General features: G+C 57.7%; 18 protein-coding genes and 2 long non-coding RNA genes across 32 annotated transcripts in view; 11 read left to right on the forward strand and 9 right to left on the reverse strand.

The window, feature by feature from the left end:
• The first annotated feature begins 4,004 nt into the window (after positions 1 to 4,004).
• CDON (cell adhesion associated, oncogene regulated) lies at positions 4,005 to 30,632 on the forward strand. Its single transcript, XM_067310138.1, has 20 exons — positions 4,005 to 4,219; positions 13,216 to 13,340; positions 14,763 to 15,035; positions 15,920 to 16,066; positions 16,191 to 16,334; positions 16,767 to 17,051; positions 17,160 to 17,429; positions 17,667 to 17,993; positions 18,688 to 18,953; positions 19,577 to 19,757; positions 20,000 to 20,128; positions 21,398 to 21,604; positions 21,752 to 21,933; positions 22,473 to 22,578; positions 24,746 to 24,868; positions 25,428 to 25,664; positions 26,373 to 26,617; positions 27,732 to 27,811; positions 29,980 to 30,140; positions 30,276 to 30,632. Exons 2-20 carry the CDS (start codon positions 13,271 to 13,273, stop codon positions 30,446 to 30,448), a joined length of 3,606 nt encoding a protein of 1,201 aa, XP_067166239.1. The 5' UTR covers positions 4,005 to 4,219; positions 13,216 to 13,270; the 3' UTR covers positions 30,449 to 30,632.
• Positions 30,633 to 31,182: 550 nt separating this feature from the next.
• On the forward strand, positions 31,183 to 32,110 carry LOC136994052 (uncharacterized). Its single transcript, XR_010886276.1, has 2 exons — positions 31,183 to 31,573; positions 31,822 to 32,110. It is a non-coding gene; the product is annotated as an uncharacterized lncRNA (long non-coding RNA).
• Positions 32,111 to 32,456: 346 nt separating this feature from the next.
• On the reverse strand, positions 32,457 to 37,444 carry VSIG10L2 (V-set and immunoglobulin domain containing 10 like 2). Its single transcript, XM_067310022.1, has 6 exons — positions 37,363 to 37,444; positions 36,102 to 36,455; positions 34,052 to 34,366; positions 33,671 to 33,943; positions 32,589 to 32,711; positions 32,457 to 32,485 (listed from the first exon to the last, which is right to left on the reverse strand). Exons 1-6 carry the CDS (start codon positions 37,442 to 37,444, stop codon positions 32,457 to 32,459), a joined length of 1,176 nt encoding a protein of 391 aa, XP_067166123.1.
• Positions 37,445 to 37,780: 336 nt separating this feature from the next.
• Positions 37,781 to 42,809, reverse strand: DDX25 (DEAD-box helicase 25). 3 transcript variants are annotated; one of them, XM_067310070.1, is made up of 12 exons: positions 42,779 to 42,809; positions 42,635 to 42,692; positions 41,355 to 41,408; positions 41,054 to 41,189; positions 40,885 to 40,977; positions 40,678 to 40,780; positions 39,831 to 39,945; positions 39,435 to 39,612; positions 38,737 to 38,974; positions 38,331 to 38,493; positions 38,053 to 38,241; positions 37,781 to 37,973 (listed from the first exon to the last, which is right to left on the reverse strand). In XM_067310070.1, exons 5-12 carry the CDS (start codon positions 40,944 to 40,946, stop codon positions 37,912 to 37,914), a joined length of 1,110 nt encoding a protein of 369 aa, XP_067166171.1. In that variant the 5' UTR covers positions 40,947 to 40,977; positions 41,054 to 41,189; positions 41,355 to 41,408; positions 42,635 to 42,692; positions 42,779 to 42,809; the 3' UTR covers positions 37,781 to 37,911. The 3 variants fall into 3 exon arrangements, with proteins under 3 accessions (XP_067166171.1, XP_067166170.1, XP_067166169.1); XM_067310069.1 differs by having other exon boundaries at positions 41,355 to 41,439; XM_067310068.1 differs by lacking the exons at positions 42,635 to 42,692; positions 42,779 to 42,809 and having other exon boundaries at positions 41,054 to 41,128; positions 41,355 to 41,383.
• A 279-nt stretch (positions 42,810 to 43,088) lies between these two features.
• PUS3 (pseudouridine synthase 3) lies at positions 43,089 to 49,788 on the forward strand. Its single transcript, XM_067310084.1, is given in 6 exon segments — positions 43,089 to 43,104; positions 46,621 to 46,687; positions 46,690 to 47,048; positions 48,139 to 48,707; positions 49,116 to 49,306; positions 49,454 to 49,788. Coding segments are annotated over 5 exon segments (1,440 nt in total). The 5' UTR covers positions 43,089 to 43,104; positions 46,621 to 46,662; the 3' UTR covers positions 49,750 to 49,788.
• On the reverse strand, positions 44,024 to 60,910 carry HYLS1 (HYLS1 centriolar and ciliogenesis associated). 2 transcript variants are annotated; one of them, XM_067310085.1, is made up of 4 exons: positions 60,832 to 60,910; positions 60,529 to 60,668; positions 59,793 to 59,938; positions 44,024 to 45,564 (listed from the first exon to the last, which is right to left on the reverse strand). In XM_067310085.1, the coding sequence occupies exons 3-4, from the start codon at positions 59,865 to 59,867 to the stop codon at positions 44,668 to 44,670; spliced, it is 972 nt and encodes a 323-aa protein (XP_067166186.1). In that variant the 5' UTR covers positions 59,868 to 59,938; positions 60,529 to 60,668; positions 60,832 to 60,910; the 3' UTR covers positions 44,024 to 44,667. The 2 variants fall into 2 exon arrangements, with proteins under 2 accessions (XP_067166186.1, XP_067166187.1); XM_067310086.1 differs by lacking the exons at positions 59,793 to 59,938; positions 60,529 to 60,668; positions 60,832 to 60,910 and adding an exon at positions 50,161 to 50,219.
• RPUSD4 (RNA pseudouridine synthase D4) lies at positions 50,403 to 52,988 on the forward strand. The gene is made up of 7 exons (XM_067310198.1): positions 50,403 to 50,585; positions 51,212 to 51,377; positions 51,524 to 51,725; positions 51,826 to 51,919; positions 51,992 to 52,142; positions 52,391 to 52,488; positions 52,632 to 52,988. The coding sequence occupies exons 1-7, from the start codon at positions 50,403 to 50,405 to the stop codon at positions 52,842 to 52,844; spliced, it is 1,107 nt and encodes a 368-aa protein (XP_067166299.1). The 3' UTR covers positions 52,845 to 52,988.
• On the forward strand, positions 53,075 to 56,324 carry PANX3 (pannexin 3). Its single transcript, XM_067310199.1, has 5 exons — positions 53,075 to 53,699; positions 54,392 to 54,534; positions 54,653 to 54,867; positions 54,993 to 55,648; positions 56,158 to 56,324. The coding sequence occupies exons 1-5, from the start codon at positions 53,519 to 53,521 to the stop codon at positions 56,217 to 56,219; spliced, it is 1,257 nt and encodes a 418-aa protein (XP_067166300.1). The 5' UTR covers positions 53,075 to 53,518; the 3' UTR covers positions 56,220 to 56,324.
• A 27-nt stretch (positions 60,911 to 60,937) lies between the features above and the next one.
• Positions 60,938 to 71,005, forward strand: NRGN (neurogranin). The gene is made up of 6 exons (XM_067310023.1): positions 60,938 to 61,142; positions 61,520 to 61,685; positions 62,242 to 62,312; positions 62,395 to 62,537; positions 68,968 to 69,193; positions 70,790 to 71,005. Exons 2-6 carry the CDS (start codon positions 61,532 to 61,534, stop codon positions 70,994 to 70,996), a joined length of 801 nt encoding a protein of 266 aa, XP_067166124.1. The 5' UTR covers positions 60,938 to 61,142; positions 61,520 to 61,531; the 3' UTR covers positions 70,997 to 71,005.
• A 2,545-nt stretch (positions 71,006 to 73,550) lies between these two features.
• Positions 73,551 to 83,322, reverse strand: ESAM (endothelial cell adhesion molecule). The gene is made up of 7 exons (XM_067310137.1): positions 83,235 to 83,322; positions 75,930 to 76,087; positions 75,607 to 75,820; positions 75,351 to 75,506; positions 75,077 to 75,199; positions 74,845 to 74,983; positions 73,551 to 74,519 (listed from the first exon to the last, which is right to left on the reverse strand). The coding sequence occupies exons 1-7, from the start codon at positions 83,278 to 83,280 to the stop codon at positions 74,237 to 74,239; spliced, it is 1,119 nt and encodes a 372-aa protein (XP_067166238.1). The 5' UTR covers positions 83,281 to 83,322; the 3' UTR covers positions 73,551 to 74,236.
• Positions 83,323 to 84,870: 1,548 nt separating this feature from the next.
• Positions 84,871 to 101,657, reverse strand: MSANTD2 (Myb/SANT DNA binding domain containing 2). 2 transcript variants are annotated; one of them, XM_067310196.1, is made up of 5 exons: positions 101,148 to 101,657; positions 91,418 to 91,459; positions 90,598 to 90,856; positions 89,573 to 89,633; positions 84,871 to 86,488 (listed from the first exon to the last, which is right to left on the reverse strand). In XM_067310196.1, the coding sequence occupies exons 1-5, from the start codon at positions 101,655 to 101,657 to the stop codon at positions 85,636 to 85,638; spliced, it is 1,725 nt and encodes a 574-aa protein (XP_067166297.1). In that variant the 3' UTR covers positions 84,871 to 85,635. The 2 variants fall into 2 exon arrangements, with proteins under 2 accessions (XP_067166297.1, XP_067166298.1); XM_067310197.1 differs by lacking the exon at positions 91,418 to 91,459.
• A 7,620-nt stretch (positions 101,658 to 109,277) lies between these two features.
• On the forward strand, positions 109,278 to 122,703 carry ROBO3 (roundabout guidance receptor 3). The gene is made up of 23 exons (XM_067310024.1): positions 109,278 to 109,425; positions 112,178 to 112,504; positions 112,691 to 112,848; positions 112,935 to 113,055; positions 113,141 to 113,279; positions 114,485 to 114,612; positions 114,726 to 114,850; positions 114,945 to 115,116; positions 116,003 to 116,208; positions 116,328 to 116,412; positions 116,474 to 116,657; positions 116,747 to 117,008; positions 118,054 to 118,276; positions 118,352 to 118,464; positions 118,543 to 118,714; positions 119,692 to 119,886; positions 119,990 to 120,004; positions 120,463 to 120,595; positions 120,668 to 120,892; positions 122,005 to 122,243; positions 122,320 to 122,430; positions 122,509 to 122,630; positions 122,692 to 122,703. The coding sequence occupies exons 1-23, from the start codon at positions 109,278 to 109,280 to the stop codon at positions 122,701 to 122,703; spliced, it is 3,615 nt and encodes a 1,204-aa protein (XP_067166125.1).
• Positions 122,704 to 123,198: 495 nt separating this feature from the next.
• ROBO4 (roundabout guidance receptor 4) lies at positions 123,199 to 130,094 on the reverse strand. The gene is made up of 16 exons (XM_067310026.1): positions 130,031 to 130,094; positions 129,447 to 129,761; positions 129,221 to 129,378; positions 129,016 to 129,136; positions 128,785 to 128,923; positions 128,579 to 128,706; positions 127,651 to 127,766; positions 127,308 to 127,527; positions 127,068 to 127,189; positions 126,210 to 126,381; positions 125,985 to 126,131; positions 125,847 to 125,889; positions 125,359 to 125,766; positions 124,006 to 124,514; positions 123,736 to 123,906; positions 123,199 to 123,552 (listed from the first exon to the last, which is right to left on the reverse strand). Exons 1-16 carry the CDS (start codon positions 130,092 to 130,094, stop codon positions 123,437 to 123,439), a joined length of 2,949 nt encoding a protein of 982 aa, XP_067166127.1. The 3' UTR covers positions 123,199 to 123,436.
• A 4,090-nt stretch (positions 130,095 to 134,184) lies between these two features.
• HEPACAM (hepatic and glial cell adhesion molecule) lies at positions 134,185 to 141,555 on the reverse strand. Its single transcript, XM_067310202.1, has 7 exons — positions 141,498 to 141,555; positions 138,284 to 138,625; positions 136,922 to 137,203; positions 136,484 to 136,577; positions 136,322 to 136,395; positions 134,598 to 134,668; positions 134,185 to 134,502 (listed from the first exon to the last, which is right to left on the reverse strand). Exons 1-7 carry the CDS (start codon positions 141,553 to 141,555, stop codon positions 134,215 to 134,217), a joined length of 1,209 nt encoding a protein of 402 aa, XP_067166303.1. The 3' UTR covers positions 134,185 to 134,214.
• A 1,659-nt stretch (positions 141,556 to 143,214) lies between these two features.
• CCDC15 (coiled-coil domain containing 15) lies at positions 143,215 to 160,979 on the forward strand. The gene is made up of 11 exons (XM_067310262.1): positions 143,215 to 143,264; positions 144,483 to 144,624; positions 146,999 to 147,148; positions 148,000 to 148,197; positions 149,273 to 149,389; positions 153,260 to 153,424; positions 154,717 to 154,836; positions 156,844 to 156,947; positions 159,580 to 159,759; positions 159,832 to 159,980; positions 160,800 to 160,979. The coding sequence occupies exons 2-11, from the start codon at positions 144,496 to 144,498 to the stop codon at positions 160,922 to 160,924; spliced, it is 1,437 nt and encodes a 478-aa protein (XP_067166363.1). The 5' UTR covers positions 143,215 to 143,264; positions 144,483 to 144,495; the 3' UTR covers positions 160,925 to 160,979.
• Positions 160,980 to 163,149: 2,170 nt separating this feature from the next.
• On the forward strand, positions 163,150 to 169,956 carry SLC37A2 (solute carrier family 37 member 2). Of its 6 annotated transcripts, XM_067310191.1 has the most exons (20): positions 163,150 to 163,318; positions 165,079 to 165,160; positions 165,290 to 165,377; positions 165,537 to 165,615; positions 165,779 to 165,914; positions 166,433 to 166,509; positions 166,634 to 166,800; positions 166,990 to 167,027; positions 167,143 to 167,295; positions 167,436 to 167,526; positions 167,635 to 167,697; positions 167,771 to 167,856; positions 168,140 to 168,188; positions 168,377 to 168,450; positions 168,553 to 168,631; positions 168,704 to 168,801; positions 168,921 to 168,985; positions 169,095 to 169,143; positions 169,407 to 169,441; positions 169,710 to 169,956. In XM_067310191.1, the coding sequence occupies exons 1-18, from the start codon at positions 163,260 to 163,262 to the stop codon at positions 169,135 to 169,137; spliced, it is 1,527 nt and encodes a 508-aa protein (XP_067166292.1). In that variant the 5' UTR covers positions 163,150 to 163,259; the 3' UTR covers positions 169,138 to 169,143; positions 169,407 to 169,441; positions 169,710 to 169,956. The 6 variants fall into 6 exon arrangements, with proteins under 6 accessions (XP_067166292.1, XP_067166290.1, XP_067166291.1 ...); XM_067310189.1 differs by having other exon boundaries at positions 169,407 to 169,956; XM_067310190.1 differs by lacking the exon at positions 169,407 to 169,441.
• A 2,384-nt stretch (positions 169,957 to 172,340) lies between these two features.
• On the reverse strand, positions 172,341 to 175,212 carry TMEM218 (transmembrane protein 218). The gene is made up of 3 exons (XM_067310175.1): positions 175,075 to 175,212; positions 174,865 to 174,967; positions 172,341 to 173,004 (listed from the first exon to the last, which is right to left on the reverse strand). The coding sequence occupies exons 1-3, from the start codon at positions 175,182 to 175,184 to the stop codon at positions 172,870 to 172,872; spliced, it is 348 nt and encodes a 115-aa protein (XP_067166276.1). The 5' UTR covers positions 175,185 to 175,212; the 3' UTR covers positions 172,341 to 172,869.
• A 15,232-nt stretch (positions 175,213 to 190,444) lies between these two features.
• On the forward strand, positions 190,445 to 205,467 carry LOC136994058 (uncharacterized). Of its 2 annotated transcripts, none has more exons than XR_010886292.1 (3): positions 190,445 to 190,509; positions 201,917 to 201,986; positions 205,358 to 205,467. It is a non-coding gene; the product is annotated as an uncharacterized lncRNA (long non-coding RNA). The 2 variants fall into 2 exon arrangements; XR_010886291.1 differs by having other exon boundaries at positions 190,446 to 190,509; positions 201,914 to 201,986.
• A 5,333-nt stretch (positions 205,468 to 210,800) lies between these two features.
• PKNOX2 (PBX/knotted 1 homeobox 2) lies at positions 210,801 to 264,164 on the forward strand. 2 transcript variants are annotated; one of them, XM_067310258.1, is made up of 13 exons: positions 210,801 to 210,956; positions 229,918 to 230,122; positions 230,595 to 230,680; positions 242,219 to 242,327; positions 244,939 to 245,075; positions 248,705 to 248,876; positions 251,767 to 251,955; positions 258,267 to 258,396; positions 258,482 to 258,579; positions 259,570 to 259,689; positions 261,459 to 261,535; positions 262,156 to 262,334; positions 263,346 to 264,164. In XM_067310258.1, the coding sequence occupies exons 4-13, from the start codon at positions 242,244 to 242,246 to the stop codon at positions 263,570 to 263,572; spliced, it is 1,413 nt and encodes a 470-aa protein (XP_067166359.1). In that variant the 5' UTR covers positions 210,801 to 210,956; positions 229,918 to 230,122; positions 230,595 to 230,680; positions 242,219 to 242,243; the 3' UTR covers positions 263,573 to 264,164. The 2 variants fall into 2 exon arrangements, with proteins under 2 accessions (XP_067166359.1, XP_067166358.1); XM_067310257.1 differs by having other exon boundaries at positions 229,918 to 230,111.
• A 2,258-nt stretch (positions 264,165 to 266,422) lies between these two features.
• Positions 266,423 to 267,451, reverse strand: part of FEZ1 (fasciculation and elongation protein zeta 1) — a 14,436-nt gene continuing 13,407 nt past the window's right edge. For both annotated transcript variants that reach the window (XM_067310239.1, XM_067310241.1), the window contains exons 9-10: positions 267,201 to 267,266; positions 266,423 to 266,556 (exon numbers count right to left, since the gene is read on the reverse strand). In XM_067310239.1, the coding sequence (XP_067166340.1) occupies positions 266,540 to 266,556; positions 267,201 to 267,266 (83 nt within the window). In that variant the 3' untranslated portion in view covers positions 266,423 to 266,539. The remainder of the gene's footprint in view (positions 266,557 to 267,200; positions 267,267 to 267,451) is intronic.

Here is a 267,451-nt window from a genome sequence, read left to right on the forward strand (position 1 = left end):
GGGGCCAGGACTAAGGGAAAAGGGGGTAGAACCAAGGGAAATGGGGCTAGAACCAAGGGAAAAGAGGCCAGGACTAAGGGAAAAAGGGCCAAGAATGTGGGAAAAGGGGCTAGGACCAAGGGAAAAAGGGCCAGGACCGTGGGAAAAGGGGCCAGGACCAGGGGAAAAGGGGCCAGGATCGCGGGAACCCACCCCTTTACGCGGTTTTCGAGGCGCGGGGCTCCCCCCCAGGCACCTCTCGTCGGAGCCGGAGGCCTCACGGGAGTTTTTCCCCCCCAAATTCCCACGCTGCGAATCCGGGCTCTGCCTTCCTTCCAAAGCCAGGCCGGGTCTCCGAGCAGGATGATTTTGCTCTTTAATGTTATTTTTTCCCCAAAAAATCCTCTCCGTTTGGGCCTGTTTGCATCCTCTATCCACCCCTACATCCAGGTCCTACGTAAAAAAACCCAGCGTCCTGCCCTTAAGCCGCCCCCCATCCCGAAATTTTCCCCTTGGAGTGAAGGGGAGGAGAAAGCGGCACAAAAAAAGCCTTTTTTTTCACCGGAAAGTGCCGGTTCCCAGTTCCCACCTGCGAGACGGGGCTGGAGGCCACCTACCTGCACCATGGGTTTGAGGTCCACCTGCGAGATGGGGCTGGAGGCCACCTACCTGCACCATGGGTTGAGGTCCACCTGCGAGATGGGGCTGGAGGCCACCTACCTGCACCATGGGTTGAGGTCCACCTGCGAGACGGGGCTGGAGGCCACCTACCTGCACCATGGGTTTGGGGTCCACCTGCGAGATGGGGCTGGAGGCCACCTACCTGCACCATGGGTTGAGGTCCACCTGCGAGATGGGGCTGGAGGCCACCTACCTGCACCATGGGTTGAGGTCCACCTGCGAGATGGGGCTGGAGGCCACCTACCCGCACCATGGGTTTGAGGTCTACCTGCGAGATGGGGCTGGAGGCCACCTACCCGCACCATGGGTTGAGGTCCACCTGCGAGATGGGGCTGGAGGCCACCTACCCGCACCATGGGTTGAGGTCCACCTGCGAGATGGGGCTGGAGGCCACCTACCTGCACCATTGGTCGGAGGTTCATCTAGGACACAGGCCTGGAAACAGGACCGAAGAGAAGCCACCTGCAACACTAGTCCAAAGTCCATTCAGGAGCTGGAAACAAGCTGTCTGCAGTGCAACTCCAAGGTCCATCCAGGAGGTGGTGCTGGAAACATGACCAGGGAACGGCTGCCTACGACGTCGGTCTGAGGTCCACGCAGGAGATGAGGCTGGAAACAGGACCGAAGAGAAGCTACCTGCAGTGTAGGTCCAAGGTCCATCCAGGAGATGACGCTGGAGGCAGGGCTGGAGACAGGCGACCTACAACATCGGTCCGAGGTCCATCCAGGAGACAGGGCTGGAGATGAGCTGTCTGAAGCACCGGCCTGAGGTCCGTCCGGAAGACAGGGACGGACACAAGCTACCTGCCACCTTGGCCCAAGGTCCATCCGGGAGACGGGGCTAGAGACAAGCCCTCTAAATTGAGGTGCCACGGGTTTCCTTGCAGAATTCCCGCGGTTTTAGCCCCAATATCCCGCTCCGGGGGTTGTCCCAGGAGGGCAATGGGTTGCGTTGGGTTGGATGACGAGGAGCCGGACAACGCGGAGCTTTTGCTCTTGAAGTTCTCCTCCTCCAGGCTGCTCCGCTCGGCATTTTTCTTTTTAATAGGAAAAAAAAAATGTGGCTTTCAGCCAAAACAAACTTTCTCTGTTAAAATGTGCGTTTCGGTCAAAAAGCCACTTTTCACTAAAAAAACAAAACCAACCCCAAACCCTTAAGTGAACAGTTGGCAACGTCTACAAGGAGATACGATATCCTTCGTGGAGCCAACTGATGCCGCCGGAGGAAAGCACGGAAGGGGGGGAAAAAAAACAACGAGCGAAAGCCCGGAAAAAAAATGGGAAATGCGGGATCGAATTGTGTTAATTAGCTAGAAAACCGGAGGGCGAGGAGGAATCATCACCTGGCGGCCAAGACGGGTCGTCGGCCCTGAGGAACGGCGATAATAAAGGTATTTTGCGCCCTCGGAGCGGTGAGGAGGGGAAAAGTGCCCGGAATTGGCCGGCTCTTGGCTTCCTCCCCGCGCAGGTGCAAAGAGCTCGTCCAGCCCAGGCCAGCAAAGCCCCATCCTCCTTTTCTTCACCTTTTCTTCAACTTTCCTTCATCTTCCCCTCTTCTTCCCTTCTCATCTCTTTGTGGTCCTTCATCTTCTCTTCATCTTTCCCTCTTCTTCCTTTCTCATCTTTTTTTCTCATCTTTTCTTCTCATCTTCCCTCTCCTCTTCATGCTCCCTCCTCTTCATCTTCTCTTCATCTTCCCTTCTCATCTCTTCTCCTTTTCATTTTCCTTTTCTTCATCTTTTCCTCCATCTTCCCTTCTCATCTTGTCTCTTCCCCTCATCTTCCTTCTTTTCTTCATCTTCCCTCTTCTTCCCTTCTCATCTCTCCTCGTTTCTTCCTTTCTTCATCTTCTCATCTTCCACTCTTCTTCCCATCTCTTTTCTTCTCTTCATCTTTCCTCTCTTCATATTACCTCTTCATCTTCTCTTCATCTTTCCTTCTCGTCTCTTCTCTTCTCCTCTTCATCTTCCTTCATTTTTTCATCTTCCTTCATTTCTTCATCTTCTCTTCATCTTTCCTTCTCGTCTCCTCTCTTCTCATCTTCCTTTTCTTCTTCTCTTCCCCTTTTCATCTTCCTTTTTTCATCTTCCTTCTTTTCTTCTTCTCTTCCCTTCATCTTCCCTTCTCATTTTGTCTCTTCTCTTCATCTTCCTTTTCTTCATCTTCTCTTCAACTTCCCTTCATGCTTCCCTCATCTTCCCTTCTCATCTCTTCTCTTCATGCTCCTTCCGTTCTTCATCTTCTCTTCATCTTCCCCTCGTCTTCCCCCTCCTCTCTTCTTTTTATTTCCCCCTCCTCTTCATATTCCTCTTCTCCTCATCTCTTCTTCATCATCTTCCCTTCTCATCTCTTCTCCTCTCTGTTTCCCCCCTTCTCCTTTCCTCTCCCCCTTCTTGTCTCGGCCACTGGCGATTCCACCGATCCTGTTTCACGGCTGCCGCGGAAGCTGCTAGCGCGGGAACAGCACGCGAGGCTTTTGGAGACCTTCCCGTCTCCAACGTCAACTTTAACCTATCCACAGGGGATGCCAGAAGGCAGCGCCTGCCGAAGCGAAAGCGTTTTTCCGGCGGAAAAAAAAAACCCTCCTCGTGTCTAACGCTTAAAAAAGCTAAAGGAAAGCAATAAATCCCATAACCCCGCAAACTCGTCCTAAAAGCCCAGTGGGAAAGTCCCGAGAGGAGCCTCCGCCGCGGAGACGCCGGGACCCCAGCCGCTCCCCAAACGGCCCATCCTTTTCCCGCGCTCGGGAACCAGGACGTGGGGTCACGGAGCGAGCGGGACGGCCCCGGGAAAAAAAAAAGCACCGAAACCGGGAGTTTTTACCCCATTCCGGAGGGATTAAGGAGCAGGGGGGAGGCCAAGCCGGGGCAATTCGGCCCCTCGAAGGTAAGGAACCGGCAGCGGCGCCCGCGGGACGCGCAGGTTCCTCCACGTGTCCGCGACGCGACGCCCCGCCCCGCCCCGCCCCGCGGCGCGCGCGCACATCGCCCCGCCCCGCCCCCCTCCCGCGCGGCGCTCCGCCCCCCCGCCCCTTAAAGGACCAGCACACCCGGCGCCGCGGGGGGGGGGACCCAGGCAGAACGTGTGTGTGTCGTGTGGTGTGTGTCGTGTGTTGCGTGTTGCGCACGGTGTGTGTTGCGTGTACCGCAAGGTGTGTGTCGTGGGTCGCCCTCGCGTGTCCGAGTGTGGCGCTGCCCCCTCCCACGGCGCCCCGCTCTCCCCCACCCCCCCCCGGCGGGAGCGTTGGTACGGTCCGGCGTGTGGGGGGGCGTGTCGGGGGCGTGTCGCGCGGCGGCGGCGGCGGCGGCGGCGGCGGCGGCGGGCGGCGCCAGGGGAGGCGCCCGGCGGCGCCGCTCGGTGCGCGCGTGTGCGTGCGAGGTGGAGGCGCGGCGGAGGGCAGCGGGCCGGGCCGGGCGCGCACGGCTCGGTGTTGGATGGAGGCTCCCGTCCGGATCGGCCGCCCTGCCTGGAATGCGCTGGGAAACCGCCGCCGCCGCCGAGCGCGACCGGGAGCGGGACGGGGCGCTGTGCGCGCAAGGGGCGCGGCGGCTGCGGAGAGGTAACGCGCCCGGCCGCGCTCGCCGAGGGGACGGCGGAGGTGCAGGGGGACCGGCTGGCCGGGGCGGGGGGGGGGCGCCCTGCACCTCCCCTCCCCTCCCCTCCCCCGCCGCGGGGGGGGGGGGCGCGGTGCGGGCGCGAGGCGCCGCCGCTGGGGGTGTGAAGGGGGCGTGTGAGGCGCCGCCGTTCGGGGCGCGAGGCGCTGCCGTTGGGGGGTGTGAAGGGGGCGCAGCCGTTGGGGGGCGCTGTGGGGGGGGGGCGCCGCCATTTGGGGGCGCTGTGGGGGGGGGGCGCCGTGAGGGGGCGCGAGGCGCCGCCATTTGGGGGGGGCGCTGTGAGGGGGCGTCGCCGTTGGGGGGGGCGCTGTGAGGGGGCGCCGCCATTTGGGGGGGGCTGTGAGGGGGCGTCGCCGTTGGGGGGGCGCTGTGAGGGGGCGGGGGGTGCCGCCATTTGGGGGCGCTGTGAGGGGGCGCCGCCATTTGGGGGGGCGCTGTGAAGGGGGCGGGGGGCGTCGCTATTTCGGGGGGGCGCTATGAGGGGGCGCCGCCATTTGGGGGGGCGCTGTGAGGGGGGGACGCTGTGAGGGGACGGGGGGGCGCCGCCATTTGAGGGGGGGACGCTGTGAGGGGACGGGGGGCGCCGCCATTTGGGGGGGGGCGCTGTGAGGGAACGGGGGGCGCCGCCATTTGAGGGGGGGGACGCTGTGAGGGGACGGGGGGCGCCGCCATTTGAGTGGGGGACGCTGTGAGGGGACGGGGGGCGCCGCCATTTGGGGGGGGGGGCGCTGTGAGGGGACGGGGGGCGCCGCCATTTGGGGGGGGGGACGCTGTGAGGGGGCGCGAGGCGCCGCCATTTGGGGGGGGGGACGCTGTGAGGGGGCGCGAGGCGCCGCCATTTGGGGGGGGGGCGCTGTGAGGAGGGGGCGCGAGGCGGCGCGGCGCTGCCGCAGGTGGCGGCGGCGGCGGCGCCTGCCGTCAGGCGTCTCCCCGCGCCGCCCTGCCCGGCGGTTCGGAAGGCGTCAGCCCCGTCTCCGGAGCGGGCGGGGAGGAGGGGGGGGGGGACAGCGAGCGTGTGCCCCCCCCCCCGCCATGCCGCCTCCCGCCTAACAGCGCCGGGGCGACGTTATTAACGCGGGCTCGTTAGCGCCGCGCCCGCTGCCCGCTGCCTCGGCGCAGCGCTGGAGACGGCGCGCTGCATGGGGCCGCCGGCCCCCGCCGCCCCCGAGGAGACGGAGCGGCCTCGCCGCGCCTTCCCGCAGCGCCCTTGATCCCCGAAGCGGCTCGCAGCCCCCGGGAATGCCATTAGCGAGCACCTGAGGAATTTCTGCCCTGCAGCGCCTTTTTCCCCCCCCCTTTCCCCCCTCCTTTTTCTGGTGGGGGGGGGATCTAGCAGGGCGGGGGAGGCTCCTGCCTTGGGAGAAGCCATATGTTGGCGGGGTTTAAACTCGAGGCATGACTTCAACAGCTTATCTTGCGAGAGAAAAGCCCAGCCCGAGAGCGCACGAGCAGCCCAGGCTCCTCCGAGCTGAAGCCGGAGCCCAGCCGCACGGTTTATTTAAACCAGCTGACTTTTTTCCCCCCCCCCGCCTTGTCCTTGGTCTGTAGTCCTAAGTGGGAGAAAATACTAAAACAAGCCAATTTAGAGCCAGCTTTGGTGAGTTAAAAAAAAAAAAAAAAACCCTTCAGAGCGCAGTTTACAGTGCTCAGCCTTGAATCTGTTATTGATTTAAGGTCTTACTCCGCAGTGAAAGTTAATCTGGCTCTGCTATATTTGTCGTAAGTTTTAATTAAAACGCTTTTTTCTTTTTTTTCCTTTCTGTTTGAAGTAGCTACACAATGCGGCGGGAGACGGATTTGTCCTCGTGCATCGCCTCTTCGCCGTCTCAAAGCTGATATCTCGATCCGTGTTTTTAATCTTAACGTAATTTTCTCCGCAATTAGGGCGGTTGAAAGTCAGCCCCTGAAGCGAAAGGCGATGTGTAATTCCTGAAGAATCCTGCTCTAATGCTTCGTGACATCTTAACTCTTGCTTGGTATTAACGCTTGCTGGGTGCGTTGGCACCTTCCGTCCTCCGAGCTCTCTAATTCCTGACTTTGGGATTCATTTTATTTGCTTTGTCTCGACCAGAAAAAAATGACATAGTCGGTGCATTTTAATGAAAGAGCTTTTCAGGCAGCTATTGCATGTTTTCAATATTTATATTTTTAAACCGAAGGGGAAGCGTTGGGTGTGGGTTTTTTTTTCCTTTTTCTTTTTTTTTTTCCCCAGACTTAAAACACAAAACTTGCGACACGTTAGGCTAAAAACGGACGGTGTTTATTTTGCCGCGGCCTCGTAGCTTTTTCGAGGACGGGTGAACCCGTGAGCGCGACTGCTTTATGTAGCTTCTTTACGGCGTTCATAAAATGATTTGCTGCGTCCCGTGTTCGGAGGCTTCGCGAGAGCGCGGAGCTGTAAAACTGTCAGCTTCGAGGGGGGGGTCGCTTAGGAAGCGGCGTCTTTCGCCCGCGTATCGGCTTTTTGTTTACTAAACTATATATCTTAAATTGTCGTTTAGCAGCCGCCGGTCGTCGAGGTCGCCGGTAGCGCGTAAACTTTGCTAGCGCTTGCGGTTCCCGGCCGAACCTTTTCGTTTTACGCCTTTGGAAACAAAGCAGGTAATCCTGTTATGTTTGGATTTAAAACCGAGCGGTGCTTCGCGGAGCTGGTCGGCCTCCTGCTTCTTTCAAACAACTCTGGTGCTTTGACAGTTCCAATTTATGTGATGTACTGCTCGTCCCGAATTCCTTTAAAAAGAAAAAAAACCCTGTAGCTTAGTTGCTGGTGGCAACGGTGTGTGTGTTTTTTTTTTTTTTCTCCTCCTAGTGTTGCTATATTCCCCAAATTCCCAGCTCGGGAGTAGCGTTAAACGCTTCGTGGCGCGAATTCCTGCAAGCTTTTTTTTTTTTTGTTAAACTTGATATTACGGGCCCTGACCGTAAACAGCGTGCTCTCGTTCCCCCGAGCCGCAGCGGGCTGCGAGCGCGGTTCGTGCGACTCAAAGGCGCTGAAACCCAAACCCTGCTTTTTTTTTAAAAAAAACAAAACACAGTTGCACGACTATCTTGTGGGGAAGGGCCGATAATGGAGCGCGGCTATGGCAGGGAAAAGAAAGAAACGTTTGCATTTAATCCCCTCTCCGAAAGGAGAAGGAAGCCTCCAAACTGGCTCGGGCTCCAACACGGCAGAAGAATCCGCAGCCTCGCGAACCGGCCTTCGAAACCCGCGCGCCGCGCTCGGAACCGTGCGGTTATTTAAAGCTGGAGTCGCGAATGGAAATGCCGAGGTGGAATCCGCCGCCCCTGCCGCGGGGGCATGTCCCACCTGGCTTTGCGTTGTCTCCAGGTGGGCTGCGAGCCCGTAAACCGAGGTTCCTGCTTATTTTGGCCTGCTCCGGCGCCGGAGGAATCGGGCAGCTGCGCTACGACTTCGGGTGATGTCACCGGAGGGTTTTAACTTTAAAAACACCCCGACTTGTTTAAACGTTGACTCTGCGGAGGTGGGAAATGGTGAAGCGAAGCGATTGAGCATGTCGCCTCGGAAAGCCTCGGAAAACTCTACCTAACGAAATCCTCGCTTGGTCCAAGACGTCCGAAACCAATTCCGCGACGGCTCCAGATAAGAGCTGGTTTTCGATAGCACCATTAAGCGCGAGAGCGGTCAAGCTTCAGCTGCCAGAAGCGCCGTGCCAAAAACACTAACCGGGAAGCGCCCGATAAAGCGTTTCTTGGAATGAAGCTGTTTTCCGAAGCGTTGCCCGATGCAGATGCCGCTGTGACTAATTGTGACTCCAGCTAATTCCAAAGTTATTTCTCTTTATGTGGTTATTAACGTCGCCGCTATCGCTGAATGCGGGAAGGACCAACCGCTCCGCCGTTTGCCTTCCCTGGGAAGCCACCGGAAAAGCGGCTCGCGGCAAAACCCCGGAGATTCGCCGCGGCTCGACCCGCTCGTGTGCCGAGAGCTGATATTTCGGGTGACGTTTTGCGCGGCGCTCGGGGATTTGCCTGTTGCCTTTCGTTGGGCAACATCTAATTTAGAGGAATTAATTGATACCGCGGAGCTGATCTCCGCGGAGATTTCTGTCCGGCTGATAACTCGCCTTTTTTTTTTTTCCGGTGCTTTTGTATACGCTCCCGTTTGGGGACGATCTCAACCCTTCCGAGGACGGGAGAAGCGCCGGGCAGAAGGTGCCGTCACGCCTCTCGCGCTCTAACAGCCGGATCGCGCAGCTGCCGCTCGCATCGGTTCCGCTCGCGTCAAGCGGAATCGATCGAGTTTCCTCTTTAAACGAGAACTGCCAGCTTTTCCCTTTTTTTTCCCCCCCAAAAAGCAGACTCCTAAAACTGGGATACGGGGACCAAAATTCTCCGCGCGCTCTTTGCTGTTTCGGTCGGGCTTGTTACCAGGCGAGTCGGTGCGAGGTTTGTTTTCCTAGGCCTGTTGCCATTTCTGCCAGCTTCATATTTTCCTTAAAAAAAAAAAAAAAAAGCTTGGCAGTACGGACCGATCCCGGTGGAAATGCCTCGCCGCCCGCTCCGCTGCGTTATCCGCGTCCCCCTCTCATCCCAGCTGCGCCCGAGCCGTTCGCCCCGGGACGTCGCCTTCGGCTTTCGGGGAGCGAAAGGCTCCCGGAACCCCGTCTCGCTCCCTTGTGGCGCTTTTCCGAGCTCGATGAAGCGAGACGCGTGAGAAACGCTTCCTGCCTTTCCGCGGGAGGGAAAACAACCGTGCGAGGTGCGTTGTTGTCCCCCCCCCCCGGAATCTCCTAGGTGTCTTGGCGCTGTTGTAGCCAGGTGCGACTGTATATATGTGTGTTTTCAACCCCCGGTTCCTCGGGCGCAGTCTCGCGTTACGGCTGAGCTCCCGGCGACTAGCCGCCGCGGGAAGCGGCAGGTACATTCCCGCCTCTTCCCCGGCGCGGGAACGCCGCGGCTCGCCTCCCGAAACGAGCCCCCCCGCTGCCGCGAGCGCCTGGACTCGCCCCGCCGTTACGGAGCGACCGAATCCTCCGCGAGGATGCCGATGCCGGCGGCCCCCGGGGGCCCGAGAGGGGAAGAGGGCGGCCCCTCTTGGCAGCAGCTCGCTTTGAAATTGGCTCAGCCGTCTCGGAAAGCCGCCGGAGCGGGGCTGGAGGAGCCGGCCGCCTTGCGGAGGGGTGGATCTCACCGTCTTCACCCCCTACCCCCAGCTGGAAACACCGGAGAAATCCGTTCGGCTCACAGAAACGGCGGAGAAACCGCTGGAAACGGGAGCAACATAAGGCAGCTCAATCTGAATATACAAAAAATATATATATATGTATTTTTTTTTTCCCCCCAGGGTGATGCCGAAAGCAGCAGGAGGGGCCGGGAGCAGGCGAACGCCTTGAGGGAATGCCGCCATCCGTCTCGGCAGCGTTTCGGCTCGGCGGGAAGGGGAAACCGCCCCCTCGGCCTCACCTGTCCGGCTGATCCCGCCTGGGATTTACGCGCTGGGTTTTGCCGCTCGGTTCCACCCCCCCCCCCCCCGATTTCGTCTGAATCCAAAGGCGGCGTTCCATATTTCCTCCCTCGGCGGCGTGGCGAAATCCGCCTGCCTTAAAAACGCGGCTTCTCCTCGCGGCAAAACGCCTGAGGAGAGGGAAAACGCCCGTGCCGCGGTTTTCGGGAAAAGGCAGGCGGTGGCAAGCAGGGAACGCTTCTCCGGGTGTTTCTCGGTGTTGTGACTGGTCAAAGGACAGGTTGCCTCACTCGAAAGGATCCTACAAGGAATTATTATTATTTTTTATTATTATTATTATTGTTATTGTTGTTATTATTGTGGTTGGGTTTGGATTCTCGGCTTCGGGGCCGGTCGGGAGAACCGCGACGAACCGAAGCGGCTTCTTTTCTCCGAGCGTCTGAATTCCCCGCTTTGGTCCCGCATTGATCCAAAACAGGCTTTTCCGAGTAAAATCGCTGCGATTAGGTCGTATCTTTTCACTTTTTGTTTCCTTGTTGGTTTTTTTTTCCCTCCTGGATGATAGATCAGCCCAAATAAGGGTATGGAAAGAGCTGGAAGTTTTCAGGAGGATCCGTAGACCGTCGTCCGCTCACGACTTGTTGCCTTTATCTCCGAGATCAGGAGATTCCTTTGCGGTGATGGATGAATCCACTCCGGGGCGAATAACATAACCGAGAACACGCAGGAGCCGGAGCTCCGCCGGGATGATTTGTTGAACGCGCCTGAGCCGCCGGAGAGGAACGGAAAGCGTTTGGATGATCCGAAGTCGCCTTTTGGGGAATCGTTGCGCGCCGCGACCGATTTACGCTCACGATAGCTCCAGGCCTTTCCGAACGGGCGTTTCCGTAGGAGCGCTCCGATACGCGGCGACGATATCTCGCGGCTCGACGGAGCTCGGCGTCTCCTCTGATAAAACGCGAGCGAAGGGAAAAGGGAAAAAAAAAAGCCCCAAGGGCTTTCTGGAACAGGAGATGTTTTCTGTTCCTGCCACTAATCTTTGCTGCGGAATGGAACAGGAATGTGTCCTTTAAATCTCCGGCAGGGTGTAGAAGGAAGCTGGCAACGGATGCGATCCAAAAAAAAAAAGAAGTTATTATCAAAACTCGCTAAATACGTTGGAATTTTAGGCTCGACGACGGACTCGTAAGTTCGGCGGCGCGGAGCCAGGTGGGTTTTTTGGGTGCGCTTCCCAACTGCGGAATGAAACGAGATCCCATCACCATACCGGATCCCCCAGGCTGTGGCTGGCGGCTACGACAGCAACCTGCAGCTCTTCGGCCTCCTTCCCGTCACCTGGAATACGGGAAAGCGCTGGCCGCCTTCGCCCTTTCTCCCGCCGCGGCAGGAAAACCCGGCGCTCTTCTGCCGGCCGAAGGCGCGAAGCTGTTTATTTTCCCCCGGGAATTGTATATATTGCGGGAGGCAGGCGCTGGCCTGCTCGACCCGAGCAAGCTGCTGCTTATCCGGGAGCCGGCAGCCGGAGGAGCGTTGTCCGCCCTAATCCCTAGCGTTAAAAAGTCCCCCCTTTTCCCACTTTTTTTTTGGCCCGGCTGTCGAACCGAGCCAGTAACGCGATCGTTTTATCGGAAGAGGGCTGCCGGCGGTGCCGCGATCCGTCCCTGCCGCCTGTTTTCACCCGGCGCTTTGCGCTCCGGTTTCGAAACCGGTTCGGATCCGCCATGTAGCTCCAATCGCTTTTATAACTGTGGTTGATTCCGGTTGCGGGACCTGCGGAGAGATTAAACGCGGGCGGTTTTTTCTCCGCGTGCGAAATGAATCCGAGCGAAACCTAAACTTGGTTTCTCTTCGCCGGCTTACTTTCCGGCAGGATTTGCCTCGCTTGGTGGCCGCAGGACGCTTTGCGCTGGGAGCGGGATGCAAGCCGGGTCCCCGCGGAAGGCGTCGAGGAGAGGCAAGCGCCCGCGGAAGCATCCGGGAAATGGGAATACGAGGCTGAGGAGTCTCCGTCCGGGAGAGAGCGAAGCCGGGCGACGTCTCGGGAGGCCGGGAAGAGCGGAGGGCCGGGATTTGTGTGTTTGGCGCCCGGTGACGCGGCGAGCTGTTAGGCTAATGATACCTTTGGAATTTTGGAGGTCTAAAAAGCCCTTATTCCGGCATTTCAGCGTAATCGTAGCCCGGAAAAGCCGTATTTTAGGCCTGTTATTTGGATTTTATCGCCGTTTTATCACGGCCGCGCGGCAGCCGATCGACCTCCGGAGAATCGAGACGCGTTCGCTCGCTTAGATCCCGAACGAGGCTTCCCAAATAACCTTCCCGAACCTCCTCTTTCCCGCTCGCCGATCCGCTGCTTGGGTCGAGGCGAAAGCCGCCGGGCTCCTAACGACGCCGAAAGCTAACGAACGGGACGCGCCGCCTGTCGGGCTCGTTTTGACGGCCCCCGGGAGGGACGGCGCGAAGACGGGCGCCGATCAAAGGCTCTGGAGATCACCGAGGAGCCGGGCGCCGAAGGAATGTCGGATTACTTTCTCCTGGAATGCTGCGGCCTTCGAAACCTCCGGGTTTTTTTTTCCCCTTAAGGTGTCTCGGTGGGAGATTTAACGATCCAACCCGGCTCGCTCGCGCTAAAGGCGGAGCGGGGTTAATTCTCGCGGGCGGGGGGTCGTTTGCAAAGCTTCGGTCGCTTCCGTCGGTACGGCAAAAACCTCGGAGAGCCGTTTAAAACGACGACGTTTTCCTTTTTTCCCGGTAATCCCGTAACTTAATGAATAACCTGGGGGGGGGGAAAAAACGGTTCTTGATAGTCGGAGGGGTGAAAACCTGCAGCGCGCGGCGGCAAATTTTTACCGCGAGCGGAAGGACGGACCGTGCGGGACCGTGCTGCCGCCGGAGCCGTCCGCCGGGTGACATTCCCTTTTTTTTTTTTTTCCACGGAGGAGGAGGAGGAAGCCCATTTGCCGTCCTCGGTGCGGCGCCAAGCCTGACCTCCGAGCGCTTCCGCCCGCGTTAATCCCGTAGGGGAGCGACGGAGGCAGAAGCTGCCCCGTTGGGGCGTCCGACGGCCTCCGTACGCCGAAGGCAGCTGCGAAAAAGCCCGGTAGCTCCACGTGCCGGGGTTAAAGTTCACTCGGAATAGACATTTCCCTGCTTTTCGTAAATAAATAGGGAAAAGCCGCGGCGAAACCGTTGACGTTAACGACTCCCCTGGCGCGTTTGCTGCCGACGGCCTTCGCGCCGCCCCCGCGTTACCCGACCGCTCGTAAGGAGCCCCCAAACTCCCGCTCGCCCGCCCCATCCGTGAGGATGCGCGAGATTAAAGAAAACGCCGTCGATTTGGGGATAAAGGGGCGCGAGGGCGAGATTCGTACGTCGCGGAACGCGGATCCCTAAAAACGCGCTTCCCTTCGCCCTCCCGCTTATTCGTTTCTTTAGCCGACGGCGGCGCTTTCGTCGCCAGCGAGTTGAAGGCGGCTTCGCCCGCGCTCACGGCGAACGCGTGTCCCGTTTGTTTCGTAGCTCTTTCGGCGCCTCGTCCGGAGCTTCGCCTTTCCGCCTCCTGTGACCCGGCGCTATGCATCCGGAGCCCGGAGCCGCGCCGGCCCTGCTCGCCCTCGCCGCTCTCGTCTCCGCCGCGACCTCAGGTAAGGCCTTTTCGCCGGCCGAGCCGCCGTTTCGGCCGCCTCGGTTTCGAACGCGTGTTAAAATCTTAATTTTCACTTAAGGAAGCGCTTGAATCCGAATCCCACCCCGCTTTACACTGAATATATGACTTATTTCTTAAAAACGCGGCTCCGAGCGAACGCTGGGGCTCGGAAAGCTCCCGCTTCCGTACGGTTGCGTTTCGGGATACCCGTGCGCGAGCCGGATTCTGATTTTTGCCGTGTCCGGCGCGTCGCCCGTTCTCACGGGATCGGGAGGGGCTCGAGGCTCGCGAGGGGGGAAAAAGCTTTCTGATCGAAAGCCAAAAAACCCCGCACATCTGGAATCCTGCGAAATGCTTGGATACTGTTTTTATGGATTTCGTAGTTCTTTTTTTAAGCGAAGCCACGCTCGGATTTCCAGTTTCCTCTTAGGTTGATGCAGATGGTTTACGGTTCGGTTAAAAACACGCCGCCTCCCATCTGAAACTCATCCGTGCGAGCAGCGCTCGGACGGCCTGGCTTTAGAAGGAAAGCGGGAGCGAGGGCCCCGTCTCCGGGAAAACCGTCTCCTATTCGGATGCGATTTAATGGCGTCTTCACCGGCGCTGTCTGGACTTAGCTTATTCGCAAACTAGAAATTATTTTCCCTCGCCGTCCTTTGTACGTCCTTTGGGAGAGAATTCCGTAGAAAACGGATGGAAACGATTCCCAGCGTTTCGTTGGCCAGGAGAGGGGGAAAAAAACGTCTTCCAAGAAGCAGGAATTTTCTTCTGGCAGATAAACGGATTCTCAAAACCGAGTTTTGCGGAGCCGAAGCTTTTATTTACGAGCAGCTTTTGCTGTTTCTGCTCGTCTTTGGATGAAGATACTCGGAGTCCCGATCCGGCGCTCTCGCCCTGACGAAGTCCATGTCTTCGGGATTAACAGGAGCCTTTGCTGTTCCTCCAGCTCTTTTTTTTATCCCGCTAAGATTCATCCTGCCCTTCCTGGAAGCCGAAGCTACGTTTATTTAATCGGTCTCTCTCTTTGCGGGGCTTTGAATCCGGCCCTGTTTTCCCTGGCGTTTGCATCCCTGGCGGAGCGGGAAGTTGCGAGGCTGAGTTTCTCCTGCGGGAGAAAAGGCGACCGTCTCCGAATATCGCTAACGATTCGGAGCCAAGAGCTCCTTTAGCCGTGTTTTATTTGAGTCGGTTTTCCGGGATATTTGATCCTCTGCTGAGAAACCTTTTTTTTTTGAGGCGCCGGGTCCCTTCCGATATGGATGCAAGAAGTTGGCCGGCTTTGTGAACGGCGGGAGAAGCCTTTAGGAGAAGGTTTTCCCATAGCGCAGTCCGCGGCCGGCCTTCCGTACAAGCCGACGCTCCATTTATCCGGGGAAAACCGCTCGCTAACGTGCTACCATGTTTTTTTCCCCCCTTCCAGATTTAACTCCCCGCTTCGTTTCCGAACCCTCGTCCACCGTCCAGAAGCCCGGCGGCCCCGTGCGCCTGCGCTGCTCCGCCGAGCCTCCGGCGGTCCTCATCTCCTGGCTCTTCAACGGCGAGCGCTTGGACAACAGGCTGGGAGAGGTGGAAATCCGCTCGGGATCCCTGACCATCGTCTCCCTCGGCCCGGCGACGTCCGGTCGCTATCAGTGCGTCGCCAACAGCAGCGCCGGCGCCGTCGTCAGCCGCCCGGCGACCGTGACCATGGGCAGTAAGTTCCCGCTCGCTTATAACCCGCGCGGCTCACGGAGCCGTCGCTTCGTGCCGGCCCGTTTGCTGGGAAATCGGCGGGAGCCGCACGATTCCCGCTCCGTTCCTAGCGGTTTCGCTGCGTCGGGATTATCCAGCCCTTCCTCCGGTGGGGACGGGCCTCCTCCTCCTCCTCCGCGAGGGGCGATTCCCCCGGGTTCTTGGCGCCGGTTCCTCTCGTCGCTCTTTGCCTCCGTGCTCGATCTGTAAATTAACCCGGTTTAAAGAGCGCGATAAGAGTCGCCGCGCCGTTTCCTACGCTGAAATCCCGGATGTATTAATTTATAGCGTATAAAACACATATTTTTCCTCCCCGCGTACGATTTATCCGCCCGGGGAATCGCAGCGCTGCCTGAACGGGACCTTTGTGGAGCAGGATCCGAGCGATTCCTCCACGAGGGCGCCTCGTCTATGGAGCATATCCAAAATCCCCCGGGGAGGAAAACTTCTCTAAGCGAGAGAAGCGAGTGTTTTGCTAAAGTACTGACCCATAGCCGGACCCTCTCCGGAGAGCTCCGAGCGTAGCTAGGCTAGGAAAAACCTTGCGGCCCGCGCGACGCTTTGAACGTGCCGGGCTTGGAGGGAAGAGTACGATTCCCGCTTTTCCCCCCCGCCTCCGAGATGTTTTGGCTGCGCGTGGAGCGAGGAAGCTCACGAACAGCCAGCGGGTTTCTACTATCGCGGACTCCGGAAAAGACAGTGCCGATGCGAACGTCCAAATTCCGGACCGGGAAGAAAAACAACCGGCTCTATCGGCTCTATTTTAAACTTAAATACCGTTTTCCCTGCCCCGCTCCTTTCCCAAGCTTCGCCTAGCTCTTCATCTCTTCCCAAATTCCCTTCGAGGTCTGGATGATTTTGACCCTTCGGTGAAACCCGTCGTGGCGGCGGAGGAAGGAGGCAGCGCTTTCATCGGGTGCAAGGTGCCCGAGAGCAACCCCAAAGCCCAGGTCCGCTTCCGAGTGCGGGGAAAATGGCTGCGGCGATCGACGGGTGAGGGGTTTTCCGCCACCCGGCGGCGACGGAACTATCTCCGGGGAGCTTTTTTTTGGGGGGGAACTCGCTTTATCTAAAGTGGAGTTAAACGTAATCCTCTTTTTTCCTTCCTCTCGTTCAGACAACTACCTAATCCTTCCGTCCGGAAACCTGCAGATTTTGAACGTATCCGTAGCGGATAAAGGCTCCTATAAATGCGCCGTGTACAACCCGGTCACGCAGGAGCTCAAAGCCGAACCCGCCGGCCGTAAGCTCGTAGTCACTCGTGAGTATCCGAGTCGACCCTTTTCCGAAACGGACGCGCTTCCGATTCGGTAAACCGCCCTCTTGGCTAGATCCCGAAGTCTCGCTCCTCCCGCGGTCGAACGGTTTTGCTCCGCCGCGCGTGACGTGGTTAGGAAACGGCCGGTGAATATTATTTTTCATTTTGTGGTGTTAAATCCGAGACAATTAAGGGGGGAAAAGGAAAAATCCTCAAGGATTTAGCGTGGAGACATCGGCTTAAATATCCACTGGCTTTGAGCACTGCGTTACCTAAAACCCCGCGCGCTTCTCCGCTGCGTTTGTCTTTCCCGCGTCGCACGCCGTGTGTCGGGATGCGCGCGGCTCCGCCGGGGAACGGCAGCTGATCCATGGCGGCCCCCGCGCTCCATCCCGCGCTGGTGCTGAGCCTCGCCCCCCCCCCCCTTTTTCCCAGGCTCTTCCTCACCAGGCGTCCGCATCCTGCACCCGCTGGCTCCGCAGGCGCTGGCGGTGCCCCGGCACAGCCCGCTGACGCTGGAATGCGTCGTCGGCGGGGCTCCCTCCGCCGCCGTCCGCTGGTTTAAAGACGGCCGCGCCGCGCCGGGCGGCAGGTGGAGGAAGCTGCATTCCCACCTTGCCACAGACAGCTTGGAAGCGTCTGACTCCGGCAATTACTCCTGCGTGGTGCGGAACGAGTTGGGAGCGGCGAAATACGTCAACTATTCCCTTAACGTGCTCGGTAAGTGGCGGATGGAGGGACTCGGAAGCGCGGGTTGAGGCTCCCGCCTCTTTCCGCCCCGGTTTTTTTTTTCCGAGACGGCCGATGCCGGATCCTTTCTCCTCCCAGAACCCGCCTCCATTCCCAAAGGGCTGCGGGACGAAACGGCGGCCGCCGGCGACGCCGTGCGCTTCTCGTGCCGCGCTCGCGGCAACCCGCCTCCCGCCCTGGCCTGGTTCCACAACGCCGCTTCCGTGCCGCTCTCGCCGCGCCACCTCTCCGCCGGCGGCAGCCTCAGCATCAGCGGCGTCACCGCCGAGGACTCGGGCCTCTACCAGTGCGTGGCCAGCAACGGCGTCGGATCCGTGCAGTCCACGGGCAGGCTCCGCGTGCGGCCCGGTAGGAACGCTGCTCGTCTTCCGGCGATTCCCCTCCGGCTTCTCCTGGAGCACGAGTTTCAATCAATCCCTTAATCCTAGAGAGGGGAAAAACAGCCAAACGCTTAAAAAACCCACCAAAACAAAAAGCCTGCGCGACGCTTCTTACTGTTTCGACTCCCTTTAGTCTTAAGTGTTATTTTTTCTACCAAATTTACCGTTTTACTCGTTTTTTTGGGTTGTTTTTCCCCCTTTCCAGGCAAAGGGTCGCGGCCCGTTATCGTCGCTCCGCCGGCGAGTGCCGGCGTCATGGCCGGCGGGGACGCGACGCTCTCTTGCAACGCCACCGGCCTGCCTCCCCCCGCCATCCGCTGGCACCGCGGCGGAGGACTCGTCCCCAGCCCTCCCGCCCGGCCGCGGCGGCCGGATCCGCGGAAGCCTCCGGGCGCTGCCGAGCCCCCCGACTCGCCGGCGGCCTCGGGCTCCCTGCGCCTTCGGAACGGGACCCGCGACGGCGCTGCGCCGTACGCCTGCGAGGCCACCGGCGAGCACGGCTCGGCGGGAGCGGGAGCCTTCCTTACCGTCGGTGAGGCTCGAACACGAGACGGGGCGCGAATCCGGGGGGGCGGGAAACACGTCGGAATAAGAAATCGGAATGGGATTGAGCGCAAGGGTATCCGGGGGGGGAAACTGTTTCCATGCCTCGGTTTCCCCCTCCTGCCTGTTGTCAGGCTTAGCAGTCTCGCAGCTGATAAACGATCCGCTTTGTCCCGTTATTCCCGAAGATCCCTGCTGGAAAAGACAGTTCCTAAACTAAAAGCGGGATAGGAACAGGAATCTTCCCTTCCTTCACGTCGCAATGTTACACGAATAACGCGCTTAACCCCCCCCACCGCGATATTCCCTGCCTAAGAACCAAGACACGGGTTTTAGCCGCGCGGGGTGACCTAAACTTCTCAGTTTATCCGACGTCTCGTCTCCGGACGTTAGTCGAAGGTCGGCGGGATTTAGGATTCTCGGTACGGATGGTCCCATATTTAAAGTTCTTTATTACGGATTAGATTTTTCAACTCGCTTATTTGAGAAGATGCTGAAAGTTTTGTTTAGAGGAAGTTTAAAAAAAGGCTAAAGAAAGTGATCCCATCGTGTAGTTCCGTAAAATAAAAGTTATTGTCGGAGCTTCCGAGCGGAAGCACAAAGCTGCGTTCAATAGGGGCCGAATTCTGGGATGCTATGGAAAAAAAAACCCTTTCTCCCTCCTCCTTCCTCCCTTCCTTTAGAAACCGCCGCGACAGCCGACGAAGCGGCTCCTTCGGAGCCGGCGCGACGCAACGACGGCGACGACGTGGCCGCGGCGCTTTCCCTCCGGCCCCCGGCCAAGCCGCGTTTCGCTCCGGTGCCTCCGGAAAAGATCCTCACCGCTCCCGAAGCCCCCGTCATCCTCAGCCCCCCGCAGACGCTCAAGCCTGACGCCTACGACCTGGTGTGGCGCCCGGGCCGCGACGGCGGCTCCCCCGTCAACGCCTATTTCGTGAAATACCGCAAGGTAACGGCGCTCCGCCACGACCACGCCGGGCTTTTTCCGGGAAGCCGGAACCGTCGCCGTGCCGGGGAGGAAACGCAACGCGGTCGAAGCGCGGTTTTGCCGCGGCCCCGCGGGCGTTTATTCGGCGGAGCCCGTGTTTTTCTTCCTTTCCGGTGGTGGCGCTGGTCCCTTTTTTAGGGCGCTCGTCTCTTTTTGTCGGAAATCTGCTTTATTGATTTTCCTTCTTTTAAAATAAAACTCGAGGGGGGGGAAAAACCATTTTTCAGCGAAAAATATCCAAACAAACTCCTCCGGCATCGCCTTTGAGAACCCGCAGCATTGAAATCTGCCTTCTGCGTTTTATTCGAGCCTTAGGTTGTTTAGCGCTTTCTTTTTGCTCTCCGTCTTTTTCCCTTTGGGATTTGGGCTTCCCGGGAAAAAAAACCCGAGCGTTAAGACACCCCCGAATCTCTCGGCGCTCCGGCGAGGAGAGCGGAGAATTAAGAAACAGAAGCGACGCCGCGAAAGCGACCTCCCGCCGCGCCGCTCGGGCGCGCGAGTGCTCGGGGACGCCGAGAGGCGGGAGGATTTCGGCGCTCCGGCGCTGACGTTCGCCCCCGTGTCCCGCGTTTTGTGTGGCGCAGCTGGACGCCGACGGCGGCGGTGGCGCGGCGGGAAGCTGGCACACGGTGCGCGTGCCGGGCAGCGAGCACGAGCTGCGGCTGGCCGAGCTGGAGCCGTCGAGCCTCTACGAGGTGCTGATGGTGGCGAGGAGCGCCGGCGGCGAGGGCCAGCCCGCCATGCTCACCTTCCGCACCAGCAAAGGTAGGCGCCGCCGCGCCGCGTCCCCCTCAATTAAATTCCCCTAAAAAAGGCAACATTTTGGGAAAACGCGTGAAATCGCAGCGCGCGCGCCGCCCGTTCGCCCGATATCCTCGGCGCCGCTGGGCCAAAAACGGCTCCCGCCGCGTTCTCCCCCATCTCGCGGACCGGACGTACCGCTCGCGGCGACGGATGCCGCCCCCTTCTCCCCTCCTCACGTTCGTTTTCCGCCTTCCGTTCCTCAGAAAGGACGCCGGCCTCCAAAAACACCCAGGCTCCCTCGCCGCCCCGCGGCGTTCCCAAACGCCCCGTCGCTCGCGAAGGCGCGAATAATTTCGGCGTCGTCCTGCCGGATCCGTCGCGAGCCAGCGGAGGTAGGTGCGCGGCGCCTTCGGAGCCGCCGGGCGAGCCCAGGGGCGTCTCGGTTGACCGCCGAAGCGTTTTTTTTTACTCTTCCGCGTGTTTGTGGTGTAGTTTCCGGCTCTCAGAGATGAGATGAAACTAGTTTTCCATACGTAATCCCAGTTCTTGCTTGTTTTTCAACCCGCGCCTGCTTTTCTTTCCCAAATTCTCCGGCTTTTCTCTCCTCTTGTGCCGTGAAAGTGTAGCCTAGAGGAAGAGCCGCAGGTGATGCCCTTATCCAAAGTATCGGGTTCTCCCAGCGGATTATATCCGTCCTGACTGCATTTCCAGAGGCTTCCTGGGAAGAGGCTTATTCCTCTTTTCCGAGAAGACGCGGCTGCTTCCGGCTAGGCGCGACTTGTAGCCTTCCGGGAAAAGCGGGACAATTATGGGCCTGTCTCTCTTTGCCCCGACCTTCAAACCTGGTAGCCACCTCCGGGCAAATTTTATCCAGCGGGCTGAGACTCCGAAGGCGATTTGGCATCGGAAGCCCGTCTCGGCGCCCCCGGAGCTGCCGCCTTTCTGCCCCTTCCCCGCTTCCCGTGCCCGTCGGGGCCACGCGCCGCGTTAACGGAAGCGAGCCGGCTCCGTAAAGCCTGCCGGCTCAGCGCGGTTATAACCAGATTTGCTAACTCCACCTCTTTCCGTTCCCTCCGTTCCGCTGCTGTCTCTAACTTCCAGGGAATCCGGTAAGTAACTCACCCGTCGCATGCTCCGTTTGCTCTCCGTTCTCCTTTTTCCCAGCAATGTTTTTGGCGCCGCCGCGCTCGTTAGCGCGTACGGATTAAAACCTCATTGGGCCTGTGGGAACATCAGGGTTTTTTTTTTTAAATATACCCAAATTGTTCCCGTTCATTTAGCATGCGTTCCCGTTCCGTGTGCGGATGGGTTGGGATAGCGTGCTGCCCTATCCTTTCGGATCATTTGTCCGATTAAAATAAACGTTTTGCCATGAAGTCCTGCTCTTCAAGGGTATTTCTGCGACCTCGTAGCTTAATTTCTTTTCCTCCAATAACTTAAATATCCATATGGCGACAAGTATCGTCATTCCTTTCAACTAGGAATGTCGTACAGCTTTTCCGGAAGACTAAAGGGAGCAGTTGTTAACAGAGGATTTCCGGGTTCTCCTTGCTAATCCGTGAAGTCCATCTTGAGCGTCAGCATCTAGTTCGATGGGTCACCGTAGAAAACGGAGCTTCATGTTCCTCAAATCCCCTCGTGACTAAAATTTCCCGTTTCAGTTCCGGAAGCTCCCGATCGACCTACCATCTCCATGGCATCGGAATCGTCCGTCTACGTCACGTGGATACCGCGAGCCAACGGCGGCTCCCCCATCTCCGCTTTTAAAGTGGAATATAAGCGCCTGGGCCGAAACGGCGACTGGCTCGTCGCGGCCGAGGACATTTCTCCGTCGAAACTCTCCGTGGAAGTTCGTCGCTTGGAGCCAGGTATTTAAAAAAAATATATATATATATATAAGGTTTTTTCTCCGCTTCAGCGGCTGTTGGCGCAGTTTTCTCTGCCGGTGACTTCCCGGCGCTCGTTTTGCCGCGACGACTCCTTCCTCTCGCTTTTTTCCTTTCCCCCCTTCGCAGGAGCGACGTACAAATTCCGCGTGATCGCCGCGAACGCCTACGGAGAGAGCCCCCGCAGCGCCCCTTCCCGGCCTTACCAAGTCGCCGGCTTTACCGGCCGCTTTTCCAGCCGCCCCGTCGCCGGACCGCACATCGCCTACACCGAGGCCGTCAGCGACACCCAGATCATGCTGAAATGGACCGTGAGTACATCCGCTTCCCCTTCCTTCCTTCCTGCCGCCGTCCCTTCGGAGCCGCGTTTTAGAACGACGGTGACCGTTTCAGGGGTTAAAAAACCCAAAAAACGCTCCTGCGATTTTCCCGCTGCCGTTTTTCCTGCCCCCTTTCCGTGCCGTTAATAGTCAAACCCTCTGCTTTTTGCGCCGGCCTTTCGCCGCGCGCTCCTTCCTACGTGTTGGATTGGAAAGTCCGGAAAACCGTTAGGCGGGGGGAGAGCGACGGCTTTTTATCCCTGTGCAGCCGTAGCGCCGTGTCCGGTTCGCCTCCGCGGCGAGGGAAAACTGCCGGAAAGGCTCGACCCTCGTAGAACCGCGGCGCTCGCGCGTCGCCCTTTGCTGCTGCCGCGCTGAAGCTGCTGCTTCTTGAAAACAACCTTATTGCATGGAAAAAAAAACCCTAAAAACCAACTTTCGGAGTGTTTCATCAGTGCGGATGACTTAATAACGTCTGATTTTTTAGAATTTTGCCCGTTCTGACGCGATATCTCTCGATTCTCTCGCAGTACATCACTTCCAGCAACAACAACACGCCCATTCAGGGCTTCTACATCTATTACCGCCCGACGGACAGCGACAACGACAGCGACTACAAGCGGGACGTGGTGGAAGGTAGCGTGCGCCCGCTCCGCCCGGCCTCGCGCGAGGGCGGAGGATCGAGACCTAAATCCCGGCTTTTGAGTTTATCTTCTTACGCCGCTGCGAATCCGTAGTGCCGATATATCGAAACCGGCTTAACTATAAGCCGTCGAGTAAATAAACCGGCCCGAACGCGATTTAAGCCGGGGTGGGTGCAGCCGCGTTACAGACCGTCACGCCTAGGCGGGGTTTAAGGCGTTAAACCCCGGCGCAGGCTTTTCGCTTGCCCCGTCGGAATTCTCCCTCCTTTTAACTGCACTTAAACGCTCCCCCTGCCCTTACGGACGCGGCTTTTGGCCTCGAGCGCGGCAGGACCCCGCGGACGCGGCTACGCCGGTGCTTCGTTCCGCCTTTTCGTCGGCGACGGTTTGTTTTTCCCCGCGAATATTAGATCATCGTTTTCCTGGAAAAAAAATTAGATAATGTCTGCGCTAGCGCGGGAGCGGAAAACGCTTCTAAAAACATTTTGCTTAAAAACGCCCTTATTGCTCGGGCTGAGTGACCTCACTCCAGCCCGATGACGTTAATTATTTTTCCCCCCTTCCCAGTTTATTTCGGTTACGAGGGGAACGGGCCTTTGTTTTGAAAACTTTCCCCGGCGGAGATGGCGCGACAGCAGCTTTTGCGCGCTGTAAAGCTATTAAAAACCCAGCGTTCCGGCTCGGAGGAGCTTCGGCTTCGTCCGCGAACGTCTTTTAGCCTTGGCTAGACGGAGCTTGTGCGTTTAGAAATCGCCGCTGAGCAGCTCGTTGTTGAAGCGGCCTCCACCGGGCTGCGAAACCAGCTCGGTTCCCATTTCTTTATATATATTTTTTCCTTATTTTTATGTTTTTTTTCCCCCCCGGAGCGTCCGTGTGCCGAGCTCTTTGCGGCCGTCGGAAACCGTGAGCAGCTGCTGCGCCCTGCCGAAGCCGGCGGCGAGAACTCGTCGGGTGGAAACGTTTCAGCTTTCCCCGCGCTGCGGCTCCCCCCCCCACCCCCCCAAAAAAGCTTTTCCGTGGGGAAAAAAACGGGATTTTCGATCGGAGCGCCGTGGGAAGCGTTTGGCGTGCGAAACTGTGGAGGGCCACGCGGCCCTGCCGTCGCTTGTTTAAATGTTTTTCCTCGCTTAATGGGGCGCGGAGAGGGCGGTTGAAGTGGCTGCGCCCGCTCCGGTCCCCCCTAACGCTCCGGAGCGGAAACCTAAAACCTGCTGCAGTAATTAAGGAAAGGAATGTGGGAGGAGGGGGGGAAAAATAAGGCCGGAGCTGGTGGCGGAGAGAGGAAAAACCCGCGCGCTTTAGGGCACGCTTTCTTCCAGCTTCGGCCCCGGCGGCTGGCGCGTCCTCGCTCGGGACGCCGGGGCCCTTTTCTAGCGTTCGTTAAAATCCGTCGCGAGCCCGCAAAAGCCGGAACGGGAGAGCGATTTATGCGGAAGCGCTCGGCCCGTCGGGAGGAGGCCGGAAAGAAACGCCGGCCGGCAGCCGGGGCCGACGAACCCGTCGGTTCGCTGCCCGGTTTCGTCTCCTCCTGCATTTAATAAAACATATATTCGATTATTTGCTGCTTCCGCTAAAACCCGGCTCCATCCTCCCGGAGAAAAGCCTCCGCTTTAGCCGGCGTCTCCTGAATTGCAGACGGGGCGGTCGGGGCGCCGCTTCCCGCCGGGAAGGTTTTCCCCTCTCCGAAGTCGATCCGGTTTCCGTTACGCTCGTTTTTCCCCCCGATATCCGCCCCGAATATTGTAAAGAACTGGCGTTAAGTCTGCAAGCCGGCGAGGAGCGAAGGAAAGCTGCTTCCGGAATAAATAAGATAAAATAGTTTGTAAACTGCTATCGCATATTTCAGGGTAGGAGGGAACGGGAATATAGGAGACATCCGCAACCGCCGCTGACTCGGAGGGTTTGGGAAATGGGGAGACGTGTTTTGCGGGCTCAGCGGCTCCCGCTTTTTTGTGGAGAAGCGCGTTTATAGATCAACTTAAAAAAAAACGTATAAAATCAAAGTGATGTCTTCATTCAAGTTTGTCTTGCAAACCAGGTTATTTTTCAACGTTGAAAACTCGCATTTCCTCCCCCAAAAACCCCCCCAAACCGGTTGAGGAAGGCGCCGGGCGGGAAAAGCCGCGGCGGCTCCAACGCGGCTCGACCTTCCTCCGCAGGTACGAAGCAGTGGCACCTCATCAGCCACCTGCAGCCCGAAACGTCCTACGACATCAAGATGCAGTGCTACAACGAGGGCGGCCAGAGCGACTACAGCAACGTCATGATCTGCGAAACCAAAGGTGAGCGGGAAGCGGGACCGTTGGGGGTTTTTTCCCCCCCTCCGGAAGCGGAAGCATCCGTCCTCGGCGTAGCGGCGAAGCCTTCGAGCGGCGGCACGCTCTCGCCCCGTTTCGGAGCCAGTTATCCGTCGCCGTTCGCACCACGTCTCCCCCGATATCCGGGGCGGCGCAATCCGGCTCCTCGCCCGTAGCTGCGCTGCCCGCCTGGAAACGCACACCCGTGGTTTCTCCCGACCTCGGAAACGGAGGGATCGGTGCTCTTTGGAGCCGGGAGCCAGTGCCGGCCCGTGTGTGCGCCGAGTGGCTCGTTAAAGCTTCGCGCGACCTCAATGAGAGGGTTAGCGAGCTGGATAATGACCGTTTTTCCGAGGCAAAATAGTTATTATCCAATCCCAGTTGGCCTCCGGATTATATTTTTTTAATATCGGCTTGGAAACGTTCTCTTTGGTTAGGAGCTGAACTCCAGCAGGGATGATTTTCCCTTCGTAGCTAAAAAAAATATATATACACTTAAAAAAGTGGTTTAATGAACGTATCCATCCTTGTCTCTTCCGCCCAGTGAAACGCACGCCGGGAGCGTCGGAATACCCCACCAGAGACCTCAGCACGCCGCCCGACCGCTCCGGCGCCGGCAGCGCCGCGGCCGGCCCCTCCGGCGGCACCGGCGCCGGCACCGTTCGGAGCGGCGACATGCTCTACCTGCTCGTGGGCAGCGTCCTCGGCGTCATGGTGCTCATCCTCATCGCCTTCATCGCCATGTGCCTGTGGAAGAACCGCCAGCAGAACGCCATGCAGAGTGAGTCGCGGCTCCCGACGGAATGCGCGTCCGCTCTAAAAGCGGCAGCGTGGCCGTCGCGTTTCCGCGGAGCGGCGGCGGCCCCTCGTCGCGAGCCGAACGCCGCGTGTTCTCTAGGCCCGCCTTAAGCGATGATTTTCACGGCGGAGACGTCCCGCTCCGTACCGAGGCTCGTTGCCCCCGCCGCCGTTTCCTCTAAGGAACAGACCCGCTGGCCTGTTCGGAGCCTGCCGAACCGCTTCCGTGCCCTTCTCCCTTCCCGCTGCGTAAAGCAGCTTTGTCCTTTCCCTAGCTCCAGGTTATTTTTAAAACATCCTCGCTCCCCAGTGACGAGAAACCCAGCGAAACTTCTCCCCGGATAAGACGGTGTCTCCGATCGCTGGCCAAAGCTGTTTCTTGGGAAGCAGCTCGTGAGCGATAGCAGAGGGTCTGCGGATTATATAAACGGCCTGTTTTTAGAGCGCTCTCCTCGCGGGCTGACGTCAGCCGAGTCCTTTAGCGTTCCCGCTCTGTTTTCCAGGATACGGCTCTTTTCCATGCCGACATTTATACCCGCAGCGCTTAGATCCTGCGGCTAATTTACGACGCCCGCAGAAAGAGAAGACGAGCGTCGCTCGTTACTTAGGGATCCTCGTTTATCTTCCCGTTTGGTAACCGGTATCGCTTTCCGCAGCGAACTTCTCCTAACGCTCTCCGGGCCTTTTGCAGAGTACGACCCTCCCGGCTACCTCTACGGAGGGACGACGGATCTCGACGGGCGAATGCTCGAGTACGCCGCCTTGCCCAGCGCGAGCTGCGCCGACGGCGGCCTTCGCGGAAGCTTCCTCGCCGGCGCCTGCCCCCACGCCCACGGTAAAGGCGCCGACGGCGTCGCCAACGGAGGAGCCGCGTTTTACCCGGCGCGCGCCGGCTCCCTTTCCCGGGACTACGAACATCCCCACCATCTCGTGAACGTAAGGGTTTAACCCCGAGCGAAAAGCTCGACCGCGGGGGTTTATCCGCAGTCGGCTGCAGCGGGCGGCGTTTGGGCGGAGAACTGTGTTTTTTCCCCAAAGGAGGTGCCGGGGCCAATATTTCGGATCCGAGTGTCGCCTTCCCAGTTGAGGCTATCGGATGACGGCAAACGGATGACGCCCGAGTCTGCCCAATCCGGCCTTTGCGCGCTGTGGAAAAACACTCCGTTTGCTGAAACGGCTCCCGTTTCCGAGGGAGGATAATGATTTCGTTATTGCCCGTGGAAACAGATGGCTCCCGTTCGACAAAACTCCCCTCTTGCGTCTCCCCCGCTCCGGTTCCTCGCGTTTTTCCTCCGATCCGCCTAAAAGTGTTTTTTTTTCGGCACGGGGGGAAAGGCGACGGAGCCGAGCTCGTTAGCACTCCTCGTCATTCCGCTGATCGGGCCGAAGGCGGAGGCGAGCCGCCGGCCGGCGTGGCGATCGCAACTAATTAAGCGTTTCCGCGCCGATCCGTGCGGCGCCGAGCAGCCCCAAACGCGTCCGCTTTTATTTATTTGCGGAAATAAAGAGGCCGGGAGAAGCCGCCCGCGGCTTCGCGTCTCAAAATAACAAAAACCGAGCGTGTTTTGCCCCAACTTGCCGCTTCTTCTCCCCGATTTCCGCGGTGCCGTGCTGTTGGCTGACGGCTCGCGCCAAGACACCGACGTATGTGTTAATCAGGGCGTTTTTTGGCCCCGCGGCCAAAACCAACAAGGCGAAATCCCTCTCGCCCAGAGTCACGCCCAGCCTTTCCAAAAAAAGCGGCGGAGCGTGGCGAGCTCATTGGGGCAGCAGCGGCTGACGCTCCGTCTCCCCCGGACGGGCGCAGCTGGCTCCGGAGCAGGGATCTGCTTTCCTGCCCGTCACCGGCGTTAAAAATAAACCTATTTACAGCGCGCGTATTAAACCTGAGCGCGTCGAGCCGAAAACAGCCCGGGGAAATGACCGCACGCTCGTCTAAATTCCGGTTATTTACTTTACCCCTCCGCCCGCCGTCGCACAAGGGCGCAGTGTTGCCTCCCCTGCGCTTCAACGGCGGCCGATTCCTCCCGGTTTTTTCCCTCTTTTTCAGGGCGCCGGGCTGTATGCGGCGCTGCCGCAGGCCGAACCCTCCGAGTGCGTCAACTGCCGCAACTGCCGCAACAACAACAGGTAGCGTAAAGCTCGCGCGCCGGAATAAAATGAGTTATTAACCCCCCCCCCCCCAAAAAACTTCATTTTGCTCCAGAGAATCAGCTGGTTTCCTTTAAAAGAGGTAAGTTGGGTGCTGGGTTTCTTTAAAAGCTTTAATTCTGCGTCGTCTTCGGTTCGGAGACGGCAAAATCCGCCCCGCGTGCGAGGAGAAAAAGGACGTTTTAATCCGTATTTTGCATTTCCTGCCGTGTTTTTTTTTAAGGCTGCCGACAAACCGGAGCAGCGGCGCCGCTTTCGCGGCACCGTTCTTTGCAAAACACTGAATTTAGGCCATTTTTGGGGGCCTTCAGCGGAAGTTGGGGCGGCCGTTGTCGGCGTGCGATGCATTTCCGCCTGCGAACGATGGTGTTTTGGGGTTTGCGGCGACACGGGAACATCCCGCCTCCCATGCCGTAGCCGGCAGCCTGGATTTCTATTAGGTTTTTAACTTGGAAAAACTCAAAATCCTTCCAAGTTGTCGACCGAATCTCGGGTTTTACTTTAAGCCATTAAAACCATCCGAGGTCAGACGTCCCGGTCCACTTCGACTAGTCCGTTTTGGGGTTTTAAAACCGTATTTTGAATTTTTTTACAATTGCCAGCTGCCTCCAACGTGTACGATCGAACAAGCCAAGCTGCAGCTAAGCTGCTCCCGAAGACGGAAAACCGTCGTTCCCTTCGTTTTCTTCCTTAAAGTAGCTTTTATTATTCAGCGCAGGATTTAAACTTCCTTTTTTACTTCCGTAAACACGCAACCGGCCGTAACTTGGGGCGAGTCGCCCGTGTTGCGCTGTGATTCGCAGCGCCCGCGGCCCCCGCTTCCGCGTCGGACCGCTCGACGCGGGAACAAGCCGCCGTTTGCCGGCGGGGAACGTCGGCGTCCGTTCGGCCGGAGAGCCGCCACCGCTCAACTCTGCTCCTTGCGGCGGCAGCTGAAAGGAGGAGCAGGGAACATCTCAGAGCAGGTTCTTGTCGCGGCCGTGAAATCCCTTGGTCTCCGGTTTAAATGAGCCCTTGGCGCTCTCGGAGAGGCGGAAGCTGCCGAAACGCAAATACCCGTTCCGCCGTTGCAGACGACGCCTGGAAGACGAGCGCGATCTGCGCTCGCTTGGGACCGAGACCCGATTTTTCCCTCATTCTCCAGTAATTTTTTACTGCTTTCAAAGCTTCGTAGACACGCGATGGTCGCGAAGGAGTCAGCCCGTTCCCAAGTTCTCTTTGCAAATCCGCTTCGCTCCGGCACCTCTTTTTTACGCCGCCGTTCGCACGGGCTCCGCTTTGGATACGTACGACCGTAGTTTCCGTCCGAGTGTGGTTATTTGAGTTATTTAAGGCTCTCTCGCGTCTTCGTTCGCGCTGGCATCTGCCGTGAAAAAGGAAGCTCCGTAAACACGCAAAACCCAAACGGCTTTAAAACGGGCTCCTCCACGAAAACTTTTGGAAAGAAGAAGCAAGCGCAGCCGAAACCTCCGTGGGAAGAAAAGCAAACTAATAAATGGACTTGTTCGAAGCCCCAAGCGTTTCATGTGGCTCCTCCGGTGGCTTCTGTGGTCTCCTGGCGCTTGGAAGAACCGAGTCGCGCTGCAAATCGCACCGAGAAGGGCTGAAGCTCGCGCGCGGCCTCGCTCGCGCGGCCGGAGACGGGCGCAAAAATGAGTTTCCTCAGCAGAAAGCGCTCCGCGGCGGGGGGGTTGTATTGATAACGCGGGATATATTTTTAATTTGAGTCCGTTCTAACACTTAAGCGCTTATTTCCGAAGGCGCTTAAGTTTGGGCTTCGGGCTTGAGCTCCTCGGCAGCGCGAACCCACGTCGATGAAGAAGCCGACTTGCGATTCGGGTCGTGGCGGGGGGAAATCACCGTGCCGAGCTGTTTGGATGCTTCCGGCTGTCTGTCGGGAGCGGGAAAAAAAACCCTCGATCCTTTTATTCGGGTCAGCATCGATCCCAAAATATATATTTAAAACTTATTTGGCGACGCTCTTGCTGTCGTTCCGGTAAATGACGCGTGGCGAAGTACTTAAAACCGGCGGTTTCTCAAAATATCCTCGGTGGTGGGAAGCGGAAGCGCAATCAGGCCTCTCGGAGTAACTCCGGATCAGGCCTCTCGGAGTAACTCCGATGGTTTTTTTTGCCTTCCCTCTGCAGGTGTTTCAGCAAAAGCGCCGGCGCGCTGCCCGTGGTGCCCGTGGTGGCGCCGTACCCGCAGGACGGCCTGGAGATGAAGCCGCTGAACCACGTCGTGGTGGCCATGTGCTTGGCCGCTCGGCTGGAGGACGGCGGCAAGGAGCGCGCGGACGAGCCCGACGGTGAGTGCGACAACGCCCGGCTCTGACGCTAGCGGAGACGCCGCTGCCGATCCGGGCCGCGTTTCGCGCTCGCGGCTCCTCCGGAGAAGGAGACGACGCGCCAAACCCCCGCCCCGATTTCGTCTCGCTCCGCAGGCGACCGCCGCTGCGCCCACGCCGAGACGGCGAGCCGCGTTCTGAGCTGGAGCCCCCTCGTCCTGCAGCCCCTCGCCAAGGACCGCGGCGGCGAACGGGCCCCGTGGAAAACGCCCCGAGTCACTTCGAACGGTTCGGGCGACCTTCGACAGCTCCAGCTCCAGGAGACCTGAGGGACGCGACTCCGTCCGCTCCGCTTAAAGCCGGGAACGGCGCGGCGGAGTCGCGGGAAGGGACTGACGGAGGGAGGTTAATTATAACAGAGAGAGTCGCTATTTATTTTTTGTAGTAGTGTCGTACGAATGTACCGTGGTTTGAAAACGGTTGTTGCCTTTTTATATTATTTATGCCTTGAAATTCCGTCCTTATTTTTTTTTTCCCTCCTCCCCGTGCACCACGGAATGTGTTTTTTTATTTTAAAAAAAGGAGCAATAATATAAAGAACGATGGGAACTACGTAGCGTGGTTTCCGTGGGGTGTCGCCGGCGCGAGGAGCGAGGCGGAAGCGGCTAACGCGCGGACGGAGCCGAGCAAATCCCAGCGGAGCGGACTGCCGTGGCGGTGTTTCCGGCGGGAGCCCCGAGGGATGAAACCCGCCTCCCGCGGGATGCAGGAGCGATCCGGGGCGCTCAGGACCATTTCCTTGGCTTCTCCCGGCACCGTTTGTAGAACCGGAGCGGCAAATTGGCTTAAAACCACCTTTCTCGCTCGCGCCTTCGCCCCCCTCGTCCCCCGGCTGCACCGACGGGGACGAGCGGGAGGCGCCGCCCAAAGAGCTGTTTGCCGGGCCGAGGGAATAGGAGCCGCTGGAATACCTGCCGTTGCCTCCGGAGCTGAAGGAGCCCTTGGGAAAGCGCTCCAGGCTCGACGCAACCCGCCAGCCTGGCAGGAACAGCGCCCGCCGCGCGATGGAGGTGGTGCCACGTTTTAACTGCTTTTATTTTATTTTATTTTTTTTCCTTTTCCCCCCCTTTTCCAAATTTAATCAGCGTAAATAAAACAAACCTGCGCTTGTAAAGCGCTCGGCCCCAAAATCAGAGCATTTAACCCCAAAAATGAGGCGCATAAATTACAGTCACAGCCGCCCCGAGGCGACACACGTGCAGCCTTCTTTTAATGGAACAAGTGTGTGCGTATATATATTAATATATATGTTTTTTTCTCCTAGCTACGGGCAGGAGCGGCGCTGGCGGTGGGGAAGGGAGGAAGCGGAGCTGGCCTGGCCTCTCCCGGAGATCCCGGGACCTTCGGAGAAAAACCGCTTTGCCGGCGGGCCGGCGCGGCACCGCATATACAGCGTGAGGATATTATATACATATATTATATACGTATATATCCTTAAGGAGGGCTTATTTGGGGGGGGGGCAAATTTTGGGGGGTCCCAGCGGAGGGCGAAGCTGTTGCGATGAGTTATATTGAGCGACGCTGTTTTAAGTGTGGTGGGTCTTTCCCCCCTCCTTTAATCCCGTTTTATTTAATTAATTAATTAATTAATTAAATCCCATTTTATTTATAAAAATACCTATTTTGCCTTTTTTTTCCCTAGGAAAAAAAGGAAAAAAACCTCTGTGCTCCTCTGCAAACGCCGCTCGGCCGCGGCGCCCAGCCCCTCGCTTTGCACCGTTCCCCGCGAGCAGTGACCTCAACGCGCCGCGGTGGGCGTAGCGGACGGAAACCCGCGCTGCCTTTTCCCCGGAAGCCGTCAATATTCCTTGGGAAATGGGGCGTACGCGGCCCTCGCCCTCCGCCGCTTCCCGGCCCGCGACTTCGTTCCGGCCCGAATACAGGTGACAACTGCCCCGAATGCAATGGGAAATAAATATTTATTTAAGCTTTGGGAATAACTCGACTACGGAGCCTGGCTCCCAGGGGCTCCGGCAGCACTCGGAGCCCTTGGGAGCCGCCTCGGCCCCTGCTGCTCCCTGGGGAAAAAACGCCGCGGTGCGAAGGCCGTCTCCACCGCTCCTTTCCGACGGCGGGGAATTAGAGGAAGGAAAACGGCGGGGGGAAAGGGCTGGGAGTGCTGGGTCACGGCGGCACCGCGGCGGCCACCGTGGCAGGCGGCTCGGCGTCACCGGCCCCAGGGGCGTCCCTCGGCGCGGCGTCGGGGCCGGCCCTGCGCGGGGCGGCGGGCGCTCAGCCGGGGCGGCGGGGCCGCGCAGGGCTGAGGGCGGCGGGCACTTACGTTCGGAAGAGCAGCGCGTGCAGCCCTGCGGACGGACGCACGGACACAGGGGGTGGCGTTTCGGAGAGGGGGGGAAGCGCCACCGCGCGGCGGCGAAGCCCCCGGGGAGGGAGGGAGGTGACACTCACGGGGGTGCTGGTCCCGGTTGTGGGCGACGTGGCGGGCGGCCAGCAGCGCCGCGGCGGCGGCCAGCGCCATCCCCGCCACCGCCGCCACCGGCGCGGCCACGTAGGAGGCGACGGGGGGCCGGGCTGCAAGAGAGCGGCTGCTGTCAGCCCCGCAGGGCGCGAGGAAGAGGAGGGAAGGCTCCTTGCAGCGCCCTCCCCCCCTCATTGCATCCCAGGGCGGCCCCAGGATGCGCTCCGGCCTGGGAGTGCTGAGGGAGAGGGAGCCTTGGCCTGTTCACTCTGAAACCTACTGAGGGCTGCTCACACACAGAACCAGCGCTGCCTCCAGCAGCAGCAGTGCAGCCATCGCTCCCGCCGGTGCTCGGCACGTGGAGGCAGTGGGACCCCAAACGCCGGCGGCAGCAGCAGTGGCTTGGCCCAGCCTGGGCAATGGCATGGGGGGAATGGGCCGGGGCTGGGATGAGCCCAGGTGGGTCCTTATGGAGCTGGGAAAGCTGGGAACTGAGGTGGGAACCAAGCTGGGAGCTGAGTTGGAAATGGAGCTGGGGATAGCACTAGGAATAGAGTTGGGGATGGAGCTGAGAACCGAACTGGGAATGGAGCTGGGAATCAAACTGGGAATGCAGGTGGGACCCAGCTGGGAACTGAGGTGGGAGTAGAGATGGGAATGGAGCTGAGAACCAGGTGGGGGATGGAGCTGGGAGTGGAGCTGGGAACCCAACTGGGAATTGGCCTGGGAAGTGGCCTGAGCTAGGATGCTGTCAGGGAGCTGGGTGGGGAGGGGGGCAGGGATGTGGGAAGGGAGGGAAGGGCTGTGGGCAGGAGGGAAGGGGTGCAGGCAGGGCTGCAGGCAGGAGGGAAGGGATGCAGGCAGGAGGGAAGGGGTGCAGACGGGTGCAGGCAGGGATGCAGGCAGGAGGGAAGGAGTGCAGGCAGGGATGTGGGCAGGGGTGCAGGCAGGGCAGGCAGGATGCAGGCAGGGATGCAGGCAGGGGGGAAGGAGTGCAGGCAGGGCTGCAGGCAGAGTGCAGGCAGGGATGCAGGCAGGATGCAGGCAGGGCGGGCAGGCCGCAGGTACTCACGGCGCACGGTGAGGCGGAGGGCGGCGCGGGCGCGGGTGCGCAGGCGGGGGTTGCGGGCCAGGCAGGCGTAGGTGCCGGCGTGGGCGGCGGCGAGGCGGGGCAGGCGCAGCGTGGCGCCGCGCTGCAGGCGGCCGCCGTCGCGCAGCCAGGCGTAGCGGCAGCGCGGGCGCGACGCCGCCCGGCACCGCAGCACCAGCGCCGCCCCCTCGGCGGCCGCCAGCGCCCGCTGCGCCTCACCCCCGCCCGCCGTGATCACCGGCGCGTCGGGGCCGTCTGCGGCAGAGGGGGCGCGGCGTCACCGGGGGGGGGAAAAAAAAACACCCCAAATCACCCCAAATCACCCCAAATCACCCCAAATCCGCCCCGCGCGGGCGCACTCACAGGCCACGTCGAGGAAGGCGGGCGCGCTGCTGCGGCTGCTGACCTCGTTGCGCGCCGTGCACGCGTACCAGCCGGCGTGGCTGCGGGCGGCGGGCGCCAGGCGCAGCGCGGCGCCCCGGCCCGCCGTCGCGCCATCGTCCCCGCCGTCGTCGTCCCCGTCGTCGTCGTCCCCGCGGTGCCCCTCGGCGGGGTGGTGGCGGCGCCAGGAGAAGCGCAGCGGCGCCGAGCCCTCGCGCACGGCGCAGCGCAGCGCCGCCGCCGCCCCCTCGGCCACCGCCGCCGCCGCCGGCCGCACCGCCGGCTTCGACACGGGCACTGCGGGGCCGCCGCCGTGGGAACCCGCCCCGCGTCCCCCTTCTCCCGCCCTGCGTCCCCCTTTTTCCGCCCCGCATCCCTCCTCTCCCGCCCCACGTCCCCCTTTGCCCACTGCCGTTCCCTCCTCTCCTGCCCCACATCCCTCCTCTCCCACCCTACGTTCCTCCTCTCCCACCCCATGGCCCTCTTTTCCCACCCCAATCCCTTTTCTTCCCACCCCCATTCCCTCTTTTCCCATCCCACGTCCCCCTTTGCCCACCCCACATCCCTTTTCTTCCAACCCTGCATCCCACCCCATCTCCCTTCTTTTCTCAATCCCAAATCCCTCTTTTCCCCACCCTAAATCCCTCTTTTCCCACCTCAATCCCTCTTTTTCCCACCCCCAATCCCTATTTCCCACCCCCAACTCCCTTCTTATCCCACCCCCCAGTCCCTTTTCCCACCCCCGATCCCTCCTTTCCCACCCCGCACCCCTCCTTTTCCCTCCCTTGCCCAGGGAGCCGGGCGAGCGGCCAACGAGCTGGCTAATGAAGGGGCTAACGAGGGCCGGGGGTGGCTAGCAAGACCCCACGTTGGCTAGTGGGAGGGGGGGGCTGGGAGAGGCTGAGCCGGCCAGGGAGGGGCCCCGGCGGCTAGCGGGATGCTGGATTGGCTAGTGGGAGGCATCTTGGCCGGGGGAAGGGGCTGGAGAGTGGCTAGCGGGGTGCGACATGGGCTAGCAGGATGCAGTATTGGCCAGTGGGATGGAATATGGGCTAGTGGGATGGAATATGGGCTAGTGGGATAGTATATTGGCTAGTGGGATGCTATGTGGGTGAGCGGGATGGCAGTATTGGCTATTGGGATGGTATATGGGCTAGTGAGAGGCAGTGTGGGCTAGTGGGCTGGCTGGCAATATGGGCTAGTGGGATTAATATGGGCTAGTGGGGTGCTGTGTGGGCTAGTGGGCTGGCAATATGGGCTAGTGGGCTGCAGTATTGGCTAAGGGGAGGCAGTATGGGCTACTGGGATGAATATGGGCTAGCGGGATGGCAATAATGGCTAGCGGGCTGCAATACAGGCTAGTGGGGTGGCAATATAGGCTAGTGGGGGGCAATGTGGGCTAGTGGGATGAATATGGGCTAGTGGGCTGCAGTATGGGCTAGCGGGCTGCAATGTGGGCTAGCAGGTTGCAGTATGGGCTAGTGAGAGGCAATATTGGCTAGTGGGCTGCAATATGGGCTAGTGGGATGCAGTATTGGCTAGTGGGAGGCAGTATGGGCTACTGGGATGAAGATGGGCTAGTGGGATGGCAATAATGGCTAGCGGGCTGCAATGTGGGCTAGCGGGCTTGCAGTATGGGCTAGTGGGATGGCAGTATGGGCTAGCAGGCTGCAATGTGGGCTAGTGGGAGGCAATGTGGGCTAGGGGGGATGCAGTATTGGCTAGTGGGGCTGTAGTATGGGCTAGTGGGAGGCAATATTGGCTAGTGGGCTGCAATATAGGCTAGTGGGATGAATATGGGCTAGCAGGATGGCAATAATGGCTAGCGGGCTGCAATATGGGCTAGTGGGAGGCAATGTGGGCTAGCAGGCTGCAATATGGGCTAGTGGGATGGCAATAATGGCTAGCAGGCTGCAGTATGGGCTAGCGGGATGGCAATATGGGCTAGCGGGCTGCAGTATGGGCTAGCGGGATGAATACGGGCTAGCGGGGGGCGGCACTACGGGCTAGCGGGCGGCAGCGGGGGTCTCACCGAGGACGCGGAGGCGGACGGCGGCGTAGGCGGCGCGCAGGCGGCCGCGCTCGGGCCGCAGCGCCTGGCAGAGGAAGCGGCCCTGGGCGGCGGGGCGCAGGCGGCCCAGGCGCAAGGTGCCGTTGCGCACGCTGGGGCGACCCAGGGCGCCGGCGCCGGGAGCCAGCGCCGCCCGGCCGCCCGCCGCCACCGCCACGGCCCGCGGCGGCTCCGGCGCTCCCGGCGGCCCCGCGAAGCTCCAGAAGACCACGGCGGCGCCCGGCGGCCCGCAGCCCAGCTCCACCGCCCGGCCCCGCACGCCCGTCACCGTCCGCTCCTCGTAGGCCCCCGGCACCGACACCGTCGGCGCATCCCCTGCGCGGGCGCCGCGCCGCCGTCAGCACCCTCGGCCTGGGGTGCGCCGAGTTGCGCGGGTCTCGGCGGCTCCCATCCCACCCCACCGGGGAAGGGGTTCGGGGGGGCTGCACCCGTGGGACGTCCTTCCCCGCTGCCACCGCTCCCGGGGAACCACCCGACCCCGCTGTGCCTCGGTTTCCCCATTTGCAGGCGGTGGCGGCCTGGGGTGCGCCGAGTTGGGCAGGTCTCGGCACACCCTACCCCACCAGGGAAGGCTTTGGGGTGTGGGGGGGTAGGAGGGGGGGCTGCACCCATGGGACATCCCCCCCCCCCCCCCGGGCTACTCCCTGGGGAACCACCCGACCCTGCTGTGCCTCAGTTTCCCTGCTCGCATGCGGTGGTGGCCTGGGGTGCACCGAGTTGGGCAGGTCTCAGCACACCCTACCCCACCAGGGAAGGATTTTGGGGGGTGGGGGGGCGGGGGGGGGCTGCACCCATGGGATGTCCCCCCCCCCCCGGCTACTCCCTGGGGAACCACCCGACCCTGCTGTGCCTCAGTTTCCCTGCTCACATGTGGTGGTGGCCTGGGGTGCACCGAGTTGGGCAGGTCTCAGCACACCCCACCCCACCAGGGAAGGATTTTGGGGGGTGGGGGGGTGGGGGGGGGGCTGCACCCATGGGATGCCCCCCCCCCCCCCCCCGGCTACTCCCTGGGGAACCACCTGACCCTGCTGTGCCTCAGTTTCCCCATTTGCATGCAGTGGTGCCCTGGGGTGCAACGAGTTGGGCAGGTCTCAGCACCTCCCACCCTACCAGGGGAGTGTTTTTTGGGGGGGGGGGGTGGTGGCTGCACCCGTGGGACGTCCCTCCCTCCCTCCCTCCCCGCTGCTGCCCCCCCGGATTCGCGGGCGCCCCCGCAGCTCACCCCCCGCCAGCGCCGGGAGCAGCCAGAGGATCCAGCGGCCCCTCCAGCACAGCAGCAGCGGCAGCGCCCAGCCCCGCTCCATGCCTCCATGCCCCCCCGCCGGGAGCCGGAGCCGGAGCTGCAGCCGGAGCCGGGCTCCTCGCCACCGCCACCACCCCCGGAGCGGCTCCGGTTACCCCGGCCCCGATTCCCATTCCATTATTCATGGCGCCGCCGAAACCCGAGGCCGCTCAGCTCCCCGCAATCTGGCCGCCGCCCCCGGCTGAGGCCCGGCGCACTCGTCGCACGAGGTGCCGCCGCCGTTTCATCCACCGCCCTCGGGCTCAGCCCCGCTCCGGCCGCAAAGCAACGGAGATGGGCGGAAAACAGCCCGGAAGCCACGTCCGAAAACATGGAAAACCACCAAGAGTTTCTAGGTTGTTTTTTTTTAATTATTTATTTTTCCCCTTTCTCTTTGAAAACAGCACAACGAAAAAAAACGGGAATTTTCGGGAAGGCAACGGGAAAACCTTAAATCACCTTAAACCTCTTTTCTTCTCGACCCGCCCTTCAGGCGTCGAGCTTCTCCAGCTCGTCCATGTCGTCGGGATCCAACCTCTTGATCTCGGTCTCTGCGGAAAGGGGCGTTTTTCCGCGCGGCCCTTCCGCCGCCCCGCTCCCGCTGCCGCCCCGGCGCCTCCGGCTACTCACGGAAGTGCTCCTCGAGCATGCGCACGAGGTGCAGGTCGCGGCTCTCCACCATGCTGAAGGCGATGCCCTTCTTGCCGAAGCGGCCCGTCCGCCCGATGCGGTGCAGGTAGGTCTCGAAGTCGGGCTGCTGCTTGGCGTCGGCGGGGAGGTTGAAGTTCACCACGATGGTGACCTGCTTCACGTCGATCCCTGGAGAGAAAGGGGGGGAAAAAAAAAAAGGGAAGAGGGAGAAGAGCATCCGGCAGCTCGGAAAAGGGACGGCGGAGGCGAGGGCGCACCTCTGGCGCAGACGTTGGTGGTGATGAGGACCTTCTCCTTCCCGTCGCGGAAGCGCTGGATCACGTCGGCCCGCTGCTCCACCGTCAGCTCGGCCGTCAGCATGGCCACCCGGTGCCCGTCCTCCGTCATCTCCAGCGACAGCCACTCCGCCATCTTCCGCGTCTGCGCGGCCGGGAGACAGAGCCGAGCGTCCCGGCGGAGCCCCGACGCGCCGGCTCGATCCCCCCCCAGGCGCCGCGAAGCTCGTTACGGAGCAGCGTTTGGGACCTCGATACGCTCGGCAAACCCCAAAACGCGGCGGCTCTCCAGCAAATTCACGTTATCCCCTCCGGAAAGGCGGCGGAGGAGGGAAGCGGAAGGGAAAGGAGCGGAGAGGGGGGGAAGGTCGGGAAGCGGCCGCCCTACCTGGCAGAAGATGATGGCCTGGCCGACGGTGATGCTGCCGTAGACGTTGCACAGGGCGCCGTACTTGCGCGCGCGGCTCTCGCACACGAAGTAGAACTGCCTGACGGCGCCCAGCGTGAGCTCGTCGCGCCGCAGCTTTATCACGACGGGGTTGCCGACGAGCTGCGCGGCGAACTGCCACACCGCCTGCCGGAAGGTGGCGGAGAAGAGCAGCAGCTGGCAGCCCTCGGGCAAGAACCTGGGAGCGGGCGGAAAGGGGGGGCTCGTGAGCCGCCCCCTCCGTCCGGAGGCGTCGGCGACACGCAAGAGCGGCTTCGATGGGCTTTTTCGGGGGGGGGGGGGCGAATCCCGCTTTCGGAGCGTTGTTCGGAGAGATCAGCCGCGAGAGAGGGGTGGAAAACCCGCGGGGCGTCGCTGCCCCGCCCGCGTCCCGAAGGAAAAGCTGTTTTCCGCTGTTTCCTTTGCGCTACGCTCCTCGCCCGAGCGACGGAATAGCTCGGAGTGAACTTAAGCGAGATAAAAGCATTCCTACGTAGCTGCCGTAGCACTAAAGAAAAGCGGATCCCTGGACTAAGCGGAATTTGAGCATCTCCGCTCGAATTCCAGTTCGGATCGCTTCGTTTTAAACCGCGGGATTTCATCTCTAACCAACTATGGGGTCGAAACCGGGCCGGATTAGCTCCGAGCCGTGGCGGCACCTCCGGATGCGGATGCTCTGGCTGGAGAAGCCCTGTTTGTCGATCATCACGTCGGCCTCATCCAGCACGAACACGCTGATCTTCTTCAGGTCGAGCACCCGGCGCTTGAAGCACCAGTCCAGCACCGTCCCGGGGGTCCCGATGACGATCTGCTCCTGCAGCACGGTGCCCGGAGCGACTGCGGGAGAGAGCGGAGTGGAGAGGGCGGAAAAGTGCGTCGGGCCGCTTCCGAACGAGCCGTTTCTCACCCCCCCCCCCCCCCCGCCCTGGCATGTTTCCGGCCGCCAGAACGCGTTTCGTGCCCGTTTCCGGCCGCCCGGCGGCGCCTTCGGTTCGAGCCGCTCGGCGTTCATCCCGTTTGCGGGAACGCGGCGGCTCCGCCGGGGCCGGACTCACCCCGGTTTCCTTGGACCGCGTAGATCACTCGGATGTTGGGGCAGAACTGCCCCATCTTCTCGACCACGCGCCCGATCTGCATGGCCAGCTCGAAGGTCGGAGCCAGGCAGAGGCACTTTGGGAAGAGAAGGGAGCCATGAGCCGCGAGCCGAAGCCTTCGGAAGCGGGACGACACCGCCGCCAAGGCCGGAACCACAGGGTGAACAACACCATTTCGGAGAAGGGGGAATGGGAAAACGCTGGAGTCGCCTGCCGCTAAGCTCCTCCGGGAGCGCACGGGGATGGGCAACAGCTGGATTTGGAGCTTGGGAAGGTGGGAATGTAGCCCAGCCGGAGGGATTTAGGCGGGAGAGAGCGGCCGTCGCCGTTTTTTTTGCCGGGGAAACGTGGCTCTGGAGGCGCGGTGCCCTTCGTTTCCGCGTCCGGCTTTCCGGCGCCGGTTTAAATTACCTGGCGCATTTGCGATTAGAGAGACCTTGAGACGCGATAAGCGGCTCGGATAACCGATACCGAAATCTAGGGAGGAGACTCGGATCGGCAGGAGCGTCGGAGCAACCGGAAACTGGCGGTGTAAAACGAGCTCGGGAAAAGCGCCGCTCGAGTCCCTGCGGCCGCTCGTCGAAGCTCCCCCCGGAAAAAAAACTAAATCCGGGATAGCTAAAGCCCGGCTTAACGCGAAAAACTCGTCTTTCGGCCGGAGGCTTGGCCGGGCGCCGCGATTTTTAGCGCCGGGACGTCACGCGGGGTGGGGGGTTTATCCCCCCCCCCCGCGCCGGTCGCTACGGAGGGTATAAAACCGAAGCAGGAAACGGGATAATCGGAGCGGGAGAGGGAGGCGGCGCGGCACCTGCGGGTGTCTCTCGGCGGCGGTCACCCTGCTCAGCATGGCGAGGACGAAAGCCGCCGTTTTGCCCGTGCCCGACTGGCTCTGGGCGATCAGGTTTTGGGGGCTGCGAAGGAAGGAAGCAAGCGGCGGCTTGTGGGGGGGGGGGGGGGTCCGGCTTGGGGGCCCCCCCAAAAGCCGTGTGTCCCCCCCCCCCCTCGGCGTACTCACGGGTGCGCCAGCATCATGGGCAGCGCCGTCTCCTGGATTTTGGAAGGCCTGTTGAAGCCCATGCTGTAGACGCCGCGCAGGAGCTCTGTTTTCCTGGGAAAGGGGAGGCGGAGGGGGGGTGAGTGGGTGCCGTGGGGGGCGTGGGGGGCGTGGGGGGGCGCGTGCTCACAGCGGCAGCTCCTCGAAGGTTTTGGCGGAGAAGAGGGGCGAGGCGGGGTCGCGCTGCAGCACCTCCACGCGGTGGCTGGACTCCACGAGGGACGTGCGGAGGAGCTTGTTGAGCAGGGAGCTCTCGGCCCGCTCCGCTTGGAGGGAGGAAGGGAGGGAAAAGGGGGGGGGGGTGTCGTTTGCGGGATGTGGCGGGGCGTTAAGAGCCCCCCCCCCCCACACACACACCCCACTCGGCGCCGTGGGTGTTTCGCGGGGACCCCCGGGGCGAGGGGGGCGGCGGAGGGGCCGGCGGGACCCACCTCTCTCCTCCTCGCCGTTGTCATCGTCGTCGCTGTCGCTGTCGCAGGCGCAGGCTGGCTCGCGCGGGGGAGGGAAAGGCCGGCGCTGACCCCCACGGCCGGGTGTCAGCGCCCCACGTCACCTGCGTGGGGCTGGGTGCCGCTGGGGGTGGGGGGGCACGGGGCCTGCCGTGGGGCAGGGGGGTGGGATGCCATGGGGCAGGGGGACGGGACGCCGTGGGGCAGGGGGTTGGGGCCCACCACAGGCAGGGGGACGGGACACCGTGGGGCAGGGCCCACCACAGGGCAGGGGGTCAGGCCCACCGTGGGGCAGGGGGCCGGGACACCGTGGGGCAGGAGGATGGGGCACTGTGGGGCAGGGTGGCAGGGCCCAGCACAGGGCAGGGGGTCAGGCCCACTGTGGGGCAGGGGGCCAGGACACCTTGGGGCAGGGGAATGGGATGCTGTGGGGCAGGGGGTCAGGCCCACTGTGGGGCAGGGGGACGGGACGCTGTAGGGCAGGGGGATGGGGCCCATGATGGGGCAGGGGGTCAGGGCCCACCACAGGCAGGGTGACAGGACACTGTGGGGCAGGGGGATGGGATGCTGTGGGGCAGGGGGACAGGGCTCACAGGGCCTGCTGTGGGGCAGGGGGTGGGATGCCATGGGGCAGGGGGATGGGACACTGTGGGGCAGGGGGACAGGGCTCACCACAGGGCAGGGGGCCAGGCCCATCATGGGGCAGGGGGCCGGGACACCGTGGGGCAGGGGGGGTCAGGCCCACCACAGGCAGGGGGATGGGGCACCGTGGGGCAGGGCCCACCACAGGGCAGGGGGCCAGGGCCTGCCACAGAGCAGGGGGATGGGACACCATGGGGCGGGGGGTCAGCGCCCACCGTGGGGCAGGGGGACGGGGCGCCGTGGGGCAGGGTGGCAGGGCCCACCACAGGGCAGGGGGCCAGGCCCACCGTGGGGCACCGGGCCGGGATGCTGTGGGGCAGGGGGACAGGGCCCACCACGGGGCAGGGGGATGGGACGCCGTGGGGCAGGGGGGGTCAGGCCCACCACAGGCAGGGGGTCAGGCCGCCGTGGGGCAGGGGAATGGGATGCTGTGGGGCAGGGGGCCAGGCCCACCGTGGGGCGGGGGGGGGTCAGGCCCACCGTGGGGCGGGGGGCCGGGACACTGTGGGGCAGGGGGATGGGGCACCGTGGGGCAGGGGGGCAGGCCCGCGTGGGGAGGGCGGGGGGGGGGGGGGGAAGGCGCGCTGTGGGGCAGGGCCCGGCCCCACCGAGGCCCTTACCGCGGCGGCGCAGGGGGAAGTCGCGGCGGGCACGGCGCGGGGCGCAGAGCCCGGAGAGCTGCGGAGCGAGAGACGCCGTTACGGGGGCGGGACACCGGGATGGGGGGGGAACCGGGAGGGGGGGGGGGGGTCCCGGCCCCTCACCCGCTGCGCCGGCCCCTCGCCGTCCCCCGCCGCCGAGCCCATGGCCGCTGCGACCGTTACCGGCGCCGCCGCCCGCGCATGAATATTCATGAGGGAGCCACGCCCCCTCCTCCTCCCTCCTCCCCCTCCCACCCGCCGCCACCGCCTCCCCGAGCCTGCGCTGCCCCCGCGCGGCCGGCCGGCAGGACCGCGCACGGGGGGCGGGGCCTGGAAGGGGCGTGGTTTGAAAGAACGGGGCGTGGTTTGCAGGGGGCGGGGCCTGCGTGGTGGGTGGGGGGGTGGCAGCCACTTCCGGGGCGGAGCCGGCAGCGCAGCGCGGCGCGGAGGTAGGGCCGGGCCGGGCAGGGCCGCGCGTCTGGGCGGTGCAGGGCCCCCCCCCTCCCCCCTCCGGGGGTGTCGGGGGTCCCCGGGGTGCAGGCGACACCCGTAGGGTGCGGGCGACGTCCCCTATAGGGTGTAGGGGACCCCCATAGGGCATTAGGGAGACCCATAGGCTGTGGAGACCCCCCCCGCGGGGAGACTTTCCGGGGTGGGTTTTGCTAATTAATTATCAGCGGAAGAGGATGGGGGAGAAGCGGGACCCGTTTGGGGCCGCGGGTGCCGCTCGCCGTCCGCCGGGTCCCGTCGTCTCCGCGTGCTTCCTCCCCACCCCCTTTCCCTGAAGTTGCTCCTTGTAGTATTATTATTATTATTATTATTATTATTATTTTGAGCCTCTCTGGCGCCTTGGGATCAGAGCCGGGATGTCTTTCGGGAGTCACTTTATCCCGGGAGTGTGGGGAGCACGCGGACTCGGGGTTTGTCTTAATTAATTAGCTTTTTTGCCACCTTTGCGGTTTATTTGTAGCACGAGCTTAAAAAAACCCTAAAACCTTATTTCTTCGTGATGCAGCTTGTAATTACCCGCTGCCGAGGGATCCTTTAAAAGCGAGGGGTAAATTTGACAGCGAGGAAGCTCCTTCCGCTCCTTTTTTTTTTTCCTTCAGGAGTAGGAAGCTGCTACAGAGTTTAAACTTATAAAAAGGGTCTGCATAAATCCAATATATCCCTACCTAGGGACACTGTTAGGGCTTCTGCGTCCGTCTTTCCCGTAAAGACGGAGGGAATCGAGCCGGTGCATCTGTGACAGGTGCCCTGGCGGCTTTTCCCGTCCGCATCCTGCAACTAAACTATCCAAACCGGCTCTGGAGTCGGCCAGTTTCCGGCAGCAAAGTGAATTCTTCACGAAGGCTTTTTCTTGTAAGAACTGCGGATGTTTAACTTTTTGTTCTCGGTTTGTCCCGAGGGTTGGATAAAATAGGTTATTTTAACTTCATCCGGGACTTTGGTTTTAAAACCGGGGTAAAATAAGGCAAGGGAAACTCGAGCATTTATAGGCGCAAAGATATATCTAAAATAACAGGCATTCACAGGGAGCTTTAGGAGGATTTTGTGCCAAGCGGCGTTTCTAAGTAATCCACGGAGCAGATCTTTTCGCGTGCTTTATTCAAGAAACACACTGCGGAGAAACCATAAATAAAACCGCGTGAATAGCTCACGCGACGATCCGTCCGGAGGAACGGGAGCAATTAAACGTTAAAAAGGAAGAAAAATCACAAGATTTGTTACAGCGGTTATTCCCTCGAGCGTAAAAGCCTTCAAGTTGACCGGTCGCTCGTTATTCGAAAGGAAGTTTTACGTCTTTAACGGGGAGGCAACGATGTTTTAAGCAAGCCGATAATAAGGCGCTGGCTAAAGCTGTTTTATACCGTAACTAGCCCCTGCGTATAAATATAAAGATTTTTCCCAACTGGGCCTCCGAAAGGGGAAAAAATAAAGCGTCTGGGAGAACACGACGCACCCGAGCGGCGAAGCGGCAGCGGCGCGCACGGAAGGAGGCCTCCCCGTAACTAGGAAGAGGAGCTTTTTCGGGGAAGGAGGCCGTTTGCCAGGTCGCAGCGCACCTCCCAGCGCAAGGCGGCCCTCTTCTTCTCCGTGGGCGCGACGTAGGCGTTGGGGACGTAGGCGTGCTGAGGTTTGCTCGGGAGGTCGGGCTTGCAGAGCATCTGCTCGCGGATGCCCCAGCGCAGCTCTCTGCGCTGATCCTCGCCGGGGATTCGGAACGTCTCCCAGTCTCGCTTGTATTCCAAATATTTGGCGACGCGGTCGGTTTTGCCGCGGTTGCGGCCCAGTTGTTCTAACCTCGGGGGGATGAATGATTTTGGCTGGCCTGCGGCGGATGTGTCCTGCTGGGAAGAGGGAGAGCTCCGGCCCTGGAAGTCGAGGAAGGGGGGACTGTGCCGGTGGTGAGAAAGCTCCAGGGGAGAGTCGTTGAGGAAGCTGCCGGTTGACTCGATTTCCCCCTCGGAGATGCTGTCTTCCAGGCGGGAGCTGAGGTGCCGCAGGTTCCAGATGTCGGGGTCGCTCTCGGCACCGGTGTCCGGCTCGCTGGCGAGCGACTCGTCGGACACCTCCACTCCTCCGTCGGGTCTCCGCCTCAACACTTTCCTTTTCATCACCAGCCTCCTGGCACCTCTGGACGCCCCGGGCTCCGTCTGCTCATGCCGTAATAGCATGGGAAGAGCGGGCCGGGCTCCGGATGCTACGGAAGCTTTGCTGTAGGGATCGTAGCAGGGAAGCGCCCAGGCTCCTCCGCGGCCGTCGCCGTCTCCCTGCTCGGCGTAGAGCTGGCTGAGAGCCAGGGCGGCCGCCCCGGCCAGCCGCTCCTCGTCGGTCAGGGCTGCCCACCTCGATCCGTCGGCTCCCAGCATTTCCTCCGCGCCGTCCGCCGAGCTGCGGTGGCCACTCTGCAAAGAGGAACGGCAGGGAGTTTCCTTCGCGGAGTTTCCTTCGCGGAGCTTCCTTCGCGGAGCGTTCGAATCGCCCCGAGGCCGAAGGAAGCTCCGCGAGGGCTAACCTCCGGCCGAGCGGCTTCCCAACTTCCCGAGCGTTTATTTATACGAAGCCCCCTCTGATGGGACTTCTAAATTCCTGCGGGAAACTATCCTAAAAGGAATTACGCCGTATACAAAACGCTAACGCGACGGCGGGTAAACGTAAAGCACGTTGTTTGCTCACCGACTCTGGCGCTGTTGCGCAGATGTATTAACGATTCTTCCCTGTGCGAACGAGCACGTTGTTTTTAAAAGAGGTACGGAGCTGCCGTGAAATCTAGGGACGTCCAGGAGAGGGTTTTTACTTCCCCAGCTAAGGAAAAGGCTCCCTGCAGTATGTTTTTGGACTTTTATTTAAATGCAGAGCTGCAGACTGCTCGAGTCTTGTGCTGCGCAGGTCCGGATTATAGCAGGACTCCGGCTCTGCCGCGTCAGGGATCCGGACATCGTTTCCGTTCCCTTCGAAGGTTTTCGCTATCTTTTTTACATTAAGCAGGTCTGAAAACTCAAGTTTGAATCGTGCAGCGGCGGCGCCGTTACGAAACGTTAGAGCAGATGGCTCCGCGAGCTGAGTGACAGCCGTTAGCGGGCTGTCTGAAGCGTCGACGCTAGCCGAGCGCCTGAGAAAACGGGAACCGTGCCGTGCCAGCTCTGCACGGAGAGCAAAAGGCTAGCTGCAAATGTGCTGTCGCCGGGCCGGGGCTGGCGGAGCGGATCTGATGTTGCAGCAGTAGCTGGAAGAAGATCAAGGCTTAGAAGCGCAGAAGGGATTCGTTGCGCGGAAGAAGGGAAAAGTGCCCCAGCTCAACTCGCTTGACCGTGCCCGTGTTCCGCTAGAAACATCGACGGATGTTTTAGGGGGGGGAAAAAAAATGTTCTGCAGCTCTATCGGCTTAATTCTTTTATACAGAAAGCCGGTAGCAAATGTATAATAAAAGCCGAAACGCAGATTTCCTTCTTTCTCCGCAGATATCCCGGTAACTAATCAAGCCTAGGAGGAATCCACTCGCTATGGCGGACGAGAGCACGGTCGCCGACCCGAAAGGCTCCTGCAGAGGGTGCAGGACCTGGAAGAGGAGGTCAGGAGACTGCAGGAGAAACTCGGAGAGGGCAAGGAAAGGCCCGGCGTGAGAGACGCTCCTTCGGCGGCTGGGAAAACCAGGAAACGGCAGCAACGGCCGTTCGATTTTAGCGCCTACGGCCGCAGGCACGTGGCGCTGAAGATCGCCTACCTGGGCTGGGGGTACCAAGGTTTCGCCAGCCAGGAGAACACCAGCAACACGGTCGAAGAGAAGCTGTTCGAAGCGTTCAGGAAGACGCGGCTGGTGGACGACAGGCAGACGTCCAACTACCACCGCTGCGGGCGGACGGACAAAGGAGTCAGCGCCTTCGGACAGGTCAGCGGCGGTTTTTTAGCAATCCGCAAGCGAGCGGATGGTTTTTCGCACGTGGCTTGATAATTTAGGAGAGGCTTGCAGTGCTTATTCGCGGCGGTTTTCCAAGGGATCGCTTTGCGAGGGTGAAGTACACTTAAGGCTGTGGCTTCCCGCAAAGGGACGAGCAATCGGAATAGCTCGGCGCTGCCCAAAAAGGGGGAGATGCCCCTTCCTGCGCGTAGGCGCTTGTCGCTTTTCCCGCGCCGACTGCGGCGCTTAACTCACGAAGGCAGCAAAAATAATAATCGGGCCGCTTCCTGCGGAGGCAGGGAGTTAAATTCCCGCACGGAAGGGCCTCAGGAGAGCCACAGCGAGCGGAAGGGAGCGTGGGAGTAGGAGCTGGAGGGAGGCGAGCGAGCCGGCCCACTCGGTGGCAAGGAGCCATTAGACCGGCTCGGCCGTTTGCGAAAGCGCAGCCTCCTCGCGCAGCCGCGAGCGCTTTAAGGTGCCTTCGCTCCTTCCCTCTCTCCTGCCCGCGCTCAGGAAACAAGCCGGCGTTAAGCGCGGCTTTGCCGGGCGGTTTTAACCCGGATCGGTTGCCCGCTCCAGTTCGCGACCCAAAACGAGCAGTTTTCTGACCTAGTATAAGGGCGCAGAGCACCTTTTTCTCGGGCTGTTTAAAGTGCTCGTACAAGCGCGGCGTTAACATCTCGCTTATCGTTAAACTCGTTCCCACGCCAGCTTTCCCAGACTGTTCCTGGGTTCGAGCTGTAATCTCCAGAAGAAAAAGCACATGTGTATCCTGCGAGCGCCGATAAAAAAAATTTAAGCGGCTTGGAGACGGGGCTACGTAGGCAGTTTGCAACTTCCTCTGTTTTATTAAAGGAATCTATAGCATCTGCTAGGAACCGTAGCAGAGGCGCTCGCAGCTTTACCCGCAGGAAAAAGCGGCGAGATCGACTCATTTAAGACACCTTCGTCCGTAAGAGATCCTGAATTTATTTCAAACGGAAAGGCAGAGGTGTGGGAAGAGAGCTGGTTTTACGTGCGGAATAAGCCCATCCGTGGTATCGTCCCTTTTCTTTTCTTTTTTCCCTCCCCAATTTTGCAGGTGATTTCCCTAGATCTCCGCTCAAACCTATCAGAGGGCAAGAAACTAAACGGCCACCGGGGCGACCCGGAAGGCGAAGGCGGTAATTGGGAGGACGAGCTCCGCTACACCCATATTCTGAACAGGGTGCTCCCGCCCGACATACGGGTGTTAGCCTGGGCCCCCGTAGAGCCCGACTTCAGCGCCAGGTTCAGCTGTCTCAAGAGGACCTATCGCTACTTCTTCCCTCGCGCCGAGCTGGACGTGGCCCTCATGCACGCCGCCGCCCAGAGATACGTGGGCACCCACGATTTCCGGAACTTGTGCAAAATGGACGTAGCCAACGGCGTGATCAACTTCCAAAGAACTATTCTCAGTGCGCGGGTGACCTGGGCGGACGGAGGAACGGAAACCGGCCTGCGGGACCCTTTCCGACTGTGCCAGTTTGAAGTGACGGGACTGGCGTTCCTCTATCACCAAGTGCGCTGTATGATGGCGATCCTCTTCCTAATCGGACAGAGGATGGAGAACCCGGAGATTATTGACGAGCTGCTGGACGTAGAGAAGAACCCCCGAAAACCGCAGTACAGGTACGAATAGCTTAGGCGAGCTCCCGGGCTGCTTTTCGCAGCGCTTTGGGCAGAAGGGAGACGGCCGCGCGTGAAGCGCTGCCGGCAAACTCTATCTGTCGGCGCGTGAAGCAGTCTCTCACAATACGGAAGCGAGCTGCCAACGGCCTCTAAGTGTTTTCCTTAAGGATCTCTTTGGCTTGCTACCTCTTTGTTCCCACAAAAGTAAGCCGCGAGTTATCGATGCTTTCGCTCCTTGGGATCTGGTGGAACTAATGCTACGAACAAGACTTTTTGTCAGAAAAGGGCTTCCGTACGTGACAGCCCCGTTCTTAGACGGATGTAGCGTTGTTAGACCGAGCCTGTGTTAATCCGCTCTAAGCCTACTGTCCGAGCACCTTTAGCTAACGCCTCCTCTCCTTTTCCTAGCATGGCAGTAGAGTTTCCCCTGGTTCTGTACGACTGCGAGTTTGAAAACGTCCGGTGGCTCTACGACCGCGAAGTGCAGGAGTTCAACGTCACCCACCTGCAGCAGCTCTGGGCCAACCACGCGGTCAAGACTCAAGTGCTACGCGACATGTTGGGAGGCCTAGATGCTGCTCCCGTGCCTACCGAGAAAGGTAAGGGGTGGTTTTGTGGCAGTACCTAACTCAGAGCGACACAGGGGCAAAGGATAACTTGTCTTTTTTAGAAAAAAGAGGGGGGAGTAAATTATTAAAGAAGTTGTTCAAACCGTTGCTATTTCTTCATTAATGTTACATCCCCAGGAAGCCTCAGCACTGTCCTTTGGGGAGATATGAAACCTCCCGTCCGCAATCAGGTCGGCGGCTTTGTGGAAGGGGTCAAAGCCCGCACTTACAAACCCTTACTGGAGCGCCCCAAGTGCGAGGGCTTGGAGTCCCGCATCCATCACTTTGTGCGGAGGGGCCGTATCGAAATGCCGCAGGGCAGGGAAAGGGAGACCGCGGCGGACCCGGAGCCCAAGAGAAGCCACGGCGATGCCACGGAGAACGGCGACGGCGCGGAGCAAGCGCCCAAGCGGGTCTGCGTGGACACCGAGTGATGGCAGCAGGTTCCCTTTTTTTTGGGGGGGGGGGGGGGGGGGGCAGGAACAAGCCTGCTTCACCAAAACCAAAGACGCCTCAGTAAAGGCCACTCCGCAAGGGTAGCTTCCCCCCTCCCCCCCTTTTAAACGCAGTTTTGCCTTGGTATTTTTATAAATTTTAGTAAATCCTACGAATGCGATCGTGTGGTTTGTGGAGGGGGGGTAAATCTGGTCTGTCCGGACCCTCACTTTGGGGGGGGGGGGGCCGCCTCAATGGCCGCCTCAGGGCGGCTCGTCCCCTCTTGGGAGGCAGCCGCGGCGCTGGGGCTGCCCGGGAGCTACTGGGAGAGACTGGGAGCGACTGGGAGGTGCTGGGTGGAGGCAGCTAGGGCCCGGGGGCCGCCCGCCCCCGCGCGCGCCCCTCGGTACCTGCTGCTCTCGCCTCCTCGCGCCGCGGCCGTTAACGGCTGCCAAACGGTCGCCGGCGTTTAAACGGCGGGGCGGCGCCCGCCGCCATTGGGCGGCGCGCCCCCCCGAGGCCCGCCCTCCGCCGCGGCCCCGTTGGCTGCCGCTTCGCCGCCTCCCGCCCCCATTGGACGGGCTCGCTGAGGCGCCGCCCCCCTCCCAGCGCCCCGGCGGAAGGGGACGGAGCAGGGGCGGGGGAAGGGAAGATGGCGGCGGCGTCGGGCGGCGGCGGGCTGCGGCTGTGGCGGCCCGCCGCAGCCCTGGGCCAGGCCGCGCGCGGCGTCTGCAGCGGGCGGCAGGCCGCGGCGGCGGCGGCGGCGGCGGCGCCGCGGGCCGAGGAGCTGGCGCAGCGGCTGCGGGCGCGGAAGAGCGAGCGGGAGAAGCGGGAGGTGAGCGCGGTGCGGCGGCGCTGAGGCGCGGCACTACAGCTCCCGGCGGGCCTTGCGCGCGGGCGCGGTGCCTGCGGCTCCCGGCGTGCCCCGCGGCGCCGGCAGCGGACTACACCTCCCGGCGTGCCCCGCGGCGCCATAGGCGCAGCGCTGCGCGCGGACTACATCTCCCGGCGCCCCCCGCGGCGGCGGCGGCGGGGAGCGCACACGTGGAGCGGGCTCTGGGCCGGATCAGGCGGGCAGGGCTGCAGCGCCTTGTCCCTCCTCGCTCCCGGCCCTTCCCTTTACCTCCCGGCCGGGACGGAGCGTTGGGAACCCCCCAAAAAAGCCGAGGAATTGCCCTCCCTGCCAATGCCGCTCGTTGCCCCAGGCCTTATAGCGGCTTCCGGCCCTACATTCATTTCGGAGCCTTGGCGTTGGCTGAAGCGAGGTGACAACGGAGCGGCCGCTCCGCTTGCTGCCCCGCGAGGTCCCACGGCGCCGGCTGTTGGGACAGGACTGGCCTTTGTCACCGTAGGAACCGGCAGCATCACGGTTGCACTTGGAATGCCGCCGGGGAGCTTCGCGCAAGAGCCGAACCGCGGAGCGGCTTATCCTCCGCCGCGCCCGCTTCGTTCTCTCCGCAGGTGCCCAAAGACCCGCTCCGGAGACGGATCCGAGAGCTCGCCTCCCTGAGCCAGCAGCTGCAGCGCGTCCACCCCAACGTGCTGGCCAAAGCGCTCCGGCGGGGCGTCGTGTACCAGGACGACGAGATCGTGGCGATCAACAAACCCTACGGCCTCCCGGTGCACGGTGAGGAGGAGCAGGGAAGACCCGGAATGTCCGGGGGGGGGGGGGACGACCGCGGGGGAGTCCGTAGTGATGGCGGGCGGCGAATTCGAGGGCGTTAAGGCACGCGGGGAGGCGAATACCTGCCCCCGTCGCTTTGCTCCCCGCAGGCGGCCCCGGCGTCAAGACCTGCGTCGCCGACGTGCTGCCGATCTTGGCCGAGATGCTGGAGAAGGCGCGAGCGCGGCCGCTGCACCTGTGTCACCGGCTGGACAAGGAGACCACGGGCGTGATGGTGCTGGCCCGGAGCAAGGAGGCGGCGGAAAAAATCCGGTTCCTCTTCAAAACCCGCCAGGTGGAGAAGGTCTACTGGTAGGTAAGGGAAGGTTTTGGGGGGGAAAAGCGTCTCCGAAGGGCCCGTGGGCACGCGGAAGGCGGACGCCCCACGGATCTCGGGTTTCTCTGCCCCCAGGGCCATCAGTTTGGGAGAGCCGGAGCCTCCCGAGGGGCTCGTGGAGATCCCCATTGTGGAGAAGGAGGTGCAGAGCCACCAGTCGCACTACAAGGTGAGCGAACGGCTCCCGCTTCCCCGCTTCTCCCGCCCGCTCCGCGAGCTCATCCCTCTCGCTCCGCTCCAGATGACGCTGGCTCCAAACTACCGCCTGGCTCCCGAGGACGGGAAGGCGGTGAAGATCCGCAAGAACCGCAATGCTGAAAGCGCCGTCACCCGGTACCGCGTCCTGGCCAGCTCTTCCGCCTGTTCCCTCTTGGAGCTCCGGCCCATCACGGGTAAGGCCCGGTGCCGGCGCTCGGGGCGCCGCTTTCCGCACGGCTCCGTGCCCGAGGGGCGCTCGGAGCAGCCCCGGGAGCAGAGGCTCATCTTTAGACACCGCTTAAATCCGTTGGGGCCAGAGCGAAGCCGTCTTGGCGATGGTTTGCTGTCGCCGATCATGGCACGGGATTATCCGGTGCCCTTCCACGAGGGTTGCGTCGGCGTGTGCCGGGGAGGTTTCTCCCTTTCCCTTCCCTTCCCGCAGGAGTGAAGCACCAGATCCGGGTTCACCTGGCCTACGGATTGGGCTGCCCCATCCTGGGGGATCACAAATACTCGCACTGGAGCAAGCTGGCGCCCCAGGTAAGGCCGCTCCCGCGTCCCAAGGCGCGATCCGGGGGCAGACGGAGCCTCCTGGTGTTTCAAGGCCTTTTCCGCCCCCCCGCGACCGAAGAGCCGGGGCGGCGGGAGGCTCGTTGGCATCCGGCTTTGCCTCCTTGCCGCAGAAACTTCCGGAAATCGCCTTGAAGAGGCTGAAACTGGAGCAGAGCAAAACTCGCTGCCTCCCCCTGCACCTCCACGCTCTCCGGCTCTCCCTGCCCGCCGGCGCCGGCGGGGATGAGCGCCTGGAATTTGCCTGCAGACCACCCCGCTTCTTCTCCGACGCCGCGCTCAGGCTGAAGCTGGAGGTTCCCAAGCCCGGAGAAGAGGCCGGATGAATCCGGCACTGCGGGCCGGCCGTTCCGCCGCCGAGTCCGCCTCGGGGACCGTGAGTTGTTTAGACGGACGAGGCCGGACGGAAAACGGACTCGCTGTCCGCGCGTTGGACTTGTCCCTGAGCAATAAAAGATCCGGATCCCGCAGTGCTGAAGGTCCGTTTACTCCCTGCGCTCAAGCCCGGAGCATCCCGGTTTCCCGAGTGGCCTCGATCGTGCGCGGGCTGTCGCGCGGGCCCCTCGGCGCGCTCGAATTCGGAGGCGCCTTGAGAACCGAGCACGTCCCGCGGTGGCGAGACTTTTCCGTGTCCCTTCATCCCCGAGCGCGCGCCGGAGCCGGGTTCGGATGCCGCCCGGCTGGGTCCGCGTGGCGAAAATAGCTCCGACCTCCCTCCCCGCCTCCCGAACGCGCCGCTAGAAATATTCCTGCTTATGAGAGACGGGAGTAAAACCACAAGGAGCCGGGCAGGAACGCCGTCGCCCTGCTGCTCCGACGCTGGGGGGGGGTTTTCCCTCTATTTCGGGATGTGCTATTTGCATCTTCCCCTGTAATTACCGCCCGGATTTAAACGCGCGGTCTGAGCCGCCCGGGAACGTGACGCTCGGCGCCTCCGGCCCCTACAAAGCCGCTCGCCGCCGCCGGCCGCCCCTCACACAGTGCCGCGCCGCCCGCCGAAATGTCCCTCTCGCACGCCGCCGCCGAGTTCATGCTCTCCGACGCCCTGCTCCCGCATCCCGGCGGCTCCCGCCCCCCGCGCCTGCGCCTGGAGCTGCCCAGCGACCGCGGGCTCAAGTTCGTCTCCGTGGGGCTGCCGCTTTTCCTCGTCTCCCTGGCTTTCGCCCACGAGTTTTCCGCTGGTGAGTAGCCAGGATCCGCGCTGGAATCCGTGGTGCTGCGGTGCCGTGGGGGGGGGGGAGGATCCGGGTTTGCATCCGGCGAAGCCGCGACGGATGTTTGCACCGCGGTGCGACGCGGATGCCTGGAAATCCCCGTTGTAGCAAGCGTTCTGCCCGATCGGTTAATGAACTCATTGCTGATAAGCAGCTAATTAATTAATTCCCGGCAAGCAGGATGGTGCAGGAATAGGGATAACGGGGCAGCGGGCAGCGGGAGGGCACCGTTCGGGTGGCATTTCCCGGGAGGATCCGGCCCGGAGCTGGGGCTGCTTGAGGGTGAAGCCGTTGGCTTTCGTGTGCCGATGCAGTCGGCGTTGGCGGCGTTTAATTCCAGCCTCCGATGATTTTTCCGCCCCCTCCCCCTCCGGGTTGACGGGAGCGACGGCAGCACACAGGGCTTCTTTGATAACGCGGTCGGACGCGTCCCGACCTCAGGCTAAATCCGGCCTCGGCCGATGATCCGCCGCCGCTGCCCCCGGGGCTTTGGTTTCGCTCTGCTTTCCGGCCTCTCCCCGCTCGTCCCCTCGCCGCGGTCGCGCTAAAAAAGGTCGCGCGCGTTGGGGAAGCGATGGAAAAATCCTCGCCGGGCCCCAGCGTCCTTCCGAGAGCCGGAAAATCATCCCGCCGGGCTCCGACGCCGCTCTCCGTCCTAGGCTCGCAGATCAGCTGCTTCGCCCCCGCCAACTTCACGGGGAAGCAGGCCGCCTACGCCGACGCGGCCTGCTGGGAATCGCTCGTCCACCACGGCTTCGACGCCCAGGGCCGCGCCGTCACCAAGTCCCTCTGGGCCCTCAAGGTAGCCGGGAGGGGGATCCGGGGGTGCCGGCGAGGACGGATCCCGCCGGGATCCCGCGGGCGGATGGAGGCGGAGGTGGAAGCATTTGAGCGGCCGCCCGCCCCTCTCCTCCGCCCAGGTCTTCCCCTACTCGCTGCTGCTCGTCGCCGTGCTCATGTACCTGCCCTGCCTGCTGTGGCGCTCCGCGGCCGCTCCGGCGCTCCGCTCCGACCTCCTCTTCGTCATCGACGAGCTCGACAAGTCCTACAACCGCTCCGTGCGCCTGGTGCAGCACATGAGGAAGGTGCAGCAGGCCAGCGCCGAACCCGAGCGCTTCTGGGAGGAGTACGAGAGGTGAGGCCGGGCGCTCCGTAGCCGCTCCGCGTCGGCGTTGCCTCCTCGCTTGGCGCCTTCGGTGGAGGTGGTGGCTCCGACGCCTTGGTGGCTCCGACACCTTGGCGGCTCCGCTCTTCCCCCAGGGCCCGGGAGGAGAGATACTTTGAGTTCCCGCTGCTGGAGCGCTACCTCGCCTGCAAGCAACGTTCCCGCTCCCTGGTGCTCGTCTACCTCCTGAGGAACCTGCTGCTGCTCCTGTTCTTGGCCGCCACCTGCCTCTACCTGGTCTTCCTCCACCTCCACGTCTTCTTCCAGGACGAGTTCAGCTGCTCCATCAAAACGGGGCTGCTGCGGGCCGAGCCCCACGTGCCGCCGCTCATCCCCTGCAAGCTGGTCTTCTTCTCCGTCTTCCAGCTCATCGGCCTCTCCGTGGGCGGCGTCTACGTCCTCCTGGCGCCCGTCGCCGTCTACAACGCCCTGCGGCTCTGCCGGTGGGACAAGGGGCTGCTCGCCGTCTACGAGATGCTGCCCGCCTTCGACCTGCTCAGCCGCCGCATGCTCGCCTGCCCCGTCAACGACCTCAACGTGGTCCTGCTCTTCCTGCGGGCCAACGTCTCCCGGCTGACGTCCTACGGCCGCCTCGGCGCCGTGAGCGCCCTGCGCGAAGCCGCCCCCAACAAGGGGGACATCGACACCGTCGTCGACTTCATGACGCTGCTCGCCGGCTTGGAGACCTCCAAGCCCAAACGCCGGGATTGCGCTGCCGATGCCGCTGCCGGCACCGACGGCGAGGCCCGAGGTAGGTCCCCCGGGGCGCTTTTCCGCTCTCTCCCGGCCGCTCGGGAGGCCGGATCCGCCCGCCGCGGCCTTTGACCGACGGAGATGGTGCCGCGTCGGTACCCGGAGCGTCCCCCCAAGCGCGGGGGCGGCGGTCGCCATGGGAACGCTTTCGCCGAAAAATCCGGACAGCCGGCGGCTTCGACCGCGGCTCGTCCCTATTTTTGGCGGGGAGCGGAGCCCGGCTCGCCGGGAGCCGCTTCGGGGCTCCGCTGGACGGCCGAGCTCCCGCGGGGTCGGAGCCGGGACGCCTGGGCTCCTTTCCTGGCCGTGACGACGCATCCCATGGTTTTTTTAGTTTTTTTTTTTTAAAAAAAACATGGATTGAGCTGTATTTAGCCCCCGCGTTGTCACGGCGACGGCAGGGCTAGCGCGCCGGGCTTTTTGGCGAGAGGAAGCCGGAGAGCCGTGGCGGAGCTGACGCCAAATCCCGGCTTGACTCCTCGTTCCCTTCTCTTCCTTCCCGCGCAGGAACGAAGCCGCGAGCGGAAGGCGAGGAAAAAGGCGCCAGGGACTCGCTCGGCTCGGCCTGAGCCCGTGGTGGCGGCGGTGACAGCCTGGCACCCGCGGTGGCCTGGCACCCGCTTTGCCCCCGGCGGGTGCTGCTCGAATATCCATTAAACTCAGGTTTTGATACAGCCCGGTGTGACGTGGTGGCGTCTGTAACGTGCGGCGCTGGGGCCCCTTTGCTCTTCTCCTCCTCCTTTTCCCCCCTCTTTGCTCTTCTTCTCCTCCTTTTCCCCCTTTGCTCTTCTTCTCCTCCTTTCCCCCCTTTGCTCTTCTCCTCCTTTCCCCCCTTTGCTCTTCTTCTCCTCCTTTTCCCCCCTCTTTGCTCTTCTTCTCCTCCTTTTCCCCCCCTTTGCTCTTCTTCTCCTCCTTTCCCCCCTTTGCTCTTCTCCTCCTTTCCCCCCTTTGCTCTTCTTCTCCTCCTTTTCCCCCCCTTTGCTCTTCTTCTCCTCCTTTTCCCCCCCTTTGCTCTTCTCCTCCTTTTCCCCCCTTTGTTCTTCTTCTCCTCCTTTTCCCCCCCTTTGCTCTTCTTCTCCTCCTTTTCCCCCCCTTTGCTCTTCTTCTCCTCCTTTTCCCCCCCTTTGCTCTTCTTCTCCTCCTTTTCCCCCCTTTGCTCTTCTTCTCCTCCTTTTCCCCCTCTTTGCTCTTCTTCTCCTCCTTTTCCCCCTCTTTGCTCTTCTTCTCCTCCTTTTCCCCCTCTTTGCTCTTCTTCTCCTCCTTTTCCCCCTTTGCTCTTCTTCTCCTCCTTTTCCCCCCCTTTGCTCTTCTTCTCCTCCTTTTCCCCCCCTTTGCTCTTCTTCTCCTCCTTTTCCCTCTTTGCTCTTCTTCTCCTCCTTTTCCCCCTCTTTGCTCTTCTTCTCCTTTTCCCCCCTTTGCTGCTCTTCTCCTCCTTTTCCCCCCTTTGCTCTTCTCCTCCTCCTTTTCCCCCCTCTTTGCTCTTCTTCTCCTCCTTTTCCCCCCTCTTTGCTCTCCTCCTTTTCCCCCTTTGCTCTTCTTCTCCTCCTTTTCCCCCCTCTTTGCTCTTCTTCTCCTCCTTTTCCCCCCTCTTTGCTCTCCTCCTTTTCCCCCTTTGCTGCTCTTCTCCTCCTTTTCCCCCTTTGCTCTTCTTCTCCTCCTTTTCCCCCTTTGCTCTTCTTCTCCTCCTTTTCCCCCCCTTTGCTCTTCTTCTCCTCCTTTTCCCCCCCTTTGCTCTTCTCCTCCTTTCCCCCCTTTGCTCTTCTTCTCCTCCTTTCCCCCCTTTGCTCTTCTTCTCCTCCTTTTCCCCCCCTTTGCTCTTCTTCTCCTCCTTTCCCCCCTTTGCTCTTCTCCTCCTTTCCCCCCTTTGCTCTTCTTCTCCTCCTTTTCCCCCCCTTTGTTCTTCTTCTCCTCCTTTTCCCCCCCTTTGTTCTTCTTCTCCTCCCTTTCCCCCTTTGCTCTTCTTCTCCTCCTTTTCCCCCCCTTTGCTCTTCTTCTCCTCCTTTTCCCCCCCTTTGCTCTTCTTCTCCTCCTTTCCCCCCTTTGCTCTTCTCCTCCTTTCCCCCCTTTGCTCTTCTTCTCCTCCTTTTCCCCCCCTTTGTTCTTCTCCTCCTCCTTTTCCCCCTTTGCTCTTCTTCTCCTCCTTTTCCCCCCTTTGCTCTTCTTCTCCTCCTTTTCCCCCCCTTTGCTCTTCTTCTCCTCCTTTTCCCCCCCTTTGCTCTTCTTCTCCTCCTTTTCCCCCTTTGCTCTTCTCCTCCTTTTCCCCCCTTTGCTCTTCTTCTCCTCCTTTTCCCCCCCTTTGTTCTTCTTCTCCTCCTTTTCCCCCTTTGCTCTTCTCCTCCTTTCCCCCCTTTGCTCTTCTCCTCCTCCTTTTCCCCCCTTTGCTCTTCTTCTCCTCCTTTTCCCCCCCTTTGCTCTTCTTCTCCTCCTTTTCCCCCTTTGCTCTTCTCCTCCTTTTCCCCCCTTTGCTCTTCTTCTCCTCCTTTTCCCCCCTTTGCTCTTCTTCTCCTCCTTTTCCCCCCCTTTGCTCTTCTCCTTTTCCCCCTTTGCTCTTCTCCTCCTCCTTTTCCCCCTTTGCTCTTCTCCTCCTCCTTTTCCCCCTTTGCTCTTCTTCTCCTCCTTTTCCCCCCTTTGCTCTTCTTCTCCTCCTTTTCCCCCTTTGCTCTTCTCCTCCTTTTCCCCCTTTGCTCTTCTCCTCCTTTTCCCCCTTTGCTCTTCTTCTCCTCCTTTTCCCCCTTTGCTCTTCTTCTCCTCCTTTTCCCCCTTTGCTCTTCTTCTCCTCCTTTTCCCCCCTCTTTGCTCTTCTCCTCCTCCTTTTCCCCCCTTTGCTCTTCTTCTCCTCCTTTCCCCCCCCTTTGCTCTTCTTCTCCTCCTTTTCCCTCTTTGCTCTTCTCCTCCTCCTTTTCCCCCTCTTTGCTCTTCTCCTCCTCCTTTTCCCCCTCTTTGCTCTTCTCCTCCTCCTTTTCCCCCTCTTTGCTCTTCTCCTCCTCCTTTTCCCCCTCTTTGCTCTTCTCCTCCTCCTTTTCCCCCCTTTGCTCTTCTTCTCCTCCTTTTCCCCCCTTTGCTCTTCTTCTTTTCCTCCTTTTCCCTCTCTCTTTCCATATAGCATGAAGGGAATTGGGGTTTGAGCCCCTCATCTCCAGCAAAAAAAGGTTAAAAAAAAACCTTTTCGTGCAGAAACTATCTCAGACGTCTTATTCCAAGCATTGGGTGCCACGTAGTGCCCGATTCCACAAACCCGTCCCCGCTGTGACGGCAGGGGGGGGGACGAAGGGGACACGGGGACCAGCCCCACCCTGGGCTGAGAAGGGCCCAAGGACCAAACGAGCCACTTTAATAAAGGATTTATTAAAACCAGGTTTCCTACGTGTATCACGCAGCGACTTGCCCCGTGCAAATCAGCATCCCAGCCGCACCGTGGTCCGTGTCTGACTTAGCAGGGACCGATCCGCATCGGAGCGGGCTGGTGCTTGGCTTAACTGAGCTTTTCCAAGCAGATCCTTGGCTTCAGGCCCCAAGTGGGGCTGGGATTTGCTTGATTAGGAGGATGGCAATTAAATCAGCCCCCGGTGTCACCCTCCGCTCCGCCAGGACTCCCCTGCCGTAGGGGCATCGCCACGGCCATGGGGTTGGGAGCAAAGCCCGAGGTGGCTGTTGGCATCATCCGGGCTTCCGGCAAGGCAGGGAGAGCCAGGGAAGCGCCGGCCCCACGGCTCAGCCTCCATCCAGGCCCATTCCCGAATGGGAAACGGGCTCAAGAGCCGCAGGGATCAACACGCTCAGGCGGTACCGCGAGCCAGACAAGCCAGGAATGCTCGGCTTCGTCTCACCCTTTTCCCACTGGGATGCGCCCTACGCTCTCGACCCGGGAGGGAAATTTCCCCCCCCTGGAGCGGGCAAAATCCGTGCTTGAATGACTTCCCGCAGGCCGAGTGGGGGCTCAAGGGCCACCCAGGGCTGCTGCATCCGAGCAGGGAGAGGCGGTGGGACGGAGGAGCCGGGAGCTCCGGGCGCGAGGACGCTGCGGAGAGCAGCGCAGAGCCCAAGGCGTTTCCACGGGATCGTCTCCCACATGGGGCAGCCACGAGCTCCCAACTGGGAAGCAGTTCCCCACCGGGAACGGGACTCATCTGGACGGAATTTACCTGCGGGATGGTCATCGCCACATTGCTCCAGCCACTGCGGAGCCGGACATCCCTGAAGCAGAGGTCCTGCAGCATCGGGTTTTCTGAGCGCTGCTCTGCCGTCGCGAGCCGCGGGATCCAGGATGGTTTTCCACATCCAGAGGGCTCTGGAAGGAAAAGGACAGTTGCTCTTCTTCCGGGAGCCCTACGAAGGCCTCGGGAGCCTGGCAAAGGGGCCGGATAAGCAGCCAACGATTGGCATAGATAAATATTTAACGAAGGGAAACTTCCCTGTACGGAGCCGGCCTGGGGAAACAGGCAAATACATTCGGATAAGGAGCTTCCCTGTATTCAGGGGAAGGCAGGGGTTAAAATAAAACCCTCGAAGACAGACGCGTGTGAGAGCAGAAGCCGCCGGCAGGAACGGGATTAGAGGAGCAGCTTGGCGTGTGCGCGACACCGAGACGCCTCCGGCTAATTTTAGAGGCGCAGAACGGAGGCAAGGAGAAACTCGGCTCGAGCCCGACGCGGATTTTTCTGGCCCAGCTGGGACCGGATGCCGCACGTGTCCCGGAGCCGAGATGCCTCCGCGGCCCTCGGAGGGACAAAATAACCTCAGGAATTGCCCCCCCCCCGACTTGGGGCAGGGAAATGGGGGTGCGGATTTCCAGCTCGATCCCCGGCATCCCGCTCCGACGGCGGCTTGGCGCACGTGGGAGCTGCTTGCTTGGAGGCTGAAGTCCCCCCACGCTCCTACCTTTAACTTGCGCCGCCTTCCTCACGACGGCGTCTCCGTCCCGGGCGAGAGACGGGGCCGCGGCGGCCCCCGGCTCCCCGTAGCCCCCGCCGGCTCCTTCGGCAGCGCCGCGTGATGGGTGATGAAGCGAAACGTTGCCCCTAGGACGGAAAAAAAGGGAAAGAAACAGGAAAAAAAACCACGTTAAGGTGCAGCCTGTGCTCTCAAGCACAGGTTAGTTTGGACGTCGCGTTATTTTACCGTTTCCTTCGATCCCGAGGGGGTAAAAAACCGAGGTTTTTGTTTGCGAAGGGGGAGAAGCACCTGCAGCGAGAGCGAGGCCCCGTTTTACGGCGGCGCCGGGTGACGGCGGGATCCAGCCCCTGCGGACGCGGGGGGGAAGCTCCGGGATCGCAGCGGCACCGTGTTCGCGCACCGGCTTCGGCCCAGCTTCTCCCGGCGGCGACGCGGGAGCCGCCGCCGCCGCCCGGCACCACGTGGAGGGGCGTGGCCTCCGCCTGGGGGCGTGGTCATCACCTGGGGGCGTGGCCGAGGCTTCGCGTCAGCGCCACCCGCCGTTGCCCCGGGGAGGAGGAGGGGGGGGCTGGTTGCCAGGCAACAGCGCGGCCGCAGCGGTGAGCGCGGCCTGGTCGCGGCGTAGGGAAGGGAGCGGGGGCTGGCGGCGGCCCGGGGAAGGCGGGAAGGGGCTGGGGAAGCGGGAAAGGGGAAGCGGGAAAGGGGAAGCGGGAAAGGGGAAGCGGGAAAGGGGGCCGGGGCCTCCTCACCCTCCCCCCCACCTCTGTCTGAGGGGCGGCCGCGCAGGCGCAGTTATAAGCGGGGCGCGCGCAAGCGCGCTGGGGCGCGGCGGCGGCGGCGCCCCCTGGCGGCGGCGCGCGGCGCGGCCCCTCCCTCCGCTCCCCTCCCCGCCCCTCCCCTCCCGGCCCCGCTCGGCGCGTCGCGGGTTCGAGTCCCGGCGCCGCGGTCGCGACGGGCCGCGGCTCTGTCCCCGCAGGCGAGGCGGGCCATGGCCGTCCCCTTCTCCAACACCCACCTGCGGGTGCCCGCCGGCTTCAGGAACCTGCTGGAAGGGCTGGCGCGGGAGGTGCTGCGGGCCCAGCCTCGCGATGTGGTGGGCTTCGCCGCCGAGCACTTCCGGGCGCTGCTCGAGGAGCGAGAGCGTGAGTGGCCCGGCTGCATTCCCCCTCTGCCGGCACCTGCAACCCCCTGCCCTGGGGCTGCTCCGCGCCCCCATCCTGGTGCCCATCTCACATGGCGTCAGGCCTGCAGAATGTGCCCATGCCTGGGGGGTGTCAGGCCTGCCCCGTGGTGCCCATCTCACATGGCATCAGGCCTGCAGAATGTGCCCATGATGGAGGGGGTGTCAGGCCTGCCCCATGGTGCCCATCACACATGGCGTCAGGCCTGCAGAGTGTGCCCATCTCAAGGGGGATCAGGCCTGCCCCATGGTGCCCATCACACATGGCGTCAGGCCTGCAGAGTGTGCCCATCCCAGGGGGGATCAGGCCTGCACCATGGTGCCCATCTCACATGGCGTCAGGCCTGTGGAGTGTGCCCATCCCATGTGGTATTTGACCTGTCCAATGGTGCCCATCTCACATGGCGTCAGGCCTGCAGAGCCTGCCCATCCCGCGTCCGGGGGGGGGGGGGGAGGTGGCATCCATGGGGGGCAGCAGGAAAACACCCCCCCCTCCTTTTTCCGCTCCTTTCCGGCAGGGAGCTCGGCCGATCCGGCGGAGCGAGCCGCCCGCCTGGAGGATCTCTTCTACAACGCTCCGGCTTCCCAGGTGGGCTCCTGCCCCCCCCCCCCAAACCCCCCCGCACCCGGGGGGCTCTTTTCACCCCGGCTCTTTTCCCCCTGCTATCCAGGAGGAGCAGGAGGCGCCGCTGGAGCTCCGGCTCCGGGAAGAAACCTCGGAAAAGAGGCGCGAAGAAGCCGCCGCCACAATCCAGGCTGCCTACAGGAGCTTCCGGGCCCGCCGGGAGGCCGAACCGCGGGACAGCTGGGCTTGAGCCTCCTCCGGCTCGCTGGACACCGGCATTGGGGGGGGGGGGAATCCGCTTTTTTCCTAGATTCCCCCCCCCAAAATAAAATAAATTAAAAAAAAATGGGAGCGTTTCATCTTGGCTCGCGGCGGCTCCGGGTGGCTCTGGCTCCAGTGGGAAAAAAGGGCGCCGGGTCCTGCGTAACCCGGTTACGACGGGCCGATGCCGAACTCGGCCGCCAAGGCCCCTTTCTTTTCCTTTTTCTTCCCTTTTTTTCCTTTTTCCCCCCTTTTCCCTTTTTCACCCTTTTTCCCTTTCTTTTTCTTTTTTCCCTTTTCCCCTTTCCCCCCTTTTTTCCCTTTTCATTCCCTTCCTCCTTTTCCCCCTTTTTATTCCCTTCCCCTTTTTTCCCCTTTTTCCTTTTTATTCCCTTCCCCCTTTTTTCCCCTTTTTCCTTTTTCCCTTCCCCCTTTTTTCCTTTTTCCCCCTTTCTCCTTTTCCCCTTTTTTTCCTTTTTCCCTTTTTTCCCTCCCCCCTTTTCCCTTTTTCCCTTTCTTTTCTCTTCCCCCCTTTTTTCCCCCTTTTTCCCCTTTCCCCCTTTTTCCCCTCTTTCCCCTTTCCCCTTTCTTTTCCTTCCCCCCCTTTCCCCTTACTCCCCCCCTTTTCCCTTTTTCCCCCTTTCCCCCTTTTTTCCCCTTTCTTTTCCTTTTTCCCTTCTCTCCCCCCTTTTCCCTTTTTTCCTTTTTCCCTTTTTTCCCTTTCCCCCTTTTCCCCCCTCCCCAGGCCGGGGGGGGGGGGCAGGAATCCTCCCGCGGGCAACAACCCCCCTTCCAGAGGAACTCGCCTCCTCCCGAACCGGCAGCGGGAAAAGAGGAGCCGAAGTGCCGCGCCGTGACCCCCCCTCCATCCCCCCCCCCCCCGATCAGCTCTCCTTTAATGAGCACTTAATTACCCGCCGCTAATTGGGGTGGGAGCGGGGGGGGGGCGACATCTCCCCGGGGCCCCCCCGGCTATTTGCAGCCCTCACCCCAGATTCCTCCCCGCTCCCGAGGACGTTCGAACGGCCCCGATTTAGGCCGGCGCCTCCCCGCGGGCCGCGGATAACCCGAATAACGCGGAAAAAATTGCACCGGGGGGGGGAAGGGGGGGCGGATAAACCGGGATTGATCAAACTTGGGGACGGGGGTCCGAGCTTCCCGGCCGGCGTTCCCGCGCTCTTCCCTCGCCGCCTCCCTTTTCTTCCCCTTTTTTCCCCCTTTTTTCCCCCTTTTTCCCCTCTTTTTCCCCTTTTTTCTTCTTTTTTTCCCCCTTTTTTCTTCTTTTTTTCCCTTTTTTCTTCTTTTCCCCCCCCTTTTTTTCCTTTTATCCTTTTTTTTCCTTTTTCCCCCCTTTTTTTCTTTTTTCCCCCCTTTTTTTCCCCTTTCTCCGCTCCTTGCCGGCGCCATATGCAGCACGCGGCGCTCGCCCACGCCGGGGGGTCAGCGGGGCACCTCGGCCCCCCCCAAAACTCCGGCTCCGGCTCCGGCACTCGCCGCGGGAAGCAGGGAAGGAGGCGCGGGAAAAAAAACCAAAAAAGACCCTCCGCCGTTCCCCGACTCGCTTCCCCTTCCCCGGCACCCGGAGAAGCCGCTTCGGGCCGCACTGCCGGCTCGTTTCGCCCCGCATCCCGGCTGGGCCTGCTTTTTTCCAGGGAAAAAAAAAAAAAAAAAAACCCCAAATTCCCCCCCCCTTTTTCCAAGCCGCCCGGCCTGGAAGCGCCTCAAGACGCTATTAACGATTAGAAATGTTCTGGCATTTGGCGCTTCCCTCCTCCGCAGCGGGAAACGCGGCGCCCGGCGCCTTTGCCAGGGCCGGCGAGCGGGAATGGGGGGAGGAAAAAAAAAAAAATCCGGATAGTCCCTTTTCGGAGACCAAAAGACCCTCCCGGATCCTGCGTTTCCCTCCTCGTCGCCGGCGCCCTCCGAGGCTGGGCACCTCCGGGGCGACGATGCCTCGCTCCGGAGCATGGAGCATCCCGAGGCGCTAAAAAAAAAAGGGAAGGGGGGGTTAAAAAAGAGCCGGAACGCCGGCGAAGCTGGAAAGCGGATTTTTTAGAGCAGCTCGGCCCTGCGAGAGGAGCTATTTTTTCCCCGGCGCTGGTGGGATGAGGTGGCATTTGCAGTACTTAGAAACCGGCTCTGCCAAGCGGAGCCGGGTGCGAACGGCTCCGGCGAGATTCGAGGGATGCTTGAAAAGCAGCCTGTTCCCGCGAGCGCAGCCCGCTGCTCCCGCCGCGGAGCGGGGGGGAAAAAAGGGGGAAAAAAAGCAAAAAGAAGGGAAAAAAAATAATCTCCCGGTTCGGAGAAAGCTCTCGCCGCCTCCGCGCCGTTCCGGAGGTGGAACGGGGTGGCCCGGGGCCGGGGTCAGGGTTTCTCCCCCGCTTTCCGGGTGGATTTTGGCGCTCGGCTGCTTGGTCGGAAGGGGATCTGCCGAGGCGCGGCCCCGATTCGCCTCGGATCATCCGGCCGTGGCGGGTGGCCGGGGTGCGCCCACGTTCCCATTGCACCCGGGAGCTGTCGGTGGGAACGTTGAGATGGGGATGGAGGGGGCGGGAATGGGAACAGCCGGGTTCGGATGCCCCGTGGGGAGCCGGAGGGGGACAGCGGAAAGGTGGGGGCTGACGGCAAGGCCTGAACCTGGGCTGTGACGGACTCGGGGCCATAAGATGGATGGAGATGGTGGTGGGGATGGGGATGGGGATGGAGATGTGATGATGGGGTTGGAGATGGAGATGGGGATGGTGATGGGGATGGAGATGGGGATGGAGATGGTGATGGGGATGGAGATGATGATGGGATGATGGGGTTGGAGATGGAGATGGGGATGGGGATGGGGATGGAGATGGGGATGGAGATGGTGATGGGGATGGAGATGATGATGGGATGATGGGGTTGGAGATGGAGATGGTGATGGGGATGGGGATGGGAATGGAGATGATGATGGGGATGGAGATGATGATGGGATGATGGGGTTGGAGATGGAGATGGTGATGGGGATGGGGATGGAGATGGAGATGGTGATGGGGATGGAGATGATGATGGGATGATGGGGTTGGAGATGGAGATGGGGATGGGGATGGGGATGGGGATGGAGATGATGATGGGGATGGAGATGATGATGGGATGATGGGGTTGGAGATGGAGATGGGGATGGGGATGGGGATGGGGATGGGGATGGAGATGGTGATGGGGATGGGAGATGGGGATGGGGAGGAGGATGGGGATCGAGATGGGGTTGAGGGCAGTGGAAGGGAGGTGATGGGCACGGTGATGGTGACGATGACAGTGATGGGGATCACGATGGGGATGGGATGGTGACAGTCATGGAGATGGGATGGTGATGGGCATGGGGATGGTGATGACAACAGGGCTGGGGATCTTGCTGGGGATGGTAACAGTGGGGGGGGGAGCGATGGGCATGGGGATGGTGACAACAGGGCTGGGGATGGTGATGAAGATGGGGATCACGATGGGAACGGGATGGTGACAACGGTGAGGAGGTGATGGTGATGGGCACGGGGATGGCGACGATGACAGGGATGGGGATGGCGGTCATGTCGGGGGCGGTGACGGGAATGGCGGTGGTGATGCGGATCGGGATGGAGATGGCAAAGGGGCAGGCTGAAGCCATCAGACGCCCCGAGGAGGAACATCTCCATGGCCTCCTACCAGCAGCCGAGCAGGGATGAGGAGCCACATCCAAAGCCCAGCTGGGGCCCAGATCTGCTGCGGCCTCTCTGGGACAGCAGCCCCGGGACACAAACCCGGGATGGAGGGAGATGTGCCGGGCCAGTCACGGGCCGGGGGGTGGGAGCGCGACGCCCGCGTCTCCGGAGAGCGTTTCGGAGCAGGACGGAGCCGGCATCGGCACGCGGAGCCGGCGAGTTGTGCAGTTGCTTAGCAACTCCCAAGCCTGGTATTAGAGGCGAGCGAGGGAAGACGGCAGCGGCGGGGGGCTCCGGGATGGAAATGGGCACCGTGGCCCTCGTGCCGGGACTGTGCATCCCACCCCAGGACCGTGCGTCTTACCACGGGAATGTGCATCTCACCCTGGGACCATGCATCTCGCCTTGGGACCATGCATCTCACCCTGGGACCATGCATCTCACCCCAGGACCATGCATCTCACCCCAGGACCGTGCACCTCACCCTGGGGCTGCGCATCTCACCCTGGGGTTGTGCCTCTCATCCTGGGACCATACATCTCACCCCAGGACCATGCATCCTACCCCGGGACCATGCATCTTGCCCCAGGACCATGAATCTCATCCCAGGACCATGCATCTCACCCATGGGCCATGCATCTTGCCCCAGGACCATGCATCCCACCCTGGGACCATGCATCTCGCTCTGGGGCTGTGCATCTCACCATGGGACCATGCATCTTACCCTGGGACCATGCATCTCACCCCAGGACCATGCATCTCACCCATGGGCCATGCATCTTGCCCCAGGACCATGCATCCCACCCTGGGACCATGCATCTCGCTCTGGGGCTGTGCATCTCACCATGGGACCATGCATCTTACCCTGGGACCATGCATCTCACCCCAGGACCATGCATCTCACCCATGGGCCATGCATCTTGCCCCAGGACCATGGATCTCGCTCTGGGACCATATATCTCACCCCAGGACCATGAATCTCATCCCAGGACCATGCATCTTGCCCCAGGACCATGCATCCCACCCATGGGCCATGCATCTTGCCCCAGGACCATGCATCTCAGCCCAGGACCATGCATCTTGCCCTAGGACCATGCATCTCGCTCTGGGACCATACATCTCACTCTAGGGCTGTGCATCTTTCCCCAGGACCATGCATCTCACCCACGGGCCGTGCATCTCCTCCGTGGGCCGTGCATCTTGCTGTAGGGCCATGCATCTCACCCTGGAGATGTGCATCTCGCCCTTGGGCCATGTATCTCACCATGGGACCATGCATCTTGCCATGGGGCCATGCATCTCGCCCCAGGACCATGCATCTTGCTTCAGGGCCATGCATCTCGCCCCAGGACCATGCATCTTGCCATGGGGGCCATGCATCTCGCCCCAGGACCATGCATCTTGCTTCAGGGCCATGCATCTCGCCCCAGGACCATGCATCTTGCCATGGGGCCATGCATCTCGCCCCAGGACCATGCATCTTGCCATGGGGCCATGCATCTCGCCCCAGGACCATGCATCTTGCTTCAGGGCCATGTATCTCACCATGGGACCATGCATCTCGCCATGGGACCAGGCATCTCATGCCAGGACCGTGCATCTTGCCCCACCAGCCCTAAGGGGCTCCCAGGCTTTGCTGCAGCTGCGGCGCTCCGAGGACGAAAGCCGGCTTTGGAAGCAGCCCGAGGGGGGGCCGGGAAAACCAGCTGGGGCCGTTTTTGCACATCTCCTTTCACCAGAAACCCCCTGAAGTTTGGGGTGGGATCAAACGCTCCCAGCGAGAGGGGAAAAACTGGCTGGATTTAGCCCCCAAAAAAGAAAAAACTACCCCAAAGCAGCCAGGTGAGCTCATCCAGAGCATCTCTCCGAATGATTCCCCCCCACGGACCAGACCCACATTGCGGCGCATCCCGGGCTGCCGGTCGGAGCCCTCTTTCCCCATCCCTTTTCCCGGCGCGCCGTGCCGTGCCGGAGGCGGCGGCGGTGGTGGGGGCGAGGCAGCTCCGAAAACTAGGTCAGAGCCGCCCGCGCCGGCGAAGCCGAGCTCGCGGCACGGCGCGGGGAGCGGAGGGGGGGGCGTGCGGCTCTGCTCGGGGGCTCCCGGCCTCGCCGGGAAGTTTTTCCCTTCGTTTTGGTGGGAAAAAAAAAAAAAAAAACCCTACTTTTGGACAACACCGGGGCGAGGGGGGCGGCGAGGATGCCCCAAGCAGGAAAGTTTTCTCACCACCGTATCCAGCATCGCTCCCTGGGCACCCCGAAAAATTCCCATTATCCCCCCAGCAAAACCAGCATCCCAAATCGGTGCAAATTGGGATAAATTTATTAAATCAGCGGAGCGACGTTCCGAGCATCCCTGCCTGGTTTTTTTTATTAATTTTTTGCGGGGGGGCACGAAACGCGGCCGGTTGGAGAGCGAGCGCGGGATGCGTCCCGTTAAATATCCGATAGTGGCCGCTCCGTCGTGGCTAATATTGCAAATCCGGCCCCCCCCCCTTCCATCCCTTCCGCGTGCTGCCTGTGCCTTTAAGCATTACGAGGGAGGCTTTTTTTTTTTGCAGGGAAAGAATAAAAAAAATTAAAATAATAATAAAAAAGAAGAAAAAGGGGCGAGGAGGAAAGAGGGGGGGGGAAAGAAAGAAGGAGGGAAAAAATGAGAAGGGAGGGGGAAAAATGAAAAAGGAGGAAAAAAAAGGAGGGGAAAAAATCAAAAAGGAGGGGAAAAAAATAAAAAAGGAGGGGAAAAAATAAAAAAGGGGGGGGGAATTAAAATCCCCCCCCCCCCCGCAAAGCCTGCCGAGGAGCGGTGCGGGTCTGATAGGCTCGCGGCGAGGAGCCGCATTACGTAGGCAAGCGGCTCCGCTCAACTTGACACCTTCGGAGCGGCTGCCGGGAAAGCGGAGCGGAGCGCGCCGGGCATCGGCACCAGCAGCGCGGCACCTCTCGCCCGTCACCGTGGCCTCCACCATGGACTGCTGCAACGTACGTAAACCGCCCCCCCCTGCCCCCCTCCCCCAAAAAAAGCAAAATTTGGGGATTTTTTAGGGGCTTTTTAATTTTTTTTTCCCACCCCCAATCCATGCAACACCAGCCTACGGCTTGCAGCATCCCTCCCCTTTTTTTCCTCGCTCCGGCGGGGATTTGGGATGAGACGGGGGGGGGCAGATGGGGATATATATTTTTAATTTATTTGGGGGGGGTCGGCTGAGCGTGGGTGCGAAACGCTGACCAAAGGGGGGGGGGGGGGATCCCAGCACCCAGCTTTGCCGCCCGGTGCCCCGAGCATGGGGATGTTCCTCCCCAATCCGGTGGGCATTTCCCAGGCTTTTCCCATGGGGAAAACCCCAGGTCGGAGGGTGGCATCTTCCGTTCCCTCCCCCCCCCATATCACTTATATCGGCTTATATCACTTGGGGGGGGGGAGCGTGGGAAAAAGCGATTTTTGGGGGGGGGTTTCCGTAGAAACGGGGCAACCTCGCCCGGCTCCGGAGCCAGCTCGGGAAGCCGATCCGGCAGAAAAATCCCCTCTTTTATTATTTTTTTTAATCCCCCCCCCAAATGCTCCGGCTGCTTTTCCTTCCTCTCCCGCTCAGCCGAACTCTCCAAAGTCCTTCGAAGCCGCTCGAGAGGCTCCGGCGGCTTTTCCGGGGCGCCCGATGCCCCTTACCTCCATCGCTCGGCGGCGAGGAAGAGGAGCAGCCCCTCTTCTTCCTCCCCCCCCCCCCCCGGGGCAACTCTACACCTTCGCCGCGTCTCGTGGGATTTTTTTTTTTGGGGGGGGGGGGTGTTTTTTCCCTTTTTTCCCTCTCTGCATTCGTTTCCGCTCATCCGGGCCGATCCCGTTTCGCCGCGCTCTCAATTATTGATGGCAGAGCAGAGCCCGGCGGATTTCGTTACACGCCACGGCCCGGGCCACGGCGGCGAGGGGAACGTGGGGGGGGGGGGGGGTCCCAAAACCCCCCCCCCCAACCCAAAATCAGCCGCGACTTCGCGGATCCGGCTCGATTTTAACCCCCCCTCAAAGAGGCCGGAGAGGGGAGTGAGGTGCAGTGATTTATCGCTGCTCCGGGTGGGAATTTTTTGTGTTTTTTCCCCTTTCTTTCCCCCCCCCTCCACTTTTCCTGCTCCGGATGGATGTGGGGGGCTTGGATGGGAAGCCGTGGGGATGATCCCCCCCCCCTTCCCTCCCCTTTCCCCGTCTAGACCCGGGGGGGAGCCGCCGGCGCGTGATTCATCCCCCGTCTATTTTCGCTGCCTCGAATCGCGCCGGGTGAGAAGCGCCGTTTTTTTCCCCCCTTTTTTTCCCTTCTTTTTCCCCCTTCTTCCCCCCCCCACTCTCCTCCCCCGGCTATAAAAACGCCGAGGAGTTTTGCAGCCTCCGGCGCTAAATTTGGAGCCCCGGCTCACCTCGCCCCCGCGGGCCCCGGTTCGGAGCGAGGACGCGATTTTTTTTCTCTTCCCGCCGGGAGCCCCCCAGTGAGGAGCTGAGATTTATCGCCGAGGGGGGGCTCATTTAGGCACTTCCCCCCCCCCCCTTTTCCCAAAAAACCCCCCCGATTCCTGCCGCTCCGTTGGCAGGAGGGAGCGTGCACGAAGCTGGACGAGGACATCCTGGACATCCCGCTGGACGACCCCGACGCCAACGCGGCCGCCGCCAAGATCCAGGCCAGCTTCCGCGGCCACATGACTCGGAAGAAGATAAAAGGCGGCGAGATCGAGCGGAAAAGCAAGGACGCCGAGTGCGCCAACAGCACCCGCGTGGGCGACCTCCGCAACGGCGACTAGCCGGCCCGGGTGAGGGCAACTTTGGGCTAAAAACCCCCCTTTTTTATTTCATTTCCATTTTTATTTCCATTTTTCCCACGCCGCGTCTTGGCCGTTGCAGGCAGGGAAAGGATTTGGGGGCTTCCGTTGTCGTGTTGTTTTTTTGGGGGGGGTTTCCTCTTTTTTTTTTCCCGCCTGCCTCCGCCCCGCTTTGCCCTAATTCCGCCCGGGCGCCGGCGGGAGCGAGCCGAAGCTCCCGATTCGGAGTCGCGGCTCTCCCTTAGCAACGCCGCCCCGACCGGCTCGCCTCGGCACACGCTATTTTTAAAAGCTCTGTGTCACAGGCTCCCGGCAGGAGAAGGGAAATTTAATAGCGCCCACGGAGCGCCCCGGGGAAAGGGGGCCGGGGGGGCCCCCGGGATGCGAAGCCGGAGGTCCCCGGCGTCGCCGCGGCCTGGAGGTGGCGACTCCGGTCGGCCGGCGGAGCCGATTTTTTTTTTTCTTTCTGGGATGCAGCCGGGATGGGAAGCGGGAACCGCTGGGGGCTGGATTTTTCCCCTCTCCCCGAAATTGGGGAGCCGGGCTGGGTTGCTTTGCCCCTCTCCCAGCTCGGCCCTGGTGCCGGGGATGGGGCTGGGCTGCCTGCGGGTGTGGGCAGGTGTTGGGTGCAGGCAGGTGCTGGGTGCAGGCAGGATGCAGGCAGGCGCTGGGTGCCAGAAAAAGGTGCAGGCTGCAGGCAGAGGTGCAGGCAAGGACTGGGTGTAAGAAAAGGGTGCAGGCAGGAGCTGGGTGCAGGTGGATTGTGGGCAGGGTGCACACGGGGGTGCAGGGTGCAGGCAGGGGCAGGGTGCACAGAGAGATGCTGGCAGGGATGCAGGCAGGCTGCAGGCAGGGGCAGGGTGCACACAGGGGTGCAGGCAGGGTGTGGCTGCACACAAGGGTGCAGGGTGCAGGCAGAGGCAGTGTGCACATGGGCGCCAGCAGGGTGTAGGCAGCGGCAGGGTGCACACGGGAATGCCAGCAGGGATGCAGGCAGGGTGCAGGCAGGGTGCAGGCAGGGGCAGGATGCACGCAGGGATGCAGGTAGGGGTGCAGGCAGGGATGCGGGCAGGGGCAGGGTGCACACAGGGATGCAGGCAGGGTGCAGGTAAGGGTGCAGGCAGGGTGCAGGTAGGGGTGCAGGCAGGGATGCAGGCAGGGTGCAGGCAGGGGTGCAGGCAGGGGCAGGGTGCACACAGGGATGCAGGCAGGTTGCAGGTAAGGGTGCAGGCAGAGTGCAGGTAGGGGTGCAGGCAGGGATGCAGGCAGGGATGCAGGCAGGGGCAGGGTGCACACAGCGATGCAGGCAGGGTGCAGGCAGGGGTGCGGGCAGGGACACTGACCCCTCTCTCCCTTGCTTGCAGCAGCTGCGAGGCGCCGGACGGAGCCCCCCCTCGCCGTGCCGCCGCCCGCCCCGCCCGCTGTGGCCCCCGCTGCTGGACGCCCGCGCCCTCCCCGCCGTGCTGGCCCCCGTGTCCCTGCCGCCCCCCGCTTCGTCCCCCCGCCGGGGCCCGCGGCTTTTTAAGCCTTTTTAGCCGCCGGCAGAGCTGGCCCCCGGCGAGCTGGCCCCCGCATGCGTCCGCCGGGCCGCCCCGCGCCACGCCGGCGCCCGCCGGGTTCCCCCCGGGGCCTGGTCCCATCCCCCGCGCCGGTGTGCATGTCCCCCCGGCCGCCTCGGGCCGCCAATAAACGTCCGCGTGAGAGGCGTCGCCTTTCCTTGGGCTTTCCGGGCCCGCCGCGACCGCCGTGAGGTCATACCCGTGGAGGCGTGACGTTGCGTGTGGCTGCGCGACGGCCGGCGTGACGTTGTACAGGCGCCCGTCGTACGGTGCGAGGTCACTCACGGGCGGGAGACGGCCGCTGTGACGTCGTGCAGCTGCGAGGCAGGTTGGTGTGATGTCACTGATGGCTGCGTGATGGCCACCATGATGTCGTGCAGGCGTGAGCTGGCTGCTGTGACACCCCTGACGGGTGTATGATGGCCGGTGTGATGTCATACAGGTGGGTCTTGGATCATCCAACAACACCGATGGACGTGTGATGGCCACCATGATGTCATGCAGGCATGAGTTGGCTGGTGTGACATCACTGAAGGACACGTGATGGCCGGTGTGATGTCATACAGGTGGGTCTTGGATCATCCAACACCACTGATGGACGTGTGATGGCCACCATGATGTTGTACAGGCATGAGTTGGCTGGTGTGACATCACTGAAGGACACGTGATGGCCGGTGTGATGTCATACAGGTGGGTCTTGGATCATCCAACAACACCGATGGACATGTGATGGCCACCATGATGTCATGCAGGCATGAGTTGGCTGGTGTGACATCACTGAAGGACACGTGATGGCCAGCGTGATGTCATACAGGTGGGTCTTGGATGGTCCAACACCACCGATGGAGGTGTGATGGCCGGCGTGATGTCATACCTGTGGGTCTTGGATGGTCCAACATCACTGACGGATGTATGATGACTTGGATGATGTCAGACAGATGCGAGTTGGCTGGTGTGACCTCACTGACGGAGGTGTGATGACTGGTGTGACGTCAGACAGATGCGAGTCAGCCGGTGTGACGTCACTGATGGACGTGTGACAGCCGGCGCGATGTCATAGAGACACGGGCCAGGCGTGGTGCCACCATACAACCATCACGACATCACACCAGCCAGACCCGGGGTGGCCGGCACGCGACAGCCGGCGGGAAGACACCCGGACGCCTCCGAAGGGGCGACCGCACCGGACGGACGGGCGACGGGGCCCAAATGACATCATCCGGGCCTGCTTAAAACACCCCAACCCCCCCAAAAAAGCGAGAGCCCAGCCAGCACGGCCGCTCCGGCAGCTCCATCCGCCCGGAGGAACCTTGGGACGAGGAGGGCGGGGGGGGGACGGCTGCGAAGCCAAAACAAGCGCGACATCCCAAATTCCCCCAAAACCCCCCGAACGCTTTTAATGCTTTTATGAAAAATATTACATTTAAAACCATATATTAAAAAATATATATATATATATATCCCCCCCCCTCGGCCAGCGGCCGGGGCTGCGAGAGCTGTTAGTATCCTACAGGGCTAAAAACTAATCGTTATCCCCCATCCAAAAAAAAAAAATTAAGAGCGATATAGACGGTTTCGGGAGTCCGTTAAAAAAGCGCAAGTCCCTTTGGGGGGAAAAAAAGGAAAAAAGGGGATTTTCTTTTTTTTTGGGGTGGGGTGGGGGTCACACGAGGGAGCCGGCTTGGCTCTGCGCCGGCACCATGACGGCCACGGCGCCCATGCGGGTCAGGCTGGCGGCGGGCAGCTGCCGACGGCCCTGGCTTCCCGGAACGCCGTTGGCCGGGCCGGCAGCGGCGGCGGCTCCGAGGATGGAGGCAGTTTCCGAAGGCGCCCGGCTGCCGCCGGGACGAGCGCTGGCACCCGGAGCCAACGACGGGGTGCTGCTGCGGGAGGCGGCGTCGGCGCTCTTGGCCCACGAGAGCGTTTTGGGAGCCACGGCGTCTTCCCTGCGGAGCGAAAGCGAGCGGAGAGTCGGGAACTGGGTTGGGAAAAAAAAATCCCCAAACTGCGATGCCGAGGGGACCGGGATATTTTCCTGCATCCCTTTGCTGGGAGGTGGGCGGGAAAAATTCGGGGCGGGCGCCTTCCCGAGCTGCCGGCTTGCCCGGAATGGGTTTGGAGAGGGGATGCACTGATTTTTCCCGGGGAAAAGGGCAGCTCGGAGACGGGCGCCCCGGGGAAAAGAAAATAAATAGAAATAATAAATAATAATAATAATTAATAATAATAATAATAAGACCGTCGCCGCCAACGCGGCCCCCGGACGCTCACTTGATCTCGTTGGCCACCTCCTCCTGCCCATCCCGCTTCTTCCGCCGGTAGACGCGGAGCTGCAGGCCGAGGAAGACGAGGAGGCCGAAGCCCACCAAGGAACCCAACACGGCGCCGGCGATCACGGCCGCGTTGCTGCCTGGCCGGACGGGATGAACGGGATGAGATACCGGGATACGCCGGGATACGCCGGGCTCCTCCCATCCCGGAAAACCCCCCGCCGCCCACTCACCGGAGAACACCTCCAAGGTGACGTTGCAGGTGGCCGAGCCGGCCCGGTTCTCCGCCACGCACACGTAGACGCCCGACATGTCCGTCGAGAGGTTGCTCAGCTTGAGGGTCCCCTGGGCGCCGTCTGCGGCGGAAAAATCACTCCGCGTTCCCGCTGCCTCCCGCCACCTCCCACCCGCGGTGGGCAGAGTTAAGGTGACGGGGAGCGAAAGCACCGACGGGGCGTTTTTTTCCCCGTTTTCTCCTTTTTTTCCCCACCCGCCGCGCGGTCTCACCTTGCACGGGCGGGAAGAAGACCTGGGCGACGGGCGCCGCTCGCCGCCACCGGTACGCCGGCGCCGGCTTGCCCTTGCGCGAGGAGCAGCTCAGCGTCACGTCGGCTCCCACGGCGACGCTGCCGTGCAGCCGGCAAGCCGGGGCGTCCGGCGGCACTGCGGAGCGGGGACGCGGCGTCAGCGGGGAAAGACGCGGCGCCGCCGTGGGAAAGCGGCGCCGGATTTTCCCGCGCCCCGTCCCCCCATCCCGCCTCACCCAGCACGGTGAGGTTGACGACTCCCACGTTCCTGCCGCCGCCGGCGCCGTCGTCCGGCACGTTCACCGTGCACACGTACTGTCCCGAATCCCGTTCCCGCGTGCCGTTGATGAGCACCGAGAGGTTGCGCGACGTCACCGGATGGAGGAAACCCACGCGGGGCTTCAGGAACGTCTCCTCCACCTTCACCGTGCCGTCCAGGTAGGTCAGGATCTGCCGGGAGCGAAACGCCGCTATGCGTATCCCAAAAAAAAAAAAAGCAAGCCACGTTCCGGGTGGGATCAGGGTTGGGTATCCGTGCGGTCGGGATGCCGGCGCTCACCTGGAAAGGGTCGGCGCCGGCTTGGTGCAGCAGCCAGGTGACGTAGGGTGTTTTCCGCGACGCGCTGGTGTACCAGACGGGCAGCACCGCCCGCTGCCCTTCCACGGCCGACACGGAGCCGCTCGCCACGTGCACTTCCAGCGTCGCCGCCGAGACGCCTGGCCGCGATCCCGCCAAAAGGAGCCGGGAAAAAAAAAAATTAAAAATAATAATAATAGAAATTTAAAATTAAACTTAAATCGATCCCGCTTCCCCGCTTGCACCCCGGCCTCCCGCTTTTACGCCGTCTTCGTTGGGAAAAAGGGAAGGGGGGGGAAAAAAAAAAGGAGGAGGTCGCGCCTATCCCGGCGGCCACCTGCTTCCAAGTTTTTTTTGGGGGTTATTTGGGTTTTTTTTGCCCCCCCCCCCTTATCCCGGTTGGTTTAACGGCGGTTTTCGCCCCGGGGAAAAACCCCGTTTCCGGCCGCCGGATAGCGCCGGACAGGGGGGTCGTTTCCCCCCCCCCCCCCGGCGAACAAAAGAGCCCGGCGAGGACGGGAAAAGGCGCCCGATGCCCCGGCGGACGGACGGACGGATGGATGGACGGACGGACGCCCAGCTCCCGGTGCCCCCCCCCATCCCGGGGGATACCGCGGCCTCCGGGAGCTGCGAAGCTAGAAATAACCCCCCCCCCCCCGAGACCATTCGCTCCCCGGGGCGATTTTGGGGGGGGGGGGTGTTAAAGCCCCCGGCACAGAGCCGGTTTCCACCCCCCCTGGGGACAGATCCATCCTTTTTTCCCCTTTTTTCCCCATTTTTTCCCCTTTCTCCCCCCTTTCCCCCCTCTTTTTTCTCCTTTCTCCCCCCTTTCCCCCCTCTTTTTTCTCCTTTTCCCCCCTTTTCCCCCCCTTTTTTCTCCTTTTCCTCCCCTTTTCCCCCCTTTTTTCTCCTTTTCCTCCCCTTTTCCCCCCTTTTCCCTTTTCTCTCCTTTTCCCCCCCTTTTCTCTCCTTTTCCCCTTTTTTCCCCCTTTTCCCTTTCCCCCTTCCCCCCCTTTTTTCCCCTTTTCCCCCCCTTTCCCCCCTTTTCCTTTTTTCTCCTTTTCCCCCCCTTTTCTCTCCTTTTCCCCTTTTTCCCCTTCCCCCCTTTTTTCCCCCCCTTTCCCCCCTTTTTTCCCCCTTTTCCCCCCTTTTTTCCCCCCTTTTCCCCCCTTTTTTCCCTTTTCCCCCCTTTTCCCTTTTTTCTCCTCTTCCCCCCCTTTCCCCCCTTTTTCCCCCTTTCCCCCTTTTTTCCCCCTTTTTTCCCCCTTTCTCCCCCTTTTTCCCCCTTTCCCCCCTTTCCCCCCTTTTCCCCCCTTTTTTCCCCCTTTCCCCCCTTTTCCCCCCCTTTTCCCTTTTTCCCCTTTTTTTATTTCCCCCCCTTTTTTCCTTCCCCCCCTTTTTTCCCACCTTTCCCCCCCTTTTTTTTTTCCTTTTCCCCCCCTTTTTTTTCCCCCTTTTTTTTTGGGAGGGGGGGCACACACTGCTCGCAGGGAGATTATTTCCCAGCCCTGCCGAGGAAGGATCAACGGGAAAGTAATCCACTCAAGGCAGGTCAGGCCGGAAACGCTCTGCCTCGGTTTCCCCCGGGAATCTGCCACGGGGCTGCGGGGGGGCAGAGCATCCTTTCCGTGCCGGGCCGTTTTCCCACACCGGGCTGATTCCCTGTGCCGGACTGTTTTCCCGCGCCAGGTGTTTTCCCACACCGGGCCGTTTTCCTGCACCAGGCGTTTTCCCACACCAGACTGTTTTCCTGCACCGGGTGTTTTCCCACATTGGGCCGTTTTCCTGCACCAGGTGTTTTTCCATACCGGACTGTTTTCCTGCACTGGACCATTTTCCTGCACCGGGTGTTTTCCCACACTGGGCCATTTTCCTGCACTGGCTGTTTATCCACACCGGGCTGTTTTCCCACACCAGGTGTTTTCCCACACCAGGCCGTTTTCCCGCATGGGGCGTTTTCCCACACCAGACCATTTTCCTGCGCCAGATGTTTTTCCATATCAGGCCATTTTCCTGCACCAGGCCATTTTCCTGCACCGGGTGTTTTCCCACACCAGGCCGTTTTCCCGCACCAGGTGTTTTCCCACACCAGGCGTTTTCCTGCGCCAGATGATTTTCCACATCAGGCCATTTTCCTGCACCAGGCCATTTTCCTGTGCCGGGTATTTTCCCACACTGGGCCATTTTCCTGCACCAGGTGTTTTTCCACACCAGACCATTTTCCTGCAAAGGGCCATTTTCCTGCACCGGGTGTTTTCCCGCATGGGGCATTTTCCCACACCGGGACATTTTCCCACACCAGGCCATTTTCCTGTGCTGGGTGTTTTCCAACACCAGGCTGTTTTCCTGTGCCAGATGTTCTTCCACACCAGGCCATTTTCCCGCACCAGGTATTTTCCCGCGCCGGGTGTTTTCCCGCGCCGGGGCCCCGCAAAGCGGCCGGGAGAAGCCATCGATTCTCCGAAACGGCATCGGAGCGTGAACGAGCGGCTCCAGCATTTCGCACCTCGGCGGCCGGGAGCCTCCGCCCCGGGCGCCCATTACCCTGCGCTCGGTGCCGTCACCCGCAGCCGTCCCCGTCCCCGTTCCCTCCCGGACCGCCGTCGCGGCAGGGATTTGTCCGGGAAGGGGGAGAGGGAAAAAAAAAAAGACGGATCTTGCTATCGGGACACGTTGCAAGAACGGCGCCGAGCTCGACGTTTCCCTTCCGAATTATCCCCCCCCGCCCCGGCAGCGCGGCACCCTCTCCCTGCAACATCCCCCTTTTTTTCCAGGGCGGAAAAATTCCTGCCGGGTATTTTTAGCTTCCTTAGCGCATCCGTTTCTTTTTTTTCCCCCCCCCTGCCCAGACATCCGTAACGGTTCCTGGCAGCTCCTTGCGCGGCTCCTGGGCAGGAAACGCTGCCGCGGGCCGATAACCGGCCGAGACAATGAGCCCGGCTCCACCTAACCCCCTTCCAAACCCTCCGGAATTTAAGGTTAAATCCCCCCTTCTCCGGTCCTAATCGAGCCCGTTTCCCCTAGGGAAAAGCCGGCAGCGTCGCCGCCTAAGAATAGCTAAGCCCGTCCTAAGCGCATAAACCCTTAAATCCCGGAGAGGGGGGAAACGGCGGCAGCGAGGAAAGCCGGTGGGGGGGGGGAAGCCGAGCTGCTCCCGGTTTTCCCAAAATCCGACCACCGCCGAGCAAACCAAATCGGTTGCTCCAATCGGTTTTCCGGGGAGAACCGGCGTGGGGATTTCCGCCTCCGGCGCCCGTGGCCGGGGGGGAAAAGCCGGATAAGCGGGTAAGAGCCTCCCGCCAGCCACCACCTAAAACGGGCGATTTTTGGCAACGCGCAGGCGCCGGCTTCCCTTTTCCAAAAGTTTCCCGGCGCGAAGCCAAGCGGGAATAGCCGGAGCCGCGGAAAAAGGGAGCCGACTCGAGCGCTTTGAAACGCTGTTTTGCGGCAAAAACGAGGCGGCGGAGAGGCCCCGGCGCTGGCGAAATGCCTCGACGGCTCCCGCTTCCGAGCGCGGGCCGGGAGAGGGCTCCCGAATATGCCGCTCGGAGGCGAATTTTCCTTTTCCCACTTTTTTTTCCCTTTTCCCTGGGTGCGAAACTCCCGCTAAACCTCCGCGTCGCCCCGGCGCCGGGGCGAAACGATCGATAAATCACTGCGGCTCTCTCGCGGGGCCCTTCCCGGCATGGGGGGGGCTCGGTCCGCCGGGAAAAGCCGGCAAAGGGCAGGTTAAAGCCGTGGAACGGAGCGGAGGGAGGGGGAAAATCCACAAAAATCTTCCCGATGGCAAAAACCCGCACGTTTTTCGCCCTTTTTTGTTCCCAAGAAACGGCCTTTCCACCAGCGGAGGCCCAACACCTGCAGGATTTCCTGGAAAAGGCTCACGCGCTCCGGTCTCACCCCCCCCCAGCCAGCTTGGGGCCAAGGAGCTGTTTCAAGGATGCTCCGGGCGCCCGAGGAAAATTCGGGATTGGGGAGGGGGAGGCGAAGCCGGTTGCCCTCGCCCATCCCCCCCTCCCGCCCCGCTCTGCTATTAAACATTAAATCTCCGTATTTGGGGCCGTTTGGGCACCAGGAGGAGGGAATATTTTCTTAAAGAGCCGTTTTTTTTTCCGGAGTTGGCGAAGGCGGGAGAGGCGGGGGGGGAGGTGTCAGGAGGGCTTTTCCCAAGGGATTGAGCAGGCGCGAGCCCCCTTCGGGGACCATCCGGGGCTCTTCGGGGAGCCCCGTATCCCTGTGGGAACCGCCAGGATGATTTTTCCCGCGGCCCCAAAACCGTTCCCTTCTCCTACGGAGCCACGGGCTGAAAAAACTGGGAGGAAAACGCCGCTTTCCGCTTAATTTGGGGAGGGGGAAGCGTTTTTCTCCCCCCCCATTTTGGCAAGGCTCCGAAATCTCTCCGCGTTCGGACCGACGCCAGCGCCCGACTGCGTCGCCGCTCGCGGAGCGTCCGGGGCCGGCAGCAAACACGCCGAGAACGAGCCCGTCATCGCGGAGTTATTTCCTCCGCCCGCCGGCCGCTCCCGAGGGAGATCGGGGACCGAATCCTCCCCGGATGGCCGGCGCCAAGCGCCCGGCAACGGGTCCTGCCCTCATTCCGGTGCCGATGCCGAGAGGATCCCCCCCGCGTCGGCTTTTAAAGGCCTAAACGCGACCTACGGCAGTAGAAATTGCCTGGTTAGTATAAAAACCGGCAGCTCTGCCGCAGGCCACGCTCCCTTCATCATTGCTGGTGCACGTTAACTCTGAAACCTAATGATGGCTAGTTAAAAGCCGCCCCACCGCCGCTTCGGTGGTGCGGCTCCCCAGGCACCCCGATGCCGGGCAGCACCGCAGCAGATCCCAGCTCCTTCCCCTCGCGTCCCCAGCGCCGTAACTCCGGCGCCGAGGCACCCGTGGCGCTTTCCGGCTGACGCTCCCTTCCAAAATCCCCCGTTTCCCGAGGGGGTTTTTGCCCTCGCGCCGCGCGAGGCTGGATTAAAACGCCAAACGGCCGCGGGCCTGAAGCCCGGCTGCGCTGCTCCTCTTCCTCGAGGCGAGGAAGGCCGAGCCGGGGGCTCCCGTTGGCGCCGGCGTCGGCTTTCGCCACCTTGCCGCCTCAAATCCCCTAAGGCTTTAATCGGCTCGAAAAATTAATCCCGCGTTGGCATATGCGGATATCGGCAGCGCCGACGACTTTCCCCCGGGCTAATAAAAAATAAGGAGAAATAAAGGATGGGGCAGGGAAAAAATCCGGGAAAATTCCCCCTCCAACTCCGAAAGGCCTTTTCCGGAGCCGTCTCCTGGCCTGGAGTGAGAAAACAAGCTCCAAGTTAAGGCTTAACGCGGGAACAGACCCAAGCGGGGGGAAACTGTCCCCAAAACGGCAGCGCTCGGCCTCGTCGCCCGCGCGGCCCCTCCGGCCCATCCGCCGGGGTTTTTATTTTTCCCCCTTTTTTCCCAAGAAACTGAGTCAGCTTCCGTCCCCAAGGCCGGGCAGAGTATTCCCGCAGGAACCAGCCAGCAATAAACCTCTTTTTTTAATATTTGCCCCCCAAAAAAAGCTGGAAGCGGGTGGACGCGAGCCGAAAATAAAGGACTGGGGAGCTGCTCCGGCGCGCTGTTAAATCCCGCTTCGCTCTCCGGCCCCAGCGCTCGGGATACGGCCGGGAGCCGGCAGGGTTTGTAATCTTGAATTTCGGCAAGATTTCCGCCCGCCGCAGGAAACGCCGCCGGCTGGGCCGGCGCCACCCTGGAGCTCGCGGCGACCTTTCGCAGAGGGAAAAAACACCCTAAAAGCGCAGCGAAAAAATCCGGGAGCCCCGGATCCCCCCTCCCAGCCCGACGGATGGAAAACCTTGGATGCAAAGCCGTAAACCCCAAATTTCCCTCGTTTTGCCCAAAGGGCCGCGTAAACCCCCCCAATTTCCTCCCTTCCGCCCATTTTCCCGCGCTGACCCACAAAACCCCTCCGAATAAACCGTCCCCGAACGGCTTTTCCCGGCCCCAATTCCCGCCGGCAACCCGATTTTCCACCCTCGGAGCTATTAAACGTGGGGGAATTAAAGGCCGAGGAGTTTGGGGGGGGGGGGGAATTTCTTGCCGTGCCCTCGCTCGATAGGATTAAGCCGATTACGCGCCGTGAAACCGAGATAGAAATTAAACCCGGAGCTTTGATTTAATACGATCGAGGCAGGGCCGGCGCGCGGCCCGTAAACGGGAGCGAGCGGAGAAGCCGGCCGGAAAAACCGCCTCCCCCTCCCCGAGCCTGGCGGAAAGGTCAAGAAAACGTCTTTTTTGGGGGCTTTTTTTTTTTTTTGCCCTTTTTTTTTTTTCCGGACTTCTCCGAGGAAGCGGCACCGGCTCTATTTATAACCGAGCAGATAGGAGTCGCCGGGTCCGAAGAGCGAGGTCTGTTGGGAAAATTCCCGGCCGCTTTTCTCACGACCCAGGGGCAGAAAAGCGCCGTATCCTCCGGAGAGTCAAATTCAGGGGAAAAAAAAAAAAAAAAATATATATATATATATATAAATAAATGATAATAAAAAAATGCGACTTTGCTATAGATAGCAGGCGGCCGGCTCGCTTTAACCCTCGCGCCGCCGCCCATTTTTTCCGGTTTTGGGATTTTTTGCCTTTTTTTCCCCCCCATACGGGGAGGACAGCGGCCGAGCGTCGCCTCTTTTCCCTCTTTTTTTGCTCCGATCCCCCTCGGGAATTACGGAGCGGCGGCGGATCCCACGCGGGGACGCGGGGGAAAAGGAGATAAAAAAGGAAAAAAAAGAAAAAAAGACCCCGCGGGAGGGTTAACGCCGCGGCTCATCCCGGCACCTTTCCGATAATAATTTTAATAATAATAATAAAGTAATAAAATAATAATAATAATAATAGCAATAAAATAATAATGGTAATAAGGGTAATAATGAGATAAAGAAACTCGCCCGGAGCCTCCGTTAGCGGCTTTATCGCAGGACTTCGGACCCGGCGCGCAGCGGGGCGCCCCGCACCCACCGCGTCCCGGCGCTGCGCCGATCCCGGGGGGGGGAAAAACCACCCGCCCCCCCCCCCCGTGGGCCCGCGGCCCCTTCCCGTCCCCGCCGCGGCGATCGCGGGCGGCTCCTCCTAAAACGTCGGGGGCGCCGGAGCCCCTCGGCGAGGCGGGGAGGGGGAAACCGCGCGGCCCCGGCGCTCCCCGCCGCTGCGCGCTGCCTCCGCCGGTGCCTCCCCCCGGTGCCCCCCGGTGCCCGGTGCCCCCCCCGGTGCCCGGTGCCCCCCCCGGTGCCCGGTGCGCGGTGCCGCCCCGCTCACCCAGCAGCGCGGCGAGCGCCAGCGCAGCCCCCGGCAGCGCCCTCATGGCCCCGCGCCGCCGCCGCTCGCAGCGCAGCAGGTGCCGGGGCGGCCGCGGCGGCGGCGGCGGCGGCGGCGGGCGGGAGGCGGGGGGCGGCGCCCAGGTGGGGCGGCCCCGCAGGTGGGGGCGTGGCCTCCGCCCCCGGGGGCGTGACCACCCCTGGGGGCGTGACCGCCTCCCTGGGGGCGTGACCGCCTCCCCGGGGGCGTCACCACCTCCCTGGGGGCGTGACCGCCACCCCGGGGGGCGTGTCCTCCGCGCTGGGGGCGTGTCCTCCGCCCTGTGGGGCGTGGCCTCCCGCTCCCTCCTCGGCTTCCCGCAGCCCGAAGGTTTGGGGGAAAGTCGTAAGGTTTTGAGGGCGGCGGGTGCTGAGCGGTTCCCTCCCCCCCCCCTCCACGTCCGCCGTGCACCGAGCCAGCCGTGCCCGGCCTTCCCCCCCCATATAATAGTAATAATAATAGTAATAATAATAGTAATAATTCCATCAAATCTACTAATACTATCAAATATAATACTATCAAATGTAATACTAATACTATCAAATAATAATATAACAATAATATTAAATATGATAATAAATACGATATTATTTAATTAATGTAATTTAGTATTATTAAATCGATAATAAATCGATATTCTCCAGGGGAGCTCCAGGCTGGCGGGCGGCTTCCTGGCGCAGCTGTGATGCTCTGGCTGAGTTTGCCCCATTTGGGGGCTTTTGACCCCAGAAAGCTCGCCTGGCCCGGGTTATAAGCAAGATTTCCCAGCTGGATCATTGCCACATCCATAGGCAGATCCGGCCCTGAGCGGCGGCGTGGGAATCTGCTCGTCCCAGGCCTCCGATAGGGCCAAAATTGGGGCAGTTTCAATACCCACTTGACGCTCCGTTCCGATTTTGCCACGTCGATCCTTCGGAAAGGGCGTTCGGGCTCCCCCGGATGAGAAGCGGCTTCGCGGGAACAGTTTCCTTCCCTGGATTTTACAGCTGGAGGCGGCCCGGGGAAGGGAGGGAAGAGGGGACAGGGAGAGGCAGGACCCACAAGGCGGATGCCGTTCCCAGGCTTTCCCCCACCCCACCGGGATCCAGGTGCGGGGAAAAAAGGGAGCAGCTCGAGGAAGAGAAAGACAGCGCCGCGTGCGTTTGCTCCATTTTATTAGGACCGACACATTCATTGTATGTCACAACTTCCACGGATCGATGAGTTTTCAGGGAAAAAAAAAAAAACAACCCAGAAAAAAAAAACCCAAAAAACCCAAAACGCCAGCACCGGCCAGCGAGAAAACGGGGCTTAAGTATATAGCAACATCTCCGAAAAGGCATTAAATGTTGTTTTTTTTCCCTTTTTTTTCCCGGCCCGCGAGCCCTCCCCTCCCACCAACCCCCCCCAAATCCCCTTCCCCGATTCTCACAGCTTTGATTGTATCGATAAAACGCTTCCCGGCTGCCGGGTTCTTCTCCCGGCGGCGAAAAGAGGTTAAACTAGAACTCCCAAAGGAAAAAAAAAAGGAGGAAAAAAAGGAAAGAAAAAAGAAAAAAAAGGAAAAGAAAAAAGGAAAAGAAGAAGGGAAAAGAAAAGAAGGAAAAAAGAAAAGAAGGAAAAGAAAAGGAAAAAAGAAAAAAGGGAAAAGGAAAAAAGGAAAAAAGGGGGAAAAAAAGGAAAAGAAAAGGGGAAAAAGAAAGGTCGGGAATTCTTTTAATGCTTTTAAAAAATAATAAAATAAAACAACAAAAAAAAGCGGATATGGCAACACTACTAGTAAAGTGGAATACATCACGGAAACGAAAGTCTTCGCAGGCAACACTGTTCGGAAACGGGGGGGCGGCGGCGGGGGGGGAAAAAACACTCGGACGGGCGGAAAAAAGTGAAACTCTAAATTATATACAAGAGCGTCTAAAGGGCGGCGTCGAAACACAGTCTCGTGGGACGCGAGTCAGGGTTTAACTTGCCGTTAGCTATTGCTTATTTATTCAGGTCTGTAATAACACTTATATAGAGACGGATGTGTAAAAATGAAACGTCGTGGACGGGGGGGGGATAAACCCCCCCCCCAAAAAGCTTTTTTTTCTGTATGAAACGCAAAGCGTTACGCTCTGTCCCGTGTGGAATGTACCTACAAGTCAGTTCGGTTTTCCGGGCTTTCCCTCGCGGCGCCGCGCCGGGGAAAAGCCGCCCGGTGGCTTGTCCCGCTCGACGACGCCGGCGGCGGTTTTATCCCGCGAATCCGCCCGCGAGCGTCTCGGCGCTCCGGAGCTCCGTTCGCTCGCAAAGTCTCCGCCGCTGCCGCCGCCGCCATGCCGGAGCGCGCGGCGGCGAGACGGAGCGCGGGCAGAAGCCCTCCGTCCGTTCCCGAGGCCGAGCTTCAGTTGTTGAACTTTAAGGGGTAGCCGATGGCTTTTTCCAGGCACTCTACCAACGAGCCGGCCGAAAGAAAATCCCTCTCCACTTCCACAAATTTGATGTAGATGGACTTGGGCGAAACGCCCGGCTCGACGACGCAGTTCTGCGATAAAAACCCGTTGATCCCGACCCACTCTTTGCCGAAGGTTTTGGCGCTCGCCTGGAAATGCAAGAACAGGCACTGCTGCAGTGTCCGCACCTCGGCGATGCCCAGGTAACAGTAGATGATCCGCGCCGCCTCCATCTCCACCCGGATCGAAGGCCGCGGAGACGGCACGTCCGCCTCGCCCGGCGCCTCGGAGCCGCCGTCGGCGCCCCGGAGCTCGGCGAGGGGCGAGCGGGGTTTCTCGTGGCACTCTTCGTAGCCGATGGCGTACAAGCCGGGGCTTTTGGGGATGCCTCCGGGCAATAAATACTGGACCACGTTGCCGCCGGTCGGCTTGGAGTGAGCGATGGGGATCCAGTCGATCTCCATGTGCAGCTCGAGGCACCGGGCTTCGCTGATGGTGATCTCCAGGAATTTGTAGTAGACGTTCTTCCAGTTCATTTTCTGCACGCGGGTCATGATGACCCGACCCTCGGGTTTCTCCGAGTTGAAATATTCCCGGAGCCGTTTGCCGAGCGGCACCTGCGAGCTGATCTCGGCGTAGTGGTAGCGGATGTCCTCCTTCCAGCGCGTGTTGTAGCCGATGCCGAAAATGGCCAGTTTGTTGGAGAGGTGGAGCCTGGAGAAGTCCGTCCAGCTCTGAAACAGCTCCCACTTCAGCTGGACCGACTCCAAGATCTGCATGATGTTCTGCATCACGTCCCGCTTCCTAGAAAACACAAGAAAGAAAGGAAAAAAAAAACACACGGAAAAACCCGACGACGAGGGCAAGGACGAGCCGACGCCGCGCGGGAACGTCGAGGCTCAAAAACACGACCACTAAAATGGGGAAAGCCCCAAAGCATCAAACTTCTCCCCGTGGCCGATGCGTGCGACTTTTTCCGCCCGCTCCTTAAGCTCCGGATGTTTTATTTATATATACATATACATATACATATATATATATATATACACACACGCGCCCGCGGGGAAGAAGTCACATGGAGACGGCGCTCTGAATTTCCACCTGCCGCGCTGACGCTTTCTTAATTCATCTCTTTTTTTATTATTATTTTTAAAAACCCCCAAACTCCCGCCAATCTCCAAATCCTGATAAACCTCCAAGTTCGGCTCCTGCAAAAATTTCTCCGCCGCGGCACCGCGCCGCTTCACCTCCGCCGCTTGAGAGCGATATTTTGCTACGCGGCGCTTGAGCTTCGCCCGCTTTTTTCCCCACCCCATGGAAAATCCCCCCCCCATGTTTGCATTCGTCCTGCTTGAAATGAAAACTAATCCAGAGTTTTCCTTTTATTTTTAAGGCTTTTTTTTGTTTGCGGCCGACGCTCCGATGTTTCCACCCCGTCGTCACCCCAAATACGGAGCAGCCGCGGGAAGAAGCCAAAAAAAAGAGCGAGAAGAGTCAAACCCTCCCTGCTCTTTTTTTTTTTTCTTCCCTATTTTTAAAAGCAAATCCCAGCTGGCAGAGGGACGTTATCCCGGATCAGCGCTTTGCGTTCCGCAGCCGTGGCGTTTTTCCCAGCTGGATACGGTGCCCCGCAGCTGAATTTTACCCGTCAAACCGCGACCTCCAGCTCAGGGCTCCGACCGGCCCTCGGCGTCTCCCTCCCCGCCGAAGCTCGGCGCAAATCCGCGCCTCGTGCGTGTCCGTTTTAACCGGGGGAAATAAGAGTCGGAAGAAATTCCCGTGGCCCCGAGAGCTCCGGATGGAGCTCGGAAGCCGCATGCTGGGAGTGAGCGATGAATTTATAGCGACCTCCTTAGCTGCACCTTCCCGCACCCATTCGGAAAATACTACGTCGTGCTGCTGCTCCCGTGTTTTTCCCCATCGGCCGCTTAGCTCAACTTCATCCGTAAGGATAAATGCGCGAGCACGGCCCGGAGAACGGAGAAACTCCTCCGACAGCTGCCTCGGGGGATACGCCGCCGTCAGATCCCTCTCTCCCGCGCTCGCCGGGGACCACGGGCTCCTGCCGGCTTTTTTTCCCCCCCCACGCGGCAGCTTGACGAACCGCCCGGCCGGCGCCACCGGCTTCGGAAACGGTTTGTTTTCCTGCAAGGAGCGGGATTGCAATGGATTTGAAGGTGAGAAAGCCGGAACGGGACTAAGCAAAGCTCCGGCACGGCGGTGCGCGGGAATCTTCCCCGTTTCCGTAGCCCTGACGCGAAAAGCTACTTTTATCCCCTTCTCCTAAAGCCCCGACGATGCAGAAAACGGGAATAACGCTCACTTAAATCCTTCGCTTTGGATCGCTCGACATATTAAAACGGCGGAGCGTTCCGGTTTCGTCACGGCTTTAAAAAAAACGGGAGCCAAGTCGGAGTTAAGAAGTTCCATGCGGGAGGGGAAAAAGCGCAATTTTCGGCGCGGCGAGAAGCTCCGCACTTTCGCCGGAGCCGCAAAATCGGCTTCGCACCCGCGTGCTTCGCGAAACGCCCAAGTTCAGAGACTCCGGCGTGTTTTAGAGGGAACTGGGGGGGGAAAAAAAAAGGAAAAAAAACAAAAAAAAGGGGGAAAAAACCAACCTGGAAAGGTCTAAGCTACAATTGAGCCACGCACCTACACAGCGGAAATACGGAAGGGAAAATTCAGGTTTGTTTTCAACGCGACTCCCTGAAGGCGCTTCCCCAAGGGGGATTTGTACCGGAAGACTCCCAAGACACCGTTCACGCTGCAAAAACATCTATATTTTCCTCCTCCTCGCGTTACTAAACCGAATTTGCTCCGCGTTTCCCTAAGGAAAGGGCGCTTTCAGGGCTAACCCTGGCGAATCCATCCGAAAGGCGAAAGCGAAGAGCTCGATGAAGCTAGACCGTTATAAAAAAAGCTTATTTTTAAGGGTTTTTTTTCCCTTTCCGCCATTTAATTAGTGCAAAAAGCCCCTCTGTAATATTCCTAACCAAGGATCCTACGTAAACGTATACAGCGCGGATGAATTACTACCCTAGGCAAGCTCCTTTTCCCAGCATAGGAAATACCATATTTTCTTCGGACAATAAATTACGGGGAAGGGAGGATGGAAAAGGCCGTCGCCCCGAAGCGATTCGAGACGGTTCCCGGCATCGCAGCCGGATCTCCGATAACCCCAAGGCTTGGAAAACCCTAAAGATGGGAGGAAAAGCGGCCGCTCCGAATAAATACAACGCGATCCCTCTCATTTTTTCGAAACGCTCTCCATCGGCGACGGCGATTCGCGCGCGCCGTGCCTCCAAAACGCGCGGGTGTTCGCCGGCTTCAGCCGATCCGAAAAGGGCTGCGAGGAAGCTCTGCACTCCCCGAAAATCAATGAATAAATAAAAAAACGCAAGTTTTTGGCAGGTTTTCCCACCCCGGAAGGGAAACGCATGAGCTTTTCGGGCGAATGAACGTAAAGAACGCTTAAATATATATATATATATATAGTTTTTTTTTTTCCAATGTCCAAAGGGGCAACGACCTTCAGGCTGGAAAAATTAGATTACAACTAGATCCCAGAGTCCGGATTCGTCGCACGACGCCCGCGCGCAGCCCTAACGACGCCGACGGGCTTTTTACCAGCGTCTCCAGCCCTCGCGTGGCCGAGTCCCGTTTCGTTTGCCGCGCGACGGAGCCGAGAGGAGCCCGAGGCGCGGAGCTTTCCGGGTGCTCCGAGTTAACCGGAATAACGCGCAAAGCGGATTCAACCGTAGGAACGGTCTCGCGCGGCGTGTTTAAAATCATAAGCAGCAGTTTCAAATATCTTCCCTTCCTGCACGGCATCCCGAGGGAAACGCGTTCCAGGGCGGGGAAAAAAACCCACAATCATAAATTACTTACTGCGTGTCTTCCGAAGATTCCTGTTTTATCTTTAATGTCCTTTTTGTGGTCGGCATTTCATCTGAAAGGTAAAAATCCCAACACATAATTATATTTTAAATACTGTTCCCGGGGTTTCCCCCCACTTTTTTTTTTTTTTTTTTTTTAAAACGCTGGAATTAAAATCAAAAGCTGCTTCCAGAGCCAGACTGCGCCCTCAAATTCGGTCGCACGCACGAGGCAGCTCCTGCTCCCCAATCCTTCCTTACCGGATTTTTTTATTTAGGTTTTTTTTTTGGACACGACGGGGTCAGTTTAAGGATCTGAATCTATCCTTCCAGGCGCAAAACCGTTTGAGGACAGGAGCGCCGTTCCTGCCGTTAAATCAGGAGCGGATTTAATTGCAAAGTATGTTGGGAAGGAAAAAACCACGACGGGAAGGGGAAGGAAAAAACCACGACGGGAAGGGGAAGGAAAAAACCACGACGGGAAGGGGAAGGAAAAAACCACGACGGGAAGGGGAAGGAAAAAACCACGACGGGAAGGGGAAGGAAAAAACCACGACGGGAAGGGGAAGGAAAAAACCACGACGGGAAGGGGAAGGAAAAAACCACGACGGGAAGGGGAAGGAAAAAACCACGACGGGAAGGGGAAGGAAAAAACCACGACGGGAAGGGGAAGGAAAAAACCACGACGGGAAGGGGAAGGAAAAAACCACGACGGGAAGGGGGGAAAAAAAAGACTATTCCGCTTTCAGCAGCGCATTTGAAGAGCGAGCCCCGGAGCGAACGCATCGGCCGCCCGTTTCGATGGGCCGCGCGAAGCGCTTTCCTCGTGACTCCTCCGAGCGCCGGGAACGTCGTCGGGCCGTAAACGCCGAGGGCGCCGGAGAAGGCGGCGGTGGCGGCTTTTGGCAGTGAGCCAGCGGGGTTTTTCCCCCCTTTTTCTCCCCGTTTGTGGCAGATATTCGGCATCGGGTGCGAACGGGGAGGGGGAAAAACCCGGCGGGCGGGCGGGTGCGAGCGAAGCCGAGGGGTTTTCCTTACCCAATTCCTGCTCGCCCGTTTGGTAGCAGTGCAGCTCCTGGCTGTGGTTGCCCCAGTCCTCCTGCGAATATTCCTCCATGGTGCTGCCGTCCGATTCCAGCTCCTGGTACAAGCCGCTGCTGTTGATGAGGACGGGCTGGCAGGGCTGCGAATCCCAGCCGCCCTGGCCGAACACTTGCTCCAGCTGCTCGAAGGTGTAGCTGCTTTTCCTCTTGCCCACGCCGTGCTCCTTCACGCGGCTGTAACACCGGCGGAGGGTCTGCGGAGAAGGGAACAAAATAAAGCGGAGCGTCCGTCATCCGGAGGGAGCCGCGCCGCGGCCCGCGCTCGCTCGCAGACCCGGCTGCTCGAGTTTAAGGGGGTTTTATTGATTATTTTTTAAACTTGACGCCGCTCGGTCTTTGCCGCGAGTTAATCCGCGCCCGCGGCTTTGGCGCGGACGCCTACGAGCCGGACCCGAGGTGCGCGGCGGCCGGGATGGAGGTTCCAGCCGCTCGGTCCTCGTTGCCCACTTCCAAATCCCCAAATTTGCCCTACACCATTAGGGAGTGGGGGGAAAAATAACCAAAACGCCCAACAGATCCCTGATTAGAGATACCAACCAGCCAGGAAAACGCGCACCTACTGCAAGGAGGAGGAAGCAGTGGAGGAGAAGCAGGGAAGAGAGAGAAAGGAGGGAAAGAAGAAGGGAAAAAAAAAAAAGAGAATCCCCGGAAAAGCAGAGACAGTCCAACCTTCCTCGCTCCGGGAAGAAGGCACGAGGTGCAAAACGTATATATACGCCTAAGCTAGTTAGCTAGGAAAAATGTTTATTACTTACATATTTTGCCTTCCTTACTAACTCACTCTGTCTCTTGGGGAGCTGCTGAAATTTAAAAGAGGTCACATCAATAACGCTCCAAAGTCCCGACCTCGCGCATCAATCATCGCGTAGGGAAAATCCCGAGGTGGCTCCGGCTAAGACGCCGTGAAATCGCATTTCAGCCCGGAGCCGCCAATAAAGACGGATGCAAAAACCTGGTCTAGTTTGGGTGATTTTTTTTTTTTTAAACGCGTCCCGGAGCCGGCCGTTGCGCCTAACGTTATCCGACAGCGAGGCAAAGCCCGCGATTTCTGTCTACGTTTCCCCCCTAATCCGAAGCAACGGCCCGTTGGGTTTTTTTTGGGGAAAAAAAGGCCTTTATGCACATCCCTCAATGCGTTTTTAATTCTACCGAATTCCAAGCATCGTCTTTGCAAAGACGACACCGGGGCTCCGGGTTCGTCGCATCCCGACGGTTTGCTAGGAAACACAGCCTTTTCCGTAGGAAGTTTATTTGGCTGCCCGGGTTCTAGCTTTAACAGCAAAGCCACCTCGGGAGTTCAAAAAAAGCGGCGTTAATTTGGGAAGAGCCGGTCCTGGCGCGTTGCTTTCTGGAGGAGGGTCGCAGCTCTTAAAGGATTTATCATATACATATCACGGCAAAAAAAAGAAAAAAAGGAAAAAAAAAAATGCGTGTTTTTCCCCCAAAGGAATCTTAACGTCTCCGGAAAGCTCCAACCTACCTAATGCTCCTCACACACTGGTTTAACAGCATCGGCAGGAAAGGAATAAATTTCTAACCGGTTTTCCGCGTGATATTCAGAGCCCTGGGGGGGGGGCAGAAGCAAAACCGCTAAGCGGCAAGTCAGTTTTACCCTGCTGTTTCAGGAAAAAAAAATATATATATATAAAAAAAAATAGCAACAGGCACAAGAATTATCCGGCGGTACCGATAAATCCGGATGTTAAAAGCAGGCGACAAGAACCCCGCGGGGACGCGGAGCGACGCAGGCGAGCTCTCGTATCGTTCCCCGGCTCTTCTTAAAAGCCGCCCGAGTCGGATTTCCAAATAAGTTGCCCAGCCCCAGATTTTCGCAGCCACCCCGGTTTATCCGAGGGGGTTAAGGGCGTATTTAGGGGCTTCCGACCGCTCCTGTTAGCGGGCGAGCCAAACGAACTGTCCCTAACGTAGTTTTAACGGAAAAACCTACCAGCAGAGACTAGTACAAGGATTAAAAAGGAGCAGGGCAAAAAGGGGGGGGAAAAATTAAGGAAAAATAATATATATGAGGCAAAAAGCCCATGATTTAAACGCATCTCGAACAGGGCACGAATCCTAAATTTACGGTCCTAACGCCGCGCCGCAAAACACGCGAGTGGCCTCATGCAAACCCACCCCGAAAATCTTGCACCGCGGAAGCCGCGGCCGAGCCTCTGCCGGGTCACGGCGCTCGGGGACGCGCCGGCGGCCAACGCGAATCGTCCTTTGCGCCCGAGAACGAAGCCTCGGACGCATCCCGACGTGCCGGGACGCTTCCTGAAGGATCCGGTTCCCAGCCCAAAAGGTCTCCAAGTATAAAACGCGGAAAGCGATGCAAAGGTTTTGAGGAGAGAAGGGTGGTGACGGGGGGGAAGAGAGGCAAGTTGATGACCTGATCGCGATAGGAACCAGATATCCTTGGACGACGACACTTCAAGCAGGCAAAGTCACCCTACAAGACGCAGATGAGGGACGTCAGTCAACGCAGGTCAGACTTAAGTCACGTTAATTAACCGGAGCTAGAACCGACCGAAAAACCACAGCGGATTTTCCACCGTTGCCCATTTCTAAATCACTGTTAAATATATATCAAAAATAAGCTCTGGTCTGAACAGGGATTATTTGCAGAAGCGCTGCAGCCAACGGTACGGGTCAAACTGGACGATCGTAAAGGTGCCTCCACCCTCCCACGCTAAGGATGCTCGGCTCCCGTTAGCGCTCTCAGCTGTCCCGGTGGACATCAAGTCTTCCGCTTTTCCTTCACCGGGACGGCAGAGTTCGGACACACGCAAGCTCCGAGACTCGAGCCTTATTGCGTTAGCAGGAATTCGCGTCTCAAATTAACCCGAGACCCGCAGGGCTTTGCCAAGGTCCCCTACAAACGAAGCTCTCGGGTCTAACAGCGGAGGAAAAGAACAGAAACTCGTTAGAGCTCCTTGCCTCCAGAAGGCCGATCAGCGAAACCCTCTGCCTTGCCCACGTCCACGACGGCCGAGGGCTTCCGGCCCCGTAAAGCGTTTAGATGGGATGAACGCGTCTTAAGGGCAAAGAGCTCTGCTCACAGCGACACGAGAACGAGGTTCAACCTAGTCCAGGCGTGAACCACACCTGGCATTAACCACCCAGGAAGGGCGGGACTGGAGCGACGTCTCCTCGGCGGCAAGTCTTCAGCTATAAATCTTTAATTTGCGTGCCGGCAGGAAGCCTCACCGATATCAGCGGGAACGAAACGGCACAGAAATGCCGCAAATCCTCACGGAGGAACCCCTGGAGCTAGGTAGGCTCTTGCTCACTCGGAGAGATCAGGTTGCCAAAACCAGGGCTAGGAGAAGGCTTCTTTCCCTAGGTGCTGGTGGGTTTTTTTTTTTTGCCCTTGCGTGATGGAGGACAAATTCCGCTTCTAAAACATGTCTGGAATCTCACCCACATTCAACGCGATGAAGCTCTGAAGAATTCAGCCAGCGTTAAGGACTTGCTTTCTTCAGGCTTTGCTTGCTCAACCCTGAAGAGCTCTTCAAGACTACCACGGTTTTCCATACCGCTTGGTCAACGAAGGTCTTCTTCCAAAGATTACTGAAAAACAGCATTTAAAACCCATCCTTACTTACTTGAAAGCAGCGAAGGCTTCGCTTGAGGAGATCGTGTTGCCGTCAGAAATACGCTGTTCCCTAAGTCACGCTCCAGGCTTTGCTCGTCCCCTGTGAAGGGGACAAATATGGTTATGCCACCCATAACGTGGCTTTCAAGAACAGCCCTAAGTACAGCAGTCCAGACCAGAAAGACGAAAAGCGCTCGAACAGGTGAGATCTCAGCTAGGAGCAGGATCAGACAGACCATCGCGGCTTACATCCCTGCTGGTTCTAGCTCTCAAATGAAGCAGCGGAACGAGCCCGGAGGCCTCTCCAGAAGAGAGAGAAGAGCACAAACCCTCCCACCGGTGGCAGGGAAGAAAAGCTCCTCTCCAAAACCAATTTTGGTTGAGCGGAAAAAGCATCAGCGTGGGTGGCACCACATGGGAAACCACTCGGGTAGTCCAGGAAGCTTAAAGTTGACAGGCAACACGATCCTGGAAGCGTATAATCGCCCCTCCTGAGGCTGGGGTCTCCGGAGAAAGGTCCACGCCAAGCGAGTGGTCCGACCTCGCTGCCGTTATGGCATCCGGGAAGTCAGCCGACACTTTGGGAAGCAGCTGGCAGACAGGAGATCAGCACCCGTGCTTCAGCTGCGTGAAGAAAACGTTATCAGCAGAGAGTAAGGTCTACATCCAGACCAATGGGAAAAGCTGGGAATGAAACGCTGGAAGTGACCGAAACTCCCGTCTTCATCAGAAACAACAGGCAAAAGAAGGGACGGCAAGTGGTCGCCCAGATCGTCATCCACTTAGCACCTAAATTTATACATTTCGCAGGATGAAGCGCAGCCTGGGACAGCAATAAAGGCAAATCTACTTCCGGAAAAGCGCTCCAAGCCGTACGCTTTCACGGCAGCTCCGCTTTGCGAAGCGTTTCAGGAGCATCCAGCTCCTTCTAAAAGGAATAAAAGCCACGAGCGACCATTTAACGACTACCGCAGCACTGTCAGGGAAGAGTACCCGGTGGCATCAAAGCAGCCTCTGGAATACCGCTGCCGGCGGGACACCCGAAACGCCGGGCTGCTCTTGCACGTTGGCCGAGGGCAAGCGATAAAAAGGAGGAGGAGGTTTCTAACACCCTTCAAAGCCCTCCGGAGCGGCGGAGGAGCATGTATGGAAAAAACGTAGATTCAACGTTCACCACGGTGATTGTTTCTCAACTTTCGACTTCTGCCGGCTTTGTTACAGCCCCCGATTTTCTTTCTCCGGGTGCTTTTCGCTCGCCCACCTCCGCGGGCCAAGTTCCCCCTCCCTGGTTGGTTACGGATAAGGGATGAACGGTTTTGGGGAGGATGGTTTGCACCCCTGTACTGATATTAGTGAGAGGCCACACGGTTCTCTCCTGTGATGGCCAACCTGCACCCGCGATGGCCAACCTGCACCCACGCAACAAGCAGCAGGTGACCCAAGAGCGCCGGAACGACCACGGGTGGGCGGACCAGGGCACTCTCAACTTGCGATAAGGCCGCAGGAGCTCCTGGGCGGTGGAGACGCTCATCCCGCACGCGCAAAACCTCCCAGATGCAGGAGAGCACGACACCGCTCCGAGCGGATGCAGCTGCTCTCGGGGAGGCTTCGCTCCGCGTGACGTCCCCATCGCCACCGCGCCACCGGAGCTCCACGACACATCCGAGAAGGAGCAAAAACAATAAATAAAACCCTTGTCACGGAAGAGTTTATTTTTTCCGGCCTACAAACATCAACAGAAGGTCGCTCCCACCTACCGAGGCCTGGGAGATTCTCCGGCAAGCTGTTAGCTATCGGAGACGATTCAGAACAGGAACTGCAAGGAACGACCCAGCCTGGAAAACTTACAGTATTTGAATGCTTTAAAGCCCAAGAAAGAGCAAGAATTAACTCGAACGCTGCCCGCGAGTATCTCAGCGGGTGGAGCGACTGGGACAAGGATCCCGGCCTGAGATAAGAGGGGACGAGGTCCCGAATGCAAGGCAAAAGATAAAACGCGCCCGAAAAAGGGAAGGCAAGGCTGTTTTAAAGGCGATTAGCCGCCGGCTAGGCTGCTACTTAAACGCACTCGTACGCCACCGCGTGAAGCCTTCAAATTAAAAGGCGGCTCGGACCCAACGATGAACTTCTGGATCCCACCGCTTGTATTAGGCGGGAGGTCAAAGTAGAGAGCAGCCATCGCCCCTACTGCCACGGCCTCGTTGGCGTGGTTTTTCCTTCTTTAACAACCGCTTCTTGCTAGCGAGCTTTGAAAATAGATTGTTTGCATCCTAAAGCAGCTAAAACCACAGCCACGCTCAAAACGAGCCCCCGTCGCCACCGTTTTACATACGGCTTAAAGCAAGAGAACTCGAAGAGCCGATACGCGAGCGTAAATTTTCACTCCGCCCCGTTTAACGCGGGCTAGCGGCGGCCGCTTCTCCCCTTTGCTCCTCCGCTCTCTACCGTCTTCGAGGTGTATTTTCCTTCTGTGCAATGTAAACTACCTGCTTAGCCCACGGCCGCAAAAAAATCCACGTAGATGAACCCGCCGGAGGCAAGGCCGAGCTTGCTACATTCAGGAATTCGAATATCGAGGCTCACGCCCGGCTAGATCCGCTCTTAAATAAGCGGCTCGGCCCCGGCTACGGAGGGAGGCGAATAACTTCAGCGGCTCCATCACGGGGCCTTTGCCAGAGCGTCCGTCTCAAGCCGTGTTGCCGTTTCGGCCTCATTTAAAGGCCGGGCGAGGATGAAACGGTGACGTATAAGCGTATTACCTGATTTAAAGCAATCTCAGCTTTCGGCCTTCGTTCTAAGGTTAAAAGCGGCTCCGCTTTGCAGCTCCAGGTAGCAGCTAAGCTCCCGCGCTCCAGCCGAAGCGATAACATTGCTAGGCGAAGGGCAAAAAAAAAGAAACGAGAGAGGTGACGGCATGCAAATGCGGAAAGGCTTTTGCAAAATATTCCCTCCTCTGCCTTAAAATTAACAGCGCGGAGGTTAAAACCGAGAGCAAAAGGCCGCCCGCGCCTTGCCGCGGAGGAGCGACCGGTCTCGGGATACACAAACTGCCGCGCCGGGCCGATTCCCCGGCTGTAATTTCCGCCTACGAACGGGCTTCGCCAAAAGTAGCGGAGCCGGATGAGAAGCACGTGTGCTTTAGCAAACTTTTAACGAGCGCCGCGAGAGCACGGTCATAGGAACAGTCGTTATTATATATTATTAAACAAAAAGCGATTAAGGATACAGCTCCCAAGCGCCAGGATGAGGGAGCTACGGAGCAAAAAGCCGCTCCTGGGAACCGCTGGGCGGAAATCGAGATGTTTCAAATCATCCGCGGCTCCCCGAGAATTAAGCTAGCTGAACCGGAGACCTCGGATCAATTAATAATAATAATAAAAAAATCAGGCTCAGGGTCTACTCCTGAAGGAATTAAACTAGGAATAGTCGTCGGAGCTGTTACATGCGAGTCCCTAAATTCGAAACAGACCCTCCGGAGCAGCCAAATCGAAGAGCAGTCTCGTTTCCAGATTGCAGGCCAGCCCCGCTTACGCGCGGAAAAGCGCACGCAGATGTTAAGGGACAGACAAAATCTGAACCGGGACCTTCCTCGACATCCTGTTTGAATTAGGAGCGGACGCGCGTATTGGATACAACCGGAGAACGGGAAAACTTTGTTCTTCAGAGCTGACTTTTCCCTTTTCGACTCATTCCTGACTCACTCTTCGAGGTCCGGCGGAGGCCGGGGAATCCAGGTGCCTTGAAGAAAGCCGATATCTAGTTCCTATCTAAAAGGTTATTTAGAAACGTTGAATCCAATATATCTTCAGCGTGGTTTGGACTTATGACACATCAGTGAATCCTTACGCTGCTGGATCGGCAGCGGCTACCGCAGCTACCTCGGTAATTCCCACAACGAGGTCGAGTCTCGGCTCTGTGGAGACTCCCAGCTTTCAACGAAGGCTCGTTTCACGCCGATTCCCGGCGAAAAACCCGCCGCGAGCCTCAACACTTCGGAAAAAGCTACGTCCGGGCGACTGCGCCCGAGACCCTCGCAACAGCGAGGACGCAGGAGACGCAAAAGCTCGGGCCGGGCGGCGAACGAGAATATTTGGGATGGGCTGCCGCGCCGATGGGAAGCGGACGGAGCGCTTTAAAAATCGAACCTTTTAATCCCGATGCGGAGGCGTACGTTATTTAAAGGAGAGTCGATCCGGGCGGATCGCGCGCTCGTCTAGAAAGGTCTGCAGAGAAATATCCGCCAGATCCGTCGAGATGCTCTCGAAGCTGTTACGACGCGGTAAGCATAAGCCCGCGTTGTCTTTCGCTCCTTCTAAACCGTTTCACGTGTATCATTTCTGCGTTTTTCCTCAAGATCTAGCATTTTATTGACATAGATCTGCTCAAGCTTTTTTTTCCCCTCCCTCAATGGAAAGGGGGCGGAACAGCTTCCCTGCAATAAGCTCATAAATCACCGGGAAGGAGGGATCTTACGGCAGTCACCAAAACGATTTCCCTGGCCTGAGGGCGCGTCTTCAGCAGCCGCAACCGGCTCCAGCTAAAAGTCTTGTCCAAATGCAAACAGTCGGTTCCACGCTGCTCTAAAAGCGAGACTTTTCTCCCTTAAAACCTGCTTGGCACCTTGCAAAATCTTCAGTTTCAAAGCTTGACACAACCGCAGCCAAAACCAGGGCGGTTCATGCTACCAGCGTTGCACAAACTCCCGGAACAACCAGAAACACCAGAGTCTTGGGGACAAGCGAAGCTGCCTCAAGTCATTTTTTTTCCACCGTGCGTCGGACTAGCAAAACCCAAAGCGTACGAGTTTCCCGGAGGAAGAACCGATCAAAGCAACGACACCTCGAGAGGCGCTCGGAAAACGAGCGACTCCAGGAGGTTTTCCGAGGTATCGAGCGCCCGCTTAAAAGCGACGTCCCTTTCCAAAAATATTTCGCCGCCTTTTAAGCGTTCTGGAAAGCGAATCGCCGAGTCGAGCGGCAAATACGCGGAGCCAAAGAGACGACAGAAGAAAATACGTGAAGAAACTGAGACTGAGCTTCCGCCTATAGGAAGGGTTCGCCGGGGTTTCAACCACCTGCTTTATTTCCAGCAACGAAGCGCTGTTCTAATTAACACTGAGCGACGGATCGCGGGACGCTCAGCGAGATATTTAACTGCCGACAAGACGCGCCGCTTTGCAGCGACACGGCGGAAGCCCCTCGCAAGAGGTTATTTCGCGTATTTTGCGAATCCACGAGAGCCTGCGTATATAAACCCGGAAAACCAGAGCCTGGCTCGGTTAGCGCAGCTGGATTTAACGGATGAAAAAGGGTGCAGAGAAGCAAACAGCTTTGCCCAGCTCTAGCAATAACGAGAGATAACAAGACATTACTTTTTTTTTTTAAAAATCAATTGGCATTTTAAGCGACTGCCCGGGAAACCTAATGGGTCATGAAAGGGAAAATAAAAGCCTTGAGGGAACTCGGAGCACTTAATTCGCCCTTCTAAGTTTCATTTACATTTACAAACCGAAACTCGTAGTAATTCCTATTCCCCGGAGCGTCAGCGGCTGCCCGGCGCTCGCCCGCCACCCGCGAGAGCCCTCGCCGTCCCACCAGACAGCTCCTTCACCTCTCCTTAAAAAAAAAAGCAGGACGGGTGGAACAGCTAACTGTTAAAATAAACCCCAAACCCGACCTTTTCCTCCTCCGGCGGGAGCGATGCAATCGGGGAGGCGCAACTCTTTAAAACGCGTCCAGCCGTGCCGTTTAACGCGCTTCAGTTATTAAAGCGGTTTCCGAGACTGCGGCGCGCTCTGCCGTGACCCGGGGGGAGACGTTTTACCCCGTAAGGGCGACTCCGACCCAAAGGATGGAGCTCGGTAAGGCGAAGCCGAATGGCCGCTCATCCCCGCGGCGGTCGGAAAGCCCCCGTTCAGCAGCGGGGGGGGGGGGGGTTTCAGGGAGCTGCCAGCGCCCCCGCGCTCGAGGCCAGAAGATGCTGGAGGACGAGCGAAGGGACCGAGGCAGCTGACGCCGGGAGGTGGTGCCACCGCCCCGCAGGCGGAAAGGTGCCGCCGGTGGCTGCCCGCGTGAGGGGAATGGGACAGCCGAACCCAACGGACGCTCGTCCCGCTCAGGGCTGAAGGATGCTGCTGGTTTGGGGGGGGACCCAAATGGATGAACCCTAAAGACGTAGCACCCAGCACCCTCAAGGACAAACGATGCTCCTGGAGAGCACCCGAGCGAGGGGAACCGGATGGCCAAACCCATGGGACGCAGCACCCGGCACGCTCAGGCCCGGACGATGCTGCTGGCGGCCACCCGTGCGCGAGGACGCGGATGGCTGAGCCCAGGGGACACGGTACACCCACACCCAGGACTGAAGGATGCTGCTGGCGCCTGTTCAGGTACAGGGGACGCAGCTGGCTGAGCCCAGGGGACACGATACACCCACACCCAGGGCGGAAGGATGCTGCTGGTGGCTGCCCATGTGTGGGGGACCTGGATGGTCAAGCCCAGGGGACACGATACACACACACCCAGGGCCAGAAGATGCCACTGGCAGCTGTCCCCGTGAAGGGGACCTGGACAGCTGAGCCCAGGGGACGCAGCACCCCCGCACCCAGGGCCAGAGGATGGTGCTGGCAGCCACCCCCGCAAAGGGGACCTGCCGGGCCGAGCCCAGGGGACGCGATACACCCGCACCCAGGGCTGAGGGATGCCACTAGCAGCTGTCCCCGTGAAGGGGACCGGCCGGGCCGAGCCCAGGGAACACGATGCACCCGCACCCAGGGCTGAGGGATGCTGCTGGCGGCTGCCCACGCGCGGGGGACCAGCCGGGCCGAGCCCACGAAGGGGACGCGGCACCCCCACCCCCGGGGCCGAGGGGCGGCGGGGGCCCGGGGGTACCTTGATGCGCTCGCGGCACTGCGAGGGCGTGCGCTCGTAGCCCAGCTCGGCCAGGGCGCGGGAGACGCGCTCGTACATGGCGGGCCCGGGGGCCTTGCTGCCGAAGACGGTGCCGGCGCCCTCCAGCTGCTGGTAGCGCGCCTCCACCAGCCGCTCGTTGCCCCACACGGCGATGAGCGCGTTGGTCTCCGCCGGCGTCCACGACATGCCGCGGCAGGCGGCGGCAGCGGCGGCGGCGGCGGCGCCGCCCGGCGAGAAGGAGACGGAGGGCGAGGCCCCGCCGCGGCCCCCCGCGCCGCCGCCGCCGCCGCCCCCCAGCCCGGCCGCGCCGGCCGCCGGCCCCGGGCCCGTGCCGAGCGGGGAGGCGCCGCTGGGGGTGGACGGGTCCGAGAGGCTGGGGTTGCCGTCGCTCAGCGCCCCCGGCGAGCCCGGCGACAGCACCTCCATCTTGGGGATCTTCAGCGGCGACTCGGCGGCCGGGAGCTGCGAGGAGCCGCAGGACGCCGCCATATTGGAGCTGCCGGACCGAGCGGGCGGAAGTGACGCGCGGCTCCCCCCGGGAGGGACTTCCGGCAGCCCCGAGGCGCAGGGCAGGGGAGGGGAGGGCCGGGGGGAACCGCGCGCGCGGAGCACGTGCCGCCGCCGGCAGGGGGCGGGGCCGCGGGCCGAGGGCGGGGCCAGGGAGGCGGGGCGGGCGGGGCCACTGGGCCAGAGGGCGGGGGCGGGGGCGAGGGGGGCGTGGCTTTGCGCAAAGGAGGGTGTGGCCGCGCGAAGGTGGGCGTGGCCGGGGTTCGGGGCGGGGGAGGTGGCCCGCTTGAGGGGCGGGGCTGGGCTCGTGGGGGCGTGGCCACGGCCGCGCGGAGGGAGGGGGGCGCTGGGTGGGGGCAGGGGGCCGAGCTCACGGAGCCAAGCCAGCTGAGTGGGCGTGGCTCCGTGGGAGTGGGCGTGGCTCCGTGGGAGTGGGCGTGGCCAGGTCTGGGAGCGGGGGGTGGGCACTGCAGCGCCGGCAGGGACAGGGAGCTTATGGATCCCATAGAGACAAAGACCCCACAGGGACAGAGACCCCACACGGGGACGTGGGCCCGTGACCCCTATAGGGACAGAGATCCCGCGGATCCTATAGGGCCACGGATGCCACAGGGAGAGACTCTGTCAGACCCCATAGAGACGGAGACCCTATAGGGACAGAGACCCTGTAGACCCCACAGGGACGCAGATCCTGTAGGGACGTGCACCCCATAGGGACACCCCCCCTAGACCCCACAGGGACACAGACCACATAGTGGTATAGACCCCATAGGGACATGGACCCTATAGGGACAGAGACCCTGTAAGCCTCATATGGGTGTAGACCCCATAGACTCCATAGGGATATAGACCCTGTAGACCCTATAGGGACATGAACCCCATAGGGATGAAGACCTCATAGACCCCATAGGGACAGAGACCCATAGGCCCTATAAGGATGTGGGCCCTGGAGATCCTATAGGGACATGATACTCATAGGGACAGAGATCCTGTGGACCCCCTAAGGACATAGATCCCATGGATACTATAGGGCCAAGGATGCCCCAGGGAGAGACCCTGTAGGCCCCGTAGGGACAGAGACACCATAGGGACAGAGACCCTGTAGACTTCATAGGGACGAAGACCCTGTAGATCCTGTAGGGACGTGGAGCCCATAGGGATGAAAAACCTCATAGATAGACCCCATAGGGACAGAGACCCTGTAGACCCCACAGGAATGTGGGCCCTGCAGACCCTATGAGGACATGGACCCCATAGGGATGTAGATCCCATAGACCCCATAGGGATGTAGACCCTATAGACCCTACGGGGACAGGGATCCCATAGGGAAGTAGATCCCATAGACCCCATAGGGATGTAGACCCTATAGACCCTATGGGGACATGGACCCCATAGGGATGTAGATCCCATAGACACCATAGGGATGTAGACCCTATAGACCCTATAGGGACCCCATAGGGATGAAAACATCCCATAGACCTCATAGGGACAGAGACTCTGTAGGCCCCATAGGGATGTGGGCCCTGTAGACCCTATGGGGACATGGACCCCATAGGGATGTAGACCCTGTCGACCCTACAGGGACATGGGCCCCATAGGGACAGGGACCCTATAGATGCCATGGGGACCCCATAGACCCCGTAGGCATATAGACCCCACAGACCCTATAGGAACACGGACCGCCCAGGCACCCCTTAACCCCTATTAGGGCCATGGGCCCTATAGCACCCCAAAGCCCCCAATAACCCCCCCAAATCCCCAATACCCCCCCAAAATCCCCAATAACCCCCCCAAATCCCCAACAACCCCCCCAAATCCCCAACAACCCCCCCAAAATCCCCCAAAAGACCCCCAAATCCCCAATAACCCCCACAAATCCTCAATAACCCCCCAAATCCCCAACAACCCCCCAAATCCCCAACCCCCCCAAAGCCCCCAATAACCCCCCAAAATCCCCAATAACCCCCCAAATCCACAATAACCCCCCAAACCCCCAATAACCCCCCCAAAGCCCCAATAACCCCCCCAAAATCCCCCAAAACACCCCCAAATCCCCAATAACCCCCACAAATCCTCAATAACCCCCCAAATCCCCAACAACCCCCCAAAATCCCCAACAACCCCCCAAAGCCCCCAATAACCCCCCAAAATCCCCAATAACCCCCCAAATCCACAATAACCCCCAAAACCCCCAATAACCCCCCAAAATCCCCCAAAACACCCCCAAATCCCCAATAACCCCCACAAAATCCCCCAACCCCCCCCAACCCCCTATGGCCCCCCCCAATCCCCATCCGCCCCTCCCCCCCAAAAACCCCCCTCGCCGCAGCCCCGAAACGCAGCGGGGCGAGCGGGAAAAGCCCCGGCTGAGCCCTGCCGCGCTCGGTGCACGGGTGAGGGGCGGGGGGCCGGGAGGGGGGGGGAAGTTTGGGGGGGGGGTCGCCTCCCTCCCTCCCCCCCCCCCGGCGCGTGTGCGTGTGCGCCGAGGCCGCTCTCCCGCTGCGCTCGCAATTAAGGCGGCCGCGAGCAGAGGGCTCGTTTCGGGCCGCCTTTGATTAATGAGGGCTCTTGGGGGGGGGGAGTTAATGAAGGGAGAGTTTGGGCTGGCGAGGGGGGAGGGTCCCCCCCACGCCCCCCCCCACCCGCGACCCCCTGCTGCCGGGGTCCCGCGAGGGACGGCGACATCAGCTGCTTCCCGAGCTCGCCCCCCCCCCCCCCGTTCCTGGGCTTCCCCCCCACGTTCCCGTGTTTGCCCCTTAATTCCTGCGCTCCCCCCCCCCCGTTCCCGCCCTTGGACCCCCATTCCCACGCCCGCCCCCCCCCATTCCTATGCTGGCCCCCCAGTTCCTGCACTCGCCCCCCGGTTTCCACACTCGCCCCCCCCCCGGTTCCTGCGCTCACCCCTCGGTTCATGTACTTGCCCCCCCCCCAATTCTCACGCTCGTTCCCCCCCATTCCCACGCTTGCCCCCCGGTTCCCGTGCTCGCCCCCCCCATTCCCACGGGCGCCCCCACATCCCTGCACTCACCCCCCCTCCGGTTCCTGCACTTGCCCCCCCAGTTCCCGTGCTCGCCCCCCTCCCCATTCCTACGCTCGACCCCCGGTTCCCGTGCTCACCCCCCCCCCATTCCCACGCCCGTCCCCCCCGTTTCCGCACTCGCCCCCCATTCCCAGACTCGCCCCCCCCCATTCCTGTGCTTGCCCCCCGGTTCCTGCGCTCGCCTCCCATTCCCGCTCTTGCCCCCCAGTTTCCGTGCTCGCCCCCCCCATTCCCACGCTCCCCGCTGCTCCGCTCTCCCAAGAACCAACCCCGACAACCTCCGACACCCGCAAAACGCCACCCCGAAAACCCACATCCCGGCGCTTTTTTTTGGGGGGGGGGTGGACCGGACCCCCCCACACACCAAGGGCCCCCAAAACAGCACCGGGGAGGGGGTTAAACCCCCCCCCGGGATTAGCGCCGGCGCCTCCCCCCCCCCCCCCCCAAGCCCGCCGCAACCGCAGCTGGCCGGGAGAGCGGGCAGGCGGCGGCAATCAGCGGCGCAATTAGCCCGGCCTAATTACGGGGATTACGGGCAGCGCGGCGCTACGGCTTTCGCGAGGCGGCGGCATATATTAAACGCCTCTTCCCGGGGTTTATTTATTTATTTTTTTGGGGGAAAGGGGGGGGCAAAAATGACCCTGGGGCGGCAGTGGAGATTAAAAAAAAAAAGGGTCCGCGTGCCCCCGGCGGCCCTTTGCCTGCTGCAAAGTCCCCCCCCCCCCCGTTAGGGAGCTAATCAGAAGCCAATTAGAGGGGGGGGCTCCGGCTAATCCCGGGCTGAAGCATGCAGATGAGGCGAGCGCTTAATTACGTGTTGAAAAATTCATCGTTTCCCCGGAGCGGCCGACGGCGACGCGGCTCCGTCGGGGACGGCGCGGGAGCGAGGTGCGGCGATTTCGGCGCCGCGTCGCCATCCCGACCCTTTCCCGGGGCCAAAAGGGTGGAAAAAAGGGGAAAAAACCCTTTTTTTTTTGGCTTTGGCTCTGTTCGTCGTGCGGGATGGAGACGCTAAGAGCCGCCCGGGCTTTCGCGCCCGCCGGCAGCGCGTTCCGGACCCAGCTGCCCCCCGGATGCGGGCGGCCTCGCCGATCCGCCCCCGGCTTTTGTCCGCCTTTCGCGGACAATCTCCCGGCCCCAGATGGGTTAATACATAATGCAGACAAGCGCGTAATTGGGGGCTTTTGTGCGGCCGCCGCTGCTCCCCGGCCCTCTGATCCCCCATTAGCGGCGGCGCAAACGAGCCTTCCGCCCAATTAAGCCCAGCTTTGATAGCGCCTCGGCCCGCGACGCGGCCGCCCCGAACCGCCGGGTCGCACATGAGCCCCGCTACCTGTTCAACGCCACGGCGGGCTTCCTCCGGGGCCGAGCGGCCCTCGCCTGGCGCCGGGACCCAGCTGCCGAGCTCCGTCGGCCCTGGAGGGAGCCCGGCTGATAAATGAGCTGGGCACCGGCTCTATTAAAGCGGGGGAAATGGGCTGTTAAGAGACCCCGGGCGGCTCGTCTCCGGCGCACATGGGTTTCCCGATGGCAGCCGTAATGAGGCGGGTTGGGATGGTCCCGTTGGGGACTGCTTGGCCTGGTTGACCTCCCGGGTCTGCCGGGCCCCCGAATCGGCCCTCTGGAGCATCCTGGCATCCTGCTTCTGAAAACATCCTGGCATCCTGCTTCTAGAAAAGCTCAGCATCCCTCTTCTAAAACATCCTGGCATCCCGCTTCCAAAAACGTCCCAGCATCCCACTTCTAGAAAATCTCAGCATCCCTCTTCTAAAACATCCCGGCATCCCACTTCCGAAAACATCCTGGCATCCCACTTTTATAAAAATCTCAGCACCCCACTTCTGAAACATCCCAGCATCCCTCTTCTAAAACATCCTGGCATCCCTCTTTTAGAAAAATCCCGGCATACCTCTTCTAGAAAATCTCAGCATCCCACTTTTAGAAAAATCTCCGCATCCCTCTTCTGAACCATCCCAACATTCTTCTTCTAAAACATCCCGGCATCCCGCTTCTAGCGAATCTCAGCATCCCTCTTCTGAAACATCCCGACATCTCTCTTTTAGAAAAATCCCGGCATCCTACTTCTAGAAAATCTCAGCATCCCACTTCTTCTAAAAACATCCCGGCATCCCTTTTCTAAAACATCCCGGCATCCCTCTTTTAGAAGAATCCTGGCATCCCTCTTCTAAAACATTCCGGCGTCTCTCTTCTGGAAAATCTCAGCATCCCGCTTCTAAAAAAAATCCCAACATCCCTCTTCTAAAAACAAAAAAAATCTCAGCATCCCTCTTTTAGAAAAATCTCAGCATCCCGCTTCTAAAAAAACATCCCGGCATCCCACTTCTAAAAGAACATCCTGGCAGCCCTTTCCTGGAAAATCCCAGCATCTTCCTGCCTTGCGAGGTCACCGCGAGAAACGGGGGCGCCGCCCGGACCCCGTGTACCCCCCATCCGGCCGCCCCCCTCCCCAAACTGACCCCCCCTCCCTTTCCCTCCGGAGCGTGTCCCGTGCAATTCGCCCCACGCGCCTGGATCCGGCCCGCAGCGGATAAATATTCAAAGCTCCCGATTTCGCGCCAGCTGAGCCGCTGCGGCGAGCGGCTCGGGGGCCTCCCCGGAGGCGGCGGGGGGGGGATTTACATCCCCTCCGCTGCTCCCTGCCTCCGTTTCCCCACCTGCGCCCGCCGAAGGAGCCGGCTGCCCCCGGAGAGGGGGGGTGGCGAAATTCCCCCTCTTCCAGGTGATTTCTAACTGGGAACCACGCGAGGGGAAAGGAAGGAGACCCGGCTTGGCTCCCGCTTTTCTCACCCGCCGGCTGGGGCAGAGTTAAGGGGACGTCGGAGCGGCGCCGTCCCCCGTCACCCCCCAACCACGTTCACAAAGCCGAAATGAGGATGAGGAGCCCCTCTCCGGCCTAACCGGATTAAAAACCTCGGGAAGGGGGGGATCCAGGCGGATTAGCCCGGCCCGTGCCGACACGCCGGCGGTTTTGGGCATCCGGGAGCCGCCAGGCCCTGAGCAAACAACGGCTAATCGCCGAATAAAAGGACAATTAGCCGCGACGCCTGCGCTAACGAATCTCCTAACGAAGAAGAAGCCATTGCCCGGCCTCGCTGTTTGCGGAGCCGATTAACGGGACAAATTGTGGGGAGAGGGGGGGATTATCAAGGCGCCGGGATCCTTTGTCTCCTTTTTCCCAGCCGGCCCCTGGGAGCCCATCACCCAGCCTCAGGCCTCGGCCGAGCGGGCCAGCGCGGGATTGACACGAAGCGAAACGCTCCCTTCTTCAAAGCGCTCCGTGAAAAGGGGGCCGAAAGGTCTCCGAGGGGTTTTCGCCGGCCGGGGGAGAACCCGGCTTGGCGCCGCTTCGGTGGGGATTTAGTGAAATTATCCTCCCGAATTATCGCTTGGATAATTGCTTGATAACCTGGGATTTTTTGCAGCTCCAACCGGGAATCCTTGGGAAGCTGAAACCCCAGCAGGAGAAAGAGAAAAGCTCGGTGCTGCTATTAAATTAATATTTATTTGCTTTCTTTCCGTGCCCGGCAAGAAGTGGGAGCAGGAATAATACATAGGCTCAAAGGTGCCCGGATCCAGCGGATCCGGTGGGAGCAAGGAGGGACCAAGGAGGTTTGGGCTGAAGATGTGGCACCGGGGCAGGCTCAGGGAGCAGGCCCTGGTCCCTCCAGATGTGTGCGCCCCTGGGGCCGCCAGATGTGCGCCCGCACGGCACGCTGCCGGCCTCCAGATGTGTTTGCCCACGGAGGGGGCCCCCCGGCTCCAAATGCGCGCGTAGGCAGAGCGTGGCCTGCATCCAGATGTGCCCACGCCGGGTGGCTCCGTCTCCAGATGTGCGCGCACACGGTGCGGCCCTTTGCCTCCAGATGTGCAGGGGCACGGAGGGCGGCCTGCATCCAGATGTGGCCGCACGCGGGGGGGGGGTCCCCTGCCTGCACGCATGCATGTAGCAGAGCCCGACCTGCGTCCAGATGTGCACGCGCCGGGCAGCTATGTCTCCAGATGTGCAAGCACGGGGCAGCCCCCCCCCCCAGGACCCCCTGCCCCCCCCAGCATTGCCTGTCTCCCCTGACCCTCTGCACCCAAAGGGGCACCCCTGCCCCCCCAAAGGGTGCCCCCCACCTCCCTCCCCAGGGTTACCCCAGCCCCCCATGCCTGTACCCCCCCCGGGTGCCCCCCAGCCCCATATCCCTGTCCCCCCCCGGGGGGGGCCCCTTAGCCCCCCCGTCCCACCCCCGCACCCCCCAAGGAGGCCCCCCCACCCCTCTCCCTCCCTAATTACCCCCCCACCCCTGTGCCCCCACCCCCAGGGGCTGCCCCCCAACCCCATCCTTGTGCCCCCCCCAGAGGCTCCCCCCACCCCCGCACCCCCCCCCTCAATTCCCCCTTCCCCCCCCCACCCCGCGCTGGCCGCGCCCCCGCTCGCCGCCGGCCCCGGGGGCGGCGCCGCGGGTCGGGCCGGGGCAGCGCAGCGCAGCGCAGCAGCGGGCAGCAGCAGGCAGCAGCAGGCAGCAGCGGGCAGCAGCGGGCAGCGCGGCGGCGCGATGCTGCGCTACCTGCTGAAGACGCTGCTGCAGATGAACCTCTTCGCCGACTCGCTGGCGGCCGAAGCGTCCAACTCCTCCGAGCTGCTGCTCGGCCTCAACGGCACCTTCGCCGCCCTCGACCTGCGCAACCTCTCCGCGCCCGACGGTACGCGACCGTCCCGGGGTCCCCGGACCCCCCCCCCCGCCGCCCCCTCTGCCCGAGCCGGCTCCAGACCCCGGTTTCCGAGCCGTCGGGGGGCCCCACGTCGGGTCCAGACCCGGTTCCCGAGCCGGCTCCAGCCCCACGTCGGGTCCAGACCCCGGTTCCCGAGCTGGATCCAGCCCCACATCGTGTCCAGACCCCGGTTCCCGAGCCGGCTCCAGCCCCACGTCGGGTCCAGACCCGGTTCCCGAGCCGGGAGCAGCCCCACGTCGTGTCCAGACCCCGGTTTCCGAGCCGGCTTCAGCCCCACGTCGGGTCCAGACTCCGGTTTCCGAGCAGGCTCCAGCCCCACGTCGGGTCCAGCTCCGCATTCCCCAGCCGGCTCCAGCCCCACGTCGGGTCCAGCTCCGCATTCCCGAGCCGGGGGCAGCCCCAAACCGAGTCCATCCCCATCATCCCAAATCGGCTCCAGCCTCCGGTTCCCGAGCCGGCTCCAGCCCCGTCTTCCCAAGCCTGGCACTTTCGGGGTGCGCGGGAGCACGCTGCCGCTGGAGAAGGGAGCGTCCCGCTGCAGCATGGGGACGGGGGCAACGCTGGCAGTGGGGGGGATCCCCTGACCCCCCCACCCTCCCCACTCCCTGCTTTTGGGGGGAAAAGCTGGGGAGATCCCTGCTAGCTGCCGAGAGCTGCGAAGGGAAGGGGACAGTTCAGGTCGGCGGCTGCGTTTCGAGCACTTCTGGAACTCCTTGAGCCTGAATTTTATCCTAAATTTCAGTGCTCGATCACCGGGGGGGGGTCGCAGCCCCCCCCAAACCTCCCCCCCCTTTGCCCAGCCGCAAGCAGCTGCCGGAGGGGCCGGGCACCGGAGGGGGCTCCCGCTCATCCCAATTAACCGCTGGGCCCAGCTGCGGCCCCCCCCGTGCCGCTCCGAGCATCCCCGCGCCGTGGGGAAGTGGAGAGAGGGGGGGAATCCACCACCCTTGGGTACCACGCAGCATCCCGAGGATGCCGCCTCCATGGCAACCACATCCCTCCGGCGGCGGCCAGACCCTTCCCGGGCTTCTCCATCCCTGCCAGGCCCCAAATCGCAGCGGCCGGCCCGGATAAATTTTGGGGGGGTGTTCACGCGGGTCCCACACCGTGGGGAGAAGCAGGGGGGAGCCCACAGCGTCCCCCACTGGTGTGAACTTTCCCGTGCCGCGCGCTTCCTTAATGAGCCGCTGGGAATCAGGGCTGGGAAGGGGAGTGGGGGGGTGACGGCCGTGATCGCCCAGCTCTGGGCGCTGGGATTTTGGGGGGAGAGCGGAGGGGTTTGGGGGTTTGAGGGGGGGCGGTGGCTCTCCGGGTGCTGCAGGGTGCTGGGGGTCCGGCGCCGGGAAAGGGACCGTCCCGTGCAAAGGGAGGGACGTGCGGGCACACGTGTTTGTGTGCACGCGCGTGTGCGGGTACGGGCCCACGCGGGTTTGCGTGCACACGCGCGCGCACGGGTGTGCGCGTGCACAGGAGGGTGCCCGTGCGAGCACGCGCCCGGCGGCCGGTGCCCGCGACAACAGTGACGCTCGGTGACCGGCGGCTGAACTGCAGCGCCGGCGCGGGGACGCAGGCTGCGGGTGGCCCTGGGGACACGATGGGATGTGACATAGGGGGCCCTGGGGACATGATGGACCATGCTGTGGGTGGCACTGAGGACACGATGAACTGTGCTGTGGGTGGCCCTGGGGACACGATGGGATGTGACATAGGTGGCCCTGGGGACATGACAGGCTGTGCCGTGGGTGGCACTGGGGCATGATGACATGTGACATAGGTGGCCCTGGGGACATGATGGACCATGCTGTGGGTGGTCCTGGGGACATGATGGGCTGTGGCATAGGGGGCCCTGGGGACATGATGGACCATGCTGTGGGTGGCCCTGGGGACACCAGGGGTGGTGACATAGGGGGCTCTGGGGACATGATGGACCATGCCATGGGTGGTTGTGGGGACATGATGGGCTGTGACATAGGTGGCACTGAGGACATGATGGACTATGCTGTGGGTGGCCCTGGGGACACCAGGGGTGGTGACATAGGTGGCCCTGAGGACATGACGGACCATGCTGTAGGTGGCACTGAGGACATGATGGACCATGCTGTGGGTGGCTGTGGGGACATGATGGGCTGTGACATAGGGGGCCCTGGGGACATGATGGACCATGCCGTGGGTGGCACTGGGGACACCAGCGGTGGTGACATAGGTGGCCCTGGGGGCAAGACAGACCACGCCGTAAGTGGCACTGAGGACACAATGGCCCATGCCATGGGTGGCCCTGGGGGACACGACACCTTATTTACTGCCTCCCTTGCAAGCCCCGGGGATTTACCAGCGATGTCCTGTTCTTCCCCCTTTGCCTTCCCGTTGTTTTTCCCTTTCGGATAAATGCAAATGCCCTTAGATCCCTCCCAAAACCATTTCACCTGCCTCTTGGCTCTGGGATATTCCGCTGCGGCCACTTGCGGCAAGCAAAATTTTCCGCTGGGGCCAAAAAAACAAGGAGACGCTTCCCTGGAGGGAAATATCCGTAGGGCATCTCTCCTTTCCCTCCTGTCCTTCGCTTTCCCTTGCACGGATGAAGGGCGGCCGAACCTGGGAATTAGACAACTTATTTTTCCCTGGGGCAAAATTCCAGCTGGGGTCGGGATGCCGGGGATTTCCGCCGGAAAACCCTCTTGGCCTCCCCGTCGCGCCCAACTTGGTGTCGCCTCCCCCGGGCCAGGCTCGGGGCCGCATCCGGAGGACGCGCCGCCCCGCATCGTGGAGCACCCGGCCGACCTGCTGGTGTCGCGGGGCGAAGCGGCCACGCTGCGGTGCCGGGCTGAGGGTCGCCCCACGCCCGCCGTCCGGTGGTACCGCGACGGCGAGCGGGTGCCCACGGCCGGCGAGGAGCCCCGCTCGCACCGCACGCTGCTGCCCGGCGGCTCCCTCTTCTTCGCCCGCGTCCTCCACGGCCGCAGGGGCAAGGCCGACGAGGGCGTCTACGTCTGCGTGGCCACCAACTACCTGGGCGAAGCCACCAGCAGGAACGCCTCGCTCGAGGTGGCCGGTAAGCGGCGGCGACGTGCGGCGCCTCGCGGAGGCCCGAGGCCACGAGGATGGGCTGGCGCCTGAGCGAAAGCCACCGCGAGCTCAGGGCGATGCACGGGGAGGTGTTTCCGGGAGGGGGAGCGGACCCATTTTGCAGCAGGGAAGACTGAGGCTGCCGTCTCCCGTTCCCCCCACCCCGGGGCAGTGCTGCGGGACGATTTCCGGCAGGCGCCCGGCGACGTGGCGGTGACGGCGGGCGAGCCAGCCGTGCTGGAGTGCGTGCCGCCCCGCGGCCACCCCGAGCCCAGCGTCTCCTGGAAGAAGAACGGCGTCCGGCTCAGCGACGAGGACCGGCGTCTCGCGGTGAGGAGGCGGTGGGGTGGCCGGCGGCGGCGTGCATCCCCCCGCCGCCCTCCGCCCCGCCGTCATCCCAGCCCCGCTTCCGGCAGATCCGCGGCGGGAAGCTGATGGTGGCCAGCGCGCGCAAAAGCGACGCCGGCGCCTACGTCTGCGTGGCCGCCAACGCGGCGGGCGAGCGGGACAGCGAGCCGGCCGAGCTGGTGGTCCTCGGTGCGTGGGCGCGGCAGTGGCGGCGGTGAGTTGGGGACGCGGCGCCGGTGCCACCGGGGGGGGGCTCACGGTGGGCTCCCCGCAGAGCGCCCCGTCTTCAGCAAGCGGCCACTCGGCCGGGCGGTGCTGGCCGAGGCGACGGCCGAGTTCGCCTGCGAGGCCCGGGGTGACCCGCTGCCCGCCGTCCACTGGCGCAAGGACGACGGCGAGCTGCCGCCGGGAAGGTAAGTGGAGCGGCGCTGGGGACTGGGGACGCCGGCGCGGAGGGCGCTGCGTGGCGGCATCCGCGCTGCAGCTGGCGTCCTTGCCGTGCGCTGGCACCTGGGCTGCACGCGGTGTCCGTGCTGTATCTGGAGCTTTGGCTGTGTCCGGCATCCTTGCCGAATGCCAGCATCCTTGCTGCATCCAGCATCCTTGCTGCATCCAGCACCCTTGCTGCGTGCGGTATCCACGCTGCATCCAGCACCCTTGCTGCATCCGGCATCCTTGCTGCATCTGGAATCCTTGCTGCGTGCTGGCATCCTTGCTGCATCCAGCATTTGCGCTGCATTCGGCATCTTTGCTGCATGCAGCATCCTTGCCATGTGCTGGCATCCTTGCTGCATCCAGCATCCTTGCTGCATCTGGCGTCCTTGCTGCATCCAGCATCCTTGCTGCATCCAGCATCCTTGCTGCATCTGACATCCATGCTGCATCCGGCATCCTTGCTGCATTCAGTATCCATGCTGCTTCCGGCACCCTTGCTGCATCCGGCATCCTTGCTGCATGCAGTGTCCATGCTGCATCCGGCATCCTTGCTGCATGCAGTATACTTGCTGCATCCGGCACCCTTGCTGCATCCGGCATCCTTGCTGCATTCAGTATCCATGCTGCATCCGGCATCCTTGCTGCATCCAGCATTTGCGCTGCATTCGGCATCTTTGCTGCATGCAGCATCCTTGCCATGTGCTGGCATCCTTGCTGCATCCAGCATCCGTGCTGCATCTGGTGTCCTTGCTGTCTGCCGGCATCCTTGCTGCATCCGGCATCCTTGCTGCATTTGACATCCATGCTGCATCCAGCATCCTTGCTGCATCCAGCATCCTTGCTGCATCCGACATTCTTGCTGCATCTAGAATCCTTGCTGCATGCGGCATCCTTGCTGCATGCAATATCCATGCTGCATCCGGCATCCTTGCTGCATCCGACATCCATGCTGCATCCGGCATCCTTGCTGCATGCAGCATCCTTGCTGCATCCGGCATCCTTGCTGCATCCGACATCCATGCTGCATCCGACATCCATGCTGCATCCAGCATCCTTGCTGCACTCAGCATCCTTGCTGCGTGCCAGCATCCTCACCCGGTGCTGGCATCCCCGCGCCACGCCGACATCCGTGCTGCCCGGGGCACTCTGGCGCCGGGGGCTCGCGGGGCCTCTCTCGCCGCAGGTGGGAGGTGCGGGAGGACAACGCGCTGCGCATCAGCCGGGTGACAGCAGCGGACGAGGGCACCTACACCTGCGTGGCCGAGAACAGCGCGGGCCGGGCGGAGGCCTCGGCCGCCCTCAGCGTGCACGGTGAGGAGCCGCCGCGGCGCCTCGGCCGCCGGCCCACCGCCCGGCCGCTCACGCCTCTCCCTCCGCCGCTTCGCTTTGCTTCCCCCCTTTTTTCCCCCCTCCCTCGGCTCCAGTCCCCCCGCAGCTGGTGACGGGACCCCGCGACCAGACCGTAGCCCGGGGCCAGACGGCGACGTTCCGGTGCGAGACCCGGGGCAACCCGCCGCCGGCCGTGTTTTGGCAGAAGGAAGGCAGCCAGGTGGGGCGGCGCCGTTCTCCATCCTCACCGGAGGGGGGCCGCGTCCGCTTTTCCCGCGGCTTTCCGAAGCTTTCCGCCCCCTTTTTCCCCCCAGATCCTGTTGTTCCCCAGCCAGCCCCCGCAGCCGGCGGGCCGCTTCTCGGTGGCGCCCAGCGGCGAGATGACTGTCGCGGACGTGCAGGCGGCCGACGCCGGGTACTACGTGTGCCAGGCCATCAGCGTGGCCGGCAGCGTCCTGGCCAAGGCGCTGCTGGAGGTGGAGGACGGTAGGTGGGCAGCGAGCCCGTCCTTCCTCCTCCTCCTCCTCTTCCTCCTCCCCGGGGGCGGCGAGGCCGGGTGGCGCGGGAAAAATCAGTGCCGCCTCACTCGGAGCATCTTCGTGGGGCGATTCCTTTCTTCCTTCCTTCCTCCTCCTCTTCCTCCCCATGGCGGCGAGGCCGGGCAGCGTGGGAAAAATCAGTGCTTCCTCACTCGGAGCGTCTCTGCGGGGTGATCCCTTCCTTCCTTCCTCTTCCTCTTCCTCCCCATGGCGGCAAGGCCGGGCAGCGTGGGAAAAATCAGTGCTTCCTCACTTGGAGCATCTCTGCGGGGTGATCCCTTCCTTCCTTCCTCTTCCTCTTCTTCCTCCCCATCACAGCGAGGCCAGGTGGTGCGGGAAAAATCAGTGCCACCTCACTCGGGGCCTTCCCTTGAGGAGATCCCTTCCTTTCTTCCTCCTCCTCTTCCTCCCCATGGCGGCGAGGATAGGTAGCGAGGGAAAAATCAGTGCTGCCTCACTCGGAACGTCTCTGTGGGCAATCCCTTCCTCTTCCTCCTCCTCCTCTTCCTCCCCAGCACAGGAGAAATCAGTGCTTCCTCAGTCGGAGCATCTCCGTGGGGCGATCCCTTCCTTCCTCCTCTTCCTCCCCATGGCGGTGAGGCCGGGTAGTGCAGGAAAAATCAGTGCTGCCTCACTTGGAGCATCTCTGTGGGGCGACCCCTTCCTCTTCCTCCTCCTCCTCCTCTTCCTCCCCATCGCAGCCAGGCCGGGTGGCATGGGAAAACCTCTGAGCATCCCCATGGGGCAATCCTCTTCCTCCTCCTCCTCCTCCTCCTCCTCCTCTTCCTCCTCCTCGCCAGGGGGCCCGGGTGACGGCGCCTTTCCCCCCGCAGCCACCGCCGAGCGCCTGCCGCCTGTCATCCGCCGGGGCCCCAGCAACCAGACGCTGCCGGCAGCGGCCACGGCACGGCTGCCGTGCCGCGCGGCCGGCAACCCCCTGCCCACCGTCCGCTGGCTCAAGGACGGCCAGGCGCTGGTGGGCGCCGAGCCCCGCGCCACCCTGCTGGAGAACGGCACCCTGCAGATCACCGGCCTCCGGGTGAGCCCCCCCCTGTCCAAAACGCTCCCCCTGCTCCGTGCGGTGCAGCGTCTCGCCGGGAGCGTGGGAAAAAACAAGGGAGCAGGTTGGAGGTGAGATGGTTTGGCGACACCTTGCAGGTGTCGGACTCGGGGCAGTACGTGTGCGTGGCGGCCAGCTCGGCGGGCGAGACGCGCTGGAGCGGGGCGCTGCGGGTGCAGGAAGGTGAGCGATGGGCGCCGGCGGTGGCGGGTCGCCCCGCCGGGTGCGGTGGCGGTGGTGGCAGGACGCTCAGGCGCTCGGTGCCCCGCAGGCGCCGACGCAGCGTCCCCCGTCCCCGGCGTCCTGCCCGCGCCCCCCTCGGCACCCCGCGTCACCGGTGTCACCGAAAGCACCGTCGCCCTGGCGTGGGACGGTGGCCGGCAGAGCGGCGCCGCCGCCGCCACCTCCTACGTCGTTGAGGCTTTCAGGTACCCGCCGGCGGCGGCAATGCCCGCTCGGGATTTGGGGTGGTGGGATGCTGCGGCTCAGCCCCCCTCCCCGTCCCCCTCTCCGGCAGCCAGTCGTCCGGCGGCGCCTGGCGCACGGTGGCCGCCGACGTCAAGGCGCCGGCGCACACGGTGAGCGGCCTTGAACCCGGCGCCGTCTACCTCTTCCTGGTGCGGGCGGCCAATGCCTTCGGACTCAGCGACCCCAGCGCCGTGTCAGAGCCCGTCCGCACCCGCCGGCCCCCCGGCGCCAGCCCGGAGCTCGCCCGGGTGGCCGTGCGCCTGCAGGAGCCCCTCGTCCTCCCGCCCGGCGCCGTCCGCCTCACCTGGACCGTGAGTATGGGCATGGCGCCGGGGCGATGCCGGTGGCGGGGCAGTGCCAGCGGTGGGGTGATGCCGGCGGTGGGGTGACACCGGCAGCTGCAGTGATGCTGGCAGCTGGGATGATGCCAGCGGCTGCAGTGATGCAGGCAGCTGCGGTGATGCAGGCAGCTGGGGCGATGCAGGCAGCCACGGTGATGCCAGTGGCCACAGTGTTGCTGGCAGCTGTGGTGATGCAGGCAGCCAGGGTGATGCAGGCAGCCGTGGTGATGCAGGCAGCCGCGGTGATGCGGGCAGCTGGGGTGATGCAGGCAGCTGTGGTGATGCAGGCAGCCACGGTGATGCCAGTGGCCACAGTGTTGCTGGCAGCTGTGGTGATGCAGGCAGCCGGGGTGATGCGGGCAGCCACGGTGATGCAGGCAGCCATGGTAATGCAGGCAGCCGTGGTGATGCAGGCAGCTGTGGTGATGCAGGCAGCCACGGTGATGCCAGTGGCCACAGTGTTGCTGGCAGCTGCGGTGATGCAGGCAACCGGGGTGATGCAGGCAGCCGTGGTGATGCAGGCAGCCGCGGTGATGCGGGCAGCTGGGGTGATGCAGGCAGCCATGGTAATGCAGGCAGCCGGGGTGATGCAGGCAGCTGTGGTGATGCAGGCAGCCACGGTGATGCAGGCAGCTGTGGTGATGCAGGCAGCCATGGTAATGCAGGAAGCCGTGGTGATACAGGCAGCTGTGGTGATGCAGGCAGCCATGGTGATGCCAGTGGCCACAGTATTGCTGGCAGCTGTGGTGATGCAGGCAGCCGGGGTGATGCGGGCAGCCACAGTGATGCAGGCAGCTGAGATGATGCAGGCAGCCACGGTGATGCAGGCAACTGGGGTGATGTGGGCAGCCATGGTAATGCAGGCAGCCATGGTGATGCAGGCAGCCACGGTGATGCAGGCAGCCGCAGTGATGCAGGCAGCCGCGGTGACACCGGCAGCCACAGCGATGCCAGTGCCTGCAGTGATGCCGGTGGCCCCGGCGGCACCGGCTCCGTCGCCCACCTCTTCCCGCAGGTGGACGGCCCGGCGGCGCTGCTGCGGGGCTACCGGGTGCTGTACCGGCGGCGCGGCACCGGCAGCGCCTGGGAGGCGCGGGACGTGGCGGGCGCCGGGCAGCGCGGCGCCCTGCTCACCGAGCTGCGCCCCGGCCAGGAGTACGAGATCAAGGTCCGGCCCGTCCCCGAGGGGCCCCGGGGCGCCGAGAGTGCCGTCCGCGCTGTCCGCACGCCTGAGGCAGGTTGGTGGCTCGGCGGCGGGTTCGGGCGCCTCCGGGGTCCCCGGCGCGGCGCTGAGCCCCGCGTCTCCCTGGCAGCGCCCAGCGCGCCGCCCCGAGCCGTCCGCGTGGCCCCACTGGGCGACGGCATCGCCATCTCGTGGGAGCCACCGCCGGCCGGTGAGCAGAACGGCGTCATCCAGGATTACCGGGTAAGGCCGGGGGGCGGCGCGCCGATGCTGCGGGCCACGGGCCGCCGTCACCGCCGTCACCCGCTTCCGTCGCCGCAGATCTGGTGCTTGGGCAACGAGAGCCGCTTCGACCTCAACGCCAGCGTGGAGGGCACGGCGCTGGCGGCGGTGCTGCGCGGCCTGGTGCCCGGCGTGCCCTACCGCGCCCAGGTGGCCGCCGCCACCGGCGCCGGCGTCGGCGTCCGCAGCCCGCCCGTCCCCGTCCGCATCGGTGAGTGGCCGGCCGGCCCCCTTCCCTGCGCCGCCGGCTGGGGTGCGCCTGCCCGGCGTGCCCTGCAGGACGGTTGTGACCTCCGGGCCGGTGGTGCAATCCGTGCCAGTGGTGCAGTTTGTGCCGGTTGTGCAACTTGTGCTGGTTGTGCACCCCATGCTGGTTGTGCACCCTGCACCGGTTGTGCAGTCCATGCCAATTATGCACCCTGTGCTGGTTCTGCACACTGCACCAGCTGTGCATCCTGTGCCGGTTGTGCAAACCATGCCGGCTGTGCACCCCATGCTAGCTGTGCACCCTGTACCAGTTGTGCATCCCATGCCAGTTGTGCATCCTGTGCTGGTTGTGCAATCCGTGCTGGTTGTGCATCCCATGCTGGCTGTGCATCCCGTGCCGGCTGTGCAATTGGTGCTGATTTTGTACTCTGTGCCGGTTGTGCATCTCAAACCGGTTGTGCATCCTGTGCTGGTTGTGCAGTCCATGCCAGATGTGCAATCCGTGCTGGCTGTGCATCCCCTGCTGGTTGCACATCCCGTGCCAGTTGTGCAATCCAAGCCGGTTGTGCACCCTGTGCCAGTTGTGCATCCTGTGCTGGTTGTGCAATCCGTGCTGGTTGTGCATCCCATGCCGGCTGTGCATCCTGTGCTGGTTGTGCAATCCATGTCGGTTTTGCACCCTGTGCCGGCCATGCAATCGGTGCTGATTGTGCACTCTGTGCCAGTTGTGCATCCCAAACTGGTTGTGCATCCTGTGCTGGTTGTGCAATCCATGCCAGATGTGCAATCCGTGCTGGCTGTGCATCCCCTGCTGGTTGTGCATCCCGAGCTGGTTGTGCAATCCAAGCCGGTTGTGCACCCTGTGCCAGTTGTGCACCCAGTGCTGGCTGTGCACCCCGTGCTGGTCATGCACCCCGCACCGGCCGTGCACCCCGCGCCGCCCGCGCACCCGCTGTTTTGCCCCCCCCCACCCCGTTGCAGCCCCAGCGGCGGAGCGAGACGTGGTGCCGGCGGGCCGCGGTGCCGGGAGCAGCCTGGCGGAGCGTGTGGCGGCGGTGGCCAAGCGGCCGGCCTTCATCGCCGGCCTCGGCGGCGCCACCTGGCTCATCCTCATGGGCTCCGGCGTCTGGATCTACCTGCGCCGCAAAAGGAAGAAGGAGCTGAGCCACTTCACGGGTAGGGGGGCAACGCGCCCGCGGGAAGGCGACAGCCGAAACGGAGCGCGGCGGCAGCACGCGAGCCGCTCTTTCCACCCCTTTTCCCCCTTTTTTTTTCGCAGCCTACATGCCCGCAGGTGAGGCTCGCCGCCCGCGCCGGCCCGGCCCGCCGCCCACCACGCCGCGCCGCCCTCACCCGTCTCCGCGTGTCCCCGCAGCCGCCTTCCCGCGCGCCGAGGGCCCCGCGCGCCGCGGCCCCAGGTAAATGCAACGGCGCCTGGCGGCCGCCCCCGTCGCCAGCCGCTCCGTCCCCACTGGCGTCTCCTTGCAGGCCCGGCATTGCCGCCGGCGCCTACCCCTGGCTGGCGGATTTGTGGCCGGCGCCCGGCGCCCCGTGCCTGGATGCGGCCGCCGACAGCCGCTGCACCGGCGAGGCGGCGGCGGCGTGGGAGAAATTCGGACCGTCCGCTGCCGCCAGGACCTTCTCCCGGCCCCACCACGGTAGGGAGGCGCCGGGAACGGGGGGGGGGCGACAGGCGACGCGGCGGCGGCATCGGCGGGGCGCCCCGAATCCCCCCGTGCCTCCCCTCCACAGGGGCGGGCAAAGCCGTGGGGAAAGCGGTGCAACCGCCGGCGCTCAGCTGGCCCGAGCTGCTGCCCCCTCCGCCCTCGGCCAGCGAGCTGAGCCAGTACGAGGAAGAGGAGGAGGATGAAGAGCTGGCCAGCAGGTGAGTGCAAGGCACCGGAGGCGGCGCGGTGCCCGCCGCGGCGCCCACCCCGTGCCGCCCTCCCCTGCGCAGCTCCGGACTGGAGGACTGGTGCCCGCCGCTGCCTGAGCGCGGCTACGCCACCGGAGACGCCGCCGGAGACACCACGGAGGAAGGCTCGCCGCCCGCCACCCCCTCGCCCGCCGGCTCCTGCGGGCGCCAGTCCACCGCCACGCTGACGCCCTCGCCCCGCGCCGAGCGCCGCGCCGCCGACCGCATCCCCCGGCTCCGCGACTTCGACAGCCGCCGGCTGCCCCGGTAGGAGATGCCGGGCGCCGCGGCGGGAAGGTCGTGGTGTGGCCGTGCCCTTGCCATCCGGCTGGTGCCATCACGGTCCGGCCATGCCATCGTGAGCCGGCTGTGCCGTGGGGGTCCAGCCGTGCCATCGGGATGTGGCAGCGCTGTCACAATCCGGCGGGGCCGGCGGGGTCCAGCTGTGTCATCGCGATTGGGCAGAGCCATAGTGATCCAGCTGTGCTGTAGCGATCCAGCTGTGCCATCATGAGCCAGCAGGGTCATTGCAATCCAGCAGTGCCATCGTGACCCAGCTGGGCTATCATGATCCAGCTGTGCCATCACGATATGGCAGTGTCATTGCAATCCAGCTGTGCCATAGGGACCCAGCTGTGCCATATCGATCCAGCTGCGTCACAACAAGCAGGCACAGCCTCTGCCATCCAGATGTGCCAATAGGATCTGGCCATGCCATTGCTATCCAGCTGTGCCATCCCGATCCAGTTGTGCCATCAAGATCTACTAGTGCTGTTGTGATCCAGATGTGCAGTCATGATCCAGATGTGTAGTGTCTGTCCGGCGGTGCCATCACGATCCAGCAGTGCCATCGTGGCCTGGCAGTGCCATTGTCATCCGGCTGTGCCATTGCAATCCAGCTGTGCCATCCTGACCTGGCCATGCCATGGTCATCCAGCTGTGCCATTGCAATCCAGCTGTGCCGTCCTGACCTGGCTGTGCCATTGCCATCCAGCTGTGCCATTGCAATCCAGCTGTGCCATCCTGACCTGGCCATGCCACTGTCATCCAGCTGTGCTATTGCGACCCAGCCGTGCCATCACGACCTGGCCGTGCCATGGCCATCCAGCTGTGCCATTGCAATCCAGCTGTGCCGCCCTGACCTGGCCATGCCACTGTCATCCAGCTGTGCTATTGCGACCCAGCCGTGCCATCACGACCTGGCAGTGCTGTGGCAATCTGGCCACGCCGTCGCGATCCAGCTGTGCTATCGCGATCCAGCTGTGCCCTCACAGTCCGGCCTCGCCGCTCCTGGCACGGCACGCGGGAGATGCCGGCATGGCCACAGCTGTGGCCAGCTCCCACTTCTCCCCGCTTCCCCTTCTTCTCCCGTTTGCCAGGAGGCCACCAAACGGCGCCAGCACCCTGCCGCGGGCACTGAGCCCTGGCACCGGCACCGAGGACGGCGCTGAGAGCCCCGCGCCCCGCGCCCGGCGTGACCCCGGCCGCGACGGTGGCTGCTCACCCGGCCTCGGTGAGCGCCGGGGCTGCGCCACCGCCTCCATCTCCGCCGCCCTGGTGCCGAAAAGTCGCCCAAAGCCCAAATCTGGCCGCTACCGGCGGGATCAACAGCCAGCAGGTGAGCAGGGATGAGGATGAGCCCAAGGGAGGCAAGGCCGAAGGCACCGGGCGCTCACGCCTCTGCTCCGCCGCAGACCTGCCGCCGCCGCCGCTGCCACCGCCGCTGGCCGAGGACCCCGGCGTCCCCTGTCCGGGAGCCGCCGCCGCCGCCTCGCTAGAGCGCCGCCCCGCGCCGGACCCCGACGGTAACAGCCGAAAACGGCATTTCGCCCCCGCCGCGGCGCCGGCGTGCGGAGCCCCGACCCCTCTCCTTTCCCTCGCAGACGTCGTCCCCTACGGCAAACCCACCTTCCTCACCTCATCCCGCGGCTCGACAGGCTCCCGAGGCCATGGCTCGGGGCGCAGCCGGACGCCGGGGGACCGCGGCGAGGTGACGGGGCGTGGGGCGGGTGCCGGCAGCCTGCCACCACTGCCGCCCTCACCCCTCTTTTCCTTCCCCTCCACAGGAGATGAGATGAAGGCACCGGCGCCGGAGCAGTGCACGGCCCGAGCTGGCGTGGGAACGGGGCCGCGGGGGAATGATTTTTAATTTAGGACCGGCTTCGCCGAGAGCTCGGTCCCTTGTAAATAGGTTTTTGCGGAGCCAGCGGGTGTAGCGGGGTGGGCGAGGGAGGGATGTGGACGGTCTGGAGCGACGCGGATGGTCTGGAGTGATGAGGATGGTCTGGAGCAATGAGGATGCTCAGGAGCGATGAAGATGCTCGGGAGGGATGAGGATGCTCGGGAGCAATGAGGATGCTCTGGAACGATGAGGATGCTCAGAAGGGATGAGGATGCTCGGTAGGGATGAGGATGCTCAGGAGGGATGAGGATGCTTGGGAGCAATGAGGATGCTTGGGAGCGATGAGGATGCTCGGGAGGGACACGGACGCTCGGGAGCGATGAGGATGCTCGGGAGGGACGCGGATGCTCGCCGAGGACGGATGCCCGCCCAGCTCCGCCCCTCTTTCCTGTCCGCTTTTTGCTGGCGGAAAACGCCTTTTGTAAAACGACCAATAAACCCAATTTGTTAAGCAGTGCCGAGCGGCTCGGGGCCCCGCGTCGCATCCCGCGCCGGCTCTCCGTTTCCGCCGGGAAGTGGCTCTTTATTGCCAAGCCGTGCGCGGGTTAGTAGGCGGGAAAACACGGCCGGGTTAGTAGCGGATGAAGAAATTGGAGCGGGAGCGAGTCCGTGCCACGGCGCTGGCCGTCCTACACCCTCCGCGCCGATGTCCCTCTGCTCCTCTCCCTCCCGGGTCCGGCGGCGGCGTGCGGGACTCCGAGCGCTGGCACGGCCCAGGGGCTGCCGGCCGCCAGCCCGCGGGAACCTGGAAGGGGAAAGGATTTTTTGGGATGCTGTGTCACCCCAGAGGGAACACTGGCATGTCACCAAGGGGTGGTTGTGGCAGCGTAGCTGGTTCCCAATGGGTGCTGGGATCCCGGATTTAGCCCAGTTGGGGGGTGCCCATCACCCCGGCATCGGGGCGCCGCCGTGCCCAGCCATCGCTCACCGTGCCGTTGATGCGGGAAGGCCCAAGCTGGGCTCGGCACCGCCTCGTCCTCCTCCGGCTTCGCCCTCCAGCCTGGCTCGGCCTCCAGTGCCGCCATCCAGCCCCAGGTGGGCCGCAGCGGGCCCTCGAGGAAGAGGAGTCCCTCCGAGGGCGAGGAAGGCAGGGAGAAACCTGCCGGGAAAACACTCCATCTAAGCCCATCCGCCCCACTCCCCCCCAAAAAAATTTCCTCGGCGGGGACGGCTCCCCGCTTGGCCGGGAGGTGCTCACCCGCGTCGAGCCCCTCGTCGTCCTCATCGTCGCGGTCGAGGCTGAAGCAGAGGCTGTCGACGGCCAGGGCCAGGGCGCGGGCGAAGTCGGCGTCGGCAAGGAAGGAGCCGTCGGAGGAGCTCACCAGGCTGCAGCGGGCGCTGGCGAAGTTTTCCTCCGAGACGGAGCCCCAGCCGTTGAGCAGCGAGCCCGCCGCCGTCCGCTCTTCCTCCTCCTCCTCTTCCTCCTCTTCCTCGGGGTCGCCCAGCTCGGAGGCCGGCGGCCCGCAGATGTAGCCGTAGGTGTGCGGCGGCGAGAAGGGCCGCGGTGGTGGCGGCGGGGGGCTGCGGTGAGACGGTTCCCGCCGCGCCGCGCTCCCGCCCCGCCGCCCCGCATCCGACGGCCTGGAAGGAACATCCTCGGCCCGTTCCAGGGATTCGGCCACCCGCTCTGGCGTCAGGACGCTGTCGCCGTCGTCGCTGAGCGATGGCGACGGCGAGAGGCGGCTGCTGGCCACCGGTCCCGGGGACCTGCGGGCGCCGTGGGAAAATCCTGCCGCTCGTTCCCGCGCCGCGGCCGCCGCGGGAACATCCGGCCTGGCCGCTCCGTAGCACCCGCTGCCCTGACCCGGGTTGGGGGGGGACTCACCGGGTCGGTGGGTGCCGGGCGCGGGGTGGCCCCCCGGGGGTGGGGGAGCCCAGCGAGGCGCTGCAGTGCCGCGGTTTTGGGGAGCTGAACGCCGGCGGCGGGTCCGGGACGGCTCCTTGCGGGGGGACGGGGATGGAGGTGGCGGTGTCACCGTGGACGTCCCCACCCTCGAGGTGGCCCCGTGGGGTTGAGGGTGCCCCTCGCCACCCCCTTCTCCCCAACCTCGCTCACCGGTCGGCACTCCGGGGTGACCCCCGCGGTGGCAGGGGGGGTCGGGGCAGCTCCCGGCCTCCCCGGCTGGGGGGTCCCCACGGAAGATGCCGGGGTCAGGGGACCCGTGGTGGCCTCGGCTTGGCTCCTCCGAGGATGGTGCTGGTGGGGCGAGAAGGGCAGGGCCGGGCACCCGCGGGCGCCGGACCCCCTTCCCCGGTGAGGGGCCGTGAGCGCGACCCACGTGCCCCCCCTCTGTCCTCAGCATTGTCCCACCCTGGCTCCCTGCTGCCGGGGGAGCAGGTCCCGTGGCCCGTGGTGGGGGTCCCACGTGCCCTCTGTGGGTCCCATGTCACCATGGGGGGGTCCCATGCCACCATGGAGGGGTCCCATGTCACCATGGAGGGGTCCCATGGCACCCGGCGTGGATCCCAACCACCCTCTGGGGGTCCCGCAGCACCATGAAGGGCTCCTGGGCACTGGGTGAGGGTCCCAGCCACCCCGTGTGCGTCCCACGACACCATGGCGGGTGTCCCAGACACCGGGTGGGGGTCCCACAGCACCAGGGAGAGGTCCCAGCCCCCCCTGTGTGGGTCCCATGGCACCGGGTGGGGGTCCCACGGCACCATGGAGGGGTCCCAGACTCCTGTGCACGTACCACCACGCTGGATGAAGGTCCCACGGCACCACGGAGGAGGTCCTAGCCCCCCTGTGCGGGTGCCACTGCACCGAGTGGGTGTCCCAGGTCCCACGGAGGGGGTCGAGGGCCCCATGGGAGGGGTCCCGGACCCCCAGAGCCGGGGGGACTCACTGGTGTCACTCCAGAGGAGGTGGCTGCTGAGGCTGCTGCTGCTGCCGAGGGTTTTGGAGCCGGAGGTGGATTTCCAGGTGTCCGAGAGCCAGGGCGAGTCACCAGCCTCCAGCCTGCGGGGCCGAAGCACCGTCAGGGTGTCACTCCCGCCACCCCGGGGTGCCCCGGCCACCGGCCCCTTCTCCTTGCTCACCTCTGCCGGGCCACCGTGTCCTCACCAGCGCAGCGGCACAGACCTGTGGAGATGGTCGCGGTGGTGCCTCCAGGGTGGCACGTGGCAGGTGCCGAGCCCAGGGGGTCCCCGCCGCTGCCACCGACCCTCCCTGCTCACCTTTGCCGCGGGGGCCACCGGCGCGGCGCCGGCACAGGTAGATCAGGAAGGCCAGGAGGGTCACCCAGAGCAGGGCGCCAGCGCCGGTGATGACGGCGGCCGAGGGCAGCGCCTCCGGGTCCTGCGCCACCGCCTCCAGGAGAGGCTCTGAGGAGGCCACAGCGTCACCCCCCACCAGGACGCGATGCCGCGGAGGGATCCCCTTCCCTGCACCCCGTCGCCTACCCGGGACGCCGCAGGTGATGTTGCTGGGCACCCCCAGCCCCGCGCCGTTGAAAGCCGCCACCTGGATGCAGTATGTGGCCCTGGGGCCCAGGAGGAAGGTTTCCAGGCGGCGGGTTCCTCCGTCCACTGTCCTGTTGGTGTGGTGGTGAGAGCCGTTGCCCAGGGACCAGACCTGCCGGGCACGGAGAGGGAACTGGCACTCGCCCTTGCTTGTGTCCCATGCCACGCATGGGTATCCCCTTGGATAGGCACCTCATCCTTGGGTGCGTCCCTTTGGGTAGACCCTCCTTGGGTGGATCACCTTGGATGGATCCCCCTGGGACAGACATCCACCTTGCATGGACCCTCGCATGGACCCCCTTGGGTGGATCCCCTTGCATGGACCCTTTGGTCAGATTCCACACGGATGGACTCCTTGAATGGATCCCTCTTGGACAGACCCTCCCTTGGACTGACCACTCTGGATGGACTCCTTGGATGCCAACCCCCTTGGACTTTCCTGGATGGACCCTCTGCATGGACCCCCCTTGGAGGGACCTCCTAGGCTGGACCCCTTGGATGATCTCTTTGGATGGGTGCCCTTAGAAGGACCTCCTTGGATGGATCCCCTTAGATGGACATCCTTGGATGCCCTTCTTTGGATGGACCCTCTTGGATGGACCTCCTTGCATGGACCCCTTGCATTGACCACGTTAGATGGACCTCCTAGCATGTATCCCACAGCACGGGCCCCTTGGATGCATGTCTTGGATGGATCCCTCTTGGATAGACCCTCCCTTGGATGGACCCCATTAGATAGACCCGCCTGGATGAACCTCCTTGGCCAGCAGCTCCTGGTGCCTCCCCGGTGCCCCTAACCTTGTAGCCGCGGATGATGCCGTTGTGGGCGTCGGGAGGAGGCGGCTCCCAGCTCACGACCACGGTGCCGTTCCCCATCTCAGCCTGTCCCACGGTGACGTGCTGGGGCGCCGCGCTCGGCGCTGCCGAGACAGCGAGGCTGAGACCCCCCCCATGGCCCCCAGCTGGCCCCCATGCCCTTGGCATCCTACTGGGCGAGGGGTGGCCCCGGTCCCTCGCGCGCTCCCTGCCCGGAGCTACCTTCCTCGGGTATCCAGAGGTGCCTGGTGTTGCTGTCCAAGCCCTGGGCTCCCCTGGCGTAGGGCCGGACCTTGAACTCATACTTGTAGCCCCTCCGGAGCGCGGGGATGGTGGCGCTGAGCTCCCTGCCCGCATCACGCTGTGCCCAGGTGGTGCTGGCAGGGAGCAGGCAGCGGTACAGCACCGTGAAGCCCTCCGGCGCCGGCGCCGGCGTCAGCACCTGGAGGCGAAGGGAAGGGAGCGTAACGGCACGGAGCTGGCGGCCGGGGGCAGGGGACGTCGGGTGACTTCAGCCCCATCTGTTCCCCCCCTCCGACCCGTCGCATCCCGGCGATGCACCAACCCGCCAGTGGAGCCGGACGGCGGCCGCGGAGGGGAGCGCGGTGCTGTTGTCCAGGTGCAGCCGCACGGCCAGCAGGTCCCGCGGCACGGCCTCCTGCCCACCCGTCTCTGGGAGGTCTGTGGGCAGAGGAAAGACTCGCGACAGCGCCGGGCAAGGCGTTGGGCTGCTGGCATCCCACCTGGGATAACTGTGCCTGGAGAGCCTGAAGTCTCCTTAGATGGATCCCCTGGGATGAACCCCCTGTGATGGAGCCCTCTTGGATGGACCCCCCTGGATAGACCCCCTTGACTGGACCACCCCCTCGATGCATCCCACTTGTTGGACCCCCCCCTTCGATGGATCCCTTTTGGGTAGATCTCCCTTTTATGGACCCTACCCTTGGATGAACCCCCTCCTCGGATGGACCAGCTTGGGTGGATCCCCTTTAGATGGACTCCCTTGGAGGGATCCTCCTTGGATGGTCCCTCCTTAAATGGACCCCATTGGATGGATTCCACTTCGATGGACCCTCTTTAGGTGGACCCCCCCTTGGATGGACCCCCCCTTGGATGGATCCCTCTTGGATGGACCTTTCCTTAGTTGGACCCCATTGGATGTATCCCTCTAGGATGGACCCTCCTCAGGTGAACCCTCCTTAGATGGACCCTCTTGGATGGATTCCTCTTGGATGGACCCTTCTTTAGTTGGACCCCATTGGATGGATCCCACTTGGATGGGCCTTCCTTAGATGGACACCCCCCCCCTTGGACGGATACCCTTGGATGGGCCAGCTTGGGTGGATCCCCCTTAGATGGATGACCTAGAATGGACCCCCCTTTAGATGGACCCTCTTGGATGGACTCCCCTTAGATGGACCAACCCGGGCAGACCCCCACAGATGGTCCCCCATGGATGGACCCCACCCGGGTGGGCGGGCGCCGCCACCTACCCTCCACGCGGAGGACGGCCGTGGCGGCCGCGGTGCCCAGCTGGCTCTGGGCCGTGCAGACGTAGGTGCCCGAGTCGGCGGGCGACACGGCGTAGAGGCGCAACGTGTGCTCCCGGTCCACCTCGTGCCTGGGGACGCGAGTGCTCCCGTCAGTGTGGCGGGGGACGCGAGGACCACGGTGTCCCCCTGCGTTGGCCGGCACCTACCTGCCCCAGGGCAGGTCCCCGCGCTCCTTGTGCCACTGCACCCAGGGCAGCGGGTCGCCCTGGGTGCCGCACGCCAGCTCCACGGTGCTGCCGGCGGCTGCCGCCGTGTCGCTGGGGGGCCGCACGATGGCCGGCTTCTCTGGGGACGAGGCGGGTGACAAGGGGGGGGGGTGAGACGGCGCCGGACACCCCAAAACCCGATGCGACCTTGCGGTTGTCCCCTCCGCTCACCCAGGACGGAGACCAGCGCTGGGCGGCTCTCCCGCTCGCCCGCCGGGTTGGTGGCCACGCACACGTAGGCGCCCGAGTCGCTGCGCCGCGCCGGGGCCACCCGGAGCTTCCCGTGGGACACCTGGGCAGCACACGGTGGGGACGGTCACGGCTGTCACCGTCCCCCCCTTCCAAAAAAATGCTGGTGCCCCACGCTGACGCTCACCTCGTGGCGCCCCGACGCCAAGTCGAGGGCGACGCCGTCCTTCTTCCAGGTGACGCTGGGCTCGGGGTGGCCCCAGGGGGCCACGCAGGGCAGCTCCAGCGCTTGCCCCGCCGTGGCCACCAAGTCGCCGGGCTGCAGGCGGAAATTTTCCCGCAGGGCTGCAAGACGGGGAAGGCGTCGGGAAGAGCCGCTCGCCCGTTCCGGTGCCGGTGGTGGTGGCACTTACCGGCGACGGAGACCGTGGCGTTCCTGCTGGTGGCCGTGCCCAGGCGGTTGGTGGCCACGCAGGTGTAGACGCCCTCGTCGGTGCCCCGCTCGAGGCGGAGGAAGACGAGGGAGCCGCCGGGCAGCAGCGTCCGGGAGGACCCGGAGTCATCCCGGCTCGTCCCTACGGGCTGCCCATCCCGGTACCAGGTGACCGCGGGTGCCGGGACACCGTCCGCCCGGCACCGCAGCATGGCCGGCTGGTCCCCGCGTGCCGCCAGGTCCGACGGATGCTCCACGATACGTGGCGCCGCTTCGCCGGCCGGCGGCTGGCAGCCTGCGGGGGCGTGCGGCGAGCGCGTCGGGCCTCAGCGGCGGGACGACGCGGGTGTTGTCCCCCCACTCACCCCAAATCCCATCTTGCACCCATTTTCGCCACCCGCCGCAACCCTCCCGCCGTTGCAAAGGGCGAAGCCAGCCGCCCCCGCGGGCAGAGTTAAGGGGATTTTGCACCGCCGTGGTTCAGCGTTCCCAGCGGCGGCCACCCCCCCTTCCCAAATCCAGGATTCCCGGCCCCGTTTTGTCCCCCCAATGGGGTGCACTCACCTGCCAGGCGCAGCAAGGCAACACAGAGCCCCAGCCCCAGCGCCGCGGCCCGGCCGCCCGCCATGCCGACCCCGCGGGCGTCCCGCCGATGCCGACCTTCCTGTTTCCTCCCGGAGCCTCCGGGCCGGATCCGGGCCCTCCCTGGAGCAGAGCCCCAGCCAAGGACGGCCGCTGCTTAGCTTGCTTTTTGCAACGCCCGTCCGCCGCCCCCCAAATCCCCGTGCATCTCCCTAAAACCCCCCCCCCGGGATCCGTCCCGACCTGCCTCCGCACCCCGAATTAAAAGGGGGGTTAAAAGCGATGCAAAGGGACCCCCCCCCCCGTGCAACCCCGCGGGACGGCTCGCCGGCGCGGTGACAATAGCCGGACGCAGGGCAGGAAGCACCGAGATGGACGCGAGCAGCTCGGAGGGGCCGGGGCAGCGGGTGCCCCGCTTGGGGGGCACCCTGGGGCCCGCGGCGCCCGGAGGGAGCACAGCCTCAGGATGCGGGTGCATAATTTGGGGTGCGGGGCAGGAGGGGTGGCTGTGCACGGTGCTGGGCGCGTGCTGTCCTCCGTCCCCACGGCGCGTGGAGCTGGCAGTGCCCCACGGTCCGGCGGTGCACGGAGTGTGCACGTCCTGTGTCCCGCGGTGCATGGAGCATGTGTGTACTGTGTCCCACGGTGCACATCCTGCACATCCCGTGTCCCCGTGGTGCACACAGTGTGCACGTCCCGTGTTCCGCAATGCACACAGCATGCACATCCCGTGTCCCACGGTGCGTGGAGCACACATGTACCGTGTCCCTGCAGTGCACAGAGTGTGCACATCCCATGTTCCGCAATGCACAGAGCGTGCACATCCCGTGTCCCTGTGGTGCACAGAGCGTGCACATCCCGTGTTCCGCAATGCAATGATCATGCACATCCCATGTCCCCATGGTGCAGAGCGTGCACATCTCATGTCCCCACGGTGCATGGAGCATGCACATCCCATGTCCCCATGGTGCAGAGCATGCACATCCCGTGTTCCCATGGTGCATGGAGCATGCACATCCCATGTCCCCATGGTGCAGAGCATGCACATCCCGTGTCCCTGCAGTGCACACAGCATGCACATCCCGTGTACTGCAATGCACAGAGCATGCACATCCCATGTCCCCATGGTGCATGGAGCATGCACATCCCGTGTCCTACAATGCACATGGCATGCACATCCCATGTCCCCACGGTGCACAGAGCGTGCACATCCCGTGTCCTACAATGCACAGTGTGCACATCCCATGTCCCCGTGGTGCATGGAACATGCACATCCCGTGTCCTGCAATGCACATGGTGTGCACATCCCGTGTCCCCGCGGTGCACAGAGCATGCACATCCCGTGTCCCCGTGGTGCACAGTGTGCACATCCCGTGTCCCCACGGTGCATGGAGCATGCACATCCCGTGTCCTGCAATGCACATGGCGTGCACATCCCATGTCCCCGCAATGCACACAGCATGCACATCCCGTGTCCCCATGGTGCATGGAGCATACACATCCCGTGTCCCTGCGGTGCACAGAGCATGCACATCCCGTGTCCTACAATGCACACAGCATGCACATCCCGTGTCCCCAAAATGCACAGAGCGTGCACATCCCGTGTCCCTGTGGTGCACAGCATGCACATCCTGTGTCCCCGCAGTGCACAGAGCATGCACATCCCGTGTCCTGCAATGCACATGGCGCGCACATCCCGTGTCCCCGTGATGCAGAGAGTGTGCACATCCCATCCCATGTCCCTGCGGCGCACGCAGCTGCCCACATCCCACCACTCACCACGCCGGGAGCCCCCCGGGAATGGCTTCAGCCAAAAAAGCCGGAGGAGTGCGGAGCTCCCACCCCACTCCAGCAGGGAGCAGTGTGACAGCCCTCTGGGAAGCCATCAGTAGGGACCAGAGTGAACAGCGCACACGTTCTCAGCTGCCACCCTCCACTCGGAGGCCCTGTGCATCCAGGTCCCCTCTGCGCCCTCCCCCAGCACACAAAGGCACCCGCGGGTCCCGCCGGCCGGGTAGTACGTTTAGTTTATTGGTTAGTAGCGACCACGGGGCCCGGCGAGCAAGGCCTTGCCCCCTGCACCCCGAGCGCCCCGGGGTGCCCCGGCACCCGCCCCAGGGCCCGGCGAGCTCGGCCGGCCGCTCTCCGCTTTCATCCTAAACCTATTTCCCGGTAAGGCCGAGCGGAAACGCAAACGTGCGCGGGCGCAAAAAAACACAAACCGGGCGATTTTCACAGAAAATCCCGACGCGGCGGAGGGAAGGGACTAACTAGCGAGCGGGCGGCGAGCGGCGGGGCGCGGGGGCCGGGGCGGAGCTCGGTCGGGGCCTCGGGGCCCTCGTTTCGGGGACGGGGCGCGCTCCGTGCACACGCTCTCTGCCCGCGTCGCAGGCATGTTCTGCCTGCGCGCTGCCTGCACGCTCCGGGCACGCTCTTTCCGCGTGCTCCTTGCGTGCTCCCTCCGCGTGCTCCGTGCGTGCTCTCGTGTGCTCTGTGCACACTCTTTGCACGCTCTGTGCACACTCTCTGTCTGCAAGCTCCGTGCACGCTCTCTTGCACGCTCCGTGCACGCTTACCCTGCATGCTCTGTGCACGCTCACTCTGCACGGTCCATGCAGGCCCCTTGCAGGCTCCATGCATGCTAATGGCGCATGCTCGGCGCATGCCGTCTCCAGACGCTCCATGCATGCCCCCTTGCACGCTCCGTGCATGCTCTCTCTGCACGGTCCGTGCATGCTCTCTCCGTGTGCTCCGTGCATGCTCTCTTGCATGCTCCGGGCACGCTTTCTCTGCGCATTCTGTGCACACTTTTTCCATATGCTCCGTGCACGCTCTCTCTGCATGCTACATGCACAGGCATGCCACATGCTCCGTGCGCGCCCTCTTGCATGCTCCAGGCATGCTCCCTCCGCACGTTCTGTGCCTGCTCTCTCCACATGCTCCGTGCCTGCTCTCTCCACATGCTCCGTGCCTGCTCTCTCCACACGCTCCGTGCATGCCCTCTTGCACACTCTGTGCCTGCTCTCTCTGCATGCTCCATGCTCGCTCTCTCTGCACGCTCCATGCACGCTCACACCACATGCTCTGTGCCTACTCTCTCTGCATGCTTCGTGCACACCCTCTTGCACGCTCCGTGCCTGCTCTCTTTGTGCGCTCTGTGCACGCTCACACCACACGCTCTGTGCACACCCTCTTGCAAGCTCTGTGCCCGCTCTCTCCGCACACTCCGTGCACACCCTCTTGCATGCTCCGTGCCTGCTCTCTTGCAAGCTCTGTCACTGCTCTCTCTGTGCACTCTGTGCACACCCTCTTGCACACTCCGTGCACGCCCTCTTGCATGCTCCGTGCCCACTCTCTTGCAAGCTCCATCACTGCTCTATCTGTGCACTCTGTGCACACCCTCTTGCACGCTCCGTGCCTGCCCTCTTGCATGCTCTGTGCCTGCTCTCTTGCAAGCTCCGTCACTGCTCTCTCTGTGCACTCCGTGCACGCCCTCTTGCACACTCCGTGCACGCTCTCTTGCCTGCTCTGTGCCCGTTCTCTTGCACACTCCGTGCACGCCCTCTTGCACACTCCGTGCACGCTCTCTTGCACACTCTGTGCATGCCCTCTTGCACACTCCGTGCACGCTCTCTTGCACGCTCTGTGCACACCCTCTTGCAAGCTCCGTGCCTGCTCTCTCCGCACGCTCCATGCACGCTCTCTTGCATGCTCCGTGCACACCCTCTTGAAAGCTCTGTGCCCGCTCTCTTGCACGCTCCGTGCCCACCCTCTTGCAAGCTCCGTGCCTGCTCTCTCCGCACGCTCCATGCATGCCCTCTTGCACGCTCCGTGCACGCTCTCTTGCACACTCCGTGCCCGCTCTCTTGCAAGCTCCGTGCCTGCTCCCTCTGCACGCTCTGTGCACGCTCTCTTGCAAGCTCTGTGCACGCCCTCTTGCACGCTCCGTGCCCGCTCCCTCCGCACGCCCCAGCCCCGGGCACGCGTGCTTTCCGCGCGCTCCGCACACGCTGCCGCGGGCCACGCCAGCGCCCCGGGGCAGGGTGGAGGGGTGTGTGTGTGGGGGCGCAGGGACCGCTAGCAAATTAGTGGCTTCCCGCCGCGCCGCGGGCCCGGGCCCCCACCCCACCGCCGGCGAGCCGAGCGCGGCCCGCGGCGCCCGCCGCTCAGGCGCTGATCTCCACGGCGGCGGCGGCCTCCTCCTGCTCCCGGATGACGTGCACACCGGCAGTCCGCAGGAGGCGCGGGGCGGCGCGGGAGCGAGCCGGCGAGCCCGGCGGCGAGCGGTGCGGCCGCGCCGAGGCCGGCGAGCGAGCCGGCGAGCGGTGGTAGCGACGGGCCGAGCGAGCTGGGGCACCGGGTGAGCGGCCCGCCGGCGCGTAGCCCGGTGCCGGAGGCTCGGCACTGCTCCGGGGTTCGCCGGGCGCCGCGTCCTCCTCGGCCTCGGGTGACTCCTGCAAAGCGAGCGGGTGGGCAGTGGGTTTGGTGATGGCGCCACGCGCTCGGGACGCCCCCGGTGCCGCCGGTGTCCCCGGTGCCGCCGGCTCACCTTGTCCTTGAGGATGTAGAGGGCCACGGGGTTCTTGCGGTCGGGCTCGGCGCTGCGCGCGGCGGCCTCGGCTGCAGGGAGGCGAGGGCGGCCGTGGCGTCGCGTCCGTCCCCCCCGCTGCCACCAGCTGCCGTTCGGGGATGGGGTGCAGGGGGATGGGGGGACGGGGGCGCCCCGCGCTGCAGCCCGGCCCCAGCTCCGGTGGCAGGGAGGTGGGCGGCGAGGGGCCGGCTGCTATGGGGATGCTATGGGGGATGCTATGGGGACGCTTTGGGGGATGTGATGGGGGACGCAATGGGGAACACGATGGGGGACACGATGAGGGACATTATGGGGACGCAATGGGGGACGCAATGGGGACACTTTGGGGATGCTATGAGGATGCTATGGGGATGCTATGGGGACACTATGGGGATGCTATGGGGGACACTATGGGAGATGCTATGGGGACACTTTGGGGACGCTATGGGGGATGCAATGGGGGACACTATGGGAACACTATGGGAGATGCTATGGGAGATGCTATGTGGACACTATGGGGATGCTATGGGGGACGCAATGGGGGATGCAGTGGGAGGTGCAATGGGGAACGCGATGGGGACACTATGGGGATGCTATGGGGATACTATGTGGATGCTATGGGAGATGCTATGGGGACACTATGGGGATGTTATGGGGACACTATGGGAGATGCTATGGGGGACGCGATGGGGGATGCGATGTGGACACTGTGGGGATGCAATGGGGGATGCAATGGGAGGTGCAACGGGGGACGTGATGGGGACACTATGGGGATGCTATGGGAGATGCTAAGGGGACACTATGGGGATGCTATGGGGGACACTATGGGGATGCTATAGGGAGATGCTAAGGGGACACTAAGGGGATGCTATGGGGGACACTATGGGAGATGCTATGGCGACGCTTTGGGGGACGTGATGGGGGATGCGATGGGGGACACGAGGGGCATTATGGGGACTCAATGGGGGACGCAATGGGGACACTTTGGGGATGCTATGAGGATGCAATGGGGGACACTATGGGAACGCTATGGGAGATGCTGCGGGAGATGCTATGTGGACACTGTGGGGATGCTATGGGGGACGCAATGGGGGATGCAATGGGGGACGCGATGGGGGGTGCAATGGCGGACGCTATGGGGACACTTTGGGGATGCTATGGGAGATGCTAAGGGGACACTATGGGGATGCTATGGGGGACACTATGGGAGATGCTATGGGGACGCTTTGGGGGATGTGATGGGGGACGCGATGGGGGACACGAGGGGCATTATGGGGACTCAATGGGGGACGCAATGGGGACACTTTGGGGATGCTATGAGGATGCAATGGGGGACACTGGGAACGCTATGGGAGATGCTGCGGGAGATGCTATGCAGACACTACGGGGATGCCATGGGGATGCTATGGCGGACGCGATGGGGGACACAATGGGAACACTATGGGGACACTTTGGGGATGTTATGAGGATGCTATGGGGACACTATGGGGATGCTATGGGGGACATTATGGGAGATGCTATGGGGACACTATGGGGATGCTATGGGAAATACTATGAGAGATGCTTTGGAGATGCTATGGGGATGCTATGGGAGATGCTATGGAGACACTATGGGGGGGTACTGTGGGAACGCTATGGGGACGCCATGGGGACACCGCAGGGACGCCACGGGGACACCTAGGCCCCCCCTGCCCTGCGCTCACCCTCGTGCTTGAGGTGCTCCTCGTCCTGCTCGGCGAACTCGGCGGCACCGGGCGCCTCCGTTCCCCGCTTGCCCCTGCCCCGGGGCGAGAGCCCGTCACCCGCCGGCCCCAAATTCCCGGCTCCGGGTGCCCAGCACCCGCCACCGCCAAACACCCCCCTACTTTTTGGAGGGCTTCCAGCAGGCGCAGACGGTCACCAGCGTGACGAGGAGGAAGATGCCGCCCGTGGAGAGGATGATGTAGAGGGAGCTGCGGCCTGGGGGAAGAGCAGCCATTGGGACCCCCGCGGTGGCGCGGTGGGGGAAGGAAGAAAAAACCATAAAACCCCCCAAATCAGAGCCACATCTGCATGCAGGCACCTTATCCCGACCCCATTTTTGCAGAACCGGTGCAAAGCGCCGGGGTCTTGCAACCGCCTCGCTGCAACCCGGCTAACCGCGCGCCCTGTGCGATGCACCAAATCCGGGCATCGACGCAAATGCAACGCCCCGAACGGTGCATCGGCACCACAATTGCGGCTGGAAGGGAAAACGCAGCTGCAAAAAAAATCCTCGGATGGTGCCGGGCGGCGATGCAAAAAAAAAACCCGGCGCCGCTTACGGTAGACGGTGAGCTTGACGGGGACGCTGCGGCCCTGGCTGATGGGGTTCTCCACCAGGCAGCTGTAGACGTCGTCGTCGGCCATGAGGACGCGGGTGATGGTGAGCACCTTGTGGTCGGGCGAGAGCAGCAGGCGGGAGTCGTTGCTCAGCGGGCGCCCGTCCTTGAGCCACGTGTAGCTGGGCTTGGTGCCGTTCTCGTGCGAGCAGTTGAGCGTGACGTACTCGCTCAGCTCCAGCACCGTCGAGGACGCCACCACCACTTGCGGCTTCGACACGGGGACTGCGAGGGCGGGGAGCGAGGAGGGAGCCGCCCCAGAGGTGGGCGACCCCCTCTCCCCCCCCCGCCCCCCGAAAACACGGCCAGGGCTGCAAAACCCTTGCAAATAGCTCTTGCAAAAAAATTGGTGCGTGCACGGCGCATCGCGCTGGTGCTTGCAGCTCCTTCCTGAACCTCCTTGTTGCATCCCAACGCCTCCTTGCAGCCCCTTCCTGAACCTCCTCGTTGCATCTCACCACCTCCTTACAGCCCCTTCCCAAACCTCCCCATTGCATCCCAATGCCTTCTTGCAGCCCCTCCCCGTTGCATCCCGATACCTCCTTGAAGCCCCTTCCTGAACCTCCTTGTTGAATCCCAACACCTCCTTGAAGCCCCTTCCCAAACCTCCTTGTTGCATCCCGCTGCCTCCTTGCAGCCCCTTCCCAAACCTCCCCGTTGCATCCCAACGCCTCCTTGCAGCCCCTTCCCAAACCTCCTCATTGCATCCTGATGCCTCCTCCCAGCCCCTTCCCAAACCTCCCCATTGCATCCCAGCGCCTTCTTGCAGCCCCTTCCCAAACCTCCTTGTTGCATCCCACTGCCTCCTTGCAGCCCCTTCCCAAACCTCCCCGTTGCATCCCAACGCCTCCTTGCAGCCCCTTCCCAAACCTCCTCATTGCATCCTGATGCCTCCTCCCAGCCCCTTCCCAAACCTCCCCATTGCATCCCAGCGCCTTCTTGCAGCCCCTTCCCAAACCTCCTTGTTGCATCCCGCTGCCTCCTTGCAGCCCCTTCCCAAACCTCCTCGTTGCATCCTGACACCTCCTCGCAGCCCCTTCCCAAACCTTCTTCTTGCATCCTCACACTTCCTTGCAGCCCCTTCCCAAACCTCCATGTTGCATCCCCACGCCTCCTCACAGCCCCTTCCCAAACTTCCACGTTGCATCCTGCTGCCTCCTTGCAGCCCCTTCCCAAACCTCCTCGTTGCATCCTGACACCTCCTCGCAGCCCCTTCCCAAACCTTCTTCTTGCATCCCCACACTTCCTTGCAGCCCCTTCCCAAACCTCCTCATTGCATCTCACCGCCTCCTCGCAGACGCTTACTGTCCACGGTGAGGTTGATGGTCTTCTCGCCAGTGAAGGTGTCGTCGGTGATGGACACCTCCACCTCGTAGGTGCCCTCGTCGGCCAGCTGCAGCGGGCTGATGAGCAGCGAGCCGTTCTCCAGGATGCGGATGCGGTCGCGGTAGTCGGGCCGCAGGTTGCCGATGATCTCGGTGCCGATGGACTGCACCACGGTGACGGGCTTGTCGCGCTTGAGCTGCCACTTGACCACGGGCTTGTCGGCGCTGGCGCTGCTGTAGCGCACCGAGAGCAGCGCCGCCTTGCCCGCCGTGCCGCGCACCAGCGGCGCCGGGCTGGTGATGTTCACCCCTTGCAACAAGCCTGCCGGCGAGAGCGGGCGTCCGGGGAGGACGTGCAACCCCCCCTCCCCAAAAAAGCATGAAAACATCCCCCCCCCCCTCATTGACCACCCCGGATTGATGCTCCGGAGCTGATCGTTGCAGTGACCGGCTGCATTTCCCGTGCCCGTGCATCCCGCGGTGGGGTGCAGGCAGCACCGTGTGCATGCAGAAATGCTTGCGATGCGGGTTGCATGCAGAAACGTTTGCACCGCAGGGTGCATGCAGAAATGCTTGCAACACTGGGTGCATGCAGAAATGTTTGCACCGTGTGGTGCACGCAGAAACGCTTGCAACACGGCATGCATGCAGGAATGTTTGCACCATGGCGTGCGTGCAGAAGTGTCTGCACCACTGGCTGCATGCAGAAATGCTTGCAACACGGCGTGCGTGCACAAATGCTTGCACCATGGGTTGCATGCAGAAACATTTGCACCATGGTGTGCATGCAGAAATGCTTGCACTGTGGCGTGCGTGCAGAAACGTTTGCACTGCGGCATGCATGCAGAAACGTTTGCACCGCGGCGTGCATGCACAAATGCTTGCACCGCGGCGTGCGTGCAGAAACGCACCCCCCGAAAGAGCAGGCACAAGCGGAAAACACGGTGCCGGGGCCCAGAGGACGCCCTCATTCCCGTATTTCACCCCTTGGCACCACTTTCAAGCCAAAAAAAAAAAGGGCAGGGAGACGCCGCAGGATCCGCAGCCGGAGCAATCTCCGATTGAACCCGGCCCTTGCCCTGGGCTGAATTTCAAGACCCAAACACCAATCAAAAAAGCAATTTGCAGCCTTAAGGCAGCGTGTGCAAACCACCGGCGCAATTCAGCACGAGGCAAAAAAACCCCAAAACATCCCTTCTGCCCCCAAATCTGCTGCAAATTCCTGGGGCCGGATGCTGTCAACCGGCGGGCGAACAAGCCCCGGATTGATGGGAGGGCGAGTGGCAGCGCCCGGAGCGGCAAGAAAGGCTTTAAACAAGCCCGAAAGTCATGGGACCTATTGGTATGCAGAGCCCGTCCTCCTTCCCTGCAGGCTGCCCGAAAAAGAGAGGAAAAAAAAAAACAAGGATCCCGGTTTAAGGCCGCTTTTTTTGCACCAGGTCGTGCAAAAAAAAAAGCCTTTTTTTTTTTTTTGCGGGGAAAGAGGCACCTTGGGGGCCCCTCGCGCCGCGGCGTTGTGCAAAGCGGGTGCTTCAGGGTGTCGGCGCCCGCCGCTTTGCACGGCCCCGCGCCGCCTCTTGCAATTTTTTTTTTAATTTTGGGGGGGCAAATTCTTTTTTTTGCAAATTCCCTTTTGCAAATTCTCTTTTTTTGCAAATTCTCTTTTTTGCGAATCTCTTTTTTGCAAATCTCTTTCTTGCAAATCTCTTTTTTTGCAAACCTCTTTTTTTTGCAAATTCCCTTTTGCAAATCTCTTTTTTTGCAAATCCTCTTTCGCAAACCTCTTTTTTTGCAAATCTCTTTTTTTGCAAATTCCCTTTTGCAAATCTCTTTTTTTGCAAATTCCTTTTTGCAAATTCCTTTTTGCAAATTCCTTTTCTGCAAATTCCTTTTTTTGTAAATTCCCTTTTTTGCAAATTCCTTTTTGCAAATTCCATTTTTGCAAGTTACTTTTTGCAAATTCCTTTTCTGCAAATTCCTTTTTTGCAAATTCCTTTTTTGCAAGTAGTTACTTTCTGCAAATTCCTTTTTTGCAAGCTACTTTCTGCAAATTCCTTTTTGCAGATTCCTTTTCGCAAATTCCTTTTTCACAAATCCCTTTTTTGCAAACCTCTTTTTTTTTTGCAATTCTTTTTTTTCTTTCCTTTCTTTCCTTTTTGCATCTTTCCCCCCTTCCCCCCCTCCACGCCCGGGCGGCTTTCGCGCGTGAATGCCCAAAGATAACGGCGCGCGCGCGGCCCGAAACCCTTTGCGAACGGCCCGCTTGGCCCCCGCCGCTCTTTTAACCGCTTCGGCCCGATTGCAACCCGGAGCCTCGGGGAGCTTTTTCCACCCGAAACGGCCGAGGCCACGGAGGCGTTAAAACGCTTCGGACCGTCGGCGTTTCCACCCTCCCACCAGCTCGGAGCCACTTTTTTCCCCCCCTTTGCACCGTTCGAATCCTTATTCCCTTGCGGGAACCTTCCGAAAAACTCCAGGCTGCCGCTTCCAAATTTCTGGATTTTCCAGCTGCGTCGATTTGCCCCCCCCCGAAAAAAATTCCACTTTTTCCCTGCTTGCTTCCCCTCCTGCAGCAAAAACGCCTCCCCCCTCCCAAAGTGGCTCCCGAAATTCCCCGCTCCCCCCGGCGCAAAAACGAATAAATGACTAAAACGGGCCGAAAAATCCCCCCTTTCGCCACCTTTGCGTTGCCTCGCCAGAAGGGGGGGGGGAAATTGGGAAAAAAGGTGGTTTTCGGCACGGGGGGGGTCGGAGCCGGTTGCACGCGACCCGTCCTGCCGCGGGAACCGGGAACGCGCCCCTAAATTAGGAGCTGGCGGCGGAGGGGGGAAAACGGCCGCGTCAGCGTTTCCCACGCCGCCCCCGTTCCCGTTCCCAGGCTGGCTGGGGGCCGTTTTTTTTTCCTCTCCCCCCCCCCAAAATAAAAAGATGCCACACTATTCCGGTAAAAAAGAGTTAAGGCGAATAGGGCGGTTAAGCTAAAGGTTAAACCCTTGGCAAAATGGGGGGGGGCTCCCCAAAAAGGGCTTTTCAGAGGCTGCGCAAAAGCCACCGGGGGGGGGAAAAAAACTTATATTTTTTGGGAGGGGGCGCTCAGATTTTTTTTTTCCCCTTTTTTTCCCCACCCTTTTTCCCCCCCTTTCTTTTTCCCACCCCCCCAGGCAGGTTTTTTTTGGGGGGGGGGGGGTCCCTACCTGCGTGCAGGGCCAGGAGGCAGGCGAGGGGCAGGAGGCGGCCGGACGCTCCCCGCATTTCGGCCTCGCTCGGCGCCGGGCGCCTCGGCCGCTCCGGGCACGTCCGGCGCCTCCGGCGTCGCCTCCGCTGCCAATTTTTTTTTTTTTTCCCTTTTCCCCCCCCCCCCTTTTCTTTTTTTTCTTTTTTCTTTCCTCGCTTTTTTTTTCTCGCGCCCCGGGCACACAGAGCCCTGTGTGTTGCCCGGGCTCCGCCGGGGCCGAGCTGACATTTGCGGCCCGCGAGCGGCTTCCCCGCGGGGGGGTTGGTTTTTTTGGGGGGGGGGCTTTTTTGGGGGGGGGTCGTTGGCCGTTTATTAAGGATAAAGGCCGGGCGGATGCTCCGCTTGGAGCGAAAGGAGCAGCTCCCCCCTCTCCCCCCCCCCCAGACCTGCTGAGACCTGCACAACTCATCACCTAAGTGCGGTTCCGTTCCCCCCCCCGAAAATGGGGTTCAATACCGAGCTGGGGGGGGGGGGTCGTGGTGGCGAGGGGCTGCCGGGGAGAGGGGAGGTGGGCGGCCTTGAGTTTTGGGGAGGTGTTTCGGGGGGACGCCGCGGGGAGGCTATGGGGGGGGTGAGGGGGTGTTTGGTGGGGAGACGGTTTGGGGGATGATCTGGGGGCAGGTTTGGGGGTGCTTTTTGGGGGGGCTGTGGGGGGTGCTATGGGGGCGCTATGGGGGTTGCTATGGGGTGCAATGAGGATGCTATGGGGGTGCTATAGGGGATGCTATGGGGATACTATGGGGGTGCTAAGGGGATGCTATGGGGGTGCTAAGGGGATGCTATGGGGACACTATGGGGACGTTATGGGGTGCAATGAGGACACTATGGGGGACGTTATGGGGGATGCTATGGGGATACTATGGGGATGCTATAGGGGTGCTAGAGGGTGCTATGGGGACGCTATGGGGTGCAATGAGGACACTATGGGGGTGCAATGAGGACGCTATGGGGGATGCTATGGGGGATGCTCTGGGGATACTATGGGGATGCTATGGGGGTGCTAAGGGGATGCTATGGGAATGCTATGGGGACGCAATGGGGTGCAATGAGGACGCCGTGGGGTGCCATGAGGATGCTATGGGGGATGCTATGGGAATGCTATGGGGACGCAATGGGGTGCAATGAGGACGCCGTGGGGTGCCATGAGGACGCTAAAGGCACCACCGCGGGGTCGCGGTAGGACACGGCCAGGCCCGGCCCCGCCGAGGAGGGACGCGAACCCGCGGCCCCGGGGCGGAGCCGGGGCGGAGCCGGGGCCGGGGGTGGAGGGGGGGCAAAAGCAGAGAAGGGGCGGGGCCAGGCGAGGGGCGGGGCCGGGGGCAGGCTCGGCGGCGGATCAGGGGCGGGGCCGGAGCCGGGGAGGAGCGGAGGGAAAGGGAGGGGGCCAGGCGCGGGGCGGGGCCGGGGGAAGGTTCGGCGGCGGGGCGGGGGCGGGGCCCTGCACCGCCCAGGGGCGGGGCCAGAGCCGGGTAGAGGCGGGGAAAGGGGGCGTGGCCAAGTGAGGGGCGTGGCCGGGAGGCAGGCCTGGCGGCGGGGCGGGGGCGGCACCGCCCAGGGCCGGAGCCGGAGCCGGGTAGGAGCGGGGAAAAGGGGCGTGGCCAAGTGCGGGGCGTGGCCGGGGGCCGGTTCGGCGGCTGGTCGGGGGCGGGGCCGGCAGGGCGGAAGTGGCGCCGGGATTCAAAGCGGCCGTTGAGGCGGAAGCGGCCGTTGCTGGGGCTGAGGCGAGGTGAGGGGGGAGGGGCGGGGCGCCCCGGGGCCTTGCGGGGGGTTGGTGGGTGCCGGGGGGGGGGGGGCGATGGGGTACAGCGGGGTGCGCGGTGCTTATGGGGGGAGACCCAGAGGGTGGCGGGTGCCTGGGTGTGGTGGGTGCTGGGGGGGCGAGAAGGGTGTTTGGGGGGGGGCCTGGGGTGCCCATGGGGTGAGGGGGGCGCTGAGGGGGTCTGAGGTCCCCAAGGGGTGAGGAGGGTGTTTGGGGGGGGTGTGGGGTGCCCAGGGGGTGAGAAGGATGCTTGGGGGGGGTCTGGGGTGCCCAGGGGAGGAGAAGGGTGTTTGGGGGGGGGGGTCTGAGGTGCCCAGGGGAGGAGAAGGGCGTTTGGGGGGGGTCTGGGGTGCCCAGGAGAGGAGAAGGGTGTTTGGGGGGGGTCTGGGGTGCCCAGGGGAGGAGAAGGGTGTTTGGGGGGGGGGGTCTGAGGTGCCCAGGGGAGGAGAAGGGCGTTTGGGGAGGGGGTCTGGGGTGCCCAGGGGGTGAGGCGGGTGCTTAGGGGGGGTCTGGGGTGCCCAGAGGGTGAGAAGGGTGTTTGGGGGGGGTCTGGGGTGCCCAGGGGGTGCTGAGGGAGTTTGGGGTGCCCAGGAACTGTAGGGGCTGGTTCAGGCATTCTGGGGTGCTGAGGGGGTGAGGGGAGTCCCTAAGGGGTGAGGGAGGGTGTTGAGGGGGTCTGGGGTGCCCAGGGGGTGGGGGGGGGTGTTGAGGGGGTCTGGGGTGCCCAGGGGCTGAAAGGGGAAGCTTAGGGGTGCTGAGGGGGTGCCCATGGGGTGATGGGGGGGCTGAGAGGGTCCGAGGTGCCCAGGGAGCGAGGGGGGGTGTTGAGGGCGTCTGGGGTGCCCAGGGGGTGCAGGGGAGGTGCTGAGAGAATATGGGGTGCCTAGGGGGTCTGGGATGCTTGGGGGGGGTGTTTGGGGGGGGATGGGATGCCCAGGTGATATGGGGTGCCAAGGGGGTGGGGGGGGGTGCTGAGGGGTATGGGGTGCCCAGGGGGTGAGGGGCTAGGCTGGGGAAGGGGGGCTGCAGGGGGTACAGTGGGGTGCTCGGGGGGGGCGGTGGGGTGCGCAGGGGAAATGGGGGGGGTGCAGGGGGTGTGGGGCGCCCAGGGAGTGGGAAGAGCATGTGTGTGGGGGGGGGTACAACATGGGCGCCCCGCTCACGCGTCCCCTGCCCCTTCCCCAGGGCCGAGCCGGCGATGCCGCCCCCCGGCTCGAGACCCCCCCGGCTGAGCTGGCGGGTGCTGGCCGAGAGGAACCAGAGCGTGGCCCCCGTGGGCGTCTGGGTGGAGAGCGCTCCGGAGGAGTCCCGACGGAGCCTGGCCTTCGTGAGTGCCGTCTCCGGGCTGCCCCCGGCACCGTCCGCGCTTCCGGAGCCTTTCCCAAGGCTCCTCCGACTTCTGCGACCGCGACCCCTGAGCTGAAAGCGAGCTTCATCTCCGAGTTTGAAGGCGGCCTGAAACACCGCTCCTAAAAAAAAAAAAGCAGCGGATTTTATACTTATTTTTCAGGAGGGTCACGGGAAAGACCCTGTGGCGCCCGCGTAGCCTGGGCAAGCCCACGATACCTCTCCGAATTGATTCCCCTTGGCTAAGCTGTATTTTTTTTCAGGGAAAATCCGTCGATTTTTAAAAATCAATCAGGTGGGGGGGATCCAGCCTATGCTCTAATCGATGGTCATTAATCACTTAATTATTCGCCCTGTGCTGGAACTGTCTAGTTTCAACTTCTTGCCGCTCGATGTTGACTTCCAGCAAAGATAGCATGGGCAAAATCAGCTTTTTTTTTGTTCCCCCTGTGAATTTTTCTGCTCCCCCCACAACTTCTTGCTTTTTCCGAACGCGCTTTGGTTTGTCGGCGCTGATTTGGATGGTTTCGATGCCGATCTCCGCTGTACCCCGTTAGAAACACTTAAAGGAAGTCTCCGCTGATGCTTATCTCGGGGATTTCTGCTTTGAGGGTTATTACAAGAGGACTCGAAGTGCGTTAAAAATAGGATGATGAGTTCAGTCCCCTGTAATTAATGTCTAAACGTTACAGAAGCTCCTGCACTTCGGAGATGATTTATTTCCATATTGTAATTTAAATTCGGAAAGGGCGAGATAATGTATGGAAATGAACCATCTCCGTATTCAGCACGACTCTGAGCTCAGCGCTGCAAAACTTCTCGGGGAACTGAAATCTTCCCGGGGGGAAGCCGGGCGCTCCTGGCTGTCCGCTCCGAAGCTCGTGGTCCTCGCCGCGAGAGCTGAGCCTCGGCGGCGAGCGCGCTCGAAACGCCCGAGCGGCGCTCGGGTTTAACCTGGCGCGGCTTTGCCTCCCCTTCCGCAAGCCGGGCTTATCGCGCGGCGCGTTTTGTCGCGCGCCGGCGGTGGGAGACGGGGAGGGAAACGCGCGGTTGGGCGCGCTGGCGTTCCTTATCTCGCCTCGGGCCTCGCGCCTGCAGGTGCGTGCGAAGGTGCGCGGCGTTATCGGAGCTTATTTAATACGCTTTTATAGGCCAGGAATCCTGAATCGCCTCCTGAATCGGAATTGCTAATAACGGTGCCAGCAGGGAGAACGCCGAGTTGTTGATGGCATCTTCAGCGTGGTTTCACGGAGCTCTGACTTGCTTTTATTGTTAAGAGCGCAAACGTCTCCGTGTTTCCATGCTTTAGTCGCTCGGGGTGGCGGGGCCTTGCTGTTAATATTCCTGAGAGCCGGTGGGATGCGGGGTGCATCCGACTCGTCGTTTCGAGGCTTGTAAACAGCACGTATCACAAAAACGCCATCCGATTCGTACCAGCCGCGAGCTCCTGCCCGACGGCGTCGCGCCGCTCGTCTCCCTTCGCGCCCTCGCCGGCCCCGTGAAGCGTGCTCGATGCTGAGCGACGTAAAACTAAACGTCTGGATTAATAAAACTAGAAGCGCGGTAGGTGGCAGGCTGCCTCCGCAAACCTCGCTGGTCGCTTTTTTTAAGCTTCCACGTAGATATTTCTTAATTTTTTAGACTCGAGCCCTCCGCTCCGTCCCCGGAGACTCGATTTCCTCGCTTTAGGCTGCGCTGTGGTTGCTCGCGGTGTGGCAGTGACGGCCAGGAACGTTAACGCCAGCTTTCTCGAAAGCTTGGGAGCGTTAGCGGAATCGTTGGCCCGGCTTCAAGCGGGAACCTTGAAAACGCTGATTTTTAGGGCGGTGTTTTTAATCTTTTACTTTGGGTGGTAAAAATATCGTCAGAGCGGGAGCCCTCCCTGCGCCGCGGTCCGTCGGCTACTTCCCCGACACGCTTCCAGCCTCGCTGTCGCATGGCGTTCAGCGGAAGAGCGGATGTGGGACGTTGTACACGGCACTAATGGGATCAGAGGTCGACCCATTGCGCTCTCGTCCGGGCGGCGAATGTTTTGAGCATCCTTTCGCGAGAGCAGGGTCTAGGCCTTGCCGTGTTAGACCGCGTTTCTTTCTTTGTTCTTGCTGCGCGCGTTATGGTCACGGGAGGAAGCGTGTACGCTCTGCGCTGGGTAGGTCCGCGCAGCGATTTCTGAGGCACTGCTCGAGCCGTCGTTGGGCAAGTTTGGAACGAAACGTTGGCGTTAAGCGCCCGTTTGCTCCAGGTGCTGCTTGCCCAACTCGTGTACGCAGGTTTGGGGAGGGAAACCAGGAATACGAGCTCCCACGCTAATGCAGTGTAGCAAAAGTCCCGTGAAATCTCTCGCCCCCTTCTAGGCTTCAGCGTTTTGGGTTGAAGAGGAGCTGAAGGAGCAGGAAAGGGAGAAGGCGGCGAGCCTGAGGCGTTTCCAGGGAGAGGTGAAGCAGAGGGTGAATCAGCAAGTCCGGATGAGAAGAAAGCAGCAGCTGCAGAGATCCTACGAAGCGGTGAGCAAACCTCTGTCCCCGCCTCTTCCGAAAACATCGCACCCTCTGTAATTAAAAAAAACCCTTATAAACCCTAAGGCCAAGACGTTAATAAGAAAAAGCGAGGAAGCTTGCGGTTACGGCAGGCCCTGCGGCTCCAAATTGCGACCCCTTGAGCCAGATACGGCGTGACGTCTTGCCTTGCTCTAACCCCCGCGGGGCGTTAAGCCCTTTGCCTCCCCGCGGAAAGGTCGTCGACACTCTTGGCCGGCAGCTGGAGAGCAGAGTCCTGGTGCCCGGCGCAGAAACGCGTGGAGTTAAAAAATAGCCAGGCCGCAAAGCGTCAATGCGAACGTCTCCAAGTTGCGTTTGAGCAAAGCGATGGAGTAGCTGGTTTCTGCTGTTCCTTTCCCGGGGCAGTTTGTTAAACAGCTCGCAAAAGACACGCTTTGATGCCGAATCCCTTTTCCTGTTTCTCCCAAGCTTGTTTTAAATTAGTCCCCGAATATATTTAATCGTTCTGACTTTTCAACAACCACCGGTAAGACTTGCCGGGACCTCGCTGCGGAGCTAGAAGGCAGAGCGCTGAAATATCAACGGTTTTGGACACTCATGGGGTGTCTGCGCTCTTTCCAGCGCTCCAAAAGCACGGCCCAGTAGGTATGTCCTTGTGTAACTCCGTTAGCGCCGCTCAAAACTGAACCATAACCACTCATGATGTCTCACGGCGCCTGCTGAAGAAGATCGTTGCTTTAGTGTCTTGTGCTGTAGCACGTAACTGCCCGGGAGCTTTTTGACCTCGGCTAGATCGATCGTTCCGGATCTGCCTGCGGCTTTTTATCTCGTGGTTTTTTTTTTTTTTGTCCCTGCAGGCGGAGAAGGAGAGCTGCGTTGCCCTGCAGTACTCGGACTCGGCGCTGCGCTTGACCCCCAAGAAGAACACGTGCGTCTTTCAGAGCAACCCCACCTCCACCATCTGCAGCCCCCGTGCTCGCTCGGCCCCCGCGCGGCCGCTCGCCGAGCAGGAGCGAGGGCAGCAAAGCGAAGCCTTCCGGCAGCAAGCCGCCAAGGTGAGCGATTCCTGGCCGCGGCTCCCGAGCATTTGACTTGTTCTCCGATTGCAAGGTCATTACTAGGAAGCTGGAGGATGCGGTGAACAGCTTTCCCACCTGGGGCGTGACAGGAGTTAACCTTCTTCGCATCTCGAACCTGCGTGTTGCGGTCTCCTGATCGCTGGGTTGAGAAGAAGCGAGCGTGCTTCGTGGAGGTGGCTCTGCGATATCGCAGCGGGCTTCCCCTCTCGAGTTAATCATCTCCGTACCTGCTTCGCCGTGCTGGTTGGTGGCGGTTCGAAATGGAAGGCGGGCGATACTTCTAAATATTGTGGTGGCCCTCCGTAGGGCACATCAGGGCGTCAAAACCGATAATAGGTGTCTTCTGAGGATGCCGTGCTTGTACTTGACGCACCGCTTCTAGGCGCGGTAACTTTTTAGTAAACGTGCTGTGCGAATTTTTAGTAAACCGGCTACAGCCCCTCTACGAAATGAGCTGTTGCCATGCTGCGACGTCCTGTCGGAGAGGAGGCACTAGGTGGTGCCACCTCCTTGCAGCTTGTGTTGTGCAGAATCGGTGTGTGGGCTCTTGAAGTCTTGAGAAACGCAGGTTAGGAACCCACTTAAGCTTTTTGACAGCAATACTTATCGCTGCCTTCGACGTTTGATGAAGTACTTGGGTTCACCTAGGAGTTAGAGTTATTCTAGTCGAGCTACTGCTTGCCTTTGGGCAGATGGATATCATTTCTGCCCGGACGGTAGGCGTGAGAATCAAGGATTCGGGACTTTTGGCACCTTAGGAGTGCACGAGCTGTAACCAAGCCCTTTACCATGCTTGGGTCAGGATTTGGAGGCATTAGGAAGCTGCGGAAGACATTTGGGATCACAGGTTACCCCGCTTGTGCATTATATCTGTTTGAGAAGCAAATTTTGGGTGGAATCTCGCTCCCTTGGCAAAGCACCGAAGCTCTTGGTTCAAACGAGATGTGTTAGGAGCCTCTTTGGTGCAACTAGACTTTTTGACGTAGCCCTCGCAGAAAGCAGCTGGTGACCTGTTGTCGTTTTTTTGTCTTTACCTTCCCTCTGACGGCAGCTTAGCGAAACCATGAAGCAAGTTCGTCGCCGGCTGGCGTCCTGCAAAACGGTGCCCGAAGGAGCGGGGCCTCCCGAACTCCCCGGCGGCGTCTGGAGCGTCGGCGCGAGGCGAGATGTGAGTGAGGGCGGGAAGGTCCAACGCTAATCGGCGGCTCCGAAGCATAATGCGGTGTTTTCGGCAGAGGTAAAACAAACGGGGCTTTTGTGACCGGATCGGTAATCGGCCCGTGGATTTAAATGAACTGGGCCTGAGGGCTCGCTCCCATCGGACGCTTCCACCTCCGCTCTTATCGCTACTGTTCAAAGAAAGCGGCAGGATAAAGTGAAGGGAAACATCTCTGTTTGCAGAGACGGACAAAAGATAAGATAAACTAGGAAATAAGACTTCAAAAAAGCTATAAAAGCTTTAGTTCGTGATACGAGCCTTGGGAATCTGGGAAGAACGGAGTGATAAAGCCTCCTTTTCTGTGCCTTTACTTCAACAAACCCCAACAACTGTTTCCCTTGCATCAACCCACGTTTTACATGGGTGGCGGAGATCTGGAGGGCTTTCCTCACCCCGGGCTGACTTCTGGGAGAAAAGCGGTGGTGGTGAACATCGCTTTCCTCCAAAGCGGTACGTAGTAGCCTGGTACGGAGGTTAGTCCCAAGTGCCCGACCTTTTGTGCCGTTGAACTCAATCGTGTCTGTGTCGCTTGAGTCCTCGGGAGCAGCCTTGTGTCCCAGGCAAATCTCGCGAGTATGATTCCGCTTTCTATGCGAAGGCTATTCGTAAACAAGAACAGGATTTTTGTCCCTCAACGGGTCCCGCAGAAACAGCGGCAGCGACCCAACCCGGTATTTTGTCTTGTTGCTTTTTCTGGAGCCAGTTTGCCGCCCATCTTGCGATTCTTGGATCCCGTCTCTTTTCAGCTTCATCAAAGGTGCAGTAGATCTTGGCTGTTATCTAGAAGATGCTTTTTTTTTTTTTTTTTACAAAGGGCTGGTCTGGCTCTTTCCCTTCTGCATACCGTTGGATTTCTGTTCGAGAAAGCCAGCTTTGTGGGGAAAAAAAGAGTCAGAGGAGCGGCGTAATTACGGGCTCAGAAATCTTGCGTGCGGTTCAAATCGCTAAACGTACCTTCTGTCGAAACCCTCGACGCGTTCAAACCGCTCGGCGAGACGGAGTGATTCAGTTCCTGGCTATTAGCGGCGCTGAAGCCTCGCATGAATAATACGGTGACCGCCCATGCGAGCCAGATGGTTAGGGAAGACGGTGAGAAGTCGCGGGCCGTGCGGCGGCGGAGTCCTCCGACAAGTGCCGTCCGCGGCAGTAAGAAACGGGGGGCTGGAGGCACCGTGGCCCAGCCCGTCCTTCCCCCCCCCTTCCCCGAAACTTGCTGCGCTTATTGTTTCTGAGAAACGTTAATCTACCTTCTTTTTCAAAACCTCTGACAAAGAGGATTTAATAGCTTCCCTAGGCAATTTATTCCAGGAGGGAATATCTTGATTAACTGCATTAGTCTGTTTTAATACTCCAAGACAGTAGGGGGAAGAAAAAAATCTCTAATGGTAATCTGAATCTTTCTTCCTGTAATAAATGCCTGTTTCTCCATATCCAGAGCAGATAGGACAAGGACGGCAGCTTGCGCCCTTCTCTTCAAACGCGAAAGGCTGCCGGAGACTTCTCGGCTCGAGCGTCGCCGCTGTAGCCTGCTACCTTGCCCTTTGCGTTTGTCCTCGCTGAATTGCTTTCCGTTTCTTTCCTGGCCTTTCTTTGGTGTGAACGCGGGCGGTTTTAGCCCGTTCGCAAATACTTCTGCAGCCTCACGTATAGCTCGGGGGCGTCTGCGAATGTAATCAAGGTATTTCTTTCTTCCATCGCCCGGGTTGTTAATGAAATTATCAAGTAGAGCCCGGTTAATACCTCCTCTCATTTTCTCAGTGAGCTACTGAGACGGACTCTGAATACCGGTTTTAATCAGTATTGCACCTCATTTATAATGGTTTCATCTAACACGTCTTTCCGTAGCGCCCTTACAAAAATGTGGAATTAGGCCACGTCAAAAATTAGGCTAAAATAGCGATGTCGTCTCCTGCGCGCTTGCCTGTGAGGCTCGTTCTCCTCGTCGCAGGAGGAATTTAAACCAGCTAGACATGGCTCGCTCTTGACGAGTTCACGTTGCTTGCTGCTTATATTGCCGTGTTGTAGCTGCTCATTTGCAGGATGATTTCCTCTTGGTTTTCCAGAAGTCAGAGCTAAGCTTTGGAGGCTAAAATCCCCGGCTTCTCCTCTTTAGTATTTCTTCCCCCCCCCCCCCCTTTAAATAAACACTGCTTCTGCCCTTTGCTGCTGCTCTCTGGACCATCCTTGCTCTCTGCACGTTCTCAAAGGTGATCGTTAGCAGCTTGTGTGCCAGTGCTGGAGGTATCTCGGGACAGGTCCTGCCCAATAAAAAAAAAAATAATCCTCCGCTTCTGGGAATAATCTGACTTTTTCTTGCCGGTTCTACTCCAAGATTTTTCTTGCTGCTGCTATTTGCTCAGACAAAAGCATAAAACACTTTTTGGTTCTTTTCGGCGTCCTCTGATAGCCGTCCCTCTCCTGGAGCAGAGTCCTTCTCTAGCGTCTCTCACTAAAAGCATGTTTTTTTTTTCTTTTCCTTACCTTGACGTCTCTTGTTTCGCTTAGGGCTCTGGCCTTTTTGGCGCTTGTTTTGGGTTTTGTCCCCGCACGCTTGTGTTGTCTCCTACGTGATTCTTTTAGCAATGCGACCCGTGCTCCATTTCCTCGGCGCTCGCATTGATCGCGGGCACAAGAAGAGCTTGGGACTTGGCCAGGTTCGTGGTCTCACTATGCTTCGCGTCTTTCTGCCGCGGCGGGGTAGTTTTGCACTTGTTCAATTAGCGTTGTTTAAAGGAGCTGCCACCTCTCCTTCAGTTCTGTTTCCCTCCCCCCACTTTTCTTTTTCTTTCTTTCTCTTTTTTTTTATTCTTCCCCTGAAGAGCTGCATTCCCGGAGATCAATAAACAAGAAGCCTGCGTTCCTGAAATCTCTGCCGTTCCTCTCGCCTAGAGATTTCTTTTGAGATCAAAAGCGTTCAAAGAGCTTGCCGGATGGTCTGTTCCCGGCTGCGTTTCCTTCCCGAGCAGATCTCCGCATGGTAATGGAGTGGAAATTACCTGTGCCGAGTTTCAGACGATCCCGTTCAAAGCCTACAGCCGCTTGGTAGGCTGCTGTAGGTCCCCAGCACGACAGCACCCAAATTCTTTTCCCCCAACTGATCATCGCCCAAAGATGTTCAGCAATTTTGTTTTCTTTTAACGGTCTGGGCTTCAGAGCGTCCTTAGTATTACAATTTTTACATTATTTCTTTCTACTCCTCTGTCCTTAGCTCTTCTGTGCCGTGTTTCTGCCGCTTTTTTCCGGCATCTAAAGCGGTCACTGCCTCAACGCGCTGTCCTCCTCTTGAGCCGTCCTCTCCCTCCCGAACAATCCCGTTTTTCTGCCTTGCTGTCCCTTCAGCTGGCTGCGACGGGGAATAAAATCCTGGCTCGGAGCTTGCTTCTGGCGTTTTGGTTGCTAATTTGTAGGAAACAATCTGCTGCCTCTCAAAATATTGTTAACCGCAATCGAGTAGCCTGCCCACTTACCATCTGAGTGAGTACAGTGAGTCCTCGGGTGTCCCTCAAGAGATCCTACCCGCCCCTAATCGCTGCAGTTGCAAAACAGAGTCTGGAGAGGTCTTTCCCTCTTCTTTCCTTCACCCCCCACACGTCTGTCCCTCTGTTTCGGCAGTCTATAGGAACGTGGTCACGAGTTACCCTGCTAGTTCGGATCCTCCGGCTCTTGTGTCCTTCGGTGATGCTTGAACACGTTGCGTTGCTGCTCGCCAGATCTCAGCTGGCTCTGCGTAACAAGCGCCCTCGAGTTGAGGTGCCTTCGGACCGTGCACAGCTACATCCGAACTTCATATTTATACCCGTCTCCTCCTCTTTCTTCCAGAAACTGGTGTCATATGGGACAGCCCCAGGACCCGGAGAAGATGAGGGTGAGGAATTTCTTCTGGCTGGACATCATGACCTTCCAGCTGAACTGCAAGACCAGGCAACTGCCCCGCATGAGGCTGAGCAAGAAGATGGCTTCTACTTCAGAATTGAGTTTGAAAAAGTAAGACTCGTACGGGGCTGGGGCAGTTGGTCTTAAGAGGTTCAGATTTGGGGGGTTTGGGCTTATTTAAGCGGAGGCAGCGAGGCTGCTTTAATCATGTTTCAGTTCCTGCCGCAGGTCTGATTAACTCTTAAACCTACTGTCACCTTTGGTTTAAACTGGCCAGAGGAAGGCGCTTGTGAACTAATTTCTTGATCTGTGGGCGCAAGATCAACGTCTTTAAACGCCAAAAGCCCGTTAGTGGATATAACTAGGACGCGAGCTCCGACTCTTGCGCCCCCTTTTTCCGAATAGCCGTGCTATTTCCACGTTGCTGTTTTCCTGCTTTAATCTTACAGCTGCGGCTTCAAAAGCTGAGCTTTATACGTGCCTGCCTAGTCGCGCCAGTTGGCTGGCGCTCAGTAGAAAACCGAGAGCGCGATCGCATCGCGGGCTCAACCTAAATCCCGAGCCGCAGCGGGGAGGACCTGCAGCTGCCTCTGCCATCCTGCTGCCCGTGCCGGAGGCAGCGGTGGGGTGGGAGAGAACCGCGGGTGCATCGGATCAGCTGGAAACCTCCTATAAAAGAGAAGAGCTTCGCCTCGGATGAGCGAGCTGGCTTCGCTCGCGCGATAGCTTTGCGCTTCCCTTACCTCAGGGGCATCAGGATGGGGTGAAACCTCTCCCCCCGTAGAGGCAGCGGATAACTGCTCGCTTGCGCGAATTGAGTTTATCGATTCTTTTGTTTTCGGGCAGATCCTTAAGTATTTGGGGTGGGGAAACATTGAGGACTTAGCAAATACTTTACAGCTGTAGCAGCGTGGCCCACCTCACCCGGTGACGAGTCCAACTAGAGAGCAGGAATGCGGCTCGACGACTGAGGTGAACGTAGGGGAGAAGGTGGAAGTTTACGCTGAGGTTTTGGGAGACCCTGTGTCGCTTTTCTCTTTGCTACCACGTTTGAATTTTTCCTGTAATCCGTGAAGTTCCAAATGAAAGCTTGGGGGGGGAAGGGGATGAATCCATATTTAAACTAAAACGGAAAACTCCTCCGAGGGTGTCTTGGAGGCATTTTGACAAAGCTTTATGTGCTCGTGCTGCCGCGTAGAGATGGAGAGCGTGTCTCTTGTGACCGGTGGTGGGAAAGAGACGCCAACCTACATCCTGAAAGCAAGTGCAGCACTTGCTGGCTGTTACCCTGGTGGGATTGCGTGTAGAGGACTACCTCCAGCTAGGAGGACCTCCTTTGCTGAGGAAGGATGAGAAACTTGACAGTCAAGGTGCTGATGGTGCCCTCTTGTATCGCCTTTCAGCTCTGTGGTGGATCACTGAAGGATTCGAGCTCGCCCGCCTCTCCCCAGAGACCGAACGCCAATTACCGAGCTCCCCTCGAGCTCTGGGCCGGTGTCGACAAAGAGGAAACGAAGAAGCAGGTTTGTCCGCTAGCGCCGAGTCCTCGCCGTGGGGCCCGGAAGGTGTCGAGCCTAGGGGATGCTGCTAGCTCAGATAAGCCTTGGAAACGGCCTTGATGTAGGAAGCAGCTGCTAGTTTTGTAAGTTCGTCAGTGTTGGTGGCATCTCGGGTCTCGAGCAAACCTATCACCACCTTTTTTAAGGTCATTGTGTCCGTAATTACGACTGTTATTTCTCCTCCTGCAAAATCTGGAAGCTGAATAATACTGAAGGATGAATAATACTGAAGCTGAGTAATACCAAATACGATAGTTTGGGGAGAAATGAGCTTAGTTCACTGCGCAAGGCAAGATGAAGGCCGCAAGGCGTTGCGGTTTGTTTTCTGCTGTTACGTGCAGGGAGAGGAGCTGCCAAAAAGGCTGCGGAAAAAGAAATAAATACCCGCTTTATCTCACTCGGGTATTAGGCCGGGAACAGAAAGGTTTCTGCCACATCAGCACGTAACACGCAGGACGGTAGCTTTACAGCCCGGCCCGCGGGCCTGACGCTCGCCGAAGCCCCTCGGCCGCGCTCTCGCCGTGCCCCGCGCGACCGAGCGGAGCGGTTGGAGAAGTCGCCTCCCTCTTGGCCGGCGGACAGGGCTCCCTTTTGTCTGCTTGTTCGAGCAAAACGACTTTGTGTTTTTTAAAATGGATTCGGAAGCCGTCTGAGCTTGCTGGGTTTTATCGCGCGCCGCTAGCGGGGCTCGGCTCTTCCTCGCGGCACGCTGAGAGCCTGATGTGATGACGAGGCCCGAGCGAGTTTGGCTCCTGCTGATGAAGGAGATCCAAAGACACCGTGTCAGGCTGGGATGCCTGAAGGAAGCAATTTCTTTTTTTATTTTACTTGCTTCCTTCTGACTTTTAATCCCTCTTCGTTTCCCATTTATAGCCTAAAACTCGAAAGGACTTTGAACAGATTGCGTTTTGGTTCTTTATATATGTTTTTTCTAGCAAACTGACCCCAAAATCCGATTGTGGTTTCCAGAAGGCATGAGAGCAGCTGGGGTTTGTCAGGCTATTCCTTCCCCCGTCGGTTCCCTCAGCCCTTTGCTTTCTATCTCCTTGGCTCTGATCCACCCGGAGATAATTGCTGTTGCAGCAGTCTCTCTTCCCTCGTGGGTTTTTTCCATCCAGCTTTCTCCGCTGTCAGCCGGGCAATCTCTCGAGCACCTTTATTTCCCGCTCGCTCGAAGGCGAGATGGCCCAGCCCAGTCCAAAGCTCTTGGCCTTGATGACAAAATCTGTGCATCGCCTTTTTCTGGCATTGTGGAGGTCAAACGAGCTCCATAATGACCATGGAGCTGGGAGGGCTTTTGGCGTGAGCTTTAGCCAGAAGGTTTCCCTACCCTTCCTACATCTGGGGGTTAAAGCTGAAGTCCCCGGTGCTAAAAATCTCCGTGGGGTCAGTATGAGGCCTGTGGTTCCTCAGGCCTCTTGGGTTTGTCTCAGCAATGAGTCTGCCACATCCACGGTCCTCCTCTCGCATAACGGGTCCAACTCTTGTGTTGTATGTTTGTGTTTTGGGTGGGTTTTTTGGGTTTGTTCTTATTTTTGGGGGGAGATTACAGGTTTCTTGCGGCAAACCGCAGGGGACCACCGGTCCCCAGGTGGATAGAAGTTCTTGGGCTGTAGCTTGTAGCGCTCATCTAGCGGTGTGTAGCGGGAACTAGCTCTTGTACTGTCCGGAAAGCACAAATTTAGGAATTTGTCAGATGAAAGTTTCCATCTGTAGGAAACTTCAGCCTATGGGCGTTGGTACAAAGCTCTCAGGTGCTCCAAGATGTCTCAGTCCTCCTCTCATACACCACCTCTGCAGGACCGAGGGGAAGCTGGAGCACTAGGAGATGTTCGAGGAGCCGCTGGGGAGGGAGCGAGGTGTCAATCCTCGTAGGCAGGAGCTCCGGCAAGCGATCGAGCTGAGCGCCGACGCAGACACTACCGCCCGCACCAACGCGTCCTCCTCAGAGCCGTATCTTCTCTTTTGTAGCGTCAAAACGAGTACCTGCGATACAGGCGCCTCTTCATGGACATCGAGCGGGAGCAAGTGAAGGAACAGCAGAGGCAGAAAGAGCGGCAGAAGCGAATCGCCACGTGAGTGCATGCCGGCGAGCGCCGGTCTCTCCGCGCCGCCCTTGCTCGCTCGTGCCCGGGCAGGGTAGAGGCGAGCAGGTCTCTTTTTAAGGCTGGAAAGGTCTCGTGTGCTGGCAGCGGTTCCCACTTCCCTTTCGTGGCCTAGTAACCGAAACACAGAGGCTTTAAAAAGACTCTGGAGCTCGATGCGCAAACATCATGTGATGGGTAGCGCTCTTCCTCATTTGCAGCAAATCGGGCCCGATAGATTAAAAAAGCAACTTGATTGACTTAAAAACAAACAAAAAACCAAACAAGGAGTAAGTTGAAGGAAGGCCAGTGCTGCAAGTGCCCGTTGTAAAGGCCGAGGCTGTTTCCTCGCTTTTCTTTGCACCCGGTTAACCCTGGGGTGGGATCCACTCGACTAACCCGGGAGGAGAGACCTCTGGGCCACCTTGGAGCTCCTCGGTGCTTCTCTCATGTTCCCGAATCCCAGCGCAGCTCGGATAGGAGCTGGGGGCCGAAATCTCGGGCTGCGAGAGCCGCCGTTCACAGAACCGCGGCTCTCCCTGGGGAACCGATCCAGACCCTGTGGTCCAGGCTGCGTTCATGACTCTGTCAGCGGTAAATTGCTCTTATCTCTGGGGTGTTTATACTGGGCCCTTCACCCTCGCGGCTATAAACGTATATAGCGTAATAAAAAGATTTCCTCGCTTTTGTTCCAGAGCTGAGAACCGGGTATCTGTGTAAAAGTATCTGTTCTTGATTTGGTGCCTTAGTCATCTTCTCCTTAAGGAGGTCCTTAAGGAGGAGCTCCGCAAGCTCGCATCGAAAGAGGAAAAATACTCTAGATCGCTCTCTGCCTTGCTCTAAGACAAAGCGATGCCGATCTGCGACCGTATCCACGCTCTAATGCCGCCTCTGTGACGGGTGGACTTTGTGGGAGCAGCACAGGCTTGCGAGGGCAGGATTTGGCCTCCCCTTAGACCAAAGTTACCCAGAGGACGCTACGGCAGGTCCCCTACAACCAGCTCCGATCGCTCCGAGTGGGCAAACTAGCCGGCAGAATAAACGACTGAGCCGTTAAATCCAGATCTCCGCCTGCGCGGCGGTCTTGCGGCGGGAGATTCGGGGTTTTTCGCGGTCGCTTTTCGGCGAGAAGTTGCAGTTGCAAAGCAAAGTCTCTCCAGTCGCGTTCCTCAAGTATAAATTGGCTTTCGGAGCTTTGGAGACCCTTTCCCGCCCTGGAAGCACTAGCGAGACACCAGGGGGCTTTCTAGTTAGCGATCTTTTATTTTATTTTATTTTTATTTATTTTTTTTTCCAGTTTAGGGGCATTGCTAGCCCTGCGAGCCGCTCGGAGCATGTGCGGAAAAGAGCTGGTTTTGTAATTACTTAGCGTAAAGCTAAGTTGGCCTTGGCCTTAGCTTCTATAGCAGAAGATTTATGGCGGTGTAGTTAAAGCTGTATTACCACTTCATTTAAAAGACATTTTTGGAGTTCATAACTCGACTAGAGAAGTTTGGCTCAGGCGCTTTCCTTCTTGATGTATGTATTTGACCCGCCGAATGGAGTAACATCCGAAATGTCTTATTCTATTATGCTTTCTCCCCCTGGCTTCTGCCCAGCTTTGATTCTTTTTTTTTTTTCCCGAATGACTTTTGGCAGCGATTGGGGTATAGAACGTGTTATTGCATTTGGTATTCATCAAAAGAAATAAAATGGCAGATGCTTCGGTTTAAAGTCTTTGTGCTGCGTAATAGCCGCTGCTCAGGGGAATGAGCTTTGCGTTTTGGGGAATTTATACAACCCAGATTCCACTAAAAGGGCTGAAGTGCCGCGGACGTGCAAGGAAGACTGAGGAAAAACGTGGCAGAAAACGCCTCTTTAAGCACCGTGAATACGGTGGGGCATCTCGGCCCAGGGTCGCGTCCTCCCAGACCGACTCTTGGACGCTTCCGTACCCTCGAATTTCTGACGGACGGGGGGCAAAATAGCTTCTGGCCTGTTTAGAGTAGGTGTGGGATCCGTGGAGCTTTTCTGCTGCACCTGGTGCTGCTCTACAGCCCTGGCGTGTTCCCCGTGGCGGAAACGGCAAGGACGGCTCCTGGTAGGACCCAGTCTGCCCCGTGTCTTGTCTGGAACAAGAATCTCCAAGCAAGGTCTTAGGAGAGCTTTGACAGGTGGCTTTCAGCAGCTGAAATCCAAAGAGGAAGCCCTCGGTGGAGGTGGCCTCTTGGGGCATCCCCTACCGATTCCTTCCCCAGAGGAAGGACCTCTCTGAGGCCTTGCAAGCGGTGCTGGAGAGTTTGCTCTCCAGAGCTGGCCGGCGTTTGGTGTTTGGGTGGACGTGAGAGGTCCACCCAACGTGTCCGTGAGAAGTCAAAAGTGGGGGAGATGGGGCTGGGAAGCTGTTGTTCCTTCTGAAGGCTGTGTAAGAGCCTGGCCACCGCTGTTGATTTTCGAAGGATAGGAGAACGTCTTTAACCATGCGTGGTTTGGATGAAAGCAATATCGCGTAGATCCGCTTGCCCTAATCTTACGGCTGAGGGGCAGGTGCCCGCGGTCAGATACACCGCGGGGAATGGAGGTTGCGCTCGGGCAGCTCCTTCCTTCTCTCCAGAGGTCCAGCGGAAGGCGTTTGTATCCGCAGGATTAAGAGCAAGAAGGAGAACCAGCGTCGCGCGGAAGAGCGGAGGATGCAGGAGATGGCCCAGCAGCAGGGACCCTGCTCGGGGGAGAGAGCCTGCGAAATCCTGGCCCAGCTCGAGCTGGAGGAGAAGAGACTGAAGAAGATGAAGGAAAAACAGCAGCGGAATAAGGAATATACGAGGTGAGCTGCATCTCCTGTCCTCGTGCGAAGCCAGACGTCGCTGGCGGACGCGAATACTTTTGTCCTCTGTAGGTACGTAGAAGCTCTGAGAGCCCAGATGAGGGAGAAGATACAACTGTGCAACATCGACTTGCCCCCGCTGTGCTCCTGCGGGTCTGATTTCTGGGACTCCCATCCGGATACTTGCGCCAACAACTGCGTCTTCTACAAAAACCACAAAGGTAGGAGCTTCTTCTCAAAGCCAAGTGGCGTCGACCTGGTAACGGCAGGCAGCTGCCTGCAACCCTGGGCTTTACAGGGAGGAATCAAACCCGACCGGATGTTTCCGTGGTCCTGAGCCGCTGTCTGATGCTGCGCAGAGCAGCTCGTGGCTGCCGGGGCTATAAACGGACTCCGGAGAGGGTCCGGATCCTCGCGCGTGTGCTTGCTTAGGGACTTTAGACAACTGCCGTCGATTAAACTCGACGTATTTAACCAGATTTCTTTCTTCCTCCTGCGCTCCAGGTATGTCTCATAATGCCGCACAGATGTGCGCCAGCTGCTAGACTTAACTCCTGCAAAACTCGGGGAAACTCGAGTGCGGCGCTCGGGGAGAAACCGGGTGCTTTGCTGCTGTTTTCTTTTTTTTCCTCTAACCGCCCTCCGTCTCTTCGGGGAACCGTTGGGATCCTCGGCGAAACACCAGCCTCTATTTTTTAGCGCGTTAAATAACGCTGCTGTCATACGTACGTGTGTCGATGGGGGGAAAACTGTAAGGAAAATACTGCAAAATGGGCTTGTTTAAGGGCACGGAAAACGAGCGGTTTTTGGGAATCTCTGCTTGAGTGCCAAGCCTCTTCCCCAGAGGCTGGGCGCAAGGCGGGAGGGGAGATTGGAAATGGAAGCGGCATGTGGAAAACTTCAGGCAGGACGTGACGACTTACCTTAAACACCAGGGCTTCTGTCCCAGGTTTTAAACGGCTCCGAAGCCGAGCCCCGTTTTCGGCTGCGGATGAAACGCTCGTCTCTCAACGCCCCTTTTCCTTGTGTTCCTCGCCCAGCGTACAGCCAAGCCCTGCAGTCCGTCGTCTCGTCCTGCGACCTCGCCGAGAGGAATTCGGCGGCGAGGCTCCCCCTCCGCGACTTTGCCGCTCTCCGCGCCGCTCCTCCCGCCAAGCGCCTCTGAAAGGGAGCTGCTGAATCGCCCTGCGTTTCGCCGCCCGCCCCGGGCCGCGGCGTGAGTAGACATCGCCCGCGGCCCGGTGCTGACGCGGGAGCGGCGCCGCGCTTGTCGTTCGCTGGGGCCAGTGAGCGCGGAGGTGCGTCCGCTCCGCCGCGGGCCGTGCTCGGATTTACGCTGTCCTTGTTCGATATCGCTCGGGGCGCGCGGCTCCCGCTCACCGGAAGCGCTGGGTGACGGTAGGTGCGAAGGAACTGACCGCTGTGCGGGCTTGTTTATAAGCCGGTGCTCGAATTTTGCCCTGCAGCTGCAGAATGAACTGGTTGCCGTGTGTGTGTGTGTGTGTGTGTGCAATTCTCTTATTTTCCTGGAGCGAGAAATAAAGGGAAATACGGAGAAACGAGATGCCTGGGGTGAGTCGCTTCATTTCGGTCGTCACCTGCGAGCCTGCTTACGCCACACGTCTTGGATCACTTCGAGAGGTTCCTTGCCTGGGTGCTGGCAGTGCTGCCAGCTGTTTTGGGGAGCTAAGGAGCGGGATTTCCCCCGCCCCTCCAGAACCTTGAGGAAGTAGAAGGACTTTGGAGCAACAAATCCCAAACAGATGATGTTGGAGACGCCAAACTGCTAAGATTTGGGCAGTTCCGCGCGCGTTGGGACCCAGAAGGTGAGGGCAACCCCGGAATCGCCGATAGGGAAAGCTAGTTCCCGGCCCCCGATAGCGAGCCGATTATCGCGGCCCCAATAACCGTGGTGAGCAGTCATTTATTAATATTAATTAATTCCCCCTCCCCTGTTCTCCTCCGCCCCTTCGAAAGCAGCCGCGCAAACAGCTTTCGGATAAAGTCGCAAGTCCCTGCCCCATTACCGCCGGCGTAACTCCGCGTTCCTGGCCAGAGGTTACGGCGTAACCCGTCGTTAACTTTTACCGCCGCCTCTGCCTCGCCGTGGGTCGCCTCGGCCTCGCTCCCTCGCCTTTCCAATATTAACAGAGGCCGGAAGACCGGGCGGCCTCCGGGGCCTCCGAGTGCTCCGCGCTTACTGATACCTATTTTATTTTTTTTGGCTCTCGAGCGCAAGCCGTTATCGGCGAGGAAACGCCGCGACCCGGAACCGTCGGCGGCTCCAGGGCCAAAATTCAGCTGCCTCCCCCCTGCCCTGGGGCCGCTTGTTGGATGTCTCGCTCCTGGCTCCACTGCCTCCGGCTGTCGCTGCTTTTTCCTCCTTTTCCCCTTTTTCTCCACGTGTGGAGATGCCCGTGCGGGGTTTTATCACCTCACCCTCCTCCTCCTCCTCCTCCTCCTCCTCCTCCTCGCTTTCCCTGCCGGAGCAGGGGGAGCTGGTGCCGTGGCTCAACGGTGCTGAATCGCTTTTTCTCGAAGGGGGAAAAAGTGCGGTGCCTGGCCGCTGACGTCTTTTCCCGGGACGGAATAGCCCTGATGTCCTCGGATCCCGAAACTTGTGACCTGCCGCCGCCGGGAAGCTCAAATCTCCCCTCGCCACGGCATAAATGGGCTCCTTGCAGCACCGGGGAGGGGGGGGCGATTTTGCGCTGGCAGCGCTTCCCAAATCCCCGCGAATAAACCCGGGGGCCGAGCTTTTCCCACGGCCGTCGGGTGTCCGTGCCCTGGGCGCTTCCCCCTCACTTTTTTATTTCCCCTTTGCCTTAAAACAGCTGCCGGGGGGGATTTTGGGAGCGGCGGCCTGGGGGAAAAAAACACAAAAAACGATCAAACAAACAAAAAAAACCTCCAAAACCCCCAAACCACCCCCCCCCACCCGTGTTTAAAACACGGAGCCGAAGCTTTTGCACCGGGGCCGGGGGGGGGGGGCCGGCGTGCAGAGCTCGGCCGCCCTCCCCTGTGCTTGCACGGGAGAACTGGGCTCTGTATAGGGGGAAGGGGCCCTATAGGGGCTCCGTATAGGGGGAAGGGGCTGTATAGGGGGAAGGGGCTCTATGGGGAGGGGTCTGTATTACAAGGGGGTCCGTATATGGGGCAGGGGCTGTGCGGGGGGGGGGGGGTCTGTGCATGGGGATGGGGTTTATATATAGGCACGGGGCTGTATATGGGGGTGGTGGTTATATATATAGGGCTGGGGGGGGGGTCTGTATTTGGGGCAGGGGCGGTGGCCGCGCCGGGAAGGGGGAAGGGGGATCGGGAAGGGGAAGGGGGAAGGGGAAGGAGCCGGGCCGGGGCGGTGCCGGTGCCGAGCGGGGCGGGCCGGAGCCGGGCGCCGGGGCGGTGCGGGGCGGCGCGGCCCCGCGGGGACATTTAACCGGCGGCGGCGGGGCCGGTCCGGCCCGTCCGGTCCCGGTGGCAGTGACAGTCCCGGTCCCGCCATGAGGGTCGCGCTCGCCCCCGGCATCCGCCTGCTCCGCGCTCTGCCCCGCGACAGCCGGTGAGCGGGGCCGGGGGGAGTCGGGACGCGGGGACCCTGGGGGGCACCAGACCGGCGACACCGGGACCGGGACACGGGGACCTTGGGGGGCACCAGCCCGGCGACACCGGGACACGGGGACCCTGGGGGCACCAACCCCGGGACACCAGGACCGGGACGACCAGGGGGGTCCTGGGGAGGGACCCCAGTCCGGGGCCCCCGGGACATGAGGACCCTGGGGGGCACCAGCCCAGGGACACCGGGACCGGGACCGGGGGGGTCCTAGGGGGGCACCAGCCCGGGGACATTGGATCAAGGGACACTGGGATGGGGACAGGGGACCCTGGGAGCCTGGGAGGCACCAGCCTGGGGACACCAGGACTTGGGGACCCTGGGGGGCACCAGCCCGGAGACACCGGGACACAGGGGGGTGCTGGGGGACACCAGCCCGGGGACACTGGGTTAAGGGACACCGGGACGTGGACAGGGGACCCTGGGGGGCACCAGCCCAGGGACACCGGGACCGGGACCAGGAGGGTCCTGGGGGGGCACCAGCCCCGGGACACTGGGATGGGGACAGGGGACACCGGAACGGGGCACACCAGCTCCAAGCTGGGGATGCTGGTGCCGGCAGAGGGACTGGGGACGCTGGACCAGGGGACGCTGGCACTGGGCCAGGGGCTGGGGACACCAGCACCTGCCTGGGACCGGTACCGGAGCAGGGACACTGGGCCAGGGGACAGCAGCCAAAGGGACACCGGGACTGGGGACACCAGCACCAGACCAGGGAACGCTGGCACTAAGCCTGGGACTGGGACCAGAGCAGGGGGCACTGGGCCAGGGGCTGGTGACACTGGTACTGGGAGTGGGGACGTTGGCACTAGCTTTGGGGACACCAGCACCGGACCAGGGGATACCGGGTCAGGGACCAGGGGCACCAGATCTGGGGACACCAGGACTAGGGCAGGAACTGGGGACACTGGCACTGGACCAAGGAACACCAGTGTTGGGCCAGGGACCGGGGACACCAGTACCAGCCTTGGGGACACCGGCACCTGCCTGGGACCGGTCCCTGGCCAGGACACCTGGCACCTGGCGACTCCTTCACCGGGGCCTGGCGGGGAGCCACCGGCGACGCTGGCACCTGGCCGGAGCCTGAGGCCACCGGGGGCCACCGGGGCCGGTGCCACCAGCTCGGGGACGCTCGACGGTGCCACGTGGCCCCGCAGCTGGCCCCGTTCCCGCAGCCCGGGGCATCCTGTTCTACAAGATGACAAACCCAACCTTGATTTTTTTTTTTTTTTTTATTATATATATATATATTTTTTTAAGCCGGTGTTTTTCGAAGCTTGTCCTCACGCGACGCCGTTGCCAAACGACTCGGCGCTCCAGCGGCCGCCGGCTTCCTCTTTCCGTCCCGCCGTCAGTCTTTCCGTCCGCTCCTTGAGTCAACCTTTTTTCCCCCCCCTCCCTTTTTTTTTCGGTCGGCCGCGTTCCCCGCGCCCCTTACTCACCCCCATCCTCCCAGCTCTCCGTCGCCACCGGAATTGGGGCAACGCGAGCTTTCCCGCACTCTGCTCCGAGACCTCCGGGGCTTTTTTTTCCCCCCCTTCTGAGTTGCTCCGCGATGCTGTTACGAGGGGGATTTTTTGGGGAGGGGGAAGCGCTTGGAGCTTTCGAGTTTCAGCCCCTGGTGGGGCTCGACTGGGGGCCCCGCGAGCCGCCCTGGCGCCCATCCCGACGCCCGTCCTGACGCCCGTTCCGATGCCTCTCGCCCGCAGCTACCGGGGCCTGACGCTGCTGCTGACCTTCCTGTTCTACACCAGCTACCACCTCTCGCGCAAACCCATCAGCATCGTCAAGGTAGAGCAAGGGGTGGTGGTTGGGGGGGGGGGGGGGGGGGTCCCTAAAATCCGGCGATGGCGGGGGTATGACGACGACACCCCGCCGTTGTCCCCCGTCCCCAGCGCGGCCGCTGTGCTCTCTCCGCAGAGCCAGCTGCACCTCAACTGCTCGGCGGCCGCCTCTGACCGCCGCAACGGCTCCAACGGCACGGCCGGCTGCAGCTGGGCGCCTTTCGGTAGGGCGCCGCCGTCGTGTCCCCTTCCCCAAAATCCCCCCCTTTTTTTGGCCACCGAAGGGCGGCGAGCGCCGACCGGTGCCGCCCTGGCGCCGTTTCCCGATGGAGCCATTTTTTCCTGGGTCCTTTTTAATTTTTTTAAATTTTTTTTTCTTCCAGATGGGGATAACTACAAGGAGCTTTTCGGCGCCCTGGATAACGCCTTCCTGGTGGCCTACGCCATCGGCATGTTTATCAGGTCCGCTGCCCCGAATCCGCCTGCCTCCGGCCTTTTTTCCCGCCGTCGCTTCCCTCCCTGCCGGCCCCGGGGCTCCCGCTCGGGGTGGGGGAATAAAATCCAGTAAATCCGCTTTTTTTTTCCTTTTTATTTTAAAATTTTTTTCCTCCCCTTGGGCTCGCAGCGGGATTTTCGGGGAGCGGCTGCCACTGCGGTACTACCTGTCGGGGGGGATGGTGCTGAGCGGGGTCTTCACGGCGCTCTTCGGCCTCGGCTACTTCTGGGACATCCACGTGCTCTGGTACTTCATCGTCATGCAGGTGAGGCCCCTTCCGCCGGGAAGAGCCGCTCCGGCGCAAAAAACACCCCCCCCCCCCCGACTCCATCCCGAACCTTGTGGCCGGTCGCGCGTGGGTGCCGAAACTGCCTCAGATCCCTAATTGCGCCGGCCTGGTTGAGCTGGGTCAGCGTGGCCCCGTTTGGCAACAGCCGGAAACGCCGGCACCCGCCCGCGGGAATTTGGGCCACGGGAATGCGGGTTGCGGCAATATGGGTCACGGGAATATGGGTCGTGGGGACGTCAGCTGCGGAAATATCGGCTGCGGGAACCGTCCCAACTCGGCCACCTGCCCCCTGTGATTCACCTGGCATGGCCACAGTGCCGGCACCTCCTGGAGGGGGCGGAAAACCCCCCCAAAGCCAAGCGTTTTGCTCCGGGTCTGTCCGGATTGGGGTGAAATCGCTCAGTCTCTCCCATATCGGCCATGGGGCGGGAAAAAACATGGAGTCGGCACCGCGCCACGCCGTTTTTCCCTCCCCTCCTCGCTTTCTTCGCCAGATCTGCAACGGCTTGGTGCAGACGACGGGTTGGCCTGCTGTGGTGGCCTGCGTGGGCAACTGGTTCGGAAAGGGAAAGTGAGTCCTCGGGATGCCTGGGAAAAGGGGGGGGGGGATCGGTCGCCCCGCTCCCGACGGAGGTGCCGAGGTCGGGCGGCTCGGCGGCGCCCCACTCAAGCGCGGCCCCGGTGCCTTGCGCCAGGAGGGGGCTCATCATGGGTGTCTGGAATTCGCACACCTCCGTGGGCAACATCCTGGGCTCGCTCATCGCCGGAGTGTGGGTGTCGTCCGCCTGGGGTCTCTCCTTCATCGTGCCCGGCGCCATCATCGCTGCCATGGGCCTCGTCTGCTTCTTCTTCCTCGTGGAACGTGAGTGGCACCCGGACACGGCCATGCCGATGCTCGCCATCGTGCGGGAAAACCACCCGGGAGACCCTTCGGTGTTTTTCCTGGGGTGTTTCGCTGCTGGAAAAAAACACCGCCGGAGCTGAGCGCTGGGAGAGGATTTAAGGATGGCCGCCGGAGCGAGCGCTCACAGGGCCACCTCTCTCCTCGCAGATCCCGAGGACGTCGGCTGCAGTCCGCCTCTGCACCACGTAAGTCGGAAAATTTCGCCGACGTCCCGACGGTGGAAATCAGCCGCCTCCGGGTCTCGCGGAGGATGCCGCCGGCTCCTCCCGGGAAACGCCGGCCCGACCGTCCCCGTTTCAGGCAGCGCCCGGGGAGAAGGACGCCGAAGCGGCGTTGCCGGATGACGGGCCGCTCAGCGCCACCAGCCGCACCAGCCTGGACCGCTCGGAGAGTCCCAAGGAAGCGGCCGAGGAGGCCGAAGCCATCAGCTTCCTCGGGGCGCTCCGGATACCAGTGAGTAGCATCCGCCACCCAGTATCCCAGTCCAAACGCCGCCGGGAAGCTGTGGTGATGGAGAAAGGGGATGGAAAGCACCTGGTGGAGGAGATGGTGGGTGGTTGTCCTCCCGCTGATGTCTTCTCCTGTCCTCCTAGGGCGTCGTGGAGTTTTCCCTCTGCCTGCTCTTCGCCAAGCTGGTGAGCTACACCTTCCTCTACTGGCTGCCCCTCTACATCGTGAACGTGGGTGAGTATTTTTTGGGGGGGGGGGACAGAGGGGGGTGACGCTGAGATGCGGCCGGTCCGCCCCCCGCCGGAAGCCACCTCCTCATCCCACCGCTCCATCTCCCCGCAGCTCATTTCGGCGCCAAGGAGGCGGGCGACCTGTCGACCCTCTTCGACGCTGGCGGCATCGTGGGTGCGTTGCCTGTCCCCGTGTGGCTTCCTACCTTTTTCCGCCTTTTTTTCCAATGCTGCAATCCTCTCCGCAGGCGGGATCATCGCCGGCCTCGTCTCCGACTACACCGGTGGCCGGGCCACCACATGCTGTGCCATGCTGGTCGCCGCCGCTCCCATGGTGAGCGTCCAGCAGCCGGGAGCGTCTCCGCCGGCTCGCCTGCTCTGGCCCCGCTTTTTTTCCCCCTAAAAAACTCCCCCAAAACACTCCCAAAACTAAGTTTTCCATGAGCTGGAACGCCACCGCGGATGGGGGATATGGTGGTGGTGGAGGGGTCCGGAGCGGATCCTCACCCTCTTGCCCCGGCGGCTCTGGGTTGACGCTCCCCTTTTGGAAAAGGGATCCACACTGCGGCCGCATCTCTTTTCCTTCATCCGCGTCTCTCTTCCTTCAATCCTCCCAGCTCTTCCTGTACAACCACATCGGCCACAACGGCATCGGCGTCTCCATGGGTGAGGAGCTCCCGCCGGCGCGAGGGCGACCCGCTTCCCCGCTTTCCCCTCTCCCACCGGCCTTCGGTCCTCCGGCTCGGAGGTCCGGGACGGCAAAGCGGCGCCGGGGGCGAGCGCGGTGGTTTTTCCGGGCGGGGGGGAGCGAAGGGAGCGGGAAGAGACGGCACGACGTTCCTCTCCGCCGGCAGCCATGCTGATCGTGTGCGGCGGGCTGGTCAACGGACCGTACGCCCTCATCACCACGGCGGTCTCCGCGGATTTGGTAAGAGCGGCCGTTCGGCGGCGCCGGGGCGGACGCGCGATGCCGTCGCTGCCGCTCCGGCCCTGCCGACACGGCTTTGCCTCCCCTCGCCCGCTCCGCCAGGGAACGCACGAGTGCCTCAAGGGCAACGCCAGGGCCCTCGCCACCGTCACCGCCATCATCGACGGCACCGGCTCCATAGGTGCGTACGGTGCTGGCGGCCCGTTTTCGGGATCCCCGCTCCGGCGCCCCCCTGACGCGTCATCCCGCGCAGGTGCCGCGTTGGGACCGCTGCTGGCCGGCCTTATCTCGCCCACCGGTTGGACCAACGTCTTCTACATGCTGATCGCCGCCGACGTCTCCGCTTGCTTGGTGCGTCCTCCGTTTTTCCTCCTTTCCGCCCCAAAACGGGCTCGGAAGAGCCGGCAACGGCGCCCACCGGGTTTGGGGACCGACGCGGTTGTGAAGCTCTCCTCCTCTTCCTCCCCCAGCTGCTCTCCCGCCTGGCGCTCAAGGAGATCCGCGGCTGGCGCGGCTGCGTGCCGAGGAAGCGAGGGTAGGTGCCGGCGGCTCCAGGGAAAACGCCGGCATCGCCGTGGTGGTGGGTTTCGGCGCCGGCGCGCTCCCGGGGGTTGAGCCCGCCGCCGCCGTTGGTGTCTTTGTAGCTCTAGTGTGCAGCTGACCGAGTCAGCGCTGGCGGGCGAGTAGCCCGGCGTGAGTATGGCCGGTGTTTTTTTCCCCCCTCATCCCGAAAATAATCAAACCACAAACACCGAGATTAAAAAAAAATCATTCACTCGGACGCCGCCGGAGCAAACGGTTGATTATCGCTCCAGAGATGGGCGCTTAAATCCCATCGGGAGTTTCGATCTGGATGGGCCCCCCCTCTCCGGGATGCTGAGCTTCGGGGCAGCTCCCGGCTTCCCCCCCACCCCCTTCCCAAAGTTTGGTCCGTTATGTCTCCGTTGCGTTTGCAGGTAAAAGAGCAAATTTTTCCGGGCCTGCCGCTATGGTGAGTTCGGGCCCGGTGTCCGGGTTTTCCAGCTGCCGGTGGAGGGGCTGCGGGAAGATGCTTCGGGTTTGCGCCGTCCCGCCGGTGCGGGAAGCAAGCGGCTCCCGTCGCCGGCAATATCCTGGCGGGGTTTTTTCGGGCAGTGTGGCAGGTGGCGGTGGCTTCCTGTGGTGCTGGGCTGCTCCCGGCGTTTCCGCCTCTCTGGCTTCGGAGCGTCCGTCGCGTGGGCCGGCCGCCTGGCTCAGCCGCTCGCTCTTGTCCCCCGCAGGTTCGCCGAATTTTGACGTTCCCGTCGCCTCCGTCGCCAGCCGCGAGGAGCCCAAGGGCGGCGATACGCCAGCAGCGTTCGCCCGCCACCCCGGATGCCGGAGAGGACACCAGAGCGGACGCCGGAGTGGACACGGCTCCATCCCGCCACGGTCAGAGCAGCGAGAAGCCCCGTTTTCCGGGCTGGTTCCCGGCCGCCGTCCTTTGGTTTTTCCTCTTTTTTAATATTAAAACAGTGCTCAGGCCGCGCTGCCGCTCTTGCGTTTTTTTTCCCCCCCCTCCGTGGGCAGGTCGCGTCGGCAAAGCCGGAGCTCCCGCCGTCCTCCGGCTGGGGATTTTCGGGAGCCGGCGAGGGGGAAGCTGCTTATGGCGCCACTCGCCGAATCTGTGCTTTTCGTTAAGCCCACATTCAGTTGTTTTCCCCCCCAAAATGCCTCACCCTTGCTGGAAAAAGTGGCGTTTTTTTTTCTTTTTCCTTTCCGTACCATCCGGCTGCTGCGAGTGCCCGGCTCGTCTCCGCCAGCTCTCCCGGGACCCCGTGAGCTTACGACCGGCCAGATGTGCGGCCAGATGTGCAGGGGGGAAGGCCCAAAATCCCAAATTGCCCCTTTTTTCCTAGGGAGAGAAAATCCTGTTGTAGCAAATGCCGACGGAGCTGGGGGGGGGGGTTAGCACATCCGAGACTCCGGAAACAACCCCAAAACCAACATTTCGCCATAGGAAGCCGAGATCTTCCTCTTTTAGAGGAAGATGAGGAAGATGAGGGCTCAAAATACACTTTTAAAGCAAACACCCTGTGAGATTTGAGGCCCACGGGAGCTCGTTGCACGAGCAAATCGGTTTTTTTTCCTTTCTTTTTTTTTTTTCCCCCCCACCTCCCATCCCGGTTTTTAGCGTCTCGTAGTTTTTCCAGGATGGATTTCTTTAGGCTGGGGCTGACTCACGCTTTTGGCAAGTCCGAGGCGACTCGGCCCCCGGCGCCGCTTTTAAACGGTGCTTGCAAAAACCGCTCCGAGCGCCAAAATAAAAAAAACGCTGCCGTCGCCGAGATTTCTGAGGTCGGAGGGCGGACGGGGAGGCAGGGAAAAGCCGTCGCGGCCTCTTCTTTGCCTTTATTTCACGAAAATCGGGAGAAGATCCTCGTTTGGCAGCACCCTGGTTGGGAAGGAGGTCGGGGAGGTGTTTTTTTTTTCCCCCCCTGCTTTCCAGGAAAAACCCAGGTGCATCCAGGGCAATTCCCCAGCTTTGCTCCAACCAAGAGGCTGTTTCCATCCCAGCTTCTCCCAATGGGCTAATTAAAGGCAGCACTAATTAAAGGCAGCAGCTAATTAAAGGGGCTCCCACCCTTGTGGCATTAATCCCTGTGTGCTCTGACTCCTTCGCTTGTTTGGTTCCCCAGAAAAACAAGCGATTTCTGCTCGCTCCCAGCCCATTCTGGGGATTTTTAGCAAAACCCCCAAAATCCTAGCTTTTAGGATTTTTTTTCCCCATTCCTTGAATGCTTTTCCAGCATTTCCAGGCAGAAGCGAGCCGTGAAGCTGGCGGCGCACGCTGAAATGTTGCTAAGATGCTGAATTAAAGATGAATTTTGTTCCGGGCGGGACTTGGAAATCGCCGAGAGACCCGACGCGCTCGCGTTGCCTAAACGCTCGGCACGTTCCTTAACGCCATCGTTCGAATCCTCCGGAAAACAGCTTCAGGAGAAGCGTTTACACGCTCCAAAAATGTTCAGGTTTTGAAGAATACTTATCTTTTTCCCTGGTCGGGTGCTGGTTTTTTTTTTCTGCAGGGCAGCTGCTTTCATCTTTAACGCGTCTCGAGTTCAAAATGAAAAAAGGCCAAAGCTCTAAAATGAGGGAAAAAAAGAAAAAAGAAAAAAAAAAGAAAGGAAAAAGAAAAATCAATACCGAGCTATGAGATTTTTCGCCCTCGGTCTTTTGGCGATATTACCCCCGAACGCAGCTCCGGCCTGCTCCCGCGCGGCTGAACGTCGCTTTAAGCTCACGGCAAGATCCGCTGCCGACTCGACCGTTGAAGGCGCAACGGGGCTCGGAAACGCGAGCGACTCTTCTCCGCGCCTGGCTGCCGCTTGGTCCCTGTGGGAACAACAAAAAAATCAGTTTTGAGGGATTTTTAAGATGGTGAACAACTATTACCTTAACATATCTTTATTATTAACTAATATATAATTACTGTTATCATACCGGGTGGATTTTAACATGCCCGGTCCAGCGTTATTTTGAATATTTTTCCTTCGCTCCCTCCAAAGCTTTGGGTTATCGGTAAGCTGGGAGAAAACGAGCCAGTTTGGCTCGACAGAGCACTCAGCGCTCCCGATCCTCTGATTTTGGAGGGGGATTATGCCCCCGTTTCCAATCCCCAACTGAATGAATGAAGGTCGCTCGGCTTGCTCCTCCGGAGAGCGCGAAGGCTGAGCTGTGCCAATCACAGAGCCGACGGCCAAAGGGATCCCAAACCATCTCCGCCCACGTGCCGGAGAGGGCAGATTTCCCCCAAAGCATGGCTGGCACGGGAAAAGCAGAAGGTCCTTCAGCGCTTTACGGTGACACCATCACCATGGGGCTACAAAAGACGACATTCCTGGAGAATAAAGAAAGGCTAAATCAGGGGGTTCTTAGAGAGTTTTATTAGTCTTAAGCTTCCAGGAAAAAGGAAGGATAACAAACCAATCCTTGTGGATCTGCTCAGTAAATCAAGCGCAGTACAAAGAAGTCCACAGATTTTATTTCTCCTGGGCCCGGAAAAAAGAGAGGTTAAAAAAACCTTTGCAGCACGCAGAGCACCGCACTTCGCTTGCCTCCCCGGCTCTCTCTGAGCTCCGAAAAACAGAAGTGTTGAGCTTTAGGAGAGGCTCCCGTTCGCCTTCCTGTTTTATTGCCATGAATATGGGATTTCCTCTTCCCGAGGATTTACCCTGCTACCGAAAGGAAAAAAATAAAAATCCGTCAGTTGCTAAAAAATAATTTAGAAGGTCGGAAGGGGCAGAGAGACCATTAAACAAAGCCAGCCCAAATTTTGAAGACCCATCGTTCAAGCAGACCCGGCTGCATCTTGGATTTCGCCTCCCTTTTTCTCTTTGGCATCTCCCTGTTTTAGCTTTCCTGTCTCTTCTGCGCGGCGGTTGCTCCCTGGGGATGCCGCTAGCCGGGACGGAGCGGTTTGGCATACACCGGCTCGGCGATGTGGTAAACCAGGATCAGGAAGAGGCTTCCCAGAAAGATCAGGCTGAGGACGGCAAGGAGGACGTAGCGGCCGATGAAGAAGGCATCCACGATCTGCGGAGAGCGGGAAAACACACGGGTTACGCCGCCGGTCTGCTCCGGGGGTGGGAGTCAAAAGCTGCAGCAGCTCTCGCGCACCGCTAGCCACCAAATGCCCGAGGACGCCGCCGCCGTGGCGCATCTTCACCCTGAAACGAATAATTCTTTCTTTTCAGAAGCAAGGGAAAAAGAGGGAAAAAAGATGATTAAAAAGAAAAAATAAAATACAGACTGCGAGGCGAGGCAAGACAGACGTAATAAGAGGCAGCCGGTTAGGAAATCACCCTCTCGGCTCCCGAGACGACCCCAGAGCTTTGCTCACCCCCGGCTTGGTTTGACCAAAAACGCGTTAGCGCAAGCTCGGCCTCGGCGTCGCTACAGGAGGTGTCTCCCGTGTGTGATCCGCTCGCTCCTTCGCCACGTTTCTCTTTTTAATTAGCCAATTAGCGGCGTTTCGGTGCAGAGAGCCCGGATCATGTATTATTGATAGTCAGGACAGGTCCAGTCCAATGGAAGACGCTTAAAAAATATATATTATATAAGCTTTCCGTTTCTGTTGGCCTAGCAGACGCGGACGCTTCCTTTGTCTCGCTGCCAACGTTTACACAAGGAATTCACGCCCGAGGAGGAGAAAATACAAAAATAAGGAGCTTCCTTGTAGCTTATACGGGACAAATTGACACGAATCGGTGTCTAGAAGAGTAATATTCCTCCGTGCATTAATAACGGAATGGAGGAAACTGCACCTAAAAGTAAAACGAGGTAAAACTTTGCGTATTCAGAACCCAAATAGCTAAAGAAGCTCGGGATGGCGGCGAAAACAGCGATGGCTCCACGCTCAAGGAGGGCAAGAACCTACAAGAGAGCGAAAAGAGTGGCGACCGGGCTTCGAAACACAACGCGCGCGGTGGCTGCGGCAAGCGAGAGGCGGCCGAATTGGAAAATGGGCGGATAATGGATAAGATCCCTGCTAAGCGAGTGGGAACGGGGCTCGGAAAAGGAGGAAAGCGGTGAAAATCGAGTCAAATGGAAGGGGAGCGAGGAGCGGCGGCGGCCGGTGGCCCCACGCGGAGGTCCGAGCCTGTCCCCGGGGCCTTGGGGCGGCCGCTGGGGGTGGCCCAGAGGGAATGGACAACACTGGGGGGGGGTTGGGGACGTCCCAGAGGTAGCAGCCCCCTTCTGATGACCACTGGGGACCTCCCTGAGGTAACGTGTGTCCCCCCGCCCCCACCCCGTGACTGTCGGGGACCTCCCTGAAGTAACGCGTCCCCCCCACACCATGATCGTCGGGGACCTCCCTGAGGTAACGTGCGTTTCCCACCCCACCCCCATGACAGTTGGGGACCTCCCTGAAGTAACGTGTTCCCCACCCCCACCCCATGGCTGTCGGGGACCTCCCTGAGGTAGTGTCCCCCTGCCATGACCGCTGGGGACCTCCCTGAGGTAACGTGTGTTCCCCCCCCCCTCCACCATGACCGTTGGGGACCTCCCTGAGGTAACGTGTCCCCTCCTCCCCACCCCATGGCCGTTGGGGACCTCCCTGAGGTAACGTGTCCTCCTCCCCCATGACCGTTGGCGACCTCCCTGAGGTAACGTGTTCCCTCTCCCCCACCCTGTGACTGTCGGGGACCTCCCTGAGGTAAGGTGTCCTCCCCCCCCACCATGACCGTTGGGGACCTCCCGGAGGTAACGTGTCCCCTCCCCCCCACCCTGTGGCCGTTGGGGACCTCCCTGAGGTAACATCCCCCCCCCCATGACCGTTGGGGACCTCCCTGAGGTAACGTGCCCCTCCCCCCACCCGGTGACCGTTGGGGGCCTCCGCGAGGCACCGCCCCCTCCCTCCCTCCGCGCGCCCCGCCGGCGCGGGCCGCTCACCTGGACGTCGGCGGGCGGCGCCGGTCGCTCGCCCTCCCGCGGGAAGAGCAGCAGCGCGGCGCTGAGCAGCGCGGCGCCCAGCGGCACCAGCGCCACGGCGAGCCTGCGGGGAGAGGCGGCCGCAGCGGCCTCAGCACCGGCGGCACCGGGCCCGCTTCCCCCTCCCAACCCCCTCCCGTTCCCCCCCCCGCCGCCGCCGCCGCCACTCACCGGGCCGGGCCGGGCGCGCGGGCCAGCGCGAGGCAGAGCAGCAGCGCCACGGCCCAGAGCAGCGCCAGCACCAGCACGCCGGGCCCCACGCCCAGCACCGGGCCGCCCATGCCGCGCCGCCGCCGCTTCCCCCTAGCAACCGGGCGCGCCGGAAGCGGCGGCGCCAATCAGCGCCGCCCGCCGCCCGCCCGCCGCTTCCCATTGGCTGCGGCGGGGGGGCGGGGAAGGGGCGCGGCCCGCGGGGGGCGGGGCCCAGGGGGTGGTTTTCCCGCGCCGCTCGCGGTGGTGGCGCGCCGCGGGGCTCCGGGAACGGTGCCCCCTTCCTCCCTCCTCCCTCCCTTACCGGCCTTACCGGCGGCAGCTCCCTCCCAGCCCTGCTCCAACCGCTGCCCCTCCCGGGGCTGGGTACCCCGGCGGCTGCGGGACAGCCCCCAGCTGGGCCTGGGATGTGCTCCCGGGGAGGGTTTCCCCCCCCCCCAAAACGGATCAGCGTCCAACCCACGCGGGAGGGTGTTCAAGTCACCCAGCGCTTCTCGCTGCCGCCGACCGGCTCCCCGCTGCCGCCCTGTCATCCTCAAACTACCGACCCGCCCCGTGGCAGGTAGCATCTCCGTTTAGGAGAGGTCTCCATCCCGCAGACCCGCCAGGGATCAGGAAATAGGACTTTTACGGGGGGACGTTGATGCCCAACACGCCCTTTCCCTAAGCACCTCAGTCATTTCTGCTAAGCGCACGCCCCAAATCTGCGTCCTAACTGTAGAGCCTGACCTGAAATTTAGCAGCCCTTTCCCAGTCCCGTCCCCCCAGCAAGGCGGCTGTGCTCTTTCCGCGCTCTGCTTTCCTGCCCTCCACTTTATCCTCCTTCTTTTGCGGTGGCAAAAGCCAGGTGGACGGTGTGGGCTCTCTCTCCTTCGACCTCCGTTGAGATGCATGCCGGTAGCCACGCCGGAGGCCCAGGGCCTCAGAGCCAAGCAGAGCGGGTTTGTTGATGCACCAAGCATCTTTTAACGTCAGGACGAGGGAGGTTTCCATTTTCAGCTCACTCTTGTGCTGGGCGACAGGTTAAATCCTTTTTCCTTCCAATCGCTGTCACACTTCGCCCATCAAATGCTTACCTGAGCTTTATAGTTTGACGGGTGACTTTACGTTGGTACTCCTCACTGTCACAGCTATCTTGTCTACCGGTTAACCTGAGAAAAGTAAATACGTTCATATATTCAGCTTTTCCTCTAAAGCACTTTAATTCTGATGATACTTTGATTGCATAAAATGTCACGTAACTGCTGTTTAATCGGTGTTTTATTTCTGTCACTTCTTTCAATGGGAGGAATAAAATGACAATTAATTATACTGTGTGGCATCGACCTGCTTTTTCCTGAGCTGGAATAAAAGTTGCAAGCGTGACATCAACCAGTTCATCAAGCAAAGCACAAACTGTCTCTGACACCTGCCTTTACTTGGCATGAAGGAAGAACCGGCTGCCAGCATTTTAAAAGCATATGTTTGATAGCAAACTCCTTCCTGCACCACCTCGTGCCGTTAACCCCATGGGAGCGGTTTCCTCAGCAAAAACCCGCCTGCTAAGTCAGTCCATGCCACTGCGTCTCTTGCACCCCAGAAGCCCTTTTCGGGGACTCATTTCTCAGCAGGTTCAGAGGACACCTTGATTTTCTGACCCTCTGGGTCTTGCCATCTGCAGCGTGTTTTTTTTTGTGGATTCAGGATCAGGTGGAGGTTTGGGAGACTTTTAGCAATTCAGTCGTCTCAGCCGTTCTCTTTCCCCCTCTTTGGCGATCATGACCGATAAATCTGCTCTCCGATCCTGCTTGATTTCCACTGTGTGATCTCCCGTAAAGGATTTCACCCACGTTGCCCGAATCCGCCGTTAGGAAGCAGAGTCAGGAGCTTGCGTGCTGGGATGGACCGGGGCGACGGGCAGGAGATGCTCTCGCTGGATCCATCCTTGGTGTCACCCCGGGTGTCGATGGATGTTTTTGTCCTTGTCTCTATTGTCACCTTCCTTTTATTCACACGCTGCTCTTGTCATTTGAGAACCTCCCTGTTTTTCTCTTTTTTCCACTTTCTTTGCGTGTTTTGTCCCCCAATAGTTTGCAACACCCTTGTATCCTCTTCATGGCTCTGTTTCCAAAGAACCGCTCCATTTCTACCATTCATCTTCCTCCTTTGACTCTCCTTTCCGTGTCTATAAAAATTATAATTTTTGTCCGTTAGCCAACGGGGTTTTTCCTTTACTGATTCCTTTTTGTGCACTTTATCTGCAGCTTTTATATTTGCATCTTTAAACTGCTCCCGTGCCGAGCAAGTCCTTCGGTATTTACCATCTCCTTGATCCCTTCGTGGTACTGCCTAAGGCGTGAGGCCGAAGGCTTAGAGCGATTGGAGAAGTGATGGGAAACTGCGATGAGGAGAAAGCCTGTCGGCGTTGTGAGAAACAGCATCGGGGTCAGGAGGACGAGGCCGGGCAGGCAACGCTGTTGCGCTGGGGAAGTGAAACACTCTCTGTTCCTCCTTAGGACTAGCCTAAAGGAGTGAGCGACCGCGTTTGGAAGAGGCGTGATGTGTTTGGTGGGATATTTCCAAGCACGACCTTCCTCAGGGATCTCTTCAACCTTCCTGCGACTAAACACACCTTGCTTTTAGGCCTAAACACCCTTTTTTCATCTCAGCCTCCCCCAACATCAGCAAGGCTTTGGCAGGGTGAGATGGACTTGTCCTACAGGATTGCTCCAGCACTGGGCAGTTGAATTTCGAGATTAAATTTTATGGCTGAAGAGGAAATCATCGCTGACCTAGAATGAGGATTTTTTCCAGCTTTTACCCGTTAGGATTTGCTGTCATTTACTGCTTGCGTCAGAGTTGCACCACAACTGAAAAAGCAGAACGACGAATATAAGTTAAAAAATGTAGGGAAGCAGCAGAAATCGATGCAATAAAGTTAAAGCAAATAAGAAAGCATTTTTTAAAAAAAAATTGATTGTGGACACAAATAAGAACTTAGGCCAGGTACTTAGCTGTCAGTGCAGATGGCAAAATTAAAGATGACGATGCAGAGGGAATAGCAACGCTCACTACGTATTCCCGCTCTGCAGTTAGAGCAAACCAGAGGACATATCCATCCCGCGTGATACTGTGGACCGAATAGGAAATTTCCGCTCTGTAATACAGGAGGATCTGAGAGGAAAAGAGAAACCACTGCATGACTTTTGGAGGAGCTTTGCGTGCTTGTAGTACTTTTGCACAGGATAACAGTGATGCTGGGACATCTGGTGTTGTAGATCGTGGTTTCTCCCAGGCTTTGGACTGAGCACTGTGGGGCGTTCGCCTCCAAAACCTTGCGCCGGACAGAAAAGGCAGGAGGCACATCAAACAGATTAAAAACCGGCACGCTGGCGGTTGTTAATGATATGATGATGCCTGATTCCAGGCCTGACATGATTTAATATTTTTATCAATAATCTAGGTGGTATGAAGCATTTACAGGCAAGGCTCTCAAGCGATGCAGCACTTTATGTGGTGAATAAAGAGGACTGGACTCGGCCGAATGCTGTCAAATGCTCACAGTCCACCAACACCTCGTACAGGTTTCCAATTATTTGGAAACAAATAATTCAGTTAACAAATTGGTGAAGGTGGCTTCATCACCGGGTAGGGAGTTCCATGAGGGAAAAGATCCGGGGGGGGGGTTGCAGCGTTTCTGGCGAAGGCATAAACAAGATCCTGCGACTAGATGTCAAAATTGCACAAATTGAGCTTTGCAGAGAGCGGCAGTTTCCTAGCGATGAGGCTAATTAAACACCGGCCCAGGAGGATGGAGAGGTCACCTTTATCCAGCGCCTGCAAGGCAGGATTGGATAGATCAGAGCTCACTTGTAAAACGGTGCTCCAGGAAAAGCCGTTTGGCCTGGAAAGGAGGCGAATTTGGGTCTCCCGTGGGCGTCACCTGCTGATCCACAACGCCCCAGGTGCCCCGCAACGTGGTGCCTGTTGGAGGTGGCAAGATGCATGAGAAGAGGAAAACTCAGCCCGCCGTGTTTTTATCCTGCTTTTCCGACCCGAAGCGTGGATGGCCGCACAGGATCTTCTGGGAACGTCCCACGCCACCGCTGACCTGGCGCAGCAGGGCCGCGAACGCTGGCGGCCGCTGCCTCTCCCGCTCCTCGCTTGCGGCACGCAACCATGCAGCCTCTGGAGGACCGAAACGTCGCTGTCTGACCCAAATTGCTGCATTCGGTGTGGCGGTATCTGGGTGAAATTTAACGGCCTGTGAAATGTAAGAGGTCAGACGAGATGATCTAATCGTTTCCTCTGGCCTTAAAGCCCGGGAAAGCTGCTCACTGGAATCAGGCTGCGGAGTTAGAAGAGCTGGGGGAATTGATTTAAAACTCTTTGCACAGTCGTAAAACTTGCCGTTTTGCAGCTTCAGCGCCGCGATTCGAGCTTGATTATCAAATATTAGAATTGGAAGAAACAAGCATTGATGCAAGTAAGAAAATATTCTGCTCCTGATTTAAAGACTAGTGAATTGCTAAATATTTTTATTAGCAGCAAATTTGCAGCTTGCTGGAACTAATTTCACGCCCGGTAGATATGGAGCTTAAGCCGGGAATGGCGTTAAATTACTCTCTTGTAAAGGCATTTAAGCCTTGTGATGGGGATGCCACTAGATGGCAGGTAGCTGGCAGGGGAGCGGGCAGTGAGGGCCCTCGGGTTGCTTCCCGTGGTGATTCCCTGCCGGCTGGGAGCCAAGGGCCGGGGAAGCCGAGCGCGCCTCCGCCGTGGTGTCGGTGTCTTCAGCCTCACTGGCGGGACTATTTTCTCGTCCTCCCCGAAATTCAATCGCCGGGAGGCGGTGTAGGAGCTCCGTCCACCCCATGTGGACCTCCTGATGGCTCTGGAGGGGCTGCTCTTAAACTCTGTGAAATCTCCGGTGAGCGTATCCCTGGAAAAGGAGAAGTAATAACAGACGGAAGAACAGGCAGCAAAGCAGGAGATGCTCAGCGGTGACCGGGGCTTTCTTGCAACGTGGATTCAAGAGTTTAATTTATTTAACAGGTTTGCAAATGTGCCGTGACTACACACGTGACGCGAGGGCCTGGCAGCTTGCGGTCGTGTTACAAAGCGTCTCACAAAATAAAACCCTTCCTTTCCCCCGTTGCAAAGCCCTGCCCAAGAGCAAAGGGCTCGGAGGCCCCCGTGAAGGGCAGGAGGAGGATTTGGAAAGGGAATCCAGCTTGCCCCTGTTCGGATCCTCGCCGGGAAGGAGGTTTGGATGACTTGGAGGCCTGGAAGAAAAGCAAGAAGATTAAAAATGGCTTGTGCGGAAACGCAAAGGGTTTATAAACCAAGGAGCTTCGGCCGGAGACCCCAGGAGAGGAAAACCACGGGTGCGTCGGGCGCTTTGACCGTGGTCACGTCGGTTCGTGGGAGCTAAATACAACCCGGGACAGGTGCAGGGAAGGGATCTGGGGCGCCTGGAGGATGCAGAGCCGATCTTGCCGGGGGGGGGGCCCGAAAAAGCAAAATGAAGGCTGAGAGGGGATCTGATTACGCTCTATAAATACACCCGAGAGGGTGGCAGTGGCGGTAAACAAGAGCTATTTCGATCCCTTGCTCCCCTCGCATTCCTGCGATGGAAACATAAGCGGTTAAACAGTCCTCACTGACTTCTTGGGGAGACACGTACGGCCCGTAATCGACCACGAGAGAAGTTGCCCTTTTCCAAAGAGAATCACTAATAAAAGAAAGTTAAAATAATATAAGAGAGTTTGTAATGGCTCCGGTGGGGATACAGCGCTCTCTCACAGGAACCCATTTTGTATTATCTTTCTCTTGCTCATGGCGGAAATCAATTTTAATAGTACTGACAGGAAATGAGGATGTAAGACTTCAAATAGAACAAATCCTGCAACATTCAAAAATAATAAAATGGGATATGAAGTCATTTGTTCTTTTTTTTCTAAATAAAAATGCGATCCCGTCAAGAGAAAATGCTTCTAAAAGCACCGAAACACCTGGCTGGATGCAACGCCGATGAGCTAAAGTGTTCCTGTCGGTTCGGCAGCGAGATGACGAGCCTTTTGGCTTCGTGGCCTTTTTTAACTAAATACAGTTTTCCAAAAGACACGTCAATGCAAATAAGACTTTCTGATACCTTGTTCTCCAAAGCTAGAGCAGCCGCAGAGTGATTTTCCTTATAGAGAGGGCAAAGTGCTTAAAAAAACCCGTTTCTGGGGGTGCTTAAAAGTCATCTTGTGTATATGGGGCACAATTTCCCCCGGAGATCACAGCCTCTGGGATATATTGCAAGGGAGTCTGAGCTCGTATCGACTGCGTCTTCCTTCTACCTGGACTCCAAGCGCCTTCTGCCAAACCTTTTTCCAAGTTAAAGCCCAGCCCGAGTGTCGTCCCGGCATCGACTGCCCCGATCCACGTCATGTGGAGGAGAGGAGCCGTGAATCCAATTGCACGGCCGTCCTGAGGCACTGCAAGCAACAGATCAGAGGAAAAACTTTTTTTCTCCGAACGGAAAGACCAGGTTCTTGGGAGCCGCTGAAAATTATAATGAGCTTCCATCAAAGTGACGTTCCCAAAGGCGCTAAAACATCACAAGGTGCTTCCGAGAAACTGTGTTGCCATTTCCCCTTGATCTCATCTTTAAAAGAGGAGAAATATAGTACCTCCTCCGTGCAGCTTTTCCGGGAACCTCTTGCCTTTACCCCGCTCTTCGTCAGCCTCTTCCTCCTGTGCCATCGCCGAGCGCTCGCAGCCTCCTCCGGAGCCGACCTCGGCGGCGAACGCCGTCAGGGAACAAGAGTTACGCGCGAAACCAAGGAGTCATCGATAATGAAACTCTCAACACTTAACTTTAAGTGGCTAATCATCATTAGTTCTTTTGGTATTCCTCCTAATGGCATTAATCACGGGCCACTCATTAGACTTTAATGTGCCGGTAATATGTTAATCCATAGTAATTCAATTGCAATTTAGCATCGGATAATGTCTGCTTATTGGGAAGGGCTAGCGACGGAGCCAAGGTCCGTTTTGCTCCAAGCCGATGAAAGGAGGCTGTCGGGCGGAAGAAGATGTGCTTCGCTCAGCGAGGAAGAGGAGGAGGAGGGTGGCCTGGTCGCGCAGGTCCCTGAGCCGGTCCTTGTCCCCGCTGTCCGGGAGAAAATTAAAAACTTCTCCCGCCGCAGTCCCGAGGACTTTGAGCCAGGTGCCAAGCCGGCTTCTAGTTTTAATTACAGTTTTATCCTCCGCTGTTCGCGACACCTTGCTTCTGCCCTTTTTCATTTGACAAACATTGATTTTTTCCTCCCCTTCCCGGGCGGCAGCTCAAAATTGATGCGGCCGTTGTTGTTTTTCTAATTTAATTTCCTTCCTTATTTGTGCGCGGCGGCGGCAACGGTGAATTAGCCACGGTGGGAGCCGGCGTGGCCGGGACGCTGCCGCTGAGGTCAGAGCGCCGCATGGCTCCCGGGAGCTTCCTTTGAAAGTCACCAAGTGTCCAGAACGTGTCCATAAAATCTGCTTTTCCACTGACCTCAGGCTGCAGCTTTTACATCCGGGAAATTAAACATCAGCTTTTTCACACCCTGCGGATTTGCAGCAGTGGTGACGGAAAGGATGTCGGGGGCCGTCGCGGTGGTAGCTCAGGTTGTGGCTTCACCCGGCCACGTGTGGACAACACGAGGGTGGAGATCACCTGCTTCTCGGGGACCTCAGGTTGCACCAACCTGATTTTTTATTGCTGATGGATAAAAAAAACAGGAGATAAAGTCCTTTGTGCTGCCTCATGGCTCCATGATCTTTCCAGCAACAAACACTGCTTGCCCCGTTTTCTCCATGGCATCATTTTATTTTAGCCCCAGGTTTCCGGACCTGGACTTGGAGATCTTTTGCATCCCAAAGGATGTGTAAAACTTATTTTGCTTTCCTTTGCACGTGGAGGAGGAATACGTAAGGCGCTGGTTTTCTCACATCCATCTGCAAACCTTTGAGATAACTGTAGCAGCAAGCGGTATGAATCATTTAGATGGTATTTAGGCAACTTCTGGGGAACCTGCGCAAAAATTAAAAGCTGGCTAATCAAATGGCCGCTTGTAATTCTAATGCAAAGGCACACAGTCGTAGCGGAGGCTATAAAAAAAGCCGAATTCAATCTAGGCAAACTTTCATAGTTATAATTTCAGGAGAGATCAAAACTGACACCAACCTAAGTAAGTAAAGCTACTCAAAATTCAAAGTTTATAGTCCATCTGTCTCTTTGCTTCAGGGAGCCCGTATTAAATTTATTGCTAAATAAAACAAACAAGCCTCGCAAAAGTCAGCGCCGAAATCTGCATACTCATAAGAGAATTAACAGAACTCTCTTGTTATGATGGCTGATTCTCAATTTGCATCTTTAAAGAGTTGTGACCATCTCCCCGTTGCTCCCCGCGCAGCCCCTGTCTGAAGCCGGGCCAGCGGCTGCTGAAACGAGGTGGGGAGAGGAGGCGGCAGAGCAGCTGAGGTTAAAAATCACCTGGGGTTCACCCCAAAATCGACAGGCGACGGCGAGGACCAAATCTGTCGTTTCTGCGTCGTTTCCGCGCTCGGCGTTTGCCCCGCGTCCTTGCCCACGGCTCCCGCGGATGTGCAAGCGCAACGTGGGCTGGGGGCTCACGTTGCTTTACCCCGGCTTGTTCCATCAGTCGATCCACCGCTTTTCTGCAGCGTTCGTGCACGGGGTAATTTGGGGATTATTTAGCCGGGCCTTTGACTTTTCCCATCGCTAACAGCTCCGATCAGTTGATACAAACCTACTGGAAACTTTGCATTTCAGAGCATGCCGGTAGCGCAGCCAGGAGACCCTGCAGGAGCGGCGAGAACAAGCCGCGGACTTATCACGGCTCGAAATGAAACATTAAAAAGCAGTAAGCTGGCAAGTGGGGATTTTCTAATAAAAATGATATAACCTTCCATTTATCCAGCACTTTCAGCCGGAAGGACCCCAAAGTGCTTTCCCGGCTCGCCGAGACACGATTAACCCACATTCGGTCAGCGCAGGAACGAGCACGGCGGCTCTTTAAAACCACGCAGCAGCCCAAGGCTTGGCTCAAAAAACCCCCCCATGGTTTTGGGGGCAGTTTCAACCCTGGTTGCCTGATCCTCTGCCTGGCTTTGGGATGCAACACGTCTTTTGGGCGTCCGGTCTTGCAAGATGGCTTTGCGAGAAGGGGACAAGTCAAAAATACAAAGCTGGGGGTTTTCCTAGCATAATTTGCACTGCGGTCCAGGAAAAAACTCCCATGCGGAGTCGGCGGCTGTGCTGGGAGCAACGCTGCCCTGGAGCCCGCTTGAGCTGAGCGGTTTTAGGGAGACGAGGAATTGCTCTGGAAACGTCCAGATTGCTTTGAAATCGTGAAGCAAAACCTTGCAAAACTCTTCAGGAAGAGAAGACCAAAAAAATAGCTGCAGTTTAGTGAATATTGGGCTTTTTAGCCCTCGGACAGGGCTATCCCAGAAGCGGATTTTTAGCCCTTTTGGGCAAGACGCTCCAGCAAAATGAAAAAAAAACTAAGAGCGCAGGACAGTTTCTGAGATGTTTGTCTCAGTATGGGATGAGAAAATATTCGAGGGGCAGGAAAACCGCTTCCTGCCCGCCTCTGACCTCTCCTCTTGCAACTGATGGGTAGTGACACACTGAAATCCTCTATTTTGGGTTTGTTTTTGCTTGTCACCGATACATCAGCTCTCAGATATATTGGTCCTGCAAAAGAGAGGAGTTCAAAGATTAAACCGGAGTTTAATCTTGCATGGGAAACCTCTGGGGATATCGAGCCTTTCCAACATTGATCCCTTGTTCTTAATACATCCTTCCTGGGCCTATGGATTAGTGATAAAGTCTTTAATTATATCCTCACGTGTACTTATCTATTAGTAGTTGTCAAATTGGTGGGGCTGTACATTAGATTACGTGTGTGTCGGAGACTATTTAGGCTTCACATGGTTGATTTTTCTGCGGAAAACATGTATGGAGGTAAAGATGAGAACATATTAAAAAGCAGTAGTTACTCTGTGGGTATCCTAAGCCCAAGGCAAATCACTTGGGATCGGCCTTCAGAGAAACCCTCCACGGGCTCAGATTTAGCTAAAACTTGGAGAAACCCTTAACCTCCGCCCAAATATTCTCCGCGTTCGGGAAGCGAGTTGGCGATTCGGGGAGGGCAGCGTCTCCCTCTAACCCGCCGCAGCGCCGGCTCCGAGCGCAAAACTCCCGTCTCGGGAGCGAAGCCGCGACCGCGGCCGCGTCGTAAAACCTTGTGTTGTTTTTAACATCTCTTGTTTAATAATTTACTCGGCTTTTCTCTTATCTATATTTCAGACGATTTCATCTGGCGCGCGTGGAGAGCTGCACGCATTCATTTCCCCTCGTATCCTGTCACACTTTTCTTAGAGAAATTCGACACCAGCAATAATGCAATCTTGGAAAGAGAATTGAATTATTTATGGCGAAGTAGTCAAATGGCTGAGAATAAAACGCTATATTTTTAGGTAATTTGTTTTCTCCCGAAGCCTGTTATGTAAAAATGTAAATATTACAAGTTATAGATGTCACTGCTCTTGCCAAATGTTTAATATTTTAGTAAACTTGCTCCAAGGACTCTTGTCACTTTTCTGAAGGAACCGTTAGCGTATTCCTTGAATAAGCGCTGATTAGTTTGCTGTAATTATATATTTACAACTCCGACTTCGAGCGCACGGAGAAACACTCGCCCTGCCGAGGCACCCTCTCCCCGGTCTCGGCGCAGATGCGATCGCTCTGCCATGGTGTGACTCCCGAATCCGGGGACCCCGAGAACATTGAATTTCCGGGGAGGTTTCCCAGCTGCGCGCGACCTGGCTTGCAATGGGGACATGGAAAAACAGGTTTCATCAAGGGTTTAAGGTGCTCGAGGCTCGGATTCCTCTTCCAGATGGGTGGCGAGGTGGACAACTGCATCCTCGGTCTGCAGTCACCGGAGGGTGATGGCCTCAATTTGAGGCCGGAGATGGGAAAAACTCAGCTGCGGTGAGAAGCCGGATGGTCGTGGCAGGAAGGGAAAAGGCTCCGAGGGATGAGGCCGCTGCTGGCAGCGCCTTGGGAAGCGGCGCCGAAGGTCGCAGCACCGCCGGTTCGCCTCCTGTGTGCTCCACGTCCCCCATCGCCACAAGGGAATGGGCGCTCCAAGCAGGCGACGGGGCCGGCGGACCGGAAAGATGATCTGGGGGTGACCTGGTACGGCGGAGAGATGCTTTGCTGGGGAGAAAACACGGCAAGACCCAATGGCAAGATGTGGAAGCCGAACCAATTCAAATGGGAAATCAGGCCGCTGCTTTTAACAGGGATGATAATTAACCTCTGGAAAAACTCTCCAGGGAAGAAGTAGCTGCTGCATTTGCAGAGGAGAAATCCAGGCCTGGACACTTGTCTGAAGGATGCTGCAGCCGAACAAGAGTTACCGAACGCAGCGGAGGGATCGCGCCGTGCTGATCGGGTGCTCGGAGCGGAGGAACGAGGGCTCCGCTGGAGCTGTGAAACATCAAACTCTCCGCATCCCCGTGGGACGCTCGGAGCAAGGTGTCCGAAGAAATTCCTGCACAACAGAGGGAATAATTGGGAAATATTGGTCAGTCGAACATTTTCAGCACTGATGGGGGTTACAATACACCTGGAGCTGATGGGGCTGGTGGGATCCAGCAAAAGCGTGGAGGCGAAGGGAGCGGGTTGGCGCGGCGAATGCGCGCGGCTTTAATTGCCTTTCCCGAGCAGCCATTCCTCGCTCGCCCGCTTTTCATCTCTGTTTTGCAAAATAAGATGCAAGCTCGGTGATCCTGCAGCCCTTTGATATCAAGATCAGTGCTTTATGCCTGCCTCTACTTATCTATCCCGTTCAAATTATACAGTCTCTGAAGACCTAAATATTTTTTGCCTGGCACCAAATCCGGCTGAAACAACTGAGTACTGAAGACAGCTTTATGGCTCCTTGTCTTAGATTGCTCTTGTGGAATAGTAATGAGGGTGGGAAGATCGTCCTGTTTTCTGATTTACAAGGCACTCGGAGGTCTCCGTTGTATTGCAAGCCCCAAACAGCCAGAAATTATTATAAATCACTGCCCTAACATCTCCAAAGACTTATCGACAGCGAGCGAGGAAAAGGGGATGCTCCAAGTTCCCGCTGGAATGATGTTTGTCACGACGACACGCTGGGCTGATTGAAATCTGGCTGCGTCTCGGGGAGAAAGCTCCATCCGACGTGCCGGCTGAGCAACGTCTCCGTGATTTACGGCAGGCATGCGCGGCGCGGAGGCCGCAGCGAGCCTCGCGGCTGCAAAGCCAAAGCTTGGCCCAGTGCGGCGATGGCACCGCTTTTCAGCCCTCATGAAGAAATGCACCTGTAAGGGTGTTCCCAGGCTTAAATTTAAGCTCAGGACCAAGAGCGCTGCCCCAAATTGCACCTGGGCGTCTGCATCGGAGAGCGAAGCAGCAGAAAAGCCGACCTGGCTTGGAAATGAACTTCTTCGCCCCTATGCCCCGAAACGGCTCCTAGTTTTTCTCCTAGAAAGAGGGAAAAATCGCTTGCTTTCACCCTTCCTGCAAAATTTGTGACCCTATAGGCCTCTGTTATACGTAATTTATAGACGCTGACTTATACAAGACATGTTACTGCTCCGTTCGTAGCCCTGTGAAGTCCTGATAGCTTTTTGGAGCCGTCTTTAGCCCATCCTGAAATAATCCGGGGTTATTTTGAGTGACTGCAGTGAGCCCAGAATGAAAGGCAGGCGATTCCCCCGGGCTTGCGGGGCGAATAACCCACCAGCTTTGATTTCTAGCCCGCCCGGGGCCGTAGGATCTCATTTGGTGGTGAAGACGATGCACCAGGCCGCGTAAAATGAAATCAGCCCACGGAAGGAGACGCGGTTTGGTTTGGTTTTGTTGTTTTTTTTTTCTCGACGGGGACCGAGCGAATTAGCGCCTCTCGACAAATGGTGACCGTGATCAGGATAACGAACCCGAAACCCCGTCGGAGAAATATCCTAGCGGCGAGTGGGATGCCGTTTTTCTCTCCGGTTTTAGTGCCGTCGAAGCAATAACGTGTAATGATGTGAGCCCTGCCGTTTCTCTGCTGCCTCCCCGCCGTGGGGCTGCCGGCTGACCTGAGGAGAAGTGGAGGGTGGCTAATGGACCATTAGCAGGCGCGATCAAATTAGGATTATAATCCAGTTTGAAGTGGGAAAATGAAATGTCTCAAACTGCCGGCCTCCTTAATTGTGTCTCCAAAATTTGGCAGGAAATTAGCCCAGGAGACGCTCTCTCGAGCGGCGGCGCCGCTTCGCCTTTCTTGCTTTGGGCTCCCCCCGGCTCAGGCAGCCTTCAGACCCCCCCCCCCCGCGGACGGAGCAACAACCCGAACCCTCCCTCCCGGCCTAAAGGAGCCAAATTTAGGCTAAAAGCCGAACTTTGGGAACCGCGATGCTGCCAGCCAGGCTGCCGACCTCTCCCTTTCCTCGCCAGCTCCCCGATTCGGCGATGAAAAGGCACCAAAGTTGTCCGTGGGGCTGTGGAGGATGCCTGGGGCGCTGGGAGAGGAGGTGGAGAGGCACCGCCGCGGCTCCTCGGGGCCTTCTCCGAATCCGCCTGGGCAGGCGTTTCCTCGCGCCGTGGCCTGTTTCGTACGTTTTCGAACATTTTATTCACAATTTTCCTTGAACAAGCGCCTCAGGGGGGTGTTGGGGGCCGAATGGTGCCTCAGGGGGGTGTTGGGGGGGTGATGGTGCCTCAGGGGGGTGTTGGGGGGTGATGGTGCCTCAGGGGGGTGTTGAGGGGCGAATGGCGCCTCAGGGGGGTGTTGGGGGGCAAATGGCACCTCAAGGGGTGTTGGGGGGTGATGGCGCCTCAGGGGGTTGTTGGGGGGTGATGGTGCCTCAGGGGGGTATTGGGGGGCAAATGGCACCTCAAGGGGTGTTGGGGGGCGAATGGCACCTCAGGGGGGTCTGAAAGCCACCTGGTTATGGGGGGGGGGGCGAAGGCTGCCTGAGGGATTTTGGGGGGGGTCTGAAGGCTGCCTGAGACAGGGGGAGCCCAAATGCCATCTGAGGGGGCACGGAGGGGTGTGAACGGTGCCTGAGGGGATATTGGGGGGTCTGAACGGTGCTTGGGGGGGCACTGAGGGGTCTGAACAGTGTTTGGGGGCACTGAGGGGTCTAAACGGTGTCTGAGGGAGTACTGGGGGGTCTGAATGGTGTTTGGGGCGGTGTTGGGGGATCTGAACGGCACTTGGGGGTCACTGAGGGGTCCGAACGGCACTTGTGGGGCACTGAGGGGTCTGAACAGCACTTGGGGGGCACTGAGGGGTCTGAACGGTGCTTGTGGGGCACTGAGGGGTCTGAACAGCGCTTGTGGGGCACTGAGGGGTCTGAATGGTGCCTGAGGGGGCGTTGGGGGATCTGAATGGTGCTTGTGGGGCACTGAGGGGTGTGAACGCCGCTTGTGGGGCACTGAGGGGTCTGAACAGTGCTTGGGGGTCACTGAGGGGTGTGAAGGGTGGTTGTAGGGCACTGAGGGGTCTAAATGGTGCTTGGGGGTCACTGAGGGGTCCGAACAGCACTTGTGGGGCACTGAGGGGGTCTGAACGGCGCTTGTGGGGCACTGAGGGGGTCTGAACGGCGCTTGGGGGGCACTGGGGGGTCTGAACAGTGCTTGGGGGGCACTGGGGGGTCTGAACTGTGTTTGGGGACACTGAGGGGTGTGAAGGGCGGTTGTGGGGCACTGGGGGGTCAGAACGGCGCTTGGGGGGCACTGGGGGGTCTGAACAGCACTTGGGGGGCACTGAGGGATCTGAACGGTGCTTGGGGGGCACTGAGGGGTCTGAACAGCGCTTGGGGGGCACTGAGGGGTGTGAAGGGCGGTTGTAGGGCACTGAGGGGTCTGAATGGTGCTTGGGGGGCACTGAGGGGTCTGAACGGCGCTTGGGGGGCACTGAGGGGTGTGAAGGGTGCTTGTAGGGCACTGAGGGGTCTGAACGATGCCTGAGGGGGTACTGGGGGGTGTGAAGGGCAGTTGTGGGGCACTGAGGGGTGTGAACGGCGCTCGGGGTCGTCGCGGGGTTCCCGCGCGCCGCCGGGGGTGGGGGGAGGGGCGGCGGGCGGCCGTTGGGCGCTCGGGGGAGGCCGCCGGGTGCGCGCGGCGGGGGCCGGCAGGGGGCGCGCGGCGGCGGGCGGCGGCGGCGGCGGCGGCGGCGCGGCGGGCGGGGGGGGCGGGGCGCGCGGCGGGGGGCGGGGCGGGGCGGGGCGGGGCGGGGGGGCGGCGCGGCGCGGCGGGGCCGGGCCGGGACGCGCGGCGGCGGCGGCGGCGGCGTGAGGCCGGTCCGGTGCGGCGGGGATTGGCGGCAGGTAGGCTGTCACTCACGGCGGGGCGCCGCGCGGGGGCGGGCGGAGCCGCGCGCCGCGCCGCGGACAAAGCGGCCCGGCCGCCGGGGCACGTGCGGCGGCGGCGGGTTACCCCCCCCCCCCCCGTCCCCTCCACCCCCTCCTTTTCCCGGTGCGGGAAGTAACTTGTCGTTCCGCAGCGGCGCCGCCTTCCCCCACCTCCCCCCCTGCCCCTCCGCCTTCTCCCCGCGGCTCCCGGTGCGCGGGCTGCGGCGGCGGGGCATGGCGGCCGCGCGGCGCGGCGGCGGCGGCGGCGGCGGGGGGGGGCACGCGCACGCCTTGCACCCGGTCGCAATGCCCGGCGGCCCGTTGCAACGCTTTCCAGCCGGTTGCAATGCCCTCCTGCCGCTTGCAATGCCCGCCGGCCCGTTGCAAGGCTTTCCAGCCGCTTGCAATGCCCGCCGGCCCGTTGCAATGCTCTCCTGCCGGTTGCAGCGACCGCCGGCCGTTTGCAATGCCCTCCTGCCGCTTTGCGTTGCCGTTCTGCCCGTTGCAATGCCCTCCTGCCGTTGGCGTTGCCCTCCTGCCCGTTGCAATGCCCTCTGACCGGTTGCAATGCCCGCCGGCCCGTTGCAACGCTTTCCAGCCGGTTGCGATGCCCTCCTGCCGGTTGCAATCCTCTCCAGCGGGTTGCAATGCCCTCCAGCTGGTCACGCTGCCCTCCGGCCCGTTGCAGCGCTCTCCGGCCCGTCGCAACGCCTTCTGACCGCTCGCGATCTCCTTCAGCTGGCTGCAGCGCTCTCCGTCCGGTCGCGACGCACTCGGGCCGCTGGCGATTCCTTCCAGCGGGTTGCGGTGCCCCCCGCCCGTTGCCGTACCCGCCGGCTGGTTGCGTTTTGCAGGTGCCAAGTTGCTCCCCCCCAAAAAACGGTGCAAAACGCCCGGCTTTGCGGGGTGCCCTTCGGCCTCGGGGCGCCCGCGGAGCGGCGTGGGGGCCGTGCCTCGGCGTCGAGCACCCAAACCGCCGCCCGGGCCGCGGCCGGCATGCCAAAGCCGCCGTTTCGCTGCCGTTTCGCCCCATTTCCGCCGGCCTACAGTGCAATCTTTATTCCGCACGTGCGTGCTGGGGGGGGGTGTGTGTGTGTGTGTGGAAACCCTAGCAATTCGGCAGCTCTTTTTGGGGCGCCGCTGGGTTTCGCTGTTGCGTTCCCCCCCCCCCTTTTTTTCTCTCCGCCTTTGCATCCGCAGGAGATCCCGCTCCGCCGCCGACTTTTCGCAGCTAGTTGCCCGAGAAGTTTGCGGAGGCGCCGCGGGGGCGCGACGGCGACGGTGCCGCCGCGCCTCGGCCCGGTTCGCTCGGCTTTTTCTTCCCCCCCATCCCCAGCCGCTCGCCGGCGCCTCTTTGTTCGGGGCTGCGGCGGGAGCAGCCCTCCGCGGTTTCTCGTTACGCGCGGCTCCTCCGCGGGACCTTTCCGCCGAGACCCGTCTCGCGAAAAACGCGGCCCTCCGTGTAACGAGAAACCCTCCGCCGAGCCGGGTATTTGCAAACCGAAGCCACGGAGATTAGATTAAGTCTCCTGCGAACAGCTCCGCGCGGGTATTATTTTTGGCTGGAACGCGGGGGCAGCTGTCTGCCGGGCCGGGGCGGGAGGGGATGGAGTGTGTGTGTGTGTGGGGGGGGCGGGAAAGGCAGGAATGAGGGCGGAACGGGCGCTTTTGCTCTTCCGAAATGTTGTTGTTTGGTTTTCAAGAGTCTAAACTGGCCCCGTTCGGAAGCGGCGACGTGCTTTGATTGCGCCGGGCAGCCTCGGAGCTAAACTTGGGAGACGCGGCCGCTCTCGGCGCTTCTCCCCACCGTGCTTTACGCCTCCGGCGCCTGTTCGGTGCCTTTTACTTCTTCTTTTCCCCGCCGCCCGCGAAGCAAAACCCCCCGAAACGCCTGGGAACCCGCCAAAATTTCGGTGGCAGGCTGCCCGTTGGCGACCGAGCGGCTCCTGACCCGTCGCCTCTCTCCCCGGCCGACCAGCACCCGCGAAACGATTCGGGTGCCGGGAATTAAAAACCGGAATCCCCCCCCCCCCCGTGTCCCCCTTGGGGGTTTTTCCGCCGCCCGGCTCTTGGAAGCTTTTGTTTTTTTCTTTTTTGGCCCTGCGGCGAGGCAGCGTTCGCGCCGGCGCAGACGCGCCTTTACCCTTCATCTCGCCGAATTTCGAACACGGACTCACCGGGCCGCCCAGTTTTCTGTTTCTTTTGCCTTGCCGGCGAACTTTCCGACGGCTCCGCGGTTTCCCTCGGGTTCGCTGACGGCCGCGGAGCTGCTGTTTGCCTTTCATCCCGCGCGGGTTCGGAGGAGCAGCCGCCTTTCGGGAAGGGACCCTACCTTTGTCGCCCGATTATTTTCCTCTTCCTCGTGCCTTTCCGAAAGCCACTTCTGCTGCAGATCTTTTCCCAAAGAGGCTGCAGCGACTCCTGGTGATGGGATCGTCCTCGGAGCTGGCGGGCAGGTTACGACGGCTACGCCGAACCCGGGAGCCTAGGACAGATGTATCAGTGCCTTAAACCACCGCCGAGACTCTGCTACGACGGGAAACGCTTGCTCGACATCTCGGGCGGAAGGTTTCTTTCGTCCGACCTTCCTTTCTCCCAGCTCCGCGTGGAAAAACCTCATCGCCGCCTCCTTCCTTGCAGAAATACCAGGTGAAAATACCTGAACCGGATCGCCTGAAGTTTGGAGGAAGCCTGCTGGTTCGCCGCCGTGCGAGGTTTAATCCTCAGCTCGCCGCTTTGGACGGGCCGCCCCGCGAAATCTTGGGGTGCTGGGCCCAAGGATCGGGGAGAGGATCGGGGGGCCCTTGCGCGTCTTCGCAAGGAGAAGAGAAACGAGCGGTAGGAGATTCGGGGAGGAGAGCAGCCGGATCGCTTTGTGCCGCCTTAATCGGCAACCCCTAAACGGTTTTAACCGTTTTGGGGTTGGGCTCTCCAGGCTGACGTTAGTTTTGCGCCTGCCGTTGAGTAACTCGCTTCTAAAACCGTTTTGCGGGCGGCCTTCGCCGAGCCGAGGGTCGTAACGACCGTTAGGTTGATGGCGGAAAGCTTTCACGGAGCCGCGCGGAGGGCTAAATGCGTTCTCAGGACGCGCGGAGCAGGTTTTCCCCCCCAGATTTTCTCCGCGGAGCCCGTTTTCCACGTAATCCCCCTCGGCGAGCTTCGAGCGCGGTCCGGACTCGCTTCCCCCCCCCCTCCTCCCCTTCTCCCTGAGGGAAGCAGCTGTAAATCTGGAGCGAGTCCGACTCCGCCGGACCAAACGCAGCTTTGCAGCTGTGTAAACACGGCGCGAGTTTGGCCTTGGCTCCGCGTAGCCGATTGCAGCTTTTTTGTGTTCCCTCTTTGCCGCTTCTGCCAAGAAGAGCGGGGAGGAGAGCGTGGAGCGGCGGGCGAAAACAAGCGCTCGCTAGCGCATAACCTCGGACGATCGTCTGCAGCCGGTGCTTGTTAAATATTTGCGAGCCCGGCGAGGCGGGACGCCGCTGGAGCGCCGCGTCCGGCCTGTTAGCGCCATTAATTTCTCTTTTTTCGGAGGCCGCGCGGAGCCCGAGACGGTGCCTTTTCGGTCAGCGTCGCTCGGACGCGATGCTCTTTGCAGCTAACGAGACGCAGATGCCGGCGACCGGCTCCGAGCGGCTGCCGACGCTGGAGGAGCGAGCGGGACTTGCTGGGGAGGGGGAGACACGCCGGCCGCTTGGGATCCTCGATAACGCTGCGAACGGGGGCGAAATTAGGAGCGAAGGGGGGTGGACGGCGCTGTTGCCGCTTCGAAAACGCCCGTCGGCCGTCCCCAAAAATCGCGCGGTGAGCGGCGGGATCCGAAAAGGGAATTCGTGGAAGAAGAGCGTGAGATGGGTGCGAGCGTTTTCCCTGTTTCTCAGCTTCTTCTCTTAACCTCCGGCAACGGGCAGCCCCTTCCTGAACGAGAAATGGTTTCTGTCGATCCTCGAGAGGTTTCTTTTCCGCTCTGTCCTTGAACCCGTCTTTTAGTATCCGCAGCATCTCGCGGTGGCGATTTCCGACGTGTTACGGCACCAGCTGGCATCTCCCGTTTGCTTCGAACGTCCGCGCGATGGGCGGCCCCGGAGGCAAATCCCAAATCCCCCGCGTTTCAGGTAGGCCGTCCAACGCAGCAGCCCACGAATCCGGCCCGCGACCGCGGAGAAATTCGGGGCGAGAGACTCCGCGGCGCCCGCCGGAAGCCCAAAGCGCCTCTTTTCCGCAGCCGCTCCGAAAAAAGAGGCTTTTCCCGGGTGCAGCCGAGCCCAGGCCCCTGCGAATGGTCGCCCTGCGCCCGGTGCGGCCCTCGGCTTCGGCTTTCGCCCGCCGCGCTCCGTGCGGCCTTCGTCAAACCTTCGCACCGGCAGCCGGGATCGCGACGGCAGCCGGGATCGTGACGGGATCCAGGATCGCGCCGCTCGCGGGGAAACCTGCCCCCCTCGGCTGCGAAAAACCCCTCCGGCACGTTCGCTCGGGGGAAATGGCGCAGGTGGAGCAGCCCGCGCGGAGCTGCAGAACGACGGAGGGGGAAAACTCCGAGCCGTAACGAAATACCGCTTCAGTGGATTAAGGAAAATGCCACCGGTCGCGTTGTATATGTAGCTTTTAACTTTAATAAGGTGTTGCGAAAACTATGAAAACGGTTATAACCGAAACCACGTTTTGCAGCGAGCGCCCGCTCTGTTCTCCCGCTCCCCCGGCTACAACGTCTCCCTTTGTACCCTCGGCAAAAGCCGTTGGAGCCGCTCGGAAACCGATGACGGCGCCATCTCTGGATTTTGGGGTACCCATGGCCGAAAATCCCGGCCTTTCTGCCGGTGAACCTCGTGGCGGCCGGGCGCTTTTTCCCCCCAACGCCTTTCCGAACGCGATTCGCGCCGTTAAAATCGCAATCCGGAGGCGGGAAGCTGAGCTGCAATTGCTTCCGGCGGCGCCTTTTCACCTTGGGAGGAAAAGCGGCTTTTTCCTTCGCCTCCTGCTGTCTCGCTGCTGCTATCCCGGCTGACCAAACCTCATTTTTCGGAGGCAGGACCGGTCTTTTTCGATATATCCCTTCCAGGTCTGTTGGAAAGCACTTTATAGCTTTGCAAAGCCCTTAAAATGTTTTTTAAACACTACTTCGAGCTTGTAAGGCTGGTTTTAGAATAGCAATTACAAGCTCCCTTATCCCCCAGCAAATTCCCGCTGTGGTGGCGTACGTAAACCGGTTTAGACGTTTTTAAGGCTCGCGAGCAATAAATTTGAAAGGCGGCAACGTCGCGGATCCCGGAACGGCTCGGCCCCGGCTTTTCCCCGCTGCTCTCCTGCACGAGGTTTCGCTCTCCCCGTCCCGCAGCGGTGCTTCCCTTCTCCCCGCTTCGGACAAAAAGGTAAAAAAACCCCCTCAAAAATCCCCCCCATCAAACCCCAAATCCGGATCCCGAGTGCTTTAACTTCCCTTCGCTTGGAAAACAAAAAAAAAAGGAGCCGGATTTCTGGGCGTAGCCTTAATTGAATTAAGCCGGTGCGGGTTTCCCCGGGAAATCTTGCTTTTTTTTGGCGTCAGGCTCGAATGATGGGGTGGGACGTCCGCGTCCCCAAGCCCCGCGCGTCCCTCGTTTCCCCGGGATTCGAGCGGCGCTGCCGCCTTTTAAATCCGACGGATAACACCGGGACAGGGAGGCTGCAGGAACCGACGGGCCGGCGACGTCTTGGGTCGCGCCGGTAAGTAAATAACTAAGGAAATGACTTTTTTTTTCACTCTTTTTTTCCCTCTTTATTTCTTTCTCGGGGACACGTGTTCGGTTCCCGCGGTGGCGCCCGACTTTCCCTGTCACCGAGTTTGGATTCGCGGGAGCTGGGAAACCCTTCACCCGGGCAGTGGCGGCCTCCGCCCCCTCGAAGGAGCAGTTCGGATAAAGGTTAAACTGATAATTGCTGTTCTCTTAATGAGCTAATAATTAAAACTTCTATCAGCCATCGCAGCCGGCCCCGTCGCCGCTCTCCGCCACCCGACTCCGGGGATGCGTGCGCCATTTTAGCGCCGTTCCCCGCCGGCCGTGCCGGGTGGGATCGGGACTGAAACGGGCACTGCTTTCGGACGGTGTAAACGCAAAACCAGCCGCTCCGAATCTGGCTTCGCCCGCGCCGTTAGGGAGTTAGGTATTTCCCGTATCCTTTTTCCGTTTTAACGCCGCAGAGCACTGCACGCTGGATTGCTCCGCTCTATCCTCCCTGGTTGCAGCCCCGCCGGTCTTCCCAGGCGGCGACAAGCCGCGGGGTTTGTTTTTTTTTAAATTCCCCCTAAATAGGGAATAAAAAGGAACTAAAAAAAAAAAAGGAATAAAAAGGAATAAAAAAAAAGGAATTAAAAAAAAGGAATAAAAAGGAATAAATAAAAAGGAATTAAAAAAAAAAGGAATAAATAAAAAGGAATTAAAGCAAAAAAGCTCCTTGCGGGCTCGCCGTCGCTTTTCGCCTGCGAGCGCCTCGCCGAAGGCCCTTTGGGGACGGGGAAGGGGCCTTCGGCACGCGGCTGGCCGGCGGCGCTGGCCCCGCTCCAGCACCTGGCCGCCGCATACAGCACCCTTCATGCAGCCAGACAGAATTAAACCCTTTGTTTCCTGTTTGCCCGGGCCCGACTTAGCGAGCCCGCGAGGGCTCAACAGACCCGCCTTTGTGCTAATTTAATTAAGCGCCGGCGCCCGAGGATGAGAGCGCGGCCTATAAATACCTGCTTTTTGCTCGGGGCGCGCAGGCACCGCGTGGTTCCCCCCCCTCCCCGAACCCGACCCGACCCGACGGCAGCTCCCGGTGCCGTCCGCTCCTTCGCCGCGTGGCGTTTTGCGACTCCCACCGCCCACCCCGCGAAAAGCCTCCGTCCCGGCCTTCCCCCGGGGAAGAAATTCATCCGAAGCCGTGAGTTTGCTCCCTGAAGTTGCCGGCGTGGAATAATAAATATTTCCCAAACTTATTTCCGAAAGAGTTGTCGGCGCGAAAGCTGAAACGCGTCTCTTAAATTACAAGTGACACCCAATTTCTGCAGTTTTAAACCCCCCAAATCCAAACTATCCCGACGCGTTATAATCTGATTAGTATTAATTTGCCAACGCGGAGACCCCCGCGCCCGGGGGGGGCACCCCGTCTTCTCCGTCACCTCCGGTAGCAAATCCCGACCCGCTTGGCAGCGGCCCGAAATCCCCCGCGATAGGAGAGGGAAAACCCCCCCCGAGGCCGAAGGCGCAGCGAGGGATCTCCGGAGCTGCACGGGTAATTTCCTGCGTATTTGATTTTCTCACACAGCTACTTTTTTAAAAATGCTTTTCATTTATTTTTTCCCTTTTTTTTTTAAAGATAAAAGAGGCCTTATTTGGCACGCGGGCTTAAAGATTTACGAGCGTTAGGCGTCTCGAATGATTCCACCTGCGGGATCCCCTTCGCGCTCCTCGCTTTTCACCTCGCCCCGGGGCGGTCGAAGACGACGAGGCCGATAAAAGCAAAGCCGCCGACGTCGGGCTGTGAGTCGTGTCCCGGGGATTCGCCCGCGAGCCCCGGCGCTCGCGGTGGGCGCGGGGTGTTCGGTGCCCTGCTGCTGCTGCCAAATTTGCCCTTAAATCGGCTGATTTCCGAGTTGACCCGTTTTGGGCTCCGATCCGGCGAAGCGGCCGCTTGGGCTTGGAAAAACGCGTTCCGGCGTTGCTTTTGGCGCCAGAAACGCGCTCTGCTTAAAAAAAAAAAGCGCGAAAAACTGATTTTTTTTGGGGCAAATCTGTTGAGGCGGACGCTGTACCAAAAAACCCCCCAAAATCGGGATAAAACGGAGAAATCAGCAGCGCTCTCGGGGGCCCAAACTGAAACTCCCTCCTCGAACTTTACCCGCATCTGTTAAGACATTATACAGGGCTGCACCCGTCCTTCACCTGCCCGATTCCCTTTGAGTCATTGAATTAGCTGAATTTCAGAGTGTTTTATGAAATACAAAGTGTTGCGCGCGTTTGGAGGGCTTTTATTGACGCTTCTATAAAATAAGGCGCAACAAGAAGGATCGGTGATAGAAATTCCTGCGGCGTCTGCCTTATATTTAACGTTATTGCTCCCGCGTTTAAAAAGGGGCACGCGTTTTGCTCGTTTATTTTAGGGATGAGTTTAAGCGCGGAACGCTGCTGGTGCTGGGTTTTACCGCCGGTTCGGTTCCCGCGGGTTTGGGAAGCGCCGGGCTTTTTTAACATCCCGATCCGCGTCGGAGCCATTTAAAAACTCTTGGGGCGTTTGCGCTGTCTCGGAGCGTCTTTATTTACATGACTTCGTGTAAACAGTCCGCTTCCGCTCCTAATCCTGGCTTTCCTGGATTTTAGACGGCTTCGCTCCGGCTGAAACTTTCTCCGCCTGTTTTGTCGTGTGAACTTTTTTTTTTTATTATTTTTCCGAAAGGCAAAGCCGCCTCCGTGTTGCGGGAAGAAACGCTGCCGTTTCGGAGACGCCGCCGGTGCTCCCCGTCCGCGGCGACCTTCCCTTCTGCCTTGATTTCACGTCGCTGGCGTTGTTTTTTTTAATCCCCGTTCGTACAACGGGCAGCCGGGAACCGGGACGCTCCGTGTGTCCTTTTGGCGCTGTGATCGCCTCCCAAATCCCTTTTCCGGCTTGAAAGCGGGAGCCGACGCTCTGCAAATTGCTGCACTGCCGAGGCCCGAGCATCCCTCTGCTCAGCGGCTACTGCTTTACGAAGGTGGGAATCGAGGGGAAAAAATAAAAAAACCCCCAAAACGTGGTTATTTCTCCCTGCTCGCGCTTGCCAGCTACGTCCCCGGTGCCGGCTCAGCCAAGCCGAGCGCCGCCGCCGGCTCCTGCCCCGCATCCCTGGCTGCCCGGTGGGGAGCGTTGGGGCCGGCACGCGCTTGTGCGTGGTGGGAACGAGCGTTTTGGCAAAACCTTGGCGGCCTGCCGGGCTCTCCGGAGGGTCGCGCGAGCTTGGGCAGCGTGCGGCCTGCTTTGCGAGTGATTAACAGTGGCGTAAGCAATCTGCATAGAGAGAAAAGCCCCGTTGGTATTACATTATTCTATTAGAGTTGCAAAGCTGGTATTAAGTGGACATGATTTCTGCCCACGGACCATTAATTTTGTTTTATCGCTGGCCTGATGGCCATTACCCTTTTTTGCCAACGCGTTCCCCCATTAGGTTTGTACAATTAACAAAATACGAGCTGTTAAAGCCGTGTGGGTAGCAAGGGGACGGCAAGGAGTGGGGGATCCGGCGGCCGGGGTGCGCGCGTAGGGGGCGAACACCCTCCCCGGTCCCCGAAATGCCCTGGCCGGAGGGGTGGACGCGGCCTGCGTGCTGCTGAGCCCCTGTCCGGCACGGCGTGCGCCCATGCGGCGTCCGCGGTCTGCTTTAGGACCATGCCAGGAGCAGAAGTAGCTGTCGTAACGCTGCCTCTGTTGCCTGCCGGTGACGGACGCTGCCTTTGCTCTGCGTCGCTGCTTGCTTTCCGCCTGCCCGGGCATCCAAAATGAGCAAAGACCCTAGGAGGGCACCCAAAATGAGGGAAGGCCCTAGCAGGAACCCAAAAATGAGCAAAGATCCTAGGGGAGCACCAAAAATTAGCAAAGACCCTAGGAGGCCCCCAAATGAGCTAAGACTCTGGCAGGGACCCAAAAATTAGCAGTAGCTGGGCCCTAAAAATGGGCGAAGACCCTAACGGGGCACCCAAAATGAGCAAAGACCCTAGGAGGGCACCAAATATGAGCAAAGATCCTAGCAGGGTTCTAAAAATTAGCATTAGCAGGGCACCAGAGATGAGCAAAGACCCCAGGAGGGCACCAAAAATGAGCAAAGACCCTAGGAGGGCACTGAAAATTAGCAAAAGCCCTACCCAGGCACCAAAAATGAGGAAAGAGGCTAGCAGGGACCCAAAAATGAGCAAAGATCCTAGGGGAGCACCAAAAATTAGCAAAGACCCGAGCAGGGACCCAAAAATTAGCATTAGCAGGGCACCAAAAATGAGCAAAGACCCTGATGGGTCACCCAAAGTGAGGAAAGACCCTACCGGGGCACCCAAAATGAGGGCAAAGACTGTAGGAGGGCACCAAAAATGAGCAAAGACCCTACCCAGGCACCAAAAATGAGCAAAGGTGATAGCAGGGACCCAAACATTGGCACTAGCAGGGCCCCAAAAATGAGCAAAGACCCTAAATGGGGCACCCAAAATGAGCAAGGACCCTAGGAGGGGACCCAAAGTGTGCAAAGACCTTAGGAGGGCACCAAAAATGAGCAAGGACCCTAGGAGGGGACCCAAAGTGTGCAAAGACCTTAGGAGGGCACCAAAAATGAGCAAGGACCCTAGGAGGGCACCAAAAATGAGCAAGGACCCTAGGAGGGCACCCAAAGTGTGCAAAGACCTTAGGAGGGCACCAAAAATGAGCAAGGACCCTAGGAGGGGACCCAAAGTGTGCAAAGACCTTAGGAGGGCACCAAAAATGAGCAAGGACCCTAGGAGGGGACCCAAAGTGTGCAAAGATCCTAGGAGGGCACCAAAAATGAGCAAGAACCCTAGGAGGGCACCAAAAATGAGCAAGGACCCTAGGAGGGCACCAAAAATGAGCAAGAACCCTAGGAGGGCACCGAAAGTGTGCAAAGACCCTAGGAGGGCACCAAAAATGAGCAAGGACCTTAGGAGGGCACCCAAAGTGTGCAAAGACCTTAGGAGGGCACCAAAAATGAGCAAGGACCCTAGGAGGGCACCGAAAGTGTGCAAAGACCTTAGGAGGGCACCCAAAGTGTGCAAAGACCCTTGCAGGGACCCCAAAATTAGCACTAAGCAGGGCCACCAAGATGATCAAAAACCCTAGCGGGGCACCAAAAATGAGCAAAACCCCTAGGAGGCCCCCAAATGAGAGCAGCAACCGTTGGTGGGTCCTGGCCGCCCTTGATGGGCTACCGGGGGTCCCATTCCCCCCGGCTCCGGGCAGCCCTCACCCCCCCTTTCCACTGGGTGTTTCAATCTCCCGCGTTGACGGATCATCTCCCCGTTTCGCTTCCCGGCTCCGGCCCCGTAATCGCGTTGAATTGAGCCCCAAACCTGACGAACGCTGCGACTCGTTGCCAAACCGTTTCCGTTCGGAGTTGCCTTTCGATACCAAAGCTGGCGCCCAACGGCGCCGTGTTTCCTTCTCCCGGCAGGATTTGCGGGCAACTCTTGCATGTTTTTCCTCCGAACGGGCCGGGAAAGTTTGGGAAAGCTTCATGCGATGAGCTTGGATTGGGTTTCTTTTGCAAACGCAGCCAGCCTCGCTGTCCTCGCCCTGCTGGCCCTGGAGGAAAGGGTTTAAAAACCTCTGCTCTGATCCGTGAGTTCTCACTCCGTTTGCGACAACGGTTCTTTATATGAGACGCTTCTTTTAATGTCAGCAGGTACCTTCCGGGCTCGGATCCTGAGGCTTCCCTTCCCAGCCACGCCGAGCTACCGAAACGGGCCTGAACCGTAAGTAACTTCCGCCGGCCTTTCCCTCTCCTCTTTCATCCGCGTTACGGGTTAAAAACCGCACCGGGAAATTTGATATTCGGCCGAAAAGCCGCCGTCCTGCCGCTTCGCTTACGTCCGCGCGCGACCGAGGAGCCCGGGCCGCGCCATTTAATTAGCCCTCGTCGGCTATGGCCGTCGTTAACCCCTCCGCCGCGCTAACGGGGACGGCCCGCGAGCCCCTGCTGCCCCGGGAAACTGGAAACCTGAACACGTTCCCGGTGAGTATCCTAAATGCAAAACGCGCTCAACGTTGCGTTTGAACCCCGCAGATGTTTCCCCTCGAGCCCGGCAGGAGGAAGAGGAAGGAGTTTCGCCGCAGGGGACGAATAGCGTATTGGGGGCGAAAGGGGCCCCCGGCGGCCACTCGGGTTCGCTCCGTTTGCTCCGTTGCGCGATAGCGAAATGCGTTTCTGCTTTCCTCCGAGCGCTCCTAGGGAGCGGGGGGCGAGAAAGCCCAAAGAAAAGCAAAAGCGGAAAAGCAAAAGTGAAAAAAGCAAAAGCGAAAGAAAAAGCAAAAGGGGAAAAGAAGCAAAAGGGAAAAGAAGCAAAAGTGAAAGAAAAGCAAAAGCGGAAAAAGCAAAAGTGGAAAAAGCAAAAGCGAAAGAAAAGCAAAAGTGGAAAAAGCAAAAGCAAAAGGGGGAAAAGAAGCAAAAGCGGAAAAAGCAAAAGCGAAAGAAAAGCAAAAGTGGAAAAAGCAAAAGCAAAAGGGGGAAAAGAAGCAAAAGCAGAAAAAGCAAAAGCAAAAGAAAAGCAAAAGCGGAAAAAGCAAAAGCAAAAGAAAACCAAAAGTGGAAAAAGCAAAAGCAAAAGAAAAGCAAAAGTGGAAAAAGAAGCAAAAGCGGAAAAAGAAGCAAAAGCGGAAAAAGCAAAAGGGAAAAAGAAGCAAAAGCGGAAAAAGAAGCAAAAGGGAAAAAGAAGCAAAAGCGGAAAAAGAAGCAAAAGGGAAAAAGAAGCAAAAGGGAAAAAGAAGCAAAAGCGGAAAAAGAAGCAAAAGCGGAAAAAGAAGCAAAAGGGAAAAAGAAGCAAAAGCGGAAAAAGAAGCAAAAGGGAAAAAGAAGCAAAAGGGAAAAAGAAGCAAAAGCGGAAAAAGAAGCAAAAGGGAAAAAGAAGCAAAAGCGGAAAAAGAAGCAAAAGGGAAAAAGAAGCAAAAGCGGAAAAAGAAGCAAAAGGGAAAAAGAAGCAAAAGGGAAAAAGAAGCAAAAGCGGAAAAAGAAGCAAAAGGGAAAAAGAAGCAAAAGCAGAAAAAGCAAAAACAGAAAAAGCAAAAGCAAAAAAGAAGCAAAAGTGGAAAAAGAAGCAAAAGCGGAAAAAGCAAAAGGGAAAAAGAAGCAAAAGCGGAAAAAGAAGCAAAAGGGAAAAAGAAGCAAAACGGAAAAAGAAGCAAAAGCGGAAAAAGAAGCAAAAGGGAAAAAGAAGCAAAAGCAAAAAAAGAAGCAAAAGCAGAAAAAGCAAAAGCGAAAAAGAAGCAAAAGCGGAAAAAGAAGCAAAAGCGGAAAAAGCAAAAGGGAAAAAGAAGCAAAAGCGGAAAAAGAAGCAAAAGGGAAAAAGAAGCAAAAGCGGAAAAAGAAGCAAAAGGGAAAAAGAAGCAAAACGGAAAAAGAAGCAAAAGCGGAAAAAGAAGCAAAAGGGAAAACGAAGCAAAAGCAAAAAAAGAAGCAAAAGCAGAAAAAGCAAAAGCGAAAAAGAAGCAAAAGCAGAAAAAGCAAAAGCGAAAAAGAAGCAAAAGCGGAAAAAGAAGCAAAAGGGAAAAAGAAGCAAAAGGGAAAAAGAAGCAAAAGGGAAAAAGAAGCAAAAGGGAAAAAGAAGCAAAAGCGGAAAAAGAAGCAAAGGGGAAAGGAAAAAAAGCAAAAGGAAAAAAGCAAAAGGGAAAGGGGGAAAAAGCAAAAGGGAAAAAAAGCAAAAGGGAAAAAAAGCAAACGGGAAAAAAGCGAAAGCTTTTTCCTTTTTTTTTCCCCCCTCCCTTTTAAAAGCCGTGCTGCTGCGCGCCGCCTGCAGAACGGGAGGCTCCTCTTCGGCGTCAGCTGGTGCTTTTTATAGGCCGCTCCGTCACGCACTAAAAAAGCGAAAGGTTAAGAGGACCGCCGCATTTCTCTTCTCTCATCTAGTCAGTTGGTATAACGTCGGCTTTTAAATCACGGGGAATTATTAAGCGCGGCAGCTTGCGCTCCCGGCTCTTTTCGCTTCCCCGTAGGGCCGCGCACCTGCGGATCTCGGCGCCACCAAACGCCCGCCGGCAGCCTTGCTCCGCGCCTCGAGCGCCACCGTGCCGAGCTATATATATATATTTATATTTTTATATATATATTTATGTATATGAATGCTGGATAGAATCCTTTATTTATTTATTTTAATATTTTGCTAGTTCAGCTTGAGACGGTCGCCGAGGCCGGGCAGCGCGGGGCGGCCGCTTCCCCGGGCTGCGGCTGCGCCTCCTCGGCGGCGGCGTTTTGCAGCGCCGTTAAAAGCGAATAAAATAAAACAAAGCAAATAAAATAAAGCAAAGGAAACAAAATAAAGCAAAGTAAATAAAACAAAGCAAAGAAAATAAAGCAAATAAAATAGAATAAAACAAATAAATAAAATAACGGCAAGAGGAGGTTGCAGTTTGCACCGCGCTCTGCAACCGAGGTGCTCCGAGGGAAAGCTTGGCAGCCCGTGAGCCCGCACCTTGCGCCTTCCCGAAAAACCTCGGAGGGATCTTTCCCTTAACACCCCCCCCCGAAACCACCCCCCTCAAACCCACCCGACGTGTTCGGCTCAACCCCGGAGAGGTAAAAACTTGGAGCCGGCGCCAAGCCAAATGAATTCAGTGAGCTGTCGGAGCCACTTTCTCAATTAATGGCTTTGTTTAATCATACCCCCTGTCCGGAGGAGTATTGTCTTACGGATAATTTCGTTTGCCTAACGAGATTTCGCTAATTAAATCTCCTTTCGGTTCGGCGTGCCTCTCCCTGCAGGGTAGGGGAATGTTTGCGAAGCCGCCGCTGCCGCCGGCTAAATAAACCTTTCCACTCTGCTACCGGAGAAAACGCGGAATTTCGCTAGCCCAACACCGGCGTCGCATTTAATTAGCTTTCGCAACCTCCCCCAAAAAAGGTGTTTTTGCATCGTTGGCCTTACGGGGAGTTTTAACACCCGGCGCTTTCGCCTAAAAACCTGGTTTGGCCTGGGCTGCGCTGCGCGTGGGTTCCTGCGCTCACTGCCGATCCCATCCGAAGCCCAAAAAATAATAAAAAAAAAAAGGATTCAGGGTGCGAAAGCCAGCTCGGAAGTTAAGCGATAATAGATGAGAAACCGTCTTTAATACGTTTGCTTTCTGTTTTCCGCAGGAAAGGGTGAGAGCGGGCGCGGGAAAAACACCTTGCCGAGCAGAGAGCGGCTGGCCGGAGCGGCGGCGGTGGCGGCGATCCCCAGGGACGGCGGCTCGGACGCCGGCTGAACCCAGGTCAGAGGTTTTCCCCGTGCAAACGGCCGCTTTTATTAAAACCGCGCCGATCCCCCCCCTAAATATCCCCAAATCCCCCTCTCAAACCCTTTGGACGAGCAGTGTGAAAAACCTGCGAGCTTTGCCGCCGGCGCCCGGTTCCTTGCCGTTAAGCTGCTTGGCGCTAGCCCCGTTTACGCCGAGAGCGACCTAATTAAGCCACGGTCGTTAGCTCGCGCTGGCGTTCGGCTAAATCGTTTTCCGGAGAGACGCCCCGATAAAATCGCTGGCCCTTGAGCCGGTGCCGGTGACGAAGGAGAAACCGTGTTAACGCCGTGTGTTTTTTGCGCCGCCTTCTCCGCGTTAACGCGCCTCTCGCTTTGAGCCGGCCTTGATCCGTATAGTCCAAAGCGCCAAGTGGAGCGGCGCTGATTTACTCCGGGGCGACCCCGGGCTCAAATTCTCCCCCCAAACACCAAAAAACCCTGATTTCCCATGGCGCAGGGCGGCCGCGGCGAGATTTGGGACGAGGAGTGGGAACTCCTCGCTTGGCTAATGCAAAATCCTCCAAAAACAAGGGCACTTGGACGTGCTTTTATGTAAAATAGGGAGTTTGAGGGTTTTTTTTCCTCTTCTTTATCTAAAGGTGGGGGAAAAAAAGGTAAAAACCCGTTTAAAAATGCACCGCTCCTCCCTGCCGCTGTGCTGCCGGGCTTTTTCTTCCCTTTGCACCTCACTCCTTGCTGCCGGTTCGTGCTTGGGGCATCTCTTGTGCGTGCACCCGTGCGTGCACCCGTGCGTGCACCCATGCACCCATATGTGCACCCGTGTGCGCACCCACGGGCCCGTACGTGCACCCGTGCACGCCGGCTCTCTGCGCACGACCTCGGCACCATCCAAAACCTCCCAAACCGCCCTGTTTCCGCCGCCTTTGCCAGTGCTCGGCCGCCACCGCAGCTCCGGGATCCGAGGCGGCCGGCGTGGCGCTCGGCCCCCTTTTCTGGGGGTATTTTGCCCCTTTTCTTCAAGGCGGGGGGTGGAAACGCGTCTCGACATTTGTCTTATAGCAGCGAGGGGGGATAAAAGCAGGGAGGAAAAGAAAATAAAACTGTTTTATTCCACCCGGCAGCACTGGAAACATCCCGTGCCGCTCTCTCCCTTTGCAAAAAAAACCCAGTGGTGAGGGGGGAAAAAAAAACAACCCCCCGAGCGGCCGCAGAACGGCTCGACAGGCCGTCGGCGAACGCCGCGTCTTGCGTTTCCGCCGGTGCCGGCACCTCTCCGAAGGTCGGCTGGGCTTTCAGCTCGGCGCAATCCTCGGCTCGCCTCCTTTTCCCTCCTCCTGCGCCCGTCGAGCGCTCGCCACCCTGCTGGCTGCTTTTCCTTGCCGCGGTTCGCTTCTAATTATGTTGATTTTCTCCAGCCCACCCCCTCCTGGAAAGCTTATTAGGGCGAATATTTTTATTTATTATCATTTCGCCCAACTCCTGCCAGCATTTCCAATTACTCTCGCCGCTTCCTTGTAATTGTCTTTCCGTAATGGCTCCGAAACAATTGCGCTAAATGAGGTGTCGCCGGCAAGATGAGGGTTTCACTTCATTAAAGGCTAATGTATTCGCAGCTCCGGCTCCGTGGGGCTGGCTCGGAAAAAAAAAAAAAGGAAAAGAGACATTTAAGCAGCTTCTTTTCTTTTCTAGGGAACAACTTTCCCTGGCGGGAGAGGCTTTTGCGCCTGCCCGCGCGCGGCCCGGTGACGATTTAAAGGAAGTTTCTCGTGGCGGCTTCGCGCCAGTAAATCTTGGGGTCTTGAGTGCCGCTGTTTGGGCCGCTTTGGGCGAAGATGCGTTTCCCATCCGTCGGGACAAAAAAACAAAAAGGAGATTTTTTTTCTGGGGGGAAATGGGAGCATTTGGCTTTTCGTCGCGTGCGGCAAAGCCGAGGTATTTATTTATTGCCGTTCGCCGCGTGGCCGGATTTCGAGGAGCACAGGCTTCCCCGGAGCGAGAGGGAATTGCCCCGAAGGGCTGGAACAGAGGGAAAAAGGGGGCGAAATTGTTCGATCCGCAGGACGCTGGGCGCCATTTCATCGACTGTGGTTTCCGCAAGGTCGGACTTGAGGATCTCCGGGGTCTCGCCTGGCCCTCGAGCGGGATGAAACCGTGAACGCTTGTCGCTGAAACTCCGGAGGGTCTTGGGGGATTATTTTTGATAATCCACTCTTCTTTCAGCATTCTGACTTGCAAATCTCTTCTTTTAGTGTTTTTTTACCGTTTTTTATTTTTTAACGGCTGCCGGCCGTTAAAGCAAAGCGACTTTTGCGAGGCAACATAAAATTCAGCTCGAAAGTCGTGCAGAACAGCCGGACGGATCCTCGTTCAGGCGAAGCGGGAAGAGTCGGCCGGCGGCTGGAATCGCAAGCGCTTCGGTGGATGTCTAAAAACGGGTAAAGCCTGGTTTTAAATCATGTTAACGCTTTAATAAGCGCCGATAAGCGCCGTTCCTAGACTCTGCTCTCTAATGATTTTCCATAGAGGAAAATGGTCTTGGTAACTCGAAGCGTCGTCCCAGAAAGCCGGTTACACCAGATTAAAAAAAACAACCCCTCTTTTTGCTGCAAGAATGAGGATTTCTTGTTCTAAATATGCTTTTTTTTAAAATTGTAGCAGGGTACGGATGTGCCTGTTAGCTCCTTACTCTGCACGCTGCTATTTTTCCCCGTTTTTTGTGTTTTTTTCCTTTCCTTTCCAAAATCAGATAATGCAACGAAAGAAACTCCAACCTCAGTTTTTCCCCGTAGCGTCGGTGATGGCGGCAAACAGACCATCTGAATCGGGAATAAAGTGAGTGAGGACAAAGTGCTCATTGGGCCAAGCGCCGGCGCCTGGAATTCAATGGGTACAGGGGACGGAGCGGTTGCCTTGCCGGTGAGCGAAACCCAGGCAGTCCCGCGCGGGTTTTGGGGGATCGATAGCCACAAAAAAACAGAAAAAAATGGTTGCGCGAGACGAATCCGTCATCCGCCTTTCTTTTCTCGCCTGCCGCCTTTCGCTCTTTGTCGCTATGACGGCGGAAATCTGCGGATTGCTTATCCCACGGGACGACGGAGACAATCTGTGTCCTTACAGAAACAGTGACAAAACCGTCACTCGCTTGTGCCGTTTTTTCGGCCTCCCGCCCTAAAAGGCAGGTGGAGGGGCTTTGCCAACACCCGCCGCTTAAATCGTCTTCAAGGTACCGCAGCAAAAGTAGTGAAGCGTCTCTCCAATGAAGGAAAGATTTTCCTGCGTTTCCGTGCTCGGGTCCGTTTGGCAGCCGGCCCTGAGTGTTGCTTGGGATCATGACGTGCCGCTGGGGACAGTTTCTTCTCTGGCTTTTGCATTTCTTGGGGAAACACCTGTTTCACCGTCGTGCTTGACCCTGGACTTACTTCTGTGCGTTAAATCCAGCTGAGCCGTGCCGAGGGGACACCGATAAATCAGACCTGGCCCGTATTTCTGGGAAAGCTGACGGGTTTTGTTAAGAGGCGGAAGGTAAAAAGCGGTTCCTGGGATTGCAGAACGCAGTGTTTTGGGGTCTTTGGGGAGTTGAACCGACTTAAAGGCAGGTCTAGGCGGCAGGAGGAGCGCCGAGAGCCGCTGGTGGCAGCGGGACGCACCTCTGGGGAGCTGCAGAAGGGCTCGCGTGCCAAAAAAACCCGTCTGGTTTTCCCAGCGACATCGGCCGGGCTAATAGAAGGTATTTTTATCCTGCTCGCGGGGAGGGGGGCGAGAGAAGTGATTTAGCGACGGTGCCGTGGAGCTGTGCCCAGCCTCGCCGTCCGCTCGCGGGTTGCCTGGCCCCGGCGCTGAGGCGGTGGGTGCTGGGCACCGTGATGCCCTGCCTGCATCCTGCTCCAGCTGCTAGAAGCCTGGAGAAACCCCAAATAACACTTGGTTTTAGATGGATGGAAAGGGAGAGTCACGGAGTGCTGGTTCTAGCCAGCACCCGTGGTTCAGTGCTAGACGGCATCCTTGCTTTGGCCCTAGCCAGTGTCTTTGGTTTATTTTAGCTAGTGTCCATGGTTTGGTGTTAGCCAGCGTCCGTGGTTTGGTATGAGCTAGCATCCCTGGTTTGGAGTTAGTTAACATCCAAGGTTTGGTGTTAGCAAGTGTCCATGGTTTGGTGTTAGCTAGCGTCCATGGCTTGGTGTTGGCTAGTGTCCATGGCTTGGTGTTGGCTAGTGTCCATGGCTTGGTGTTACCTAGTGTCCAAGGTTTGGTGTTAGCCAGCGTCCGTGGTTTGGTATGAGCTAGCATCCCTGGTTTGGAGTTAGTTAACATCCAAGGTTTGGTGTTAGCAAGCGTCCATGGTTTGGTGTTACCTGGTGTCCATGGCTTGGTGTTAGCTAGTGTCCATGGCTTGGTGTTAGCAAGCATCCATGGTTTGGTGTTGGCTAGTGTCCATGGCTTGGTGTTGGCTAGTGTCCATGGCTTGGTGTTAGCTAACGTCCATGGCTTGGTGTTGGCTAGTGTCCATGGCTTGGTGTTGGCTAGTGTCCATGGCTTGGTGTTGGCTAGTGTCCATGGCTTGGTGTTAGCTAGTGTCCATGGTTTGGTGTTAGCTAGTGTCCATGGTTTGGTGTTAGCTAGTGTCCATGGCTTGGTGTTGGCTAGTGTCCATGGCTTGGTGTTGGCTGGTGTCCATGGTTTGGCAAGAACTAACATCCAGGTTTTGATTTTAGCTAGTGTCCTTGGCTCAGTCCCAGCCAGCAGCCTGCATTGCTCCTCTCCAGCCCCTTTGGTTCACTCCTTGCTTGATTTGAGCTAGCATCCTTGTTCCGATGTTAGCCAGCATCCGTGCTTCGATTCAGCTCGGATCTTTGGTTGAGTCCCAGCCGGCATCCTGCACTGATCCTGTCCAACACCTTTGGTTTGATTGAGTTTGATTGAAATAGTCAAATCTGGACATTTGCCCTCTGCCCAGTCGCATCTCCGCACAAGTTCTTCATTTCTTCACGGGCTCCAGGAATCCTTATAAACTCTATAAACATTATTTCTCCTTATTTATGCTGTTTATTCTCCGGTGGGGGCTCAACCTTCAGTGCGAAGGGGCCCAAACCGTGCGGGAACGCGCCAGCCCCTTCCCGAACCCCGTTTGCCCCGTGTCTCCTTCCGAAGCCGGCGCATCCGCTTGCGCCTTTCGCATCGGGCCGATAATTAAGTTGCGTTTCTGCGCGTTGTTTACCGCTCCTCTGAACCGGCCGCTCTTCCCTGGAGACTCGTCGCGGGCTCCTGCAAACCCCTTTGCAGCCCGTTCTTCATTACGCTTTGGTTACAGTTTTAATTTTGCTGTTATTCCATCTTCCCAGACGCTGCCTCATTAGGTGCCTTTGCGCTTTCATTCCTGAACCTGGGACTCGCATCCGGGCTCGTCCGGTGAACGCTTGCTCTCCCGTCCGAAGGCGCCGACACCAAAGCCCAGTGCTGCGCCTCTTCGCCGCCGCTCCGTGGGATGGGTCTGCGCAGGTAGGCGCCGCTGCGTGATCCGGGGGCGACGGGCTGGGCGCCGAGGCGAACCCGAAAACGCCTCCGATCCTCCCGTGGGAGGCCGAGGCGCCGAAAGGCTTCGCCTCGGCTTTGCTGCTCCGGTTGTACCCCGGGAAAAAAAAAAACACCAAAACACGGTTCGGAGAGGGTCGCAGCGACTGCCATGGCTTGCAAAATGCGGCGCAAGCCGTGCCGCTTGGCGTGCCCCTTCCCCGCCTCCGTTTGCTCCCTTTTTCCTTTCCTTCCGGAGCTCGTTTTGCCCCGGGGACTGCCTCTGCTTCGGCACGTTTTCCCAAGAAGAGGCGAATCCTGGCGACCGGTGAAGCGGTGGCTCCTCCTCCTTTCTGCTCCAGGAAAAATTGAGCGCGAAAACGGGATTTACGGTCAAACGCTCCTTGGCCTTGGGGCTCGGCGATTGAAACCTCTTTTTCCCCAGGCGGCTTTTTCCCGTCGTGCAGCCAAAAAAAAACCCGGCCCAGCCAGGCAGCTTGGAGCTTGTCCGTGCAAACACGTGCGTGCCGCAGGCGTCCGCCTAGCACAGATATAAGTATTTTTAAGTATATAATAGAAGCGTTTGCATGCTAAGACGCGCGCACAGGCGCAGACAGGTGCCCTCCGATGCGCAGATACCCTCACCCGTGTGCAGAAACATTGATTTACACACACGCACGTTATAACTTTCCCGTATTCCCATTATCTCTAACCCATATACTCCGGGAAGTTTAATTTGTTCTCGCTAGTAATCACCATTAAATAGAAATTGTCTTTTTTTCTGTGTAAACACGTCATTAGCAAAGCCGGTTTCTGCAGGGGCCGGATTTCATTTTTATTAAAATTGCGACGCTTTTTGGCTCCTCACTGGGGCTGGAGATGAACGGGATCGTTTTAACCCGTCCGGTTTGGCCACGGATAATCGCGCCCGTGCTTGAACTGGGCGATTAGGGGAAATCGCTGCTTTCTCCGCAAGGCGATTTTGCATTTTTTTCCCCCTCCCTGTTCTCTGCGGCTAAGTCGTGCTTTTGTACCCAGCCCGTTTTAATGAGCGTTATAAATCCTAATGAATGTATTTTCATGTTCAGTTTATTGGCTTGTTTTTATTACCGGCGGTCTAGAAAACAGGTCCAGTTAAAAACCGATGAAATGAGAGCGCGGCTTAAGTGGGTAAAAAGCGCCGTATTTCTCCCCTTTCCCTTCTCTAGAACGAGCATCGCTGTGAATAAGAAAGTCTCCTCTTCGTGCCATAAAAAAAAATCTGAATTTTTTGCAGCCCCTACAGCTTTTTCTCCTTGGGCGCAATCCCTCCCTGAAACGAAGCGGTGATTTTGGGGGGGGAAAAACGGGTATTTGGGGTCAGGCACTTGCAAGAGCACGGTGGGGAGCCGCTGGCGGGGTTGAAACCTGGCGTCGCCGTCGGGCTTTGCCTGTTTTTGCAAAAAATAAGTAACCTAAAAGATCCGGATCGATTGTATCCCACGATGATCCCATCCCCGTTCGCTCTCTTTTCATAGTTTGTCTTTTTGGGGCGTTATTACGATTTAATTTTTTGGATTGAACTTAGTTTTTTAAGCGACGTCAGTGTGTTTTTGAGCAAATAAAATTCAGCCCGTGACGGCTCGCAAGGGCTTGTCTGCACGGGACGACTCCACCGCTGAGGTGCCCCCTTCCCCGGGGGGAAAAAAAACCCCAAAAGCGAGCGAAAATGCCCGTGCCGTACTGAGATTTAAGGAGGGGAATTAGTGCAAGGTTAATTCCGATATTTTAAAACTCCGGAGTTTGCGTTCCCATGGAAACGGGTATTTTTATCCTCTTAGTCCTGCGCGGTACAAGATTGAGCCATCAGAAAATACCAGCCGTCTCGGCTCCCGAGACCCGGGAAGGCGTCGGGGTCGGGGCGGACCGGCATGCAACGATTCCTCCAGGAAAAGGACAAAAGAAAATTAAGAAAAAACCTCCTCGGGGGCCAAAATGCTGCTTTCCCACCCGTTCCCAAATTTCTGGCACGGCCTGACCGCGGCTCCGTGCAACGGCCCCATGCGACGGCGCTGCAAAAAGCTCCCGTTCTGTCCCATCCTCCCCGTCCGGGTGATATTTTTCCCCTGGTGCCGCTCAGCGACCTGCCTTAAAAAGCCCCAAAAAAGCGGAAAACGCGTGAAAAAGGAGCGTTGGAACCGCCCGAGCCGCCTTTCCTTGGCGCGACGCCGGCGGCCCGCTAAATTCCCATGGCATCTGGGCCACCGCGAGAAAAAAGTGGCATCCCCAGGCCGACTCGCCGCCAAATCTCAGAGCCGGGTCTCAGCTCTGCTGGATGAAAATGCTGCTTGGGGGAAGCGCCGTGCGGATTTTCCTCCTTCACCACCTTGGAAGTAATTAAAAAAAAAACCCCAAAACCAAAGAAAAACCCCAAAATAGGACCTGAAAACACCTTGATTTTTAACCGGGACGGGATTATCTGACATCCGCCGGGTTGCAGCGATCCGACCCCTCGCGGTGCAAAACGGGCCGTCGAATTAAGCGAAATTACATACGTTTTCCCGCGGTATTTTTTTTTTTTTCCCCCTCTCGGCTGACTCAAACAATGCTGTTGTCATAGAAACAGCCTTTTTTGTGGAAAGGTCACCCGCGAGGAACTGTGTTTTAGGTGTAATTCAAGGAGATTACAGGGGATTAGGCACACACACGTATATAAATATATATATATAGGCTGCATATGTACCCATAGTGCGCATGTGCCCTTATATATATATATATACACACACACACACATATATATGCATATGTATATATATGTATACATACACACGTGCACATGCACAGACACCCCCCCTATATATATTTATATGCATTTCTTTAAAGGAAATATGATAAAGGAGTAATATCCAACTGAGCTGGAAGGTTCTCTCGGCAAATTAAAAAGTCGGTGATAAAGGTTTTATTTTCCTTTTTATTTTTTTCCCCCTTTTTTTTTTTTTTTTGGAGCCGCATGCGGTGGGGCGATATCTGAAATAGCGATTCTCCTCTGTGTTTTTCCTTGGCTTTAATTAAACCTCAGCCAGGGCTGAAAAATGTGGTGAGCCGAGATAATTGCGCTATTCCCAGCGCGCTTTGGAAACTCCGGCTCGGAGACACGTCTCGGGACGGCGCGGGAAAAGGAAAAAAAAAAAGAAAAAAGAAAAAAAAAGGAGAAATTTGGGGCCAGGCAATTCGGGAAGGCAGCGGCGGCGGTTCCCCAAGCGCCTCCGTCGGAGCTGGAGCAGCATTTCGGGCTGGAAAACCCCCCCCCAGCGTTCGCAAAACCCCCCCTTCGCGTCGACGTCTCTGAAATGTCCGGCTTTCGCCCCGTTTCGCTGTGCTGCGACTTGCGGAGCCAGCCAGGAAAACGCTTTCCACCACGGAGCTGCGGGGTCCGAAGGGTTAACAGAGCGGCGGTGCCGCGGAAAAGCCAGAAAAAAAGTGAAAACGGTGCGATTTCAGACAACCGGTCCCCCCTGCGAGGCGGCTATGTCGAGGGTGAGATCACCGGAACGTTTCGTTGAACTTCGGCCGCTTCTGGACGGGTTAAGAAAATATCGCCCCGCGCCGAGCGCAGGAAATACCCCCTCCCCGAAACACGCCGGCAGCCTCGGAGACGCGCCGGGATGCTGGAAGCGCACGGGAAAAACCATTTTTTGGGAGGCCGGAGAGGCGAAGGGGGCAGCTGGCGGCGCGGCGGTTTTCCGAGCGCTCTTTATCCGCCGACGCAGCGCCGAGCCAAGCCGCCTTCGCTGCGGGAGATGCTGAGTCTTTTTTTCCAGGGTTTTTTCTTTTTTTCCCCCCCCTCCAGCGTTACATCTCCTCTTTAAAATAAAAATAAAAATAAAAATAAATCAACGCGTTGCACGTTGCTCTGGCTCGCGGAGGGACGTTTTCCCGTGCCCCGGGGACGCTCAAAGTGCCGCCGGGCTGCACGTCCCGAACCGGCAGCCGCCCTCGAATGCGCCGCCTCCGTTTGCACCTTGCCGAAAATGCGGATTTCCAACCCCGCTCCGCTTTCCCGTTTCCCTTTGAACCTATGGAGAAGCCCGCTGCGATTTTTGGCGATTTGGGCAAAGCGGGAAAGTCGGAATTTTGCATTTACGCTGCCTGGGCTCCCCGGCTTCATTGCCGTTTATCCAGCGAGAGAAGGAAAAGGCTTTGCAGCCCCCCGATTTCACCCCGTTGGGAAAAAAAATAAAATAAGGAGAAAAAGGCATTGCAGCATGTGGAAATAATGGAAATAACCGGCAAAGAAAGGGTTCAGCCTGAACATGATAGCGAGATCGCTGTTTTTTCTTCTTCTCCCTGCGTATCTATAACATGGTAGCAAGCATTTGGTTCAGATTAGGTTTTGGTGATTACAGCTTGTCAGAAAATATTGTTTGCATCCTGGAGGAAATATTATATTTTCGCTTTGTTTTCATTCCGAGAAGTCAAAATATTGATTTTTCTTCTTTTTTTTTTTTTTCGCGGGGTAAAATTCCAAAGTAATTTCTGTTTGGCCACATGGAAGCTAAAAAAAAATATATATATATATATATATATCGGCTCTGTCTGCAGAAATGAAATGTTTTGACATTTTTAAATGTTAGTTTCAAATTGACATTTCAACTTAAAATAGCATTCAAATGGCACAAAGTTAAGCTGTTGATTCAAACAAAAATTAAATTTCGGAGAGGCATTTCGAAACTTGGCGTTTTTCCTCCATTCTATAAACTCTTGCTTTGGAGAAAGGAGCATTTTATTGCAGTCGATGCTGTTCCTGTGTTCAGAGGCAGCCGGACTTTCCAAAAAAAAAATCAATTACGGCCATGTTTCCACCCCAAAATTGGTATTAAATAGCTCCAGCCCCTCTGTTTGCCATTTTGCACACAAAAAAAAACAAATGCCCTTCCTCCATGACAGGCGAGCAAGACCGCAGAATAAATCGGAAAAAAAGATGCTCAGGATAAATCAGCCGTGCTTGAAGAGTGCCGTGCTGGGATGCAGGGGCCGGGATTCAGCACGCTCCTTGGGAATTACCCCCAAAATTTGCTTGGGTTTCCCGCAAAGAGCCAACTTTGCTGCGGATGGAGGCGTCTCGCCTGCCCTTTCCCCCGCGCGGGGAGCCGTTTCAGGCTGAGAAATTGCCTGTCCCAGCACCCGGCCGCCTGCCTTCTCCTCCGTTTCAAGGTAAATAAAGCTGGGATGACCACCGGACATGGACGGACAAGATGCCTCCAGCCCGTTGGGTCACGTGGCACCACGGCTGCCTCCGATTTGTCCCTTTTTGGCCTGTTTTATGGAGAAATGGCATGGAAGGGTCTCCTCCGGGCTCAATGTGTTTTTGGGTTGTGGAAACGTCCTTTCTGAACGCCCCAAATTGGTGCTGAGAAGGTGAGGGTGAGCACCAGCCACCCGCTGGAAGATGGTTTTGCTTCTTCTCAAGGTTCTCCCTCCATCGCCCCACCAAAGAAATGCAGAAAAACACCTGGTTTTGGCTGGTTTGGGGTCCTCCAGTGGTGCAAATCAGCATCTCTTGAGTGGGCATCCTCGGTATCCGCTAAGAAAGGCTCATTCCTGCCCTCCAGCTTCTTCTCGTAGATAGCTAGACCTTGCAGTCATAGACTTTGTGGCTGCTATTCACAGGCTGGAAATATTTAAGAGAGAGGAAGAACTAAACTTTGGAAAAAATTACCATTTCCGTTGGGTCCTCGATGTCTGTTTTGAAAGATCTTCTCTAGTTTGAAGAGAATTGATGGCCAAGGCTAGGATTGCAGCGTGGCGTTTGCAGCCCAAGTTGTCCAACTAGGTTATAATAGTACTTCTGGGGATTTCTTTTAATATATGAAGTCATTTTATAGCGGTTTTTGATCGGTGCAGTTGAGTCATTGATGTAGCTCCGGATATATTTGCTCTCCTGTGAAGGATCAACACATTACTCATAGACTTTATTTAATAAACGATCGAATGAACCTGTGTCGGTGGGTCGTTTCTGACCACGGTTTATTGCTGAGGGTGCGCGGGAACCAGAACATCCATTTTGCAAGGGTTTCCGAGAATTCGCCTTTTTCTCATTCTGAACTGGGCTTAAAAACATGCGGATTCTGAACTTGCATCGAAACGAAAGTTCCCAACGAGCCAGGACCATCCAGACTTTTGGTTTCTGTTGTGTTACGCCGTTCCATCTGAACTTCATGCCTTCGACTAATTTTCCTTGAATATTAATAACGACCAAGCGCCGATCAGCGCCAATTAACACATCGACGGCGCCGGGTAACACGGCCTCAAATGCCACGCGGGGCAAACATCCTTTAATTGCTTACCCTAGAATCGCCGTATTTCGTTTTGGTTGTGAAAATCCTGCAAATACGCCTCTTTCCATGAGAAAAGTCGGCTTTCCTGAACCTGGGGTTTTATTGGAAGGCATCTGTGATTTTTTGATGCCTTCTCCATGCAGACAGCAGTAATAACACCTTGTACCGAAGCGCCTGTAACACGGGCAGCTCAAATCTATAACGGCCTTACTGCAGGCTATTAATAGTTTATTAACTCCGTTTAAACTCTTCCTAAATGCTCCCCGAGTGCCAAGCATCTCTGCGTGGAAATTATTTAGAAAAGAGCTTTTAAATAGAATTACAGAGGGGAGCCAGGGCACATTTGCAACCTCCGCTGTGTCCCGCGTTGCAGCGTTCCTGCAAATACCCGCGTGAATTTGGAAACGGTTTGGGACGTGCCCTGTCTTTCCGTAAAGATTCAAGCGGCGCTGGAAAAAAACGCTTCCCGGGAGCTGTTTTTTCCAAACTGTTCCTGACCACGGTGAAGTCAAAAGTCTGGACAACAGATTACAGATACGACCAGTCGAATATTTGTGCCCTGGAAGTGGGAACCTCCTATTTATATTTGCTTTGATTTCCAATGCCCACCGACGGAGAGCTCAGCCTTTGGTCTCCATCCTCTGGCACCTTCCCTTCCTTCCAAGCTTGGAAATAGCTATTTTTTAAACCCTTCTCTTTGCTGGGATGCCGCTTCGCCTCTCGTGGGTCCCCGGTTATCGTGCGGCAACCGGGACATTAATATTGATGCTCACCTCGCTTAGTAGGAGCCGTGTTTCCAAGCGTGCCAGCAGCACATAAATACGATTACCGGGTAATTAGTGAGCATCAAGCTGAGTTTGGGTTTAGCGGGGCTTGGCGTCCTACTTTCATGCTTTTTTTCCCCACTGGCTTCTTGGAGTTTCGCCCCGAGCGGCAGCCGAGGACCGGGATTTTGGACGGATGCTGTGACGCTAGGTGCTCCCTGCTGCTGGATCAGGAGCAAGTCCTCAGCTTTGGCGGAAAGGGCCCGATTTTAGGAGCAAGGGGTGTTTTTTTAAAGCAGATTTCAAGCTTTTAACTCTTTTGCCAGAAAAAAAAAAACCTGGAATCAACCTGATGGTTGGATTAAATTTCAAGTTGTGTTTTTGCAGCCTGTTTCCCGGTCCTTGTCCTCTTTTGGTCTGCTCCCCTCCTCCTCATCCATTGCTCCTCTTTTTTGTTTCCTTCCAAAAAAAAAAGAGGAAAAACAGGAAGAAACAATCTTTCAGGGATTTCCTTTATTGAAAAATTTGTCTGTTTGGAATGTGAAATTGTTTCAGAGTTTCATATTTGTTTTCCCCCGTTATTGGCTTCGATTCCTTCTTTGCCACAGAGAGCATCGTAATCAAGGTGGGATTTTTTGGGTGGCATTTTTCTTTTTCCTTCCCATACCATACTTTAATTTGGCCCCTCCAATACCGTGGATTTTGGAAAAGCTTCAGTGTGGCCAAAGGCCAAATCGCTCTGCCGCTTGCCGAGTGCCCAGAAATTTTGCAGATCTCTCGGCTTCCCAAACCTGCAGAAGCCTTGTGCTTCTGAAAATTTTACGATGTAAAAAAACCTATTAATTTAGGGGGGAAAAAATTGCAACAGCCCCCCCAGATTTGAGCACGCCGTTGCGGAGGTGTGTTGGATCTGTCGTCTGGCTTGTGGCTTGTCATCGCAAGGGACGCTCGCGGCAGGAAAAACGGATGCTCCTTGCGGTGCCTCACTCTCAGTCCTTTCTGGATCAGGGAAATCCCTTCCTTTTATCCTCTCCTCCGTTTCCTTCCTTCCAGCAAATACAAAAAAGGGTTTTCCATCCAAAGAGAGACAAGGAGACAACACAGGGGTCACGGCTTTGTCGCCAGATCCTCCGCTTTATCATTTCCCTGTGCCATTACCGGCTTAGAGTGAAACGCTGTGTGAATAATTTAGGGGCGTTTTACATCTTTTATACCTCTGAACTTTGACTAAAAGGAGTTTTGAGAAAGTGCTGCCTGCAAAATAAAGTATGAATGTGTCTGTAGGCGAAAAAACTCAATCTTGCATGAGCTAAAAAGGACAGGGCTTTCGGGGGCAGGTATTGCCGGGGACGGGGGGCGAAGGCAGCAGGCTAAATTCTCTGCTGGGGGAATCTGCAAGAGCGGAGAGCTATCGGAAGTGCTTTAATGCGTTATTTTAACTCGTTACCCCGTGCGCTGGATAAAACGCCTCCGCTTGCAGGCCGGCAAGCAAAGCTTCGCTCCCTTTTTTATGAACGTGCGGCCGCCCCGGCAGCCTTTCCTTCCCGGAAAGCGTTGGGGAAAGTGGGGACGTTGCAGGGTTTGTCGCTCTTTGCGGGCAGCCCTTGGATAAATCGCTGCAGCTCACTGCGTTGGGGGTAAATCACTGCGGTTCACTGCATCGGGGGGGGGGTGAATCAATCACTGCGGCTCACTGCGTTGGGGGTAAATCACCGGCTGACTGTGTTCGGGTGTAAATCAGTGCGGCTCATTGCGTTGGGGTATATCACTGCGGCTGACGGCTTCGGGGATAAATCGCCGTAGCTCACTGCATCCGGGTGAATCACTGCAGCTCACTGCACTGGGGATAAATCGCGCCAGCTGACAGCGTTCGGGTGTAAATCACTGCGGCTGACTGCATCCAGGGTAAATCACTGCGGCTCGCTGTGTCCAGGGGTAAATCACCGCAGCCGATTGCATCAGGGTAAATCACTGCGGCTCACTGCATCGGGGTAAATCACTGCAGCTGACTGCTTCGGTCAAATCTTGGGGTGAATTTGCCCCCAAATCGTATTTTTGCAAGACTTGGTCCTCGTTCGCTGCTTGTTCACGCTCTGGGGCGGCTTTGGGGGCCAGCGCTGCTGCCCTGGGGCTGGCCAGGCCCCGGGGCTGGGGTGCGTCGGCCTCGTTAGCGGCACGCTAACGGGGGGCGGGCAACCGCAGGCCCCTGCTTTCGGGTGCTTGCAGAGGATCTTCGCTTCGGGGCCGGCGGGCGAGCGGCTGCAGCCTGGGGCCGCGCACGCCGCAACATGTGGGCTTTGGCAGGCGTCTGTGTCAAGCTGCTGGAAAGATTTTAAATTCCCGACTAATTTCTTTTCCGCCAAACAAATGAATCTTCCGAAGGACCTTTCCTCGCAGCTGCTAAGCCGGTTAATTTATCTGAGTCATTTACAATTTGTGATGGGACTGTTAATGGCTTGATGTGGGGATCAACATCACTTAAAGACTTGGGATTTTTAGGTTTTCTTTTCTTTTCTTTTTCTGGCGTTCTTTGTTTTTAATTTATTTCTGGATATTCCCCCAGAGGCCCAAAGTGGTGTTTGGAAAACGTCAGCTCTGTGTCCCCAGCCCCTTTGTCATGTCGGGGCAGCTCTGGCTGAAAGCCCAAACCGCAGCCCACCCAGGGGGACGTGCCGCCCTGCTACTACTTACTGCTTCAAAGTACCTGTCTGTGATATGAAACATGCCGTAAAATGAATATATTCCAGATGTCCCTGCGAATTCCCCTCGGTTTCGCCATCCACCTGAAGGCTGCCGACGCGGCGAAGCTCCTTGGCCCCGGTCGCCCTGCTCCTGCGGGGCTTTGCTGCCGTCCCTGCGTGGGACGGGGGCTTGCGGGGGGTGCGTGGGTCCCTCCGGTGGGAGTGGGGCAAGACTCGCGGGGTGAGGGCTGTGGTTGCTGGCCGGTGAGGTCCTGGGGGACTGCTGGAGAAATGGTGTTCCCAGGAGGGACGGTTCCCCGAGGTGGATGATCTCCATCCTTAGGTTTTGGGTATCTCCAACCTTGGGGTTGGAGGGAATCTCTAACCTAGAGGTTGGGGAAGCTCCATCCTTGGGTTTTTGGGGGTCTCCAACCTTGGATTTGGGGAGGTCTCCATCCCTGGGGCTGGGGGTGGTCTCTATCCTTGCATTTTGGGAGTCTCCATCCACAGGGTTTGGGGATCTCCATCCTTGGGGCTGAGGGTCTCCATCCCTGGAGGATCTCCACCCTTAAGGTTGGGGGGGGTATCCAACCTCAAGGTGAGGCAACTCCCTCTCTGGGGGATCTCCTTCCTTGGGGTTGGGGGATCTTCATCCTTGGGTTTTGGGGACCTCCTCCTGGGGATGGGGGAGATGTCCATCTTCAGGGCTGGGGCATCTCCGTCCTTGAGGGATCTCCATCCTTGGGGGATCTCCTTCCTTGTGTTTAGGTGTATCTCCATCCTTGGGTTTGAGGAATCCCCATTCTCAGGGCTGGGGGGGATCTCCATCCTTGGGATTGAGATATCCCCATCCTCAGAGGATCTCCATCCTTGGAGGATCTCTCTCCTCCATCCCGGCCCACACCACACCACCCACCTCGCCAGGGCTGGGTCCAGCCAGCTGCAGCCCCCTTTTTGCTCGCACCCTTGGGTGACTGCACTTTTGGGATGACGGGGACCTGCTCTGCTGGTGAAGACCCTCCTGCGAGCAGAGCCTACGTTGCAGCCGGCCCAGCAAACAGGAGCATGATTTGTATGAGCTCCACAGAAAATACATGGCGAGGGGGGAGTTCGGCAGTGGATGGAGCATTTTCAGGAGATACAGGCAACACTTTCTTTGGTACCCTCAATATTTAGGGTCTCATCGGCCAGGAGGACCACGTAAAAGCCGGAATAACAGTGGTATGGTAGGTATAAAAACCAAAATTACTATTCATCGCTAATATGTTGCATGGCACTAATTAATTTTTAAACAGACTCACTGGGGACCTCATTGCTAAAACATGATGTTTTCTCCTCCGGCACAAGAACTGTTAATTCAAAACAAAGCAGAAGAAAGCAAAAAAGAAAGCGGGACCGCGCCGGCCGCGAAACGAAGCGGCCCCTGGGTTTTCCACCCCTCCCCGCCCCGTAACGCTGCCAAACCGACGGGCCCGCGAGGGGATCCCGGAGGCGATTAATAAAGACGCGTCTGTTTGCAGCACCTGGACGCCTTTGGGGCAGCGCTTTTTCGGGGCCTCTTTCCCTCCGCCGCGAGGCTTCGCACAGACCCGGCATTGATCCCCGCGCCGCCCCGCACCCTCCCTCCAGGCTTCGCGTGGGGCTCAGCCGTCCCGAAAACCGCCTCGCTGCTCCTGGCCTCGGGCTGCGGCGAAGGGAAAAGCTGTTTGCGACTCTGCCTCACTCCCTCTGCGAGCCGCGCGGCTTTTCGGAGTATTTTTAGCCAATTTTGCGAGCCCCGAAGCAGGGGATGCTCACGTTGCACCGTTGCTCACCCACGTATAAATTATTTAACTCAAACGGTCTTTGCCAGAGCTAGGAACAGGCTTTGCTGTACGTTTTCGGTGTCGCTGACACCGAGATGGAAGCAAACATCCAAATATAATTATTTGACGCATCCCGCCGCATGATAAACGGAGTATTACTCCTAAAATGGCAAGAGCTGAAACCACTTTATCTTCAATTTGCACCTAATCGTTATTTATTAGCGGGCCAGACCCTTTGCTCGCGACTGCCTTGAGTCGTCCGTCTCTTCCACTATTCATTTTTCCGCGTGGGAAAATTTTTTCCGGAGGGAGAAGAGCAATGAGAAGGTCCGAAAGGCGTTTTGCGGGCATTTATTTCCGAGCGCAGCTGCAAAGCGGGAGCCTGCCTGATCGGAGGGCGTCCGACCCCCAGCCCCAAATCAATCCCTCCACGGCATTTCCGCACCCCGAGACGGAAGGATTTTTCCTGGGATGTGGCATCTGGTTTCACTCCCAGCAGCTGGCAGCTTGAAGCCTGTGTTTTCTGCGGTGAAAAGTAAAGAGAAAATAAAGTGTCGAATTGTTTGGCATTATCAAGGATTTCTGCTCCCCAGGACTCCTGCATAAAGAGATGGAAATCTGAGCTGCCAGAGCCAAGAAACACACAGAAGTGTATGAATTTATTACATTTTATCTCGTTCCCCTGCAAACAGCGCCACAAATGTCAAAAGATCATCTATTGTTTCATCATTTATAAAGAATTTTTGTTTTCGAGTTGTAATTTCTTTGATGCGTGGCTGTGGGGAAGGGAGAGAAATTGGAGCAGGAGACGGGAGGGCTCTGGCAGGTTGAACGCGTGGCTCGCCCGGCCGCAGAGCTGCGTGCATTTAAATTTCTCCCTTTCCAGTTTTTAATTTAACAAATGTAATTAAGGCTGGGGTAGGTACTCGGATTATTCATTTACTCCAGATGGAAAAAATTAAATTGAATGCAAATTCTGCAATCAGACACGAAGCTGAGGCTGTCGGACGTGATGGGGAAGTGGCGGCACGTTAATCGGACCGCTTTCCCTAAACAGCGCCCAAATCGAGACGCGGGGATTATTTGAATAATTGAGGTGGCATTTGATAAGATACCTGATTGCTGATACCTCCTTAAGACGGAGCCCTAATTGGAACGCTCCATCAAGACGGATTAATCTGTGGAACCGGGCGGCGCGCCGGGAATCGTGGCGGGCTGCCGCTTCCGCCCGGCTGCCTTGAATTTTGGGCTTTTGTTGGGGTCGGCCGCTCCCGACGGCGCCGGCAAGCGCCCCGAAAAAGCGCGTGGCTTTTCGCTGTTATTTCCGACACGCGCTGGGATGCCTCCGGGGAGCGAGCGTCGGCCCTGAGGACCCCAGTGGCTGAGACCTCCTGTTTCCCATCGCCTCGGAGCTCGGTCCTCAGTACCGTCAAGGCGGGATGTCCCAAAATTTGAGCGTTTTGATGCATTTTCTTACACCATCGATGGTGAGGACTCCATCCTGACTCCATCTCCGTCATAGCTTCTCTACGGATCCATCCCTGGCTCCCTCTGAAAGCTGTTGGGTTTGATGGCTGTTGACTCCCAACTCAGCCTGGACTAGGATAGCAAAGACTTTCCCCTCAATACCATGGCAGATGCTCGGTCATCACCGTAGACCTCCTTTTCTTGCGTTTCCCACCAATTACGCATTCGTTTTGGAGGAATTGCATTTTTGGAAAGAGCCTTCTTGGCTGCTGGCTCTGTTTGTTCCTCTTCAAATTGGGTGTTGCAAGACGGTGAGACGGGGGATAGGCTTTGCTTCGTGAATCCCCCCTGCGCGCTGGTGTTAGAAATGCTTAAAAATAGTCACTGCTTTCACTGAAAACACTGATTTTAAAAAAAAGGGTCCTTTACTGGTGTATATCTGCGCTTGTGAACCAATAATCGCCAGGGGCTTTCTTCCTCGCCTCCTATATCTGGCAGCAAATGAAAAAAGGAGAGGGGAAAAAAATGATGAAAAAAGGGCAAAGGGGTAGAGCTTGAAATATATATATATTTTTTTGCAAGCATGAACATTTGGAGACAAAATGTAAATGCGATTCAAAAAAAAAACACGCCGGGAGGAAAACGCTCGTGAGCCCTCCCTGCAATCCTTGGATTACCCAGCGGCAAAGACGGCAGCTTGTATTTCTGCTCGTGTTTCTCTAAAGCAAAGCCAAGTGCGAAGATTTCTTGATTTCCGATTTTCCTACCCTCCTGCCTCCATCCGTGGCCGCGTCCTAATGTCGCTTCCCATGGAACGGGCGCATTAATCCTCGTGGAAACGCTCTTTTAGCCAAGCGCGGCTGCTCAGGGCCTGCCGGCGAAGGCTCCGTCTTGCGCTCCGCAGCCGGAAAGGCGAGATTTCCCCCCGAAACTTAAATCACTGCAGCTAAGTTGGGTGTTAGCTTAAGGTTGCAAATTGCTCGTTTGCTCCTCCGGCTGGAGCTGTTAATTCAGAACAATTAACGCACGGTTTTAAAACGGAAACGAGGCATATGGCGCTGATCCCGGGGAAAAGTCTCTGCCGCGGCGCGAGAGCCGCCGACCCCGACGCATCCCCTCGCGGTAAAAGCCGACGTGTGGCTCCATCTTTCTCTTAAGATAGTGGTTTTAAGACGCCGTCACAACGGGTGACGTTTTTAAATCCGTGTTGTTGCATGCTATTTTGGTGTCCTACTTTTCCCCTCGTAACGCTGCCTGGGACGAAGACTTCCTTCGCCCGAAAATCCTCCGTGTGCTGCTGACCGCAGCTTTCGTCTCGGCCGCGCTTGCGTGAAATGACGTCTGGTTTGTTTGACGAAAATAGCTTACAGAGCCGCGAAACGCCGCTCCGGCTCCATCCTTCAAGGCTTTTTGAGCACCGTTTTGCTTAGGCTTACTCTCAAGCATCTATTTGGCAGGTTGTATTGCTGATCGCTGCCTTTTCTTGATGCAGGTGAAGAGCGCAGGCGTCAAGCCGGAAATAAGCCCAGAATTATGCTGGGGCAGGCGAGCAAAACCTGTTTAAAATAGTTCTGCGCTGAGGAGCAATGAGGCAAGTCCTGAGTTTTTGTGCAAGGAAATAAAGTGCTTTATTAGCTGCGTAAAAAAACCGCCACGGCGGAAGATGGTGCTTTTTCGCAGGCCCGTGGCAAGACGTGGTTTCTGCAGTGATGTTGCAGCTCCGGTGCACCCGCGCATTCGTGGTGGAGCTCATCCAGCTGGGCTTTGCAAAAAATTTTTATGGGACCCTAGAGGAGGATCAGGTTTTGGTGTGTCCAGGCACAGATGGGCAATGCAGGAGACATCCTTCCCTGGAGGAAGGCTCCAGCAAGGTTATGTTTTGTTTTGTTTTTTTTATTCTCCTTTTAGTAAATGCTGGTGGTGACAGGGAAAAAGTTCATAAAAATATGTCCCTCCTTAAAAGCCTTCTTTTCCTTCCATCCGTGAATCCACCCATGTATGCATCTATCCAGTGCATCCATCCGTGCATTCAGTGCATCCATCCATGCACACGTGCACACATCCAGTGCATCCAGTGCATCCATACAATGCGCCCATACGTGTGTCCAGTGCATGTATCCATGCACGCATCCAGTGCATCCATCCATGCAACTGTGCACGCATCCAAGCGTCCATCCAATGCATCCATCCAGACATGCAACCACCAAACACGTCAGTGCATGTGTCCAATGCATCCATCAATGCACCCAGCCATGCATGCGTCCAATACAGGCATCCATGCATCCGTTCAGTGCATCCCTGCATGCATCCCTGTATGCATCCATGCATCCATCCTTTTGGGTCATATTGTGAGATGGATGTGGTATTATATGACTGGTAAATAGTCAGGTCAAACTGCAGCTGGACAGAAATTAGATTAAAAGCGCCCAAGACTTCATTTTTCACATGCAAAGAAAAAATGTTCCATTGAGTCTTTATATAAATCCGTGTGCCCCGCATTTATTCTATCGCAGTAGCTTTACTCATCCCTCTGAATGATAGAAAAAGGAGCTTTTCCCTGTAAAAGCTGGGGCTTTCGGTTTCGGCGAGTGCCCCGAAACCCGCGGCTATGGGGCCCGGGGTCGCTGCTGAAGCGGCGCAGGTCGTCTTTAAGAGCTTTGCTGCAAACCCTTTCCCGTTATTCCCCCACCCGAGGCTGGATGGAGGCAGCGCCGGCAAATCTGAATAACTAATCAGAGTCCTCATTAACCCCCTGCCGAGATGCTCAAACATTCACTTTGCTGTTTGTGAAGCAGAAAAAGAAAAAAGGGGGAGGGGGGGAAACCCCCCACCCTGCATTAAAATTGATGTGTTATTAATCCCACTGTTCCAGACCTCATGGGCACCAAATTTGCCTCCGTCTCGCCCGAGGCCAAACAGTGTGGTGCCGCTTCCGCGGGCCACTTCGGCTTTCTATTATTTATCGGCGCGGCGGCGCGAGGCCGCCTTTGTTCCCCGGCCCCCGCTGGCGCGCGCCCAGATGTACACCCATGGGCAGATGTGCGCCCCCCTCGCTGGGCAGATCCTCTTCTCCGGGCTCGGCTCGCCCGGCTCCTGGCCCGCCGCGCGCGAGCCAGCAGAATCGTTATTAGCGATTTTGTTGCTCGTCGTTTTGGCTTAATTCAGAGGAGCTGGCATCAAGTGCTTTGTTCCATACCCGTAGCTACAGCTTCGCACCTCCAAAACGCTGACGTTCAAAGTGTCACCACCTGCTCACGTTGGAAACAAGGCGACGTGCCGGAAAAAGCCTTCGTGCTCTGCCAGAGCTTAAAAATAAACAGTTGAGTGCTAGATTTTTTTTTTTTTTTTGCAGCTACCAACACAGTGTCCGGCTATATTGCTGATATGCAGGTAGAGATTCGGGTCCTCCAATCATTATAAAAATTAGCTTCATTCCCGTTTCCTTACACAGTTAAAAAGAAAAGTTTTTTTGCATGCAGCAAGCCCAGATGACAAAAATCTCTTCAAGGAGAGGAAAAATATCCTCACAGGGACAAGGCTCTGGGGCAAAACGCAAGCTCTTTGCAGCGTTGTCAGGGCAAGTAGTCCCAGATCCTTGATGTGTAGTTGGCGTGAGCACCCACACATGCTCTTCTTCCAAGTCTGAGCCTGTAGATGTTTTATTCCCGTCATAAATATCCTTATGATATTTAAGTTGCCATTTTGGTTTTGGACTTGAGCCCCATCTGAGCATTTTGTGCAGCCCAGATGAAGTATCTAAGCCTCTTTGAGGGACCTAGACCTGCTTGAGAAGTCGAGAGCCCTCTGCCCTTTCGTCCCCTTCGTCAGGCTTTCCAGGTTTAGGGGTTTGGTCCGACTTGCGAATGGAAAGAGCAAACGTTGCGCAAAGAGCAGATGTCGAAACGTCCGCTCAGAGCGCGGGAAGGCTCGGTGCCGCTGTGGATGATCTCCTCGAAACGCGCCGTGACAATTGCGGTCTCTTCTGCATTGTCGGTGCCTGGTTCTGCCCCGACATTGCCTGGTTACTTCCAATATCCGTCCTTGGCCAACAGCCTCAGTGATGTCTAGGTTTCCAGAAATGACACGTCCAGTGCGATCCTTCACATTTTCCCGTGTCTTTCGGCCTTCAACTTCAAGATCTCCCAGCTGTGATCAGTATACGAGGGCAAGAAAATGTGTTTTTATTGCGATGTGTTGGGGAAGGAATTAAAACCAGGGGAAACCATTCTCATTGGTAGGTTTATGGCTGTTTTTTGGGGAGTTACCATATGACGGTGAACAGTGGAGCCTCTCTTGTGTTCTGGGTACCTGCTTAGAAAGGGAGATATGGACTCACCAAAGAGGCAGAGCTCTCTGGAGGTGACGTATATCAGAGGTGTATATGTCAGGCTTATACTGGAGACCTGAGGAGCTCTGGAGAGGTGATATGTATCAAGGTGGATATATCAGACGTATATCAGAGATCCTGAGGAGCTCTCTAGAGGTGATGAATATCAAGGTAGATATACCAGACATATATTGCATCAAGGTGCATATATCAGATGGATATCAGAGATCTGAGGAGCTCTCTAGAGGTGATGTACATCAAGGTAGATACATCAGACATATGTCTGAGATCTGAAGAGATTTCTAGAGGTGATGTACATCAAGGTAGAAATATCAGGCGTATATCAGATTTGAGACGCTTCTAGAGGTGATGTACATCAAGGTACATATATCAGACAAATGTCAGAGATCTGAGGAGCTCTCTAGAGGTGTTGTGCATCAAGGTATACATATACCAGACATATATCAGAGACTGGAGGAGGTTTCTAGAGACGGTGTAGATCAAGGTATACATATATCACACATATATCAGAGGTCTGAGGAGGTCTCTAGAGGTGATATATATCAAGGTACATATATCAGACAACTATCAGAGATCTGAAGAGCCCTGGAGAGATGATGTATATCAAGGTAGATATATCAGACATACAGCGCATCAAGGTGCCTATATCAGGTGGATATCAGAGATCTCAGGAGGTCTCTAGAGGCGATGTACATTAAGGCATACATATATCAGACGAATGTTGGAGATCTGAGGAGCTCTCTAGAGGTGAGGTGTATCGAGGCATGTGTGTATCAGAGCCTAACTCATTTCTTGCAACATCTGTATGGTGGCTGCAGCGTCTTTAAGCTGTGGTCAGAATCGCTATGGCCTCAGCGCTTTTGGATTTAAAATCATTGAAAAGTGGCAATTACCCTAAAGCTGGAAAATTCAAAAACTAGGACACTTACACTGAGAATTGTAAGAAAGAGAGAAACGATGATTTATTAGAGTCTGGAAATGCACATCCGGGACAACCCTGTACTTCCCTTGGACTGACGGCCTTGTGAGGTATCAGCCCTGCTGCACGTTTGGTTGGCTTTTAAGGAAAAGACTGATTTTTCCTTGCTTTTTTTGCTTTGATCTTCTGGCAGAGGGGGATGCAGATGAGAAAAACGTTGAACGCTTCTTTCCCCAAACCCTCATTGGCAAACTGCCGGATGAGAGAGGGACCGTGCCGCCACCCTGGCACCACGCACACGCCTGCACACGTGTGTCGAAGGCTGGGCCTTTGCTTTGCAGCTCTCCTTGTCAGTCGGGTGCACGTGGGCTGTGTGACCTGCCAAAAAATGCATGCCTCGTGCCTTCCCGGGATGGGAAAAAGAGCAAAAAAAGGCTTTGCCTATTAAGTCTGGGAGGAAGCCCCTTGCTTTGCAGCGAATGCTGCGTTGGAAATTCATCTTTAATGTTAATGGCTCTTTCCTAGCTAACACCATCTAGGTTGGCGTGTAAAAACACATTTGCACCTCAGCTTAAGTTATAATCAACGACCAGGTGCAAAATGGCCGGGGCTGCTTCACCTCTTTTTTCCTTGATTTCTCCTTTGCAGGTTGCACCGCTAATCCCACCCAAGACGCCGTGCTGGGGATCCCACCACCCTCGCCCATCCCCGAGGAGCAGAAAGCGCCTCTTTGCCCACGTGGAACGGCGCCGCGTCACCCTTCGTCTCTTGTGGGCGCTGCGAAAATACCGTCGACCAGCTTGTGCCGGCATCGGCTCCAGGGTCACCTGCAAGAGGAGGAGGTTTGCTGCATGTAAATCCACATTGCTTGGCATCGCTGGCGCTTTAGGAGCATTTTTTTTTAGCTTTAAGTAGCTTTCCTAGAATAATTGCTGTAGGAGGGCTTCCAAAAAATCTCACTTACGGAGTCACTGTTTTTGGCACTTCTTCCGTACCCATCTTGATTTGGCCTCTAAAAGTCTGCTTTGCTTTTGCCCTTCCTTGGAGATATTTGGACCTCACCCAGGGCTGCTGGTCTAGCTTTGGTGTCAGCCCGGCTTTGACCTCCCAGGGCTGTCCCCACCTGCATTTTTTCTTAGATCCTCCCATTTTATGCATTCTCACTGCTTTCCCCCACTGCCCTGCAAAAAAAAGTGTGTTAAGAGCGGATGTGTTCCTCTCGGGCAGCCCGCACCAGCTTCATTCGTGCTGTCGGAAGACCTTCCCTATCGCGCGGAAAGGTTCAGCCTTAATATTAATTAATATTTCATCTTCTTTCTTTCCAGCTTGTGACTGATACCCGGAAGTTTTGCTTTTCTGGCAGAGGGAAGGTGTTTGCAGGACAGCCGGCTCCCCGAGCACCCTCGAAAAAGTAAGGCTGCTCCCCTGCTTTCTATTAATCAGGCGAGTAAATGCATGAAAGTGATTGCTTTACGAGCAGGATTGGTGTAATTATAACTCCCCTTCTTGTCCCGCACCTGGCAGTGGTCATTTGTGCAGCGAAATGCATTAGTCAGGAGCATCATGCAGACCAGGCTGCTGGATTTCGGGAGGGGGACAGTATAAGAAGGACAATGCAGTGTGCATTTTTCGAGGGGAAAAAAGCAAATTCCTGGCTAATAATAGCAGGGCCTGTAGCTTTTTTTTTTTAAAGAAATCAGTCTGTGCAGAGCCTAATTCTTTTCTTTAAACCTCAGCTGTCATGAATGCGTTGAAAGAGTCCTACAAGCTGTGGCCGGCCTTGAAAAAACACAGATTTTTCAAAAATGCCCCTAAACAGGAGGTGTTATCACTGCAAGTTTTGGGAGACGGTGGGATGTGGCCTGGTGAGAAGTCATCGCTGGTTAAAAATAACTTCAACGCAGACCATAAAATAAGCTGTATGTGAAACCAAGGGTCTAACAGTTTTGTTTAACGCAAAACGCTGTGCTTAGGGCTGATGAAGTGTCAAATTTGTCTGTTTTGTGCCTAAATTATAGGCACCCTTTGGGTGACAAAGAAAATGCAACCCCCTCGGCTGCAAGTTTCCTTTGCTCCGTCTAAAGAAGTAACAGAAAATAACACTGGTCGTTGAACAAAACCTAACATTTAGCCTGAAAACGGAGGTGCAGCCTTCAGATCACGTAAGCGTCCTTAAAAGGTACATCCTAAACCAGCGAGGATTAGGGTGGGCACATCTCAGGTTAAAACCAAAAAGCTATTTGTGCTCTTTCAGCCTGATGTGAAGCTTCCTTCGATCCACGGCGCTGCAGAGCACAAGACGAGACCTTTCGTGGCTTTTCTTTGAATAGCCTCTTCTTGCCTCCTCTGAAAGCCCTTTTAGTAAATGCCATCAAATAACGGCAGGATTATTTTCTGCTCTTTCAGCCCTCGTTCTTGGCTATGACCTTCCCTGGCCACCAACCTACAAAGAGGATTAAGGATCTGCCGACAGAGTGTGAGGCTGAATTTTGCGTTATTCCAGATTTCGTTCCATTCCTAATAAAAGGGCCTCAGCTCGTCCCACAGGTCCGAGGCTTTAATCTGAGAAAAGGCAGTGTTGTTTTTGCTATCTGCCAGGTTACAGGGGACCTTGCCTTTTCTATGGGGGAAAAATCAAGTTAGAAGTTGGGCACACCTGGAAATCACTTCTCCAGGTGTCTTTGTGGGGGCCTGGTGTGGATACTCCCTTGCTTATCACCGAGTGGGCTCCTCAGGGAAACTCCTCCACACCTTGATTCCCTCTTTCCTCTCTTGCTCGTATCCATGAGTATTTCAGAGTGAGCTGCCTGATGCTTGAGTGGAAGGGCTTTGGCGCTCCACAAGGCATGGTGGGCACGTTGGGCTCCTCCTTTGGAGGAAACCGAGCTTGTGGAGGACACGAGCATGTGTGGGGACAGCATGGCCTAGCCTGGCAAGCATCCCCAGCAAGAAAATGGAGGTTCCTCCTCAGCAGACCATGTCAACAGTTCCCTAGTGAGAACACCACCAGACATGGTATAGAAAGACGTGACGTTGGGCATTCATCAAGGTTTAGAAAGATGTGATGTTGGGCATGCGTCAAGTTATAGAAAGATGTGACGTTGGGCATGTTTCAAGGTATAGAAAGATGTGACGTTGGGCATAGGTCTAAATCCCTTCCAGACCAGAAGCTGCTTCAGGCATCACTTCAAGTCATTAATGACAGGTAGAAATGACCAATCCTGAAGATCTCATCCTGTGAGAAATACTGGGGTTTCTTTGGCATTCTCCACCCTGTGCACATATCACTCCATTTTCCAGGGATGAACTTTTGGCTTTCCTCCCCCTGAGGCCCATACATCTGTGGAGGGGCAGCTCAGAGGCTAGGTTGCCCCTTTCATTGCCAGTGCCCAGAAAGTCGGCATGTCCTTCTCAAATCCTAAACCCTTCCCTGACCCTTTTTGTCCCTAATTCCCTCCTTGTGTTGAGTTTGGATCAGGCTTTTAACTCCATGTCACGTATTTTATGGACCAAAATTTGGAGTGAACAGAGGAGACAGCATGTTAAATATTAAACCTAATTAAGGCAGTTCAAAACTACCTGTAATTCCCTAATTAGCTGGTGTTTTGCATAAATCACCATATAATACCTCAAACCAGTCTTTTGTCATGGAGGATGTAAGAGGCCGAAAATTGCCTTCAAATGTGCGAATGAAAGGTGTTTAAACTGGCGCAATTAATCTAGCAGCTTGCGTTGCAATCATTTGTGTTGCGGGTGCATTTTCAGGAGCAGAAGCTGCGGTTTGGTGGAACAGGGCTTGGATGGGGAAGGCGCTCAGGCAATATCGGAAAGCCTGGCCCGTCTTTTCTTAAAGGAAGATCTCGCTGTGCCTTCCGGTCTTCAAAGCCGTTTTGTGTCGGGAGTTTTGCATTTTAGAAGGAAATGCACACCGGTTTCAGTAAGGGGGATAAGACTGAGAAGAACTGGTGAGCTACGGGAGAGGGGCGCAAGCTGAAGTGTTGCTAGTAGAGAGCTCTGATTTATCTGCCATATGGGAAAGAGGAAAACAGCCGGCTCCAAAGGGATTTCTTTCCCTCTCCGTAAGGAAAAACAGCCGTTTGCAAATTCATTAGTGGAATATAGCAAGCAAAGAGGCAGATTTATGTGAGGAAAGGGTTTTTTCGGTGCGGTAGCCCTCCTCCTCCCCATAGCGCTGTGTGAACGGTGTGGCTCTTGCAGCCACATGGTGCAACCTGTTGCAATTCCTTGCAGGAGTATTGGGAGCTTTGCACGAAAACTGAAGGCGAAACCACTCAAAACTTGAATCACAGAATATAGCAGGTTGTAGACTGGAAGGAGAGGGCGATCATGCATGCTGCGCTTCTAAGACATCCCCAAATGCTTTTCCACAGGCGGAGTAGTTGAGGCATTTGTCTGATATGCGCTTTATGATATTTGCACCGGCCGGGAGATTTGCAAAGCTGTAACTAGCTGTTTTGGGACCAAAACCATGACTAACTCTATATCTTTTTGATGGGCAGGACTGTTTTTGAGAGCTTTCCTTCTTGGCGGCGAGTCCTTAAATAAATAGCTCTGACTCTGCATTTGCCAGTGGCACACACCAAAAAAGCACAAATCTGCTGTCTTCAGAACATCTCTTTCATCCAAGACCCATACTTGCTTCTAGCCTCTTGTTTCAGTGGTAGGGCTCCTCTCCAAAATTCATGTCGTTTATTGAGCTCAATCTTCTTTTTCCTCCAGAGCACCTCAGTGATGAGGTTTAAACCATTGGCACCATTGTCTGCTGGTCGGGACCTTGAGGGTCAAAACTTTCTGGTGGCTCTTTGCAGCAGCTACATCTATGTCAGAGATCATCTTTGGCCAAAATAAAGCCCTGCGGTAAAAAATTGTGCTGGATTCGTATTTGTTGGGACGTGACTGTCTAGCTCTCTTGTCATCTCAGTTCTTCAATTTTGAGCAGTATCAGCTCTGAACCTGATTTGTGGTCTTTTCATTTCAACCTCAAAAGCTTCTGGGACATTTCCTTAGGATGAAAGTTTTAACCCACAGAAGTCATTTTTAAGGATGGTTTGAGAGAGAAAGGCTGGCAATTGTATTAAACTCACCCCAAGCATCTTGCATGGAGGTTCGGGAGGTGTCTGCCACCCTCACAGCTCTAGTGGGTTTTAATAGGAGATCATGTTGGTTAACCAACGGCGAAGAGCTTGGGAAGAAAGAGAGCAAGAGGCGGGTATCGCATGGACACGCATGGATTTATCAGCAGCCCTCCAGCCTCTCTGAGGGGGTTGTGTTGTTCATCTTGCATATCTCCACATCTTCCTGACAGACCATTTTCACCCAGGATGGGCGTGCAATTGGGTTGAGGGCTTTTTCCTCACTAGGAAGGGTCCCAGCTATCTCCTGGACAGCATCTCCGGTGACCAGGGTCAACCTCACGCACTCCTGTTTTCTCTGCAAAGCTTGTACAGTGATCTGTATTCTCAAAACCCATCAAATTCCTGTTGCTTTTTCTCAGCTGAAGTTTATAGCATCCAGCTCACTTTGCCTCAATTCTAATATTTTATCCCTTTGTATCCCTATTACTGTCTAGGCTTGAATCAAGAGATTCCAGAAACGCAGAAAAACTGCACTTTTCCAATCTCAATCTACCCACAAACTTGCCGTCGGTGCTTTAAAAATTTTCCCTATTTCTCTCTCATGTGAAACTGGTCTTTTTCCAATGCAAAGGTTTCGGGAGCATGCAAACCGCCAGAGCATGGAGGCCTGAAAAATGACTCGTGCCTCCTTGTCCAACCCTTGTAATCATGTTCCTCCTAAAGCTTTCTTTTGACAGACTCGATAAATTGGGGTATTGGAGGGGCTAAAACAGGTATTTTTCTGTGGCCCTCTTAAATTTTCACCCAAAACCATGGCCTCTTGGATTGCTCATGGACCCCCTGGGTGGAAAAAAACCATAAGAAAATTAATAGTGCCGTAGCCAAGGTGAGATTTGGGATATGTGGGGGGACGAAACTAGAAATAAAACTCCATCCTGGTATGGGGCCAGCAGAATCCACCAAAACCCTGACTTCTCTCCCAAAACTACATGGCATTTTCATCTGTTCTCCAGGGACACTGTTCATGGTTAGAGGGCTCACATTAACATTACTCGACCAGAGGGTGGAGAGCTTGCAAGTATTACATGAACATTTAGGGCTAGATGGTTTTGTCTTTGATTTTTTTTTTGCCTTTGATATTTTTTTGCTGCCAGAAATCCTTCAGCAGAAGCTGGTGTCTGATTTTCCTCTCCTTCGGAGGAGTTGGGGGATTTTAAATTTTTTGATTATTTTTTGAAGCGGCCACCATCTCATCTTTGCCAGGCCAAGGTGGAAGGACCTGATTTTTGTGCTCATGGTTCTTCTGAACATAAATTTGTAGACATCGGCTTTTGAATTTTGAAGCTTTACATGTTCTGTGATTTCCTCATGCAGGTTATTTTAAGCAAAATCCAGCCTTTGTTGCAGTACTGTGGAAAGCGATCTAAATTTTCATGAAAAAAAAAAAAAAGAAAAGCCAGGAGGGGATATCTGGCTGAATAAAGAAAATGATCCTTAAGTGAGTGATTCGAATGACCTACATCTGTGATTGCGCTTAATTTTGGTCTCAGCCAGGGAAATAAGGCAAATTTGTAGAAGGTGCATGCAAAAAATCCCTGTGGAAATGTTTTTTGACATTTTTTAACAAACCTGTTTTCAAATAAGTTGCAGGATTTTGTGCTTGCATTGGGGAAATGTGTGCGCGGGGCACATTCCTCGGTCGTGGAATTAGCAGGATGCAATCAAATATTAAGTGCGCAAAGGAAATTTTGAAAAGCATCAGATAAGATTCTGATTATAAATTATTCACAATTAATTGCTCAGAGTAAAGAACTGTTGGAAAATTAATCCCCTAACTATTCCTGGTTATACTCTCAAGGAAATCAAAAATTGAACAATTGATGTCCAGCAAGAAGAAGTTTGCACATTTTTAGCATCCTGAGCTATGTTTCACTTCAAAGCTTTTCAATTTGCCCTCCAAAAAATATCCATGATTCGTTCTTTTGGGAACTTTTGCTGGGCCAGGGGCTGTATTGCAAAAAATGCAAGTATTTTCGCGTTACTTTGAAGAAGCCTCTTTGATGTTTTCCTTTGCCAGTTTGTTTTGGAAGGTACTTTAATGGTCTCTCTCTATAAAAATAACACTTAAAAATGTATGTAGGTATCTCAGCTCACCACTTAAAAAAAGAACAAAGTTGCTTAATGCTGCCGTTCAAGGTACATTAACCTTGTCTACTAAAGCTCTGACTGGCTCTTGCGGGTTTTATTCTCCCGTTTATGTTGCAGAGATGTCCCTGGAGCATTTTAGTCGTCGACGGCGATGGGTATCTTTGGCGAGGAGGGAATTATTTCGCGGTAATTGTTGTTCTCGTCAAATAAGCACTGTAGCAGCTCCCCCTCTCCTGCACCTACTCTCTTTTATCAAGCTGGAGGAGGTGGATCAGAAACGCAGACTCCATTTGTTTTCTTTTTATTGGGAAATACTCAATAACGCAATGCTGGGGAGGGTACGATGCTCTGGCTATGGGCTGGTGTTGAGTTAACTGGTGTCCAGGCTGAGCACAAAGGATGTTTCCAGCATGGAAACCCTCCCACGGGTTGTGTAGAGAAAATTTGTCTATTGTGGATTGCTAAAAAGCTAGAAATGTTGGCCAGCCCGGTGGTATTTCTGGCGCTAATGCTTCTGATGTCCTCCGATGAGTGGCTTCATGCAAGCGCGTGTGGTTGCACACAGGAGCGCAGGTGTGAGAACCACCAGAAAATGGGTAATGTCCTGAAAAACAGGATTCTTCCCCACTTTCAGCAATTTAGTCGCATCAGTCATGCTTTTAGGCAGGAGTTTAGGGTGGTGGTAGAGCTATCCTTGCTTAACTTGCAAAAAACTGGTGTTTTTCTGCCTGTTGAAGCTTTTGCTTAAGTGCAAGGGGTGAATATGTGTAAAAACAAGCAAGGACAATAAAGGTTGGCGGAGGGTAAGATGCCACCAGCAGACCCCGAGAGAGCTGGGGAAGAGGCAAGGAAGCGCAAGGCAGCTGGGCAGGCAGCAATTTTTAGAGAAATCTCCAAAGTGGGAGAGTTTTTCCATGGGGCTGAGCGTGGATTACACCGTGTGCTGCTGCGAATCGCTGGAGACATTAGGCGTGCCTCGGTTACTGCAGAATATGGCGATCCTTAGAGGGAAATAAACCCTTCCTTGGGATTTTAAATCCCTTTCTCTCCAAGAGCTCTGTGCTTTTGCTAAATGCATCGTTTTGCTTGAAGCCATCTTGAAGGGTTGGAAGTAGGAAACCCAAAATGTGGTGGGGGGGGGAAGTGAACCAGCCATCACAAAGTGGATGGTGTCTCCCCTAAAATCTGGATTCTCGCTGACTTCCAAGGATGCTGAAGACCATTTCAAGGTGCTGTTGGCTTGTTTACAGAAAGCAAGTCAAAATTTGCTTTGACATAGGCTTGGAAATCCTCCTCCTCAGGGAGGACCAGCTGCTCCACCTCACTCCTGTTCTTGTGGTTGCTCCTCACTTCAACCTCAAAGCTGCTGGCGCAAGACGGGAGCTCAACGCTCTTCCAGTTGAGTTGACGCTCAACTGAAGAAGAGCTCAAGGTTGTAACTATGGACTCCACGCCTCCCTTTCCCCGGGCAAATTTGCACCATTTGCAAGATCAGCCATATCTGAAGACTTTACCCCTCCCATGCACGCCAGGAAGACTCAACGGCCAGGCAGAAGTGGCTCTTACCATTGCCAAAATGCATAAAAAGGCTTAATACAGCCATTTTCCCTGATGGCTTTGCCCAAAAGAGGGCTGCTGGCTCTTTTATTGATGAAAGCTGGTAACCTTTGCAGCGTTTTTTCCATCAGAAATGAGAAAAAGTGGGGGTGAACTGCATGTGGCCTCATTTCAGCACATAAAAATTACATGTTCAAGTGCAAGATAGTCACTCCAGATTCACTTTATGGTCAGTGGAGAGACATTGTCACCCGCAGAGGGTGAATCTGTCTTCGGCTTACATTTCCGAGTGAGATATATAGTCCTCTGGAGGTGCTTGTTCCTTTCCGTCAGCGATATTTCTTCATTTTAACTTATATATATTCATATAATGAATGCATATATCATAAAATTCAGCATACACAAACCCGGTTGTTCCGCTGTGAAGACTGTAACATAAAAAACTTGAAGCATAACTCACCTGCCGTCACTGGAAACGCTGCTCCATCCCATCTTTATTATACTTAAAAAAAGAAAAAAAAAAACCTTTAGAAAGGCAGTCTTCCACTAATAAGCAAAAATATCTTCTAATAGCTGGAAAACATTTTGGAACGCAGACTATACATAACCCTCTCCCGGGGGCGTGCCTCAAGATTTCCATGTGCGAGAGGGGAAAACAGAAATGTCTCTAATAATTCTGAAATTTGGGGTAGGTGCGGAAAAGTGCTTGAAAACTTCACTCTCATAATGTCCCATGTTGGATCTTCCCTTATCGATTGCCGGTTTTGCTGCTGTGGAGAAGCCGGTGATTTAGCTAGAAAAGGATTCCCGCTTATTTTCGGCTGATTTGGAAAAAAGAGTTGTGTCTTGCAAAGCTGATGTTAACGTTATCAGCTGTATATGATAACACGTAGTCCAACAATGTGTTTTTTTGTGTTCAGCGATACTTCTAATACCATTTTATAGCTATTTTGATAATCAGGCTGGTCAGAGAGTATTTCCTTTTCGCCTTGTAATGGCAGGCGACCGTCAGAAATACTTTGAGTTTTAAAATGTTTTGAGGCATCAGTGACCGCACTGAAAAAACGACTTCTCAGCTCAAGTCTTTAATTATTTTTATTTGAAAGAGGAGATAATATATTGCTTGCAAAAAGCAGCAGATAAATCTATCCTGGCTGTGACTCTTTTAGGTAGACTCAAGCTCTTCGGGAAATACATTTCCAACTTAATGGCAATATTGCAGTGGTAGCTGAAATAATTTTATTTCCAAAGGAAATTTAGGACACTTTGCTCTTCAGTTGCTGCCAAAATCTAAAGTGCTGCTGTTTCCGGAAATGAAAGAGCCTTTATCAAAGGTTGTTCAGCTTCATTGCTCACAGTTTCTTTGGGGGGGCATGAGGCTCCAGATATTTGCTCTTTGCCCAAAATTCAACTGTTCAGTGGAGCAGGTCGATGAGGGGTTGGTGGCATTTGGTGTCGCACTGCTCTGTGTCTTCTTCCATTTCTTCTTCAGATGAGTCAATCTGGAGATAGCGTATAAACTGATTTAAGGGGGGGAAAAATACAGATTATTACATAAAATTATTACCTAAAATGCCAGCAAATCACCGCAGCTCTCTCATGCCCTTTTCGGGCTTGTTGAGCCCCGAAACGCGGCACCGTCAGCAATGGTGGCCTCTCGCGTTTCTTCATTTTCACATTTGACTGCAAGTCCAATTCTCCAAACAAATCCAAGCCCATAAAGTCTCTGTGATTTAGCGAATGGGTTATATTATATTCGGCAATTAAATTGGGCCCCGGACTGCTCCGCACTCTGCAATAAATCACCGAGCACTTTGCGTGCGCTGTCTTCTCAATGTTCGGTTCATGGGACATCGGATGGCAGGGCAAAGTGGGGAAGAAGTAATTGCGCTTTACTTTTCTTTAAAAACATTTATTTGTGCAAAATGAATAAAAGGGTGATGAATAAAATGAATAAAAGGCTCTGCCTGTGCAGACAGCCCTCGGCTTTCCGTGGGGACAGGCTACGTTGCGTTTTCATGAGGCTGATGCCTGCTGGCAGACATCAAGCCCAGTGGAGAGGTCTCGGGAAGAAGACCAGAATATTTGAAATCTTCCCCCAAATGCCAGCGGTGGCTGAGCCGAGCACGCCAAATCGCACCTGCGTTTTCATGGACATGGTTGGCATCCCTGCTCCGCTGCCTTACGTCGGAGCATTTCTTCCAAAAGTGGCACCCATTTCATTGCGGAGGACAGGGCTAAAGCTATGAATTGGTATTTCCCAATACAACTTGGCATAACTTTCCATTTTATGGGGCGTCTTCTTGTGACGGGACGCCAAGGAACTGCATGGAGCAGAAGGGGCGAAACAGCGGGCAGTACTCCAAAAGTCACTTGTGTCTCATTTCAACAGGAGAAATGCATTTTTGGAGGCTCGGGGAGATTTTCCTAGGTGGCTTTATGAACTTGCTAAATCCTTCAGTCAGTGGCGTGGTGACAAACGTGGCATATCTGCAGCAAATTTCCAAGGAATGAGCGCTCCCAAAAATGTAGAATTTAGTCCAGCTCTTGCCTAATGCGATGACACACCTAGGATGGGTTTTTTTTGAGGATTTAAACAAGACTATCGGCTCTTCCAGAGTCTGTTTTTTCACCTGCAGGTTCACTTTTCCTCCTGGAGACCTCATGGTTTTAGCAGACGTGACCCATATGTCTCAGGGCAAGAGTGGACTGGTCTACTGCGTTTCACATTGCCAACTCCTGATGATGCTCACTGTCTAATGAGTTCATTATTTTTCAAGCCTGTTGGCAGAGGGTGGCTTTTCAAAGCTCTTTTTTTGGAAAGATGTGCTTTTTTGGTTACACTTGGCCACCACGTCTGCACTTTGGGAGAACATCTAGCCAAGAGCTCCTCTGCCAGGAGGTCCCTTCCCTGTGTCCCTCTGCCTTCCCTGTCACATTGGGGCTGGATGGTCTGGCTTGAAGATACCCAAAGAAGAGGCTGGGGACCCCCGAAAATAGCTATATTTTTACAGAAAGCATAAAATTTCTGCAAGAGGGATTTGAGGACGGTGCATCTCAGAGCACCTCTTGGAGTCTGTGAGTAGGTAACTAGAGGTAGATACTCAATGTAGATCCCTCCTGGGGCTTGAGCTAGCAACGCTGGTGGACGGCACTCTGTGGTGGCCCAAGGCAAAGAGTGCACTGCGTTTTGGGGGCTATTTTTGGTGTGATGTAGGAAAACAGAAGCTTTTGCATTTCTGACTTGCCTTCCCACTTCAAGATCATGAGGAACAACTGGAAAAGGGATGGGAATCCCCGCTTAGACACCACAGTTATAGGCGTGAGGGATGGAAAACAAAGTTGTCCATGCACCGGGGTTCATGTGGTGGAAGTGCAATGAGCTTCATCGATTGCAACCATCGTTTCCAAGAGCTTTGCCCACGTCTGTTCTCTGTGCAGGCAACGTTTCCTTGCAAGCCATCTTCTTCTCTTCTCCCTGATTCATTTTTCCTCCCAAATCCCTCAAACAATCATTAAATAATGATCATGGGCATCAAATAATCTTAGGTTTCTTCAGGGGACATTTTTCTTGGAGGGTCTGAGCATCCATGTAGGTCTTGCATGGTCTTGCGTCATCCATGTAGGTATTTGCATGGTCCAGGGCCGATTCTAGGAGAATTTTGGAGGGATTCATCTCACCACTCGTATTTGTTTTTAACCACCTTTTCCAGCGGGTTGTGGTGCAGGATCCTCTAGGTAGGATGTCCTGCGGGGATTGATTTCCGTGCCCTCAGCATGCTTGTGGCTGGACACCGCTCCTCTAGATACAGTTGAATTTTGGAAATATATCTGGGCTTGTGAGCTGGAGCCTGTGGTGGGAGGGCTGCCGTGATGCACTGGAGAACTTCAGTTCAATAAAAAGAGCAAAAACCAACAAAAAAGAGTAAAAGGCAACAAAAATTGCCCCTGGTGGGGGGGGGGGACCCTCAGCATCACCGCGAGGGGCCGAGTGGGCGGCTGTGATTTACAGCGAGGCACGCAGGAGTGGGATCAGCGGATGTCTCCTCTCCTTTCTGTCTTTATTTTTTCCTTTTTTTGGGGCTTTTTTGGGGGTGTTTCGGCAGAGCGGGGGAGGACTAACCCCACTGCCTTTCTCCCACCCGCAGCTTCTCGATGTGACGCCCGCCCAGGATGCACCATGTCTCCCCGGCGCCGGCTCTGACAATGATGGCCACCCAGAGTGTGCCCCCTCCCCCTTACCAGGACACCCCGCAGGTGAGTGTCCCGCAGCACCCATGGGACCCCCCCCAAACTCCACGGGACGCCCCAAACCCCCCCCCCCACCAGGTCCCCTTCGCCGCATCCCACTGACCAACCCAACCTCCTGCTACAGGGCTGCTGTTTTGCCCTAAGGGAAAAGCCCGGCAGACTCAATCTGCCCGTATGGTGCTGATATTTTGCAAGAAAGGCCTTTTCCACGTTAAAAATGCACCGAGGGAAATACGTAGCCGAACCGGTTTCCCTGAACGGTGCCGATATTTTGCAATAAATTGCCTTTGCAGGCTACGAATGCACCGAGGGATATGCTCAGCCTCCCCGAATGCTGCCACGATTTTGCGATAAAGCGCCTTTCCGGGTGAAAAACGCACCGAGAGAAATGCTCGGTCTCCCTGAACGGTGCTGAAATTTTGCAATAAAGTTCCTTGCGAGGCTAAAAATGCGCTCGGGGAGATGCCCAGTCTACCTGGTCTCCCCAAACGGTGCTGATATTCTGCAATAAAGTGTTTTTCCCAGCTAAAAACGCACCGAGGGAAATGCCCAGAAGATCCTTTCTCCCCGTACGGTGCCGATATTTTGCAATAAAGTTCCTTGCGAGGCTAAAAATGCGCTCGGGGAGATGCCCAGTCTACCTGGTCTCCCCAAACGGTGCTGATATTCTGCAATAAAGTGTTTTTCCCAGCTAAAAACGCACCGAGGGAAATGCCCAGAAGATCCTTTCTCCCCGTACGGTGCCGATATTTTGCAATAAAGTGCTTTTCCCAGCGAAAAATACACTGAGGGAAATGCTCGGTCTCCCTGAACCGTGCCAATATTTTGCAAGAAAATCCCTTTCCCGGCTAAAAATGCAAATGCAAATTTTCCTGGGAAATGCCTGTTTCCAGGGAAGTGCCTGTTTCCGCTCGGCTCCGCGGGGTCGCCCGCCCTGCATCGCGGGCGCTGGGGAACCGGGCGCGAAACCGAACCGTCTCGCTAAATAGGGCTGGGGAAAGAGGATTTGAACGGCGTTTTGATGTATTTTACGGATTTTTGGCAAAAAAAGGGGAAAAAAACGACTTCATGCATAACTCCATGCTCTAAGCATTGGAATAACACCCCCCCTTTGCAAGCAAAATTACGGCATTCATTATTTTAAGGAACGGGTTTTTCCATGGTAAACTGCCGCGGCGCCCCGATGCGCTCGCTGGGGGGGTTGTGCCCTAATTTCGGTTGGATTTTGGGGACCTTCATGCCTTTTTTGGTGCAAACCCACTGCAGGTTTCCAGAAGTGGCTGCAGGAAGCCTTTCCCCGGCATTGCAAAAAAACCAAAGAACCTTTTTGGGCTGAAAACCCAAAGTTTTGGGCACGCTGCTCTCGCACATGGTGGCGGTGAGACAACGCTATGGGGCGCGTGCTAAATATTGCTAATTTAGCAGGTTTTCTGCCCTGAAACCTTCACCCCTTTCCATCTCTAGCATTGACCTATTTGTCTGTCGTCTTTGAAAAACAGCAGAAAAAGGGAATATCCCAGTTTGCCAAAAACCAAAGTTTGCCCAGTGAGCGGGTGTTAATTTTGGCGAGGGATTTGCCCCGTTGGGAATGGAAAACGGGAGCATGACTGCAAGAAATGCACTTGGCCGAGCAGAAATCGCCTCTTCTCAACCCAAAAATCAGCTTTTCCGGCTCGAAACCCAGCAGCGGGGAATGCGGATCCCTTACCCAGAACCCCGCTCCGCATTTTTCACTGCAGAACGTTTTTATTCGGAAAAATACGCTTTTCCCCTGCATTTTCTCGCATCCCCGCCGCTGGGGAGAAATGCGAGAGCCTCAAAAAACAAAAAAATAAAAAATTTAAAATAAATGAAAAAAAAAATAAATCCCCTATTCCCTGGCAAAATGCAAAGGCGACGGGATGGATGGAAAAAAGTGGAAAATCCACTTGCCGTTGTGTGCAAACTGCAAAAAAAAAAAAAACCCCAAACGGGTGTAAAAACAAAATTTACCCCCTCAGTAAAGTAGCATGCGGAAAATAAAGAGCGAAGGGGTGAAAACGTGGATAAATCCGCATTTTTTAAAGGCAGCGAGCAAAAAAAAAAAAACTTTGGAGCTGGCCAAATTACGAGCGCTAAAAAAGATTAAAAAAAAGCTCCGGAGCAGCAGCGAAAGGTCAGCTAGGAGATATTAAAGTTAAACATTTTAAAACCGAGATTTGGGCCCGCCTAGGTTTGCGCGGGGCCGCCGCTTTTCATCCGAGCGAGAAAGCGGCTTCTTAATGCTGAAACCGGGAATATGAGGGTGAGTTTGGCTGAAGACGGGGTTAGCACGCTTATATACGTAGGCGTTCAGGATATATTGCTAAAAAAACAGGCAGCAGGAGAAATATTAAGGCTGAAATATTAAAAAATATTTCTGAATATAAGAAATATTATGGAAGGTTAAGGCTTCCTCTTGCTGCCTGCTTGGGGGCAACCAGGCAAACGCGCATTTTTACAAAATTTTGCAAAACGTCCGCGCCACAAAGCTGCGGCGGAGCTTGCAAAGCCCTCGGGGGGGGGCGGGAAAGTTGCAATAACCCCTTGTTTTAATGCTCTTTTTAATCGCCTTCTCTTTTTTTTTGCCTCCCCGCAGATGACGGCCACGGCCCAGCAGCCGGCCAAGGCGCAGCCCGTGCATGTCGCGGCGCCGGCGGGCGGCAGCGCCCCGGTGCCCAGCGCCGCCGCCGACCCCCAGGCCCAGCTGGAGGCCGACAAACGGGCCGTCTACAGGTGACGCCTCCTTTTTGCCCTTTCCCTCCTTTTTTTTGCAAAAACGAGGGTTTTTTTGCTTTTTCCGCATGATGCTTTTTTTCCTATTGGGCAAGAAGTGTCTTTATATCATCTTTCTCTATAGTCCTCTTTTTTATAAGTAGCACCCGGGGTGCAAAATAAAAGGTGCACGAAAGCCCTGGGGGATGCATCACCCACGTGTGTCCTCGGGGTCCCCGGAAAGGAGGGCAAAGGCGGGGAACAAACCCAGCGGGGAAACGCAGGAGTTATCCGGAGCGCGTTGCAAGTGGACACGCGAGGGGACGTTCCCCAAAGGGACGGAAAGAATTCTCTGGAGACATGGAAAAAAGAAAGAAAAAAGCTTTTTCGCCGTTGCACTGGATTGCAACCTAGTGGATTTTTTTTGCAAATTGCATTTTTTTGCAAACATCGCATTTTTTTTTGCAAATTGCATTTTTTGGAAATATCGCTTTTTTTTGCAAATTGCATCGTTTATTTATTTATTTGCAAACTGCATTTGTTGCAAATCGCATTTGTTGCAGACTGCACTTCTCGCACCGCTCGTAGGCAGCCGGGGCAGTTTTAACACCAGGCTGCCTTTACCGCGGGGTTCGCTGGGGGCGGCTTTGGGGCACCCCGAATTTGCCGGTGGGCAAAACTCCTTATTCCTTCGCATTGTTTTTTTTCTTAAAAACCATGCAAATCGGGGCCAGGCTGGGCAGCACATCCCCCCCGCTGCTGGGCTCGCAGGCAGAGCGCTGCTGAATGTGCAAAATTAGGCCATTAGAGGAATTCATTTCTCTTTATTAGCCCGTGTCAAATCCTTTTTATTAGCGGCTGCCAACGACCTCTCTCCTGCAGGAAAATGTCAGGCCGGTTCAGCCCTTTTATTTGTTCGGCGCCGGCGAGGATCAAACTCTCCCCGGATCCGCGCTGGCGAGATTTATTTCCGACGGCTGGAGAGGGGGGAAAGGGAGCGAAGGAGCTGGCGCCCGACTCTCAGCCTTGCAAAAACACCTTGTGCAAAACCCTCGTTTTCTAGCCCCGAATCCTTTCCGGCGAAAATCCTGCTTGCCCGCAAGTTAGGAAACATCCTGGTGTTTTGCTTTCCTTTTTCCCCATATTCATAACTACGGGGTTTTTTGCAAAAAAATCCCAGTCCTGTGGCAGAGCTGGGTTTCGCTGCTCCTTGACACCACTCTGCCTCTGGGGCCTTGGTCCTCTCCCTTAACCTGGCTTCACCTTCACCTCATTTTTTCCCCTTTTTTTCCCAAAACAGGCCCCAAATCTCTTCCCTGCCATCACGCCACGCTCAGCCTCCACATCCTTCTCACCGCAGATGCTGCTCCAACCTGAATCGGCAGCGGCTGAGTGCTAATAAATCCCCTCGGCGGGTTAAAAATCGCTCTTTTCCGCCCTGGTTTGGGGCCGATTTGCCCCTCTCGTTCCTGATCGATTGAGGGGCTGCTGAAACGGCGGCCGGGTTCACGCGCCGCAATAATTCATAACACCGCCTGGAATTTGCCTTTCATATCCCTCGGCTAAGCTGCTGCCTAAATTACGACTGCCGAGGCTTTTTTTTTTTTTTTTTAATTTTTCCCCGTTTTTCCCCCCCCCCCCTCCATTTTCTGCTCTGGGCTCGGCGAATCTTGCATTAAACTGGGATCAGGCGAGATTAGGCTCTAATATGCTGCAGTATTAGTGGCTGCAAATGAAGATTTAGCCGAGGGTTTAACCCCTTCGACAGCCTCCAGCTCGGCCCCGGCTAATCCAGCGGGTTCGAGGAAGCGTCCGACAACCGGCTTTTCAGCAGCAAAAGCGCAACTGCCCGAAGGAAACGGAGTCAGCATGAAATGGCAACCTGAAAACCTTGTACATGCAAAATGATGCGATTTAAATCCTAATTATTACATGGCTGGCACGTGGGAAATTGTAGGTGCGAATCGTGACACGGGCAATTTCTTCCCCTTTTGCTCCCGGCTACCGCTTTGCCGTCCTGCCCCAAAATATGACTTTCTATGGAAACCCCTTTTGGGCTTTGCTGCGGGAACGGGGGGGGAAAAAAGTGGTTTTGGCATTTTCGGCAAGGACCTCTCCTGCCCAGAAATATTCTTTGGATTAACCCCCGTCGTGCACCTTGCGCTCCGTTTTCTCCAGCGCCGGGAATAAGCTATGAGGTTCCTTTTTGGATGCAAACCCTAGTCCTGTGACATCTCGATGGATTCAACTGAAATGGAGGAGATGCAGAAACGTGGAAAACAGGGGAAAAAAAAATCCCTGAGGTGGAAAAGATCTGCAAAAAGGGAGAGATTGGAAGAGATCATCAGCCTCTCTTCTGGGCCAAAATTGGGTTTTTCCCATACTTATGATACTTTTTATACCGTTTCATATTACTAGCACCCCCAATAATGCCATGGTGAACGCCCAGGTGTGTTATTTTAGGGTAATCATCCAAAGGAGAGACAGCAGTCTCCCAAATCCCACTGCTCATCTAGGGAATAACTGGGGTCCAGCGGCTGCAGCCACTGGGGAACAACCTACGTGGCAGCATTTTGCATTTCTTGCCTCCAAGTCGCCAGAAATATTCCCATTTTAAAAAAATTGCATGCACGGAGAGGGTTGTCTTCATTTAGGGTTGCACTGACCGGTTGTCTTCGTGTTTTTCCCATGCTCGGTGTGATGTACATATATATTTTATATTGCACTGATTTAGTGTTGCGGTTGGAGGGGAGTGCTGAGGATTGCAAGCGTGTTTTGGAAGAGGGAGCTCACTGGCGATACAGGTGAAGAAGTGGGTTTTTTATGTTCTTTGATTTCGTATGCCATCACAGATCTGCTCAGTGGCAGTGCAGAGCCCTCCCGAGGGAGGATCAACGCACGGAGCCACAGGCGGATAGAAATAGCAGTCTCTTCCCATGCGGCGTCTCAAACTGACCCACATTTTGGGGTGAAATGGGCCACGCTGGAGGGAGTGCTGCTCTTGATGGGCTGTGAGGTGGTCAGCACGGATTTAGGGGATGTGCTTTTGGGTGCGCGAGGCGTGAGGAGCTCTCTGGAGTCTTTGAGGAGCGGGTCATCGTGGGGCTCAATCCCAGGAGAGATGTTGGAGCCCAAAATGCAAAAATGGAAGGGAGCATGAAATGCAAAGACGGAGGAGAGCACAAAATGCAAAGCTGAAGGAGAGCACAAATGCCAAGGCGGAGGAGAGCACCGAGAGGAAGTCCCTGCTCCGATGATGCCGAACCTCCAGGATTCCCCCCAGGGATATCCCCCAAGGTGCAGCAGAGCGAGGCAGCCTTTTCCCAGCAGAAAATACTGCAGAAGTGCCTCGAAGCGGTGGTGCATCCTTTCTGCGGGCTTTCAGCGCTATGCAGAAAAGGACCCAGACGGAGGAGAAAGCATGCCCAGAGCAGAGAACGATGCATTTCTCTTTTGGGGGGTTTCCACCTTGCAGGGAAAAGGTCTGGCTGAGTTCACGTTGAGCTCCGGTGCATCCTCGGGGGGGGGGTCAGGCTTCGTTTCAGCTCTGGCTTGCGGGGATGGGGTTTGCATGGTCGGGATCTGGCAGGGTAGGCAGGTGTATGGGGCTGTCCCGTGGCATTAACGGCAGCCCCCTCTCACCTCTGCAGGCACCCGCTCTTCCCGCTGCTGACGTTACTCTTCGAGAAGTGCGAGCAGGCGACGCAGGGCTCCGAGTGCATCACCTCGGCCAGCTTTGACGTCGACATCGAGAACTTTGTCCACCAGCAGGAGCAGGAGCACAAACCCTTCTTCAGTGATGACCCCGAGCTGGACAACCTGGTAAACATGGGACGGCAGTTGCTAGATGCTTTTTGTGTGTGTGCTTTGCGGGGGGACAAGTGGGTGGAGAATGAATTATGGGGGCACACCCCTTGGACAACATCTTGGAGGTCCACATGGCTGCTCTGAGTGCTTAAAAACCTCTACATACCCCAAATTTATAGCACTGGCTTTCTTGGCGCTGCTCTCAGTAGACCTCGCTATACCTTCTCCAGCGCATTCCCCATAAAAGCCCAGCAGAAGTGGACCCGAGCCCGTTTGTAGAGTAGTTTTCCTCGCAAACACCGCAGGGTCAAAGCATTGCATGGGAACTGGCAAGCCTGGAGGCTGGTTTGCACCCCAAGCTTGGAGGAATTAGCACTGTTCCTCAGTGCACCATAAACCATCATGTGTTTAGGTTAGTTTGTTTGATTGATTGGTTTGGGTTGGGTTGGTTAGTTGGATTGGGTTGGGTTCATTGGTTGGTTGGATTGGGTTGGGTTGAGTGGGCTGGGTTGGCCGTCAGCTCAGCTCGCCTGCAATGCTGCAGAACGGGTGCGCTCGTCTCCAAGAAACGGGTCAAAATGAGACCTTTTCTGAAAAGAGAGTGACATATCAATGGTTTGGGCAATTTTACCAATGTTGTCTTGGCCAAACTAGGTCTAACGTCTCCTGCTGTCTCAGCTCAACCCCTGGGTGCTCTGCAAGCACATTTTAAGGTCAGTGAGGTCTTGAAACTCTTCCATGCCTTACGGCCGGTGCCGGTTTGCAAGCCGAGGAGGTCTTGAAACTCTTGCAGCTCTTATGGCCGATTTCAACTCGTGGAGGGGTTTTTGCAAGATCTTGAGTTCGAGACCAGCTCGGCGGAGCTATCACCAGTTTGGGGGTACACACCAAGCCCCCTACCTCCAAATTACAAGGTGTGCTAAGCCTCATTTGCAAATACCAAAGCCATTTCGTGACGTCCAGTAGACAAAACCAGAAGCTGCTCCGGGACGATGCGAAGGCGTCACAACCATCCTGAAGGCCGAGTTGATGTTATGGGTGTAAAACAGATCAATAAGGAAGAGGAATTATTTATGGGGGCTGCTCGGAAGATACTCGCACCAAGAGCCTGGAATATTTATTGCCTTGTATACCTAAAAGCTTGGCCCAAATTTATATGACATTACAGTAAAGAGCTTGGAGGGAGGCCCAAGCTGTGGAGAGCAGGAAAAGCCCAGTCCGGCCGAGCCAGGGACAACCAAAAACATGAAAAAGCAACATGTGTTTTGGGAAAGGCAGTGTAGGTTTTTGGGCTGAAAACCCATCAATCATTGAGCAAAAAACCCCCATGGCGTTAAATGAGATTAAAATGGGTCCAACGGTGTAGCAAGGATGAAGGGATGCTGGAGCCGACCGGAAGTCTAAAGTTCTGGGGAGGAAAAGCTATTTCCATCTATAGCAGAGTCTCCAGTCTATTTTGACTCTTTTCTCCTAGAAAAACCCATCGATTGTGTTTTCTGGGCCTGAAATAGTCCGTTTGGGAGCAGCTCTCCTGGGTTGCTGCCAAAGCTCAATCCACCTGTGGCGGCTTGCACGCAGCGGGCTGCTGGACCTAAAAAGGGGAAAAATCTGACCCGGGACGGCACTGGCTCAATATTTCCACCCGTTTGAGAGCCGCCGCGACCCGCCGGCCAAAATCTGCGCTATCCGGCTTATTTAAAACATTTTTTTTCCGAATGCCGCCGGCTTCCCGGGAAGGGGCCGCCGCGGCTCATGGCGAAGCGGCGCTGAAAAGGCCAGCGGCGTTAGCGATCATTAGAATAAGAGTCATGTATTCCTCGCAGCCGAGATGCACATAATTAGAAATTAGAAAAAGGTCAGATCTCCCCATTATCAACTCAATCAGCTGCTGAGTGCCACACAGTCAATTAATTCAGCATCTGTATTTTTTACAACCCCGTGCACGTACTCCGTCCGACTGTAACTCTTTATCCGGACAGATATACGGCGCAGCGGAGCAGGGACATAAAATGAGACCCTAAGCAAATGAGCTGAGATAATTGAGAGATTTATTTTTGAGATGTCGATGTGGCGGGTCGTCTTGCCTTTGCCCTTGAATAGTGACTTTCATGGCCGTGACCGCCGGGGCGATGCGGAGGGCGCGACTCTGTCCCGCTGCCCCCCGCGCCGAGGAGGAAAAGAAAGCAAAATGAGAAAAAAAAAAAAAGAGAAAAAAAGGTTTTTTCTCCCCCCCCCCGGCTTTTGCAAACCGCTTCGTGAGAAACGTTGTCCCCCTGCGGCGGAGCCTGCGGCCAGAGCTCGGGTTTTGGGGATCTGTTTCCAGACCTCGGCGACTAACAGTTTGTAAAGATGACCACTAAAATTTGCAAGTTGAAAAACACCCTTTGAAATGCAAAGACGTTTTGTTACATAAAACCGGCTTTATTGCCCCGGAGTGAATAGCTGAGATTTTATATATTATGCAAGATTTCAAACAGCGGCTGTAAAACTTAAGGTTTCAGCTCCATGAGAGGAATGGTTTATGTGTAAATTTTTTAACATTTATGGGGTACGTTTTAATGAGGCCCAGGCTTTGCGCCGGCAACAGCTTATGGCGGCGTTGCAGCCCCGTAATCTCGTTATTTCGAAAGAGTGGCCTGCTGAGGATAAAAAAACCCATGTTTTTCCATCCAGATCCTCAGCTCCGATTTTTTGGGGACATTCCCCAGAAAGGCAACGGTTAATTATTGTGAATTTTCACCAGGTGGGATTGCAGAGAAATTCTGGCCGGGAAGGGCGAAAGAAGTCTGAAATTTCCACCTTGGAGATGGATTTTGGTGGAAATCTTCATTTTTTGGACCAGCAAGCTAAAAAAAAAAGGATTTTGGATGCATTGATTAACCCCCGTCTTTTCCCTCTCGTTTAGATGGTGAAGGCGATCCAGGTGCTGCGCATTCACCTCCTGGAGCTGGAGAAGGTGAACGAATTGTGCAAGGACTTTTGCAACCGCTACATCACCTGCCTCAAAACCAAGATGCACAGCGACAACCTACTCAGGAACGACCTCGGCGGGCCCTACTCGCCCAGCCAGGCCTCCCTCAACCTCCACCCCCAGGTAACGCGCGCCCACGTCTTCGCCTTTTCCCCTGGTGACATCCCGGCGAGCCCTGGAATTTAATAAAAAAAAAATCAAAAAAAAAAGATAATTAAAAAAAAAGACCCGTATCCCGCAATGGGGTTTATTATTACTTATTTGGCATGGGTTTTGTTGGGGATCGCTTGCAAAACGCAACCCTGACGCTCACTGTCACGCCGTTCTTTCCTAAAATTAAAAAAAAAAATCCGATAAATCAGGGTTTATTTGCAGGTGGTTGAATGCCTGGCGGGAAGCAGAGGAGCCTTGGGCAGGTTGGATGGGAACCGTGGGAATTTTGCGTTGGCGCCCTGCAAAAGCCTTGCAAGAAAATGCTGGTTTTTTTTCGCGGCGGAGCAGAAATGCTGCTGTTTCCTCCGCTTCTTTTGCCCTGTATTTTGGAGCCGCTCGGGCATCTTGGCGCCGTCGTCTTGCTGCAGCAGGGTGCCTTGCTGGCTGCCCCCTGGGCCACGCTGTGATATTTTTTGGGATAATGACCAAATTTGCGTAAATAACGTAGAACGGGACCGCGTAGCATTAATAAAACGCTGATTTGCGTAATTAACGGATGGCAAATTTGGTGCGCGGGGCCGTAGCTTGGAGAGCCAAACCGGTGGCATGTCTGGTGCAAGTGGGAAGGTAAGTGGAAACACCGCAAAAAGGATTAAAAAAAAGCAACAAAATGCCCCAGGGATGCTGAGCTGGCCAAAAAAATGCCGAAATACCAGCAGAAACGGCCAAAGCAAGCGGCACTCGGGGCCGAAATCCCCAAATCTTCTCTCTGGGTTGAGGTTCCCAGGGGGATTTGGCAACGATGTGCCCCCAAAGTGCCAGCTCAGCGGCAATGGTTTTTTTCATATTTCTTCCCCCAAAACAGTCAGAACGTCCCCAAACAGCGCTTGGCATTTTCTTCCGGTCTTTTTAAGGCGTTTTTAGGCAAAAGAGTCGTTTTCGGCCGCTCGGCTCCACGCGCTGCCGAGCGCAAAACTCCCGCGGCGGCGCTACCGGCCTCTCGCCGCTGGGAGGAAAAAAAAGACCAAAAAAAAAAAGTTGTATTTCTTATTTGGATTTCCGGAAAGAGCCAAACCACTTAATCACTGATCTAAAAAACCTGGCCTCTCTCGATTTTCTCGTCGTCTCCAGAAACGGACTTATTATCCCTCCGCCGCTTTATTGCGCCGTTCCTTATGATCAAAATTAGCGAGACGCCGGCATCAAAGGGAACAATAATTGCTCGACGAGCATCTCGTTTGTAATTTATTAGTTTCTATTATTGTGGGTCACCATGGCAACGGCTCGCATCCCGGGCGATGAGAGAGATGTTAGATAGGAGCCGACGAAGCTCCGAGTCCCGGCAAATGGAGATGCCCGGTTTTATCAGTAATTTTCCTGAAAATAATAAGTGAGGAGTTAATGAGATGGAAAGCCGTCCTGTGGCTATTGTGAATTTTCTTTCTTTTTTTTTTTTCTCCCTTTTTTTTCCTCCCCCCCCCCCTCTTCCTTAAAGTGTTGATCTAATTAGAATGCATCGGTCAGGAAAAGTAATGAGGATTTAGCGGCTCACAAAGAGGTGGGGATCGTATCAGAAAATTAGCACGAGCCTTTGGAAAAATAGCAGCCCCGGGGAGCGGCGCCCAGTGCCCCCGCTCCCGGCGCCTCCGATTTCGCCGGTGCCGTTTCGAGAAACCGGAGCGAGACTCGGAGGCCGCTCGGGAAATCGGAGAAACCGGGGAGACTCCGGATTTGCATGCTGGCTTGAAACGGAGGGGTTTTGGCAAAAACGGGCAACGGGAGCTGGAAAATTCCTGGTGGCGGCTGAATGAGCTGCCAACTCCGCCATGCTCAGGTGGGGAGGACGTTTCGATGGCGATAATAAGGGCAAACTTTTTATTATTGCACAGCTGAACCGTGGCTAGCACCCGAGTGCTTCAAATCGTCGAGTATCCATGAGTTTGTGTGAAAAAAACTTAAGGAAAATGGGTTGAAATGCTCTTTATCCAGATCTGTTAGCATCGAAAATGTCTTAAAAGCTAGGGATCTGCCAGAGATGCCATCAAGCGATCGGGATTTAAAAATGGCAAAGGGGATGACTTTGCTAATTCTCGTCCTATTAATCTCCTGCTGAAGGGAAGTAAAAGAGCTAAGCGGCCACTAATCTAGGAATTAAAAAAAGCCTAAAGGCTGGAAATGTGATTAATATCAGTCAATGAGGTTTCTTAGCAAATAGCTTTTTTCAAGGGTATTTATATCGCTTATGTATCAATCATCTTGTGAGACTGATCGGCCAGGTGTGAAAATGAGTTGTTTTAGTTTTTTGCATTGCTTTTGACCATCTGACAGCATGCTTGAAAAAATTTGGGCTACTCGATAACCCAGTGTCAACCGAAACGGCAGCAAAAGCTTGCAAAATATCATCGCGGGAGAATCACCGTTGGGTTTCCCTGGGGGTCTCCAAGAAGGATGGCCCATGGCCTGGTGTTACTTGGGCTTTGTGCGATGATGGGGAGAAAAAAACCCAGGAATTACTGGCCTGAACTGGATAGACACTGTCTGTCGTGGGGAAAAGCCCCGTAATTTCTCCCGCGGGTGAACTCAAAGTGCAAAATTCGCCGTGCGGCTTCACCAGTGGCTCTTGGAGTTGGCCAACTTCAGACGGAAAGTTGGGTTTTTCCTTTCTCCCAGCCTTCAGTTACCTTACAGACGCCTTTTTACACCATTTTCCCAATTGCTTTCTTATTTTGTCCCCCGCTCTGTTCTGCGGAGGAGTTTTAGCCTCTTCATTGCAGCTCATGGACTCAGGATGTGCAACCTAATCTCTCCTAATTCAACAATTCCCCTTATTCCATTTTTTTCTCACGTTTTTTTCTCTTCAATTTGTCTCCTCCATGGGGCTCTTCCTCTCCCTTGAGTCCTCCTCGGACACTTTGTAACTCCCTTCCTTCATTTAATGAATATTTTTCTGCTTTTTCGGACGAGGGGAGGTGAAGTGAGCGGCTTGTCGTATGGTGGGGAGAAAACCACCCATCCAGATCAGCTCTTAAAAACTGACTCAACTCATGCAAAGACTCTCCTTGGACAGCAAAGGGCCCTTTGACGCTCCCAACGTTGCTTCTCCCGCGAGGAAAAAACCATCCCAAAGCCCATCCCTGCTGCTTCGTGTGGGAATCGAAGCACCACTGAGGTCTAATTCAGGTTAAATCTTCTGGTTTTTGGCTCCTGTTTGGAGCCAAAGCAACAGGTCCTAGCAGCGGTCAGAGGGGTGTTTTCCGAACAAATTTTCCTTGTCTTGCACCCATTTCTAGTCCCAGTTGTAGGCCTGGGTTGGATTGGCCTGACTTAAGGCAGCTTTTTCCATCTCGACCTTAATTTATCCAAGTTTTGCTGTGTGGACACGTCTTTATTTCTGTGTTACTTCAAGCCAACATTTCTTCATCCCTTTCCACCCATCCATCCATGCGGAAAGGAGCCCTCTCAGTCCTTTGGCCCATGTTCAAGCTCGGTCAGCTCTTCCTTGGTGGACGCACAGTTTTTTTCCCCAATATTTTAACTCCCACACAAATAAATTGCACAAAGTTAGGAAGAGTTTTTAGGCAGCTACGGGCCCTCCAAAAATAAATGATTGTCTTATAAAGAGCCAGCAGAAGGACGTTAGTCCATGTTTGAGCACTTGGTCGTCGACACTCGTCTTCTTTCGGAAGAGGTATGGACGAGATTGCCTTCCTCGTTAAACCGCTTTTGAATTTGGACAAATGGCGTTTTGCCGTAGAGCTGTGTAAGGTTCGGGCACCAAGACGGATCTGCAGAGACACCTAGTGATACATGTTTTATACTGAAGTGTCCAAATTGCCAGAAACGTTTCGACTTCTTTGAGACCTTAATCTTAAAATAGGAAACATTTTCCAGCGCGACTGAATAGCAAGCGTAGTGTAAGTTGGCTGATGTTCGTGACCCAATGTCTTTAAGATGTGAACTATATTTTTTTATGCTCCGTGGAGATCTGTCTGTGTTTATTTTACCGCAGAGCCTGTACTTCTGTTGGGTCTCCCTGGTTTTGCGTTGCTGGGGAGACAAAACGGTGTCCTGCAGTGAAGACATGGAAACGCCATAAATTTCTCTCATGTCCTTTTCTTATAATTCCTAATACTCTGCCTTTTTTGCATGCCACCGAGCTGGTGTTTTGGGACAATTCTCCACAATGCCACCAAAATGTCTCTCTGGATGGTCGTATCTCCTTGAGAAGTCACAGTGACCCACCTAGATGGGAGCACCTGGAGATGGGAGTTTCTCCTTCCAGCATTGGGATCATCCCCCAAAAATTTCTTCCAAAAAACAGTCTTTGGACACCCATCTTTTTTGGGTGAATCGTGGAAAAACGAGATGGCAGAGGAGCACTGGAGGCCAACCCAAAGCTCTGGTTGCTCCCAGCCACATTTCGAAGCTTTCCGAGGAGCAGAACATGGCTTTATGGAAACATATAAATATTTCCACCCTGTTCTTCATGTGGCAGCTTGGAGGCTTTGCAAAAACTCCCGGGTTTTGGTTTCCTTATGCTGAGGATGCCTTGTTTTTTAGACCACACCACGAAACGCCAGAGCCGGGAGAAGGATATATATTAAAAAGAAAATTAAGGTTTTAGTGGCATGCTCGTCATTTGTTTCGGTGGCTTTGTGAGGGACAAAAAGCCCAGCCAATGTTTTCGTTTCAAAGGTGTGCAGGCAAATCAGAGTTTGTTCATAACCGCTGCGCGGGAGAAAAAAGATTAAAAAAAAAACCAAAAAAACCCTGAACTGCCGAGGGAAATGTTTGTGCTGGATCCAAAAAAAGCACCAAAAAGGGCCATTTTTTGCCCAGCAATGGGAAATGCTGTTTCGAACCCCCTCCCCCCTCTGCTAAATGACGCGCCGTCCCTCCTTACCCCGGCATCCTTCGCTATAAAATTATGGCTTTGTGCGCTCAAAATTACCGTCTTTTGTTTTATTGCAAGGGAAGGGAGGAACTACGGCTTTTTTCCAACCGCTTTGATTTTCCGGTGTTGCTGTCTCTTGGAAATAGCGCAGCGAAATCCTCGTGTCTTAACCCAAGAAATAATGTTTCTCGAAGAAATGCATGCAAATGAATTTCAGATTGAATCAAAAGGTGAACGGGGAGCTCCTTGGGTTGGCGTTTTGTTCAACGGGGAGACGCTGGGGAAAAAAACGAGGCTGAATGGGAAAAAAACGGGCAGAAAAAGAGAGGGGGGGAGAAATCCCAATTTTATTACATACAACGCGTGCGGTTTTATCTCCATCGCAGCTGGGCAAATTATAGATATATCGCTATCTCGGGCTTCTTCTGAAATGATAATTACATAAATATCGCTGGCGTAATGCACAAAAAAAATCCTACACATCTGGGATGTGCCTTGCTGGTTGCAACGCCTCGGCCCGTATTCCCAAAATATCAGATTTTTATCATGAAATACTCAAATAATCCTTCCGTTCGTGCTTTTCCCAATTGCTGCTCACAGGCAAAAGCTAACGTTGCGGCGCCAGGGGAAGAAAATCCCATTTTTTTGGCAAAACAATCCTTAACGGCACCAGGAATGCCGGCAAATGGGGGTTTATTAGAGCGGGGTCGTGCTTGTCGCTGGGTGCCTGCAGCGGCGATGAGCGATTAATCCCAACTACCAAAACCAGCGGCCCGATTTTATTATTTTTTATTTGAAATTTTTGTGTTTTTTTTTTTTAAATAATTCTAGCAGGAACCAACCACCGCTGTTTTTTTTCCCACGGCTGCTTTTAGCGGCCTGTGGCCGTTTGCACGCTTCGGATTTTGCTTCCTCTTTAAACATGGTGCCGGCCCCAGATTATTACAAAACTCTCTTTAATGCTACTGCAGCCAAAAGATGAGAAAGGAGCATTCATATTTTAGAAGAAAATCCCTTTTCTTGCTCTTTTTCCTTAATGGAAATAGTGGCTGGACAAAAGGGAAGAGTTTGGGAAGACAGAAATTGGCAGCTTTGCAAAGCGTAATACCTCTTTTCCCGTTTTTTTTTCCACTTGCAGCAAGGGGGAACCCCCCCCCTTTTTTTTTTTTTTGGCAATTTCCCTTGTGAAACCCACAGGGGAAAAAAAATAAAGGTGGGAAAAAAGTGTTGCCGTGGGCCTCCGAAATGCCGCCAGCGCTCCTGGATGAGCCACGATTTGGGGGCTGCTGCGTCAAGCTTTTGTGTTGTATTTTTGCATTTTTTTTCTAACTCTTTATTAAAAAAAATTTTATATATATATATATATATATTTGATTTCCCCCTGCAGGAGATGCTGCAGAGCTCGCCTGCGGCGTTGCCGGCTGCCTCCAACCCGCCGCCGGGCATCGTGTTGCCGGCAGCCGCCCTGCCGCCGGGCAACCTCGCCATGAGCACCGGAAGCTCGCCGGCCGTGCCAGGTATTTTTGTGAAATGGGGAAATCCAGAAATTGGGGTATGTTTTTTTTTCTCCGTTTCCCCTCCACGAGCCCTTTTTCCCCGCAGGCGGAGCCCTGTACCAGCCCGTGACGATGGTGACGTCGCAGGGCCAGGTCCTCGCCCAAGCCATCGCCCCCGGCGCCCTGCAGCTCCCCAACGCCCAGGTAAGACACCCCAAAAAACCTCAAATTTCCCTTTCCCGGTGTTTTTGCAGCTGCAGAGATACCGGTGGCTTCTAAACCAAGCAGGAATTCACTGATGCGTTTCCCAATTTAGGGCAAAAATTAATTAAAAGAGCACAAACACCTGGGCAGCGCCCAGGCACTGCTGCGCTGGGGCCGCGGGAATTGCGATAATAACCAATTTATCGATAAATTCAATCCTCAGATGGTCCCAAATTTTTAATTAGCAAGGAAGGCTAATTAACTCCATCTGCAAAGCTCACTTTGGGGTCATTCCCCACTTTTTTACTCCTGATGCCCGCCAAGCTTTTTTGCATACAGATTGGGTGAAAACAGAGTGATTTATCACTTTAGGCAGCGGCGAATTGGCAAAGGAGCTGTGCCAAAACAGTCCAACAAAATAGAGCAATAAATAAATATATCTAGGCCATCACCGGAGGTATCCAGCAAACCTGCGGGGGCGAATGGGCCAAAACTCCCAAATTTTCCCAAATGGCCAAATTGAAGCATGGGCCTGTTGTGCCGCGGGAAACACCGGAGTAAAAAGCGCAGATTTGCAAGGGGTTAATGAATCTGCAAGTGGCAAACAGTGGTTTGGAAAGTCAGCTCCATCTTCTGGGGATTTTTTTCCCCTTTTTTTTTTTAGCTGAAAGGGTTTTCCTCCGTAGCTGCATGTCGGCACCACGGTTTGGTCTGACCCTGACGCTACCGCCAGCGGGCAGAAAGCAAATCGCCAAAAAAAAGGGTGCACCGATTGCCACAAGTCAGAAATATAAAGTGGGTAAATAGCGTAGGAGAAAGACTTGAATGCAAATTTGGGGAAAAAGCCGGCCAAACCTCCTGGGAGCATCCTCTCCCCTGGCCGGCGCCTGCTCTGGGCAGCGACACCTTCTTGGTTTTCCTGCTCAGAGCCCCGTTTGGGGCCGTTTTGCCCCGTTTTGACCGCGGCTCAGGCGTCCGTCTTGCCGGCAGGTGAACCTGGATCTCACCTCGCTCCTCGACGGCGAGGACAAGAAGTCCAAGAACAAGCGGGGCGTCCTGCCGAAACACGCCACCAACATCATGCGCTCGTGGCTCTTCCAGCATCTCATGGTGAGGACCGCGGCCGGCTTTGCGGCCCCCGACGGGGCGATTTTTGGGCTGAGACGCCCGGTGGGGCTGTAATTTGTCCCGCTTTGGGGCAAACCCAGGTGGCTTTGCTACAAAAGCTCACCCCGTGGACACTCTTGGGTTTATCCCAGCCCATTGGCTGACCCTAGAGTGAGAAACTGAAATGCAAAATTGGCCTGTTTTACCGTTTCGGTGGTGCACAGGCGCCTAGCGAGCCGGAGGGTGCCACCGGGCTTGGGTGCAAGGAGCCCGCTGGCCCAGGACGGGGGCGTATAGCTGGAAGTGGGGCAAAAAGCTAAAAAAAAAAAACCCCAAAAAACCACCTTTCCTGCATAACCAGGCTAAAAAAAGCTCAGATGCTGATTGCATGCACCGGGGCGGCTGTGATACAATCAGTGCAGCATCGTTGGGTTCGGCGGCACACTGGGGACCTCGCGGGAACCAGCTGGGATTTTTTTTTTGGAGAAACTCCAGCTGGGTTTGTACGGCTGAAAAGCTTTGGCCCCCGCTACTTATTGTGAAACAGCTGGAAAAATAGGTGAAAAAAAGCAGTGTTGGGTTCAGCCGGCAGCGCCAAATCCAATTGCAGAGTTTTGCAAGAGTTTCTGCAAGCGGGTGAGGGAGCCTCTCGGTGTTGAGTGTTTTTAGCACTCCAAATCGCTAAATTGAGTTTTTTCGTGGAAGAAAAGGTCCTTCTATAAGGTCCTTCAGGGAGAAGGACGTGGTGGAGCCTCATTGCCTGGACATGGTCACACACCAATTCGTAGGGTCTTACTCCTGCCGGAAGACCAAAATTTCAGGTCTCTGCTGTGTCTAGCCATCTAAAAATGAAAAATAATAGTTCGAAGGGTCAACGTGGGGAAGATCATGGCTTGGAGATTGTCCTGAAGACATTCTGCAGCTGGTTGGGAACTTCTTGCTATTTCTCCTGGAAAATTTTGGATTGACCGAACCCAGGACCAGGGGGTCACCACGTTGGGTGGCCATCTCACAATGCTGCCATCCATCTCCCACACCATGCCGGTGTTTAAGAGGGCCAAGTTGCAGTTTTGCTGCTCTAAAGAAGAATTTGGAAGATCAGAAGCTGGTTCCTCCCAGGTGCCCCATCATGTGAGATGGGATGGAAAGTGAGAAAAAAATCGTTCCTCCACCAGCAGAGATGCGGCGTTGGGATGGGCTCCACCCTCCCACTAGTCCTTACTGCTGGCACATGGTTGAGCTTCCCGCTAGGATATCTCCAGCTTAAATTACTCCATGATCCTGCTAGAAATGCTTCCTTAGGCTGAATATTTTCTTGGAGCTCTTTTTTTGCAAGAGGGACTAACAGCAACTTTGCAGATTTGCCTGTGTGCCACTTTGCCAGGCAACTTTTGGTTGGTTGGGAGGATAGGCGCCGTTGGCCTGGGGCTCCAGGAAATGACATGTGGGACTGGCTTGAGTGAAATTTGGGATTCAAAAGGGAGGATTTTTAGCACAGTATAGTGGGTAGGTTTTTTTCAAGTGGAATTAGAAAACGATGGGAAAATTGCTAAGACTAATGAAAAATTTTCCATTACTTCAAGAACAGTGCTAAGAGTGCCAGGGAAACGGCGGGATGCTTGGCCACCGGTCAAGCCTTGCGTCTTGCAAATGGGAAAAAATGCCAGATTTTGGGGAGGGTGGAAAAATGAAATAACACGCATTTTTTCGTTTCCGGAGCTGCCGTTTCTCCCCGTGGGGGTGTAACGTTGCTGCCGTCTCTCTTCTCCCAGCACCCGTACCCGACAGAGGATGAGAAGCGGCAAATCGCGGCCCAAACCAACCTGACGCTCTTGCAAGTCAACAACTGGTGAGTGCATTCTGCAGTGCATGACGTGCAACCAGGGCCTTTTTCTTCCCACTTTTGGACAGTCATGAGGCCTCTTCTACGTGCTGATACGCCACAAGTAACTGACTCCCCATAAGTCTCTTTTGAGAGAGGATGCTTAAAAATATCCCCCTTCCTATTTTGGGTATGCAATGTTGTGCCAGATACACCAGAGCATTCTCACGGTCTCGTTGCATAGCCGAAAATGCAGCCTTAAAATCGCTTAAACCCAAAATATGGGACAAGTTTTGCAATTAGCCTCTGTGTAAGGCGTTGTGGGATACGAGACGGTGCTTGGATTTATTTAAGGTGTTAAATTGTCGGCGTTCATTTGCGATGACTCAGTGCCCTCTCCTGGCCAGCCCGAGATGTAGCAGCCAGTATTTTCCCACTGCGATTAATAGCTGGAAAAATCAGTGCAATGATAGAACAAACCACAAACAAATGAAGCAGGGTAAAAAAAACCCCCAGCTTTCTGGGCCACCCAGCCACTTTTCCAAAGGGTTTTATATTCTGATTTATTGCATTTTTATAACGACTATGATTTATTGGCATGCTCTTGGCCGTTGTGGCTAACTCCCTGTCCTCTCTCTCCTGGAAAGGTTTATCAACGCCCGGAGACGCATCCTGCAACCCATGCTTGACGCCAGCAACCCAGACCCAGCCCCGAAAGCCAAGAAAATCAAATCTCAGCACCGGCCCACCCAGCGGTTCTGGCCCAACTCTATCGCTGCCGGGGTTTTGCAGCAGCAGGGTGGCAACTCGGGGACAAATCCTGACGGTAAGGACAGCCTGGGGCACTTACCAGCCTGGGCCGACGTGTGTAAAATTACAACCCAATGTTGGTAATTAAGGGTATCTAGAGCCCTTGATCAAACCCACGAAGAGGTCTGCACGAGAAGGGTCTTCCATTTGGCTGTCACAAGCGCATTGCCATCGGGGCCTTTGTGTGGCCACATCACGGCCCTGGCGCCCAGCACGCTGCTGTCACCTCAGCCTCGAAACATCCCTCTTTTCCTCAGGGATTTTTCCTCAGGGATCTCCCCAACATTGGGCATCACCTTGGAGACCTCCCAAGGAGCTGGGGAGAGAGCAGGAAGAGAGGAGAGCAGAGGAGAAGATGAAGAGAGAAGATGAGAGATGAGAAGAGACTAGACAAGATGGGAAGAGAGAAGACAAAGAAAAGATGAAGAGACGACGATAAAGAGGAGAGAGACTAGAAGCTGAAGAGAAGATGAAGATGAAGAGGAGCAAGAGGATGAAGAGGAGATGAGCCAGAACATGAAGAGACTGAGAAGATGAGAAGATGAAGAGACAATAAAGAGATGAAGAGAGAGATGAAGAGATGAAGATGATGGAGAGAGAAGATGAAGAGATGAAGAGATAGAAGATGAAGAGATGAAGAGGTGAGTAGAAAAGATGAAAAAGATGAAGAGAGAAGATGAAGAGACGAGATGAGAGAAGCTCAAGAGGTGCGTCACGAAGCTACAAAAGAGATGAAGAGATTAGATGAGAAGGTGAAAAGAGAAGATGAAGAGAAAGGAAGATGAAAGAGACGATGAAGAGAAGGTGGAGGACGGGAGAAAAGAGATCAGAAGAAGCTAGACAAAACAAGAGGAGATGAAGAGGAAACCAAGAAGAACAGAAGAGGAGAAGAAGAACAGAAAAGAGGATAGGGCTTCCCGCTTGGGGTCATACAGGCGCGGGGGTGGTGAATTTGTGTTTTTCCCCTTTTTTATATGAGCAGCAGGGCATTATTTTAATTTTTGGGCCTTTTTTTTTCCCACCACAGGCTCCCTCAGCATGGACAACCTGCAGCCCCTCTCCTCGGCCACGGCCACCATGGCCATGCAGCAGGCCATGCTGGTGGCCCACGACGACTCCCTCGACGGCACCGAGGAGGAGGAGGACGAGGAGGAGGAGGAAGACGAGATGGAGGAGGACGAGGACGAGGAGGAGGAGCTGGAGGAAGAGCCTGGCGGCGCCCTCGGCTTGGACCACAGTGACTCGCTGGAGTAGCGAGGCGCCCGCCGCGCCGCGAGGAGGACGCCCAACCCCCAAACCCGCCAGGAAAGGAGACAAAACGGGGGGAAAGCAAGAGATTTTAGGAAAAAAAAAAAGAAAAAGCTAATTTCAGCCCCCCCGCGAACGCCCCGCCGGGGACGGTGGGAGTGCGCCGGGCTCCGCTCCGACCCGCCGGCTTATTTAAGTGAAGGACACGTTTACAAGGCACAAATTGTGGCCATTTCTTTTTTTTTTTTCCCCCTCTTTTTCCCTTTTTTTCGATAAAAAGCACGTCCATCGTGCAAGCCGGTTGCCCCCATGACGGCTGCTCTTGCGCGATACCGTTTTCTTCCCCCCCAGCCGCCACCAGCTTCCCACCGCTTTGATTTCCCGGCGCGGAAGGATGGACGCCTCTTTTTTCGGTGTTTTTCACCCGGAGAAAACATCTGGAGTGCAAAGCCTGGAGCGCAAACTGGATTTTCCGAGGGTTTAATTGCCCAAAAACCTTCTCATTTGGGGACTCGACATGCGACTTGCCGGAAAAGGCCGAACCCCTCCCTGCAATCCTTTAATTTATATGCTAAAAACACGGCGAATCCGGGAAAAACACCCACCCTCGTTAATAAGGGCTGAGATTGGCCGCAGAATTGGGCAAAACCTGCCGTAAGCGAGACTTTCCCCGGGGCGTTTTGGCTCCGAGTTGGTAAAAAATGATGGAAAAAAAGAGATTTTTCACTCAAAACGTAACAGCGACCTGGAGAATCACCCCGCGGGTGGGGGGGGCACAATTAAAGTCGCAAAAATGATGATTTAGCCCCGATATTGCTCTCTCCATCTGCCAGGTGGGACGCGGGCAGGAAAATGGTCTTTTTTCCCCCCCAAAAATGCCCCAAAGAAGCCCCGGGGGAGCGCGGCTCTGCAAAAATGCCCTTTTTTTGGAGGGGGGGGGAGCATTTTTAAGGCTATCAAAAGGGGAGAATTTCGCCTTAAAACGTGGCGCGGGATGGAAGCAGCGCCGGGAACTCGCTTTGGCACCGCGGGAAAAAAATTGCATTTTCTCCTGCAGCCTCACCCCCAAAAGGTGGGATTTATTCAATAATAAGGATTTTGCGGCTGGGAGAATCACCCTTTTTTTCTCCCCCCCCCCCCCCCGGCCTTTTTTTTTGGCTCTTGAGGAGTTGAGAAGACATCGCCGCCGCCACCGTGAGAAAAAAGGGGGGGGGGGGGAGGCGGCGGCGCCGCGACGTGATGCAACGGGCCGAAAACGCCTATTTTTCGATACCGATTCTGGCGTGAATGTAATCTGTAATTTCATAAAGAATTCATTGTAATTTAGTATTAATTCATGTCCATTTATTATAAAGTGCTACGAGACGACGTTTCGCCCCTGTATTTTATTGGGAGCTTCTTCCGCCGGGGCCGGCGCAGAGGGAGCAGCGGCGGCCCCGAAAACGGGGGAATCGCCCCCGAAACGCGTGGCTCCCCGCCGAGATCCGCGAAAGGCTGGTGCTTGCTCAAAGCAAGTGAATCTCACCCAAAACGAGTGATGCACTCTGAAAACTAGTGTTTCTGCAAATGAGATGCAACCCCATGAAATAATTTGTGCTCTGCCATTAAGGAGTGATGTCCCCCCAAAATGAGTGATGTCACCCCAAAATCTGTGATGCTCCCCCAAAAATGAGTGATTTCTGAGCAAAGCTCCCCCAAAATGAGTGTTTTTCACCTCCAAAATGAGCAATTCTCCCCCAAATGAGCAATGTTCCCCCAGGATGTGTGATGCTATCCCCAAAATGAGCAAATCCCACCCAAAATGAGTGGTGCTCATACCCAGCATGAGATACGTTCCTCCAAAAATGAGCGGTCACCCCAAAAATCTGATGCTCCTGCCAAATGAGTGATGTACGTAGCCCAAAAATGCATGATTCTCCCCAAAAATGAGTGATGGAGCCGCAAAATGAGCAATTCTTCCCCCCCAAATGAGCAACATTCCTCCAAAATGAGTGATGGAGCCCCAAAACGACTGATTCTCCTCCAAACAAGCAATGATCTCCCCAAATGTGTGATGTTATCCCAAAAATGAGCAATTCCTGCCCAAAATGAGTGGTGCTCCCCCGAAATGAGCCAGGAACCCCTAAAATGAGAGGTCCTGCACCAAAATGAGCTATTTGCCCCCCAAAATGAGCGATGCTATGCCAAAAATATGTGCTGATACCCTAAAAAAGGAGCGATTTTCCCCCAAAAGGAGCAATTCTCCCCCCAAATGAGCACTGCAACCCCAAAATGAGTTCTCCCCCCAAATGAGGGAGGTACCCCCAAAATGAGTGGCACTCCCCTAAAATGTGCAACAGCCCCAAAATGAGTTCCCCCCCCAAAAGAGTGTCGCTACCCCCCCAAATTGTGATGCCCCCCCAAAACGTGGTGGTGCCCCCAAATGAGTGATTCTCCCCCAAAACGAGCAAGGGCAATATTTCCCCCCAAAATCAGCAATTTTCCCCCCAAACCACTCTCCTCTGAAGTGATGCTGCCCCCAAATCAGTAATTCTCCCCCCAAATGAGCATTGCTCCCCCCAAAATGTTATGCCCCCAAAATTCGTGACTCTCCTCCCAAATAATGCCGCCCTCAAAACGAGCAATTATCCTCAAAATGAGCATTACCCCCCCAAAAACGCAGGTTCCCTAAATATGAGCAATACAGCCCGGGGGGGGGGGAATGACCTGACACTGCAAAAAATCTGCAATTTCCCCTAAATTCGAGTCTCCCCCCCCCAGTTTGCAGCTTTTCTGCAGCGCCGCTTTCCCCAAAAGCGCGTTCCAGGCACCCGCGGGCGAGCGGAGGACGAGGCGGGAGGTGCGTGGGGGGGGTGGTTAATTAATTAAACGAATTAATTTATTTATTTCCCAGCAGTGTGAAGGTGGGGGGGTGGGGGGAGGCGGTGGCCCGTTCTCCTCGGGTTCAGCCCCGGTTTCGGCGGTGGCGCCGCGTCAGGTTGGGCAGAGCACTGCAAGAGAGAGACCGTCGCGAGGGGACGGGAGGGGACGCAAGGGTGCACGGGGGGGTGGGATGCGGGTGGGTGCACGAGGGTGCAAAGGAGGATGCACGAAAGGTGCAAGAATGATGCATGAGGGATGCACAAAAGGTGCAAAAATGCTGCACGGGGGATGCACGAAAGCTGCACAAAAGGTGCAAGAATGATGCACGGGGGATGAACGAGGAATGCACGAGGGTGCAAGGCGGCTGCACGACGGCCGCACAAGGGTGCAGGCTGGATGCATAAGAGGTGCAAGAATGACGCACGAGGGATGCAGGAGGGAGCAAGGGGGATGTGCAAGGGATGCTCGAGGGTGCAAGCTGGATGCAAGAGGGATGCGCAAAAGGTGCAAGAAAGATGCAAGAGGAATGCACGAGTACATGGATGATGCACGAGGCTGCAAGCTGGATGCGTGGTGGTGCAAGAGGGATGCAGGAGGGCGCCATGGGGATGCACAAAAGGTGCAAGAATGAGGCATCAGTGATGCACGAGGGTTGCATGAGGGATGCACGAGGGTGCAAAGGGGACGCACAGAAGGTGCAAGAACGATGCACGGGGGATGCAAGGGGGGGGGGGAGGCCGCGCGGGCGTCCTAACGAGACGGCCCTCGTTACCTTTGAGGATGTAGTCCGTCAGCAGGGTGGGCACCTTCTCGTTCCCCTCCTTCATGGCGAAGAGGACTGGAAGGGGGCAGGGGGCCATGAGGGGGTTGCCCGCTGCACCCTCCCCCTCCGTTAATTATGCAAACGAGCCGCAAGTCAATTAGGCAGCCCCACCGCCACTGGCTTCCGCCCTTCCAAAATGCCCTTTCTCCCCTTTTCCGTACAAAAGCAGGCGTTTTCGCCCCCAAATCGGCCACACTGGG

This window comes from Apteryx mantelli, chromosome 23 (assembly GCF_036417845.1).
Source record: "Apteryx mantelli isolate bAptMan1 chromosome 23, bAptMan1.hap1, whole genome shotgun sequence".
Classification (NCBI taxonomy): Eukaryota; Metazoa; Chordata; class Aves; order Apterygiformes; family Apterygidae; genus Apteryx; species Apteryx mantelli.

What these genes read in the sequence shown, in the direction of transcription:
- CDON (XM_067310138.1), top strand. Translation starts at nt 13,271, where the DNA reads ATGCATCCGGAGCCCGGAGCCGCGCCGGCCCTGCTCGCCCTCGCCGCT. An exon ending in CCGTAAGCTCGTAGTCACTC is followed by an intron (nt 16,335 to 16,766) that starts GTGAGTATCCGA and finishes CCTTTTTCCCAG; the next exon opens with GCTCTTCCTCACCAGGCGTC. An exon ending in CAAGCGGGACGTGGTGGAAG is followed by an intron (nt 22,579 to 24,745) that starts GTAGCGTGCGCC and finishes CTTCCTCCGCAG; the next exon opens with GTACGAAGCAGTGGCACCTC.
- VSIG10L2 (XM_067310022.1), bottom strand. Translation starts at nt 37,444, where the DNA reads ATGGAGCGGGGCTGGGCGCTGCCGCTGCTGCTGTGCTGGAGGGGCCGC. An exon ending in CGTCCGCCTCCGCGTCCTCG is followed by an intron (nt 34,367 to 36,101) that starts GTGAGACCCCCG and finishes GCGGCCCCGCAG; the next exon opens with TGCCCGTGTCGAAGCCGGCG. An exon ending in CCTCCGCCTCACCGTGCGCC is followed by an intron (nt 32,712 to 33,670) that starts GTGAGTACCTGC and finishes GCTCTCTTGCAG; the next exon opens with CCCGGCCCCCCGTCGCCTCC.
- DDX25 (XM_067310070.1), bottom strand. Translation starts at nt 40,946, where the DNA reads ATGGGCTTCAACAGGCCTTCCAAAATCCAGGAGACGGCGCTGCCCATG. An exon ending in AGGCCATCATCTTCTGCCAG is followed by an intron (nt 38,494 to 38,736) that starts GTAGGGCGGCCG and finishes CCGGCCGCGCAG; the next exon opens with ACGCGGAAGATGGCGGAGTG. An exon ending in CACCAACGTCTGCGCCAGAG is followed by an intron (nt 38,242 to 38,330) that starts GTGCGCCCTCGC and finishes CTTTCTCTCCAG; the next exon opens with GGATCGACGTGAAGCAGGTC.
- RPUSD4 (XM_067310198.1), top strand. Translation starts at nt 50,403, where the DNA reads ATGGCGGCGGCGTCGGGCGGCGGCGGGCTGCGGCTGTGGCGGCCCGCC. An exon ending in CAGGTGGAGAAGGTCTACTG is followed by an intron (nt 51,726 to 51,825) that starts GTAGGTAAGGGA and finishes CTCTGCCCCCAG; the next exon opens with GGCCATCAGTTTGGGAGAGC. An exon ending in GGAGCAAGCTGGCGCCCCAG is followed by an intron (nt 52,489 to 52,631) that starts GTAAGGCCGCTC and finishes TCCTTGCCGCAG; the next exon opens with AAACTTCCGGAAATCGCCTT.
- PANX3 (XM_067310199.1), top strand. Translation starts at nt 53,519, where the DNA reads ATGTCCCTCTCGCACGCCGCCGCCGAGTTCATGCTCTCCGACGCCCTG. An exon ending in CGCCCACGAGTTTTCCGCTG is followed by an intron (nt 53,700 to 54,391) that starts GTGAGTAGCCAG and finishes TCTCCGTCCTAG; the next exon opens with GCTCGCAGATCAGCTGCTTC. An exon ending in CACCGACGGCGAGGCCCGAG is followed by an intron (nt 55,649 to 56,157) that starts GTAGGTCCCCCG and finishes CTTCCCGCGCAG; the next exon opens with GAACGAAGCCGCGAGCGGAA.
- HYLS1 (XM_067310085.1), bottom strand. Translation starts at nt 59,867, where the DNA reads ATGCTGCAGGACCTCTGCTTCAGGGATGTCCGGCTCCGCAGTGGCTGG. An exon ending in TGGCGATGACCATCCCGCAG is followed by an intron (nt 45,565 to 59,792) that starts GTAAATTCCGTC and finishes TCCTCTTTGCAG; the next exon opens with AGTGGCCACCGCAGCTCGGC.
- NRGN (XM_067310023.1), top strand. Translation starts at nt 61,532, where the DNA reads ATGGCCGTCCCCTTCTCCAACACCCACCTGCGGGTGCCCGCCGGCTTC. An exon ending in GCTGCTCGAGGAGCGAGAGC is followed by an intron (nt 61,686 to 62,241) that starts GTGAGTGGCCCG and finishes CCTTTCCGGCAG; the next exon opens with GGAGCTCGGCCGATCCGGCG. An exon ending in CCGCGGGACAGCTGGGCTTG is followed by an intron (nt 62,538 to 68,967) that starts AGCCTCCTCCGG and finishes AAAATAAAAAAG; the next exon opens with GGGGGGGGAATTAAAATCCC.
- ESAM (XM_067310137.1), bottom strand. Translation starts at nt 83,280, where the DNA reads ATGAGGGCGCTGCCGGGGGCTGCGCTGGCGCTCGCCGCGCTGCTGG. An exon ending in CGTCAACCTCACCGTGCTGG is followed by an intron (nt 75,507 to 75,606) that starts GTGAGGCGGGAT and finishes CCCGCTCCGCAG; the next exon opens with TGCCGCCGGACGCCCCGGCT. An exon ending in CACCTTGGAGGTGTTCTCCG is followed by an intron (nt 74,984 to 75,076) that starts GTGAGTGGGCGG and finishes CCGTCCGGCCAG; the next exon opens with GCAGCAACGCGGCCGTGATC.
- MSANTD2 (XM_067310196.1), bottom strand. Translation starts at nt 101,657, where the DNA reads ATGGCGGCGTCCTGCGGCTCCTCGCAGCTCCCGGCCGCCGAGTCGCCG. An exon ending in AGTGCCGCGAGCGCATCAAG is followed by an intron (nt 91,460 to 101,147) that starts GTACCCCCGGGC and finishes AAATTTCAGCAG; the next exon opens with CTCCCCAAGAGACAGAGTGA. An exon ending in TAGTAAGGAAGGCAAAATAT is followed by an intron (nt 90,857 to 91,417) that starts GTAAGTAATAAA and finishes CCTTCTCCGCAG; the next exon opens with ACCCTCCGCCGGTGTTACAG.
- ROBO3 (XM_067310024.1), top strand. Translation starts at nt 109,278, where the DNA reads ATGCTGCGCTACCTGCTGAAGACGCTGCTGCAGATGAACCTCTTCGCC. An exon ending in GGCCGCCCTCAGCGTGCACG is followed by an intron (nt 114,613 to 114,725) that starts GTGAGGAGCCGC and finishes CCTCGGCTCCAG; the next exon opens with TCCCCCCGCAGCTGGTGACG. An exon ending in TGCAGATCACCGGCCTCCGG is followed by an intron (nt 116,209 to 116,327) that starts GTGAGCCCCCCC and finishes GACACCTTGCAG; the next exon opens with GTGTCGGACTCGGGGCAGTA.
- ROBO4 (XM_067310026.1), bottom strand. Translation starts at nt 130,094, where the DNA reads ATGGCGGGCGGCCGGGCCGCGGCGCTGGGGCTGGGGCTCTGTGTTGCC. An exon ending in TGCCTTGCTGCGCCTGGCAG is followed by an intron (nt 129,762 to 130,030) that starts GTGAGTGCACCC and finishes ACGCCCCCGCAG; the next exon opens with GCTGCCAGCCGCCGGCCGGC. An exon ending in AGCGCTGGTCTCCGTCCTGG is followed by an intron (nt 128,924 to 129,015) that starts GTGAGCGGAGGG and finishes CCTCGTCCCCAG; the next exon opens with AGAAGCCGGCCATCGTGCGG.
- HEPACAM (XM_067310202.1), bottom strand. Translation starts at nt 141,555, where the DNA reads ATGCGGGGAGCGTCCGGCCGCCTCCTGCCCCTCGCCTGCCTCCTGGCC. An exon ending in CATCAACCTCACCGTGGACA is followed by an intron (nt 137,204 to 138,283) that starts GTAAGCGTCTGC and finishes CCGCCCTCGCAG; the next exon opens with TCCCCGTGTCGAAGCCGCAA. An exon ending in TGCTGGAAGCCCTCCAAAAA is followed by an intron (nt 136,396 to 136,483) that starts GTAGGGGGGTGT and finishes GCCCCGGGGCAG; the next exon opens with GGGCAAGCGGGGAACGGAGG.
- CCDC15 (XM_067310262.1), top strand. Translation starts at nt 144,496, where the DNA reads ATGCCGCCCCCCGGCTCGAGACCCCCCCGGCTGAGCTGGCGGGTGCTG. An exon ending in CCCGACGGAGCCTGGCCTTC is followed by an intron (nt 144,625 to 146,998) that starts GTGAGTGCCGTC and finishes GCCCCCTTCTAG; the next exon opens with GCTTCAGCGTTTTGGGTTGA. An exon ending in TCCGGCAGCAAGCCGCCAAG is followed by an intron (nt 148,198 to 149,272) that starts GTGAGCGATTCC and finishes CTCTGACGGCAG; the next exon opens with CTTAGCGAAACCATGAAGCA.
- SLC37A2 (XM_067310189.1), top strand. Translation starts at nt 163,260, where the DNA reads ATGAGGGTCGCGCTCGCCCCCGGCATCCGCCTGCTCCGCGCTCTGCCC. An exon ending in CCTCTACATCGTGAACGTGG is followed by an intron (nt 167,527 to 167,634) that starts GTGAGTATTTTT and finishes ATCTCCCCGCAG; the next exon opens with CTCATTTCGGCGCCAAGGAG. An exon ending in TGCGTGCCGAGGAAGCGAGG is followed by an intron (nt 168,986 to 169,094) that starts GTAGGTGCCGGC and finishes GTGTCTTTGTAG; the next exon opens with CTCTAGTGTGCAGCTGACCG.
- TMEM218 (XM_067310175.1), bottom strand. Translation starts at nt 175,184, where the DNA reads ATGGGCGGCCCGGTGCTGGGCGTGGGGCCCGGCGTGCTGGTGCTGGCG. An exon ending in CGCGCGCCCGGCCCGGCCCG is followed by an intron (nt 174,968 to 175,074) that starts GTGAGTGGCGGC and finishes CTCTCCCCGCAG; the next exon opens with GCTCGCCGTGGCGCTGGTGC. An exon ending in CGCCGCCCGCCGACGTCCAG is followed by an intron (nt 173,005 to 174,864) that starts GTGAGCGGCCCG and finishes CGCTCTCCGCAG; the next exon opens with ATCGTGGATGCCTTCTTCAT.
- PKNOX2 (XM_067310258.1), top strand. Translation starts at nt 242,244, where the DNA reads ATGCACCATGTCTCCCCGGCGCCGGCTCTGACAATGATGGCCACCCAG. An exon ending in AAGCTCGCCGGCCGTGCCAG is followed by an intron (nt 258,397 to 258,481) that starts GTATTTTTGTGA and finishes TTTTCCCCGCAG; the next exon opens with GCGGAGCCCTGTACCAGCCC. An exon ending in GGCTCTTCCAGCATCTCATG is followed by an intron (nt 259,690 to 261,458) that starts GTGAGGACCGCG and finishes CTCTTCTCCCAG; the next exon opens with CACCCGTACCCGACAGAGGA.